General features: G+C 35.7%; 2 protein-coding genes and 1 long non-coding RNA gene across 3 annotated transcripts in view; 2 read left to right on the top strand and 1 right to left on the bottom strand.

Annotated features, from left to right (window-relative positions):
- LOC115419501 (contactin-3-like) overlaps positions 1-10,130 on the top strand; it is a 144,369-nt gene extending 134,239 nt beyond the window's left edge. The window contains exons 5-6 of the mRNA XM_030134317.1: positions 1,481-1,536; positions 10,008-10,130. Of these exons, the coding sequence (XP_029990177.1) occupies positions 1,481-1,536; positions 10,008-10,130 (179 nt within the window). The remainder of the gene's footprint in view (positions 1-1,480; positions 1,537-10,007) is intronic.
- Positions 10,131-51,568: 41,438 nt separating this feature from the next.
- LOC115419802 (contactin-3-like) lies at positions 51,569-185,126 on the top strand. The gene is made up of 19 exons (XM_030134827.1): positions 51,569-51,664; positions 65,584-65,787; positions 79,833-79,935; positions 83,177-83,361; positions 87,680-87,816; positions 92,946-93,075; positions 99,200-99,350; positions 122,460-122,587; positions 130,538-130,713; positions 141,819-141,936; positions 145,152-145,310; positions 153,611-153,760; positions 158,378-158,448; positions 161,988-162,222; positions 162,633-162,742; positions 170,283-170,469; positions 182,737-182,849; positions 182,959-183,124; positions 183,674-185,126. Exons 3-19 carry the CDS (start codon positions 79,838-79,840, stop codon positions 183,763-183,765), a joined length of 2,406 nt encoding a protein of 801 aa, XP_029990687.1. The 5' UTR covers positions 51,569-51,664; positions 65,584-65,787; positions 79,833-79,837; the 3' UTR covers positions 183,766-185,126.
- Positions 180,525-195,283, bottom strand: LOC115419803 (uncharacterized). Its single transcript, XR_003935467.1, has 4 exons — positions 195,271-195,283; positions 188,168-188,171; positions 181,922-182,112; positions 180,525-180,662 (listed from the first exon to the last, which is right to left on the bottom strand). It is a non-coding gene; the product is annotated as an uncharacterized LOC115419803 (long non-coding RNA).
- Positions 195,284-254,460: the final 59,177 nt, after the last annotated feature.

The following is a 254,460-nucleotide window of genomic DNA, read 5'->3' as shown; positions in this document are numbered from 1 at the left end:
CTACTGTTCCAAAATGTAATCACATCTATTCTGGATCACTGTTAATCCATAAACCCAATGTGGTATAATTCATCAATAGTTTTGCTGCTATAGACATTTGAATTTTGCCCATTATAAGTGATGGGAGAAAAAAATATTTTAAAAATTAATTTAAAAAATGTGAACTTTGACCTACTTTTCCCAAAATGTAATCACATCTATTCTGGATCCTGGCAATCTGTAAACCCATTTGGTATGAATTCAATCAATAGTTTTGCTGCTAGAGTGTTAACAAACAAACAAACAAACTGAACCAAAAACAATATCCCTTACCTCCCCTTTGGGGGCGGGATAAAAAGATAAAATAGGACTTTATTTAATCCCACCATGGGGAAATGTCACAGTTAACTGCAGTAAAATACAACAAGCAAGTGCAGAGAAGACTGGTTGAAAAAAAAAAAAAAAACATACAAGAGTGAAATTTAAATAGACAAAAAGAACTCTGCTGTTTATATAAATGTTGACATAAAGTTCGTCAACAAAAGAATTAACAAACACCAGTATCTGCATCATATCTCAGAATATTTGTTTTAAAGTTCCGTATTACCAGATCAGCCACAAAGTTCAGCATTGGTGCAAAAAAATCTAAAAAAAAAAAAACCAAAACCTATTTCTCCAGTTGTAAAATTGTAATGAGATTTAGATTGTATTTGTTCCATACAGTTATACTTAGTACAATGGCAAAGCAGATTTATTTATATGCATAGTTCATATACAGGGTAATTCACAGTGCTTAAAAAAATGGAAAAGAGAAAGTTAAAAACACACAATTACCATTCATGCATTCATTCATTCATTCATTTGTTTGGAGCAGAAGAAAAAAAAATGTGTACAAGGAACTAATATCTGAGCAAATACAATAATAATAAAGACCATCAAGACAAAATAGCAATTGCCATGTACACTAGTAATAACAAAATAAATTCAATATGTACTGCTCAAAAAGGAATCATTAAATACATCAATAATAATCAATTAAAATAAAGTCAAACACTATTCACAGTTAAATGTATTTTTGTATTTTGCAGCCAATAGTATGGTTGAATACTAATTACACATGCAGATAGATAATGGGATAGCTGTTGTAGATGCATTTACAGAATTGCAGTAGTAAACATGATCCTGCCATTGTATGTGTAATGGTGCACATGAGTATCTGTTAATATTTCACTAATTCCGTAGGATTTAATAAACTGATACCCACCCACACACATGCAAAACACTTCCACTGGTGCTGATGGGAGCTGGAGGGAGGATTTAAGAATATTTATGGTGCTACATTTATGGCTTAAACTCCAAATGAACATCAATTTATTACAAGCTCCACCAGCACTAAACATCACCGTGCAGGAGTAGGCACGTCAGCGCGGTGGAATTCTCCATATCAGCTAGTGTGCATGTGTGTGTGTGTGTTGTGTGTGTTGTGGTGGCGTGTTCGCAGTGTGCAGTCCACGTTGTCAATCCTTCTCTGTTGGGTATGGCCTCAAGGAAACGCAGGTGAGCCGCTGTGCAGTAAATCCCCAGTCTATTTGATTGAGAGACTTCATGCAAATATTGATGGAACTCAATGTCACGGCGAGTTCACAGAGCATGCTCAGATCAGTCGGCGCCTGCAGCAAAAGCACAGCAAATAGGGCTGTTATCGGACTGTACTGTAAGCCCCTCTACGCTTCATAGACGTTAGACCGGCCTGAACTGAAACCCACTGAATCACACACTAGGCCTTTTGCCTGGACTGAAGCACCTTTTTACACACTTTGATTCTGAGACGGAATTATCACAGAGGAATACAAATGCTGTCAGAACGCTGTAATGGCCGGTGTTCGTTATCATTGGTGGACTAGAAAATTAAAAATACACGGTTGTTGCTGAAATTAGTCAATGTAACCATTAACAGTGTTTTAACAGTGAATTTTAGAACCGTGATACCACCCATGGGGTTCTAAACTGCTGTTCTGATACCAGTAGTTTGCAATTTAGCCATCCTCATGGTGGAAGAAGTGACCATATTTAGACAAAAAGGGGTGGAGCTGCAGGAGCACAAGTGAGAAAGATAGTCAGAAGTGACCATATGTGGGCAACAAACAGGGTGGAGCTGCAGGGACAGAAATGGGTTAGAACCATTTGCAAGGGATTATGGGTGAGCTAACGCTAAATACTATCTTATTGATACAGTAAGATAGCCAAAAGTGACCATATTTGGACAAAAAGCTGTGGAGCTGCCAGAACACAAGTAAGTAAGATAGTCAGAAGTGACCATATTTGGATAAAAACGGGGTGGAGCTGCCAGAACACAACTAAGTAAGATAGTCAGAAGTGACCATATTTGGACAAAAAGCAGTGGAGCTGCCAGAACACAAGTAAGATAGTCAGAAGTGACCATATTTGGATAAAAACGGGGTGGAGCTGCAGGAACACAAGCACTCAGAGCCATTTGCAAGGGATTATGGGTGAGGTAGGGCTAAATGCTATTTTACTGACAGAGTAAGGTAGTCACAAGTGACCGTATTTGGACAAAAAGCTGTGGAGCTGCCGGAACACAAGTAAGTAAGATAGCCAGAAGTGACCATATATGAACAAAAAGGGGTGGAGCTGCAGGAATACAAGAGGTCAGAGCCATTTGCAAGGGATTATGGGTGAGCTAATGCTAAATGCTATCTTACTGACAACATGAGATAGCCAGAAGTGACCATATCTGGACAGAAAGGGGTGGAGTTGCTGGGACAGAAATAGTCAGAGCCATTGCAAGGGATTAGGGTGAACTAATAGGCTACTAAATATTCTTACTGACAGTAAGATAGCCAGAAGTGACCATATCTGGACAAACAAGGGTGGAGCTACAGGAACACAAGGGGTCAGAGCCATTTGCAAGGGATTATGGGTGAGCTAAAGCTCAATACTATCTTACTGACAAAATAAGATAGCCGGAAGTGACCATATTTGGACAAAAAGGGGTGGAGCTGTCTTACTAACACATTAAACGGTAAACTTTATCTAGCAATGTCACTGCTAGTACAATGCTTATTTTGCTTTATTTTTACTATAGCTACAAACCAATTCGTGGAAATTATTAACCATATCTACAGTAAAGTTGTTGGTCAGAAAACAAAATATTTCAGTCAATAACCAGAGGCTAAGATAAGATAAGATAAGATAATCCTTTATTAGACTCAAACCAAACTTCTTTTCACCCTAAGATCTTTATAAACAGGAAATATTTAATATGGATGTTTGACTTATTAACTGGTCCAAATAAAATAAATAAGTCCCCGACCTGAAACCATGCTCAGAAAATATACTCAGTATTTTAGAGACACTCTGTAGAATAACATGACCTCATAGTTCTATAACCCACTAGTTTAATGCTCACCATTTAGTCATGCTGTCTGCCTGGTCCTATATATAGAGAGACGAACATAAGAATTAAAATAAATTATTGATACCAATGCCATTACTGACTCTGCTTATCAATTCCTGGTCAATTTCCAGTTTTATTACGGCGTCTTACACACGTTTTCACAGCATTAACACGGCTCTGATTCGCTGTAAACATTCACTCCTGGTCCAAACATAGCTTTGATTATACAAAACAAAAGCCCACAGGCGATGGATGAAACTATACGTGTTAAAATAATTAAATAAAACTTCCGCAGCATGTATATAAACAGTTTTCCACGCATGATGTGGTTTTCCTCTCTGAACTGCACCCTGTAAACCCTGCTGCCTGTTGGCATTTTTTTAATAGAATAAATAGCTGTGTTTCACTTTCACAGCAGAGACAGACGGAGCAGAGACGCACTTAATGCACCTAATAATGAGCCTAATGTTACCGGTACCTGCTGACATCCAACTGAGAGTCCACAACACAAGTTTACCTGATTACCATTCCTGTAAGTCACTCTCATGGTGCTTTTTTTTGTCTCTGTTTCTGTTCGACTGGGCTGATATTTCCAGTCAGACCCCTCATCTCCGTCGTAAACATTGACCCGTGATTTGACGTCGTATGTAATGTGCATGAAACAGAGGCCGCAAGTCAACGTCCACTACAATTATCTTACAAACCAACATTTAAGTGGCAGCGACTAACCTCATTTACTGATGCCACATTCTAACATTTTACTTAATAGCTTTACTGACAGTTACAAAGTTACTCATTAATGGTTTATAGGTCAGTTGTAATTAAGAGACATAATATTTGGATGAATAGAGCTTTGCCATCGACTCATCCTGAACATGATTTATAGCTTTTTTTGGCTTTAGTTCATTATAATGATTCCATTAACATTTACATTAATGCTTAAAACTGCAGTGTAGGATCAATCTAACTGACCAAAAAAATAATAAATATATATAAATAATAATAAAATAAAGTAAGTGGTGCCAGGCACAATAAACCCCCACCCATCACATGTTTGTAACTTATTTTCGCATCGATCCAGCTGATGTCATCATGTCTATGTGTGTGCTGATGTCCGCGTATCTACTACCCTCTATATATGTGAAAGTCTGAAGTAAATGAAATAAATTGAGTTTTTCTAGACATTAGAAATATGGAAATGGGGAAAAAATATTTTAAAATCCATAAAAATTTTGAACTTTGATATACTTTTCCCAAAATGTAACCACATCTATTCTAGGTCACTGGCAATCTATAAACCAAATTGGCATGAATTCAACCAATACTTTTTCTGCTCCAGATGTAACATTTTTGCCCATTTTAAGTAAACGGGGAAAAAAAAAAGATATATATAAAAAAAAAAAATCATTAAAAATTTAAACTTCGATCTACTTTTCCCAAAATGTACTGGCATCTATTCTAGGTCACTGGCAATCTATAAACCCAATTTGGTATGAATTTAACCAATAGTTTTGCTGCTACAGACATTCGAAAATTCACCCATTATAAGTAAATGGGGAAAGAAAAAAAGATTGTGAAAATTCTTTAAAAAATTGAAGTTTCACCTACTGTTCCCAAATGTAATCATATCTATTCTGGGTCACTGGCAATCTATAAACCCAATTTGGTATGAATTCAACCAATAGTTTTGCTGCTAAAGTGTTAACAAAGAAAGGAACAAACAAACTGAACCAAAAACAATACCCCTTCCCTCCCCTTTGGGGGGCAGGGCAATAAAATTTCGCTTTGATTACAACACACACTTGCCATGACATCATTACTTTTTCCCATTGAAACACACTGAACCATTTTTTTACAATTTGATCCTGATGAATCCAGGTGTTGTCATCGTGGAATATGAAAGTGTCATCAGCGGAGATTTTCTTCGCTGATGACCTGGTCATTCAGTATATTCAGATATAACCTGACCTTCTATTATGGGGTGTTTATGCTATGCAGGGTTGCAATAAATGAATTTTTCTGTCCATAGTTACATTAATTTTAGGCCAAATCTTAACCCTTAATAGGTAACCATGGTGCCCCCCACAGCTACAGGTAACCTGGGGTCCAGCTAGACCCAGGTTACCTACGGTGATAAAAACATCTAAAAATGTTATTTTTTAGTCAGTTACAATACTTTATTGCTTATGGTATGAAAGGATAGCAATGAAACGAAAAAAAAATATAACAAAATTGTGCTTTATTTTCCAAATAAATTCTCCTTTGCTGCGTGAAACATAAACAATTAAAAACGTGGGGTCTGCTGGGACCCCAGGTTACCTATTAAGGGTTAAGGATCAGGATAAACTTTATTATCCATATGGGAAATTAGTTTTGGACAACAGTGCTACACGTTGCATTCGCAGTCGGACACATACGATAACAAACAGTCACAAAATGTTTAGTCAGCATAATCACAGTTGTGTATTACACCTCATGTATATATATCACCTCCCCCTCTAAGGTAAAATAAATAGAAGGAATATAATTAATTGATAATTTATTAATTGATGAATTAATTTAAAAAGATGGGAGTAATTCCATTCTTTAAAGAGTAAAAAGAGTAAAAGCAGTACAACACATAACTAGTAAGAACATGGGTAGTTTAAAAGTCAGACCTTAGGCAAGGTTGAATAAAAGTATGAAGGCTCAGGGCCCATTAATCGTAGCCAGTTTCTTATTTAACAGTTCTGCGGATGTTAGGAGAACAGAGAGCTCATAACGGTTGGTTTTGTACCTGCTTGCTCTATAGTGTCTCCTGAGGGGAAATAACTCATATTCTGGGTGGAGGATATGGGATGGATCTGTAATGATTCTGTGAGTCTGATGAACAAGTATCCGTTCATATATGATTGGAAGGACTGGTAGTCTTTGATCTTTGATTTTAGACTGATGATAGAGAATTGGACCACCATGGAAAGTCTTCTCCTTTACATTCTCTGTGATCCTCAATGTGGTTCAGGTCTGGACTCTGTGGTGTCCGATGGCATGTGTTAAATGATGCTCTTGAACCAGTCTTTTACAATCTGATCCTGAATGAATCCTGGTGTTTTCATCTTGGAATATGAACTAACTCCCACAGTCGCTCTTTGAACAGATCCTCTACCTCTGCTTCTCCATCTGGGTTCACACACAGCCTTATATAGAAGATCATATGATGATCTTTATATGGCTCTGGGTACACGTCCGCAGGCTCCTGGAAAATGGACTGAATTACGTACGGAATGTACGCAGAGGATGGACAACACGCTCCATCTGTATCTGTCTGTGTCTTTAACATAACCTGCAGTTAGTGTTACTTTTGTCAACATCATTTATTGTCAAAAGTCTCCACACTGCTGACATTAGTCCTCTGCTGCGTATCTGCTGCACTATGAGGTGAACGTCACGCTGGCGTCAAGTGGTATCAGTGTGTTTGTATGGGAGCACTTAAGTATTTGTTGCGATTTGTTGGGGGGGGGTTCCATCCCTACTTCTGCTGAATGAATTTCATCCTAGGGGAGTCAGCCCCATCAATGCTTACAAACCAATTGAAACTAGAAAAGCACTCGGAAAGCACAGACCTCCATCAAGGCACCCCCAATCACCCCCAACATTTAATCATTACCTCCGCCAAGGAGGTATGTTTATGCCAGCATTGGTTTGTCTGTTTGTCTGTCTGTGTGCAAAATAACTCAAAAGTTATGGACGGATTTGAATGAAAATTTCATTATTTTTTTAAATTTTTTTTTTTTTTTATTAGTGATAGTTAACAAGACAATGTGGACAGAAAAACAACAACCAACACATAAATAAAGGGAAACTCAAACAAATAAACAAACAAACCAAAAACAACAACACTGACAGAGTATTGACAAACAACAACAGCAACAACGTCATATTACAAAGAAAAAGATCATAAATGTAAAGAGCAACTAACCATATAGCTTGGTTAGGGGTGATAGGGAAAAGGGGAAGAGGGGGGTGGAAATGAAAGTGAGAAAGAGAGAAGGGGGAGTGAGGGGAGAAAATAAGAATTGTTGTAATAATACAAAAATATTTAATAATACCAGTAGCCTAATTTGCTGGAATTATTGTGGCAACGGTAGCGGCGGAGGCAGCCACAATACTACTAGTTAAATAATTTAATATTTGTAACAATGTATTTGTGTCAGTTACTATCTGATTTGAGTTTATATGGATCAATTTAAATTAATATGGCTGTGGGGGGGATGGGGGGGTGGAGCCCAGCACACAGAGCCCAAAGAGGGGAGGATACCATCAACCCCCCATATAACCCCCAGCACCCCCAGCAGCACAACCACAGCCCAATGAAAATGAAATTGAATGAAAATTGGATTTGGATGAACTTTTCAGGAAATGTTGGTACTGGCACAAGGAACAAATGATTACATGTTGGTGATGATTGAGGGAAGGACAGGGAGGGCGGGACGGATTTTTTTTTTTTTTTTTGTCTGTTAGCAAGATAGCTCAAAAAGTTAAGGACGGATTTGGATGAAATTTTCAGGAAATGTCAATACTGGCACAAGGAACAAATGATTACATTTTGGTGGTCATCTGGGGGAGGGGCAAATTTTGATGAAATTTTCAGGAAATGTTGATTCTGCACAAGGAACAAACGATTAAATTTTGGTGGTGATCGGGGGGGGGGGGGGGGGGGGGGCACTTATCTACCTTGGCGGAGGTCTGCGCTCTCCGAGTGCTTTTCTAGTTTGTTCCTTGTGCCAGTATCAACATTTCCTGAAAATGTCATCAAAATTCGCCCCTCCCCCAGATCACCACCAAAATGTAATCATTTGTTCCTTGTGCCAGTTTCAACATTTCCTGAAAATTTCATTCAAATCCGTCCATAACTTTTTGAGTTATCTTGCTAACAGACAAACTAGAAAGGCACTCAGAAAGCGCAGACCTCCGCCAAGGCAGATCGGTGCCCCCCCCATCTTGCACACGGACAGACAGACAGACAAACCAGAGAGGGTTAATTAGACCAATCCCACATTACAGGTGTCGCCGTCGCAGAAAATTAAATGTTTCATGTATTTTTACTTTGCATTAAAGGTGAATGTTCAACTGTTGGGCATGTAATATTTCATATTTCATATTTCTTCCACATGTGCAATAACTTCATACTCTCATATCCCAACATATTTGTATATTTATATACACCACTGCTGCTACTGTTTTTCTTAAAACTTTTTAATTATTTATTCTTTGTCAACGTGCAATAACTCCTCACTCCTCATATTCATACCCTTACATTCTTTAAATTTCTTAATACCTCTACCTCAGACACCTTATTGCACATTTGTATATAGAGCATTTTGCACTTTTATCTTATTGTACTTTTTTTCAATTGCACTATTTCTACTTTGTCTCTTTTAATATTGCTGCACTGATATGAAGAAGCTCCCCCAATTTCATTGTACAATGTATAATGACAATAAAGAGCATTCTATTCTATTCTATTCTATTCTAATAGGGCCTACTGTTAACTTAAAAAAGAATTAGGACTGTTGATTTCTTGTTTTTTCATGATTTAACCCCCCCCCCCCCCCCGTTTTTTTGATAAATTGCACCCTGAATGCATGCACTTAGTATCGGACTGATACCCGATACGTGCATCCCTGTTTACTATCAAACTGTATGTTTCTTTAATTGGCTGTTTGGTTCAGACTACAGCTGTCTACTTTTGTCATAATTGTGTAATGAGTCATATCGAGCTGTGTTTCAATGATATTCACTAAGGTAAATAGTTGAAACCTCAGGTGGCGGGTGGAAGACTCGCTGCAGCAGGTGAGATAGCGCCTGATGTATTATGTATGTACACTGCTGGTCTAAATTAAACTCATGTTACTGTATCTTATGAGTGGTGGAAAGGTATTTTTTCCCAACAGATTGAAGTGAAAAAGGGCAGGTTAAAAATATGCCTGAAATTTTTAGACAGCCCACAACACGGAAGGAGGTGTTAAATCTGTTCTGGCTTGTTTGTAAGTCTACAGTTTCATGTTTTCCACATGTACTTCAGTTTTACCATGAGATGTGTCCATGTGCAAGTTTATTATGTAGAACAGAGGTGTCAAACATAAGGCCCACCGACTCAAACCGATCCAACAAAGGTTCCAAACTGGATGAATTTGAAAAGTGAAAGAGTAGTGTAGATATTAACAGTCAATGGTGTTGAACTGGTCTTACTTCAGGTTCCACATACAGACCAATATGATCTAAAGCAAAAGAACAACCCATCACATATAAATGATGACTCCAAATTTTCTTCTTGGTTTAACATGAAACAAATATTACGGAATATTACGAATAATGACAACTCCAAATTTTTCTCTTTGTTTTAAGTGGGATACACACATCCTACTATATTGGACGTTCTGTGTCCGGTGCGTGTTTGTCCATTTGATGTTGCAGCACAGGAGGGCGTTTGTACGGGTTTTCCTCAACCTTCACAGGCCCAATCGCCGCCAAACTCGCTAAGTGAATAGGAATATTACCTGACTATCTACTATGCACACATTTATGTCCATATTCAAATGTTATGAGGTATGCTGGGTGATTTTAACAGGGTCCCAGCTCACCACAAACAGGCTCCCAGCTCACCTTGGACCGCGTTCCAGCTCACCACGGACCAACTCCGACCTCACCACAGACCTTCACACGCCTGATTGCTGCCAAACTCACCAAATGAATACCAACATTACCTGACTACCTACTATGCACAATTTCATGTCTGTATTCAAATGTTGTGAGGCTGGGCGCTTTTAACTTCTCATGCTATCGTACAATGGCACCACGGGTACAATGCTGCTAGTAAAGATTAGGGCTGGGTAAAAAAATCGCTTTAATCAATCTTAGATCGATCTCATTTTAATTTTGCGTAATTGATTAATATTGGATGAGATTGATTTTTCAGAGCTGGACCAGGAGTATGCGGAACCACGGGCGGCTCCGTCTTGCAAACCCCTGGGGAAGACTTGGTCTAGCTCGCAAAAAAGACACGGAAAAGACGCAGTGGGGAAAACCCTCCGCTGGAGGTCCTCTGGCCTCAAACTCGAACCCGCAGTGTGAAGGAACTGGCCGCCCGGCGAGTCACAAGCCGGTTGTTCTTGGAATAATAACTTGGATCCATACTATCACCTATGGATGAGTATGGAGTTAGAGGAAGAGGAAAGTGACAATGTCCGACCGCTACGCTCAGGCCTAAGAAATTTGGGACTTTTTCGTCAAAAATCGTCCCAAGAACACCATCATTCCCTCCTCTTGTATGTCCTCTTCCATGTTGCGTGTTGTGTTTTCCGGTTGTTGCTATGTTTCTTCTTCTTCATTTTTGATGGATTACATGAGATTTCTGTCTTGGAGGACTGGATTCTAGATCGGCGGTGGGACAGAATCGTTTTCTGTGTGTTATGCTATGTTGAGATTAGCGGAGCACACCACACACAGTACGATGAAAACTGTTCAGTGCCTGATTTTTTATCTTCATGTGTGGGGTCTGTAACAAATAAAACAATCTCTTCAGATTTAGAAAATCCTTATGTGTGTTCCCCGCTTTAGTGCAAAACTATCCTTTAACAATAAAATGTGAATAACCTGATTAAATAAATATGAACAACCTGAAATGTGTTAGGAAAATTAAGTGCGATTTTAACAATATTCTGCCTGTTACTAAATGTTTTGTACCTTCGTAGATCCGATCTGTAATGCACATGCATAAATGATAAGTTGAGTCATAATATTGTTCGAATTGCTCTAATTTTTCTTAAGAAATGTCAGTTTTTGTCAGGTTATTCACATCTTTTTTTGTTTAAATAGTTTGTAAATGTAAATATTTTCATCATTTAATATTATTATTTTGCAGTAAAGAAAGAGCAAAATTTGGAGTTGTCATTATGTATACATCATTATGCTTTTATTTTACTTGAGATCAAATGGAGCTGAATGTGGAACCTGAAAGAAAATGACTTTGACACCCCTGAAGTAGAACAAATGCTCAGTAAGGCTGCAGTGTCTGAGGAAAATCTGTAATGTGCAATAACGCTGTTGACGATATGGCTTGTGGTAAATAAACACCTAACTCCCTCCAGTCGCCTTCAAATTCACACCCTTTTATCTGAGGGGAGGTGACGGGGAGCCGGGTGCCAGTTCAGGGTGGAACGGTGTGAATGTGTGCTCCATGTATCCATCAGACAGGTCAGAGGTCCACATGTGAGTGTGAATGGATGGAACATGTAAATAAAATCCTGTTATTCATCATAGGACTGGGTGTTAAGAGGGTTATCCCCATATTCTTATTTTATCACTTATACTTGGCTTAGGTGAGAAAAAAAAAGTCACAGTGTTTAGTTGGACCACCTTACGCTTCAATTATGGGGTGTTTATGCTCTGCAGGGTCACAATAATTGAATGTTTCTGTCTGTAGTTGTATTCATTTTAGGTCAGATCTTGTATTGATGATGGAAGGTTGGACCACTATGGAAAGTCTTCACCACATTCTCTGTGTGGTTCAGGTCTGGACTCTGTGGTGTCCAGTCCATGTCTTAAAGGGGTCATATTTTGCTAAACCCACTTTTATTAGTCTTTGGTTCATTTATTTGTGTATTTGGATCCTAATAGTTCATAAAGTTTGAATTTGAACCAAGGTTCTAATAGTTTTGGATTTTTCATGATAGTTTAGTTTTATTTAGTTTTGACTTTTTTTTCTCTAATTCAGTTAGTTTTAATTCATTTTTAGAGCAGGTTTGTTAGTTTTTATTAGTTTTCTGGGTTTTTTTGTAAATGTTTAGTTTTAGTATGAATTTTAATTTTGTTGTATCTTTTCTCTTCTTCGCCGTCGTATTCAAATAAATCCCAGACAGGACTCTGCTTTCTCAGTCTCCGTGTTTCCAGGTAGAGTGGGGACCAGAAGACAACTGTAAACCACAAGTGATGAGAAATGACGGACCGTGAAGTGTCGTATGGTGCCGCTAGCTAAAATTGCTAGAGCAAAATAAATCGATTTCATATCAATCCGACGTTGACAAAGACGAAAATAAAGGGAATATTATCCGATATTTATAAGTTTTAGTTAGTTTTGTAAGCACACAATACAGTTTCAGTTAGTTATTGTTTTTTCTTTTGATTGTAGTTTTTATTTATTTCAGTTAACGAAAATGTTTTTACAATTCTAGTTTTTGTCATTTTAATTGTCATTTTCCCCCGAAATTACAGTTCTGATTGACTTCAAACTTGGTATACAGCTTCTTTATGATGATGTCAACACAAGGTATTGAAATTATTTGGATCCAGATCTGATTCTGGATTTGGTGCGACTTTGAAAAATTTTCCCATTATAAGAGATAGGAAGTGGATTGATCCAATAAATCAGTATCAATGATATCAAGTTGGAATTTGAATTTTTTACAGATCTGATTGGAATATGACCAAAACATGGGCTATTTCTGTAATATAATAAATACACAGAACTGGGTGATAAAAAATGGCATCTGGATACATTTCCCAAAGCTTTTCATTTGACCGGTAAGCTACAGGGCCATTGGTCCTATTTTTAGCTTACCAGCTGACAGGCCGTGAGCTATTGTCGTCATGTGGTGTCCGTCATCGTCGTTGTCCGTCGTCGTCTGTCATTCGTCGTCGTCGTCTGTTGTCGTCCGTTGTCGTCCGTTGTCGTCGTCCGTCAACGCTGTCCGTCATCTTCTGTCGTCATCGTCTGTCGTCGTCATCTGTCGTTGTCATCTGTCGTCGTCTGTCGTCATCTGTCGTCCGTCGTCATCTGTCGTCCGTCACAAAAATTTCAATTGTCTTCTTCTCCGAAACTACACTTCTGATTGACTTCAAACTTGGTATACAGCTTCTTTATGATGATGTCAACTAAAGTTAGTAAAATTATTTGGATCTGGATCTGATTCTGGATTTGGTGCGACTTTGAAAAATTTTCCCATTATAAGAGATACGAAGTGAATTGATCCAATAAATCAGTATCAATGATATCAAGTTGGAATTTGAATTTTTTGCAGATCTGATTGGAATATGACCAAAACATGGACTATTTCTGTAATATAATAAATACACAGAACTGGGTGATAATAAATGATATCTGGATACATTTCCCAAAGCTTTTAATTTGGCCGGTAAGCTACAGGGCCATTGGTCCTATTTTTAGCTTACCAGCTGACAGGCTGTGAGCTATTGTCGTCATGTGACGTCTGTCATCGTCGTTGTCCGTCGTCGTCATCTTTGTCTGTCGTCATCTTTGTCTGTCGTCATCGTCGTCTGTTGTCGTCGTCTGTTGTCGTCGTCCATCATCGTCATCTGTCGTCGTTGTCTGTCGTCATCTGTCGTCGTCTGTCATCGTCTGTCGTCCGTCACAAAAATTTCAATTGTCTTCTTCTCCGAAACTACACTTCTGATTGACTTCTAACTTGGTATACAGCTTCTTTATGATGATGTCAACTAAAGTTAGTAAAATTATTTGGATCTGGATCTGATTCTGGATTTGGTGCGACTTTGAAAAATGTTCCCATTATAACAGATAAGAAGTGGGTTGATCCAATAAATCACTAAGTATCAATGATATCAAGTTGGAATTTGAATTTTTTGCAGATCTGATTGGAATATGACCAAAACATGGACTATTTCTGTAATATAATAAATACACATAACTGGGTGATAATAAATGGCATCTGGATACATTTCCCAAAGCTTTTCATTTGACCGGTAAGCTACAGGGCCATTGGTCCTATTTTTTATTATACTTATTGATCGTCAGTGTTACACAGTGCATACATCCACATGGTACACAGTGTTCATATAGAAATCCCAAAACTTCCTTCAATGCTCCTCCCTTATTTTCTTTTTTCTTCCCATAAGTCACCCCCCCATTCCAAGAACACATGCTTTATCTTTTCTGACTGAATGCTGGCGTTGGTTCTGCTGCTGTTTCTGCTGCTGCTGCTCGTCGTCCTCTCCTCTCTGGTTTATCAGACACATTCTCGTCCTATCTGCACATCTCAGCCGGTCTCAGGTGTTTCCTGCAGCTCTCGTCTCCGTGTGCTTTGCCGCTGATTGTGTCGGCGCTGCAGAGAAGCCATCGCGCCCGGCCAGCTGTCTGCTCTGGGGGCGTGTAATCTGTCCAGGCTGCCCACCTTCCTCCCCCATTAAGTTCAATCACGCCGGTCGGCTCCGAGTATAACTAGCTTCCCATCTTCGTCCTGTTAACCTCCTCACCTCACGCACATACAGTAGAATCCTCCTCCCTGTGGCGCAAACAGAAGGAAAAGCTGAGGATGGCGACGTCAGAACCACTTATCATGTGATAGACAGATTGGTTTCTGTTTAAATACATTTATTATGCATTTGTAACACTACATATGCTTAGAAATATCAACGCGGCGATGACAAATGTAGGGCGTTTAAGAGTAATATTATTCGAACAGTGACAAAATCTGTCAGATTAAGTGACTGGCACAGACTGTTAGATGAATAATGCAGGCTACAAGATGAGCACGGCTTTGTCTTTTGTAGTTTGTCAGGCAGGAAACTAGGGAGAGCCATGACTGGCTTTACGACGGCATGAGGCATCAGTCTAACTGCCTGGAAGAATAAAATATAGATTTTTTTTTTTTTTTATCCTTTTCATGTGAATTGTCATTTCACAGTCCTGTTGCTAAGGCGACTTACGCGTTGCATTCCTCTAATATTAACATTTTTCTGTAAGGACCAGCAAAAATGAAAAATGTGTGTTTCACATATCGTTAGCCTCAGGGTATAATCGCTTAAATTATACGCTATGTGGACAAAAGTATGTGGACACGATGAATTCAGGTGTTTCTTTTCTAACAGGGGTCTGGGATACAAAACAATAATGACTAATGTAATAATATATACAGGGTGGGGAAGCAAAATTTACAATATTTTGAGGCAGGGATTGAAAGACAGTGTATGACCAATTAGTTTATTGAAAGTCATGAGAATTTATTTGCCACAAGAAAATTGACATAATAGAAAATGTTTTTATTCTATGTGTCCTCCTTCTTTCTCAATAACTGCCTTCACACGCTTCCTGAAACTTGCGCAAGTGTTCCTCAAATATTCGGGTGACAACTTCTCCCGTTCTTCTTTAATAGTATCTTCCAGACTTTCTCGTAATAGTTTTGCTCATAGTCATTCTCTTCTTTCCATTATAAACAGTCTTTATGGACACTCCAACTATTTTTGAAATCTCCTTTGGTGTGACGAGTGCATTCAGCAAATCACACACTCTTTGACGTTTGCTTTCCGGATTACTCATATGGGCAAAAGTTTGTGAAAAGGTATGGATAATAGTGTTAGGTATGATTATGACATCAATATATGTTTGGTTTCAAAACAATTGACGTAGTGCCTGCTGAGAAAAAACAACTAAATGTTCATTGTAAATTTTGCTTCCCCACCCTGTATGTAGCTGGGATAGGCTTCAGTGACCCTAGTGAGGATAAAGTGGGTTCAGATAATGAATGAATGAATGCATTAATAACACTGGGTTACAAAAAAAATGTTTTTTGCAAGTTGTCTAGGTTTTTTCAACTGAATTAGGACCATTTTGCACCACTAAATCCAAAAAGGACATCTGTTTTTCTCAATCAGGTCAGGTTTTTTGGCTAATTTGATTTTGAAAAATTTGATCTTCTCACAAAATATAATAATTAATACCAAAATAAGATTGGTAAGCACACTTTATGAAACTTGTGACTTGATTTCTGTTAGGTACAATGGTGTATTCACCGCAGATGTAGCAGAATACGTCAGGCTTATTTTTGCAAGATCTTCTAGTCGAAGCCATTTCATTCACCTGTAATATTAAAAAAACCATTAATCATAAATTGGCAAAAGTAAAATCTTCAGAACTCGTTTATTGCAAGAAATATGAAAGAATTTTGTATCATATGATGTGAAAATGCCCATAAATGTAAGCAAAAATGTTAAAAAGCTAATATGTAGCATAGTTCAGAAAGTTGACCTGATTGAGCAAAATTAATGTGATTTTTGGATTCAGCACACCAAAATGATCCTAAATCAGCTCAAAAAACTTAAACAATAAATTTGTTGTTGACCAGTGTAATATATATGTATATATTTTAATTTAGCCTTTATTTAACCAGGAAAAAAAGATCCCACTGAGATTAAGAACCTCTTTTTCAATGGAGTCCTGGCATGAATGAATGAATATAGTTTTATATCGGGATAAATAACATATTAATTATAAACACTCAAATCAGCCTTAACCGGACATCTGTAGACATGATGTGTCCCAATATTTTTGTCAAGGTCAAGTTTCTTTCTATAGCACTTTTAAAGCAACGCTAAGTGTCCAAAGTGTTGTAAAAATCTGCAAATATACCAAAACTTTTTTTTTTTTTTTTTTTCAAATCCCAGATACTCAGTAATAAGATAAATAGCATCTAAAATCACAACCGGAAGATTAAACAAATAGGTCGCAGATTTTGTCCATATACTTTCTAAACATCAATATTTCCTTAAAGTTTAATGTTAGATTTTTCTTCCTCAATGAAATGTGGAGAAAGTAGATGGTTAGTTGTGGTAGAAAATGATTATTTACAGTCAGAACTCAGAAAATATTTTAGTAATTTAATGGTGGAATATTTAAAATCATAGTCATGGATAAAAAAAAGAAAATCAGTGTTGAGAGAAATTAAGTGAAAACCATCTCTGAGGCATTTTAGAAACAAAGATGATTTAAACCAAATTAACCAATGCAATATTTGTCACAATATAAAACTATATTATGACATTTGGCATCATTAAATAGGTACTTATTATTAAGTACCTATTTATTCTCTCATTTTATATGTATTTATTCACTCACTGCGCTACCTCACCAGTATTTTATAAGTTATTTTATCTCAGGTGTTTTTTTAAATTATATGTTTTTATAGTTGACCCTGCGTTATCATTTCATTCTGCAGTGCATCGTTGATATAATTTGCTTGAAAGACAATAAAATGATCTGATTCTGATTATTCTTTTGCATCCCAAACAGCTGAATTCAACATGTCCACATACTTTTGTCCACTTCTTTTGCTTAGACAATAACACGACGAGGCAAACGGACCGACATTCTGGAGCCAATATCGTCCAATTTCCTTCTTCTATCGCACAGTTTTCCAAACATACAATCAAAAAGTAGTTTTATGTGGTTGCGTGTAAATGTTTCCTGTGGTTTTGTCTGTTTTTTTTTTTTTCGTGCTTGTGATTAATCTCTGTCACTTCCTGAACTGAGCTCACATGACAGAGTATCTCATGACCTTTCTTTAAAGGAAATGATCCATAGACAATGCAATATGAAGGTGTCAGACAGTAATAAGTCAAAAACACAACAACTCAGGCGGAAAGTAATTGGAAATGCACTCGGAGTGAGCCAAACTCTGGAAAAGGCCACACAATCTCATCTTTGCTTATTTTAATATTACAAGATGTTTAGACTTTTTTTTTTTTTTTTTTCCCTATTTGCATCTGGGTCAGAATTTGCATCCAAATGCACACAGCGATGTATGATCGCAGGCTGGTTTTTGCCCTGTTTTTGCATTTTTTTAAATCAAGAAGCTGCTGTAAATCATAAACGAATGTGCTTTTTGTTAAATGATTTTGTAAAAAAAAATGTCAATACAATTACAAGTATTATTTTTGAGATTTTCATGTAAGTTACAGACTAACAAAATACACCACAAATAAAACCCCCTTGATGAAAAAAATAAAAAAAACTCCACATTTGCAGTGGAAGAAAATCAATATTCACCAGAGCAGACTTTCTTGGTTGGAAATGTGCCTACAGTGGTGCTTGAAAGTTGGTGAACCCTTGTGAATTTTCTCGTTTTCTGCATAAATATGACCTAAAACATCTTGTGATTTTCACGCGCCGCAGAAAGGGAATCCAATCAAACAAACTTATGTATTTATTGTGGAAATTTACATATTAGTGGAGCAGAAGTATGTGAACCTGTGCTTTCAGGAAGTGGTGGGACTGTCTTTTCCAGCCACATGAAGCCTTTTTACAGGAGCTGTTTATCAGTTCTGCACATTGTTTCCGAGGGATTTGAGTCTGTTTGTCTTTACACAACAGTTTCAACTCACAGTTTCCGTGCATGAACTTCCCTCTGCTTGTTCTTCTACAGTATCCCTGCAGAGTTAAGGTCACGACTCTGACTCGGCCATCCCCAAATGTTACATTTCTTCTGGTTTTTCCACCACTCGTTCAGTTTTGTTTTACTGCAGCATCTACTTCGGTTCTCGTATGGATTTCTTCAGATCAGGCTTAAACTCATTTTAGTTCAGGTTCAACATTCAGACCAGTATGATCTCAACTGGGTCAGACCAGTAAAAAAAACAGCATAAAAACCTATAAATAACAGCTACAGAGTGCAATTTTAACAATATTCCACCTCAGTTCATCATTTACACATGTGCATTACAACTTACAGATCACAGCGGATCTGCAAATACACAAAACGTCTCGTAACAGGCAGAATAAATATATACTGAAATGAAAAAATAGTACAAAAGACAAATAACAATCAAGGATGTTAAAATCGTTTTAGTTCAGGTTCCACATTCAGACCAATATGATCTAAAGCAGGTCGGACCAGTAAAATAATAACATAATAACCATAAATAACAGCTGCAAAATTTTCTCTTTATTTTAGTGTAAAAAAAAAAAAAAAAAGAAAAAAAGGGCCATTTTAACAATATTATGTCTCAGTTTATCATTTACACATGTGCATTACAACTTACAGATCACAGTGGATCTACAAATGCACAAACATCTAGTAAGAGGCTACATTTGTTAATAAGAATATGTTCTTAATTGCTTGCCTGGGTAGATAAAGGTTAAATAAAAAATAAATAACAATAACAGACAGAATAAATATGTATTGAAATGAAAAAATAGCACTGAAGACAATTAACAATCAAGGATGTTAATATCATTTTAGTTCAGGTTCAACATTCAGACCAATATGATCTCAACTGGGTCAGACCAGTAAAATAACAGCATAAAAACCTATAAATAACAGCTACAATTTTTTTCTCTTTATTTAATGCAAGTAAGTAAAAGTGCAATTTTAACAATATTATGTCTCAGTTGATCATCTACACATGTACATTACAACTTACAGATCATAGTGGTTCTACAAAGACACAAAACATCAAGTAACTAGCAGAATAAAAATATATTGAAGTTAAAAAAAATAGCACTGAAGACAATTAACAATCAAGGATGTTAAAATCATTTTAGTTCAGGTTCGACATTCAGACTAATATGATCTCAACTGGGTCAGACCAGTAAAAAAAACAGCATAAAAACCTATAAATAACAGCTACAGAGTGCAATTTTAACAATATTCCACCTCAGTTCATCATTTATACATGTACATTACAACTTACAGATCACAGCGGATCTGCAAATACACAAAACGTCTCGTAACAGGCAGAATAAATATATACTGAAATGAAAAAATAGTACAAAAGACAAATAACAATCAAGGATGTTAAAATCGTTTTAGTTCAGGTTCCACATTCAGACCAATATGATCTAAAGCAGGTCGGACCAGTAAAATAATAACATAATAACCATAAATAACAGCTGCAAAATTTTCTCTTTATTTTAGTGTAAAAAAAAAAAAAAAAAAAGAAAAAAAGGGCCATTTTAACAATATTATGTCTCAGTTTATCATTTACACATGTGCATTACAACTTACAGATCACAGTGGATCTACAAATGCACAAACATCTAGTAACAGGCTACATTTGTTAATAAGAATATGTTCTTAATTGCTTGCCTGGGTAGATAAAGGTTAAATAAAAAAATAAATAACAATAACAGACAGAATAAATATGTATTGAAATGAAAAAATAGCACTGAAGACAATTAACAATCAAGGATGTTAATATCATTTTAGTTCAGGTTCAACATTCAGACCAATATGATCTCAACTGGGTCAGACCAGTAAAATAACAGCATAAAAACCTATAAATAACAGCTACAATTTTTTTCTCTTTATTTAATGCAAGTAAGTAAAAGTGCAATTTTAACAATATTATGTCTCAGTTGATCATCTACACATGTACATTACAACTTACAGATCATAGTGGTTCTACAAAGACACAAAACATCAAGTAACTAGCAGAATAAAAATATACTGAAGTTAAAAAAAATAGCACTGAAGACAATTAACAATCAAGGATGTTAAAATCATTTTAGTTCAGGTTCGACATTCAGACTAATATGATCTCAACTGGGTCAGACCAGTAAAAAAAACAGCATAAAAACCTATAAATAACAGCTACAGAGTGCAATTTTAACAATATTCCACCTCAGTTCATCATTTATACATGTACATTACAACTTACAGATCACAGCGGATCTGCAAATACACAAAACGTCTCGTAACAGGCAGAATAAATATATACTGAAATGAAAAAAATAGCACTGAAGACCATTAACAATCAAGGATGTTAAAATCATTTTATTTCAGGTTCCACATTCAGATCAATATGATCTAAAGCAGGTCAGACCAGTAAAATAATAACATAATAACCATAAATAACAGCTGCAAAATTTTCTCTTTATTTTAGTGTAAAAAAAAAAAAGCGCCATTTTAACAATATTCTGTCTCAGTTCATCATTTACACATGTGCATTACAACTTACAGATCACAGTGGATCTACGCATACACAAAACAACTAGTAACAGGCAGAATAAATATATATTGAAATGAAAAAAATTTAGTGAAATGAAAAAATAGCACAGACAACAAGTAACAGTCAGGGATGTCAAATTCATTTTAGTTCAGATTCCACGTTCAGACTAATTTGATCTGAAGTGGATCAGACCAGTAAAATACTTTCATAATAACCTATAAATAATTACAACTCCACATTTTCTCTTTGTTTTAGTGTAAATAAAGGAAAATTATATGAAAATGTTTACATTTACAAACTATCCTTTTTTAAAAAATGTGAATAATCTGAAAAAAAAAATTGAATAAAGATCAGTAGTATTCCTGTTACTAAATGTTTTATTATTTTATATTATATTATTATTTGTAGGTCCACTGTGATCTGTGTGTGTGTGTGTGTGTGTGTGTGTGTGTGTGTGTATATATATGTGATCTGTTATAATGCACATGTGTACATGATAAACTGAGGCAGAATATGAAGACATTTCAGGTTGTTCATAGTTGTTTAGATTATTCACATTTTTTGTGAAAGGATAGTTTGTAAATGTAAACATTTTCATTATGTAATTTTACTTTTTCACACTAAAACAAACAAGTGGTTCCAGGCACAACAAACCCCTCCCCTTGCACATATTGTACCTTATTTTGGCATGGATCCAGCTGATGTCATCATGTCTATGCATGTGCTGATGTCAACATATCTATTGCCTCTCTATATATGGCGAGTTTTAAGTAAATTGAAACAAAAATGTATTTTTATCGACATTTGGAATTTCGCCCAGTACAAGTAAATGAGGGAAAAAAAAGATTTTAAAAAATTCATAAAAAAAGGTGAAAATTCAAACTTTGACCTATTTTTCCCAAAATGTAATGACATCTATTCTGGGTCACCGGCAATCTATAAACCAAATTTGGTATGAATTCAATTAATAGTTTTGCTGCTACAGACATGTGAAATTTCGGCCATTGTAAGTAAATGGGGAAAAAAAAAAGATTTAAAAAATTCATAAAAATGTTTTACTTTGAACTACTGTTCCCAAAATGTAGTGACACCTATTGTGGGTCACTTGCAATCTATAAACCCAATGTAGTATGAATTCAACCAAAAGTTTTGCTGCTAGAGTGTTAAAAAACAAACAAACAAACTGAACCAAAAATAATACCCATAATACCCCTTGCCTCTCCTTTGGGGGGGGTTTGGAGTTGTCATTTATAAGTTACTTTTCTGAACCACTTGAAAATGAAAACTGATTGATTGAAAATGAAGGTGACACTTATGATTGTTAATATCTTCAGTGTAATTTTTACATTTCATAAATTCATCTTGTGGGCTGGATTGGACCCTTTGGTGGGTCGGTTTTGGCCCAGGGGCCGTATGTTTGAGACCCCTGCTTCAGATTGTCCTCTTGAATCCAGAATCCATAGTTTCCTCGTTGACTACATTAACATACACACAATATTCCAGTTTTTGTTCCTGTTCTGAAAAAGACAACATTTCCAACAGGCTGTTTACATGATTAATGAAAATGATGATTCCACACGCAGATGTGAATACTCCGATTAAACTTTTTTTCCCACTGGTGGCAGATGTTCAGACTGTATGAAGTCTGAACTCAACCCCCCCTCTGTCATTCCTTCAGACACACACTGTTAAAGATCAGCTTTTATCCTCCTTGTAATATTCGACAGAAGGTGTGTTGGACCTTTTGAGTAGAAATGTGGACTTTTCTTTGTTCCTTTGTCTCTGAACCAGGGCCAAGTGTTGAAACCTGCAGCGAAACAAGCAAATACAATGCATATCCCAAATGCACTGTAGAATCCTCCTAAAACTGGAATATTATCAGCATATCCCACATGTCAAAGTTGGAAAACACTCAATTTGGAACAAAGCCCAACTCAGAATATCTAAGTAGAATATACTGTTTACTTGGCATCTGTTGAATTGAGAATGATGTAATGTTTGGAATAGTAGTGGTGGGGCTGGGAAATATGTCCACTTTATTCCAGTCAGTTGAGGTTTTCATTCATTCATTCATTCATTCATTCATTTCCTTTCTGAACCATTCAGTATCCAGGTGACGATATTGGAAAAAAACTGACATTGCAATTTTTTTTAACCCTGTGATATATATTGCGATATGAAAAACAACTCAGGAGTATAAAATAGCTGTGGTGCCGACGTAAATGGTCAAACAAATTAGTTGCATTACCTCTCGTTGTGGCAACAATTGCAAGACACTGTCAACACAGAACATGTTTCAGTATCATCCTTCGTGTGCCGAAATAATTCCAGATAGCTGACGTTGCTTTTCTTTTTGGCACCAAGTCTTCGTTTACAGTGATTTTCTCTTGTTGGTTGCTCATTTTTCCATGTTGTTACCAGTGACTCACTCCAAACTGATTAAGAACGATTGTGATTGGTGGATCGCTGTGTGCAGTGTGTGTCAGGTACCCAGGTTGGAATTAGATGAGAACACATTGAGTTCATTTACCTCCTACGTTGCAGGACCTGCGATGTGACTATTGCACACACATACATTGTGATGACGATGCTCAAACGATATATTGTGCAGCTCTAATGGGTGGAGGCGGAGTTCTTAGATGTACAAATACAGACGCACCACCATTAACTCTCTACAGGGGGTTCAGATTGACCAGTGAACCTGTTAAGGCTCATTTATGTTCACTTTACGTACATAAACAGATACGTTTGTTTCTAATGTTGTCATGTGCCTTCATAGTTTCATGCGTCCTGTATGTTGGAATTAGTGTTTCTCAATCGATCCTTTATCATTTGTGGTATTGTAGTTGTTGTTTTTTTTTTTACTATTGTTGGTATGTAATTATTATAATTTAAGTTGATGGTTAACTGTTACCCGTGGTAACACCACCAGGACAGTGGTGCTTTCTCACAGACTGCAAGGGAAGCCTGGCTTCCCCTAAAATTAGGAAAATTAAATGGTTGTGTTCAGTTGTGTTGGCATTTCATTGACTACAAATGTGTTGGAACACGTTAATCTCACAGACGAGTTCGTTCAGAATCAGCTTTATCACAAATCATCAGACTCCATGTTGTTCACTTCTCCTCCATTCCCGTTGCGCTGTTTTCTCATTCGATCTCTGCTCAGTGCATTTGTCCGTAGACGCTCAGCGTCCATGCACTTCAATGGGACTGAGTGGAACAGTTTTTTTCATTGTCTCAAAACTGGATGGTAATTGGATAAATGCCACGATGTTGTCCCGCCCCCCGACACTCGGTGTCTCTGGGGGTGAATGGAGCTGTGGGCAGAGCTGGGCCGGGCTGGACGCCAGGCTTCCACGTGCTGATTGGAGGATCAGTTGAAAGGCTGAATCCCGTTTGATTGACAGCTGTTTTGAGATCTACTCCTTCACTGACACAGTTCAGTTTAATACTGTTGCACATTCTGCTGTGAAATCAAGAGAGAAACTACTACGAAATTACTTGTTCATTTCTTGCACTGTAAATAAAACATACTCATTGGACTTCCTTGTTTCAATTTTTCATAATTTCAACGTTTTCTTGTTTCAGTTCCATAATTTAATCATTTCTTGTTCGAGTTTAATATTGTTTTGTAGATAGTTAAATCAATCATACTGTTGGCTGGGTCAGAGTGAACTAGCTATAAAGTCCCTGGAAAAGACGCCTACTTGGTACGATAAGGTCACTGACCATTTACTTAAAAAGGAACGGAGGGACGAATTTATGTTTAAATAACTTGACAATTTTTTTTTTGATGTAAGCCGACAATGAGCTTCCTCTCTCTGAAAGACGAACAGCCGCCACTGCACCAGGAATATACTTTGTTTCTGTTTTTCACACACATTTTGGTTATATAATGTAAATACTGTCAAGTTAATTTATTCTAATTTGGTATCTGCCTTTTTTGTTCATTGTTCTGGCTTGAAGTCTAAGGACAGGAGCATTTAAAATGTTATTATGTTGAGTTATTTGATGATGAGAATGGGGGAGGGATTAAATGCGTTTTTCTTCTTCCCACTTTTTTCGAGTGTAGATGAATGATTTTAGAATTTTGAATTTGCATGTATTCTGTAAATGCTTGAAATGAATGAATGAATGAATGAATGAATCCACCAGAGGGCACCGGTCTTAATCAACAGACTGGCCGAATATCACGAAGAAGAGTAAAGTTTTTTGAGAAGAAGAAGAAAGTCAATATTAACAAACATGATGAGGACAGAGGAGGTTTTACTAATTTTAATATTGAGAAGGGTAGTTGTCATAAAGATGTCAGTAGTTTTTCACTGACTCACACAGTTGCTCTTTGAAGAGTTCCACTATTTATGGAAATTATTCTCTTTAAATCTCAACACTGCCGCCACGGTTCCTGGTGGTACTGCTCCGTATTCTCTCTCTGGGTACGTATCCGCAAGCGTTATGCAGAAGATATTGAGATTAACTCTTTTGTGGATAGTGGTCACTACAGTGGACAGCTATTCAAAGCTGTTATCTTATATATTCATGGATTTTATTGTTTTAGTTCCATATCAGCCAATAAAGCGAATATACCGTTGCTGTAACTTTGATGTTCTGGATAAACCTGATCTGCAGTAACATGTTTGAGTGTAAGTCAATTCCTTGTTATTGTTATTAGACTGTAATTAACTTTTTTTTTTTTTTTTTAAAGGGCTTTTTTGCCTATTATCTCCATAAAGTGAGTAATAACTAATATTAGAGTATGTTAAAATGTGACAAAGCATCAGATTAGCAGCATTAAAAAATATATATTTCATAGTTTTCATACAGAATATTAGTAAATACATGTTTTTTTGCTTCAAAAATCAAAACTCATGGTGTTCATTTGAGTGGATGTATTTGCAGTTCCTTGAAAAATAGGTTCATAAAACAAATTCAGTTGCAGTGTTTTTTTCATGCCTAAAGAGGAATAAAAACACTCAGGAAAAAATCTTGATTGAGGTTCTCATAATTTCATGCATGAAAGGGTTAAAAATGTCTTTTTCAAGTGCGTCCAGGCCAAGACAGCAGCAGCAGCAGAAGTTACAAAAAATAGAAATCACAGCTGTAAATCCGCACTAAAAATATACATAAAACACAATAAAAGTCCATTCCAAAACCATATATAAAATATGAACATACATATAAAACACCATCAATAATATAAAAGGTATTAAAAGTAGAACAATATTTCTTTAAAGCACAGGTGTCAAACATAAGGCCTGGGGGCCAAATCCAGCCCGCCAAAGGGTCCAATCTGGCCCACAGGATGAATTTGTGAAATGCAAAAGTTACACTGAAGATATTAACAATCTATGGTGCAAAATCATTTTATTTCAGGTTCCATACAGATGCATATAAACCAGTTCGATCTCAATTCGGTCAGACCAGAAAAACACTTTCATAATAACCTGTAAATAATGACAACTGCAGATTTTATTTCATTTATTTTTTTTTTAGTGTAAAAAAGTGAAATTACATGAAAATTTTTATATTAACAAACTATCCTTTTACAAAAATGTGAATAACCTGAACAAATATAAACAACATGAAATGTATTGAGAAAAGTAAATGCCATTTTGTCAATATTATACCTGTTACTAAATGTTTTGTGTATTTGTAATTGTAATATAAGTTGTAACGCACATGTGTAAATGATAAACTGAGGCAGAATATTGTTAAAATTGCACTTGTTTTTCTTAAGACATTTCAAGTTGTTCACATTTTTCAGATTTTTAACTAGACATTGTAAATATAAACATGATCATAATGTAATTTTACTTATTTTACTGGTATTATTTTACTGGTCCTGCCCACTTGAGATCATACTGGGGTGAATGTGGCCCCAGAACTAAAATGAGTTTGACACCCCTGCTTTAAAGCATCTCAAAGCAGAATCCAATTTAAACTGTTAGAAAAACATCTCCATCCAGATTTATTCTTTTCCCGTTCAACTTCAACAAACCCAGGATATTTGTGCTTTAATCTGTCCGATCAACCCAAACAACCACAATAACCCAAAGCGGTTGTCATCATCTGTGGTTGTTCTAAACCTCACAGACACCAGACGACCAATCACAAATAGGCACGGGTCTAGAGCTGCGTATTTCACACAAACAGAACCAAGTGTAATTTTAAACAAATATGAGGGATCCTGAAACACAATACAGAGCCGAAGCACAAACACAGCTCTGGTAGCCAAAACCGGGAAGGAAAGCTGACAACAAACGCTGTAAGTTAATATTCTTATCAATATCACCTCTTTCAGGCACGAGTGCATGGGACTGTAATTACAACTGTTTTCCATTAAATGAACGTCTGCGCTGTACTCGTTCAGCTCCACCCTGGTGTTAATGGTGTTTATCATTGAAATAATAGTAAAGACAGAAGCCTGGACACCTGCAGATGATGAGTGAATGTTGTCAATATCAGCATCTGATACGGATACAGACCTGATCAAAATCTTAAGACCAGTTGAAAAATAGCTAGAATTTACCTTTTGCACATTTGGATCTTAATGAGGTTTTAAGTAGAGCTACAATATACAAAAGCAAGAAGGGGGAGTGAGACAAAAAGCACTTTGAAAAAGTAATGTATTGAAAACAACAAGTAAACTGAAATAGGCTGTTTATCAGCTGATCAAAAGTTTAAGACCGCAGGCTATAAAAGCCAAAATCTGCTCAAAATTCTCATTTTCTGTCGGGCATTCACACGGTCATGCCCTCCTGATGGCTAAAGCTAAGAAGCTTTCTCTTCTTGAACGTGGTCGGATCGTCGAGCTGCATTAGCAAGGCCTCTCGCAGCGTGCCATTGCTGCTGAGGTTGGACGCAGGAAGACAGTCATTCTACATTTTTTGACAGATCCTGAGCATTATGGAACAAAAAAGTCGAGTGGTAGACCCAAAAAAATTACACCTGCGCTGAGCCGGAGGATCCGACTGACTGTCCGTCAAGACACAGGGCGGTCCTCGACCCAAATTAAGGCCCTTACTGGTGCCGACTGCAGCGCAATAACCATCAGACAGCATCTGCGGGAAAAGGGTTTCAAAAACAAAAAACGAATTCAAAGACCTCGTCTCCTACAACGCCACAAACTGCTCGTTTAGACTTTGCCAGGGAGCATCAAACATGGGACACTGAAAGGTGGAAAAAGTTTTATTCTCTGATGAGAAAAAATTGAACCTTGACGGTCCAGATGGCTTCCAACGTTACTGGCATGACAAGGAGATCCCACCTGAGATGTTTTCTACCCGGCACAGTGGAGGGGGGGTCCATCATGATCTGGGGTGCTTTTTCATTCAGTGGAACACTGGAGCTTCAGGTGGTGCAGGGTCGTCAAACGGCGGCTGGTTACGTGCAGATGTTGCAGCGGGCATCCCTCATGACTGAGGGCCCTGGTCTGTGTGGTAACAGCTGGGTTTAAAAACAGGACAACGCTGCAGTTCACAATGCTCGCTGACCAAGGACTTCTTCAGGGAGAATAACATCACTGTTTTGGACCATCCCGCATGTTCCCCTGATTTAAATCCCATAGAGAACATTTGGGGATGGATGGCAAGGGAAGTTTATAAAAATGGCCATCAGTTCCACACAGTTGATGCCCTTCGTGAAGCTATCTTCACCACTTGGAGCAATGTTCCCACCAGCCTCCTGGAAACACTCGCATCAAGCATGCCCAAACGAATTTTTGAAGTGATTAACAAGAACGGTGGAGCTACTCATTACTGAGTCCTACTGAGAAAATGTTTTGTTCTGGTTTGGAGAGTTTTTTGTAATTTTTTGAGCGATGGTCTTAAACTTTTGATCAGCTGATAAACAGCCTATTTCAGTTTACTTGTTGTTTTCAATACATTACTTTTTCAAAGTGCTTTTTGTCTCACTCCCCCTTCTTGCTTTTGTATATTGTAGCTCTACTTAAAACCTCATTAAGATCCAAATGTGCAAAAGGTAAATTCTAGCTATTTTTCAACTGGTCTTAAGATTTTGATCAGGTCTGTATTGAATGGTCCCAGCCCTGGATATCACAGTCCTAATACTTCTCAGTTGAAGCTGCAGTGATTGATTTTTTTTTTTTTTTTTTTTTAAGCATCATTAGGTAAAAACTGAATAATTACCTTTCATGATGATGTGGCCTTTAAGTGATCCGATGACAAATTAGAATCAGATAAGAATACTTCAGAATCAGAGTACTTTATTAATCCTAGGGAAATTGTTGTGTGTTACAGTTGCTTCATTCAAGTAGAATAAAAAGTAGTCAGAAAGAAATTAGCAATACTACAAAAAAAAAAAAAAAAAAAACAGTCTGCAGGAAGGAGTTTTCTTTTCACCAAAGCACTTCCAGCTTAAAATACCACCTTAACGCGAAGCATACAGTCGCGGAAAAAAATCGAGACCATCAAAAGTCATCAAAAACAATGGTTATGCAATCAAGTCCTAACTCCTGTGTGTATCATGTGACTAAAACAGACAGAAAAAGAAAACATGGAATGCCTAAAAGCACTGTTTTTGTCAGTACAATGCCATAGATACTGATGTAAGAACTGAAGGGATTTTGTGTTTGTCACAAAAACACAGAAAATGGTTAGATATCAGCCCTGAAATTAAAGTACTATGAGCTATTTTTGTTGTTATTTATTATATTTGTCCAAATAAATGTAACTTTAGTTGTACCAGGCATTAAAATGAACAAGAAATAGAAGAAAACAAGGGGTGGTCTAATAATTTTTTCTGCAACTTTACATTAGTCTGGGATTCTGCTAGCACTTCGACTAACATGTCGCTCAACTTGCGACAAACGTTAAGTGCATATATATTCCTGTTTTTCTTGAGTCTGGTCATGTAAATTGAAACACGATGGTATTTAACTCTTTCATGCAATTATGAGAACGTTGGTCACAATATTTGTGTGTTTTTATTGCTCTTTAGGCATGAAAAAAACATGCGATTTAGTTTTTTTTTTTTTTTTTTAAGGAGTTACAAAACTGTCCACTCAGCCAGACCCAATGCATTTAATTTTTCAAGCAAAGAAACATGTATTTAAACCTAATATCAGAAAGTGATATGGAAAGTATGCAATAAAAACGTTTTTAATGCTGCTAATCAGATGTTTTCCCACATTTTAACATACTCTAATACTAGTTATTATTCATTTCATGGAAATAATTTGCAAAAAAAACCCTGTTTTGTTTGTTGATTTACACTAAAACATGTCACTGCAGATCAGGTTTATCAAGAACAGCATAGTTACAGTAATGGTATGAAATGCACTGTGTGGGATGGTGCATAAGTGTCCACTGTGTTGGCTGATATGGAACTAAAACAATAAAACCCATGAATATACAAGAGAACAGCTGGAGAATAGCTGTCCACTGTAGTGACCACTATGCATGAAAGGGTTAAACATGATTAATCAAAATTAATCCACAGCAACCCTGTGATTAATCTGATTAAAAATTTGAATTGTTTGACAGCACTAATAAATACACACACACACACACACACACACACACACACACACACACACACACACACACACACACACACACACACCAAATATACATATTAAAACACTCTTACACTCTATGTCCTCTCTATACTCTGCTTGTAGCAAATAAACCCCATGATAAAGTAGATTTACCCTCCCCAGTGTTTCACACAGGTAGGGACGGGTTAAATACATGATTGACAGCTGTAATTACCAATGGCTGTTCAGAATCAGATGTATTTCAATTGCTCCAATCTGTGGATCAACATAGAAGCCTTGTTGAGCCGCATTATGTGATAAATTCCCATTATGTAATAAAAGTTCAAAATGTAATAAGAATGTCACGTCATCTTGTAATAAAGCATTATTATTATAATATTATCCTCTGTATTTTGCATTATTCACAGTAAATCATATATTTTCCTGTATTTAATTTCCTATATTTTATTTAGATATGCATGAAAACTCAGAGTAAATTCAATGTTATTATATTAAAACAGAGAAAACGGAAGAAAATGTCATTTTTCCAGCAAAGATATCAATAACTCAAAGTAAAAATACATGCTGTGTATTTTATATTTTGTTAGTATAAATCAGGCATTTTCCTATATTTCATTTACTCATTGTGTAGATGTTTGATGTTTTTCTTTAGTGATTTATTACCATTTATTATAATATTATCCTGTTGAGCCGCATTATGTAATAAATTCCCATTATGTAATAAAAGTTCAAAATGTAATAAGAATGTCACGTCATCTTGTCATAAAGCCGTATTATGTAATAAACTGACACATTTTGTAATAAACTACCTCAATGCATTATGTAGTAAATTTTTTCGCATTATGTAGTAAGTTATTACAATTTGAGGAATTTATTACAAAATGCACTTGACACATGTTTATTTTCAGGAAAATGGACTGGAGCTTTTCTCTGTGACATAAATCGATAAAACACACAATAAATGTTTGCTGTTCAATCTGTCAAGGAACATTTTTCCAAGATGATAAGATACTGTATCAGACACAACTGACACGGCAATAGAATAACAATGTGACAAATTAATCTTTAAACTGTGTGGTTAAAGTTCTGATTACATTACCTGTAGCTCCTGTGACTCATTTCTTCTAAATTGCTCTGAAATTATATTAATTGGGATTGTTATTACATAATGAGCCATGTTATTATTATTATTATTATTATTATTATTATTTTAATAAAAATGTGTCAAGTGCATTTTATAATAAAATTCTCAAATTGTAATAACTTACTACATAATGTGAAAAAATTTACTCTATAATGCGTTGATGTAGTTTATTACAAAATGTGTCAGTTTATTACATAATGCGGCTTTATTACAAGATGATGTGACATTCTTATTACATTTTGAACTTTTATTACATAATGGGAATTTATTACATAATGCGACTCAACAAGCCTGGAAAGAAAAGTGCTGTCAGGTTCATTTATATTTATATTTAGTTTCATAATTTGGTCCAAGAGGAGAGAGCTGCAGAGCGTGGGTTAGCTTAAAGTCCGCAAACTCTGCTTTGGTCTCATCGTATCTACTCAGAGAAAAATTCTACTGATATTAGTCAGCCTTATAGATATTGCATTTAGCAGACGACAGCAATGTTCTTTAAGAGAGTAGTGCTTGCAACTTTCAGTTTGTTCTTTGCTGATGGTGGACTCACCGGCACTAAGAGGTTTTTAGTTTCCCAGATGTCACCCTGAGGTTAGGACTGACTCACCTAGGTCTGGGTGGGAGGTTTACCGGTCCAACAATTATGAGTATTTTCCATTTTTACAACAGTTTTTAAATTTTTTTTATTTAACCCTTAATAGGTAACCTGGGGTCCCAGCAGACCCCACGTTTTTAATTTTTTATGTTTTCTATGTTTTTATTTGAAGCTTGTGTGTGTTACTTCATTTACCCTCCTAGTATAGGGATCTGAAAAGTAAAATGGAACCAAAAAATTAACTCGTAGAATAATATAGGCAATACAGACATTTTGGGTCGCCTGTGACCCCAGGTTACCTTTAACGTATATTGATTTATTGTTTTTCCATTTCAGGTATTTCAGAATATGATCAATAATTGATATTATAAATTTCTCATAACGCTAACCTTCAGTGCTTTAATCTTTTTTGAGTAATTTTAACATCGTGTGAGGCCATGGCTAAGAGGAAAACTCTAAGTGATGAAGATATTAGGACAGAGCTTGCAGATTTAGAGGTAGAATCTGAATCAGATGATGACCATTTATCGACTGATAGTGTTTGTGACGTCAGTTTTCCTTCTGTGAAGACTGTTTGTGAGCACCTATTCGTACTACCCAATTGCGTAGTTAGTTTAGTTTTTAGTTATAGTTTAGTTTTTAGAGAAACTTTATTGAAACTGTATTGCAAATGTGTTATAGCAATGTAGTGTGTTTATTTGTAACATGTGAAACTTTTTTGAAATTTTCTGTTAACTTTAGTGAAGGAAATACTTCACGCAGTAAAGGAGAATTTATTTGGAAAATAAAGCACAATTTTGTTAGATTTTTTTCATTTCATTGCTATCATTTCATACTATAAGCAATAAAGTATTGTAACCGACTAAAAAAAAACATTTTTAGATGTTTTTATCACCGTAGCCTGTAGCTGTGGGGGGCACCATGGTTACCTATTAAGGGTTAACCAGTTAAAATCCCATTGAGATCAAGCAGCACACGCCATACCATCCTGAAAAATAGGACTGAGGGTCCTGTTGTCCAGCAGCATATTTAAAGGTCACTCAAGGTCAAAGGTCATGGCACCAAATGAAAGCCCATATGTGACATTCTATCTACTGCCAATAGTAATTATATCAACATCTTCTTCTGTTTTCAATTTGTTGCACTTCAAAACGTGTCCATTATAAACCAATGGGGATTTTCTTAAATTTCAAAAATGCATAAAAAGATTCAAAAACCAATATTTCTCAGTTCTTTGAACAAACTTGGTAGACCCTTACCCCACGGAACCTTTGCTATGAATTTCAACTGATTCTAGCTGACGGTTTTGGAGAAGAAGTTTCTACAAATCTGGACATAAATAACCTTGGGTTTGACCTTTCAAGGTCAGTCAAGGTCAAAGGTCACAACACCAAATGAAAGCCCATATGTGACTTCCTATTTATTACCAATAGTAATTATATCAATATCTTCAACTGTTTTCCAGTTACAGCGCTTAAATTTGTCCCATTATAAATCAATGGGAATTTGTAAAAATCAGTATTTCCCAATTCTTTGAGCAAATTTGGTAGACCTTACCCCCTTTAAATCCCTTCTTAAAACCCATCTTTTCTCCTTGGCTTTTGAAACCTTGTGAGATGTTTGAGGGTATTATTTGTATTCTATTTTTTTTTTTTTAATTTGGTAGTGGTTTATTGTTCTTATTTATCTAGTTATTTTATTTATTTATTTATATTGTTGTTTTTAACCCTTTCATGCACGAATTATGAGAACCTCAGTCAATATTTTTTTCTTGAGTGTTTTTGTTCTGCTTTAGGCATGAAAAAAACAATGCAATTGTTTTGTTTGTTTTTTTTTATGAACGGTTTTTTCATGGAGTTACAAAAATGTCCACTCAGTTGGACACCATACATTTAAATTTTGAAACAAAGAAACATTTATTTAAAAATCATCATCAGAAATTGATATACTGTGTGAAAACTATGAATAAAAGCATTTTTAATTCTGCTAATTGCTAAATTGCTACTGTTTTCTCACATTTTATCATACTCTAATATTAGTTTATTACTCATTTCATGGAGATAAAATCCTCCCGAGACCCAGGAAATGGACAGTTTAGCTTTTTTACATTGAAAAACTGTCTTGATTGGAAACTGCATCGTGCAACAGTTTTTTCAGAAACATTTTTAAAACAATTTTTACTTATTGATTTTTTTTAATGGAATGTCCAAAGCAATGGACAGCATTTTTTAAAAGTAAATCTGTCAAACTTTTGTCCCCTACAGAGGACAAAATGCATTGCTGGGTCTCAGGAGGATATGCAAAAAAAAAAAAAAAAGTTAATTACAGTCTAATAAGAATTAGCAATTGATTTACACTCAAACATGTTACTGCAGATCAGGTTTATCAAGAACAGCAAAGTTACTGTAATTGTATGTATTGCAGTGTTTTGGATGATGCATAAGAGTCCTGATATGGAACTAAAACAACAAAACCCATGAATAAACAATAGAACAGCTGTAGAATAACTGTCCACTGTAGTGACCAGTATGCATGAACGGGTTAATTGTCTGACTTTTTATGTTTTTTTTTTTAATCTGTTCTTGTATTTTATTCTTTTATTTGGGTTTTATTTATTCTTCTGTACAGCACTGTTTTCTTTTTTGTACAGTTCTATGTCCTTAAATCTATTCTGTATTTTATTCTTTTATTTTGGTTTTAATTATTCTTCTGTACAGCACTTTGGTCCACTGTGGTTGTTTTAAAGTGCTTTACAAATAAAGTTGGATTGGATTACCCTAAAGATGTAATACAACAAATATCAAGTCTGACTGATGGTTTTCGGATCTTGAAAAAATGGACAGACAACGGACGGACTGATGACAACTGATACCAATAGTCTATCAGACCCTCCTGGACTAAATAGGTTTATAGTGATAACAATACATTTTTAACAAAATCAGGCAATAATTTAGTAATAACACAAAATAATTTGACAAAATGTTGAAAGTGTATTGTCGTTTAGATCACCAGTTACCCAACAGTCGACTGGTGGAGCCCAAACTCCTAGAAAAAACTCTTATATTACCCTTTCCAACTTGGCAAACAAGAACAACTCTCTTTTTTTCTGCTTGTAAAGTCCTCATAAATCTTCTTTGTCCAAGCCCAAAAAACTCAAAAACTCCTCTTTGTTGTCTAGATTAGAGACAGGGTACTGCTGTGAAGATCTGGACTCTTGTTAACATCATCAGATCTCTTCTATAAATAAAGCAGAGTGTCTAGACTCACGCCTGATCATCATTCCATTCATTCAAACACCTCTGTTATTCTCCCCACATGAATTTCTACTCCTGGAATATATGTAATGTTTCCATGTGTGAAAATCTGCTCAGGTTTTCAGTTGTATGTATTATTTAAAATTCCAACTACCGCGGTATATTCCATGTAATAGTCAATGGGATAATGGATTCAATGGGTTACAAATGGAAGACGTGGCCACTTTTAATCTCACAAATGTTCACTCGTATGTTCTCTCCTCATCGCAGGCTGTAAATGATATTCACCGCCTTTGGATTTCTGTGTTAATAATACAGAACCCTGCTCTTATTACTCACCTTTTATCTTGTGTGCACGATGTGGGCGGACCGATCAGATCGATCTCTGTGATAAATACTGTGAGTGTGCGCGGCATCTCCAGGGGGGCTCGGCTACTGATTGTGTTTGCGTTTCTCCAGATGGTCACTAACGGAACACTCATCGATCTGGGGAATGACTACCGGCGTCACATGTCTGGGGGCAAACCTGATCATTAGCAACCTGGACAGGGACCAAGACACCGGGATTTACCAGTGTACGGCCTTCAACGTGAGGGGGGGCCATCCTCAGCCGCAGAGCCAGCCTCCAATTTGCATGTAAGTGATCCCCCACAATTGTGAACATGTTTCTGGCACGATACTGACGCACTTCTGAAGGTCTGCTATCTCTGTGGCTGTTACATGTTGGCCTGACATGTGCGGAATATGGCTGCAGCATGGATGTTTTTGTTTTTTTTTTCTTTCTTTTTTTCATTTTAATTGACTATTCGATTTTCTCATTTAGATTGCCTGGGAATAGATTTTCAAGAGGGGAAATGGTAATCGAATGAAATGTCAGATGCAACAAACACAGTGGGTGAGGCTGCTTCTGACTGCCTCTGAACTCCATTGATTCTCATTAGCGGTTCCAACTCTGACAGCATCCACGCTCAGTCCAAATTGACTCATATTTTGCCAAGTGATCCGCCAGCCCCTGTGATCCAGACCTTAGAGGAGACCAACACAACAATGCTTAAGGAGTGTTTGTATCTGTGTAATCACCAGCCACTTCTTTACGTATAATATATACAGAAGGCTGTGAGTGGATCAGACAGTGACAGACTGTCTGCTGCTTTGCCATCCTACTGCTTAAAAGACAAAAGGCGGGTTGGAAAGTGATGCTGTGGGTGGGATCTTACCTTCCAGACAGGCAGTGGAGAGGCACCTCTCCTCCCTTGATCAAGCCTGCCTACTATTGATCATGTCCCAAGGATAGAGAGCCTTTTCACTTCCTCTCAGGAGATGGCCTGTCATATCCCTATAGCCCAGTAATGAATCTCACTTGTGGGGACTGGGTGAAGAGCCGGGCTGCTTGACATTTATTGTCTTGCCTAATGCACAGTGAGGGAGGAGCGGCAGATCAGCATGGCTGATGCTCTGTGTTTCCATGTAATGAGGCCAGTGCCCCCAAGATAGAAATGTCGTGCCTTTTTTCCGTCTTTGCAACTGGGCTGCAACAACCTGTAAGTAGAGTCCAAGCACTGCTTATTTTTACCATAAATACAAATGGAGTCAATGCAAACATCATCACCAATACACACAAAAATATTTAATATGTGGGTCCGATCGAGCGCTAACACGTAGATGCATTTTGTGTTCAACATTAGTGGCTTTTCCACTAAAAACTTTACCGATATTTACTAAATGTCAAATAAACAGGAGTGTGTAATGTTGGTTTTTCCATTAATCCTTTCATGCGTACTGGTCACTACAGTGGACAGCTCTTCTACAGCTGTTTTTTTGTATATTCATGGATTTTGTTGTTCTTTTCGTTGTTTTTTCTTTTCTTTTTTTTTTTTTTTTTTACACATATATTTATCAGAGTTTTAAGACACTACATATCTTTTCTGACATGAATTGGTAACATTATGTAGATCTCTCCTGAGCATAAACCCCCAGAATCACAAGCGTTACCCATAGTTTTCACACAATTTATCAGTAAATACATGTTTCTGTGCCTCAAAAATTAAACGTGTGGTGTCCAGCTGAGTGGACATTTTTACAACTTCATGAAAAATAGGTTCATAAGATTGTTTTTTTTTTTTTTTTTTTATGTATTTTTTTAATTTTTTAAAAATTATTTTTATGTTATTATTATTTTTTAAATGTATTTTTAAGAAGAAAGTTTTCAGTCACATTGTTTTTTCATGCCTAAAGAGGAAAAAAACACTCAGGAAAAAAATTTTTGATTAAGGTTCTCATAATTCGTGCATGAAAGGGTAAAATCACAAATGCGATGATTTGTTTATTTATTATCGCAAGATGACACGAGGGGTCAGTCCATAAACATGGCCACAAACACAAATATGGTGTTGATTTACAGATATATTCATTATTATTATATATCAAGGTCAAGGTTACTTTATTTATACCCGTAGGTAGATTTGTTTTGCAGTCTAGGTGATTGCCTTGGCATTACAACAACACATACATTGAACATGCAAGACAGGCACTTGATCACGCTTACAGACAGGACAAAAAGACAGAACAAAACAAAAAGGGCTCAGTGTTCCACCATTCATCGGTATAGCAGCATGGATAAGTAAAAGAATAAAATAGATAAGATCAAATAAAAAAAACCAAGATGCAATAAAACACAATAAAAACCAGGAAAGATTAAAAACAATCCGGAAAAAAAACCAGGATAAGAACATAAAATTAAAAAATTAAAAAAATTTGAAGTCACAGTAATAATAAATAGAGCAAAGAAATGGAATAAATAACTAAATAAGTTAGTAAAGTGCAATGTTGCTATTTCTTATTGAGCTCAGTGACGGCGACAGGAAATATTACCCCTCTATCCTGTACTAAATTAAGAAATGATTCAGTTTCCTGGTGTGTCCACACATACAGCACCATGTTTAATTTAAAACTCTTCTTCTTCACTTGTTGTAACGTCCGTCAACATCCGTTTTTTTTTTTTTTTTTTTATTCATGTGACTCCAGTTGCACAAAAAATCCATGGTGTTGAATAACATGCGAAAGGATAAAAATGCGTACATGTAGCACGCCAAATGCCATAAGAACTGGCGTGACATACGACGCGATTTCATGAGATCAGTCTGTGTTTTAAACATCTTCAAGTTCAAAGTTTGCTTCCAGTTAGTTGGAAAATTACATGGAAAGACATTTATTGTAACTGTATTGAATTACAGTGACTTTACTTCCTACTTTTACTTCTTGAATGGTGTATAAACAGAAGCACAAACCCTCAGATTCCTCCACTCCTCTGTCTTAGTAGTGACCATTTTCAGTGGCTTATCACAAACACCAGTATCATATTCTTCTAGTTTCTGAATGAGACACATACTTGCTTGAACACACTTTAACTGTATTATATTATATTTGCATTGTCACAGTCTACAGTTAAATAATAAATGGGCAGTGCGAACATTATTTCACAGCAGCTGCACTGACAAGACTGTCGAACTGAATTATATTATCTCGATCTGTGTAAATTTACACATAAATAGGAGCTCATTGTGTTTGTTATTTTGCTTTGCTACAGTATTCATATCTGAACATGCAGAGATGTGAGAGACAGATTTTCAACCAGGCTACAAATAATATTGAAGCAGTGATATTTTGCTTTTTTTTTTTTAATGGAATTATACATTTTCAAGCATTTCCCTGTGGTCTACATAAACTGTAAATGCTCTGCTTGGGTCTGAATTCTTTATTAATTCAACTCCACAGGTCCATCTTCAACCCTATTTCTGAGTAACGACACGAGAAAGGTGGTTTTGAGCGCTGGCCCTTTAAATGCACATGAGCCACTTCAGGCCCCGCCCCCTCTAGGTTGTTGGCTGTGCTGCTCTGTCCCATTAAACTAACAACTAAACATTTTAGGTAATCGGTTTGAAGTTTGGACATATTTTCAGTATGGACTACAACCACTGCTGCTGATAAACAATTATGTCGTACTCGGAGAAATGTTCGTCTGAAGTCTTGACCTTATATGTGCAAATGTGGTAATGTAACTAGTTATAGACGTAACAAATTAAGCAGGAATTAAAACAGATTTGAGAAATGCACTCAATTTTTTTTTGCCAAAAATGGATGTAAAGATAGCTTTGCAGCACCTGGAGGGTTCAAATTCAAACTTATGAACTATTAGGGTCCAAATACACAAATAAATGAACTAAAGACTAATAAAAGTGGGTTTAGCAAAATATGACCCCTTTAAGAATCCACTTTTGTCATTCCCAAAATTTGGCCACAGCAATATGTTTGTCAACTAACCTGACTGTTGCAGGTGTTGGATATTTTCAACTTCATACATTTCCATTACTAATTTCGGCTGAATTTGTATGTAGTGATTTGTGCCTTTTCTATAAATATTTGCATTACCAGTTTATTTATATGAAGCGGGGGATCCCAGACTTTTTCAGCTGCTGAATTTGGTATCTTCCTAGGACCAAACATCTTGGAAAAAAAAGACATCATAGACTACCGTAACATCGACCGAGAAACACAGCATCTGGATGCAAACCATCAGTGTTTACTGACTTCAATGTTAAGCACCGAAGAACAAGTATTAGATTCATTTCAAAGACTTATTAACTAAAGCATGACATTAAGAATCCTTTTTTGTCGTTTTGTAATTATTTGGCCATGACTGTATGCTTTCAACAGCCAGAGAATTTTACAAGGCCAGAAAATTTGAAGAATCAGACTGAAAATATGAAAAAAAAACAAAACATTTTAGTTAATCGGCTCGAAGTTTGGACATATTTTCAGTATGAACTACAACTGTTGCTGCTGATAAACAATTATGTCGTACTTGGAGAAATGTTCATTGGAAGTCTTGACCTTATATGTGCAAATGTTGTAACTAGTTATAGACATAACAAACTAAGCAGGAATTGAAAGAGGTTGTAGAAATCCATTGGATTTTTTCCAAAATGAATATAAAGATAGCTTTGTTGCACCTGGAAGGTTCAAATTCAAACTTTATGAACTATTAGGGTCCAAATACACAAATAAATGAACCAAAGACTAATAAAAGTGGGTTTAGCAAAATATGACCCCTTTAAAGGCATTTATTTCACACTCATGGTCTGTTGTATAAAGATACTGGCTAACATTTTTTTCATGTACATTTATGTCCTATGATGATGGAACAAAAGCAAGATTTCAGTTTTGTTTTTTTAGATCAAACCACTTGCAACCAGTCAGTCTTGTCTGAATTTGTTGTAATAGCTGTACTTGTCTGAATATATTTCCATCAAAACTGATGGAAAAAGATAAAATCTGCGAATAGTTGCCAACCGCGATGGGTGGTGGAGTTGAAGGTCATGTGCAAAGCCAAACTTTTGATCTGTCAGTTCATACGCTGGGCCCGTTAACATGTCGAATGCTTTTGATTTGAATATTTGACTGTTTTAGTTTCCAGTGTCTTGTTTCCTTTTTGCCAGTGCAGATGGAAGCTGCCCATTGTCAGAGCGGCATGTCTTCTGCTAACTGTCTTTGTGATCATTCATTTACATTTAATCGCAGCCCAAATCCCTGCACAGATGCTGCCATTAACGTGCCTGTATGTTTATTTTGTCAGACAGCATCCCAGTTACAAAGATCAGCACGGCACAGCAGATTGAAAATCAATTTAAAGAGGCTGCTGGTTATGCTCCGTGATTAAATGTCGACTTCGTACTTGTTCTGTAGCGTAACAGCGGAAACATCAAAACATGTAAATGAAAACAGATTTATAGGGAATTCAGCTGCATTAAGACACCGCTCGTACAATCACAGAACAAAACAGGACTAAAAACAGAGTTAGAACAGTGTGTCTGCAGCTGTTTGAAGGACAGTGAAGGAGCCAAACAAGACTTTACTTTGTTGCTTGTGATGTTTGGTGCAGGTGTGTCGGACAAGGACAAAAAAACAGCAAAAAAAAAAACAGCAAAAAAAAAAAACAAATTCGATATGCGAGCGATGAAAGAGGGCATATCTGGGGAAGGGAAAGCGGTGACCCGTGGAAAATGGGAAGCCTCCAATTAGTGCACTGCCTCAGGTCACCTGCTCACCACATATATAAGGACCTACACACTAACACAGAGTACATATTCCCACAGAAGAGTTTAGGAACTGTCCAAACTGCAGGGTAAACTATTTTTATTTCATAGTTATTTGGCTTGTAATGAATTTCTGTTGTATCCCTATGTGTCTTATGTGGATAATTGGAAGTGGCCCCTAGTGACCCCCACTGCACGCACAAAAAACAGACATAAAAAACATGTTATGAGGTAGAATATTCCTCCTAAATAGTCTATGTTCATTAGTTGGATAGTATTAACTCTAGCTAAGTTAAATGTGGGTTTTTTTTTAGGATGAACATCTAAACCAGTGATTCTGAACTGCACAGGCCTACAAAATAATGTTAAGAAACATTAGTTGCACTTTATTAATTGAATTCATTTTGCATGAAAACACCAAGTGTGTTAGAATGGCTGTTGTTGAAATGTTCTGATTGTTAGGATTAAGGCTTGAATAAGTGACTGAACGCATTTTTCGTTTTTAACCCTGTAAAGCCTGAACTGTTAAATCATTGACAGAAAATTCCATTTCTTTGAAACTGGAGCCTTTATTGGTCCATCTGAACAACCCAAAGAAACATTTTTCAAATATCAATGTCCATATATGAATTTCACTTTTGTGTCATATTTGATACATCAGGTCTCAATGCTCAAATAATATTATTTTTGAACAAACAAAAAAAACATAATATAACACAAACATGTCTAACAAATTGGTAATTCCTTTTCAAAATTGTCAAAGTTCTGCCTCCTTCCTCATTAATGACAGTGTTGTAGTGTCACTGGAAAGGCCTCTGGTAAACAAATTCCTCCCCCCTGGTGGATTATCTGTGTATTGCATATATCTAATTGTATACATCAGGTTTTTCAAGAAAAAAAATATCACACTGATCATGTAGAGGGCTTCAAAACTCATGTATCAAATATGATATGTTTGCCGTTATAGGGTTAACAGAGTACACGTTTTAGTTTTGATTAAAATGGACCAAATTTGTTGTTAAAGGGAATAGGTACATATTCCCACAGAAGAGTTTAGGAACTGTCCAAACTGCAGGGTAAACTATTTTTATTTCATAGTTACTTGGGTTATAATGAATTTCTGTTGTATTCCTATGTGTCTTATGTGGATAATTGGAAGTGACCCCTAGTGACCCCCACTGCACACACAAAAAAAACATGTTACAAGATAGAATATTCCTCCTAAATAGTCTATATTGGATTTTATTAACTCTAGGTAAGTTAAATGTGTTGTTTTTTTTTTTTTTTTAGGAAGAACATCTAAACCAGTGATTCCCAATTGTTGGGTCGCTGCCCAAAAATGGGTCACAAACCCATTCACAGTTGGTCACAGACCTAGAAAATAATATTAAGAAACACTAGTTGCACTTTATTTATTGAAATAATTTTGCATCAAAACACCGAGTGTGTTAAAATGGCTGTTGTTGAAATGTTCTGATTGTTTTGTCAGCTTTAGGATTAATGGATAAGTGACTGAATGCACTTTTAATTTTTAACTCTGTAAAACCTGAACCATTAAATCATTGACAGAAAATTCCAGTTCTTTGAAACTGGAGCCTTTATTGGTCCATCTGAACAACCCAAAGAAACATTTCTCAAATATCAATGTCCATATATGAATTTCACTTTTGTGTCATATTTGATACATCAGGTCTCAATGCTCAAATAATATTATTTTTGAACAAACAAAAACATAATATAACACAAACATGTCTAACAAATTGGTAATTCCTTTTCAAAATTGTCAAAGTTCTGCCTCCTTCCTCATTAATGACAGTGTTGTAGTGTCACTGGAAAGGCCTCTGGTAAACAAATTCCTCCCCCCTGGTGGATTATCTGTGTATTGCATGTATCTAATTGTATACATCAGGTTTTTCAAGAAAAAAAATATCACACTGACCATGTAGAGGGCTTCAAAACTCATGTATCAAATATGATACGTTTGCCGTTATAGGGTTAACAGAGTACACGTTTTAGTTTTGATTAAAATGGACCAAATTTATTGTTAAAGGGAATAGGTACATATTCCCACAGAAGAGTTTCGGAACTGTCCAAACTGCAGGGTAAATTATTTTTATTTCATAGTTATTTGGGTTATAATGAATTTCTGTTGTATTCCTATGTGTCTTATGTGGATAATTGGAAGTGACCCCTAGTGACCCCCACTGCACGCACAAAAAAACAGACATAAAAAACATGTTATGAGGTAGAATATTCCTCCTAAATAGTCTATGTTCATTAGTTGGATAGTATTAACTCTAGTTTAAATGTGTGTTTTTAGGAGAAACATCTAAACCAGTGATTCTCAACTGTTGGTTTGTGACCCAAAAGTGGGCCACAAACTCATTTTTAGTAGGTTGTGGAGCTTTGGGCAAAAAATAATGTTAGGAAACACTAGTTGCGCCTTATCAATCAAATAAATTTTGCATGAAAACAAGTTTGTTAAAATGGCAGTTAGAGTACACGTTATGGTTTTGGTTCAAATGGACCTAATTTCGTGTTCAACTGAATATTTCCCTCTTTATCATCGCCCCCTGGTGTTCAGTTTGGTTTATCATCATTAAACTTGTCTTCTGTGTTTTCATACCGCGATATTCTGTATTATATCAGGTTCAAAACACACCATTTTTTCATTAAATAAAATTGAGAAGTTTAACTGTTATAAATTTGGGTCGTGGCCTATCATTGAGGGGTGATGGTGGGTCCTAAAGCTAGACCAGTTGAGTCGAAACCACTGAACCCATTGTAGGAGTATTTGTATAAAGTGCAATACCATAGACAGCCACTAGACGCCACTTCCAACTATCCACCTATTACAAGCCTGTAATAAATGTGATGTTCTGTAAATGTTCCTGTTGAGACTTGAAGGCTTTAGTATCTGCCGTGTAGGCTTTGATTGGCAGCTCACTCACCTGCTGGGTCTGACCTTTACAGCTTCTGTTTATTGAATAAAACATATTTTCCTGAACAGGGAGTTCTACTGCAGTTACTGTCGAGAGGTCACACCAGCAAAACAAGCCTGTTCTGCCTCCGAAGTCATCACATACTGATGCTTGGTCATGACTCCGTGGCATTTCATCACATGGGGTTCTCATACGGCATTAATGTTTCATACAGTAGAAGTCAGTGCAATTCTTTAGATGTCATAAGATCGTTTTTATTGGTTCCACAGCAGAGAAAATTCACTGTTACAGAAAATCCACAAAAATAGAGATAAAGAGAGAAACTACTAATGCGAAAGAAATTTGAATTAAGTAATATATGATGATAAATTAAAAAAAAAAAAAAAAAAAAAAAACTCTTAAAGTGCAGGTCGTAACAAGAAACTAAACATCCAATGAGGCGTTTGACGATGGTTTTGGCAAAACATTAAAGTTTATGGACTTGGTTTGTGTTCCGTCACCTCCACTGTCTCTGTCTCAGTTGAAGTTGAAATTGGCACCACTTGTTATTTATTATTATAATTACTATTTCTGTCATTTTTAGTCACTTTAACACTTTTTTTTTAAATCTTCTATTGTATTTGCCTCTTTTCTTGTGCTGCTGTACATGTGAATTTAACCCTTGGGGGATCAATAAAGTATATCATATCTTAGCTTAGCTTATCTTTATTTAGCTTAAAATGATCTTGCATCGAAAAATGATGCTCTAAGGTAGACCCGGGTGCTTATGCATAATCTCAATTTGTCACATGATCTGCTTTTCAGTGGTTTTCTACATGATGATGGTGTTGTGGAAATGTTCAACTGATAACCCACACACAAAGAGGAGGAGAGAAAATTAGAGTTAAAATAAATAAATGCATTTATTGAGAAGTCAATCACTGATTAACCATGAAAATATTAAAGATTATATAGACCAAAAATCCAACCGCCCCAATGGTGACACCCAAATGACAACCCCATATTTAAATCATACCACTCCATACCAGTCCTTCTGGTTCCGGGGGGGAAGAGGTCATATTGACCTCTTACCCCTAACCTTGTTTAAATAATATCTAGCGTGCAGGCACCATCACCCATCCATGCACATCCAGACATTTAGGTGTTTGGGTTTTAACTCAAGGCAAGAACTGCGTTCCTGGGTCGGGGGTGTTACAGAGTGGTAAACATCACACATAACAATGACTCAGCATGTACTAACAGTATGAAATATAAAAAAGTGAATTTTCCACCACAATGGCAGTAAAACAATAAAATAACAGCACTAACATCAGTTTTTCTACTCAACTAATGTTTGTTTAAATGTCCTTTTTTCAATATAATAAAGTATTGTTTTAGAATATTGCACTAACCCATGTGTTTTTAGCATTAATGTCGCTAACATTGGATTCTACTCTACTCAGTCTGTTTATAGTGATACTATAGCTTCTGTTTATGGATTTAATCTATAATCCGACTTGCAGAGTTTGTGTAATATATTTTGCTGACTGAAGAAATAATAATGACGAGTTATTAACTAAATCCGTCCGCTGCAGGTTTAGTTTGTGAATACCAATGTGCATTCAGTCTTATTTACACAGAAGTTTTAGAGTTATGGTAGGTGTGAAAACTGGTTTTGATTTATCATAAAACTCCATCTTGACGAATGAGGTAGTCTGGGTAATTAATGGAAGCACTGCAGCTGTTTGTGCAGCCGAATGTGGACCAGTGTTTACTCCATGTAGATACTGTCAGTGTTGTAATAATGTTGGCCCAAACTGATGCAAACATTTGAATTTTGTACACTCTAAGAAATAAATGATGGAATAAATTAAAAATGTTATGGCAGCTTGTTCCACAAAATGTGGTTATTCAAATATAAAAAGATGTTGCAGTTAATTAAAAGACGAACAAACCGAAAGAATCGAGTTAGTTAAAAGAATTGGACTTCCCATCACTGCAAAATGTGTGTAAATCCAAACCAATACTGTTGATTAGAAAACACCTTACTTTAGATTTACTGACACAGTTACTCTGGATTTATTAGTAGGTCATCTTTGCAATTAACTGCAAAATCTTTTTACATTTAAATAACTGTTTCGTGGAACAAGTTGCCATAACATTTTTAATTAATTCCATCATTTATTTCTTCGAGTGTAGGCGGATACAACAACAAAAAGCATACACACACATCACATACATAAGCTTCTAGAACACAGGTGTCAAACATGCGGCCCAGGGGCCAAATCTGGCCCGCCAAAGGGTCCAGTCCGGTCCTTGGGATGAATTTGTGAAATGGAAAAATTACACTAAGATATTAACAATCCTTTTAGCTCAGGTTCCACATTCAGACTAATTCAATCTCAAGTGGGCAGGACCAGTAAAATACTATCATAATAACACATAAATAATGATAACTCCAAATTTTTCTCTTTGTAAATGTAAATATTTTCATGTATTTACATTAAAACAAAGTAGAATTTCACAAAAAAATGTGAATAACCTGAACAAATATGAACAACCTGAAATGTTTTAAGAGAAGTAAGTACAATTTTAACAAGATTCTGCCTGATATTAAATGTTTTTATGTATTTGTATACCCGCTGTGATCTGTAAGTTATAATGAACATGTGGAAATGACAAACTGAGGTAGAATATTGTTAAAATTACACTTACTGTTTCAGTTTTTTCATGTTATTCACATTGTTTGAAAATAGAGTTTGTAGATGTAAACGTCATTGTTTAATTTTACTTTTTTCACTCTTAAACATAGGAAAAAATTTGGGAGTTGACATTATTTCTATATTATTATTTCTATATTATTATGTTATTATTTTACTGGTTCGGCCCACTTCAGACCAAATTTAGCTGAATGTGGCCCCTGAACTAAAATGAGTTTGACACCCCTGTTCGAGAAGCAAGAGAAAACGAGAAGGAAACCTGTAGTTTTATTGGAAATTTATAACAATTTTATTAGAGGTGAGGAAATTGTGACTCAGATTGTGGTTTGGGATTTTTACCTCACAGGATCATCAGATAATCTTCACCCCTTTCTGCTCTGAAAAAACCCTGAGAGCTGAAAAGTAAGGCTCAACTATGTGTGTTTATGGAAGTTTATCCTTTTACCCCGTCAGTTAGTGCTAATGTTAGTTTGACTAGTTCCACCCGTCACCCCTTGAACTTCCCCCGGCCTGGCCTCTCAACCAATCATGGTCAATCAAAATATATTCAGAAGTCACCTCTGATGTAATCCTCAACATTTTTGATTAGTAACTGTAGTTTGTGGGTGTCAAACATAGGGCCCGTGGGCTAAAACTGGCCTGCCAAAGGGTCCAATCCGGCCTGTAGGATAAATTTGTGGAAAGCAAAAATTACACTGAAGATATTAACAATCATTTTAGTTCAGGTTCCACATTCAGCCCAATTCAATCTCAAGTGGGTCAGACCAGTCAAATATTATCAGAATAACCTAGAAATAGTCAACTCCAATTTTTTTCTCTGTTTTACTTTTTTAAAAAATAGTGAAATTACTTGAAAATTTTACATTTACAAACTTTCCTTTTATGAAAAATGTGAATAACCTGAACAAATTTTCAAAAACCTGAAATGTCTTAAGAGAAGTAAGTGTAATTTTAACAATATTCTGCCTGTTACTAAATATTTTGTGTCTTTGTTGATCCTCAAATTACGATTTGTTCATGTTTATCCTTTTACCCTGTCAGTTAGCACTAATGTTAGCTTGGCTAGTTCCACCCCGTCACCCCTTGAACATCCCAGCTTTACCCTTTACCCAAAAATTACACTGAGATATTAACAATCATTTTAGTTCAGGTTCCACATTCAGCCCAGTTCAATCTCAAGTAGGTCAGACCAGTCAAATACTATCAGAATAACCTAGAAATAGTCAACTCCAATTTTTTCTCTGTTTTACTTTTTTAAAAAATAGTGAAATTACTTGAAAATTTTACATTTACAAACTTTCCTTTTATGAAAAATGTGAATAACCTGAACAAATTTTCAAAAACCTGAAATGTCTTAAGAGAAGTAAGTGTAATTTTAACAATATTCTGCCTGTTACTAAATATTTTGTGTCTTTGTTGATCCTCAAATTACGATTTGTTCATGTTTATCCTTTTACCCTGTCAGTTAGCACTAATGTTAGCTTGGCTAGTTCCACCCCGTCACCCCTTGAACATCCCAGCTTTACCCTTTACCCAAAAATTACACTGAGATATTAACAATCATTTTAGTTCAGGTTCCACATTCAGCCCAGTTCAATCTCAAGTAGGTCAGACCAGTCAAATACTATCAGAATAACCTAGAAATAGTCAACTCCAATTTTTTCTCTGTTTTACTTTTTTAAAAAATAGTGAAATTACTTGAAAATTTTACATTTACAAACTTTCCTTTTATGAAAAATGTGTTTAACCCGAACAAATTCTTAAAAACCTGAAATGTCTTAAGAGAAGTAAGTATGATTTTAACAATATTTTGCCTGTTACTAAATATTTTGTCTTTGTTGATCCACAAATTTCAATTTGTTCATGTTTATCCTTTTACCCCGTCAGTTAGCACTAATGTTAGCTTGGCTAGTTCCACCCCGTCACCCCTTGAACATCCCAGCTTTACCCTTTACCCAAAAATTACACTGAGATATTAACAATCATTTTAGTTCAGGTTCCACATTCAGCCCAATTCGATCTCAAGTGAGTCAGACGAATAAAATACAAGTATATTAACCTATAAATACTGTCAACCCCAAATTTTTACCCCAATCCCTGAAGGGTAGGCAAGGGGTGTTGTTTTTGGTTCAGTTTGTTCCTTTGTTTGTTTGTTAACACTCTAGCCGCAAAACTATTTGTTGAATTCATACCAAATTTGGGTTATAGATTGCCAGTGACCCAGAATTGATCTGATTACATTTTGGGAAAAATAGGTCAAAGTTCAGATTTTTAATGAATTTTTACAATCTTTTTTTTCCCATTTACTTACAGTGGGTGAAATTTCAAATATCTGTAGCAGCAAAACTATTAGTTGAATTCATACCAGATTTGGTTTATAGATTGCCAGTGACCCAGAATACATGACATTACATTTTGGAAAAAGTAGGTCAACGTACAAATTTTTACTAAATTTTTAAATCTTCCCATTTACTTATAATGGGCCAAATATGTGCGAGGGGTGGGGTTTATTGTGCCTGGCACCACTTGTTTATTTATTTATTTTTTTTTGTGTACCAAAAAAAAGTAAACTTACATAAAAATGTGTCCATTTACAAACTTTCCTTTTACAAAAAATGTAAATAACCTGGTGAATCTCACTCTAAAAAAACATAGTGCTGGCCAAGACACAAGTCAAGCTTTCAAAAAGGAGGCTTCAAAAACCGATGTGTGACATCACTTTGGCTGCATCCTCTTCTTTTATCCAGTCTCTGACCTGCACACAGTAATGCAGCCAAACATTGAAGGTGCTATTGTCCAAACCAATCATCCTCGAGCCACGATGGTCGCTCTGTGCGATCTCTAGGCCTGCATTTCTTACGAGGCTTTCAATAGAATTTGCCGCAGCTACAGTGAGTTTGGCCTCTAGCTCTCAGAGTTCCAGTGTGTGGTCAGTTCACGCCAATGAAGCCCATTATTCTCCTGCTCAGAGGCCACAGAAGAGAAGAGTGGATCCCCTCCAGCGCTCAGCTACATCCTCCCTCCTCATCGGAGCCACTTTGCACGATGTGGGTGAAGAAGTCATCCCTTCCTCGTCCGCTAAGTAATTATTAGGAGCTCTTTGATTCACCTCCCACTGTTTTCCAAAGCGCCGCTGTTATAATTATCAACCGCTGTTATGCAGGGCTTTTTCAATCAGCTGGGTATGCTGATCTGGCTCCAGCGCCATTCCCCGGAATCGTAAACGTCCGTAGGAGATGGACTCTGTATTTACGAAGGCAGCCCGGCCAGATCAGAAGGACATCGCCTCTGTCTGTATTTGAAGTCGGCCGTCTCCTCCTGTGGCCCTTCTCCGTGTCCTGCCGTGACTTGGCTTCGTTTAATTCCACTGCGGTCATCAGAGAACTGCTCATTAATCTTACCAACACTCTGTCCCACTTCTCTCCATAATCTTCCTCCTCCTAATTTCCCTTATCGGTCACACTGACTTTCTTTTGTTTGTGTTTGGAAGGCTTACTCTAGGCTGTTAGCCAGAGGGTGCAGACGGAGTACAGAGCGGACTGCGGCAGCTTCCCTCCATCAGTCATGAAGCCGGGGGTGGTTTATCAACCCAGGTTTAGGTTTTGTCTGCCAGCAACTGCTCATTCATTTGCAGGGAATAGATTGTGCTGAGAGTATTGATGGGGAAGCTAATGCTTCTAAGTGCAAGATTACACCACATTTAATAATGATGTTACTTATTGCTGCTGGCACCGCAAACTGTCATTTGTCATTCGTTTGTAACCCCTCCCCTTGTGTTTGTTTAGTCCGTACACAGCGCTTTCCTTATTTCATCCCATTTTGGCCGACTGTCTTCCTGGTGCAATAGTGTGATGTCGCAGGGTGAACGTCACTTAGTCAGGCCCATCTATTTCATCAACACCCCAGACGCCTTTGAAAGCAAACGGAGCCTGTCAGGAGGAGTCCCAGGGCAATCAATGATGCCCTATTAAAGTCCCACTGCTCAAAAACGGAACATCAAAAACATACCTCAGCGAATCAGCGAAGGGAAAACTTGTCCCCTCGACTCAGACCATTCTCAAAGAAACCCATGAGAGTACAGTCTATATAAAACACACACTGTCGGACTGCCCGGTATACAGTGTTTTCTGTTAATAACTTTACATTTTTAGCTGCGGTCTAATTCGGTTTCTACCTTGTTTGACTTTTTCAGACCTTGATAACTTCAAAACCCAAACGGTGAGGAGTGCAGTCAATGTCCGAGAGGGACAGGGAGTGGTTCTGTTGTGTGGACCGCCGGCATATTCTGGAGGTAAGTTCACCATAGTTATGTGTTTAACCCATAAAGACCTAGTGATAACAACTGATTTTTTTCTTGTGTATTTTATTTTTTATTTCTTAAAGCAGTGATATTTTGCTTTTTTAAACGGAATTATGCATTTTCAAACATTTCCCTGTGGTCTACACAAAACGGGGGTCTCAAACACCACCCAAGGTTCCAATGCGGCCCGTGGGATGAATTTCCAAAGTGCAAAAATTCTACAGTCAAGGTTGTCGAACTCATTTTACTTCAGGTTCCACATACAGACCAATATGATCTACAGTAAAATAATAGCTTAATAACCTACAAAAAATAATGACTCGATATTTTCATCTTGGTTTGATGTGAAAAAAATAATGTGACATTATGCCTGTAAATAATGACAACTTCAAAGTGCAAAAAAATAACATAAATTATGAAAATATTTACATTTACAACCTATCCTGTAAAAATAAAATGTGAATAACCTGACCAAATATGAACAACCTGAAATGTCTAAAGAAAATTCAGCACAATTTGAACTATTTTCTGCCTTTTCCTAAGTGTTTAGTGTCTTTGTAGATCCGATCCATAATGCACATGTAGAAATGATAAGTTGAGGCAGAATATTGTTAAAATCGCACTTATTTTTCTTGAGAAATTTCAGTTTTTTCAGGTTATTCACATCTTTTTTTTTGTTTGAATAATTTATAAAAGTAAGTATTTTCATAATTTAATGGGGTTTTTTCTGCACTAAAACAACGACAAAAATTTGGAGTCATCATTATTTATAGGTTATTGGTTGTTATGCTAATATTTTACTGGCTCACTTAAGGTCAAATCGGGCTGAATGTGGCCCCTGAAAGAAAATGAGTTTGAGACCCCTGACATAAACTGTAAATGCTCTGCTTGGGTCTGAATTCTTCATTAATTCAACTCCACAGGTCCATCTTCAACCCTATTTCTGAGTAATGACACCAGAAAGGTCGTTTTGAGCGCTGGCCCTTTAAATATACATGAGCCCACCGCCTCCAGGTTACTTTCTGTCCTGTTCAGCCACTTGAGTTCATTAATACAACCAACAACTGAACATTTTAGCTAATCGGCTCGAAGTTTGGACATATTTTCAGTATGGACTACAACCGCTGCTGCTAATAAACAATTATGTCTTACTCAGAGAAATGTTCATCGGAAGTCTTGACCTTATATGTGCAAATGTTGTGACGTAACTAGTTATAGACATAACAAATTAAGAAGGAATTAAAACAGGTTGTAGAAATCCACTCGATTTTTGCCAGAATTAATATAAAGATAGCTTTGCAGCACCTGGAGGGTTCAAATTCAAACTTTATGAACTATTAGGGTTTAGCTAAATATGACCTCTGTAAAGGTATTTATTTCACACTCATGGTCCATTGTAAAAAGATACTGGCCAATGTTTTGTTCATGTTCATTCATCTTACACAATGATGAAACAAAAGCAACATTTCATAAAGCATCAGTTTTGTTTTTTTTAGATCAAACCACTTGTAACCAGTCAGTCTTGTCTGAATTTGTTGTAATAGCTGTACTTGTCTGAATATATTTCCATCATAACTGATGAAAAAAGATAAAATCCGCGAATAGTGACGGCTGTTGCCAAGTACAACTAGATTCGTTTCAAAGACTTCTTGACTAAAGCATGACATTAAGAATCCTTTTTTGTCATTTTGTAATTATTTGGCCATGACTGTATGCTTTCAACAGCCAGAGAATTTTACAAGGCCAGAAAATTCGAAGAATCAGACTGAAAATATGAAAAAAAAAATGTAGTTAATTGTCTTGAAGTTTGGACATATTTTCAGTATGGACTACAACTGCTGCTGCCGATAAACAATTATGTCGAACTTGGAGAAATGTTCGTCAGAAGTCTTGACCTTACATGTGCAAATGTTGTAACTAGTTACAGACGTAACAAATTAAGCAGGAATTGAAACGGGTTGTAGAAATCCATTAGATTTTTGCCAAAATGAATAGAAAGATAGCTTTGCAGGACCTGGAGGGTTCAAATTCCAACTTTATGAACTATTAGGGTACAAATCCACAAATAAATGAACCAAAGAGTAATAAAAGTGGGTTTAGCTAAATATGACCTCTTTAAAGGTATTTATTTCACACTCATGGTCCATTGTAAAAAGATACTGGCCAATATTTTGTTCATGTTCATTCATCTTACACAATGATGAAACAAAAGCAACATTTCATAAAGCATCAGTTTTGTTTTTTTAGATCAAACCACTTGTAACCAGTCAGTCTTGTCTGAATTTGTTGTAATAGCTGTACTTGTCTGAATATATTTCCATCATAACTGATGAAAAAAGATAAAATCCGCAAATAGTGACGGCTGTTGCCAAGTACAACTAGATTCGTTTCAAAGACTTCTGGACTAAAGCATGACATTAAGAATCCTTTTTTGTCATTTTGTAATTATTTGGCCATGACTGTATGCTTTCAACAGCCAGAGAATTTTACAAGGCTAGAAAATTCGAAGAATCAGACTGAAAATATGAAAAAAAAAATGTAGTTAATTGTCTTGAAGTTTGGACATATTTTCAGTATGGACTACAACTGCTGCTGCCGATAAACAATTATGTCGAACTTGGAGAAATGTTCGTCAGAAGTCTTGACCTTACATGTGCAAATGTTGTAACTAGTTACAGACGTAACAAATTAAGCAGGAATTGAAACGGGTTGTAGAAATCCATTAGATTTTTGCCAAAATGAATAGAAAGATAGCTTTGCAGGACCTGGAGGGTTCAAATTCCAACTTTATGAACTATTAGGGTTTAGCTAAATATGACCTCTTTAAAGGTATTTATTTCACACTCATGGTCCATTGTAAAAAGATACTGGCCAATATTTTGTTCATGTTCATTCATCTTACACAATGATGAAACAAAAGCAACATTTCATAAAGCATCAGTTTTGTTTTTTTAGATCAAACCACTTGTAACCAGTCAGTCTTGTCTGAATTTGTTGTAATAGCTGTACTTGTCTGAATATATTTCCATCATAACTGATGAAAAAAGATAAAATCCGCAAATAGTGACGGCTGTTGCCAACTACAACTAGATTCGTTTCAAAGACTTCTGGACTAAAGCATGACATTAAGAATCCTTTTTTGTCATTTTGTAATTATTTGGCCATGACTGTATGCTTTCAACAGCCAGAGAATTTTACAAGGCCAGAAAATTCGAAGAATCAGACTGAAAATATGAAATAAAAACAAAAAATTTAGTTAATCGTCTTAAAGTTTGGACATATTTTCAGTATGGACTACAACTGCTGCTGCCGATAAACAGTTATGTCGTACTTGGAGAAATGTTCGTCGGAAGTCTTGAGCTTATATGTGCAAATGTTGTAACTAGTTACAGACGTAACAAATTAAGCAGGAATTGAAACGGGTTGTAGAAATCCATTAGATTTTTGCCAAAATGAATAGAAAGATAGCTTTGCAGCACCTGGAGGGTTCAAATTCCAACTTTATGAACTATTAGGGTACAAATCCACAAATAAATGAACCAAAGACTAATAAAAGTGGGTTTAGCAAAATATGACCCCTTTAAGGGCATTTATTTCACACTCATGGTCTGTTGTATAAAGATACTGGCTAATATTTTTTTCATATACATTCATGTTACACGATGATGGAACAAAAGCAACATTTCATAAAGCATCAGTTTTGTTTTTTTTAGATCAAACCACTTGTAACCAGTCAGTCTTGTCTGAATTTGTTGTAATAGCTGTACTTGTCTGAATATATTTCCATCATAACTGATGAAAAAAGATAAAATCTGTGAATAGTGACGGCTGTTGCCAACGACGATGGGCGGTGGAGTTGAAGGTCATGTGCAAAGCCAAACTTTTGATCTGTCAGTTCATTCCGTTAACACGACGAACACTTTTGATTTGCTTTGCAGCACCTGGAGGGTTCAAATTCAAACTTTATGAACATTTAGGGTCCAAATACACAAATAAACAAACCAAAAACTGATAAAAGTGGGTTTAGCAAAATATGAGCTATATTCTGACATTTGTCATTACTGTTTTGTTAGAAAAGAAACACCTGAATTCAGCGTGTCCACATACTTTTGTCCATATAGTGTATGATGCGATGATAATACATATGCAGTCCGGTGTAAAAGTCTCAGGTCACCTTTAGTTTTGTTCTTTTCAAGGTTTTAGCGAGTTTGCAGATTTATTTCTCAGTCTGTCATTGTCGATGTGGTCATCTGGTCGCAGCCAGGCCTGGCAGACGCATGTTGTGTAGAATTATGCAAATGAGTCTGATTGGCAGATGAGAGATTCTGCCATTTTTAGACAAGAGAACGGATCAAAACCCACAGTCAAATGTAAGCTCACGGCGTCAGATGAATGGAGTCGGTCCAGTCAGGTTCGCTGAGTTGACAGTATGTTCTAGAAAATGGAAATGTGCGTCTCTGCCGTATATTTGGGCCAGGCTATGAGGCAAATGAGGACTGCAATCTGGCATGATCTCATGATCCGTGGCGTCAATCTGCTTCAGAAGGTAACGGTATTTGGGCCGCAGGACTGTTTCACATGTCCTCGTGTGACATGAGAGCGACAGCTGGTGATGCTAATGCACAAGTGTTGTCTCATGTGACTTATCAAACGTGATGAAGTGTGATGTGATTATTTTAAGAAAACGAATCTCAAGTGTAATTTACAAAGCATTTACTCCTGAATATATGCTGCGACATTAAATTATACAGGGTGGGGAAGCAAAATTTACAATGAACATTTAGTTGTTTTTTCTCAGCAGGCACTACGTCAATTGTTTAGAAACCAAACATATATTGATGTCATAATCATACCTAACACTATTATCCATACCTTTTCAGAAACTTTTGCCCATATGAGTAATCAGGAAAGCAAACGTCAAAGAGTGTGTGATTTGCTGAATGCACTCGTCACACCAAAGGAGATTTCAAAAATAGTTGGAGTGTCCATAAAGACTGTTTAGAATGGAAAGAAGAGAATGACTATGAGCAAAACTATTACGAGAAAGTCTGGAAGATACTATTAAAGAAGAATGGGAGAAGTTGTCACCCGAATATTTGAGGAACACTTGCGCAAGTTTCAGGAAGCGTGTGAAGGCAGTTATTGAGAAAGAAGGAGGACACATAGAATAAAAACATTTTCTATTATGTACATTTTCTTGTGGCAAATAAATTCTCATGACTTTCAATAAACTCATTGGTCATACACTGTCTTTCAATCCCTGCCTCAAAATATTGTAAATTTTGCTTCCCCACCCTATATATATATATATATGTACATATAAATAAATAAATAAATAAATAAATAAATAAATAAATAAATAAAATCACTTCAGTTCTTACATCAATAGCTATGACAAAAACAGTGCTTTTAGGCCAAGGGTCTCAAACATACGGCCAAATGCGGCCCGTCAAAGGTTTCAGTTTGGCCCATGAGATGAATTTGCAAAGTGTAAAAATTCCACAGTCAAGGCTGTGGAACTCATTTTAGTTCAGGTTCCACATACAGACCAATATGATTTCACGTAAAACAATAGCATAATAACCTACAAAAAATAATGACTCCGTATTTTCTTCACGGTTTGATGTGAAAAAAATATTACATTTTGCCTATAAATAATGACAACTTAATTGTTTTTCTTTGTGTTAGTGGAAAAAAATAACTTTAAATCATCAAAATATTTACATTTACACACTATCCTTTAACAATAAAATCTGAATAACCTGAACAAATATGAACAACCTGAAATGTCAAAGAAAAATTTAAGCACAATTTGAACTATTTTCTGCCTGTTACTAAGTGTTTATTGTCTTTGTAGATCCATAATGCACAAGTATAAATGATAAGTTGAGGCATAATATTGTTAAAATTGCACTTATTTTTCTTACGAAATTTCAGTGTTTTCAGGTTATTCATATCTTTTTTGTTTGGAAAATTTATTAAAGTAAGTATTTTCATATTTTAATGGCATTTTTTGCACTGAAACACAGAAACAAATTTGGAGTCGTCATTATTTATAGGTTATTATTTTACTGGTCTGGTCCGCTTGAGATCAAATTGGGCTGAGTGTTGCCCCCGAAAGAAAACGAGTTTGAGACCCCTGTTTTAGGCATTCCGTGTTTTCTTTTCTGTCCGTTTTAGTCACATGATACACACAGGAGTTAGCACTGGATTGCGTGACCATTATTTTTGATGACTTTTGACTTTTGTCCAACAATTTTTATCACGACTGTAGTGCTGTTACATGTAACTCGTTACTCAACGACACTGCATGTTATTCAAGGTAATTCAACAGAATGACATCTCCTTGTTTCTAATGGCAACCTTAGAGAAAATATTGCTTCATACTTAATCTGGTTTCACACCCATTTTTGTGCTCTTAATCATCATCCCCTGCATGTATTTAATGACAAATACATCCAAGGCTAACCTCGTTTTGAGTGTTTTTCGCTGATTCTGTTGGTGTTTCTAAGAGTTTCTTGTATAGTTGTATCTAAAAAGGTTTGATAACGTTGCGTAAACATGTACCTCCACTCATGCGCAGCAGATGCTTTGATTGTGTATTGAAATAAAAGATAAAGACGCACACTCTGATTATCTGCAGCGAACGGAGGACATGCACAATGGCTGCTGCCGAGCTTGTCTTCCTCTTGATATAGCAGCCTGCACTCTGGGACAACCAATTTCCTTCACAAGAGAACAGTTTGTAGTGTAGTGCTTTGTGCAGCTGGTCTATGGGATAATGGGTCAGAGTACTTTGTGTAAAATACAGTTTGACAGCTTCCCTCTCTGACATAGGCTTATACGCAGTGGGCTGATGTAACTGTAGACCTATTGTGTTTTCCTCACATTTTCACAAGTGAATGAAAAGTAAAACATTGCTCGCCGGTTGTTGCTTTTTCTACCAGTTTTTTCACCCTCTCACTCCCCCTCTTTTTTTTTTTCTCGTTGCTCCCTCCTACTTTCATCTTCTATTATTCCCGCGTTTGTAATTTGCATTTCATTTGGTTGGTTTGGTTTCGGTTTATTCAGTCGTCATCCGTAATACAGAAAATACAAACAATGAGGCTGAGCTCAAGTCAGCCGACTGTGAATTCTGAAGATTGAACAGACTTAGGCAGAAGTTAAATGCTTAGAAACTCCTACGTTCAAATCAAAATCAGTTTTATTCTACCAATCAAAACATCAAAAATCTTTCTTGCTTGTATCCATCGAAAATATCGTTACAAACTAATGTTTTGAAAACCATTAATGAATGACATATCTTTAAATGTATATTTATGCCATTCTATTATTTAACCCCAGTAACAGAAATATATCTTTTTTTTTATACATTTCCACTCTGTTGTAAATATATACATAATCTGCATAGTTTTCGTTATTATTATTTTCTATTTTTCATTGGGGTTTTTTGTACTATCTTTATGCATGCACACATTTTCTTGCACTTGAGTACTCGCTTTATTTTATTTTACCTATTTATTTTTCCTTGCTTAGGGTGCACTTTATTTACTTTTAGTTTAGTTTAATTGTTTACGTTAGTCGTATGAAGGGAACTCACAAAGTAAGAATTCCATTGCTCAGTATTGCTGCGTATATAACAGTAAGCTTCTTGAATGTTGAATCTTGAATTTCCTCGTTGTGGCATCAATAAAGTTTAATTTAATCTAATTTTAACAACCACAATGTTAAGATGTAAATAATATGTAATTTTAATTCTATATATAAATATTTATATAAATACCAAATTTCTTAATTTTCTTATATTTCATTTTTCACTCTTTTGTGGTTTTTCTACTTGTCTTTTTCTCTTCACTTTGTTTTGTTGCTGTTGTTAACTGTGAAATTTCTCAACTGTGGGATAGTCTTATCTTATCTTATCTTATCTTATCTTATCACACCTTACCTTACCTCGCATTATCTAATCTTATCTTATCTTACCACACCTTAGCTTACCTTGCCTTATCTTATCTTACCATACCACACCTTACCATACCTTACCCTACCTTACCTTACCTTACCATACCACACCTTACCTTACCTTACCTTACCTTACCTTACCTTACCTTACCTTACCTTACCTTACCTTACCCTACCCTACCCTACCCTACCACACCACACCACACCTTACCTTACCTTACCTTACCCTACCCTACCTTACCTTACCTTACCTTACCTTATCTTACCTTACCTTACTCTACCTTACCTTACCTTACCCTACCTTACCTTACCCTACCTTACCTTACTCTACCTTACCTTACCATACCATACCATACCATACCATACCATACCATACCATACCATACCTTACCTTACCTTACCACACCTTACCTTACCTTACCCTACCCTACCCTACCTTACCACACCTTACCTTACCCTACCCTACCCTACCCTACCTTACCTTACCTTACCACACCACACATTACCTTACCTTACCCTACCCTACCTTACCTTACCGTACTTTACCCTACCCTACCTTACCTTACCTTACCCTACCCTACCTTACCTTACCACACCTTACCTTACCTTATCTTACTCTACCTTACCTTACCCTACCTTACCTTACCATACCATACCATACCATACCATACCATACCATACCATACCATACCATACCTTACCTTACCTTACCACACCTTACCTTACCTTACCCTACCCTACCCTTACCCTACCCTACCCTACCCTACCACACCACACCTTACCTTACCCTACCCTACCTTACCTTACCTTACCTTACCTCACCTTACTCTACCTTACCTTACCTTACCCTACCTTACTCTACCATACCATACCATACCATACCTTACCTTACCTTACCTTACCACACCTTACCTTACCTTACCCTACCCTACCCTACCCTACCTTACCACACCACACCACACCTTACCTTACCCTACCCTACCCTGCCTTACCTTACCTTACCTTACCACACCACACATTACCTTACCTTACCCTACCTTACCTTACCTTACCTTACCACACCTTACCTTACCTTATCTTACCTTATCTTACTCTACCTTACCTTACCCTACCTTACCTTACCTTACTCTACCTTACCTTACCATACCATACCATACCATACCATACCATACCTTACCTTACTCTACCTTACCCTACCCTACCTTACCTTACCTTACCCTACCTTACCCTACCCTACCTTACCTTACCTTACCATATCTTAACGTATCTTACCTTACCTTACCTTTTCCTGATATTGACCTGTTCCATAACCTTGAACTCTATAAATCCAGATCCCACATCTCTCAGTCCTCTCTTCTGTTTTTCCACCATCCTTCCATGGCTTTAAATGTTGCAGAAGCCTTGTCTTTCACAGCCTCATCAGTTATCACATCACACAAACATGACAAATGAACAACATTGTCATGTTTTGATGCACACCTCCCCCCTGTTTCTCCTTCTATCTCCTATAAAACTTATTGTGTTGCATCCTCGGCTAACATTTCCTTCCCAGTCTTCTGCTGCTGCTCAGTACACCAGTACAGTTCAGATGGAGGTTGTGTTGACTGCGCTGGTCTAATCAGAACGGACTTTATATTTGCATGGCTGCACCCACTTCCATCCAAAGCCAAGGGGGTGGCTCCATCGTAGGACACCAGATATGATTGACAGGCGTAGCGTCCATCCTTTGACTCGTAGCCCCTCACCTCTAAAGTGGTAGATTATACAGAACATGTCCACGCTTCCGAACGTCCACGTCTCAAAATGACACCGTAATTCATCACGGCAGGTCCATCCTCTCCTACAGCGGAGGATGACAACATACTCCTGCGTCCGTACGTCCATCCGTTGACGTCTCCCCTGAACCCGGTCTCTCAGGGACCTGGGAATGGAGGACATGTGTCAGGGGACGAGCACCGACGCGCTGTAATCCATTTTGTTTCGCTCCCTTTCCTTCGGTCTCCCATTTCTTTTGCGCTGATAGCTATTACATGTGCCATGTCTTGGTATCTGATATCAAAGGAAACTGAGATAAGGGAGAGAATATGATATGAGAAGCTAAAATTTTAAAGCCACAGTGGAATGAGTTTCATTCAGTCCAGATCTAGACCTGTCACCCTTTAACCACCGCAGGTAAATGGAACGATTCCATTTGATTTTTAAAAGTCTTATTTTAACCCATAAAGACCCAGTACTACTTTTGTGGCAGTTTCCGAATATTTTTTTTTTCTACAGGGTGGGGAAGCAAAATTTACAATATTTTAAGGCAGGGATTGAAAGACAGTGTATGACCAATTAGTTTATTGAAAGTCATGAGAATTTATTTGCCACAAGAAAATTGACATAATAGAAAATGTTTTTATTCTATGTGTCCTCCTTCTTTCTCAATAACTGCCTTCACACGCTTCCTGAAACTTGCGCAAGTGTTCCTCAAATATTCGGGTGACAACTTCTCCCATTCTTCTTTAATAGTATCTTTAAGAAAGTGGACATTGCTGTGTGATGTTCTATTGGTAGCATGTTCTAAAACGCCCCAAATAGCAGAATCCAGAGGGTTTAGATCTGGGCTAGAAGGCGGCCATAAACATGATTCCCAAAAACTGCTAAAGTTGGATTTGCAGAAATCTTGTATTTTTCTAGCTGTGTGGGCTGGAGTACCATCCTGTGTCGCCCGTACATAATTTCCATCTGGGTAGTTTGTTTTAAGCCATGGCAATACCTGATATCTGGATGGATTTGGTTGGATCCTTTAGGATTTTAGATTTGAGAGCTTTAATAAAAGCTTTGGTACATTTTTTGTTGCTTCCTCCACTTCCAGACTTTCTCGTAATAGTTTTGCTCATAGTCATTCTCTTCTTTCCATTATAAACAGTCTTTATGGACACTCCAACTATTTTTGAAATCTCCTTTGGTGTGACGAGTGCATTCAGCAAATCACACACTCTTTGACGTTTGCTTTCCTGATTACTCATATGGGCAAAAGTTTCTGAAAAGGTATGGATAATAGTGTTAGGTATGATTATGGCATCAATATATGTTTGGTTTCAAAACAATTGACGTAGTGCCTGCTGAGAAAAAACAACTAAATGTGCATTGTAAATTTTGCTTCCCCACCCTGTATTTAACTTTTTAAGTGATTTATCATCATTTTTTATGATATTATCCTCTGTATTGTCTTGTCTTCTACTTCCCTCAGTCTAATGAATGGCCTAGGCCCAAAACGTCACTGAATAAATGGTTTGGGAGCTCACAGGTTGTGCGGACCTTCCTTTATTTTTTCATGTTTAACTTTTTGGGATCCTGCACACCTCTAATTTTGGATGTGCGTGTCGTTTACCTTTTTTCTTGTCTTCTACAGGGTGGGGAAGCAAAATTTACAATGAACATTTAGTTGTTTTTTCTCAGCAGGCACTACGTCAGTTGTTTTGAAACCAAATATATATTGATGTCATAATCATACCTAACACTATTATCCATACCTTTTCAGAAACTTTTGCCCATATGAGTAATCAGGAAAGCAAACGTCAAAGAGTGTGTGATTTGCTGAATGCACTCGTCACACCAAAGGAGATTTCAAAAATAGTTGGAGTGTCCATAAAGACTGTTTATAATGGAAAGAAGAGAATGACTATGAGCAAAACTATTACGAGAAAGTCTGGAAGATACTATTAAAGAAGAATGGGAGAAGTTGTCACCCGAATATTTGAGGAACACTTGCGCAGACTTTCTCGTAATAGTTTTGCTCATAGTCATTCTCTTCTTTCCATTATAAACAGTCTTTATGGACACTCCAACTATTTTTGAAATCTCCTTTGGTGTGACGAGTGCGTTCAGCAAATCACACACTCTTTGACGTTTGCTTTCCTGATTACTCATATGGGCAAAAGTTTCTGAAAAGGTATGGATAATAGTGTTAGGTATGATTATGACATCAATATATGTTTGGTTTCAAAACAATTGACGTAGTGCCTGCTGAGAAAAAAACAACTAAATGTGCATTGTAAATTTTGCTTCCCACCCTGTAAAACCATACAAAATAATCAACAAAATGGAAAAAAAAAAATCAAAAAATTGAACAAAAAACAAACAATATTGACAAATGAAAAAAAAGAACAAAATTATCTAAAAATTGAACAAAAACAAACAATATAAATCAACAAATTAAAACTAAAAAAAGAACAAAATTATCCAACAATTTACCAAAAAATGAACAAAATCATCAACAAAATGAAAAAATAAAAACAAAAAAAGAACTAAATTATTCAAAAATTTAACAAAAAACTAACAAAGTAATCAACAAAATAAAACAAAACAAAACAAAACAAAAAACAAAATTGTACCAAAATGTAACAAAAAACATAAAATAATCAACAATACGACGAGTGCATTCAGCAAATCACACACTCTTTGACGTTTGCTTTCCTGATTACTCATATGGGCAAAAGTTTCTGAAAAGGTATGGATAATAGTGTTAGGTATGATTATGACATCAATATATGTTTGGTTTCAAAACAATTGACGTAGTGTCTGCAGAGAAAAAACAACTAAATGTTCATTGTAAATTTTGCTTCCCCACCCTGTACAAAGGGAAAAATTTGGAGTTGTGAAGTTGTGAGTATTTGTAGGTGATCTGCTGTTGCCTCTCCACACTCTCTCCAACACTGTGCAGAAACAGTACTGAATTTGGACTTTTGTTTAGGTGTTATAAAAAAACGGAGAAGGTTTTTCCAACCAAAGTAACACCACGTGTTGGAGTTTGTTGATGAAAAATGTACTTCCCATGCCTTTGTCCACATGTCCTCTTTGATTACAATGTTCATTTCTCTCATATTTGGACTTTTATGCAATTAGTTGAGTTCTCCTCCAGTGAAAGTACCGCCCACTTCTATTGGAATATTGATCTCCTGCATCCAGACCACAGGACTCGAACATACTGTAGACCAGAACCTGACAACCTCACAAATTCAACTTGGTATTGATTCTTGATAGAACACGACGCTCAGATACAGGGACACTGGTTTTATTTTTAGTAGTTTGTCGACCACAACCTTTTTCTATCCCTGACCCAGTACTTTACAGTTTTCAGGCATCTATCCTTTACTTTCCTGTCACTTACTAACTTTTACTCCCTACATTTTCCCACAAATATCTCTACTTTCCACTTTTTTCGCCGTTTCCGAAGAGTCTCATTAGTTTAGCTTTAAAGCAATTGAGCAGAATTATTGATTATTTTTATTTTGCATCATTGCACACCTTTCCAACATCAAAACCAATTTCAACCTAAATCAGTAACAATAACACATACACCAGATGAGCCCTGGTTTATCCATCATATCACCGATAACAAAATGAAAATAGACAAGATGGAAAAGACACTAAAAGGCGACTGGATAGCGGAGAAGAGGAATCACAACAGGTTCTGTTACTGACACTGGACGATTCAGCAAAGTTACCATTTGTTATATTGAATATTTTGATTTATTGTATTTTATTTGAAGTCAAACAGGTTGAAAAGTCTTCACATTATATTAATTAGACATCAGACGGAGTTTTCATTTGCGCTGAAAGAGCTCATATAAATGTCCTTCAAAGAGCGGCTTTTTACTTTTATGGTTCCAATAAATTTCAAAGCCTGTATTTTTTCGCTTTTGCTCGAGTCAATAAGTTGAATAGGCACTTCTACATCTACAAGAGTCTGTTTTTTATTGTATCTGTGCTAGTACTTGTGTAAAGAATGTCTGTACTTTTCTGAACTATCCGTAAACCTTTACACCCACAGGAGTTCGGTGTAAAGTTTAGTCTGACAAAGTGCACCGGAAATTTAGTTATTAAACAGAAATGTGAATTCACTGGATGTACAGTATTAGAGACTCGGCAGCACTAAGTCTATTTTTATTCGTCTACCTTTCCAGAGCTGACATTTGCGTGGATCTTCAATGAATACCCGTACTTTGTCCAACAAGACAGTCGCCGATTCATCTCTCAGGAGACGGGGAGTCTGTACATCGCCAAAGTGGAGCCTTCAGACGTGGGCAACTACACCTGTGTGGTGAACAACACGGTCACAAGAGAGAAAGTGCTCAGCTCGCCTACACCGCTGGTTCTCAGAAGTGACGGTAAACGCTTTAATCTGTTGTCATAGGATGGTGTTGAGCTTCCGTGTTGTAGGAGGTACTGCCTTTCATTTTATGGATCTAAACATTCCGAGAATAAAATGTGATCAAGCTTCGTAAAATGATCATTCGAGTTGCAGACGTTGGATGTTTTTCAAGCGTCGCACGGTTTTCAGTCCTCATAGTGTTAGTAGAGCTGAGAAATACTGTGGAAAATAAGCAAAAAATGACAAATAAGGGACGGAAAATCACATTTGCTAAGTCTACTTTGAGCTTTGACCTGATTGTCCTGCATCAAACTAGGGTTTAAAATAGTAAAACACCTACTGCAGGGGTGTCAAACTCATTTTGGTTCAGGGGCCATATTCAGCCCAATTTGATCTCAAGCGGGCCAGACCGGTAAAATAATGTCTTAACCTATAAATAATGACAAATCCAAGTTTTCTTTTGGTTTTAGTACAAAAAAACCCCTATTAAATTATGAAAATATTTATATTTTACAAAAAAGATGTGAACAACCTGAAAAAAAACTGAAATTTCATTTGAAAAATTGATGCAATTTTAACAATATAATGCCGTGACTTATTATTCATACATGTGCATTTACATACAATGTTACATAAACATTTGGTAACAGGCAGAATATTGTTAAAATTTTGGAGTTTGGAACTAAAATTGGAACAATTTCTACAGTATTCCATCTCTTATTATTATTAACACAATGCTTTAATCTGTTGTCATAGGATGGTGTTGAGCTTCCGTGTTATAGGAGGTACTGCCTTTCATTTTATGGATCTAAACATTCCAAGAATAAAATGTGATCAAGCTTCGTAAAATGATCATTCGAGTTGCAGACGCTGGATGTTTTTCAAGTGTCGCACGGTTTTCAGTCCTCATAGTGTTAGTAGAGCTGAGAAATACTGCAGAAAGTAAGCAAAAAAGGACAAATAAGGGACGGAAAATCATATTTGCTAAGTACTTTGAGCTTTGACCTGATTGTCCTGCATCAAACTAGGGTTTAAAATAGTAAAACACCTACTGCAGGGGTGTCAAACTCATTTTGGTTCAGGGGCCATATTCAGCCCAATTTGATCTCAAGCGGGCCAGACCGGTAAAATAATGTCTTAACCTATAAATAATGACAAATCCAAGTTTTTCTTTTGGTTTTAGTACAAAAAAACCCCAATGAAATTAGGAAAATATTTATATTTTACAAAAAAGATGTGAATAACCTGAAAAAAAACTGAAATTTCATTTGAAAAATTGATGCAATTTTAACAATATAATGCCGCGACTTATTATTCATACATGTGCATTTACATACAATGTTACATAAACATTTGGTAACAGGCAGAATATTGTTAAAATTTTGGAGTTTGGAACTAAAATTGGAACAATTTCTACAGTATTCCATCTCTTATTATTATTAACACAACACTTTAATCTGTTGTCATAGGATGGTGTTGAGCTTCCGTGTTATAGGAGGTACTGCCTTTCATTTTATGGATCTAAACATTCCGAGAATAAAATGTGATCAAGCTTCGTAAAATGATCATTCGAGTTGCAGACGCTGGATGTTTTTCAAGTGTCGCACGGTTTTCAGTCCTCATAGTGTTAGTAGAGCTGAGAAATACTGCAGAAAGTAAGCAAAAAAGGACAAATAAGGGACGGAAAATCATATTTGCTAAGTACTTTGAGCTTTGACCTGATTGTCCTGCATCAAACTAGGGTTTAAAATAGTAAAACACCTACTGCAGGGGTGTCAAACTCATTTTGGTTCAGGGGCCATATTCAGCCCAATTTGATCTCAAGCGGGCCAGACCGGTAAAATAATGTCTTAACCTATAAATAATGACAAATCCAAGTTTTTCTTTTGGTTTTAGTACAAAAAAACCCCAATGAAATTATGAAAATATTTATATTTTACAAAAAAGATGTGAATAACCTGAAAAAAAACTGAAATTTCATTTGAAAAATTGATGCAATTTTAACAATATAATGCCGCGACTTATTATTCATACATGTGCATTTACATACAATGTTACATAAACATTTGGTAACAGGCAGAATATTGTTAAAATTTTGGAGTTTGGAACTAAAATTGGAACAATTTCTACAGTATTCCATCTCTTATTATTATTAACACAACACTTTAATCTGTTGTCATAGGATGGTGTTGAGCTTCCGTGTTATAGGAGGTACTGCCTTTCATTTTATGGATCTAAACATTCCGAGAATAAAATGTGATCAAGCTTCGTAAAATGATCATTCGAGTTGCAGACGCTGGATGTTTTTCAAGTGTCGCACGGTTTTCAGTCCTCATAGTGTTAGTAGAGCTGAGAAATACTGCAGAAAGTAAGCAAAAAAGGACAAATAAGGGACGGAAAATCATATTTGCTAAGTACTTTGAGCTTTGACCTGATTGTCCTGCATCAAACTAGGGTTTAAAATAGTAAAACACCTACTGCAGGGGTGTCAAACTCATTTTGGTTCAGGGGCCATATTCAGCCCAATTTGATCTCAAGCGGGCCAGACCGGTAAAATAATGTCTTAACCTATAAATAATGACAAATCCAAGTTTTTCTTTTGGTTTTAGTACAAAAAAACCCCAATGAAATTATGAAAATATTTATATTTTACAAAAAAGATGTGAATAACCTGAAAAAAAACTGAAATTTCATTTGAAAAATTGATGCAATTTTAACAATATAATGCCGCGACTTATTATTCATACATGTGCATTTACATACAATGTTACATAAACATTTGGTAACAGGCAGAATATTGTTAAAATTTTGGAGTTTGGAACTAAAATTGGAACAATTTCTACAGTATTCCATCTCTTATTATTATTAACACAACACTTTAATCTGTTGTCATAGGATGGTGTTGAGCTTCCGTGTTATAGGAGGTACTGCCTTTCATTTTATGGATCTAAACATTCCGAGAATAAAATGTGATCAAGCTTCGTAAAATGATCATTCGAGTTGCAGACGCTGGATGTTTTTCAAGTGTCGCACGGTTTTCAGTCCTCATAGTGTTAGTAGAGCTGAGAAATACTGCAGAAAGTAAGCAAAAAAGGACAAATAAGGGACGGAAAATCATATTTGCTAAGTACTTTGAGCTTTGACCTGATTGTCCTGCATCAAACTAGGGTTTAAAATAGTAAAACACCTACTGCAGGGGTGTCAAACTCATTTTGGTTCAGGGGCCATATTCAGCCCAATTTGATCTCAAGCGGGCCAGACCGGTAAAATAATGTCTTAACCTATAAATAATGACAAATCCAAGTTTTTCTTTTGGTTTTAGTACAAAAAAACCCCAATGAAATTATGAAAATATTTATATTTTACAAAAAAGATGTGAATAACCTGAAAAAAAACTGAAATTTCATTTGAAAAATTGATGCAATTTTAACAATATAATGCCGCGACTTATTATTCATACATGTGCATTTACATACAATGTTACATAAACATTTGGTAACAGGCAGAATATTGTTAAAATTTTGGAGTTTGGAACTAAAATTGGAACAATTTCTACAGTATTCCATCTCTTATTATTATTAACACAACACTTTAATCTGTTGTCATAGGATGGTGTTGAGCTTCCGTGTTATAGGAGGTACTGCCTTTCATTTTATGGATCTAAACATTCCGAGAATAAAATGTGATCAAGCTTCGTAAAATGATCATTCGAGTTGCAGACGTTGGATGTTTTTCAAGCGTCGCACGGTTTTCAGTCCTCATAGTGTTAGTAGAGCTGAGAAATACTGTGGAAAATAAGCAAAAAATGACAAATAAGGGACGGAAAATCACATTTGCTAAGTCTACTTTGAGCTTTGACCTGATTGTCCTGCATCAAACTAGGGTTTAAAATAGTAAAACACCTACTGCAGGGGTGTCAAACTCATTTTGGTTCAGGGGCCATATTCAGCCCAATTTGATCTCAAGCGGGCCAGACCGGTAAAATAATGTCTTAACCTATAAATAATGACAAATCCAAGTTTTTCTTTTGGTTTTAGTACAAAAAAACCCCTATTAAATTATGAAAATATTTATATTTTACAAAAAAGATGTGAACAACCTGAAAAAAAACTGAAATTTCATTTGAAAAATTGATGCAATTTTAACAATATAATGCCGTGACTTATTATTCATACATGTGCATTTACATACAATGTTACATAAACATTTGGTAACAGGCAGAATATTGTTAAAATTTTGGAGTTTGGAACTAAAATTGGAACAATTTCTACAGTATTCCATCTCTTATTATTATTAACACAATGCTTTAATCTGTTGTCATAGGATGGTGTTGAGCTTCCGTGTTATAGGAGGTACTGCCTTTCATTTTATGGATCTAAACATTCCAAGAATAAAATGTGATCAAGCTTCGTAAAATGATCATTCGAGTTGCAGACGCTGGATGTTTTTCAAGTGTCGCACGGTTTTCAGTCCTCATAGTGTTAGTAGAGCTGAGAAATACTGCAGAAAGTAAGCAAAAAAGGACAAATAAGGGACGGAAAATCATATTTGCTAAGTACTTTGAGCTTTGACCTGATTGTCCTGCATCAAACTAGGGTTTAAAATAGTAAAACACCTACTGCAGGGGTGTCAAACTCATTTTGGTTCAGGGGCCATATTCAGCCCAATTTGATCTCAAGCGGGCCAGACCGGTAAAATAATGTCTTAACCTATAAATAATGACAAATCCAAGTTTTTCTTTTGGTTTTAGTACAAAAAAACCCCAATGAAATTATGAAAATATTTATATTTTACAAAAAAGATGTGAATAACCTGAAAAAAAACTGAAATTTCATTTGAAAAATTGATGCAATTTTAACAATATAATGCCGCGACTTATTATTCATACATGTGCATTTACATACAATGTTACATAAACATTTGGTAACAGGCAGAATATTGTTAAAATTTTGGAGTTTGGAACTAAAATTGGAACAATTTCTACAGTATTCCATCTCTTATTATTATTAACACAACACTTTAATCTGTTGTCATAGGATGGTGTTGAGCTTCCGTGTTATAGGAGGTACTGCCTTTCATTTTATGGATCTAAACATTCCGAGAATAAAATGTGATCAAGCTTCGTAAAATGATCATTCGAGTTGCAGACGCTGGATGTTTTTCAAGTGTCGCACGGTTTTCAGTCCTCATAGTGTTAGTAGAGCTGAGAAATACTGCAGAAAGTAAGCAAAAAAGGACAAATAAGGGACGGAAAATCATATTTGCTAAGTACTTTGAGCTTTGACCTGATTGTCCTGCATCAAACTAGGGTTTAAAATAGTAAAACACCTACTGCAGGGGTGTCAAACTCATTTTGGTTCAGGGGCCATATTCAGCCCAATTTGATCTCAAGCGGGCCAGACCGGTAAAATAATGTCTTAACCTATAAATAATGACAAATCCAAGTTTTTCTTTTGGTTTTAGTACAAAAAACCCCCAATTAAATTAGGAAAATATTTATATTTTACAAAAAAGATGTGAATAACCTGAAAAAAACTGAAATTTCATTTGAAAAATTGATGCAATTTTAACAATATAATGCCGCGACTTATTATTCATACATGTGCATTTACATACAATGTTACATAAACATTTGGTAACAGGCAGAATATTGTTAAAATTTTGGAGTTTGGAACTAAAATTGGAACAATTTCTACAGTATTCCATCTCTTATTATTATTAACACAACTACAGATCACAAGGATCCATAAATGCAGAAAAAAACATTTAGTAAAAGGCAGAATATTGTTAAAATTGCACATTTCAGGTTGTTCATGTTTGTTTTTATTTATGTATTTATTTGCGTTTTATTGTGAAAGAATAGTTTCGTAAATGTAAATATTTTCACAGTGTAATGTTATTTTTTTCACTTACATTTTTTCCACATAATTTTTCACGAAGAAAATTTGTCATTGTCATTATTTATGGGTTATTGTGTTGTTATTTTTACTGGAGATCACATGGGTCTGTATGTGGAACCTGAACCAAAATGATTTAGACAACCTGGACTGTTCAAGTTAATTTTCGCACTTTCATTCCGCGGGCCGGAATGGAACCTTTGGCGGGCCAGATTTGGCCCCCGGGCCGCATGTTTGACACCTGTGACCTACTGGAACTTTTGGGAGTGCAGTAGAATTTGGATTTAAATACATAACATGATGGATAACTATCACTCATTCATTCATTCATTCATTTATTTGTTTTGAGCAGGAGAAAAAAAGTTAAATTTTTTGTGTACAACAAACTAATATGAGAGCAAGTACATTCATAATAAATAAAGATGATCAAGACAAAAATAATTGCCATGTACACTAGTAAGAACAAAATAAAATCAATCTGTGCTGCTCAAAAAGGAGTGGGAAGAAGAAAACTTATCCAATCTCACCCCCGTCTCACATTTATACAACAGAACACATTACTTTTGCTTCCTTAATGATATAATAAAATCTGTTTAGAGTCCTAATAACGTAAATAACAGATAGAAAACAGATCAGGGAAACTGATGCATATTACACGTAGTATCTATCTAAATCAGGGTTGTCAAACTCATTTTGGTTCAGGGGCCACATTCAGCCCAATCTGATCTCCAGTGGGCCGGACCGGTAAAATGATAACTGTGAAAAAAGTAAAATTCTATTATGATCAGGTTTACATCTACAAAGTTTCTTTAAAAATCTGAATAACATGAACAACTTGAATTGTCTTAAGAAAAACAAGTGCAATTTTAACAATATTCCGCTTCGGTTTATCGGTTTATCATTTACACATGTGCATTACAATCAAACAAAGCATTTAGTAACAGGCAGGATATTGATAAAATTAAATGTACTTTTCTGAAGACATTTCTGTTTGTTCATATTTGTTCAGGTTATTCCCATTTTTTGTAAAAGTATTTTTTGGTAATGTAAATATTTTCATGTAATTTTACTTTTTTACACCAAAAAAATTAAAGAGAAAATTTGGGGTTGTTATTATTTATAGGTTATTATAATAATATTTTACTGGTCTGACCCACTTGAAATCTAATTGGACTGTATGTGGAACCTGAATTAAAATGATTTTGATACCATTGATCGTTAATATCTTCAGTGTAATTTTTGCATTTCACAAATTCATCCCGTGGGCCAGATTCGACCCTTTGGTGGGCCGGATTTGGCCCCCGGGCCACATCTTTGACACCTGTGATCTAAATGATAGTCTGCAGAACTTACACTCACAGTCAATGAAAACTTTGAGATCATATTTTTCCACATCATTTTTATTTTGAAACGCTAAACTGGAATTTTTTCATATGAATCGTTTGTTTAGGATATTGGCATACAGAAACAAAAATCTAAAGTTTCAAGAATAATTTCAAAACAAAAAACTTCACAAAAGAAAATGGCACCTGCCAAACACAAAGTCAAGCGGATGTAGCGTTCCTGGTCAGGAGTTGCCACTCTCTCTCGCCGTGGCCCATAGACACCTGCACTATTAGGCTAGCATGGCTTGACCACAAAAATCCCCTAGTTCGTATTCTGGTTTTTCTGCTCTGTGCTCTTTACCACAACTACTTTCTACAGATGTAAAATTAGATCTTTTAAAGGTCCCATATTATGCAAATCTCACTTTGTGACAGTTTTCTTCATAGTCGTGTGTGTTGCAGTAGCCTCATTATGAGGTTGGAATTTGAAAACTGTCTGTTTCCTCCCTGCCTTGCTACACCACATTTAGTGAAAATGCCTGCTCAAACGGCCGAGTTTGAGTTGGGTCCGCTTATGACGACATAAGAGGATTTAACTCCTCCCCCTGACTCTGCCCCCACCCTGCATGAAAAGGTGAGCCCCACCCTGGCAAAGGGAGCCCCACCCTGGCAAAGTACCTCTTGGACAACAAACATGGCGAAGGCGAGACACGCAAGTTGTGGTGTTGTTGGCTGCAAACACCAACACGAAAGTTTATTTTTGCTCCCCACTTCCGAGCCTCTCCGAAAAAAGTGGCTGGATTCTATCTTTGATGGTCATGTACCAAACAACATTCCGAAATGCTTGTATGTGTGTGTCCGGCATTTCACGGACGAGTGTTTTTTTAACATGGGCCCATACAGCTCCGGCTTAGCACAAAGACTCCGAATCAAGAAGGACGCGGTACCAACGCTTCGTGACCCAAGTACAAGTGTGGGAGATGTAAGTTCTTATCATTTTTTTGTATCTTTACTGCATAACCCTACATTACGGATAAGCTGGTGGTTGTTGATGTGTACGTCTAACGTTAGCATGGCAGCTAACATAGCTCGGTTACTGCTGCTAACGTTTGCGTCCCCGTTAACATGCAAGAGCTGATAATATCCAGAGACATTCAACAGAACTACTTTGAACACGGGCCTTTTGTGGTTGGCATCAGTATAGTTAGCATCAAGCTTGTTAGTAGCTGCCTGCATTAGTGGCGGCAGGCGTCTTTCCGTGTCAGGTCCACGAACCCGACACAACACCGCCGTTTTCCGTCGGGGCTCAAACACGCCTCAAGGCAAAGAAAGCCAGTGTTTGGAAAGACGTTCTGTCTGAGACATGTGTATTGTAGACGAGAGTTCACAGTCAGACAGCTTCACAGTCAACATTAGCGCGTAGTACCGCTAGCGTAAGCCGAGTCCTCTCCCAAAGAGGGGAGTGGGCGTGGACGTGGACAGATGCGTTCATTTGCATACCCGGAAGCAGGCCCAGAAACAGCCTGTTCTGAGGAGGGCTGGTGAGAGGGACTTTTTCGACCGCTGAAACTCCCAAAAAAGGATGATTTTGGGGCGAACAAACTTAAATACTATGTTTTTGGGCTTCTGAGACCTATATGACGTGACTGAAAAATAGCATAATATGGGACCTTTAAATCTGACCTCTCCTCTAAGTTCAGCACAGGCAGATGTGAGTTCATCAAAACCACACACACACACACACACACACACACGGATCAAACCTGACTCTTCAGTACCTCTAAAATAAAAAAGAATACTACTATTATATAGGAATATTACTCAGAATATTACTTAGACTTGCAAAAATAAAACGACTCTTCAAGCAAAACAACTTTGTCATGTAAAGATTAAGCAGACAACTCATAATATTACATTTCCTCTTCTCCATTTTGGTTCATGATGTATGATGTCCATCCGACATTTTAGAACTAGTCAAAGCCACACGTTCAACTCCCATTTCATACGATCTGTATCACAGTGCCGTTCACTGGACTAACAATGGTGGCTTTTGTTAGGCCTTTGTATAGGCCTTCAAAACCAATCCTCAAATTGTGCAGATACCCACTGAGTATTGCTCAATGTGTATTTGGTCCACTTTTGCAAAGAGACCAACCCATGTGCAATGAACCGTGACAACATGACAACTCATCATTATCTCAACTACCCCAGCACTAAGTCATCAATAAATCCACAATGAATAATTACAACCCCCCTACAAGTAGAAATATGCAGACATTTTTACCTCAAAGTTTCTATTGACTGTCAGTATATGATATAATATATTTCAACAATAATCACATACCAACAAAGGTAAGAAAGAGCCAAGGATGGAATGGCCTAGCAATTAACAATAAGCCCCGCCCTCCCTGTACTGTGGCCAGACCATCACTTTTTGTTTTGCTTTCTCTGCTTGTCTTCCTTCTCACTTTGTAAAGAAATAACATTCTGGTTTCACATCCTTTACAATATGAGCTATTGTGCAAACATTCTGTACAACCTCAGTGTGCTAGTGATGTTGCACAAGCGTATATTACATAAACCAGTCTAGTAGCATCATTGTAATTTTAATTTTACCGACTGTTTTTTATGTTTGTTTACTGTTTGTAAAGTTGTCAAAACAAAACATGATTAAATAGAAGATTAAAAAAACAAACAAAAAAAAGTAAAACACACAGGTTTTGCTTAGAATTAGAATCAGAATACTTTATTAATCCAAGGGGGACATTATTGTGTGTTATAGTTGTTCCATTCAAGTCTAAGATAAGATAAGATAAGATAAGACTTTGTTGATCCCACCACGGGGAAATGTAACAGTTTACAGCAGCAATATGCAACACACCAGTGCAAAAGAAACAGGGGTAGAAATAAACGTTCTTAAAGTATAAAAATTTAATATAACATTTAAAGATATTTACATATTTACACGGTGATTGCACATATACATGATGTGATATGGGGCTGGTGGAGGGTCACTGTGTAATAAAAGGGAGCAGTAAAGAAATTATCAATACAGCAAAAAAGAAAAAAAAACAAAACGCAAACATATATATTATATCTTGTTGCTGTCTGGCAGAAACCTCCATTTCTGGAGGCCTTTTGGTCTTTTTTTGTCTATTAGTCACTCTTCATGTTGGTCTGATGGTTTTAAAAATATTTAACCAATGAAAAGTGTTGAAATTGGCCTTTGATTACATCTCTTAACTCCATTCATGTATCTAGAATATACGTCGTTTTTCCAGTTTCCTGAAAAACAACTGTTTCGGAAATAAGAGGTTTCTGCCTGACAACAATTATATATATATATATATATTTAGGGTGGGGAAGCAAAATTTACAATATTTTGAGGCAGGGATTGAAAGACAGTGTATGACCAATTAGTTTATTCAAAGTCATGAGAATTTATTTGCCACAAGAAAATTGACATAATAGAAAATGTTTTTATTCTATGTGTCCTCCTTTCTCAATAACTGCCTTCACACGCTTCCTGAAACTTGCGCAAGTGTTCCTCAAATATTCAGGTGACAACTTCTCCCATTCTTCTTTAATAGTATCTTCCAGACTTTCTCGTAATAGTTTTGCTCATAGTCATTCTCTTCTTTCCATTATAAACAGTCTTTATGGACACTCCAACTATTTTTGAAATCTCCTTTGGTGTGACGAGTGCATTCAGCAAATCACACACTTTTACGTTTGCTTTCCTGATTACTCATATGGGCAAAAGTTTCTGAAAAGGTATGGACAATAGTGTTAGGTATGATTATGACATCAATATATGTTTGGTTTCAAAACAATTGACGTAGTGCCTGCGGAGAAAAAACAACTAAATGTTCATTGTAAATTTTGCTTCCTCACCCTGTACATTCTGCAGAAACCCCCCGAAAAACACTTTATTCTGAGGCTGGGGCGCCGATAAGGGGGGGTAAATATGTCAACAGAGAGTATAACAGAGGCACAAAAGCCATTCGAAGCAGTTAAGTTTCACTTGCGGTTTTTGGTAGTTACTGAGACCCCCCCCCCTCTTTATTGGTCTCTTTCACTGTACCAAAAACATATCGAAAATGTATCCTGCCGAAGACCCCTGTACCAAAAATGGACCGAACGGAATTTTTTTTGCACCGTTTACACCCCTAGATAGATAGATAGATAGATAGATAGATAGATAGATAGATAGATAGATAGATAGATATTCATATAAAATAATAATTGCTGTATAGAGATCATAAGAAATAGAGACTGGGGGTAGGAGTATATAAGTTTTTACTTCTTCCTACTCCTTTTCGAGCATGTATAATTTAATTTAATTTATGTTCTTTATTTTATTATTTTTTTCTTTTGTTTACTTATCAACCTTTTATGTATCATTACTGATATTTTGTTGGTTGATTTTGTTTTGATTTCACTGTATACATGTTCGAAATAAAGATTTCAATAGATAGATAGATAGATAGATATTTAAACGATTCAGAGATTTACAGATTTTTTTTAATGTCAGCTCATTAGATCCACAGGACACACAGAGAACTGAGATACTGTTTCTTTCTCACTTTGTTAAATTCCAGACAGTTAAAAAAAAAAGAGGTAAAAATAGAATAAGTATAAATAAGTGGAATAAAGATTAAACTACAGCAGAATAGAACATGTACAGGTCAATCTATTTATAGTTAAAAGTAATTAAATAAATGTACATTAATAGGTGTATAAATATTGTTGTTATTTAAAAGTTGTGTGAAAAAACGATGTGAAGCCATCTTTAGAAAATCTCCCAGCATGCACAGGGGTTGATGGTACAGTCCCTGTCCTTGAATAATGATGCACATTTCATCTCCATTCATCAACACCAGGATTAGGTTTCACCCTTTCACGTCTTTCTTTTTTGTCACAGCGTCTCCTTCAGATTCTTCCAGGTGTTGGATTTTCCGACACTTTGCTAACGTTGCATCTTCTCAGACTGGCACCTGGTCATGTATCAGCCTAAACTCCTGTATCTGTGGACAGAGCTGCTGTAGTGAACACTTCACTGAGGATATGAAGCACAAGCAGTATGGAAATAGTGGACCAACCCTCCATGCGTGTTGGTTTTATGAAAATCAGAGGGTGGGGTCGAACCAGAATGAGTGATGAACCTGGAACTGAATGAAAACTCCAAACATATCCACTAACGCTGTGAGAAGAAACACCATCAAGTGTTTTCAGCTCCTTCATAAATGTCGTGTTCTGTCACAGGACTGTGTAAACATGCTAACAGCAGCTACAGGAGCTAATTAGCGTCTGGAAGACTATGGAGGTCAATGCAAATGAATGCTAACAACAGCTAATGCAGGAACGTTCTAGTTCTTCTCCTCCTCCTCCTTCTTCTTCTCTTCCTTCTTCTCCTCCTGTCTTTTTCTTCTCCTTTTCCTCCTCCTCTTTTTTCCTTATTCTTATTCTCCTCCTCCTTCTCCTTCTCCTCCTCCTCCTTCTTCTCCTCCTTCTTCTTCTCTGTCTTCTTCTCCTCCTCCTTCTTCTTCTCCTTTTCCTCCTCCTCTTTTTTCCTTATTCTTATTCTCCTCCTCCTTCTCCTCTCCTTTTCCTCCTTCTCCTCCTCCTTCTTCTTCTCCTTCTTCTCATCCTCCTCCTTTTCCTCCTTCTTCTTCTTCTCCTCCTCCTCCCTCTTCTTCTTCTTCTCCTCCTCCTCCTCCTCCTCCTCCTTTACCTCCTCCTCCTTTGTCTTCTTCTCCTCCTTCTTCTTCTTCTCCTCCTCCTTCTCTTCCTCCTCCTTCTTCTTCTTCTTGTCCTCCTCTTTTTTCTCCTCCTCTTCCTCCTCCTCCTCCTTTTTCTCCTCCTCCTTCTTCTCCTTCTCCTTCTTCTTCTCCTCCTCCGCCTCCTCCTCCTTCTTCACCTCCTTCTTCTCTTCCCTTTTCTTCTTCTTCTTCTCCTCCTCCTTCTTCCTCTTCTTCTCATCCTCCTCCTTCTCCTTCTTCTCCTCCTCCTTCTCTTCTTCCTCCTCCTTCTTCTCCTCCTTTTTCTTCTCCTCCTCCTCCTTTTTCTTCTTCTTCTTCTCATCCTCCTCCTTTTCCTTCTTCTCCTCCTTCTCCTTCTTCTCCTCTTCCTTCTCCTTCTTCTTCTTCTACCCACTTACTTCTTTGATAACATAAAGACTCCTTTGCTACACATTTTTCCTTGACACTTCTGTATTTGATTTTCTTTTACTGCGTTACTTCAATACAAGTGCTGCTTAGAAACGTCTTCAAAACAAACATGTGGAGGCTCCGATATGGACTGAATGTTCTGAGCATTGTTTCAGTTACAGACACAGACCAGAACGTTCTATAGATGAAAATGTCACAGATCAGCACCACCTGAGCATCCAATCCATGAAGCTGAAGGACATTAATACTGTACTCCACTTGTTTTCTGAGATGCTTTTGCAGCTTTTTTGGAGTTTTCAGTGACCTTTAATGGGAAACATCCACTTGACTCCATTTCAGTCCAGGTTCTAATTGGAATACTAAAGGCCATGGTACCATCTGAGCCCAAAAACCGTCTTTGACCAGTTCAGGTGATGAATATAAATAAAGTCATAAATGAAGTCACATTGGCACTGGTGATAAATCTCCACTAAGCGAGTCTCCCTGATGTGTTCTCTGAATCTTTTATAAGCCACATCTTCTTTTTTTTTTTTCCTTTAACTGATCACTTTTGCTGTGATCGCATACAGACGCCAGCATTCCACCTGTTTTCCCGCTCTGTGTTTGATCCAATGTGCGCAGTTAATCATTGATGTAAAAACCTTGTCGTGTGTTGTCTCCTGTTCATAGGCGTAATGGGCGAATACGAACCCAAAATAGAAGTCCATTTCCCCGATTCGGTTCCAGCTGCGAAGGAGTCGGTGGTGAAACTGGAATGCTTCGCCCTGGGAAAGTAAGTCACCGCATTTTCTGTTTCATATTTTTTTTATTAACCCCTTCATGCATGAATTACAAGAATCTTAATCAAGATGTTTTTTTTTTCTTGAGTGATTTTATTCCTCTTTAGGCATTAAAACCTGTTAAACCCTGACCATATTTTCAGGGGAAAAACGCCTAAAAAGACATACCCAAAGTAAATGAAGAATTACTTCACAATAATAAGGTTCATATGGATGTTCTTGGTGTCTGTGGACATTTAGAGACCTCACAGAATCTATTCCCATTGTCTAAAATATTGTATCTATTACTATGCCTGAGTAAACTGTAACAAACTAAAAGAGAAATTGGAATTTTTTATCCTCGCCTGTTTTTTTCCGGCTGGATTGACGATGATATGCATAAATTAATTGTTCGTGTCGGAGATTTTTAATAGCGTATATTTCACCCCACAACGATTAAAAATCATGTTTGAACATTTAAGTTTGCACTAAAATACACTTTTGATGTACTTTTATTAACATTAGGGTTTAAACTTGGAGCAAAAGTTGAAAAAAACATTCCTTGTCCTGATTTATTATATTTTTATAGTAGATGAATATTAATATAATTTTTTTTCGGCCCGCGGGTGGGCTGATAGGGCTAAAGGGGTTAAAAAAAAACAATGCAATTTTTTTTTTTTTTTACTAAGCTGTTTGTCATGGAGTTTCAAAAATGTCCACTCAGCTGGACACCATGCGTCTAATTTTTGAAGCAAAGAAACATGTATTTACTGATATACTGTGTGAAAATTATGAAATAAAAAACATTTTAATGGTGCTAATCTGATGTTTTCTCACATTTTAACATACTGTAATACTAGTCATTATTCACTTCATGGAGATAATATGCAAAAAAAAACAAAAAAAAACTTTTTTGTTAATTACAGTCTAATAACAATAAATAGGAACTGATTTACATTCAAACATGTTACATCAGGTTTATCAAGAACAGCAAAGTTACAGTAATGTTATCAATTGTAGTTTACGGGATGATGCATGAGTGTCCACTGTGTTGGCTGATATGAAACTAAAACAACAAAATCCATGAATATACAAGAGAACAGCTGGAGAATAACTGTCCACTGGAGTGACCACTGTGCATGAAAGGGTTAATGTGTATACAAGAGGAACAAAAGGCATGCTGATGTCAACATTAACCATGTTTGGATACACCGTTAGATTTAGGTTTGCATATTTTAAAGACTAAATAACAATGAAACCTGAAAAACAATACAATGAAAAGAAGACTAAAATATGTAAAGTGTTATTTCATGAGGGGTATTTGGTTATGTGGGACTGATAATGAATTAGCATGAAAACATGAAAATGAAATGAAACATGAACATGAAAAAAAAAGAATAAACTAAGCAACAAAATAATCAAAAACAGCCAAAGTGATCAATAAAATGAACAAGAATGAATGATAAATCAACAAAATAATAAGTAACATGAACAAAATAAGTCACAAACTGAACAGAATTGAAGAAAAAAAATAATAAAATAAAAAAACAAAATGTAGAAAAATGAACAAAATAAGCAACTAAATACAGAAAAACAAATAAAATATTTACAACATACTAAATAACATGAAAAAAATGCAAAAAAAAAAAAAAAGTCCTAAAATGGAGTAAAAAATGTAATTATGGTCCAGTAGTTTTGGTTTTGGGCTCTTTCTTTTTCTAAATCAGTCCAACTGCTTTTTGACACTTGGTTAACCTCCAAAAAGTAGTTACACAGTCAAAACTCAGTAAGAACACAGTAAAAAAAAAAAAAAAAAAAAAAAAAAAGGATAATCACCATAACACTAGAATGTTGAACATGAAGTGTGAACTGGAACACCTGTAATTGTTAATTTTAGGTGATTTTGTTGATTATTTGTTGCTACTTTTTGTTTTCACTTATTTTTTTGATTTTGATCCATATTCATTTATTTCTGAAAATTTTTGTTGATTATTTTTTGCTCTTTTTTTTTTTTTTTTTTTTTTTTTTTTTTTTTTAGATTTTCTTGATTATTTTGTTCATTTTCACTCATTTTGATTTTATGTTTATGCTAATTTTCATTCTTAGGTTGGTTATTTTTCATTTCTTACATTTATGAGTATTCTGATAACTTTTGTTGATTTTATTGTTTGGCATTTTTTTGCTCATTAAAATTTTTTAATATCTTGTTGAACTCCAAAAAGCAGTTACACTCAAAACTCAGTAAGAACACAGGGAAAAAAAAATGTACAGGAAAATCACCACAACAGTAGAATGTTGAACATGAAATGTGAACTGGAACACCTGTAATTGTTAATTTCAGGTGATTTTGTTGATTATTTGTTACTTTTTTTTTTTTTTGTTCTCACTTATTTTTTTGATTTTGATCCATATTTGTTCATTTCTGTAAATTTTGTTGATTAGTTTTTGCTATTTTTTTTTTTTTTAGATTTTCTTGATTATTTTGTTCATTTTCACTCATTTTGATTTTATGTTTGTGCTAATTTTCATTCTTAGGTTGGTTATTTTTAATTTCTTACATTTATGAATATTCTGATAACTTTTGTTGATTTTATTGACTTACATTTTTTTGCTCTTTAAAATTTTTTAATATCTGGTTGAACTCCAAAAAGCAGTTACATGCTCAAAACTCAGTAAAATACAGTTTAAAAAAAAATTTAAAATGGAAAAATCACTGCAAACAACAGTAAAAACAACAAATGAAAATGAAAATGGCGTAGAAAAAGCCCAAATCGTATATTTTCATAGTGAGTCGGTCTCACTCACTGCTCTGTGTTTTACCCCCCATTCCACATGTGGTGGGGGGGTCTACTGAGCATGCTCAGATGTCTATAGAATGCACGCTATGAAATGTTTCCTATTGAACAAACGGTTGAATTTTAATGAATGTTTAAAATCAATCATGCATTCAGAACGCTCACCACAGACACGTCAGGGGTTAAAGAGTTAAGGATGAATGAGCGTAACATTAGTCATTCTGAGGATCATTAATCTGTAGGGGAACGGTGGCACAGCGTGAAAAGACAAAGGCGCAGAAATCAAAGTTTGACTGAAATGTGAGCAATCACAGCTCGTCTTATAGGCGACAATAACTCACAAAGCTTTGACTTCAGCTGCTTTTAATCACACTTTGATCACCGCATGTGACAGTCGCCATCACAAGAACTTTTTGTAATTCTTTTTTTTTTCTTTCTTTTTTTTTTTTTTTTTTAATAGCCCTGTTCCAGAAATAAGCTGGAGGAGAACCAGTGGAGTCCCGTTCTCCAGCAAAGTCAAGATGAGGAACTCAAACGCCGTCCTTGAAATCCCAAATTTCCAACAAGAAGACGCAGGGACGTACGAGTGCATGGCGGAGAATCGGCGAGGAAAGAACGCAGCACGTGGTCGGATTTCATTCCATGGTTAGTGAAACGTGCTGAGGACGAGCAGCTTGAACCGGATTAGTTTAAAGGAAAACATGTTTATTTAAACCAGGGATGTCAAACTCATGTTCCTCCAGGTTCCACATTCAGCCCAATATGATCTCAAATGGGTCATACCAGCAAAACAACAACAACAACAATAATAATAATAATAATAATAATTATTATTATTATTATTATTATTATTATAATTATAATCATCTACAAATATTTTAAACTTTTTTTCTTTGTTTTAGTGCAACAAAAAACATTAAATTATAAGAAAAATTCCATTTATAAGGTATCATATAACCTGAAAAAATTGGAATTCCGTAACAAAAATAAGTGCAATTTTAACAATATTACCCCTCAGTTTATCATTTACACATGTGCATTATAACGTACAGATCACAGTGGATCTACAAATACACAACACATTTAATTACAGGCAGAATATTAGTACAATTACACTTATTTCTCTTAAGACATTTCAGATTGTTCATATTTGTTCAGGTTATTCACATTTTTAACAATATTATGCCTCAAGTTATCATTTGTTTATGTGCATTACACAAAAAGTGACACAAACATTTGATAATAGGTATAATGTTTTGAAAAAATTAGGAATTTGGAAATAAAATAAGAACAATTGCAGTAACAGTATGGCTTATCTTAGTATTAACACAATTGAATACATAATAAAATACACAAAACTTTGAGTAACAGGCAGAATATTGTTAAAATTGTGCTTGATTTTCTTGACATTTCATTTTATTATTAAAGGATAGTTTGTAAGTGTAATATTTTTATAGTGTAATGTTATCTTTTTACATTAAACCAAGTAAAAAACATGTAGGTGTCATTATTTTATAGTTTCTTATACTATTATTACCCCGCCCCCAAAAGAGGAGGAAAGGGGTATTGTTTTTGGTTCGGTTTCGTTCTTTGTTTGTTAACACTCTAGCAGCAAAACTATTGGTTGAATTTATACCAAATTGGGTTTATAGATCGCAAGTGACCCAGAATAGATGTGATTAGATTTTGGGAAAAGTAGGTCAAAGTTAAAAAAATTTTTTTAATGAAATATATTTATTGATTTTTCTGGTGTGAAGGAAAATATACAATATTTGTTTAATCAGAGACAACGTTTTTCAATACAAACATCAGACTCCCTACAACCAAAACAAAACAAAACAGAATAAGAAAGAAAAAAAAGGAAAGCCCCTCAAAACGAAAGAAGTTTTTTATACATTTTTAAAATCTTTTTTTTTTTTTTATCCCCATTTACGTATAATTGGCAAAAATTTCACATCTGTAACAGCAAAACTGTTGGTTGAATTTATACCAGATTGGGTTTATAGATTGCAAGTGACCCCAAATAGATGTGATTAGATTTTGGGAAAAGTAGGTCAAAGTTAAAAAAATTTTTTTAATGAAATATATTTATTGATTTTTCTGGTGTGAAGGAAAATATACAATATTTGTTTAATCGGAGACAACGTTTTTCAATACAAACATCAGACTCCCTACAACCAAAACAAAACAAAACAGAAGAAAGAAAAAAAAGGAAAGCCCCTCAAAATGAAAGAAGTTTTTTATACATTTTTAAAATCTTTTTTTTTCCCACTTACGTATAATTGGCAAAATTTCACGTCTGTAACAGCAAAACTATTGGTTGAATTCACACCAAATTGGGTTTATAGATTCCCAGTGACCCAAAATAGATGTGATTAGATTTTGAGAAAAAGTAGATAAAAGTTATAATTTTTTATGAATTAAAAAAAAAAAAAAATTCTTCCATTTACTTATAATGGGCAAAATTTTAAATGTCTATAAAAACATCAATTTTGTTTCAATTTACTTCAAACTTAGCACATATCAATGGCCAAAAAACAAAACCTCCTATCTGCAAATTTTTAGATTTTGAGTTTTCACATTAAATGGTGAGAACAAGGATGACTCCACATGTTCAGTCGATCTGCAAGATAATCCCGCCCCATCTGAAGGTCACCTGACAAAACTTTTTAGACCATACTATAATAAAACTAAAGTTTTTTTTGTTTCCTGAAAAAAGTGATTTTTTTCAGATAGGAGGTTTTGTATTCTGACCATCGATGTATAGAGGCAACTGATATGTTGACATCAGCACACGCATGGACATGATGACATCAAATAAAATAAGCTACAATACACGAGAGGGGCGGGGTTTGCTGTGACGTGTACCACTTGTTTATGTGTTTATTTGTATTTTATTGTGAAAGGATAGTTTGTAAATGGAAATATTTTCATAGTGTAGCATTATTTTTTCACTCACTTTTTCACCTAATTTTTCAAGAAGAAAAATTATAGTTATCATTATTTAAAGGTTATTATGTTATTATTAATTATTATGGGTCTGTGTATGGAACCTAAACTAAAATGATTTTCACAACCTTAAATGTTAATACGTGTGAGGGGCGGGGTTTGTTGCACTTGGCACCACTTGTTTTCCTTGAGCTCACATTGGTTTTGTATGTGGAACCTGAACTAAAACACATTAACTCTTTCTCCGCCAGAGCATTTTCCAGTGAGTTGGTAGCCAGCGCCAGCTGTTTTGGTCATTTTCACTAATATGTGGAGGCTGACTGAAATGTTGTGTTAGGAGTATGTGAATGCTGAATACATCAAAAGAAAGAACAGAACTTCAACTTTTAAAAACAAAAAACGATTTTATTCTATCTTTATTCGTTCGTGAGATATAAACATATGAATATTGGTCATTTTCAGGAAAAAAATGAATTTTGAGCAAAAAGCTGAGAAAATTGCATTTTTTTTCAAAGATATTGATTTTCAAGGTAAAACGGATTTCCTATTTACATTTTTGACTCTTTCTTATTTACCAACAGTAACACTGTCTTCAAAATCACAAAATAAAATGATAATAACAGCAATAATAGTAACAAACAGTTCTAAGATATCCCATCATTCCACAAAATGTTTGGGGAATCCACACCAAACTTTAGACCAAACATCTTCTAAAGCACCAGGTTCCTTCTAAACTTTACACATTGACATCCACCAATTATGAGTTTTTCACATATTAGTTTAGCTTTTTGATATAAACACTTCAATATTCCTCATTTTCAAGAAAAAAAAGAAACAAATTCACTCAATACTGTAGATTTCTGGCCTTTCTTTGGCTGTACCACATCCTCCTGTTGGACCACCTGCTGTGTTTGATCTGTAAATAATTATATGGACATCTAGTTACTTATCTATTTATGAATATTTGTATTTATTTATTTCCTACTAAAGCCAAATCAAACAGTGTCTTACCTGTGGCCCTGCTGACATTATACAGCTGAATCTGTTCCATGTCCTCAGTCTGAATCTGAACTCACTGTAACAGATGAACACTAGCTGTCCTTTGTCTTGTCCCACGTCTGTATGTCTGTCTTCTCCTTGAATGTCCACTAGAAATGTTTTCTTCCTCCTGTCTGTCATTTTCTCAATGTCGCTCCGTGCCCCCCCCGCACCTCCGTGTCGGACCCTGAGCCGATCCGTGTCCGTCTCCCTCACCTTCTCTTTCTCCGTCCCTGTCTCTAAATGGTTCTTCTGCAGCTCCATCATATATTGAATTGTCGGACTCTGTCTCCATAATCATCTTTAAGGCTTTTGAAACTGCGCGCGGTTCCTGCAGAGTCGGCATTTCCTCATTCAGAATGACTGCCGCTGGATGCGTTGCCATGGGATACGGAGACTCCAGTTCGAAAACGTTAAACCCGGTCCTTCATTTTTCCAAAAAAGCTGCTTAATTGTTTGTTTTTGGACTAAGGAAAGTAATTCGCACAATCCACAACAGCTTCAACTACAGTATAACAGTGGAAACACGGAGTGACGGAAAATCTCGTCATTGGCGGGGAAGCGTTGGGAAGCAATTGACGGAATATCTCGTCAATGGCGGGGAAAGAGTTAATATCTTCAGTGTGATTTATTCACCCCATCGGCCGGATCGGACCCTTTGGCGGCCAGTTGTGGCCTGCAGACCTTATGTTTGACACCCCTGATTTAAACCAACATGTTACCATGAATTGAAGACAGTATATGTAAAAAAGGTGTTAATTCTTTTAAAGGCCTTAAAGAACTCCATTCCCGTCCATATTGGAGTGAGACTTACGCTCCGTTCTGTGATAATCCGTCTTGTTCAGTTAAAACGTTGATGATTTAATGTGAGGCTGCTTTTATGGTTTTATAATTTCTGATACCACTCCTCGCTAATCCTCTGCGTCAGTAATTAAAATCGCATGTTTGAAAAGGTAATCCTTTCGTTTATTCAAAGCTAAACCTCACTGGCTCCAGACGCTGACGGACACGGCCCTGTCCATCCAGGAGAACCTGTTCTGGGAGTGTAAAGCCAGCGGGAAACCCAAACCGTCCTACAGCTGGTTGAAGAACGGCGACACCATAGCACCAGAGGTACCCACTTTTATGAACCTACTTTCACTGAACCCACAAACAGCACTCTGGGGTCAGTTTACAAATGACATTTTCTTTATATCTAACCTTTCTGAAGTGATTTATTACCATTTATTCTAATATTATCCTCTGTATTTTGCATTTTTTCAGTATAAGTCAGGTATTTTCCTATATTTAATTTACTAATCATGTAGATGTTCATTAAAGCGCAGATTAAAGTCAAAGGTTATTATATCAGAAATAGAGGAAAATGAAGAAAAAGTCACTTTTTCAGTCAAATTTATCATTAACTGAACATAAACCCAGTGTGTCCACCCGCTGTCATTGATCCAACTCCGTGGGTTTTACTGGTGAATCTATGTAGAAGATGACAACAAGTGTCTTCAACCTTATTTTGTTATTTTTTTATTCAGTTTCTTCATTTCATAAATTTTTTGTTCCGTTTTTTGCCTATTTTATCCATTTTTCTTCAATTTGTGGCTTATTTTGTTCATGTTACTTATTATGTTGTTGATTTATTATTTATTTTGTGTTCATTTTATTGGTCACTTTTGGTTGTTTTTGTTCATTTTGTTGCTTATTTTATTCTTTTTTTTTTTTTTTTTTTTTTTACCTCATTTTAGTCAATTTCTTTCATATTTGTGTCTGTTTTTGATTATTTTGTAAGTACTTTATTCATTTTGGTTCATTTTATTTATTATTTAGTGTGTCCATCCACTGTCACTGATCCAACTCCATGGGTTTTACTGGTGAAACAATCTTGTAGAAGATGACAACAAGTGTCTTCAACCTTATTTTGTTAATTTTTTTCTTCAGTTTCTTCATTTCATAAATTTTTTTGTTCCATTTTTTGCCTATTTTATCCGTTTTTCTTCAATTTGTGGCTTATTTTGTTCATGTTACTTATTATGTTGTTGATTTTTTATTTATTTTGTGTTCATTTTATTGGTCACTTTTGGTTGTTTTTGTTCATTTTGTTGCTTATTTTATTCTTTTTTTTTTTTTTTTTTACCTCATTTTAGTCAATTTCTTTCATATTTGTGTCTGTTTTTGATTATTTTGTAAGTACTTTATTCATTTTGGTTCATTTTATTTATTATTTAGTGTGTCCATCCACTGTCACTGATCCAACTCCATGGGTTTTACTGATGAATCAGTCTTGTAGAGGATGACAAGTGTCTTCAACCTTATTTTGTTATTTTTTTCTTCAGTTTCTTCATTTCATAAATTTTTTGTTTCGTTTTTTGCCTATTTTATCAATTTTTCTTCAATTTGTGGCTTATTTTGTTCATGTTACTTATTATGTTGTTGATTTATTATTTATTTTGTGTTAATTTGATTGGTCACTTTTAGTTGTTTTTGTTCATTTTGTTGCTTATTTTATTCTTTTGTACTTCATTTTAGTCAATTTCTTTCATATTTTTCCCTGTTTTTGATTATTTTGTAAATATTTTACTCATTTTGGTTCATTTTATTTATTATTTAGTGTGTCCATCCACTGTCATTGATCCAACTCCATGGGTTTTACTGGTGAATGAATCTTGTAGAAGATGACAAGTGTCTTCAACCTTATTTTGTTATTTTTTTATTCAGTTTCTTCATTTCATAAATTTTTTGTTCCATTTTTTGCCTATTTTATCCATTTTTCTTCAATTTGTGGCTTATTTTGTTGATGTTACTTATTATGTTGTTGATTTTTTATTTATTTTGTGTTCATTTTATTGGTCACTTTTGGTTGTTTTTGTTCATTTTGTTGCTTCTTTTATTCTTTTTTTTTTTTTTTTTTTTACCTCATTTTAGTCAATTTCTTTCATATTTGTGTCTGTTTTTGATTATTTTGTAAGTACTTTATTCATTGTGGTTCATTTTATTTATTATTTAGTGTGTCCATCCACTGTCATTGATCCAACTCCATGGGTTTTACTGGTGAAACAATCTTGTTGAAGATGACAAGTGTCTTCAACCTTATTTTGTTAATTTTTTTTTATTCAGATAGTTCTTTTCTACTCATTTTATTAATTTTTTGTTCAGTTTGTTGCCTATGTTATTTTGTTCAATTTGTGACTTACTTTTGTTCATGTTATTTATTATTTTGTCGATTTATTATTCATTTTTTGTTCATTTTATCAGTCACTTCAGTTGTTTTTGTTCATTTTGTTGCTTATTTTATTCTTTTTTTTTTTTTTTTTTACCTCATTGTAGTAAATTTCTTTCATATTTGTGTCTGTTATTGATTATTTTGTAAATATTTTATTCATTTTTGTTCATTTTATTTATTATTTAGTGTGTCCATCCACTGTCACTGATCCAACTCCACGGGTTTTACTGGTGAATCAGTTTTTTAGAAGATCACAGTGTTTCCATGGTAACTATGAAGCTGCTGAACGTCCAAATGGGTCATATCTGATGACCATGAAAAGATGACAAACTGTATTTTACACCAATTATTTACATGTATTGATAGGATTAGTGGATTAGCAGGCATTAACAGTTTAGATCAGTAGATGGTTTTGGTTAAAGGTGGATGTTTGGGTCTTTATGGTTTAAAACTGTAAAAAAAAAAAAAAAGAATTAATTAAAGGGAAAATTGTGTAAATTTGCTGGTGTTTTTACATCTGCCTCATTTGCTGGAGCTCAGCTTGTCAGTTTGTGAGAATAGATTGAATTTTGATGAGGGTAACACAGTCGAAGCTGCTAATGTGATAAAACCAATCAAAAATAAATGAAAACACTTTAAAAGATTAATTCGCTGTTTTTAAGATCCTGTCCATCAGAACTGCCATTTATTATTATTATTATTATTATTATTATTATTATTATTCCCGTAACAACAACCTATCAATACATGTCAATAATTGGTGTAAAATACAGTTTGTCATCTTTTCATGGTCATCAGGTATGGCCCATTTGGACGTTCAGAGGCTCCGTCGTTACCATGGAAACACCGTTATCTTCTACAACATTGATTCACCAGTAAAACCCATGGAGTTGGATCAATGACAGTGGTTTAAGAGACTTGTTTTTATGTTCAGTTATTGACATCTTCGCTGAAAAAGTAACCTTTTCTTCATGTTTCTCTTTTTCTGATATAATAGCGCTCAATGTTAATCAGAGCTTTTATGAACATCTATATGATCAGCGAAATAATTGTAGGAAAATACATGACTTTCGCAGAAAAAAACTAAAACGATGAATATAATATTACAATAAGATGGCTTCACATTGTTTTTCCGCACGTAACTTTTAATAACAACAATATTTACGCACTTTTAAATGTACATTTATTTCATTAATTTTAACTATAAATAGACTGACATGTACACGTTCTGTTCTGCTGTAGTTTAATCTTTATTCCACTTATTTATTCTTATTCTATTTTTACCTCTTTTTTTTTTAACTGTCTGGCATTTAACAAAGTGAGATCTATCTATCTATCTATCTATCTATCTATCTATCTATCTATCTGTCTGTCTGTCTGTCTGTCTGTCTGTCTATCTATCTATCTATTGTTCGTTCGTTCGTTCGTTCATTCGTTCTATCGTTCTATCTATCTATCGTTCTATCGTTCTATCTATCTGTCGTTCTATCGTTTTATCTATCTATCTATCTATCTATCATCTATCTATCTATCTATCTATCTATCTATCTATCTATCTATCTATCTATCGTTCTATCTATCGTTCTATCTATCGTTCTGTCTATCGTTCTATCTATCTATCGTTCTATCGTTCTATCGTTCTATCTATCTATCTATCTGTCTATCTATCTATCTATCTATCTATCTATCTATCTATCTATCTATCTATCTATTGTTCGTTCGTTCGTTCGTTCATTCGTTCTATCGTTCTATCTATCTGTCGTTCTATCGTTTTATCTATCTATCTATCTATCTATCTATCTATCTATCTATCTATCTATCTATCTATCTATCTATCTATCTATCTATCTATCTATCTATCTATCGTTCTATCGTTCTATCTATCGTTCTATCGTTCTATCTATCGTTCTATCATTCTATCTATCTATCTATTGTTCTATTGTTCTATCATTTTATCGTTCTATCTATCGTTCTATCTATCGTTCTATCTATCTATCTATCTATCGTTCTATCGTTCTATCTATCGTTCTATCATTCTATCTATCTATCTATTGTTTTATTGTTCTATCATTCTATCGTTCTATCTATCGTTCTGTCTATCTATCTATCTATCTATCTATCTATCTATCTATCTATCTATCTATCTATCTATCTATCTATCTATCTATCTATCTATCTATCTATCTATCTATCTATCTATCTATCTATCTATCTATCTATCTATCTATCGTTCGTTCTATCTATCTATCTATCTATCTATCTATCTATCTATCTATCTATCTATCTATCTATCTATCTATCTATCTATCTATCTATCTATCTATCTATCTATCTATCTATCTATCTATCTATCTAGTGCATTAGTCCATTTACCATAATTTAATATTTTTTATTGCACTAAAACACAGACAAAACGTTGTCATGTTCTGATGCTATTACTTCGGTGGTCCGGCCCACTTCAGATCCATTTGGGCTGAATGCGGACCCTGGAAGAAATGACTTTTGACACCCTTCCCTGCTCTAAAGGTTCCAAATGTGTGGTGCTAACTGTGTACGTTCACATTCACAAATGTATGATGAAGCTCCGCCTCTCTGCGTGTAATTAAATTGAAACCAGCACTGGGAGAAACAATTCTTCCACAGCATGGAAGATTTCTGATTAGCTTATTGGGTTCGAATCATCCAAGCTGCCATCCTGGCTTTTCCAACTGAATAACCAAAAGAAAATAAATGACTTTTTAATTCGCTGCTGGTGCTGTTTTTCATGGTGCCTTGTTTTTTTTTGTTTTTGTTTTTTCTTTTCTTTCCTATGTATCTTGATGCAGGTTAGTAATTTTCCCGCTTCCTTGTCTTCTCTTCCAGACTGAACATATGTAGAGCGCCACAAGGCTCTTTAGGATGTTTCTGTCTTCCTTCTCTCCCACTGTCCTCCCTTCATGGTGCTCCAGTAATTGCTGCTGTGCCTTTGGACATAATAGACTGGCCTTGCAATGGATATGCAGAACTGTTTTCTCTTCCTCTTTCTCTGCAGGGCCGGGTACAAATCGAAAACGGAGCCCTTTCTATAGCGGCGTTAAACCTGTCAGACTCCGGGATGTATCAGTGTGTTGCAGAAAACAAACACGGCATTATTTATTCCAGTGCCCAACTAATGGTGTTAGGTAAGATTGCCTCCTTCCCTCTGCTTTAATCCTGCTTATCTTTGTGTGCGTTTGATCATCGCCCATGATAAAAAAAAAAAAAAAAAACACACAAAAAAAAAAAAACACCAGCAGCCTGTTACCGACTGTCCTCCTCAGCAATCAGTCTGCAGGACTCATTTGATGTCACCATGAGCTCTGGCAGCAAAAATATGAATCTGATGGAGTGTCTCATTTTACTTTCAGTCGTTTCATCATATTGATTTGGATAGTCCGAATGCATTGCTTTGTGGCATTGTGCATGCTTTCTCATGTAGATGGGATATTGATTTATTTGCAAAGCTTTGATGACTCCTACCTGACTGACTCCATGAGAAATTCAATTCTGTCTTGATATATGTGGTGACACCTGGGGGTCCCAATAATGGTGGGTAAAATGGAATGATGAGCCCAGACAACGGCGCAGGTTGGAGGTTTGTGTCGGGGACTGTGGGTTAACACCAGACGCCTTTTACATATTGATGATTTCGCTGCCAAATAACAAAAGGATACACAACTGTTTCACACTGAGGCTCCGAGACAGTCACAGCACATTTTCTTTGCCTAGAATGCCATTTATTTTTAGTCGTATTTCAAATAATAGTCACTATATATATGTGTATGTATTCAGAAATTAATTAAAATGAGCTAATATGAGTGGATATTTACACCCACCACCCTCACACTCACCCAAATTATGGAACATAATAACGTAAGTCACTATTGGAACAAAGGATATTGGATTTTTTATATATATATATATATGCATATGTAGAGTCGCAGAAAAAATTATTAGACCACCCCTTGTTTTGTTCAGTTTCTTGTTCATTTTAATGCCTGGTCCAACTAAAGGTACATTTGTTTGGACAAATATAATGATAACAACAAAAATAGTTCATAGTAGTTTAATTTCAGAGCTGATATCTATCCATTTTCTGTTTTCTTGATAAAAACCAAAATCACTTCAGTTCTTCCATCAGTATCTATGGCATTGTGCTGACAAAAACAGTGCTTTTAGGCATTCCATGTTTTCTTTTCTGTCTGTTTTAGTCACATGATACACACAGGAGTTAGGACTGGATTGCATAACCATTGTTTTTGAGGACTTTTAATGGTCTAATAATATGTGTATCCAGAAATTAATTAAAATGAGCTAATATGAGTGGATATTTACACCCACCACCATCACACTCACCCAAATTATGGAGCATAATATAAAACGTAAGTCACTATAGGACGAGGTGTTGGGATATTGGATTTAAAAAAAATATATATATACAGTTGCAGAAAAAATTATTAGACCACCCCTTGTTTTGTTCAATTTCTTGTTCATTTTAATGCCTGGTACAACTAAAGGTACATTTGTTTGGACAAATATAATGATAACAACAAAAATAGTTCATAGTTTAATTTCAGAGCTGATATCTATCCATTTTCCATGTTTTCTTGATAATAACCAAAATCACTTCAGTTCTTCCATCAATATCTATGACAAAAACAGTGCTTTTAGGGATTCCATGCTTTCGTTTCTGTCTGTTTTAGTCACATGATACACACAGGAGTTAGGACTGGATTGCATAACCATTGTTTTTGATGACTTTTCCTGGTCTCATAATTTTTTCCGCAACTGTATATATCTGTGTGTATCCAGAAATTAATTAAAATGAGCTAATATGAGTGGAAATTTATATCCAGCACCATCACACTCACCCAAATTATGGAGCAAAATGTGTAACTTAAGTCACTATTGGAAAAAGGACGAGGTGTTGAATTATTGGATATATATATATATATATATATATATATATATATATATATATATATATATATATATATATATATATATATATATATATATATATATATATATATATATATATATATATATATATATATACACACAGTCGTGGAAAAAATAATTAGACCACCCCTTGTTTTCTTCAATTTCTTGTTCATTTAACCCTCCGGTATCCTGTCCAGCAAGGCCCTTACTAAGCACCAAGTATACCTTTTTGGCACACTTGTGGAATAATGTCAAAAAAAATTTCATACAGTTTGTTTTTAATTCTTTTACACTTTTTTCTATTTCATCAGCTTGAGCCGTAAATAAAAATACCAAATACTCAATAATTGTCACATTTTTAACTTAAACCTTAACCTTAAGGTACATATGTTCAGACAAATATAATGATAACAACAAAAATCGCTCATGAGAGTAGAATTTCAGAGCTGATATCTATCCATTTTCCATGTTTTCTTAATAATAACCAAAATCACTTCAGTTCTTATATCAGTATCTATGGCATTGTACTGACAAAAACAGTGCTTTTAGGCATTCCATGTTTTCTTTTCTGCCTGTTTTAGTCACATGATACACACAGGAGTTAGGACTGGATTGCATAACCATTGTTTTTGATGACTTTGGATGGTCTAATAATTTTTTCCGCAACTGAATATATAATTACATATATGTATGTATGTGTGTATATATATATATATGGTAAAAAGGACACGAAAATTATATGCTACAGTTTTTTTTAATACCTTTTTATTCTCTCACAGGTACATTTTGGGAATCAAACTAATTATGCTAGGCAGAGTATTTCACAAAAATAGCCCCCGTTGCAAAATCACTCATGATTAATATGCATTCAAAATGGGCAGGTTCCGTGTGTAACGTGAGTGGACATGATGGGTTACACACAAAATCTAGAATGAGACTGAGATTCATGAAAAACCCACATGTCTGGATTAGAAAAACCACTAGGATCACCAAATTTAACACATTGTCTTTATTTGTAGTCGATATAAGACCATTTACAGCCATGTTTTCCAGATCAAATGCACTGACACCTAGGTAGCTTTTCATGTCCCAATTTTGCTCCTATTTTTGGCCTCAATATTTGATTAAAAAAGTCATTAATTATGGGATGGCTCAGAGCAAGAGTATAATTCTTTTGCATTCATCATTAGGTACATTCTGGGGGGAAATATGTCTAAATTTGTCTTTTAATATTGGGTCTAAAAAAGCTGGAAAAGTGCCAGATACCAAAATGAACCCAGTTTCATGGAAGCACCCATTAATAAAAACTACATCCACCTACTGAACAAATGTAGAGTGGAACATTCATGTCCGTCCCCTGAGAGATTTTAGTCAATATTTCAGGTTTTACCAAGTTCAGCTGAGTTTAACTGCAGTAATACATTAAAATTTAGCGTTAAAGTCTGATGTACCAGCATTTAAAGGTGCAGTTACGTTCATGACCTTTGTCCTTCACATGTGTGGGTGATTTTCTTCCTCACATTTTCTAAAACATATTATGAGTCTATCTTGTCCCATCAGGTAGATTTATTTGTCTGTATCTGTTCAAAGACCTCAGATCTAATTAGTTTTCTGTCCAGATCATCCATCTGTAACATTTGGGTCTTGTTTTTATCTTATAAACCATCATTAGTTGAGGATTGGGTCTCAGTTTTTGTGATTAAACATGAGTTTTTACAGTTAGTGTAATTTCTGTCTGGGAAAAATGTTAATGAAATGAACACCGACTCATATTTATGAGTTTATGACCTTGTTTGATTTAAATTTACATGCACTAATAATGTACTGTTTTGATTAAGAGATTCGACTTAGTAATGATGATAATGATGATAGAAAAAAAGGTTTGGCACGAAAGAATGAATGTGTTGAGGAGTTCTCACCTTTCATCTTCATTTTCACCACGTCACGCCTTTGTCTTTTATTAATTATAAGTTTTAATATTATCATGTTTTTTTATATATTCCAGCTTCACCTTAATAATATAATGTTTGTTTGTTTGTTTTTTTTAATATTATGAATACGATTGTGAACTTGATTCATTTCACGTCACATTATTCATGTGCAGTGTTGGGAGTAACAAGTTACAAAAGTAATCCATTACAGGCACAGATTACTTTTTGCTGTAACGCAGTAGTGTCAGGCATTACTAATCCATTTTCAGTAATATTTTACTCGGTACGTGTTCAATAGCACTTGAGACAGTAATATTGTAAGGTAAGGAATTACTTTTAAATATCAGCAACAAGTAATCTGTAATGGATTACAGTTTGAAAGTAACTTGCACAACACTGTAATACAGGACTCATGTAACGCATTACAATTCTGAGACAGTAATACTGTAAGGTAAGGAATTACTTTTAAAAATCAGTAATAAGTAATCTGTAATGGATTACAGTTTGGAAGTAACTTACACAACACTGTAATACGGGACTCATGTAACACATTACAATTCTGAGACAGTAATATTGTAAGGTAAGGAATTAAATATCAGTAACGAGTAATATGTAATGGATTACAGTCTGGAAGTAACTTACACAACACTGTAAAACAGGACTCATATAACACATTATAATTCTGAGACAGTAATTTTGTAAGGTAAGGAATTACTTTTAAATATCAGTAACAAGTAATCTGTAATTGATTACAGTTTGAAAGTAATTTACACAATACTGTAAAACGGGACTCATGTAACGCATTACAATTCTGAGACAGTAATATTGTAAGGTAAGGAATTGCTTTTAAGTATCAGTAACAAGTAATCTGTAATGGATTACTGTTTGAAAGTAATTTACACAGCACTGTAAAACAGGACTCATGTAACACATTAGAATTCTGAGACAGTAATATTGTAAGGTAAGGAATTTTAAATAACAGTAACAAGTAATCTGTAATGGATTACAGTTTGGAAGTAACTTACCCAACACTGTAAAACAGGACTCATGTAACACATTACAATTCTGAGACAGTAATATTGTAAGGTAAGGAATTAAATATCAGTAACGAGTAATATGTAATGGATTACAGTCTGGAAGTAACTTACACAACACTGTAAAACAGGACTCATATAACACATTATAATTCTGAGACAGTAATTTTGTAAGGTAAGGAATTACTTTTAAATATCAGTAACAAGTAATCTGTAATTGATTACAGTTTGAAAGTAATTTACACAATACTGTAAAACGGGACTCATGTAACGCATTACAATTCTGAGACAGTAATATTGTAAGGTAAGGAATTGCTTTTAAGTATCAGTAACAAGTAATCTGTAATGGATTACAGTTTGGAAGTAACTTACACAACACTGTAAAACAGGACTCATGTAACACATTAGAATTCTGAGACAGTAATATTGTAAGGAATTATTTTTAAATAACACTAACAAGTAATATGTCACAGATTACAGTTTGGAAGTAACTAGGACTCATGTGACGCATTACAATTCGGAGACAGTAATATTGTAAGGTAAGGAATTTTAAATAACAGTAACAAGTAATCTGTAATGGATTACAGTTTGGAAGTAACTCATACAACACTGTAAAACAGGACTCATGTAACACATTAGAATTTGGAGACACTAACGTATGGTAAGTAATTACTTTTAAATATCAGTAACAAGAAATCTGTAATGGATTACAGTTTGGAAGTAATTTACCCAACACTGTAAAACAGGACTCATGTAACACATTAGAATTCGGAGGCAGTAATATTGTAAGGTAAGGAATTTTAAATAACAGTAACAAGTAATCTGTAATGGATTACAGTTTGGAAGTAACTTACCCAACACTGTAAAACAGGACTCATGTAACACATTAGAATTCAGAGACAGTAATACTGTAAGGTAAGGAATTTTAAATAACAGTAACAAGTAATCTGTAATGGATTACAGTTTGGAAGTAACTCATACAACACTAAAACAGGACTCATGTAACGCGTTACAATTTGGAGACACTAATGTAAGGTAAGTAATTACTTTTAAATATCAGTAACAAGTAATCTGTAATAGATTACAGTTTGGAAGTCACTTGGACAGCACTGTCCATATGTGGCTGTTGTTTTTGTTTGTTTATTTGTTTGTTTGTTTACCCCCCCCTCCACATGTTCATCTGATTGACCCAGTTTGCTTCCACTTGAACGTTTCTTCATTTCTTTCTTTCGTCAGCCTCTCGTGGCCGAAGGCTGAAGGGGACTTGGCCTCAGTTCCATGTTTCTCACGTGCACATCTTTCCTGTTTTTCTGGCGTTTTTAATCGGACTCCTTTCTCCTCCTCTCCCCCACATGCAGCCTCACCTCCCAGCTTCTCCAAAAGTCCGTTAAGGGCCTTGCTAAAAGCTCGCTCAGGCAGCGAAGTCACTCTCGAATGCAAGCCTCAGGCCTCGCCCCCAGCAATTAGCCTGTGGAAGAAAGGGAATGAGATCCTGCAGAGAACTGAAAGGTAGGATAAAAGTCCAAGTGCATATTCCTTGCAGCTTTTCATTCACATTCACCATGAGAGAAGTTGTTTGAATAGCGTATTTGGCATTTGTGCAGATGCATAAAAAGAACGGCTAATGAGGAGGAAGAGAAGGAGGCACCCACCAGGAAAATTGCACATGGTTAATATACAGCACTCACCCTTATGTGAAGTGAAAATAGTTGGATGTGAGGGATGAAAACGCCGGCTGGTCATATCAACTGAGCACGCATGAAATATTTACCAAGATAAAAGATTAGCAAATGGTGGAGCAGCGTAAGATAAAGTCTGCCCGCTTGTAGATAGAGGAAGGAATTTATATGTTAAAGCAAAGCTGTTGTGGTTGTTATTATGAGAAGTGAGGCTGCGTTTTATTGTAAAATACAAACAGTTTGATTCATGCACGCACCGACGCTAACACTAAAGACATGTCGTAAAGTGGAGAGCGGAGACGTCTGACTGAGCCCCAAACTGCACACGTGCGAACAATGAGCAAACGACAAGCACCGCTTCAAGTGACGTAAAGTGGTGCTTCATTTAGTTTGTGGTCCGTCGCAGTCTGATTTCTGTTCGAATCCAGTGGAAGATGAATCTGAGCGGCTGAGATCCGATCAAAGTGACGAAACCTGAAAGCAAAAGGACAATAGCTGGGTTTCTGTTACCCTCAGAAATTAGCAAAATGATAACTGAGCAATAGAAAACTGGTAATGGAAACACTGAAATGTCGCAAAAATGGTCAAAGATCGCAAAAGCAAAAGGACAATAACTGGGTTTTGCACAATAGAAAACTTGTAATGGAAGCACCGAAATGTCGCAAAAACTGTCAAAGATCGCAAAAAAAAAGGACAATAGCTGGGTTTCTGTTACCCTCAGAAATGCATAAAAATGTAAATTGCGCAATAGAAAACTGGTAATGGAAGCACCAAAACGTCGCAAACACTGTCAAAGATAGCAAAAACAGAAGGACAATAGCTGGGTTTCTGTTACCCTCAGAAATTAGCAAAATGAAAACTGAGCAATAGAAAACTGGTAATGGAAACACTGAAATGTCGCAAAAATGGTCAAAGATCGCAAAAGCAAAAGGACAATAGCTGGATTTTGCACAATAGAAAATTGGTAATGGAAACACCGAAATATCGCAAAAACTATCAAAGATAGCAAAAACAAAAGGACAATAGCTGGGTTTCTGTTACCCTCAGAAATGCATAAAAATGTAAATTGCGCGATAGAAAACTGGTAATGGAAGCACCAAAACGTCGCAAACACTGTCAAAGATAGCAAAAACAGAAGGACAATAGCTGGGTTTCTGTTACCCTCAGAAATTAGCAAAATGAAAACTGAGCAATAGAAAACTGGTGATGGAAACACTGAAATGTCGCAAAAATGGTCAAAGATCGCAAAAGCAAAAGGACAATAGCTGGGTTTTGCACAATAGAAAATTGGTAATGGAAACACCGAAATATCGCAAAAACTATCAAAGATCGCAAAAACAAAAGGACAATAGCTGGGTTTCTGTTACCATCAGAAATGCATAAAAATGTAAATTGCGCGATAGAAAACTGGTAATGGAAGCACCAAAACGTCGCAAACACTGTCAAAGATAGCAAAAACAGAAGGACAATAGCTGGGTTTCTGTTACCCTCAGAAATTAGCAAAATGAAAACTGAGCAATAGAAAACTGGTAATGGAAACACTGAAATGTCGCAAAAATGGTCAAAGATCGCAAAAGCAAAAGGACAATAACTGGGTTTTGCACAATAGAAAACTTGTAATGGAAGCACCGAAATGTCGCAAAAACTGTCAAAGATCGCAAAAAAAAAGGACAATAGCTGGGTTTCTGTTACCCTCAGAAATGCATAAAAATGTAAATTGCGCAATAGAAAACTGGTAATGGAAGCACCAAAACGTCGCAAACACTGTCAAAGATAGCAAAAACAGAAGGACAATAGCTGGGTTTCTGTTACCCTCAGAAATTAGCAAAATGAAAACTGAGCAATAGAAAACTGGTAATGGAAACACTGAAATGTCGCAAAAATGGTCAAAGATCGCAAAAGCAAAAGGACAATAGCTGGATTTTGCACAATAGAAAATTGGTAATGGAAACACCGAAATATCGCAAAAACTATCAAAGATAGCAAAAACAAAAGGACAATAGCTGGGTTTCTGTTACCCTCAGAAATGCATAAAAATGTAAATTGCGCGATAGAAAACTGGTAATGGAAGCACCAAAACGTCGCAAACACTGTCAAAGATAGCAAAAACAGAAGGACAATAGCTGGGTTTCTGTTACCCTCAGAAATTAGCAAAATGAAAACTGAGCAATAGAAAACTGGTGATGGAAACACTGAAATGTCGCAAAAATGGTCAAAGATCGCAAAAGCAAAAGGACAATAGCTGGGTTTTGCACAATAGAAAATTGGTAATGGAAACACCGAAATATCGCAAAAACTATCAAAGATCGCAAAAACAAAAGGACAATAGCTGGGTTTCTGTTACCATCAGAAATGCATAAAAATGTAAATTGCGCGATAGAAAACTGGTAATGGAAGCACCAAAACGTCGCAAACACTGTCAAAGATAGCAAAAACAGAAGGACAATAGCTGGGTTTCTGTTACCCTCAGAAATTAGCAAAATGAAAACTGAGCAATAGAAAACTGGTAATGGAAACACTGAAATGTCGCAAAAATGGTCAAAGATCGCAAAAGCAAAAGGACAATAGCTGGATTTTGCACAATAGAAAATTGGTAATGGAAACACCGAAATATCGCAAAAACTATCAAAGATCGCAAAAACAAAAGGACAATAGCTGGGTTTCTGTTACCATCAGAAATGCATAAAAATGTAAATTGCGCGATAGAAAACTGGTAATGGAAGCACCAAAAACGTCGCAAACACTGTCAAAGATAGCAAAAACAGAAGGACAATAGCTGGGTTTCTGTTACCCTCAGAAATTAGCAAAATGAAAACTGAGCAATAGAAAACTGGTGATGGAAACACTGAAATGTCGCAAAAATGGTCAAAGATCGCAAAAGCAAAAGGACAATAGCTGGGTTTTGCACAATAGAAAATTGGTAATGGAAACACCGAAATATCGCAAAAACTATCAAAGATCGCAAAAACAAAAGGACAATAGCTGGGTTTTGCACAATAGAAAACTGGTAATGGAAGTACCGAAATGTCGCAAAAACTGTCAAAGATCGCAAAAGCAAAAGGACAATAGCTGGGTTTCTGTTACCCTCAGAAATGCATAAAAATGTAAATTGCACGATAGAAAACTGGTAATGGAAGCACCAAAACGTCGCAAACACTGTCAAAGATCGCAAAAACAAAAGGACAATAGCTGGGTTTCTGTTACCCTCAGAAATGCATAAAAATGTAAATTGCGCGATAGAAAACTGGTAATGGAAGCACCAAAACGTCGCAAACACTGTCAAAGATAGCAAAAACAGAAGGACAATAGCTGGGTTTCTGTTACCCTCAGAAATTAGCAAAATGAAAACTGAGCAATCGAAAACTGGTAATGGAAACACTGAAATGTCGCAAAAATGGTCAAAGATCGCAAAAGCAAAAGGACAATAGCTGGGTTTTGCACAATAGAAAATTGGTAATGGAAACACCGAAATATCGCAAAAACTATCAAAGATCGCAAAAACAAAAGGACAATAGCTGGGTTTCTGTTACCATCAGAAATGCATAAAAATGTAAATTGCGCGATAGAAAACTGGTAATGGAAGCACCAAAACATCGCAAACACTGTCAAAGATAGCAAAAACAGAAGGACAATAGCTGGGTTTCTGTTACCCTCAGAAATTAGCAAAATGAAAACTGAGCAATAGAAAACTGGTAATGGAAACACTGAAATGTCGCAAAAATGGTCAAAGATCGCAAAAGCAAAAGGACAATAGCTGGGTTTTGCACAATAGAAAACTGGTAATGGAAGCACCGAAATGTCGCAAAAACTGTCAAAGATCGCAAAAAAAAAAAGGACAATAGCTGGGTTTCTGTTACCCTCAGAAATGCATAAAAATGTAAATTGCGCGATAGAAAACTGGTAATGGAAGCACCAAAACGTCGCAAACACTGTCAAAGATAGCAAAAACAGAAGGACAATAGCTGGGTTTCTGTTACCCTCAGAAATTAGCAAAATGAAAACTGAGCAATAGAAAACTGGTGATGGAAACACTGAAATGTCGCAAAAATGGTCAAAGATCGCAAAAAGACAATAGCTGGGTTTTGCACAATAGAAAACTGGTAATGGAAGCACCGAAATGTCGCAAAAACTGTCAAAGATCGCAAAAAAAAAAGGACAATAGCTGGGTTTCTGTTACCCTCAGAAATGCATAAAAATGTAAATTGCGCGATAGAAAACTGGTAATGGAAGCACCAAAACGTCGCAAACACTGTCAAAGATAGCAAAAACAGAAGGACAATAGCTGGGTTTCTGTTACCCTCAGAAATTAGCAAAATGAAAACTGAGCAATAGAAAACTGGTGATGGAAACACTGAAATGTCGCAAAAATGGTCAAAGATCGCAAAAGCAAAAGGACAATAGCTGGGTTTTGCACAATAGAAAACTGGTAATGGAAGCACTGAAATGTCGCAAAAACTGTCAAAGATCGCAAAAACAAAAGGACAATAGCTGGGTTTCTGTTACCCTCAGAAATGCATAAAAATGTAAATTGCGCGATAGAAAACTGGTAATGGAAGCACCAAAACGTCGCAAAGACTGTCAAAGATAGCAAAAACAGAAGGACAATAGCTGGGTTTCTGTTACCCTCAGAAATTAGCAAAATGAAAACTGAGCAATAGAAAACTGGTGATGGAAACACTGAAATGTCGCAAAAATGGTCAAAGATCGCAAAAGCAAAAGGACAATAGCTGGGTTTTGCACAATAGAAAATTGGTAATGGAAACACCGAAATATCGCAAAAACTATCAAAGATCGCAAAAACAAAAGGACAATAGCTGGGTTTCTGTTACCATCAGAAATGCATAAAAATGTAAATTGCGCGATAGAAAACTGGTAATGGAAGCACCAAAACGTCGCAAACACTGTCAAAGATAGCAAAAACAGAAGGACAATAGCTGGGTTTCTGTTACCCTCAGAAATTAGCAAAATGAAAACTGAGCAATAGAAAACTGGTGATGGAAACACTGAAATGTCGCAAAAATGGTCAAAGATCGCAAAAAGACAATAGCTGGGTTTTGCACAATAGAAAACTGGTAATGGAAGCACCGAAATGTCGCAAAAACTGTCAAAGATCGCAAAAAAAAAAGGACAATAGCTGGGTTTCTGTTACCCTCAGAAATGCATAAAAATGTAAATTGCGCGATAGAAAACTGGTAATGGAAGCACCAAAACGTCGCAAACACTGTCAAAGATAGCAAAAACAGAAGGACAATAGCTGGGTTTCTGTTACCCTCAGAAATTAGCAAAATGAAAACTGAGCAATAGAAAACTGGTGATGGAAACACTGAAATGTCGCAAAAATGGTCAAAGATCGCAAAAGCAAAAGGACAATAGCTGGGTTTTGCACAATAGAAAACTGGTAATGGAAGCACTGAAATGTCGCAAAAACTGTCAAAGATCGCAAAAACAAAAGGACAATAGCTGGGTTTCTGTTACCCTCAGAAATGCATAAAAATGTAAATTGTGCGATAGAAAACTGGTAATGGAAGCACCAAAACGTCGCAAACACTGTCAAAGATAGCAAAAACAGAAGGACAATAGCTGGGTTTCTGTTACCCTCAGAAATTAGCAAAATGAAAATTGAGCAATAGAAAACTGGTGATGGAAACACTGAAATGTCGCAAAAATGGTCAAAGATCGCAAAAGCAAAAGGACAATAGCTGGGTTTTGCACAATAGAAAACTGGTAATGGAAGCACCGAAATGTCGCAAAAACTGTCAAAGATCGCAAAAACAGAAGGACAATAGCTGGGTTTCTGTTACCCTCAGAAATGCATAAAAATGTAAATTGCGCGATAGAAAACTGGTAATGGAAGCACCAAAACGTCGCAAACACTGTCAAAGATAGCAAAAACAGAAGGACAATAGCTGGGTTTCTGTTACCCTCAGAAATTAGCAAAATGAAAACTGAGCAATAGAAAACTGGTAATGGAAACACTGAAATGTCGCAAAAATGGTCAAAGATCGCAAAAGCAAAAGGACAATAGCTGGGTTTTGCACAATAGAAAACTGGTAATGGAAGCACCGAAATGTCGCAAAAACTGTCAAAGATAGCAAAAACAAAAGGACAATAGCTGGGTTTCTGTTACCCTCAGAAATGCATAAAAATGTAAATTGCGCGATAGAAAACTGGTAATGGAAGCACCAAAACGTCGCAAAGACTGTCAAAGACAGCAAAAACAGAAGTACAATAGCTGGGTTTCTGTTACCCTCAGAAATTAGCAAAATGAAAACTGAGCAATAGAAAACTGGTGATGGAAACACTGAAATGTCGCAAAAATGGTCAAAGATCGCAAAAGCAAAAGGACAATAGCTGGGTTTTGCACAATAGAAAACTGGTAATGGAAGCACCGAAATGTCGCAAAAACTGTCAAAGATCGCAAAAACAAAAGGACAATAGCTGGGTTTCTGTTACCCTCAGAAATGCATAAAAATGTAAATTGCGCGATAGAAAACTGGTAATGGAAGCACCAAAACGTCGCAAACACTGTCAAAGATAGCAAAAACAGAAGGACAATAGCTGGGTTTCTGTTACCCTCAGAAATTAGCAAAATGAAAACTGAGCAATAGAAAACTGGTGATGGAAACACTGAAATGTCGCAAAAATGGTCAAAGATCGCAAAAGCAAAAGGACAATAGCTGGGTTTTGCACAATAGAAAATTGGTAATGGAAACACCGAAATATCGCAAAAACTATCAAAGATCGCAAAATCAAAAGGACAATAGCTGGGTTTTCATTACCCTCAGAATTTAGCAAAATGTAAATAGTGCAATAGAAAATTGGTAATGGAAGCACTGAAATGTCGCAAAAACTATCAAAGATCACAAAAGCAAAAGGACAATAGCTGGGTTTTGTTACCCTCAGAAATGCGCAAAAATGTAAATTGCATGATAGAAAACTGGTAATGGAAACATCGAATTGTCGCAAAAACGGTCAAAGATCGCAAAAGCAAAAGGACAATAGCTGGGTTTCCGTGACCCTCAGAAATGCGCAATATGTAAATAGTGCAATAGAAAACTAGTAATAGAAACTCCGAAATGTCGCAAAAACGGTCAAAGACCGCAAAAACAAAAGGATAATAGCTGGGTTTCCGTTACCTCAGAAATGCATAAAAATGCAAATAGTGCAGTAGTAGTCCTATTATTTTTCTCAATTTCAATAAGGTTAGAATTCAAAAGTTGTTCATTTTTGCATGATCTTTAAAATTCTGGCCACCAACTAAAATTTGCACATTGTAAACAAAAGAAAATTACAAGACTAGCATCTGTCTCCCAAGTGTGCCTAAAACGCACTATTTCTTCCATTAGAACCACTGTTTTTGATCCGAAAGCATTAAGGCATAAATCCTGCTTTTACTGATATCTGGGCTTCATTTGAGAGGTGAGGGTCTAAATTAATTTATTAACGTTGTTAATGTTAGAGTTAATCATTGACATATGCTAGGCTGCAAAAATCAAATAATATGTGATCCAATTTGAATGTAGTATTTTGAAAAAACAACAACAACAAACATATTTTGTGTTCTTTGCATCAAAAAATATAGTGACATCATGATGAAAAGAGATCATTTAAAGCATAGGTGTCAAACATGCGGCCCGGGGCCCAAATCCGGCCCGCCAAAGGGTCCAGTCCGGCCCTTGGGATGAATTTGTGAAATGCAAAAATTACACTAAAATATTAACAATCCTTTTAGTTCAGGTTCCACATTCAGACCAATTCAATCTCCAGTGGGCAGGATTCAGTCAAATACTATCATAATAACATATAAGTAATGACAACTCCAAAATTTCTCTTTGTAAATGTAAATATTTTCACATATTTACACTAAAACAAAGTATAATTTTGCAAAAAATGTGAATAACCTGAAATGTCTTAAGAGAAGTAAGTACAATTTTAACAATATTCTGCCTGTTACTCAATGTTTTGTGTGTTTGTAGATCCACTGTGATCTGTAAGTTATAATGTACATGTGTAAATGATAAACTGAGGCAGAATATTGTTCAAATTACACCTATTTTTTCAGTTTATTCATGTTAATGTAAATATAAATTAACTTTTTTCACTCTAAAACATAGAGAAAAGTTTGGAGTTGACATTATTTATATATTATTATGTTATTATTTTACTGGTCCGGCCCACTTCAGATCAAATTTAGCTGAATGTGGCCCTTGAACTCAAATGAGTTTGACACCCCTGATTTAAAGGGTTAAAAAAAAATTAAAATGAATGATTATTTGATATGTATGATTATGGCTGACCTTGATTTACTAAAATAATATCAAATTAGAGCAGAAAAATAAATCAATATATAATATTTAATAGTTTGATTTATAGGTGTGCATTTTACACACACTTGGTGACAGATGCTAGTATTTTTGAACATTTGACCTAGCCCCAAAAATAATAATGCAAATTAACCGATGTTGGAGTTAATCATTGACATATGACAGGCTGCAAAAATCAAATAATATGTGATCCACTTTTTATGTAGTATATTGGAAAAAATAATTTTTGTGTGTTTTTTGCATCCAAAAAAATGGTTTGTTTACATTACAAACAAGGCATTCAAAGGGTTAAAAAATGTGACAATTATTGAGTATTTGGTATTTTTATTTACGGCTCAAGTTGATGAAATAGAAAAAAGTGTAAAAGAATTAAAAACAAACTGTATGAAATTTTTTTTTGACATTATTCCACAAATGTGCCAAAATGGCACACTTGGTGCTTAGTAAGGGCCTCGCTGGGTGGGATACCGGAGGGTTAAAAGTTTATTTGCTGCTATGAAATTTTTTGCGCAAAGGTGAACTTTAAGACATGCTCTCCTTAAATCATATGTCATTTTTATTGTGATAAAGATACAAAAACAAAATGATCATATTTGGAAACTAGAGATTCTAGGATTTTTTCTGATGTATAACATGCTGTGATTGCCATGGGATAAATGGCTACAATACCTATGTCAATTTGTGGCAAAAACGAACCACAAGAGCAGTGGAAAATATCACGCTTCGGAGTACCCTAAAACAGTGGTTCTCAATCTTTTTCTGTCGGGCCCCCCTTTGGAGCATGAAAAATCTCCAAGCCCCCCTAAACCCCAACAACATTTTACCTGTGGTGCAATTATTACTTTTACTGAAAGAAACATCAGTATCGTAAGAATACTTTTTGCTTTTTCTTGAATAATTTGTTGTGCAAATTAAAAATAACTTAGATTTTTGATTGAACAATACTAATGAACTCAATAAGACTGCTCCCTGAGACATTATTTTTCCAAATAAAAATAGGAAATGAGTAATTATCTTACAAGTAATTTTTTTTTATAGAACAACAAACAAATTTTGGTAACAAAGATTGAACATTATAACAATATCAGAGGCTGCAATGAGCCCGTTTACGTTGCACATCTCAGATCATTAAAGTGCAAACTGTGCAAAAACAGAAACACTGCATATTTTTCTTTTCCCGTCCAATCCTTGTCCATTCTCCAAACCTAAACTCTTTATCTAGTCTAGTGACAGATCACCATGGCAGTAGATTTTTTTGTTGTACGTCCCTAAAATGAGTCCAGGGTGCTCCAACGCTAAAACATTAGTTCCACCTGTTACATGTTCTAACCTGAAGAAAAAATAAACACCTAGAAATGATCCCATGCCCCCCCCGGCAAGCCTTCGCGCCCCCACATTTTGAGAAATACTGCCCTAAAACATGACGTCAAAAAGTACAGGGTGGGGAAGCAAAATTTACAATATTTTGAGGCAGGGATTGAAAGACAGTGTATGACCAATTAGTGTATTGAAAGTCATGAGAATTTATTTGCCACAAGAAAATTGACATAATAGAAAATGTTTTTATTCTATGTGTCCTTCTTTCTCAATACAGGGTGGGGAAGCAAAATTTACAATGCACATTTAGTTGTTTTTTCTCAGCAGGCACTACGTCAATTGTTTTGAAACCAAACATATATTGATGTCATAATCATACCTAACACTATTATCCATACCTTTTCAGAAACTTTTGCCCATATGAGTAATCAGGAAAGCAAACGTCAAAGAGTGTGTGATTTGCTGAATGCACTTGTCGTATTGTTGATTATTTTATGTTTTTTTGTTACATTTTGGTACAATTTTGTTTTTTGTTTTGGTTTTTTTTTCATTTTGTTGATTACTTTGTTAGTTTTTTGTTAAATTTTTGGATAATTTAGTTCTTTTTTTGTTTTTATTTTTTCATTTTGTTGATGATTTTGTTCATTTTTTAGTTTTAATTTGTTGATTTATATTGTTCGTTTTTGTTCTATTTTTAGATAATTTTGTTCTTTTTTTTCATTTGTCAATATTGTTTGTTTTTTGTTCAATTTTTTTTTATCTTTTTTTCCCCATTTTGTTGATTATTTTGTATGGTTTTACAGGATGGGGAAGCAAAATTTACAATGAACATTTAGTTGTTTTTTCTCCGCAGGCACTACGTCAATTGTTTTGAAACCAAACATATATTGATGTCATAATCATACCTAACACTATTATCCATACCTTTTCAGAAACTTTTGCCCATATGAGTAATCAGGAAAGCAAACGTCAAAGAGTGTGTGATTTGCTGAATGCACTCGTCACACCAAAGGAGATTTCAAAAATAGTTGGAGTGTCCATAAAGACTGTTTATAATGGAAAGAAGAGAATGACTATGAGCAAAACTATTACGAGAAAGTCTGGAAGATACTATTAAAGAAGAATGGGAGAAGTTGTCACCCCAATATTTGAGGAACACTTGCGCAAGTTTCAGGAAGTGTGTGAAGGCAGTTATTGAGAAAGAAGGAGGACACATAGAATAAAAACATTTTCTATTATGGAAATTTTCTTGTGGCAAATAAATTCTCATGACTTTCAATAAACTAACTGGTCATACACTGTCTTTCAATCCCTGCCTCAAAATATTGTAAATTTTGCTTCCCCACCCTGTAACTGCCTTCACACACTTCCTGAAACTTGCGCAAGTGTTCCTCAAATATTCGGGTGACAACTTCTCCCATTCTTCTTTAATAGTATCTTTAAGAAAGTGGACATTGCTGTGTGATGTTCTATTGGTAGCATGTTCTAAAACGCCCCAAATAGCAGAATCCAGAGGGTTTAGATCTGGGCTAGAAGGCGGCCATAAACATGATTCCCAAAAATTGCTAAAGTTGGATTTGTTGCTGTTGTCAACAAGTGTTTTGGTGTTCTTGTGTAAGATTTTAACTTCAAATCATATTTTACTGCATTTCTAACGGTCTTGTTGTCTACCTCAAGTTCAATTGCCATTTTTCTCATGGATTTGGTTGGATCCTTTAGGATTTTGGATTTGAGAGCTTTAATAAAAGCTTTGGTACGTTTTTTGTTGCTTCCTCCACTTCCAGACTTTCTCGTAATAGTTTTGCTCATAGTCATTCTCTTCTTTCCATTATAAACAGTCTTTATGGACACTCCAACTATTTTTGAAATCTCCTTTGGTGTGACGAGTGCATTCAGCAAATCACACACTCTTTGACGTTTGCTTTCCTGATTATTCATATGGGCAAAAGTTTCTGAAAAGGTATGGATAATAGTGTTAGGTATGATTATGACATCAATATATGTTTGGTTTGAAAACAATTGACGTAGTGCCTGCGGAGAAAAAACAACTAAATGTTCATTGTAAATTTTGCTTCCCCATCCTGTAAAACCATACAAAATAATCAACAAAATGGAAAAAAAAGAGATAAAAAAATTGAACAAAAAACAAACAATATTGACAAATGAAAAAAAAGAACAAAATTATCTAAAAATTGAACAAAAACGAACAATATAAATCAACAAATTAAAACTAAAAAATGAACAAAATTATCCAACAATTGACCAAAAAATGAACAAAATAATCAACAAAATGAAAAAATAAAAACAAAAAAAGAACTAAATTATCCAAAAATTTAACGAAAAACTAACAAAGTAATCAACAAAATTAAAAAAAAAAAACCAAAACAAAAAACAAAATTGTACCAAAATATAACAAAAAAACATAAAATAATCAACAATACAACGAGTGCATTCAGCAAATCACACACTCTTTGACATTTGCTTTCCTGATTACTCATATAGGCAAAAGTTTGTGAAAAGGTATGGATAATAGTGTTAGGTATGATTATGACATCAATATATGTTTGGTTTCAAAACAATTGACATAGTGCCTGCTGAGAAAAAACAACTAAATGTTCATTGTAAATTTTGCTTCCCCACCCTGTACATTGGGAATGAGTTGCTTTAGTGTTACCACTCAATTTCTCATTTAGGACATCACAAAGGTTACAAAAAATCAGGTGATATTTTGTTGTGTGGGGGGGGTGCATGGTAGGTTATCCTGTCTCCCGGACTATTTCCAGTACTTTGACTAAACCCTGCAAGTCAGCGCATGCAGGTTGGAAATTTATAGCACACGTCGACATAACACGAGCAGGATGGACTGAATACAATAAAAAAAAACAACAACAAAAAAACAAGTTGAACACAGGCGTCCCAGTGCACTGAAGAAATGCTTAACTCTGTGCTGCTTGAATCACTCCCATGTTGCTTCTTTAAAAAGAGGTCTGAAAGAGAACAATATGAGCGGAGCATCTTGTCAAAACAGCGCCGAGGCTCCTTCGTTAGCTCCAGATGAGGAGCTGCTTCTATAAGGCTGTGGAAAATTGGTTGAATTCCCAGGCTGGCTGACATTTAGCACAGTGTGTGTGAAGCCCACATATTCTTTTAAGGCACAAAACACAGGATGCATGCACGTACCGAAGGGAAATGGCTTCATATCACGCAACCGTACGTACAGTATGTTCTGGTGTTAAATATCACAGAGAAATCCAGGCCAGTTCTCATGGAAATGATGGAGAACATGTTTCGATTCCTTTTGACTTCATCCTCTTCATCCTTAAAACAGCATCAACTATTTCCTCTGCAGAAAATAGTTCCATTTATAGCAATAAACTCCGTGGTTAACCCTTAAAGACCCAAAACTATCTACTGATCTACAATGTTTAGTAACTACTGTATTTGTCCACTAATCGTGTCAATACATGTAAATATTTGGAGTAAAATACAGTTTTTCATCTTTTCATGGTCATCAGATATAAACAAAAATAAACAAAACTGCAGAAAAAATAATATAAGAGGCAAGAAAATGTAGAAAAATAAACAAAATATATAACAAAATGAACAAAAACAAATAAAATAATAATTAAAATGAATAAAGAAGTTACAAAAAAGAGGATCCATTGTGAACGTGGAAACACACCGTCATCTTCTACAACATTGATTCACCAGTCAAACCCATAGAGTTGGATCAATGACAGTGGATGGACACTTCATATACATTAAATACAACGAATACAAAATTTACTAAATAATCAATAACGTGAAAAAAATAAGCTGAAAATGTACAAAAATGAAGGAAACAAAGAATAAAATAAGCAACAAAATGAACAAAAACAGCTAAAGGGATCAATACAATGAAGAAAAATTAATAATAAATCAACAAAATAAGTAACATTGACAAAATAAGCCGCAAAATAAACTAAATGGATGAAAAAAATCAAAAAAGAGACAAGGAAATGTAGAAAAATAAACAAAATATGTAACAAAATGAATAAAACAATTAAAATAATAATTAAAATGAATAAAAAATTTACAAAATAGAGGCGCCGTTGTGAATGTGGAAACACTGTCATCTTCTACAACATTGATTCACCAGTAAAACCCATGGAGTTGGATCAGTGACAGTGGATGGACACACTTTATAAAAAATGAACAAAAATATATAAAAAAATGTACTAAATAATCAATAACAGAAAAAATAAGCAAAAAATGTGTAAAAATATATTTAAAAAGAATAATAAAGCAACAAAATGAACAAAGAACATCAAAGTGATCAATAAAATGAACAAAAATTGACAAAATAAGCCACAAACTTAAAAAAAAAAAAAAAAAAAAAAAGAGAAAAGAAAATGTAGAAAAATAAACAAAATATGTAACAAAATGAATAAAACAAATAAAATAATAATTAAAATGAATAAAAAATTTACAAAATAGAGGCTCCGTTGTGAATATGGAAACACTGTCATCTTCTACAACACTGATTCACCAGTAAAACCCATGGAGTTGGATCAGTGACAGCGGATAGACACACTTTATAAAAAATGAACAAAAATGTATAAAAAATGTACTAAATAATCAATCACAGAAAAAATAAGCAAAAAATGTGTAAAAATATATTTAAAAAAAGAATAATAAAGCAACAAAATGAACAAAGAACATCAAAGTGATCAATAAAATGAACAAAAATTGACAAAATAAGCCACAAACTTAAAAAAAAAAAAAAAAAAAGAGAAAAGAAAATGTAGAAAAATAAACAAAATATGTAACAAAATGAATAAAACAAATAAAATAATAATTAAAATGAATAAAAAATTTACAAAATAGAGGCTCCGTTGTGAATATGGAAACACTGTCATCTTCTACAACACTGATTCACCAGTAAAACCCATGGAGTTGGATCAGTGACAGCGGATAGACACACTTTATAAAAAATGAACAAAAATGTATAAAAAATGTACTAAATAATCAATCACAGAAAAATAAGCAAAAAATGTGTAAAATGTGTAAAAATATATTAAAAAAAAAAAAGAATAATATAGCAACAAAATGAACAAAGAACGTCAAAGTGATCAATAAAATGAACAAAAATTGACAAAATAAGCCACAAAATTTAAAAAAAAAACAAAAAAAAGAGACAAGGAAATGTAGAAAAATAAACAAAATATGTAACAAAATGAATAAAACAATTAAAATAATAATTAAAATGAATAAAAAATTTACAAAATAGAGGCTCCGTTGTGAATATGGAAACACTGTCATCTTCTACAACATTGATTCACCAGTAAAACCCATGGAGTTGGATCAGTGACAGTGGATGGACACACTTTATAAAAAATGAACAAAAATATATAAAAAATGTACTAAATAATCAATAACAGAAAAAATAAGCAAAAAATGTGTAAAAATATATTTAAAAAGAATAATAAAGCAACAAAATGAACAAAGAACATCAAAGTGATCAATAAAATGAACAAAAATTGACAAAATAAGCCACAAAATTAAAAAAAAAACAAAAAAAAGAGACAAGGAAATGTAGAAAAATAAACAAAATATGTAACAAAATGAATAAAACAATTAAAATAATAATTAAAATGAATAAAAAATTTACAAAATAGAGGCTCCGTTGTGAATATGGAAACACTGTCATCTTCTACAACATTGATTCACCAGTAAAACCCATGGAGTTGGATCAGTGACAGCGGATAGACACACTTTATAAAAAATGAACAAAAATGTATAAAAAATGTACTAAATAATCAATCACAGAAAAAATAAGCAAAAAATGTGTAAAAATATATTAAAAAAAAAAAAAGAATAATATAGCAACAAAATGAACAAAGAACGTCAAAGTGATCAATAAAATGAACAAAAATTGACAAAATAAGCCACAAAATTAAAAAAAAACAAAAAAAAGAGACAAGAAAATGTAGAAAAATAAACAAAATATGTAACAAAATAAACAAAACAGATACAATAATAATTAAAATGAATAAAAACTTTACAAAATAGAGACTCTGTAGTTACCGTGGAAACACTGTCATCTTCTACAACATTGATTCACCAGTCAAACCCATGGAGTTGGATCAATGACAGTGGATGGAGAAAAAAGTAGGTTTTTTTTCAGTTTTTTTCTGTTTTGATACAATAACTTTTGAATTTACTCTGAGCTTTCATATAATATAGGAATTTAAATACAGAAAAATACACTGAAAAAGGCTAAATCCACAGGATAATAATATAATAAATGGTGATGAATCAATTAAGAAAATAAATGCAGAGGAATCTAGAATTGGGAACTGCCACAAAAGTAAACCTGGGTCTTTCTGGGTTAAATTAGACTGAAAATAGAGTTGTTTTTTGCCATGTGTTCTTAAAATGATCTTTCATTCAGTGCTTCGCATATATGTTGCAGCCTGGCCAAAAACGCTGCACAACGACACCATCTGCATAACAAGTTCCCGGCCTTAAAGCTGCACTCCAGCTCACCCCAGTCCTTTGAGTCAGGGTCTGAACTACACTGGAGCTTGTCAATTAGACATAATTCTTCCCTGAAAAGATGATTTGTGAAATTTTCAGGAGTCTCTATTGACGATATATTTTTGGCCACGGCTTATTATGTTTCTGTACATTAATCATGGTGGATTATGGGGGAAATTAGGCTGTTTTTGATGCATGACTCACAGATGAGGGTGATTCATCACTAATCCACTATAGTAAAGGAACAGACATGCACGCTGTTCCTGCCATCGCCACGGCAGCGCTTTCAACTGCATCAACTTTATTTAGAACAGCCAAATGCAACTATACTCCTTTAGGAAAGAAAGAGTTATACAGTAATACCGGTGTAACAATGGTTGTGTTACCACATAATTTTAATTACACAACCATTTTTGCATACTTACTTATGTATATTTCTTTAGTAGTAGTAGTAATTTATTCGTCCATTTAACAAAACATGATATATACATACATACAGTTTGGATTCCTGTATTAAACATGGGCAAAAAGGTGTAGGTTGAAGCAGCAGCTTATTTATGCCGACCCTATTTACAAGACGAATCTTTAATTATCATATTGATAATATATTGTATTGTGCAGATGTATTTGGAAGAAGCCCACAGGGTACTTAAAAGTTTTTGGGAAAAATACATTAAATAACTCATCATGTACCGAACACAAAAGAAATAATGAGAATGAATGCTGAAATATAAAACACAATACATTCATATAATAGTTTTACTGTCAATCATCTTCATTTTAAGAACATTTCTATTTTATATTATTCAAGATGAGTTTATCTGATAAGTTAAGTGATTATTTTTTGTTGATGAAAGGTTCATTTATTAATTAATGACCAATTTATTTATTTTTCTTATGAGTGAAAGAAGGCACTTTTCAGTTTATATTTTGCACGCAAAATTTACAGATTTTTTTTTATTTTTTATATAGATTACCGTTAAATATATGCTTTTTGTTTACAGAGTTTTAAAAATATAAACAGACACCTTTTGCGCAGGAACAAATTTTGCCAATTTTTTTCAACCACAAATGCAGAAGTGAGAGTTGGGGGTACTTGGATAAAAAAGTATATTTCAGTGGGTACTCCACTGTAAAAGGTTTGAGAAGCAAGTTTTTTTTTTATTTTTTTTTTATATTTAGTTTTGGAATCAAGATTTCTAAAAGTTGTCTGTTTCATTCGGTTATGTTGCTTGTCACAATATAGCACCTTTGGCATTTAAAGGGTTAATATGTATATTTGGTGTATATATTCAGAGCTATATATACGTTTGTATAATTGTGGCTTTATTTATATATATATATATATATATATATATATATATATATATATATATATATATATATATATATATATATATATATATATATACATAAATATGGGATGTAATGATTACCGGTATAATGATAAACCGTGGTAAAATTGCAGACGGTTAGTATTACCATTTAAATTCTAATTATCATGATAACCGTGTTTGATTACTGCAGAGAAAACGCCTACTTAAAGATCTGCTTTTATGTCAAATATTTGAGTATAGTTTTAATTTATTACAATTTTGATTTTATATATGTAATATTTGGAACCAATATTCACTTTTAAAGTCGTTGAAAAAGTTTGTTAAGCATCTTTGTGTTATGTATGCAATGAATTATATACATTTTTCAAATCGGATTTTATATATTTTTTGTGTGTTTTTTGTCCTTTTGTGTTGATATAGTAGGTTAAAGTGAAAAAAATAATAGACAGATGAGATAGATAAAGTTGTGCTGAAAAAAAGATACCAAACATGGGTATAGTAAACATTTCTGTATATAGTACATAAAGGTAAAATGAAAAGTACTGAAAAACGGACAAAATAGGCTCAGACCACTAAGGGTTAATATTTGAATATTTCTGCCAGAGAAAGTGCATTGTGCCAATTATTATTATTATGATTTTTTTTTTTGCTGTTGTTTTGTTTTTTCAAAATACAACTTGGTTATATTATTTCAGTGTGTGCATAAGTACTTTTTGAACATTTTGAGCACATTTTCAACAATACTGCGATAATAATGATAACCGTGATAATTTTGGTCACAATAACCGTGATATGAAATTTTCATATCGTTACATCCCTAATATATATCTAATATATATATATACACACACACACACACACATATATATGAGTGTGTGTGAAGTTGCATTTTTTTCTTTTTTTTAAAAATTGTATTGATAATTTCTCTCCTACTACTTTTTCTTATACTTGAATGGATCAGCTGTAACACACAATCACCTCCCCTGGGATTAGTAAAGTAATTTAATTCTGATTACATTTTTGTTGTAGTCAGTGCAGCGATGTCAGAAAAAAAAACAAAGCACCTTAGTCCCAAATTTTTGGATTTACCAAAAAAAAACCAAAACAACAAACCCTTAGGCCATTGCCACTGAAGAACATCCAGGACCAGAGGTATGTTCCTGGTCAGATGCACACACTCCACATTTACAAAGGACCTGACAAAGACATTTTCTATCAACAATTAAGTGTCTTGTTTATTTTCTGCCTTCAAAGCACTCAGATAACTGACTTTTCACCTGTTTTCTTTTTGTCCGTGTCTGTAGGATTAATGATGGTTATATGAGTGTGTATCTGTCCGGTCTGATTATGACAGAGTGTGAAAACAGTGACCCTCCCCTGAAGCCGTGGTGCAGCTCACAGACTTTTCAGCCTTTTGTTTGCTGGTTTTGTTCGCTCTGGCTGCTTGTTTACAGTCGCTCTGCTGCTCTGATAAAGCCTCCGTATGCTGCAGACCCGCTCCAAACACAACACACACCAAGTTAGTGTTGTGTTTAAAGCTTGTTTGCAGAAAAGGCCAAAAAGTCTGTGTACTGACCTTTACATACGACGCCTTTATCAGCCCACCGTCTGATAAACCATGAGCTGTCGTGGAGGTGCTGTGTTCGGCATTGGCGTATACGTCGTTTTTGTCCTTGTTAGCAATTGGGTGTTCCAGGTCTGCAGTGGTTCGTACTGACCAAAAATGGTGCAAACTTCTGTGTGTCCAGTGCATTGGAATTTAAAAATTTTTTTTTTTTTTTTTAAATTTGTTTATTTTGAGCATTTACAGCAGGGGTCTCAAATTCATTTTCTTTCGGGGGCCACATTCAGTCCAATTTGATCTCAAGTGGGCCGGACCAGTAAAATAATAACATAATAACCTATAAATAATGACAACTCCAGATTTTTGTTTGTGTTTTAGTGCAAAAAACCTCCATTAAATTATGGATGAAATTCACTGAGCAGAAGTAGGGGTGTAAAAACCAGAGGTGGGGTTGATCCCCTCCGTCCTCCCCAACAAATCGCACCGTGCACATAATGTACGCAGGGGATGGACAGAACGCTCCGTCCACATCCGTCTGCGTCTTTAACGTAGAGCATAAATGAGCCCGTCGGCTTCGTTCACACTGCAGGTCAATGTGGCCCAAATCCAATTTTTTTACCCATGTGTGACCTGTATCTCATCTGTTAAAGACAGTTTGAACAGCACAAATCTGACCCAGGCCACTTTCGCATGTGGTCCTAAATCCGATACGTATCCGATATTTGCCAATGTGACTTCAGTTTGAACAGCCAGGCGCATTTATCTGACCTTTGAGACACTGAAATGTGACAAATGTCACAATGCAGCATCCCAGGAGAGTAAACAGTGGGAAAAGCATACGTACTTCTGGTAAACACAGTGCGTACTTGCGTGGTCTTGTATTACATCAGGACCTCTTTTGCACATGCGGGTCACTTCAGGGTCGCATTCAGTTCATACTCAAAACTGATAGAAGTCACATTTAATGTGTAATATGAACGTTATACTTCTTCTCACTCCTTTTCGAATATGTATTATACAGGGTGACACAAAAAAACGGGAAATTTTTAACAATCCAATAAAACCAAGAGTGATGGAAGAAAAATATTTTATTCATAGTAATTGAAACCTTAAAACATGCCATTTAAGAAAATGATGGAATTTTCATTTTTTAAAAATTACTTCCTGTAGATGGCGTCCTCCTGTACGAATGCATTCTTGAAATCTGCTGTTGAGATTCCTCATTGACCGCTGCAACATCTCAGCTGGGATACTGTGAATTTCATCCTGAATTCTCTGTTTTAACTCATCCACAGTTCTTGGTCGAGTCGTGTACACTTTACTCTTGAGATAGCCCCACAAGGAAAAATCACAAACGGACAAATCTGGCGATCTAGGGGGCCAGGGAACGTTACCGAATCTTGAGATCACACGGTTACCGAACAATTCTCGCACAGCCGCCAATGGTTACTAAAATGGGGGTGTGTTTACTTGCTCAAGGTCACTGTCTCGCAGTGCTGCCACTTGCTCATGTCTGCCAATACGCACTTCAAAAATTCCCGTTTTTATACATAGTAACCATTGGCGGCTGTGCGAGAATTGTTCGGTAACCGTGTGATCTCAAGATTCGGTAACGTTCCCTGGCCCCCTAGATCGCCAGATTTGTCCGTTTGTGATTTTTCCTTGTGGGGCTATCTCAAGAGTAAAGTGTACACGACTCGACCAAGAACTGTGGATGAGTTAAAACAGAGAATTCAGGATGAAATTCACAGTATCCCAGCTGAGATGTTGCAGCGGTCAATGAGGAATCTCAACAGCAGATTTCAAGAATGCATTCGTACAGGAGGACGCCATCTGCAGGAAGTAATTTAAAAAAAATGAAAATTCCATCATTGTTTCTTAAATGGCATGTTTTAAGGTTTCAATTACTATGAATAAAATATTTTTCTTCCATCACTCTTGGTTTTATTGGATTGTTAAAAAGTTCCCGTTTTTTTGTGTCACCCTGTATATTCAAGTGTTTTGTTTATTTATTTTCTTCTGTTTTGATATTCATATTCAAAATAAATACATCAATCAATCAATGAGCGCATAAAAAAAATCTGAATTGTGCATTAAGACCTGCTCTGTGAACGCAGCCTTCGATGGAAAAGCAGATCCTTACCACCATGAATAATGCAAACTAAACCGCCTCTGTTAATCTTCTTCAGTCCAATTGATGGAAATGTGTCTAGTTTGCATTATTTTTATGGCATAATGTAAAAACTTTGCTTCATGTTTGCTTTAAAGTGCTATGTAAATGCATTTACTCCATTCTATAGGAGTGCAGGTGTTTGTGCAGCCTGATTCTGTGATTACAGGCAGAGTTTGGCCAGTCTGTGATCTCTACAGGATGACAGAGCTTCATCTCTGACCAGAACAACATAAAGCCAATAAAACGGGTTCTATTTATTCAGCTTGTTCCTCAGTGATGCTGTTTTTGATGAAGTATTTGTGCTTTCATCAGTAATATGTGGCACAGTTTGCCCTCAGTGAGTCAGGTGATGCCTACCAGCTGCTGAGGATCAGATGAATACACTTCTGCAGTTTGATGGTCCAGACTGTGTCAAAACACAATTATGCGCAATTGTTTTTGTCGTCGTTATACCGTCCCTGTATGACTTAAGCCAGTGGTGTCAAACATGCGGCCCGTGGACCTAATCCAGCCCACCAAAGGTTGATGAAAGTGTGATATATTTTTCTGTTATTCTGTTTTTAGCCTACCGGCTGACAGACTGTTAGCTATTCTCATCATGCGGCATCTGGCGTCGTTGTCTGTCGTTGTCTGTTGTCCGTTACAAAAATTTCAATCATCTTCTTCTCCGAAACTACAATTCTGACTTCAGACTTGGTATACAGCTTCTTTATGATGATGTCAACAAAAGTTTGTGAAATTATTTGGATCTGGATCTGATTCTGGATTTGGTGCGACTTTGAAAAATTTTCCCATTATAACAGATAGGAAGTGGATTGATCCAATAAATCAGTAAATATCAATGATATCAAGTTGGAATTTGAATTTTTTACAGATCTGATTGGAATATGACCAAAACATGGGCTATTTCTGTAATATAAGAAATGCACAGAACTGGGTGATAATAAATGGCATCTGGATACATTTCCCAAAACTTTTAATTTGGCTGGTAAGCTACAAGGCCATTGGTCCTATTTTTTATTTTCGTTTTTTGTTTTTTTTTTCCCCTATGTTTTTGTTATGTTTGTGTCTGAAATAAACTAAACTAAAAACTGAGTACGTGTGTTATTCTCATGAAATGGACAGAGTTTATTTTTGTTTTTGATATGTGTATTATTACTGCTTTCGAAAGGGACAGAGTTTATTTTTGTTTTTCATATGTGTATTATTACATTATAATAATATCGTAGACATTGTTCTTATATTAGTTCTAAACTCCAAAATTTTAACAATATTCTGCCTGTTACCAAATGTTTGTGTAACATTGTGTGTAATGCACATGTATGAATAATAAATTGAGGTATAATATTGTTAAAATTGCACTCGTTTTTCAAGTTAAATTTCAGTTTTTCAGGTTATTCTCATCTTTAAAAAAAAAAAAAAAAGTAAATATTTTCATAATTTAATGTTTTGGTTTTTTTTGTCGTAAAACAAAGAGAAAAACTTGGAGTTGTCGGTATTTATAGGTTATTATGTCATTATTTTACCGTTTGAGATCAAATTGGGCTGAATATTTCCCCTGAACCAAAATGAGTTTGACACTCCTGGGTTATACGGAGGAAAAGGTGCAAAGATTTTAAATATTAGCGCTCCATCATTTCATTCATATGCTACAGTTTGTCTTATTCTCAGTCAGTGCATTAATTTGTTGCTGTGCTTCTCGTAGGATTACTCTGCTTTCCAATGGGACGTTGAAGATCGCCAACGTAACCAAACGGGACGCAGCGACCTACACGTGTGTCGCCAAGAATCAGTTTGGGACAGCAAGCACAACTGGGAGGTTACTTATAACCGGTGAGTCCTGCTTATGTTAGCCTTTGTTTCCCTTTCAGTTCTTTCCAGTGTCGTCAACTGGCCTTAATTGGAAGTCGCTTACATTTACTTAACCCATAAAGACCCAAACAGCCACTGGTGACCACAACCATCGACTGATGTAAAGTGTTTAATATCCGTTGATCCATTAATTCTGTCTATACATGTAAATAATTGGTGTAAAATGCAGTTTGTCATCTTTTCATGGTCATCAGATATGACCTATTTGGATGTTCAGAGGCTCCGTAGTTACCGTGGAAACACTGTCATCTTCTACAACATTGATTCACCAGTAAAACCAATGGGGTTGGATCAGTGACAGTGGATGGACACACTGGGTTTATGTTCAGTTAATGATAGATTTTGCTGAAAAAGTCAGTTTTTCTTCAGTTTTCTCTGTTTCTGATATAATAACCCTCAACTTTAATCTGAAGTTTTATGAACATCTACATGAAAACACTGAAAACAAGGCAAAATACAGAGGCTGATATGATAATAAATAGTGATAAATCACTTAAGAAAGGTGAAATCTACAGAAAAACTCATTTGAGAACTGACACTAAGGTAGCTGTGGGTCTTTATGGGTTAAAAAGTCTAGACATCATGCTAATTTGTTAACACGTCAATGGTAATGTACAACTGTGAGGAAATTTGTATGTATTACTTGTATTAAATATATCACAATGTACCCTAAAAAATGTAATTCCCTCAACTGTCTTTGTCTGCAGTTGCGGAAAAATTTATTAAACCACCCTTGTTTTCTTCAATTTCTTGTTCATTTTAATGCCTAGTACAACTAAAGGTACATTTGTTTGGACAAATATAATGATAACAACAAAAATAGCTCGTAGTAGTTTAATTTCAGAGCTGATATCTAACCATTTTCCACGTTTTCTTGATAAAAACCAAAATCACTTCAGTTCTTACATCAATATCTATGGCATTGTACCGACAAGAACAGTGCTTTTCGGCATTCCATGTTTTCTTTTCTGTCTGTTCTAGTCACATGATACACACAGGAGTTAGCACTGGATTGCATAACCATTGTTTTTGATGACTTTTGATGGACTAATAATTTTTTCCGTGACTGTACATCTATGATATCAGCCTGTAAGAAACATCGCAGACTCCAACACAAACTTCACTTAAGAATCAGAGCATGTGCAAATGTTGTATATTGAACTGTTAACACTGCAGTGGGTAAACATCCCATAATGACCCTTCAGACTTCTGTGGCTCAGGTGATCTGAGATGATCCAAGACTTCTTCATCTCCTTTTCCTTTTTTAAGATGTAGAAAATCTAATCCGCGATGCAGGTTTTTGGCTAATCTGACATGTACGATCAACAGCTGCATTTACTGTTTGTTGTTCAAATTCCTTCAAATGCAATTCAACTCGTCATGTCACTTATATTTATTGTTCGGATTTGGACTGAGAGGAAACAACTGCAGAACAGAAGTGTATGTGTTTTATTCGCTGGTTTCATCTCCTTCAGCTTTCAAAGTAGGCGTCACTACTAAAACTGGTTTCATCTCTTTTCTTCTGCTCGTATTAGAACAGGTGTCACATTCATGTGTTCTATATCTGATATTAACCACATCCCCATTCAGCTACAGTCAGACTAACATTAATCCTCTTCTGTGAGTTAATGGAAAAAGCACTAATGGACGTAATCCTTCATGAATTGACAGCTGTTTGAAATATAGGTGGTACTATGGCAACGGGGGCCCCCAAAGGTCCCCATAAAGGGTTGGACCAGCCCTGCATCCTGTAACTATTAATATATATGTGTATATATACATATATATATATATTTATATATATATATATATATATATATATATATATATATATATATATATAAAATTTTAACTGATGGGGATTTAATGTCCTGCATCTTCTATTATGCTCCATGAGAGGTAACTTTGAAGAAAAAAAAAAGCAAGAAAGAAATTTATGCCACCGTTTACACACATGATCTTATTTAACTCTTAGATGTATCAGTGCGGTGAGGTTGTTTTCTTGCAATATCTTTGTAATGAAAAGCTGCTATTATATCATATTCCAGGTATTCCTAAAAAAACATGTTATTAACATCATGCCATTTAAATTTTTAAGTTACCTTTTTTAGATTTTAAGAAATTGTAGTTTTTGTGTTACTACCCCAGGGTTCCATAGGTGGGTCAAAAAGACTCGCATTAAATTTCAATGGAATTACATCTGAACATTTGATTTATTCAACAGCAAAACCAAAGAACTCACTCACTAAATGGATGCTAACATTGTTCTATTACTGTTATATGCTATATATTATTTACTATATATACTTTGCTTTTCAAATTTTCAAAATATTTAAAACAAGTGGTTCCAGGCACAACAAACTCCGCCCCTCACACATATTGGATCTTATTTCTGCATCGATCCACCTGATGTCATCATGTGTATGCGTGTGCTGATATCAGTATATCAGTTGCCTCTATATATGTGCCAAGTTTGAAGTAAATTGAAACAGAATTGATGTTTTTATAGACATTTGAAATGTTGTCCATTATAAATAAATGGGAGAAGAAAATAGATTTTAAAAAATTCATAAAAAAATGAACTTTGACCTACTTTTCCCAAAATGTAACCACATCTATTCTGGGTCACTGACAATCTATACACCCAATTTGTTATGAATTCAAACCAATAGTTTGGTTGCTTGAGTGTTAACAAACAAACAAACAAATCGAACCAAAACCAATTCCCCTTTCCTCCCCTTCAGGGGGCAGAAAAAAAACATTTTGAAATTGTGAAAAATGTTTAAAACCTTAAAAAATATTTCAAACATGAAATCATTCTTTTGTGGACCAAAATGTTACACAAATTACTATTTTTAATATGAAACAATGATAAAAGTGGCATAAAAATACATGATTTTAACATGGGTCATTTTTTACCCATTTATGGAAGAGTGGAGGATCCAAACACTCAGGCATCTAAGGGTTAAAAACAAAATTTTTTTTACATGTAAAGAAACAAATTTGTTGAACATACACTAAAGTATCATCTAGTTTAGTGACAAATAGTTCAATGGACTGCATATTTTGTTACGCATGATACATGTCACTTACACCAAAATGACTCTTACCTCGACATTTTTCACCTTTGTCTTTGAAAGAGAGGTGAAAAAGTATGAACCATGTGGTTCCAGGCACAACAAACCCCACCCCGTGCACTTATTGTAGCTTATTTTGGCATAAATCCAGCTGATGTCATCATGCCTATGCATGTGCTGATGTCAGCGTATCAATTGCCTCTATATATGTGCTGAGTTTGAAGTAAATTCAAACAAAATTGATGTTTTTATAGACATTTGAAATCTCACCCATTATAAGTCAATGGGAGATTTTTATTTTATTTTTTTAATTCATTAAAAATTTGATCTTTGCCTTACTTTTGCCAAAATGTAACCACATCTATTCTGGTTCACTGGCAATCTATAAACCCAATTTGATATGAATTCAACTAACAGTTTCACTGCTAAAGTGTTAACAAACAAACCAAACCAAAAACAATACCCCTTGCCTCCCCTTCAGGGGTGGGGTAAAAATGACAGAAGTGGCATAGAAACACATGATGATTTTAACATGGGTAATTTTTTTACCCATTTATGGAAGAGTGGAGGGTCCAAACACTCAGGCATCTAAGGGTTAAAAACAATATTTTTACCTCCGCCAAGGAGGTTATGTTTTTGCCAGGGTTTGTTTGTTTGTTTGTTTGTTTGTTTGTCTGTCCGTTAGTGTGCAACATAACTCAAAAAGTTATGGACAGATTTGGATGAAATTTTCAGGGTTTGTTGGAAATGGGATAAGGAAGAAATGATTAAATTTTGGTGGTGATCAGGGGTGGGGGGGCCCAGGGGGGGGCCACTGATCAGCCTTGGCGGAGGTCTGCGCTCTCCGAGTGCTTCTAGTTTTACATGTGAAGAAACAAATTTGTTGAACATACAGTAAAGTATCATCTAGTTTAGTGACAAATAGTTCAATGGACTGCATATTTTGTTACGCATGATACATGTCACTTGCACCAAAATGACTCTTACCTCGACATTTTTCACCTTTGTCTTTGAAAGAGAGGTGAAAAAGTATGAACCATGTGGTTCCAGGCACAACAAACCCCACTGCATGCACTTATTGTAGCTTATTTTGGCATAAATCCAGCTGATGTCATCATGTCTATGCATGTGCTGATGTCAGTATATCAGTTGCCTCTGTATATGTGCCAAGTTTGAAGTAAATTGAAACAAAATTAATGTATTTATAGACATTTGAAATGCCACCCATTATAAGTCAATGTTTTTTTTTAATTCATTAAAAATTTGATCTTTGCCTTACTTTTCCTAAAATGTAACCACATCTGTTCTGGTTCACTGGCAATCTATAAACCCAATTTGGTATGAATTTAACCAGTAGTTTTGCTGCAAACAAACAAACAAACCAAAAACAATACCCCTTGCCTCCCCTTCAGGGGTGGGGTAAAAATGACCGAAGTGGCATAGAAACACATGATGATTTTAACATGGGTCATTTTTTACCCATATATGGAAGAGTGGAGGGTCCAAACACTCAGGCATCTAAGGGTTAAAAACAATATTTTTTTTTTACATGTAAAGAAACAGTTTGTTGAACATACAGCAAAGTAACATCTAGTAAAGTGTCAAACAGTTAAATGGACTTTATTACATGTGATACTCCTCACTAATTACATCACATTTTTCACCATTTTCTCTGATAGAGAGATGAAAAAGTATGAATTCAATGAAAAATCACTTGAAGTTAAGTCATGTCGAGGCTGCAGATAGATGACGTCACCTCCATGACTTTGTAGTTGTGTAGTCTTTGGTATTTACGTGCTTTCACAGTCGAATACTTCCACACATTTACAGCAAACTGCAGCTTTGTTGACTTGTGAGATGATCTTTTATGACGGCGAACATTATGTGTGTAATTAACGGCACAAATCAAACAGCATCAGGAAGGTACTTGTCTCTTGCCATCAACTCTAATACTTGTTCATCCCATGTGACACAACCAGAAAGAATGAATTTTACACGGTGGCTTAAATTCTATTAATGTAAAACAAAAGCAAAGGAAGAGGAGTTTCCTGGCGAACGGAGGGGATGGGTGGTTGTTAACGGCCTTCACATGTCCAACTGGCTGCTGATTGGTCGACTAAATGAGCAGCTGCTTCCCCCTGCGTCTGTGACAGAAGAGTCAGCGCTCGGAGCCAACGATGCTTTAACTGAGAAGCATTTGTTACTGTTTTTAAGGGAGTTGAAATGTGCCCAGAAAGTCCCAGAGCACTTTGGAGGAAAAAAAAAAAACAAAAAAAAAACAACTTGCTAAAGGGCTTAAAAAAATATTATGGTTAAAGAAAGAGTGCAACATAGTTTTCTATGACTATCCTGATCGCCTATCTGTTTATATCTGTAAATTATATTCTCTTTCATGTATATCCTCCTAAGACCCAGGAAAGTAAATGTTTTGGCTTTTTTACATAAAATAATTGTATTGATTGGAAAAAAGCATAATGCAACAATTTTTCAGATACTATTTTTATTTTAATTTTATTTTTTTATGGAATGTTCTTTGAGGTGGACAGGATTTTTTTTCTAAGTAAAGCTGCGAAACTCTTGTCCCCTACAGAAAAGGCATTGCTGGGTATAAGTGTATTTGTTTTTATTAGTGGTTTTCATATTTTGAGATCCAGGTTTGGGTTGGTATGGGGGTCGCTATTGGTTCTGAGGGGGGGGTTATACTTTGTGTGTGTCAAAATCTTATATCATAAAATGTGAATTTCTTTCTTTTTTTTGTACAGTACTTTTGGTGATGTACAATGAAAATAAATTTAAAAAATTGATCAAAAACAAACAAAAAAAAAAGCGCTAAAAAACCACTAAGTTAGCAACACCGATCCTCTGGAAATGAACATAATAATGTGATTCTTTGTATTTGTTTTTATTAGTGGTTTTCATATTTTGAGATCCAGTTTGGGTTGGTATGGGGGTCGGCATTGGCTCTGGGAGGGTGGGGGTTGTACTTTGTGTGTCACAAAATCTTACATCATGAAATGTGAATTTCTTTTTTTTGTATGGTACTTTGATGATGCAAAATGAAAATAAATAACAAAATTGATCCAAAAAAAAAGAAAAAGTTGCAAAATGGCTTAAAAAATATATTATGGTTAAAGAAAGAGTGCAACATAATTATCTATGACTATCCTGATCACCTATCTGTTTATATCTATATTGTCTTTCATCTGTATATTTGTTTTTATTTGTGGTTTTTGTATTTTGAGATCCAGGTTTGGGTTGGTATGGGGTTCTTTGGGGGGGGGGGGGGGGGGGGGTATACTTTGTAAGACACAAAATCTTATATCATAAAATGTGAATTTCTCTCTTTTTTTTGTACTGTACTTTTGGTGATGCATAATGAAAATAAACCAAAAATTGATCCCAAACCATAAATAAATAAATAAATAAATAAAAGGCTTTAAAAAAACAAACAAAAAAAAAAAACAACAGTTAGCAACACTGATCTTCTCGAAATGAACATAATAATGTGATTCTGTGTATTTGTTTTTATTCGTGGTTTTCATATTTTGAGATCCAGGTTTGGGTTGGGGGGGGGGGGGTATACTTTGTGTGTCAAAATCTTATATCATAAAATGTGAATTTCTTTCTTTTTTTGTACTATGAAAATAAATTTAAAAAATTGATTAAAAAAAAAAAAAAAGCTAAATTGGCAACACCGATTCTCTGGAAATGAACATAATAATGCAATTCTCTGTATTTGTTTTTAATAGTGGTTTTCGTATTTTGAGATCCAGGTTGGGTTGGTATGGGGGTCGCCATTGATTCTGGGGGGGGGTTATACTTTGTGTGTGTCAAAATCTTATATTATAAAATGTGAATTTCTGTTTTTTTTGGATTGTACTTTTGGTGATGCACAATGAAAATAAATAAAAAAAATGATCAAAAAATAAATAAATAAGGGCAAAAAAACCACAAACAAAAAATGCGAAGTTGGCAACATTGATTTTCTGGAAATGAACGTAATAATGTGATTCTTTGTATTTGTTTTTATTAATGTTTTTTTTTTTTTTGGTGGGGGTATACTTTGTGTGTGTCAAAATCTTCTATCATAAAATGTGAATTTCTTTCTTTTTTTGTACTGTACTTTTAGTGATGCACAATGACAATAGATAAAAAAAATTATAAAAAAAAAAAATGCTAAATTGGCAACACCGATCCTCTTTACATGAACAATAATAATGTGATTCTTCGGCTGTAGAAAACGCTGTTACAGTTACATTACCGCTGTTATTTCCAGATTGATGTGACTATTTTACATTATGCAAAATAGCAGTTAAGCTAGCTCCAAAACATTATCCTTGATTTAGCTAAAGGTCACTTTTTATGGATGCGGCGAAACAACACGTCCGTGCGCTTCATTCATGTGGTTTGTGTGCAGCCACCTGACTTATTTTTCTCATTAGCTTCTATTCTTCTCATGCGCTGACAGCTGAACCATTTAATGTCACAGAATTTAATTACTGTGACCTTTACTCAACATACTCCACGGCCTCCGATCCGCCGCCGTTGCCACTGCCACTGCCGCCAGTGGGAATGCGGTCCTGTGTCTTACGTAATCCCGTTCCTTCCAAATTGATCCCGGAACATAAAGTGCGAACCGGAGATGTCATTAAATGTTACTAATGGACAGGCTTGAAATTTAAGTGCTTATTAAAAATCAGGGAAAGCACTACACATCCACGGCTACGTTTATGAGTTGGAGTGAGATAGCAGTTTGCGAGGGGTCAGCGGCGTGTTAAAGGTTCCCGTGGCAGCGATATTAACATGCGTACACTGTCCTCTGTTGTCTGGCCAGAACCCACCAGAATCACCATGAGGCCTACTAACATGGAGATTATTGTTGGCGAGAGCATCGTGTTACCCTGCCAGATTGCCTGTGATCCAGCTCTGGATGTCTCTTTCTCGTGGGCATTCAACGGCCAGCTCATCGACTTCCAGCGAGACGGCGATCATTTTGAGCGAGTGGGCGGGGTGAGTCATCCCAAGCATTAAATTCAGCTACTTACAGCCTATTCTGGGATTAATTGGGACGGACTGCGTGATGTGGAAGGGTACGCACCGCTGCCCTTCAGAGGGAGGGGGTGTCTCAGACCAGTGCTTCTGAACTGGTCTGGCTTCAGGACCCACTATCACCCCCTCAATAATATAATATAAGAGCCAAAGTGATAAAAGGAAAAGTTCTCAAATGGGAGGAAAAAGAAAGAAAAGGCTGTTACTATTTTTACCTCCGCTAAGGAACGACAGAGGTTATGAGTTCATCTGGGTTTGTCTGTTTGTTTGGATTTTGATGAAATTTTCAGGAAATGTTGAAATGGTGGTCATTGTGGGGGTGGGGGGAGTGGGGATTTTTTTGTTTATTTGTTTGACTGTTAGCAAGATAACTCAAAAAGTTATGGACGGATTTGGATGAAATTTTCAGGAAATGCTGATACTGGCACAAGGAACAGATTATTCAGTTTTAGTGGTGATGGGGGGGGGGGGGGGTTGAGCTGCCTTGGCAGAGGTCTGTGCTCTCCGAGTGCTTTTCTAGTTTGTTTGTTTGTTTGTCTATTAGCAAGATAACTCAAAAAGTTATGGATGGATTTGGATGAAATTTTTAGGAAATGTTGATACTGGCACAAGGAACAAATGATTAAATTTTGGTGGTGATCAGTGAGGGGGGGATGGGGGGGCAGATTATTTGTTTATTTGTCTGTTAGCAAGATAACTCAAAAAGTTATGGAAAGATTTTAATGAACAATCAGGAAATGTTGATACTGGCACAAGGAACAAATGCTTCTGCGCTCTCCGAGTGCTTCTCTAGTTACCTCTGCCAAGGAATGGTGGAGGTTCTGTTTTCATCGGGGTTTGTTTATTTGTTTGTTTGTTTGTCTGTTAGCAAGATAACTCAAAAAGTTATAAATGGGTTTTGATGAAATTTTCAGGAAATGTTGATACTGGCAAAAGGAACAGATTCTTCAATTTTAGTGGTGATGGGGGGGGGGGGGTTTGAGCTGCCTTGGCAGAGGTCTGTGCTCTCCGAGTGCTTTTCTAGTGTTTTTTTTTGTTTGTTTGTTTGTTTGCCTGTTAGCAAGATAACTCAAAAAGTTATGGATGGATTTGGATGAAACTTTTAGGAAATGTTGATACTGGCACAAGGAACAAATGATTAAATTTTGGTGGTGATCAGGGAGGGGGGGGGCAGATTATTTGTTTGTCTGTTAGCAAGATAACTCAAAAAGTTATGGAAAGATTTTAATGAAAAATCAGGAAATGTTGATACTGGCACAAGGAACAAATGCTTCAGTTTTGGTGTGTGTGGGGGGGGGGGGGCATGACTGATCTACCTTGGTGGGGTCTGCGCTCTCCGAGTGCTTCTCTAGTTACCTCTGCCAAGGAATGGTGGAGGTTCTGTTTTCATCGGGGTTTGTTTATTTGTTTGTTTGTTTGTCTGTTAGCAAGATAACTCAAAAAGTTATAAATGGGTTTTGATGAAATTTTCAGGAAATGTTGATACTGGCAAAAGGAACAGATTCTTCAATTTTAGTGGTGATGGGGGGGGGGGTTTGAGCTGCCTTGGCAGAGGTCTGTGCTCTCCGAGTGCTTTTCTAGTGTTTTTGTTTGTTTGTTTGTTTGTTTGCCTGTTAGCAAGATAACTCAAAAAGTTATGGATGGATTTGGATGAAACTTTTAGGAAATGTTGATACTGGCACAAGGAACAAATGATTAAATTTTGGTGGTGATCAGGGAGGGGGGGGATGGGGGGCAGATTATTTGTTTGTCTGTTAGCAAGATAACTCAAAAAGTTATGGAAAGATTTTAATGAAAAATCAGGAAATGTTGATACTGGCACAAGGAACAAAGGTTTAAATTTTGGTGGTGGTGGGGGGGCGGAGGTCTGCACTCTCCGAGTGCTTCTCTAGTTTCCTCTGCCAAGGAATGGCGGAGGTTATGTTTTCATCGGGGTTTGCTTGTTTGTCTGTTTGTTTGTCTGTTAGCAAGATAACTCAAAAAATTATGGATGGATTTGGATGAAAATTTCAGGAAATGTTGATACTGGCACAAGGAACAAGTGATTAAATTTTGGTGGTAATTGGGGTGGGGGGGAACAGATTTTGATGAAATTTTTAGGAAATGTTGACTCCAAGAGCTACACAGGTGAAGGTGCCAATTAATAACAAAGAAGTATTAGACTAGAACAAAGATGCAATCACATAACCCACGCATATTGCACAAACCCATATGCACAGGACTCGTAGATAGTTAAAAGAAACATGCTAGCAATAAATAACAATGACAAAGAATAAAATACAACAAGATAAGGCAAAAGATAAGAGATAAGACCATGACATTATTGCTCAATCCGGCTACTTCTTCATGAAACATTGTTCAAAATCCTGATTGTGGTGGACACGAACAAGTTTTTAAAGCGCTTCAGTTTACATTTGGGGACTCTATTACCTACCAGACAGTAGGAGTTCATACTCAGGGTAAAGGATATGAGAAGGATCAGATAAAGCTAGATAACTTCAATTTGTAGAAAGCTGTAGGAACCCTGATAAAGTGCAACTAGTGTTTCTTAAAGGGGTCATATTTTGCTAAACCTACTTTTATTAGTCTTTGGTTCATTTATTTGTGTATTTGGACCCTAATAGTTCATAAAGTTTGAATTTGAACCCTCCAGGTGCTGCAAAGCTATCTTTATATTCATTCCGGCAAAAATCGAGTGGATTTCTACAACCTGTTTCAATTCCTGCTTAATTTGTTACGTTTATATCTAGTTACGTCACAACATTTGCACATATAAGAGCAAAACTTCCGACGAACATTTCTCCGGGTACGACACATTTGTTTATCAGCAGCAGCGGTTGTAGTAAAAACTGAAAATATGTCCAAACTTCGAGCCGATTACCGAAAATGTTCAGTTGTTGGTTGAATGGGACAGAGCAGCACAGTCAACAACATGGAGGGGGCGGGGCCTGAAGTGGCTCATGTGCATTTAAAGGGCCAGCGCTCAAAACGACCTTTCTGATGTCATTTAATCAGTCAGTCAATTTATTACAAAATTATTACAAACAATCAAAATCAACAATTGTAATAGGATACACCAGAAGCAGTCCTCAGCTTAGACGTGATGAGAAACACAATTTACATTATAATCTTTAACCCTTTCATGCATGAATTGTGAGAACCTTAGTCAAGATTTTTTTTGTCAGTGTTTTTATTCCTCCTTAGGCATGAAAAAAACAATGCGATCAAGTTTTTTTTCCTATGGAGTTACAAAAATATCCACGCATTTAATTTTTGAAGTAAAGAAACATATGTTTAAAACCCAATATCAGAAAGTGATATGAAAACAATGAAATAAAAACATTTTTAATGCTGCCAATCTGATGTCTTCTCACATTTTAACATATTCTGATGGTAGTAATTACTCATTTCATGGACATAATATGCAAGAAAAACTTCTTGTCTAACAACTAACAATTGATTTACACTTAAACATGTCACTGCAGATCAGGTTTATCAAGAACAGCACAGTTACAGTAATGGTCTGAATGTCAGTGTATGGGATGGTGCGTAAGTGTTCACTGTGTTGGCTGATATGGAACTAAAACAACAAAACCCATGAATATACCAGAGAACAGCTGGAGAAGAACTGTCCACTGTAGTGACCTATGCATGAAAGGGTTAATAAATTACATTACTCAGAAATAGGGTTGAAAATGAACCTGTGGAGTTGAATTAATGAAGAATTCAGACCCAAGCAGAACATTTACAGTTTATGTAGACCACAGGGAAATGTTTGAAAATGCAGAATTCCATTTAAAAAAGCTAAATATCACTGCTTTAACATTATTTTTGCACTGTAAACAGGTTTACTTTTGCGTCATGACCCACCAGTTGAATATCACAGTCTTAAGGCGGCCTTACATTGTGCGAGTTTAGAGACGATTTCTCACTCGTGCGACTATTTCTAAGATCGGGCCAGATGTGCCTCTAATCGTGTGTCGTGCTTCGTGCAGTGTACAGGGGGTAAAGAGAAGCGATTAGCACCTCACGACCACCTCACGACCAGCAATCATGTGTTCGCAAGGAAAACGGAGCTGTTTGAAATCCTCCTCGCTCCTCGTGAGGGTATCGTACTGTCAAAGCAGTGCCACGAGCCCATGTGCCTCAAATTCTCACACTGTGCATGCGCGAATACAATAATAGCCAGCTACTGTAAGCTAATTCTAAGCTAACAGTAGCTGGCTATTGGCCTAGTGCAGTTTAGCTTTTGCAGCTTACCTCTAGTTCCCTTTGCTGTAGGATTGACAGCCCATACTGTCCACGTCTGGCCAACCAATTCCTGCACCAAACACGTCACCGTCTTTTCTTCTTTTTTGATTCCCTGCAGATAATGGCACATATTGCCAAAGCAGCTCATTGGTTTTTGTTTAGCGCTACCATTTCGTGACTCACACCAATACACAATCGTCTATGCACTTTCGGATTCTTTGGTATTTTAACGTTGTATTTCCGGATACAACACTTGAACGTGTCATACGTCCTCTGGTGTATGGTCCTACAGCGTGAACAGTCAGGTCGCGTACGAGCATCGGTCCGTACAGTGTGAGAACATGAATCGTGAGTCTGACCTTACGAATGATTCGCACAGTTTGAGATGAAGCTGCGTGCAACGATCGAAATAATCGCACAGTGTATGGCCGCCTTTAGACGCCAATAAGACCCAAGTAAAGGCAGGAATGTGCGTCAGACTCGTCCGTATAGAAGGTTTCTCTGTGGTCAGTGCCGAGCAGAATATCAAAAAGATCTATTTCAGTGAAAAGAATCCACTACATTCCTTCATTCATATGCAGGTAAAAGCTTCAATGAACGGCGCTATCAGGTCACTAATAGGGATCCTTACTTTTGAATGGGCTGTGTGAGCTGCCATGTGTTGCACTTTCAAAACTGTATTGGTAAAATGCCATTTCACTCATGCAGCCCTCATTAATAAAGTCTTTATACTTTTTATCCCTTCAACTTCTAATTTCCTTACCTCAAGGGAGAACATTTTCTTATCATCTCCCTCCGCCATAATTGAATTTGCATACCTATTTATGAATCTTGAGCCTCGAAATAATTAAGTAATGAGCTGGCTGGCATTCACCAAGGGCAGGCCTGGCACAAGTAAATGTTCATTTGAAATCCTTCTGCCTTGAAATAATGATAAGTGACGACTCTTTGTTGAGTATTTGTTCTGTTTGATGAAGGGCAAAGTCAATTGTTCGGAGCTTGTCGTTATGAAATGACTACCACGCGCACTTTTCTGTGTTTTTATAGTGCCATTCATCATTCAAGGTCGACAGTCTGATCGCTGCCATTCATGTGTTTAAAGTTGACACCCTATCTGAATGCCCTCGTACTGTTTTGGACATGTCACATTCATTTCTCCGTGAATGCAAATGGCAGTTACTAATGACATTGAAATGTGTGTGGGGATATAATGAGGTATAGTTTCCAGAGAATCTGTTTCTCCTGTCGAGGGAGATTATCAGGCCCCTGCCCAACAGCTTCTGATGAATTAATTAACATAATTAAAGCAAATCTGCTTCTTCGCTTCCTTCCTGCCAAGGTAGGACGCCTCGCTCTCCGTCGCGAGCTCTCAGGTCGGCCAGGTGGCGTCTGACATTGGAGAGAGAATCAGACACGGCGAGCGGTGTACGCAAACTGTCATACCCGAGAAGGCGAGACGAAAGCAAAGGGGAAGGAGAAAAAAAAAAAAAAAAAAAGTGAAAACGGATAGAAAGTGGTAGAGGAGGGAGGGGCTTTAGCATGTGTTTTGCACCGAAGTGGCGTTCCATGGCGTTGGGCTCTGCTTCGTCAGGCGCTTCAGAGGGGCGGAGCTATGAGCAGTCGCCGCTGGGGGTGATGAAATGTGCTAGGACGGCACCAGTCGTCCCTCTGGGGGCTCGTGAGCAGAGCAGCGAACACCTCTTCACAGGCTGACATGTTCTATGAAAGGCTGATTTAACCCTTCAACGCCCACAACTATTAGAGCAACGACTTCTAAAGGATTTATCACCATTTTCATTCATTTTATTCACATTTATATTAAAGATCCAAGTATAACAACATTCCATTTTGCATTTACATTCTGTGAAATGGGACACCCTGGGAAGCTGAAGAGGTTTAGAGAGGGGCCCAGACACAAAGAATAAATACCACATGTAACAATAACGCAACACATTTTACAGCACAGGTGTCAAACATGCGGCCCAGGGGCCAAATCCGGCCCACCAAAGGGTCCAGTCTGGCCCCTGGGATGAATTTCCAGTCACAAGTGTTTGGTCCTGGAGGATTCTGTTGGGTTTCTGTAAATTGGCTTAGAGTCTGGTTTTGACTAACTCTATATGTAAAGTGTCATGAGATCACTTTTGTTATGATTTGGTGTCATATGAATACAATTTGATTGATTGATTTGTGAAATGCAAAAATTACACTGAAGATTTTAATCATTTTAGTTCAGGGACCACAAACAGACCACTTAAATCTCCAGTAGGTAGGGATGGGAATTGTTAAGAATTTAACGATTCCGATTCCATTATCGATGTTGCTTATTGATGTGATTCCTTATCGATTTTCTTATCGATTCTCATTGGCTGAGGGAATAAAATAGTACAAACGGGTGTGTTTGCATTAACTGTCTTTTATATTTCCATCTCTGCACAGAAAATAGAACATATACAGTTTGTACAAATAATAATAACAGAAGACCCCCGGCCGGTTTGGGGGGTGGGGGTGGGCGTACAGTGAAAGTGAAACTAAAGACTCTTTACTAATTCCTCTATTGCTGTATTTCTACTACGTGGAACTGGTTCAACTCGGCTCGTCTCCCGTTGTTGTGCATCTCATTTCCTTTCCCTTCTTCCCTTCGGAAACTTGTATTTGAGGAGTTACGACGCTTGTTGCCCACACCGGAACCGGAACCAGCCCAGCGTTCACTCTGCCGCTACATTCACAAGCGCTGCTAAGTAGCTTATCAAATTCGTGACATTCCTGTAAATGAATCACATGCTGTGGACAAATGTTTGAGGATATTGGAGGGATTCCACCCTTTTGAAGACATGGAAGCTTTGACAGTGTTCCAGTGGACCTGGTGTGGTCTGTTTAAACCGTTTCTGCCTCAACACCATGTTGGCTAAGTTCTGACCAAAAAAATGCAGTGTACGTGTGACGTCATGGCGCATGCACAACGAAGGTGGAATCGATAAACAGAATCGTTAAGCAGGCAGGCAAATGATTCCAAGGAATGGAGCTACTGGGAACTGGCTCTCAAAAAGAACCGGTTCTCGATTCCCATCCCTACCAGTAGGTCAGATCAGTAAAACACTGTCATAATAACCTATAAATACTCACAACTTCACAACTCCAAAATTTTCCCTTTGTAAATGTAAACGTTTCCATGTCGTCTTACTGTATTTACACTAAAACAAACTAAATTTTCACAAAAACACAAACAACCTCAACAAATATGAACATTTTGAAATGTCTGAAGTATAATTTTAACAATATTCTGCCTGTTATTAAATGTTTTGTGTATTTGTTGATCCACTGTGATTTGTATGTTATAATTTACATGTACAAATGATAAACTGAGACATAATATTGTTAAAATTGCACTTAGTTTTCTTAAGAAATTTTCATTTGTTCATGTTATTCACAGTGTTTTAAAAGATAGTTGGTAAATGTAAACATTTTCATCGCACAATTTTTTTTTTTTTTTTTTTGCTCTGAAACATAGAGGAAAGTTTGGAGTTGACATTATTTATATGTTATTATGTTATTATTTCACTGGACCGGCCCACTTCAGATCAAATTTGGCTTAATTTGGCCCCTCAACTAATATGAGTTTGACACCCCTGTTTTACAATAAGACAAACCCAAAAAAAAACCCCACCCCCCCATTTTCAAGCAACCACAGTCTCACACAGTACAGGTTTACGTGATAAGCACAACGATCCACAGTCTCACTCACATTCACAAAATAAAATAATTTATCACAATATTATCCTCTGCATTTTGAATTTGTCAATAACAATCATGTATTTTCCTATATTTAATTCACTGATTATGTAGATGTTCATAAAAAGTCAGTGTTAATTCATAGGTCATTAGATCAAATCAGAAAAAAAGCTGGAAAAAGTGGCCTTTTCTATAGAATATGTCATTAGTTGATTTATTATTTTAGCTGTTTTTGTTCATTGTTGCCCATTTTATTATTATATGTTTAGGTTGTGACTTGTTTTGTTCAAGTTACTTATTATTTTGTTTATTTATTTTCAGTTTTTTTTTTTTTTGCTTAGTTTTTCACATTATTTATTATTTTGTACATTTTCTATTGCTATTCGTTTACTTTTATTATTTATTTTTTAATATATATAAAGTTCCAATTAAAGTTGAGGGTTATTATGTCAGAAACAGAGAAAACTGAAGAAAAAGTGGCTTTTTCAGCAAAATCTCTCATTAACTGAACATAAACCCAGTGTGTCCATCCACTGTCATTGATCCAACTCCATGGGTTTTACTGGGGAATCAATGTTGTAGAAGATGACGGTGTTTCCACGGTAACTACGGAGCCTCTGAACGTCCAAATGGGTCAAATCTGATGAGCATGAAAAGATGAATAACTGTATTTACACCAATTATTTACATGGATTGATTGGATTAATAGATCAACAGGTATTAAACATTTTAAATCGGTAGATTGTTTTATTCGATAGAGGATGTTTGGGTCTTTATGGGTTAAAAGGCGACTGGAAGGTGGATTTTCATGCATAGATAGATAGATAGATAGATAGATAGATAGATAGATAGATAGATAGATAGATAGATAGATAGATAGATAGATAGATAGATAGATAGATAGATAGATAGATAGATAGATAGAACAGAAATAAAAGAACATATAATAAATGGATCCTTTATGTATGGGACTGTTTTAGAATTCAGCTCAGGGCTACAGTTAAAAAAGCGGTTTTTCATTCAAATCAATGTTCATTTGAATGATGTGGTATCAGTTAATAAAATCACAAGGTCGACTTTTTAATATATGCCTTTTCCTGTAGATGAGTAAAGATTGAGCCTGAACTCCTTTAACTCTGCTCTAACTAATGCACTTTTTGGTCCGTGTTAATAGACAGTAGACTGTTTTCAGGTCAGTCCTTTATATAAACAGCACTAACCCAGGTTAGAGGGCTCCTGGTACAGTTTACAGCTACATGTTCTTTCATATCCAAGAAAATCTGACCCATCCACACTAATCCTGATATTTATTTATTTATTTAGTTCATTCGTTCGTTAGTTAGTTAGTTAGTTAGTTAGTTAGTTTTATTGATTTATTTTAAAAATGGAAATGGTTCAAGCTTACTGATTGCTACTAACTGACTTCTTTGCACAACATAATATATAAATGAAAATTCAAGGAAGCAAAAAATAACTAGAAAAGCACTTGGAGAGCGCAGACTTCCACCAAGGCAGATCAGGTCATGTAAAATACAGTTATTAATACATGTTGATTGACTAATCCTATCAATCCATGTAAATAATTGGTGTAAAATACAATTTTTCATCTTTTCATGGCCATCAGATATGACCCATTTGGATGTTCAGAGGCTCTGTAGTTACCATGGAAACTGTCATCTTCTACAACATTGATTCACCAGTAAAACCCATGGAGTTGGATTAATAACAGTGGATGGACACACTGGGTTTATGTTCAATTAATGATAGATTTTGCTGAAAAAGTCACTTTTTCTTCAGTTTTCTCTGTTTCTGACAATAATCCTCAACTTTGATCTGATCTTTTATGGACATCTACATGATCAGGGAATTAAATATGGGAAAATACCTGATATATACTGTAAAAACACAAAATACAGAGGGTAATATTATAATAAATGGTGATAAATCACTTGAGAAAAGTTAAATAAAGACAAAAAAAAACTTTTTCGGAACTGCCACATGGGTCTTTATGGGTTAAATTAAAATAATTCCAACTGTGATGCATGACCTTGTGGATCCCAGTCCCAGTTCTTTATGGTACATGCACAGACTCTTACAATGTTACCCTTATTTTTCAAGTTCAGGCTTCCAAGTTAATAATAATTTCTATTATTGATTTTTTTTTTTTCAATCTACCAATTAATGATCAGAAACACTGTAAAAAAAAAAAAAAAAAAGTCTCCCATTTCTTCACATTTTCCCACAGCAGTGCAACACAGTGATAATTTTTTTTCTTAGTCGACTGATTAATGATTGCCGCTTTATTTGGCTCATTTTTATGCAGTATTCAGACAGATTGGTCAATGTATTGGTGTCATAACGGTCTTAACTTCAAACTGATTTAATCTTTTACCAATGACGAACCACAGATATTAACGATCCAACTATTTCTCCAGCGAACTTTTCATTTTTGTTTAATTTATGGCTAAAAAAATGCCATGAACTGGCTTGTGTTTTATGGCTGGGGTAAAATGTAGGATCATTAGTGTAAGGATTAGACTTATCTCTTTAAAATTCCTAAGGCCAAACATAATAAAAACATCTTTAAACAGATGAGAACATTTGCAATGTTTGCTGTGATGTTTTGTCTGTTCCCTCACGGCCATCACATGCATTCAGCTTATGTAAAATAATATTTGCTCTTTTCACCCGCAGTTATACTCATATCTTGCTTGAGCTTATGTATTTACACAATAATTAGGATTGTCTTGCCAATTAACGACAGAATGTTTGCTTTGCGTGTCCTGTGTGTGGCTGGTGGCTGTTTGTAGGGGGTAGGGGGTGGGGGTTGAAGTGGGGGTGGGGGGCGTTGGATGGTGGGGTAGCGCCTGAAGGGCGGCCAACAGCATTATTTGTGCAGAGTACATCTGCCATGTCTGTTGTTGGTATTTGAAGAGATGCAAAAATCAGTGGCCTGGAGAAGCTGCAATTGAGCAGAGCATTAGAAATGGTAAAATATGCCGGAGTCAGAATCTCAAAGAGGGGAATAAAAGTACTTCTCCACAGCTTTGGTCTGTTTTGTTTTTAATGACTGACTCTCCTTTCAGACTATATCAGGGGATCTGATGATTCGTAACATCCAGCTGAATCACGGCGGGAAATACGTCTGTGTTATTGACACTGATGTGGAGAGTCTGTCCACCTCTGCAATCCTGGTTGTCAAAGGTAAGAGAAATATTTGATTTCTCCAGCTTGCACTATGTCTACAGTATAAATAAACTAGTAATCTGTCATTGAAACATCTGTAGGAGTCTTCAGGATGTTGAGGGAGATTTATAGAGAAAAATCCTTGAGGCTTCCTGCAGGAAAAGAGAAACATAGATACTGTAGAGCTCATGTTTAACCCGTAAAGACCCAGAGCTACTTCTGTGTCAGTTCCCAAATGATTTTTTTTTCTTTATTTTTTCACCTTTTTTAAGTGATTTACCACCATTTATTCTAATATTATGCTCAGTATTTTACATTCTTAAGTGTAAATCAGGAATTTTCCTACATTTAATTCAATGATCAGGTGGATGTTCATAAAAGCTCCAATTAAAGTTGAGGGTTTTTACCTCCCCCCCCAAAAAAGGGGAGGTAAGGGGTATTGGTTTTTGTCTCAGTTTGTTTGTTTAACACTTTAGCAGCAAAACTATTGAATGAATTCATATCAGATTGGGTTGATAGATTGACAGTGACCCAGAACAGATGTGGTTACATGATCAGTGAATTAAATATAGAAAAATACACAACCTGGAAATATAGAAGATAATATTATAATAAATGGTTATAAATCACTTAAGAATAGTTAAATAGATCATATTGAACCTGAGGCAACAATTGCAATATTTGGCATTATATTACATTCTTTTAACCAAAAATCTAAAAACCTGATTGCCTTCACCACTCTTCTAGCTCGTAGACTAATACGACTAAAATGGAAAGATAAACAACCTCCAACATTTAAATCTTGGTTTCTGGATCTTTTACATCATTTAACATTGGAAAAAATCAGATATTCTATAAGAGGATGTGCCAATAAGTTTTTCAGTACCTGCCAACCTGTTCTGAATCCCATAAAAAAGGTAGATCCTTCACTTATTCCAGAGGAGTCTTATTAATATGAAAATGTGACTAATATCTGTGTCCCTATTTTTATTTGTTATTATTATTACTGTCAATTATCTTTTTTTTTTTTGTTTGTTTTTTTTTTTGTTTGGTGCAACAGGGTGGGGATGTTCATGGGTTTGGGATTTTAAAAAAAAGAAATGACAGTATTATGCTTGTCTGTGACGAGATATGCAATAAAAAACACTTTGAACAAAAAAGGAATAGTTAAATAGAGAGAAAAATTATTTTAGGTACGGCCACAAAAATACCACTGGGTCTTTATGGGTTCAATACAATAATCCTAAAATAACATTATCCCTGAGGGGGGGGCAAGGGGTATTGTTTTTGCTTCGATTTGTTTCTTTGTTTGTTAACACTTTAGCAGCAAAACTATTGGTTGAATTCATACCAAACTGGGTTTATAGATTACCATTGACCCACAATTAATGTGGTTAAAGTTTGTGAAAAGTAGGTTGAAGTTCAAATTTTTTATCAAATTTTAAAATCTTTTTTTTTTTTCCCATTTACTTATAATGGGCGAAATTTCACATGTCTATATAAACACCAATTTTGTTTCAATTTACTTCAAACTTGCCACATACAGGGGTTGGACAAAATAATGGAAACACCTTAAAAAATCAACAAAATATAATTTAATATGGTGTAGGTCCGCCTTTTGCGGCAATTACAGCCTCAATTCTCCGAGGTATTGATTCATACAACTTGTGAATTGTTTCCAAAGGAATTTGAAGCCATTCTTCAGTTAGAATACCCTCCAACTCTTTTAGAGACGATGGCGGTGGAAATCGACGTCTTACTTGAATCTCTAAAACTGACCATAAATGCTCAATAATGTTGAGGTCTGGGGACTGTGCCGGCCATACGAGATGCTCAATTTCATTAGAATGTTCCTCATGCCATTCTTTAACAATTCTAGCTGTATGGATTGGGGCATTATCATCTTGAGGTGAAGGTGTTTCCATTATTTTGTCCAACCCCTGTATATAGAGGCAACTGATATGTTGACATCAGTACATGCGTAGACATGATGTCATCAGCTGGATCAATGCCAGAATAAGCTACAATATGTGCAAGGGGTGGGGTTTGTGTTGCCTGGCACCACTTGTATCAGAAACAGAGAAAATGGAGGAAAAAGTGACTTTTTCAGTCAAATATAATAATAATAAAATACATTTTATTTATAAGCGCCTTTCAAGACACCCAAGGACACTGTACAAGATAAAACAAACAATCCATAAAATACAAAGAAATAAACAGATTAAAACAAATAATTACTATTTATAGAAATGAAGTTGTAGAATGGAGAGTAGAGCTTATGGGGGGTAGGCTATTCTGAAAAGGTGAGTTTTGAGTCTGGATCAAATCTCTCATTAACTGAACATAAACCAAGTGTCTCCATCCACTGTCATTGATCCAACTCCATGGGTTTTACTGGTGAGTCAGTGTTGTAGAAGATGACAGTGTTTCCATGGTAACTACAGAGTTTCTGAACATCCAAATGGGTCATATCTGATGACCATGAAAAGATGACAAACTGTATTTTACACCAATTATTTACATGGATTGATAGGATTAGTGGATCAACAGTTGTTAAACTTTTTATATCACTGAATAGTTTTGGTCACCAGTGGATGTTTGGGTCTTTATGGGTTAAGTCTCATACTGTACTGTTAAGTAGAAGTTACACACATGCCGTACACACAGCGTGGTATGTGTTCCTTCCTTCCAGCTGGGCTGAGGATTCATTGATATGTGCTGGGTGTATGCAGCCCACTGTGCGGGCCTATCTCTGGTGATTTACATTGGTATTCATGCCCTTAACAAACTGTAATAGCTGTCCCAGGTGCTTTGAGAAGGCAATGTTTATCACAGAAAATGACTATAATTGGCTCATTTACACATCGGCAAAATATCATGAAAAACATTTGAATAATGGAGCAGCAGCGCAAACAACACCAACATGGTAAAGCCAGAGCCGTAAACACGTCTTCTCTCACCTCCTTTATTCTTCTCACTGGTCTTTTTTTTTTCCTCCCATTTTTGTAAATTATTCCATCCAGTGGCTCTTTGACAATCCGGTGATCCCATGTTCAGTAAGCACTTTGGAGAAGAAAAAGCCTCCACGTGCACACGCCAAGGACGAGGCCTTAATTAACGCCGCACTTGTGGCCTTGACGCGTAGCCGAGGCTTGATGAAGGAGGGGAGACTTCTGGAAATGGATAGGACCTCTGGAGAAGTTCACATGCTGCATATTCTCTGATTGATTCAGGTCCGCCGGGGCCTCCGGATAAGGTATCGGTGGAGGAGATCACGGACAGCACCGCCCAGCTCTCCTGGACTCCAGGAAGAGACAACGGCAGCCCCATCACCGGCTACATCGTCCAGGCTCGGACGCCCTTCACTGTGGGCTGGCAGGCTGTGGACACGGGTAACAACCACTCAAACATGTCTGTAGCATCAGTCTGCACATGTCTGTTAGGTTTTAGTTCACTGTCCAGGAGACCATGAGCTGTTGTGAAGGCCGTGTCCATCATCGTCTTCGTCGCCATCTTCGTCAGCAATTTCTTCAAACATCTTCTTCTCTGAAACTACTGGTCGGATTCATTTCAGTTTCTTTACATAGCTTCTTTGAGACAATGTCTACACAGTGTGCTCACAGTTTTTAGATTATTTGATGTTTGAATTTTTGAAGAAGAAAAACTGTTTTTCTTATACTCGTACCTCATGCTCCTACACACCTGTCCCCTGAAGACATTTTAGGTGTGCGCTAACGTATTTAAATTTTTGACAATTTCTTTGAATTATTAAAAATGTGCCTTTACTTATAATGGTCCATATTTTGATGCTTGTAACATGTAAATGATTACAGATATCAATATAGTTCCTATTCATCACTTATAGAAGTCATATATGGACTTTGATTGAATTAGTTGAATTCTCCTCCAGTGAAAGTACCACCCACTTCACTGATAGTAATAGATAATAGATAGTAAGCCATATATGGACTTTCATTTGGGTCCATGGTAAATATATGTCGAGGCCCAAAACGGAATCTGGCCCGATTCAGAATCGGGCCGGCCCAGAATGGAATTCTATTCTAGGCCGGCCTAGAATGGAATCCTGCTGCTATAATGTTATTTTTATACCATGTTTAATGCAAATGATCTAAATTATTACAAAAATGAATACATGGAATTTGCAAATATGTGAAAAAAAAAAATGCAACAAACAACATTTTAATTGTAAACTATAATACACTTTATTTACAAATAGAACCTAGTGGTACTCCCCACCAATATATGGTACAGTGAAATCGACTGAAATTGACAATAGTTACTCAGGGTATGCAAGACTGAAAATGTAAAATTATGACAAATTATGGAATTATGGATCATTTGCTTTAAACATGGTATAAAAATAACATTATAGCAGCAGGATTCCATTCTAGGCCGGCCTAGAATAGAATTCCATTCTGGGCCAGGCCGATTCAGAATCGGGCCAGATTCCGTTTTGGGCCTCAACATATATATACTGTTTTTTGCACACTTTTCTGGTGCCCACAGCGCTTTTCAAAGCCTCACATTCACCCACACACTCTTACACCAGTGGGTGACTGCTGCCATGCAGAGGCACCGCCAGGTCCTACTGGGAGCAATGTAGGGTTCAGTGTCTTGCCCAAGGACACTTCGACATGTGGACAGTTGGGGGAAGGATTCAACCCACCGACCCTTTGGTCATTGGACATCCCATTTTACCAAGTGACCCACAGCCGTCCATGACCTTTGCCCTTCAGTGACCTATAAAGGTCAAACTCAAGGTCACCAATGTTTAGATTTCAACAGTCTTCTTCTCTGAAACTTTTAGTCGGGTTTAATTTAAATTTTTTTATGTTGCTTCCTTAGGACAATGTCTACGAAGGTCGTTCACAGTTTTTAAACATTGGGATTTTGGGCAAATTTTTAAAATATTAAAAATGTACCTTTACTTCTAAGGGTCCATATTTTGATGGTTTATCACATGTAAATGGTTACAGATATCAGTATAGTTATTATTGAGTACTGATAGGAAGTCATATATGGACTTTCATTTGGGTCCATGACCTTTGACCTTTAGTGACCTTAAATGGTCAAACTCAAGGTCGCCATTGTCTAGATTTCAATATTCTTCTCTGAAATTATAGGTCGGATTCATTTCAAATTTTTATGTAGCTTCCTTAGAACAATGTCTACAAAGTATGCTCACGTTTTGTTCTTGTTTTTTTATTGATTTTTGGGTTTTTGGCGATTTTTTAAAATATAAAAAATATGCCTTTACTATCCCATGACACATTCTTATGCCTTGGGCCCACTGTTGGTATTCTTGTTCTGAGAATCCATTCCATTCCAATCCAATCCCCTGAAGTACCTCTGTTGGACTTCATTTGTTAAATGGAAATGAAAATACAAATTTGATTGAAAAAAAACAAAATATGTCTTTACTTATATTGGTCATTATTTTGATGCTTAGAACATGTAAATGGTTACAGATATCAGTATAGTTACTATTGAGCACTGATAAGAAGTCATACATGGACTTTCATTTGGGTCCATGACCTTTGACCTTTAGTGACCTTAAATGGTCAAACTCAAGGTCCTCAATGTCTAGATTTCAACAATCTTCTCTGAAATTATAGGTCGGATTCATTTAAAATTTCTATGTAGCTTCCTTAGAACAATGTCTACAAAGTATGCTCACAGTTTTTTTTTTTTTTTAATTGATTTATGGGTTTTTGGTGATTTTTTAAAATATTAAAAATATCCCTTTACTATCCCATGACACATTCTTATGCCTTGGGCCCACTGTTGGTATTCTTGTTCTGAGAATCCATTCCAATCCATTCCATTCCCTTGAAATACCTCTGTTGGACTTCATTTGTTAAATGGAAATGAAAATACAAATTTGATTGCAAAAACAAAAAAATATGCCTTTACTTATAATGGTCATCATTTTGATGGTTTATCACATGTAAATGGTTACAGTTATCAGTATAGTTACTATTGAGCACTGATAAGAAGTCATATATGGACTTTCATTTGGGTCCATGACCTTTGACCTTTAGTGACCTTAAATAGTCAAAATCAAGGTCCCCAGTGTCGAGATTTCAACAATCTTCTCCGAAATTATAGGTTGGATTCATTTAAAATTTTTATGTAGCTTCCTTAGGACGATGTCTACAAAGTATGCTCACGTTTAGTTTTTTTTTTTTGTTTTTTTTAATTGATTTTTGGGTTTTTGGCAATTTTTTTTTAAAATATTAAAAATATCCCTTTATTATCCCATGACACATTCTTATGTCTTGGGCCCACTGTTGGTATTCTTGTTCTGAGAATCCATTCTATTCCAATCCAATCCCCTGAAGTACCTCTGTTGGACTTCATTTGTTAAATGGAAATGAAAATACAAATTTGATTGAAAAAAAAACAAAATATGTCTTTACTTATATTGGTCATTATTTTGATGCTTAGAACATGTAAATGGTTACAGATATCAGTATAGTTACTATTGAGCACTGTTAAGAAGTCATACATGGACTTTCATTTGGGTCCATGACCTTTGACCTTTAGTGACCTTAAATAGTCAAAATCAAGGTCCCCAGTGTCGAGATTTCAACAATCTTCTCCGAAATTATAGGTCGGATTCATTTAAAATTTTTATGTAGCTTCCTTAGGACGATGTCTACAAAGTATGCTCACGTTTAGTTTTTTTTTTTTGTTTTTTTTAATTGATTTTTGGGTTTTTGGCAATTTTTTTTTTAAATATTAAAAATATCCCTTTATTATCCCATGACACATTCTTATGTCTTGGGCCCACTGTTGGTATTCTTGTTCTGAGAATCCATTCCATTCCAATCCAATCCCCAGAAATACCTCTGTTGGACTTCATTTGTTAAATGGAAATGAAAATTCAAATTTGATTGCAAAAAAACAAAATATGCCTTTACTTCTAATGGTCATTATTTTGATGCGTATATCATGTAAATGGTTACAGTTATGAATCTAGTTCCTTAGGGACGGCCAGGGCTCAGATAGTAGAGCGGGTTGTCCAATAACCGAAGGGTTGGCGATTCGAATCCCGCTCTGTCCATGTGCCGTTTTGTCCTTGGGCAAGATACTTCACCCTCCTTACCTCCAGTGCTGCTACTCACACTGGTGTATGAATGCGTGTGAATGTTCGATGGTGGTGGGAGGGGCCTTAGGCGCAGATTGGCAGCCACGCTTCCGTCAGTCTGCCCCAGGACAATTGTGGATACAAATGTAGTTTACCACCACCAGAGGGTGAATGTGAGAGCGAATGAATAATGGATCCTCTGTACGTGCTTTGAGTATGCGTTCATAGAAAAGCGCTGTGTAAATCTAATCCATTAAATTAAATTAAAATGATTACTGATAGAAGTCATATATGGATTGAATTAGTTGAGTTCTCCTCCAGTGAAAGTACCGCCCACTTCTATTGTCAGATTGATCTCCTACATCGAAACCACAGGACTCTACAGGGTGGGGAAGCAAAATTTACAATATTTTGAGGCAGGGATTGAAAGACAGTGTATGACCAATTAGTTTATTGAAAGTCATGAGAATTTATTTGCCACAAGAAAATTGACATAATAGAAAATGTTTTTTTCTATGTGTCCTCCTTCTTTCTCAATAACTGCCTTCACACACTTCCTGAAACTTGCGCAAGTGTTCCTCAAATATTCGGGTGACAACTTCCCCCATTCTTCTTTAATAGTATCTTCCAGACTTTCTGGTAATAGTTTTGCTCATAGTCATTCTCTTCTTTCCATTATAAACAGTCTTTATGGACACTCCAACTATTTTTGAAATCTCCTTTGGTGTGACGAGTGCATTCAGCAAATCACACACTCTTTGACATTTGCTTTCCTGATTACTCATATGGGTAAAAGTTTGTGAAAAGATATGGATAATAGGGTTAGGTATGATTATGACATCAATATATGTTTGGTTTCAGAATGACTGACGTAGTGCCTGCTGAGAAAAAACAACTAAATATTCATTGTAAATTTTGCTTCCCCACCCTGTAACATAGAGACAGAACCTGACAACCTCACAAATTCAACTGGTATTGTTTGTTGATAGAACATGCCGCTCAGATCCAGGGACACCGGTCCTATTTTTAGTCCTGGACAGGTGCTAATGCTCTAATGTCTGAACCTTCTACTGGATGCACAGCTACACTATTACACTGCTGTATTTCTTTCTCATCGCCTTCAACCTCAATAATAATTCATGTCCACGCTGAGCCTCTGTTTTCCTTCTTCTTCTTCTTCTTCTTCTTCTTTGGATTAGTCCGACTGGATGTTAGTCCTTCCTCACTGACCCCACACTGACCTCCCTTCACTGACTCCTTGTACGTTTCAGGAAGATTTTATTGTTTACCTTTAAATTATCTATCAACCCACCTCGCCAACAAGATCTAGGTTGAAGCACAGAGGAGAGGAGATTGCACTTTAACAGATGTAACCTCTGAATTCGGTTACAAACTGCCTCTGCACATTAACTCGACTCCGACGCTGCATGATTTAAATCCGGCTTAAAGCACACTGTTATTCTTTGGTTTCTAACTCTCTAGGAGAATTACCTGCTTCTTTATGTTTTCTTACTAGATTGTACAGCATTTGGGCTTTTAAGCAAGAATTCAAAGGATTTAGCCGGTCTTACACTATATGGACAAAAGTATGTGGACACGTTGAATTCAGGTGTTTCTTTTCTAACAGGGGTCTGGAATACAAAAGAATAACGACAAATATCATAATATAGTTTTATATTGGGATAAATATCATTGCATTGGTTAGTTTGGGTTAAATTATCTTTGCTTCTAAAATGCCTCAGAGATGGTTTTGACTTAATTTCTGTCAACATTGATTTTTTTTTTTTTTTTTTTTTTTTTTTTTTAATCCATGACTATGATTTTAAATGTTCTTCATCTAAATTTATAATATATTTTTCATGCTCTGACTGTAAATAATAATTTTGTTCCACAACTAACCATCTACTTTCTTCACATCTCACTGAGGAAGAAAAATCTCTCATTAAACTTTAGGAAATATTGACGTTTCATTACATTTACTTTACATTTATGCATTTGGCAGATACTATTTTCCAAAGCGTCTCTTTCTCTCTCTCTCTCTCTCTCTTTCTCTCTCTCCCTCTCTCTCTCTATCTCTCAACTTTATTTGCAAAACACTTTAAAACGACCACAGTGGACCAAAGTGCTGTACAGAAGAATAAATAAAAAGCAAAATAAATGAATAAAATACAAGAATAGATTGACATAAAACAACTGTACAATAAAAAAAACAAACAAACAACAGTGCTGTACAGAAGAATTAAAAAGCAAAATAAAAGAATAAAATACAAGAATAGATTAAAAAGACATAAAACAGCTGTACGATTAAAAACAATAAACTTTATAAACTATATGGACAAAAATATTGGGACACATCATGGCTACAACTGTAAGATGTCCTGTTTATTATGATTTGACATAAAGTTTAATTGTAGATTTTTCTTCCTCAGTGAAATGTGAAGAAAGTAGATGGTTTGTTGTTAGTTGTGGTAGAAAATTATGATTTACAGTCAGAGCATGAAAAATATTTTAGAAATTTAGAGATAGAACATTTATCCCTTTATAGGGCACTCATTGAAATACTCTGAAATTCAAAATTTCAACCTTAGTGTGTTATTGGACATCGTCATCCGCCTTCTCTTACCGTTAAACATTCCAGCAGCACTTGGTAAAAAGTAAACACATGCAATAAAACAATTGTTATAAGGTCATAAACTGACAAAAATCACACATATTCACTATTTACAGCTTCAAACTTTCTATTAAGTCTCTCTGAATCACTGTATATTGTTATAAAAACCAACATGCTTCTTGACCTCACTGACGCACGGGATTGGACCCATATTTAACCCTTTCATGCATAGTGGTCACTCCAGTGGACAGCTATTCTCCAGCTGTTCTCTTGTATAGTCATGGATTTTATTGTTTTAGTTCCATATCAGACAACACAGTGGACGCTCATGCATCATCCCATACACTGCAATTCATACCATTACTGTAACTTTGCTGTTCTTGATAAACCTGATCTGCACTAACATGTTTGAGAGTAAGTCAGTTGCTTGTTAAATTTATATCAAACTGCAATTTTATTTAGGTTTTTTTTTTTTTGCATATTATCTCCATAAAGTGAGTAATAACTAATATTAGAGTATGGCAAAATGTGACAAAACATCAGATTAGCAGCATTAAAATAATTTATTTCATAGTTTTCACACAGTATATCAGTAAATACATGTTTCTTTTTCTTCAAAAATTAAACGCATGATGTCCAGCTGAGTGGATATTTTTGCAACTCCCTGAAAAATAGGTTCATAAAAAATTTCAAAGTTTTTTTCATGCCTCAAGGGGAATAAAAACACTCAGGAAAAATATCTTTATTAGGGTCAAAACACGGTATTCCAAATCTCTCTGACGGGACATTTTAGAGACAATTTGACCCACATTTTTACTTTTAAAGTCATTTTTGCTTTAGTTAGACCATAAGGGATCATCCAAAACAAAGAGCTACTTTATATTGAAATAAATGTTGGAATGACAACACTGGGTTACAGAAAAAATGTTTTTTGCAAGTTGTCTAGGTTTTTTCAACTGAATTAGGACCCTTTTGCACCGCTAAATCCAAAAATGACATCTGTTTTTCTCAATCAGGTCAGGTTTTTTTTGCTAATTTTGATTTTGAAAAATTTGATCTTTTCATAAAATTAATTACATTTTTTTGACTTTATCAGTTGATTTTTTTATATAGTTCTCACCCAAAATAGGTTTTAAGAGAAAAAAATAATGTTCTAACAGGATTCCTGTTAGGTACAATGGTGTATTCACCGCAGATGTAGCATTTCATTCACCTGTAATATTAAAAAAAACATTAATCATAAATTGGCAAAAGTAAAATCTTCAGAACTCGTTTATTGCAAGAAATATGAAAGAATTTTGTATCATATGATGTGAAAATGCCCATAAATGTAAGCAAAAATGTTAAAAAGCTAATATGTAGCATAGTTCAGAAAGTTGACCTGATTGAGCAAAATTAATGTGATTTTTGGATTCAGCACACCAAAATTATCCTAAATCAGCTCAAAAAACTTAAACAATAAATTTGTTGTTGACCAGTGCAATCAATTAAAGTTCACTCTCTGATGGGACATTACTGTGTTTTGACCCATTAAGGTTCTCATAATTCATGCATGAAAGGGTTAATGTTCGCGGAAATTACCAAAAAATAGTCACTTTCCCGATAAAGGGTTAAAATCATTGTCAAGAAATACATTTTTAAAAAATATTGGGAGAAATTAAGTAAAAACCATCTTTTTTATTAAACAATTTATAACCAAACTAACCAATACAAGGATATTTATGCCAAAATAAAACTATATTATATTATTTGTCATTATTGTTTTTTATCCCAGACCCCTGTTAAGAAAAGAAACACCTGAATTCACTATGTCCACATACTTTTGTCCACATTGCGGATACACAGAGGCTGGTTTTAGATCCTCAAGTGTTGTAAATGTGAATGTGAAGCGGTCCTCGACCTGCCTCAGCGGGGGGGGCTGTAGATGTGACGGAGCGTGGATTTCTAATGGTTTCATCTCCGTCTCGCAGTGCCGGAGATGATCAATGGCAACATGCTGACGGCCACGGTAGTCGGTCTGAACGCGTGGGTGGAGTACGAGTTCAGGGTCGTCGCTCGCAATAATGTGGGTCTGGGGGAGCCCAGTCCAGCATCGGCCAAGACCAGGACCGAGGACGCCAGTACGTACAAGGACACCGGTTCTAGTTCTAACATTTGTTTTTACTCTATTTATTCAGATTTTCAGCTTGAATAGTTTTAATGTGTTTTTTGAGGTGCAGGTGAATTTTTTTGTTTACATGTTATTAAGTTTCAATGTTTTTCTGTTAGTTTTCTGTAAATGAAGCTTCAATTTATAGACTCAAAAATGACAGGTGAAAGAATGCGTGAAATGAAATATGGTTTATGAATTCTGCATCGGCTTAGAAGGCAGTTATTTTAGATTTGCACTAATATAAACAATAATTAACCGTAATAAAATCTGAAAAATCAAAAGTTTCTGCCTAGAGATTAGAACAATTAATGTGTTTTTACTGCATAGAAACACTTGGGCGAAGTTTTAGTAAGTTATCAGGATATAAAACATTATCATAATAACATATAGAGTACTGTGCAAAAGTCTTATTCCACATTTATCTTTGCTATTTCTTCAGGATACAGGAAATATTCACACAACCTTGAAAGACACAGAAAAAACTGAACTAAAATTGAAACCTGAAATAAAACATCAGAAAATTAATGTCATTTTCTGATGTCTGAACGAAAGGGTTAAAGACATGTTTAACGCTATATTTTTTCCACTAATACTCCAGTTTTTCCTGCTGTATATACTTCACATACTATATATCCGCAATGGATCTTAATACAGAGACTGACAAATTAACATTCAAAGATTTTTTTTATTGTCAGTTCAGTAAATGCACAGGACATACAGAGAATAGAGATACTGTTTCTCTCACCTCCCTATGAAAAACCATGCAGAAAGAAAGAAAAAAAAAGATTGCATAACAGTCGATAAAACAGTAATGACAACATTTATAACAGTAATAACAGCAGAAACAACAGTAATAACAGAAGATATAACAGTAATAACAGCAGATATAATAGTAATAAGAGCAGATATAACAGTAATAACAGCCGATACAACAGTAATAACAGCAAATATAACAGTAAGAACAGCACATATAACAGTAATAACAGCAGATACAACAGTAATAACAGCAGATACAACAGTAATAACAGCAGATATAACAGTAATAACAGCAGATATAACAGTAATAACAGCAGATACAACAGTAATAACAGCAGATATAACAGTAATAACAGCAGATACAACAGTAATAACAGCAGATATAACAGTAATAACAGCAGATATAACAGTAATAACAGCAGATATAACAGTAATAACAGCAGATATAACAGTAATAACAGCAGATACAACAGTAATAACAGCAGATATAACAGTAATAACAGCAGATATAACAGTAATAACAGCAGATATAACAGTAATAACAGCAGATACAACAGTAATAACAGCTGATATAACAGTAATAACAGCAGATATAAAAACAGCAGATATAACAGTAATAACAGCAGATATAACAGTAATAACAGTAGATACAACACTAGCAGATGCAGATATAACAGTAATAACAGCACATATAACAGTAATAACAGCAGATATAACACTAGCAGATGCAGATATAACAGTAATAACAGCACATATAACAGTAATAACAGCAGATGCAGATATTACAGTAATAACAGCACATATAACAGTAATAACAGCAGATATAACAGTAATAACAGCCGATACAACAGTAATAACAGCAGATATAAAAACAGCAGATATAACAGTAATAACAGCACATATAACAGTAATAACAGCACATATAACGGTAATAACAGCAGATATAACAGTATTAACAGCAGATACAACAGTAATAACAGCAGATATAAAAACAGCAGATATAACAGTAATAACAGCACATATAACAGTAATAACAGCACATATAACAGTCATAACAGCACATATAACAGTAATAACAGCAGATACAACAGTAATAACAGCAGATATAACAATAATAACAGCAGATACAACAGTAATAACAGCAGATATAACAGTAATAACAGCAGATATAATGGTAATAACAGCAGATATAACAGTAATAACAGCAGATATAACAGTAATAACAGCACATATAACGGTAATAACAGCAGATATAACAGTATTAACAGCAGATACAACAGTAATAACAGCAGATATAAAAACAGCAGATATAACAGTAATAACAGCACATATAACAGTAATAACAGCACATATAACAGTCATAACAGCACATATAACAGTAATAACAGCAGATACAACAGTAATAACAGCAGATATAACAATAATAACAGCAGATACAACAGTAATAACAGCAGATATAACGGTAATAACAGCAGATATAACGGTAATAACAGCAGATATAACGGTAACAACAGCAGATATAACGGTAATAACAGCAGATACAACGGTAATAACAGCACACATAACGGTAAGAACAGCAGATATAACGGTAATAACAGCAGATATAACAGTAATAACAGCAGATATAACAGTAATAACAGCAGATACAACAGTAATAACAGCAGATATAATGGTAATAACAGCAGAAATAACGGTAATAACAGCAGATATAATGGTAATAACAGCAAATATAACGGTAACAATAGCAGATATAACGGTAATAACAGCACACATAACGGTAATAATAGCAGATATAACGGTAATAACAGCAGATATAACAGTAATAACAGCAGATATAACAGTAATAACAGCAGATACAACAGTAATAACAGCAGATATAACAGTAATAACAGCAGAGATAACAGTAATAACAGCAGATATAACAGTAATAAGCAGATATAACAGTAACAATAGCACATGTAACAGTAATAACAGCAGATATAACAATAATAACAGCAGATATAACAGTAATAACAGCAGATACAACAGTAATAACAGCAGATACAACAGTAATAACAGCAGATATAACAGTAACAATAGCACATATAACAGTAATAACAGCAGATACAACAGTAATAACAGCAGATACAACAGTAATAACAGCAGATACAACAGTAATAACAGCAGATATAACGGTAATAACAGCAGATATAACAATAATAACAGCAGATACAACAGTAATAACAGCAGATACAACAGTAATAACAGCAGATATAACGGTAATAACAGCAGATATAACAGTAATAACAGCAGATATAACAATAATAACAGCAGATACAACAGTAATAACAGCAGATACAACAGTAATAACAGCAGATACAACAGTAATAACAGCTGATACAACAGTAATAACAGCAGATATAACAGTAATAACAGCAGATACAACAGTAATAACAGCTGATACAACAGTAATAACAGCAGATATAACAGTAATAACAGCAGATACAACAGTAATAACAGCAGATATAACAGTAATAACAGCAGATATAACAATAATAACAGCAGATACAACAGTAATAACAGCAGATACAACAGTAATAACAGCAGATATAACAGTAATAACAGCAGATACAACAGTAATAACAGCTGATACAACAGTAATAACAGCAGATACAACAGTAATAACAGCTGATACAACAGTAATAACAGCAGATATAACAGTAATAACAGCAGATACAACAGTAATAACAGCTGATACAACAGTAATAACAGCAGATACAACAGTAATAACAGCAGATATAACAGTAATAATAGCAGATATAACAGTAATAACAGCAGATACAACAGTAATAACAGCAGATATAACAGTAATAACAGCAGATATAACAGTAATAACAGCAGATACAACAGTAATAACAGCAGATATAACAGTAATAACAGCAGATACAACAGTAATAACAGCAGATATAACAGTAATAACAGCAGATATAACAGTAATAACAGCAGATACAACAGTAATAACAGCAGATATAACAGTAATAACAGCAGATATAACAGTAATAACAGCAGATACAACAGTAATAACAGCAGATACAACAGTAACAGATGCAGTGGACATCCTGACAGTCTGATAAACCTGAATCAGCCTGTAGCCTCCGGTACTTTTTTCACCAAATGCATACATTTGGTCATTTTTAAGTGTTTTACTATTATTTTAAGTAAATCCTCAGTTTATTCAACCCTGAAAAACATCAGCTGAAAGAACGCATGACGTGAAATATAGTTTTCAAATCCATCGTTAGGCCGTTTTTACTTCACACACCATTAACTATTAGCATGGGTGGTTGTACGTGTAGTTTTGGTTACTTGTAATAACTGTTAAACACCTGAGTGCGCAGCATCCACGGAGGCTCCACGTCAGATTTAAACGCTCCTGCAGCCATTTTCTCATGTGACACAATAAATGCGATGCTCCACTTACCCAGAGAATACTACGAGGATGTGCACGAGTGCTTCTCCACCTACACGCCCGCCTTTGCCATCAGACTGTGGTACATAAACAGCTGAGTCAAACAGGAACGGAGGGGGGTAGAGTCGCGTGTCATTTGCAGAACATTACAGATCTTGAGTCGCTGTTTATGCACGCTGACATTTGGGCAGTATCGGTAATTCACTTTTTGCGTAAAATGTTTGTTTTTTTTTGCACAGAGTCAGGGGTTTGTGGGATGTAAAATAGAAGTCAGTATCTGCAGCAGGCAGCCTTGTCATGAGTCTGTGCGTACAGTGGCGGTTTGTCGTCTGGCTTTGTAAACTGGGTTCTAATTGCTCCCCTCTGGGCTTTACCTCTCAGTTCCTGATACGGCTCCCACTGATGTCGGAGGTGGAGGCGGCACAAAGTCTGAATTAGTGATAACATGGGAGGTAAGTCATCTGTCACATTTTACTGTTCTCTCCATTGCCGAGTAATGGTTTTGCTTAATTGTGCAGAATTGAACGGAGCAGTTTTATGACCCACATTAGAGCCAGACACCTCTCCTCCTCCTCCGGCTCAGCCAACGAGTGCCATTTTTCCCTCTGGTGCCAGAGACAGAAAGCACTTCTTTTGAAAGGCTTTGCACTTCAGCCGCAATTACACAGCGCATGCAAGAGGAAAAGATAAAGGCAGGGGGGTGTCAAACATGCGGCCCGAGGGTCAAAAACCGGCCCGCAACAGGGTCCAATCCGGCAAAATGCGACAATTACACTGAAGATATGAACAGTCGATGGTGTTGAAATGGTTTTAATTCAGGTTTCACATTCAGACCAGTGTGATCTCTTTTTTTAATGACTTGATCTTTATTGAGTTTTGGTTTTATATATAAAAAAAGAATAAAAAGGGCAAAATAATAGTAAAAAAAATAAATCAATAAATACATTTTTAGGCCATACATGCTATACATTTTTCACACTTTATGCTAGTTATCAATGCCACTATACTGAAGACGTGGACAATCTCCAACCAGATGAAACATAAATAATAATAATAATAATAATAATAATAATAATAATAATAATAATAACACTGGTCAACAACAAATTTATTGTTTAAGTTTTTTGAGCTGATTTAGGATAATTTTGGTGTGCTGAATCCAAAAATCACATTAATTTTGCTCAATCAGGTCAACTTTCTGAACTATGCTAGATATTGGCTTATTAACATTTTTGCTTACATTTATGGGCATTTTGAATTCAATCAATAGTTTTGCTGCTAAAGTGTTAACAAACAAACCAAACCAAAAACAAGAACAAAAATAATTTTTATACCAGGAATTCCGTCCGTCCGTGATTTGTGTCCATCCCATTTCTCGGACACTGTTCACCTGATTTTTTTCAGACATGTTCTTTCCCACTAGTAGAGGTGCAGTGCGCAGTTTGATGTGTGCATTTCAAGTTTGGGATTTTTTTAAACAAATTTTTGAAAATCTTAACTTACTCCAGCTGATTTCTCAGACATTATTCACCCAATTCTTCTCAAATTTCACACACATATTCTTTACATTCACGTGACTTTCGCTCAGTTTTTGAGTTTTTTTACAAATTTTTGAAAGGTTTTTGTAAAGATTGAAAGTTAAGGGTCAAAATTAATCCCTGGGTAGGCGGGGTATCAGTGAGCAAGAGGGACAAAGACCGGGCAGGGGTATTTGTAAACTCCGCCAACTTCTTCACATGGTATCTTCTTAGTTTAATGTGAAAAAATTATATTACATTATGCCTATAAATAATGATGACTCCAAATTTTTCTTTGTTTTTTTATTTGTATTTATGTGTTTTGATTTATTTGGTTACAGGACAGTGTGTATTGGTATTAGTTGTAAAGAACAAGATGTGTGCACCAGATTTAGGAGAGATGCTAATTTCCGTCCATTGTCCTGGACAAAAAAAGCAGTGAAAAAAATTTGATTAATTAGTGTAATTTTAACAATGTAAACTAAATGTTTTGTAACTAAATGTTTGTCTCATTATTATTATTATTATTATTATTATTATTATTATTATTATTATTATTGTTATTATTATTATTATTATTGAGAAGAAGAAGAAGAAGAAAATTTAGTTTTTTCAAGTTATTCACATCTTTTTGGTTTGTAAATGTGAATATTTCCTTAATTTAATGTCATTTTTTTGCACTTAAACAAACAGAAACATTTGGATTTGTCATTATTTCTAGGTAGACATGTAACGTTTACCGGTATAACGATAACCCGTGGTAAAATTGCAGACGGTTAGTATTACCATTTAAATTCTAATTATCATGATAACCGTGCTTGATTACTGCACTTTTCCGGAGAAAACGCCTATGTAAGGATCTACTTTTATGTCAAATATTTGAATCCAGTTTTAATTTATTACAATTCTAATTTTCTATACCTAATATTTGGAACCAATATTCACTTTTAAAGTCTTTGGAAAGGTTCATTAAGCATCTGTGTGTTATTTATCCAATAAATTACATACATTTTTTAAATCGGATTCTATATATTTTGTGTGTTTTCTGGCCTTTTATGTTTTTATAGTAGGTTAAAGTGAAAAAAATAATAAGCAGATGATATAGATGAAGTTGTGTTGAAAAAACAGATCCCAAACATGGGTATACTAAACATTTGTTTATATACACTGAACAAAAATATAAATGCACGACTTTTGTTTTTGCTCCCATTTTTCATGAGCTGAACTCAAAGATCTAAAACTTTTTCTATGTACACAAAAGGTCTATTTCTCTCAAATATTGTTCATAAATTTGTCTAAATCTGTGTTAGTGAGCACTTCTCCTTTGTCCTTTGCTGAGATAATCCATCCACCTCACAGGTGTGGCATATCAAGATGCTGATTAGACAGCAGGATTATTGCACAGGTGTGCCTTAGGCTGGCCACAATAAAAGGCCACTCTAAAATGTGCACTTTTACTGTATTGGGTGGTCCAGGGGGGTCAGAAAACCAGTCAGTATTTGGTGTGACCACCATTTTCCTCGCACAGTCTTCTTCATGAATTCTCTGAAACAGCTTTGGAGATGGCTTATGGTAGAGAAATGAACATTCAATTCACAGGCAAAAGCTCTGGTGAAGATTCCTGAAGTCAGCATGCCGATTTCATATTCCCTCAAAACTTGTGACATCTGTGGTATTGTGCTGTGTGATAAAACTGCACATTTTGGAGTGGCCTTTTATTGTGGCCAGCCTAAAGCACACCTGTGCAAAAATCCTGCTGTCTAATCAGCATCTTGATATGCCACACCTGTGAGGTGGATGGATCATCTCAGCAAAGAAGAAGTGTTCACTAACACAAATTTAGACAGATTTGTGAACAATATTTGAGAGAAATAAACCTTGTGTGTACACAGAAAAAGTTTTAGATCTTTCAGTTCAGCTCATGAAAAATGGGAGCAAAAACAAAAGTCGTGCATTTATATTTTTGTTCAGTATAGTATATAAAGGCAAAATCAGAAGGACTGAAAAACGCACAAAATAGGCTCAGACCACTAAGGGGTAATATTTGAATGTTTCTGCTATACAAGATACATTGTGCCAGTTATTTTATTTATTCATTAAATACAACTTGGTTAAATTATTTCAGTGTGTATTAGTACTTTTTGAACAATTTGAGCACAATTTCAACAATACCGTGATAATCATGATAACCGTGATAATTTTGGTTGCAAACACCGTGATGTGAAATTTTCTTATCGTTACATCCCTGTTTATAGGTTATTTTATTATTATTTTGAGATCAAATTCCGCTGAATGTGGAACCTGAACTAAAACGACACTGACGGCCCTGCGTTAAGATAAAAGGTGAATCTGGAACGTTCTCCAAAAAGTGTCTAATCACAGACGCCGGCGGAGTGTCGGCGCAGAGACGGGCCTGTCTGTTTCTCTGTCTGTATGCATTTTAATATCACTATAGTTTTGTGTTTTGCTCTCAGCCTGTGCCAGAGGAACTGCAGAACGGCGAGGGCTTCGGATACATCATCGCCTTCAGGCCCGTGGGTACCGTCATGTGGACTCGAGCCGTCATCTCTACGCCCGGCGTGGCGCGTTACGTCTTCCGCAACGACACCATCCCCCCCTTCTCGCCGTTCGACGTGAAAGTGGGAGCGTACAACAACCGAGGGGAGGGGCCTTTTAGCTCTATCGCCACCGTGTACTCTGCAGAGGAAGGTATGGGACTGACTTTCACAGCCCGGCAGCCAAGTGATGCTTAAATAAGCTATAATCTCCCTCCTTACAACTCTGACCTTGAATAGTAATGATGAAATGAACAGTTCTTCCGGTGCTGTTATTTCCTCCCCCTCTCATGCTGGGAATGTCAACCTGATATTAGTTATCGTGCTGGTAGATTACAGGAAATCCTAGCAGACACTTACCACACGGCGCTTTCAGGGAGGTATCCTGTTAATTGAATTTGCTGGGCAGATAGTCTTCCCTTATGTCACTCACAGATCCGGTTCAAAGGGGGGGGGGGGGGATAGCTTTTCAGTGAAACTACAGGTCTATTTTGTGCCTTCTTCATATTGCTATTAGTGTGCATGATAGTGTTGGATGAGTCTGTGGATTCTCTATTTCTGCAGTCCCCGGTGTGGCTCCTAAGAGGGTTAGAGCTCGGAGTGTGTCTGCAGCGCAAATTGAAGCGATGTGGGAAGCGCTCCCCGCCGTCCCCGAAAGAGTCCTGGGGTATGAGGTGAGTTATGATTCACACTCACACACATAAAACCATCCTAGAAACTGTTGATTAATTAAAACAAAACAAAAAAAACGCTAACCAAATATTGGCTAAAAAAGAACCTTCCCCCAATCTCCGTGGTGATAAAAATGATCAATCATATTCATTTAATGGAAATGATGACCTATAACACAGGTGTCAAACATGCGGCCCGGGGGCCAAATCTGGCCCGCCAAACGTTCCATTCTGGCCCGTGGGATGAAAGTGCAAAAATGAACGTGAACAGTCCAGGTTGTCCAAATCCTTTTGGTTCAGGTTCCACATACAGACCAATGTGATCTACAGTCAAAATAACAACACAATAACCCATAAATAATGACAACTACAAATTTTCTTTGTGAAAAATTATGTGGAAAAAATTTCAGTGACAATGAAAACATTACACTGTGAAAATATTAACATTTACAAAACTATTATTTCACAATAAAATACAAATAAATACATAAATAAAAACAAAGATGAACAACCCGAAATGTGCAATTTGAACAATATTCTGCCTGTTCCTAAATGTTTTGTGCATTTATGGATCCACTGTGATCTGTAGTTGTGTTAATAATAAGAGATGGAATATTGTAGAAATTGTTCAAATTTTAGTTCCAAACTCCAAAATTTTAACAATATTCTGCCTGTTACCAAATGTTTATGTAACATTGTGTGTAATGTACATGTATAAATAAGTTGATGCATAATATTGTTAAAATTGCACTAATTTTTCAAATGAAATTTCAGTTTTTTCAGGTTTTTCACATCTTTTTCGTACAATGTAAATATTTTCAAAATTGAATTGTTTTTTTTTTGTACTAAAACAAAAAGAAAAACTTGGAATTGTCATTATTTATAGCTTATTAAGTCATTATTTTACTGGTCTGGCCCACTTGAGATCAAATTGGATTGAATATGGCCCCTGAACCAATATGAGTTTGACACCCCTGACCTATAATCTCCGCCTACAACAACAGAAGGATATAAAGCAGTGTTTTTCAACCTTGGGGTCACCTGAAATTTCTAGTAATTCTTAAAAAAAAAAAAAAGAAAAAAAAAAAAAGAAATTACTAATAAAAAATATGTGGTGACTTTAAAGAGACAATTCCAATCCATAAAAGACATGACAAACTGAAGCTGAAACTGTCAAATGTTCATTGTGGTCAGTTTCAGATGCTACAGCTCTTTCATAATTCATAGTTTGAGTTCTTGTTTGTTCAGTATTAATTGTCAGCCTTGTAAATCCAAGCTGGACTGACTGTACATACTATCTTGACCAAGGAAAATAAAATTCTCACTTTGTGCGGTAATCTACACCTGTTTTTTCTGCCTCCGTCCATAATAATATACATTATATAGACTAAATGTCGTCTAAAATTAACGTGTATTTGCAACATAGTATAGGCAAGGGAAGTTTATTTGTATAGCACATTTCAGCAACAAAGCAATTCAAGGTGCTTCACACAGGACATTGAAATACAACGACAAGGGAAAAAGAACCACATTTAAACGTTAAAGGTGATTAAAAACAGCAAGTAAGAAAACAACACATAAAACCCAAAAATATAAAAACACACATATATTAAAATAAGAGTTGCAGTGCGGAGTTTTAAAAGGGAATATAACATTTAAAAAGTCAAAAGCCTTTTAGTCAAAGGCAGCAGTGAACAGGTGAGTCTTTAACCTGGACTTAAAAGAACTCAGACTCTCAGCAGATAATAAATTTCTCAAATTGTAATAACTTACTGCATAATGTGAACAAATGTACTATATAATGCGTTGACGTAGTTTATTACAAAATGCGTCACTTTATTACATAATGCAGCTTTATTACAAGATGACGTGACATTCTTATTACATTTTGAACTTTTATTACATAATGGGAATTTATTACATTTTGAACTGTTATTACATAATGGGAATTTATTACATAATGCAGCTCAACATGGGGTCATGAGCCAAAAAAAGGCTGGGAACAACTGGTGTAAAAAGTATTGGAAAAAATTTGACTTTTTCATTCAATCTTGTCATGTTTGTTTTGTGCCTTATATTAAAACAATTTAAAAAAAAAAAAAAAGTGCAAAAAAGTTATTAAAGAAAGCTGAAGAAAATGTGACTTTTTCAGCAAAATATATAATCAAAAACTTTAAAAAAAAAAAAATAAAATAAAATCACTATTTCTGTTTTTACTTCTTGACCCTTAACCCGGTGGTTTAAGTATCAGGTACCAAAATAAACCCAGTTTCACAGAAGACCCCTATAGAGTAGGGGTTATTTAATATATAAAGTTATTTTAGCTGATTATTTTCATCACCAGTGGGTCTTTATGGGTTAAAACTAAAATATGTAATGATGAATATTTAAATGTAGAAACTGAATTAACACTAAGGAAATGTATTTAATTCCAGATACTATTATTTAGTGGTGTTTTTTTTTTGTTTTGTTTGTTTTTTTTTAACTGTGAACAGATTCTCTTGCCTATAAACTACAAATATCCAATAAAACCATCAGGGTCGTCAAACCCAGCTGCATTAGTCCCATTATCTCGGCAGTAAATCAAAAACACTCATATACATCATGTACAGTGTCACATCAGTTCTAACTAGGAGGCATGAGTCTGGCTTTTCTCGCTCTTTTTTATGAGTCTCCCCCTCGTAGACGCTTTATTTGTTGTAAATAGTCAGAGTACGAGGGTAAATAAGGTCTTTTCCACAGAGTGCTGCATTATGGGTCATTTGTACTCTTCATGTTTTGAGGCCAGCGAGTGCATTTAAGTTCATTTACATTGATTCAGTGGAGTCTGTCAGCACTAAAAGTGTTGAGTTATTCCACTTGAACCTGCAGGAGTTTGTGTACCATGTTTTACCGACACTGTCAAGTCAGTGTTTTAGCAACATCTGATGTGAAAATATAAATAATGCAATAATAAATAATAACACACTATACTTTGCTAATGCTAAAGTATATCTATTTATTCATCTAAATACCACAGTTAAACTTTTATGCTGTGTCTTCATCTGCCTTAATATTGTTAAGTGTTGTCATGTAAAATTTACGGCCGGTCAAGTCCAAGTCTGAGATCGAGCAGAATTCGAGTCACATGAAGTGTTTATTCATACCCAAAATAAACACTGAGTTGAAATCTGCAGAAACAACTGACTTTTTCAACCTGGTAGACCATTTTATTTGCCCAAAAATAGGTTGGGTTTTACTTATAGACCTTCCCTTTTTACCGTATTTAGAACATTATCCTAGTCACATGAGAACCAAGGTTCTAATCGTTTTGGATTTTTCATTATAGTTTAATTTTATTTAGTTTTGACTTTTTTTTTCTCTAAGTCAGTTAGTTTTAACTAGTTTTTAGAGCAGGTTTGCTAGTTTTTATTAGCTGTCATTATTTTCTAAATGCTTAGTTTTAGTTTAGTTTTTCTTATATCTTTTCTCTTCGCCATCGAATTCAAATAAATCCCAGACAGGACTCTGCTGCTTTCTCCCAACTTTAGTCTCCATGTTTCCAGGTAGAGTGGGAACCAGAAGACGACTGGAAACCACAAGTGACCAGAAGTGACGGACCGTTAAATATCCTATGGTGCCAGCAGCTAAAATTGCTTAAGGGAAATAAATTGCTTTCGTATCAATCCGACATTGACAAAGACAAAAACTAAGGGAATTTTATCCATCATTTTTTTAAAATGTTTTAGTTAGTTTTATAAGCACACAATACAGTTTCAGTCAGTTATCGTTTTTTTTTTTTTTAATTATAGTTTTTATTTTTTTCAGTTAACAAAAATGTTTTTACAATTCTAGTTTTTGTCATTTCTTTAGTTTTCGTTAACGATAATAACCTTGGTGAGAACCCACCTTTTTGGCGTTGTCCATGATAGGGTTAATTTTTACTGGTCTCCGTCTGGATTGGACATCATATACACATATTCAACTATTTCCCAGTATTAATTTATCATACATAAATATGTACATTTTTCCTAGAATATGTAAATTATTTCCCAGAATGTCCAAAATTTCCACTCACATCTACTTTTGTCCATCATGTTTTGAAAACTTTGAAAATGCACATCTTTTTGTAGCGGCTCTATCAGGAAAAAAAAGGTCAGCGACTCTGGTACAATCTTCACATTACACTAAGAATGACTTCTGGCATGCAAATGAATACAGGTTCAATACTTTTGAATACAAATTGAATACTTTTGTTTAAAATACTGGTTTCTGACACCACAGTGTTTTGTTTTGTTTTTTTTTATTGTCTAGCCACATTTATTTTGTCTTAGATACTTTCATTGTCTTAGCTGCCTTTACTTGTTTTTAGCTACCTTTATTTTTGATATAGTATATGTTCTCGTTTATGTTAGGCCTCTAAAAAAGTTCTTAAAAATATTGAGGAAAACAAACAAACAAACAAACAAACAAATAAATAAATAAAATAGCTTAGAAGAGATGAGGATGAAAAGACAGAAAATGTTTATATGCTCATTGGACCCATCACTTACTCCTTTAAACTTATAAGCTTTTACACAAACTTTAAAAATATTTAGCTTTATGTCTTTTAGTTGTATGTTAGTTCCATCTTAAGTTAGTAAGGTGGATCCAAATGTGTTGAAGACTGCAGCGCATATATATTGTTTGTAGATGTCATTTGACTTGTTTGTTGTTGTTTATATCATAGACACCTATAGTATATACTTTTATACTGTTGTAATTGTTGATGTTATTTCTAAATAGATATTTTTTATATACTGAGAGAAAAAAAAAACCCACATATATTTACTTATATATATATATCATATTTGGTGCAAGTTTACCTGGTGTGTATGGGTGTTGTTTTGATTCCTGTTCTTTATATATATTATTATTTACTTTGTTTGCCTTTCATCATAAAACTTGAATACCAATAAAAATATTGTGAATAAATAAATAAATAATGATATAATAGTGAGTGTAATAGTAGTATAGTAACAAAACAAAATAATTATTATATATTATTTAAGAAGAAGTATCTGGCACATTAGAGTATAGATATTTTTAAATTAGGAAGCTTATTATTGTTATTAATTACTTAAGACGGGGTGGGAATTTATAAGTTATGATTATTCTCACTCCTTTTCGAATATATATTATGTGTCTTATGTTTAAATGTTTTCTTTATTCTTCTTCTGTTTTTACATTCATATTTGAAATAAATACATCAATCAGTATGATATAATAGCACTTTTTGCATTTTCACACTCACCCTGTGGGCTGTATTGGACTCTTTGGTGGGCCCCTGCTTTAAAAGATCCTTTGTTTTTTGACCAAATTCATCAAATATTGATCCATCTTCCCGTGTATCTGTGAATCATGTGAACATGAATCATCTTTTAAGAGTGATAATAGCACGGAACGACCTCCACACTTTACTTTACCAACAGAAAACCCACAAGAGGAAAATAAAATCCCTCCTCCTTTCAAGAATGCAAAGAGGGCTTTGCTGTGTTTTTTCCCTCTGGTGCTCTTTCAATATCTGTCACCTCTGGCCCTCGGCACAAAGCTCTCCAGTTGCCATAGCGCTGCCCGCATTGTCCTTTCAGAACAGAGCTCATTTCTCCAAGACCAGGCCTCAAGTGGATTTAAGACTCTGAATCTCAATAGACCACCAACAGTATGGATCCAGAACTGGACTGCACATGCATTACAGCACTGGTGTCCTAAATGCGGGCCGTGGGCCAAAACCGCCCCACCAGAAGGGTCCAATCCAGCCTGTGGAATGAATTTATGAAATGCAAAAAATTACACTGAAGATATTAACAATCATTTGTCACTTTTCCTTTGGACATCTGCACAAAACTTGACCGATATTTACTAAATGTTGAAAAAACACAAGTGCAAAATGTCGGTTTTTCCATTAAATCACAAATACGATGGAAAAAAAAAAAGAATAATAATAATAATCACATTGTTTTTTTAATGCCCAAAGAAGAATAAAGAAAAAAACCTTGATTAACCCTTTCCCAGCTGTTCTCTTGTATATTAATGGGTTTTGTTGTTTTAGTTCCATATCAGCCAACACAGTGGACACTTATGCACCCTCCCGTACACTGTAATTCAGATCATTACTGTAACTTTGCTGTTCTTGATAAACCTGATCTGCACTAACATGTCCGAGTGTAAATCAATTGTTATTTGTTAGAAAAGAAGGTTTTTTTTTTGCATATTATCTCCATGAAGTGAGTAATTACTAGCATTGGAATATGTTAAAATGTGAGAAGACATCAGATTAGCAGCATTAAAAATGTTCTTATTTCATTGTTTTCATATCACTTTCTGATATTGGGTTTTAAACCCGTTTCTTTACTTCAAAAATTAAATGTATGGATATTTTTGTAACTCCAGAGAAAAAAAAACTCCATCGCATTGTTTTTTTCATGGCTAAACACTGAAGAAAAAAATTTTGACTAAGGTTCTCATAATTCGTGCATGAAAGGGTTAATGTTCTCATAATTCACGCATGAAAGGTTTAATGTATTTTTTTCTGATATTAGTTCCTTGTACGCACACAAAATTTAGTTTTTTTCTTCTGCTCAAAACAAATAAATGAATGAATGAATGAAGGAGTAATGGCCACATATTGGAAATTAAATTGCTCCTGAAAAAATGTGCAAAAGAATTGATTAAAAAAAAAAAAAAAAAAATTCTGACACTTTCATTTTGCAAAAACAATATAAAGACATCTCTTTCTGGCCTGTCTTTATAGAGTTAACTATTAATTAGGACATTACAGATGCACTTTGATTCCAGTTTACTGTGATCACATGTTACTGTACAGTCAACTGAACTTTGGTGCTGATCGTATACAGCTTTAATTGATAACAAATATGGAATGCATACATTTATGAGAGACGGAATAGTAGGAGTATCCCTGAGGGCAGACTTCATATTTTCATTTAATTATTTATTGGCTTCGCTTTTATGTCCCTTAATACCAAACATATGAATATTGAAGATGACCCAGAACCGCTGTAAATGGTTGTGTTGGCTTTATCAAGTATCTGTTCACCTGCACCTTTAATTCGAGGCTAATAGCCCGAAGCAAAGCAAAAAAAAAAATGAAAGTTTACAGAGTGAATCCAGCTGTTGCAGAACATCGGTAGCTTTTATTCATAACCGCTTCACTTTTTAATGTGTGGTTTTCTTCGACACAAATGAGGTTGAGGTTGTTTCTTATGTCTAAAGCCGGGCAATAATGATGATTTTTTTCCGTTTCTGGGTCAGTTTTAGTTTGACCCAATAATGCCCTGTTGATACGACTGCCGTGGTTGAGAGGATGCGCATCCGTAATTGAGACTCCACTCGTGAAAAATTTATTATTCATCATTGCCTCCTCCCTCTACTTCTGTATTACAAACAGCATTTCAGATTTCATGATGAAATAGGGATTTCAATAATGCAGTGCAAAGCGCCGTGCACGCTTTCTTTGAAATCTGTGTTCGCTCTGATTAAGATTTCATTTTTGTTTCGCCAACAGGTTGTGTACTGGGAAGACGACACCAAGCCTGACACCATCGGCAAAGTGCGTATATCTGGAAACTACACGCTGGCCAACATCACGGGGTTGACGGCGGACACGGTGTACTACCTGTCCGTCGCCGCTTTCAATACGGCCGGACCCGGGCCTCAGTCAGCGCCGATCAACACCACCACCAAGAAACCACGTGAGTCTGATCCTAAAACGAGGCTGAAATCGTACCTTCCGATGTCATTATATCCTCAACGGTATCAGATACGCTGTTGTTATTGTTATTTTTTTATATCAGTATTTTATTATTTTTATTATTTTATCAGTAACTTATACTATTTTTACTAAATGCTGCTGACAGTCGGGGACCTGAGTACAATATTTTGTTTCTGTGTATTTTTATATGTTGAAATGACAAATAAACTTGAATCTGAATCTGTTCAGGTTCCACATTCAGCCCAAAAGGATCATCAGTGGATCAGACCTGTAAAATACTGTCATAATAACCTATAAAAAGGTGGATCCGGTCAGTAAAACAATATAATAATAACCATAAATAATGAAAACTGCAATTTTTTTTACCCCGCCACCCTAAGGGTAGGCAAGTGGTGTTGTTTTTGGTTTGTTTGTTTGTTTGTTTGTTAACACTCTAGCAGCAAAACTATTGGTTGAATTCATATTAAATTGGGTTTATAGATTGCCAGTGACCCAGAATAGATCTGATTATATTTTGAGAACAGTAGATCAAAGTTCAAATTTTTAATGAATTTTTTAAATCTTTTTTTTTTTTTTTCCCCATTTACTTACGTATAATAGGCAAAATTTCAAATGTCTGTAGCAACAAAACTATTAATTGAATTCACACCAAACTGGGTTTTTAGATTGCCAGTGACACAGAATAGATGTGATTGTATTTTGGGAAAAATAAGTCAAAATTCAAATTTTTAAGAATTTTTTAAAATCTTTTTTTTCTTCCATTTATTTGTACTGAGTGAAATTTCAAATGTCTGTAGCACCAAAACTATGTGTTTGAATTCATACCTAATTGGATTTATAGATTGCCAGTGACCCAAAATAGATGTCATTATATTTTGGGAAAAGTAGGTCAAAGTTCAAATTTTTAATGAATTTTTGAAATCTTTTTTTTTCCCCATTCACTTACGTATAATAGGCAAAATTTCAAATGTCTGTAGCAGCAAAACTATTAATTGAATTCACACCAAATTGGGTTTTTAGATTGCCAGTGACACAGAATAGATGTGATTATATTTTGGGAAAAATAAGTCAAAATTCAAATTTTTAAGAATTTTTTAAATCTTTTTTTCTTTCATTTACTTATAATGAGTAAAATTTCAAATGTCTGTAGCATCAAAACTAATAGTTGAATTCATACCAAATTGGGTTTATATATTGCCAGTGACCCAGAATAGATGTCATTATATTTTGGGAAAAGTAGGTCAAAGTTCAAATTTTTAATGAATTTTTGAAATCTTTTTTTTTCCCCATTTACTTACGTATAATAGGCAAAATTTCAAATGTCTGTAGCAGCAAAACTATTAATTGAATTCACACCTAATTGGGTTTTTAGATTGCCAGTGACACAGAATAGATGTGATTATATTTTGGGAAAAATGAGTCAAAATTCAAATTTTTAAGAATTTTTTAAAATCTTTTTTTCTTTCATTTACTTATAATGAGTAAAATTTCAAATGTCTGTAGCATCAAAACTAATAGTTGAATTCATACCAAATTGGGTTTATATATTGTCAGTGACCCAAAATAGATGTCATTATATTTTGGGAAAAGTAGGTCATAGTTCCAATTTTTAATGAATTTTTTAAATCTTTTTTTTCTCCCATGTACTTATAATGGGCCAAACTTCAAACTTGCCACATATATAGAGGCAACTGATATGATGACATCATCACATTCATAGACATGATGACATCAGCTGGATCGATGCCAAAATAAGCTACAGTTTGTTCGAGGGGTGGGGTTTGTTGTGCCTGGCACCACTTGTTCTCTGTGTTTTAGTGTAAACAAGTGGTGCCAGACACAACAAACCCCACCCGTATCTAACATGTAGCCCCGCCCCATTTTCTCCAGCCTCACTGACTGCACAGAACAAAGAACGCCATAAAACAACATATAGAGCATTTAGAACAATAATTCCTATTCTATACTATATACAGGGTTATTCAAAAAGAATGAAGCGATTTCATTACATAATATTTTAATTTGGAAAAGCAAGAGAAAACTCCAACCAAGTCACAAGTATTCTACTCACAATCAACTTTTATTTCCTGTCTTACAAGTGTTCAATGTGGCCACCACGGACAGCTTCAATGCGATAAGAGAATTCCTCCCAGACGCCTATCGGCATATCACGATCCACTGAGTTGATCACTGTTGTTATTTGATGTTTAAGGTTGTTGAGGTTAGTGGGTAGCAGTGGAACATAAACGCGATCTTTTACGTATCCCCTCATGAAAAAATCACACATGGTGAGGTCTAGGGATCTCACAGGCCAAGCACAAAGAGCTAGGTCTTAGGCCACCTTCTGACTAATCCATCGCTGTGGCACTTATTCATCTAAAAAAAGCTCAAACTTAAAAAACTCATCTTTCAAATGGTCACTGACTCATTCCATGACGATGCTTAAGAACTGAAGCAATGCGTCATGAAATCGCTTCATTCTTTTTGAATAACCCTGTACTATCGCTAATTTGTCTTTTCTTCCATCAATTGCCACAGTACTGTTGTAGCAAAATGAGCAAAAGAATGCACTAAAGTATACGCCATATATCACCACAGTACTGTGGCAACAAGAGGATAATGGGTTCATGGAACAGTATCTGTGATTGGCTCTAGTACGAATGCTAACATTTGATTGGCTCTGTGGCAATAGACCAGTTGTTCCCAACCTTTTTTGGCTCGTGACCCCATTTTAACATGACAAATTTCAGGCGACCCCAGACATTCAGAACAGAGACATCTTTTTTGGCTAAAATAGATTTGTTTTTCATTGTGTAATAGTTTGCTATACTATTTTGCAAGTAAATGTTGATTTTAGAGGACATTTAGACTATATAATGTAAATTTTTATTAGTAAGTTTTCATTTTTTATCAATTACTAGAAATTTCAGCCAACCCCAGACATTCAAAACAGAGACATTTTATTTGGTAAAATTAAATTGTTTTTGATCATCTAATAGTTTGCTTTAATATGTTGCAAACAAACATTAATTTTAGATGACATTTAGACTATATAATGTAAATTTTTATTAGTAAGTTTTCATTTTTTATCAATTACTAGAAATTTCAGCTGACCTCAGACATTCAAAACAGAGACATTTTTTTGGCTAAAATAGATTTATTTTTGATTTTGTAATAGTTTGCTATACTATTTTGCAAGTAAATGTTGATTTTAGAGGACATTTAGACTATATAATGTAAATTTTTATTAGTAAGTTTTCATTTTTTATCAATTACTAGAAATTTCAGCCAACCCCAGACATTCAAAACAGAGACATTTTATTTGGTAAAATTAAATTGTTTTTGATCGTCTAATAGTTTGCTTTAATATGTTGCAAACAAACATTAATTTTAGATGACATTTAGACTATATAATGTAAATTTTTATTAGTAAGTTTTCATTTTTTATCAATACTAGAAATTTCAGGCGACCTCAGACATTCAAAATGGAGACATTTTATTTGGTAAAATTAAATTGTTTTTGATCGTCTAATAGTTTGCTTTCATATGTTGCAAACAAACGTTAATTTTAGATGACGTTTAGACTATATAATGTATATTTTTATTAGTAAGTTTTCATTTTTTATCAATTAATAGAAATTTCAGGTGTCGCCATTTGAATTCCAGGCGACCCCACATGGGGTCCCGACCCCAAGGTTGAAAATCACTGCAATAGACAAACCCGTATTTCATGCCACAGTACTATGGCAGTAGACATTGCCTATTGAAGTGTGTGTGTGTGTGTGTGTGTGTGTCTGCACGGTTCTGAGAAATTGAGGCGTTTTTAACTGGCCAATTAGGTACCTACAGTTGAGGAATAGTCCCATCTCCACATTAAATATCTTTTTTCTTTGAAATTCCCTTTTTTAAAGTCAAGAGGGACTGATTTAATTCACGTTGCTAAGCAGTTGCCAGGGGGAGGGACAGGAAGCAGCCTTACACATCAGGAGACAATGGGCGTCTAGGAAATATAATACACATACAGCAACTGTTATTACAACAGTTCAAATTATATATGAAAAATAATTTATTGAATAAAATATAAAAATCTGCTGCATTTTGTTCCAGTTAGGGAAAAGTCTTTTGGGATAAATTTGAGGGAGGAATAATAATTCAGGATATTTTTTTTTTTTTATATCTCGGTGTATTCAAGTTCCTATAAGGAAGTGATCCCACAGCTAGAGGAGTGGATTTATCCACAGGGATTTAAACTAGTTGTTAATATTGTGTTTATTTATATTTTATGTCTATTTTTAGTTTTATTTTGATCTACTTTAGTTGTATTGTTGTTTTACTTTTTACTTCTGCCATTGTGTTTTCATTGGAGTTTGTTTGTTTGTTTGTCTGTTAGCAAAATAACTCAAAAGGTTATAGATGGATTGGGATGAAATTTTCACAAAATGTTGATACCGGTACAAGTAACAATGATTAAATTTTGGTGGTGATCGGGGGGAATGATCTGATCTGTCTTGGCAGAAGTCTGCGCTCTCTGAATGTTTTTCTAGCTGTAAAATTTTATGTTCTGTTTTCTCATTTTACACTTTAGTTTTTGTAATTTTATGTTCACTCTGTTCTTATTTTCTTACTTTGTACATTTTTTTTTATTATTTATATTATTGCACTGACTGGAGTATCACTCCTATTTTAATTGCACACACAATGACATTAAAGGCGATTCTGATTCTGATATGAATTCATAATGTTAGTGCATATTTGACATTAAACAGTTAAAGCAAAGTCATTTGTGGGAATCAATAAGTCATACAAAACACCACCACCATGAAAACACAGGCGTCTGATCCCAAACGGGTGTGAAATCTCTCCTTCCTGAACCACGTCGGTTCTCTTACACACCGTAGTTATTTTCCTCAACATGATTGCCATCGCATCCCGCTCATAAAATTGTATGTGACACGCGAGCTTTTGTTTTACGCTGAAATAAACCCATAAAGACAAAAAAAAAAAATGCCAGTGTCATGTGTGGTAGAAATGCAGCTGAAGTGACAAGTTTGGTATTTAAAAAGGACAAGTGATGTTTGAGCTAATGTTACTGCTGTGTACGCTCCATTTTTGATGTTTTATGGAGTAATTTATGGCTTTCATTTCCCATACATACTGCACTGTGACTATGGGAATACACACAATCTACTTCTACTTCATAACTTTGAAGTGATAAAAAAAAAAAAAAAGAAGAAAGAAAAGTTTTTCATATCCTGTGGCTGCAGCTTTTTTGGCAGTGACCACATACCACTGGATGCTAGATATTGGAAAAAAATATGGATTCTTGCTTCATGGAAAAGAATCCACTCTGTCTTAATTAGGGAATGTGCTCGGCTGCTGCCTCGATTTCTCATTTGGATTGAGATTAAGATTTTTCATATGAATTTTTTATTATTTCTGTGTTTTCCGTATAGACCAGGAGTCTGTTTATTATTTGATATTCACACTGTGGCTTTATTTTCTAGCACATTGTTTTATACGGTACATATATCCAGCATGAACTAGTTCAGTATTACCATAAACAATTAGCATACTGTACTGTATATGTATATAAATAGCACTTTACCTCCTTATGCTATTAGCAATGTTGTAAATGGAGCTGCAGAGATGAAGGAAGTGCTCTACATATTTTATTTATTTCTTCTTCAGAGATTAAAAAGGTTAAGTTTGTGTGTTTGTTTTTTTTTTTTTTTTTACAGTACTACATAAAAGTCCTTATCAAACATTCTCTTTCTTGGTTTATTAAAGTGCTAATATTCACACATACGCATTTGTCTCTGTATTTAGATCCAGTCTGATATAATGTGAAGTATGAACAGCAGGAAAAACTATAGTTTCAGGATAAAAACAGCTTCTGTCAATCAAAGCAAAGCAAGAAGGAACAAAACTAATCAACAAAATGAACAAAACTGAATAAAATAATCAACAAAATGAACAAAAATGAATAAAATAACAAACCAAATGAATAAAAATAAACCAAATGTAGCAGTAAAAACTACAGTTACAGGATAAAAACAGCTATCAATCAAAGCAAAGCAAAAATGAACAAAACTAATCAACTAAATGAACAAAAATGAATAAAATAATCAACAAAATGTACAAAAATGAATAAAATAATCAACAAAATGAACAAAAATGACTAAAGTAACAATCCACATGAATAAAAATAAACTAAATGTAGCAGTAAAAACTACAGTTTCAGGGTAAAAACAGCTTCTATCAATCAAAGCAAAGCAAAAATGAATAAAATAATCAACAAAATGAACAAAAATGAATAAAATAACAAGCCAAATGAATAAAAATAAACCAAATGTAGCAGTAAAAACTACAGTTTCAGGATAAAAACAGCTTCTATCAATCAAAGCAAAGCAAAAATGAACAAAACTAATCAACAAAATGAACAAAAATGAATAAAATAACAAACCAAATGAATAAAACAAACCAAATGTAGCAGTAAAAACTACAGTTTCAAGATAAAAACAGCTTCTGTCAATCAAAGCAAAGCAAAAATGAACAAAACTAATCAACAAAATGAACAAAAATTAATAAAATAACAAACCAAATTAATAAAAATAAACTAAATGCAGCAGTAAAAACTACAGTTTCAGGATAAGAACAGCTTTTATCAATCAAAGCAAAGCAAAAATGAACAAAACTAATCAACAAAATGAACAAAAATGAATAAAATAACAAACCACATGAATAAAAATAAACTAAATGCAGCAGTAAAAAAGACAGTTTCAGGGTAAAAACAGCTTCTATCAATCAAAGCAAAGCAAAAATGAATAAAGTAATCAGCAAAATGAACAAAAGTGAATAAAATAACAAGCCAAATGAATAAAAATAAACCAAATGCAGCAGTAAAAACTACAGTTTCAGGATAAAAAACAGCTTCTATCAATCAAAGCAAAGCAAAAATGAACAAAACTAATCAACAAAATGAACACAAATGAATAAAATAACAAACCAAATGAATAAAAATTAACCAAAAGCAGCAGTAAAAACTACAGTTTCAGGGTAAAAACAGCTTCTATAAACCAAAGGGGTCATATTTACTGTGACTGCCCTTTGCATTTAACATGTCGTTAACCCTTTAGTTCAAACCATATCAGATTTATTGCATTAATTTACTGATGTTTTATACCAGGTTTCATTCAACACATGTCAAATGTTTCTAATAGTTTCTGCTGCTTCTTCTCATGGGGTCAGAGGTCAAACTAAATACTGACTTTAACCTTTACAACACATTTAGTTCAGTTTGTTGTGTCTTTTAAAACTGTGCACATATTTCCTGTATTTTCTTCTTGTATGTGAAAAAGAGATAAAGAGAAATAAATACATATGATCATTTCAACCTTGAAAAACAACAAAGATAAATGTGGAATGTGACTTTGCACAGTTCTGTATAATAAATGTCTAAATCTGACCCTGTAAGTGAATGTATTCTAATGTGCAAACACATTCTGTCATTAATTCATAGAATTTCACATTTTAACCCAATACTGTATCTTGAAAATCACAATCAACTAGTATTTCTGACTGAATTTTTTCTGTATCAATGAGCCAAATTTGATAAATTCTCACTACTTTTATTTTAGAAGCTTTGTAGATCAGTGGCGGCTGCTCGTCTTTCAGACAGGGGAAGCTCATTGTCGGCTTACATCAAAGAAATTGTCAAGTTATTTAAACATAAATTCGTCCCTCCGTTCCTTTTTAAGAAAATGGTCAGTGACCTTATCGTACCAAGTAGGCGTCTTTTCCAGGGACTTGATAGCCAGTTCACTCCGACCTAGCCAACAGTATGATTCATTTAACTATCTACAAAATGATATTAAACTCGAACAAGAAATGATTAAATTATGTAACGGAAACAAGAAAACATTGAAATTATGTTAAATTGAGACAAGGAAGTCCAATGAGTGTGTTTTATTTACAGTGCAAGAAACGAACGAGTAATTTCGTAGTGGTTTCTCTCTTGATTTCACAGCAGAATGTGCGACGGTATTAAACTGAACTGTGTCAGTGAAGGAGGAGATCTGAAAATAGCTGTCAATCAAACGGGATTCAGCCTTTCGACTGATCCTCCAATCAGCACGTGGAAGCCCAGCGTCCAGCCCGGCCGAGCTCCGCCCACAGCTCCATTCACCCTCAGAGACGCCGAGCGTTTGGGGGCGGGACAACATCGTGGCATTTATCCAATTACCGTCCAGTTTTGAGGCAATGAATTAAACTGTTCCACTCAGTCCCATTGAAGTGCATGGACGCTGAGCGTCTACGGACAAATGCACTGAGCAGAGATCGAATGAGAAAACAGTGCAACAGGAATGGAGGAGAAGTGAACAACATGGAGACTGATGATTTGTGATAAAGCTGATTCTGAACAAACTCGTCTGTGAGATGAACGTGTTCTAACACATTTGTAGTCAATGAAATGTCAACACAACCGAACATATTTAACCATTTAATTTTTGTAATTTTAGCGGACCCAGAGCTTCCTTTGCAGTCAATGAGAAATCGCCACTGTTGTAGATGCACTTGGCAGCAGGAGGGTTCCTCAGCTTCCACTGCACAGATTGACACAGTGAGATGGATGTTCAGTAAACACCACAGGTTCATTCTGTGGAGTTCATGTGCAGCTGTATAAATTAATGTTCTCCGTATGTATCCCCAATTACCAGTAAAAGACATTTACAAAATTTACCTGCTGAAAAAAATCCAAAAAAACGACAAAGAAACACAATACTTGGACTGTCAGATTAGGAGGACAGATCCAGAAACTGAAATACTGGAGCACAAGTCAGGGGTGGGTGCATGGTCAAAGGTGAATGATGGGAATTATGCTAACTATTGGAACATTAACTAAACTAGCTCTGGTATTTGTAGGAAATAAAGCAGACCAAATGAAATGTGTATTATGTCTTTATTTGACCGCTGTGGTAGTGGTGATGGTGACTTCATCTCTGAAGTGATTCTGTCCTATAGTGTCTGTGACTGCTCTGCCATCCTGCACACAGTTGTTTTACGGAAGTGTTCTGCATCTTTGACATTATACAAAAAACTCCCATTTGCAAAGAAACGCAGTGCAACACACAATATGAGCTGGGATGTCAGAGCATGGCTATGGTTGGTAACGCTGCAAATGTAAGGACGGGTTAGGTTGTGTTTGTAGATGATGGACTGGGATGTGAAACAGTACCATTTGAAAAGAGAACTGTCTGGAAATGCTGGAACATTTATGCGTTTTCTGATAACCATCTCCTACAAATATTTAATACTCTGCACAGTAATGCTGCACCTTCATCCCTGGGATCGCTGTCAAATGTACATGTTAGTGAAAACAGTCTCCACCTACTGTGTCTAATGGACTTATAATATAGACCTACTGACTGCTTTTTTTAACCCTTTCATGTATGAATTATGAAAACCTTAATCAAGATTTTTTTTCCCCAAGTGTTTTTATTCCTCTTTAGGCATGAAAAGAAAAAAACAAAAACACAATGCGATTGAATTTTTTTATGAACCTATTTTTTATGGAGTTACAAAAATGTCCTCTCAGCTTGACACCATACGCTTAATTTTAGAAGCTAAGAAACATGTATTTACTGATATACTGTGTGGAAACTATGAAATAAAAACATGTTAAATGCTGCTAATCTGATGTTTTCTCACATTTTAACATAATCTAATACTAGTTATTACTCACTTCATGGAGATAATATGCAAAAAACAAAACAAAACTTTTCGTTTAAAAAAATAAACATGTTAATTACACTTTAGTAACATTTAGCAATTTTTTTTTTACACTCAAACATGTTAGTGCAGATCAGGTTTATCTAGAAAAGTAAAGTTACAGTAACGGTATGAATGTCAGTGTATGGGATAAGTGTTTATTGTGTTGGCTGATATGGAACTAAAACAACAAAATCAAACCGAAAAAAGAGAAGAGCTTTGAACAGCTGTCCACTGGAGTGACCACTGTGCATGAAAGGGTTAAATAACAGACGACAGAACTATGGCTAAAACTCTCCTGCTGACTGAGTGAATGAGGAAATCAAATCCTGTGTGTGGCTGAAAGTGGGCGGAGTCAGAGAGAAACTCAGGGTTCATTGAGAAAAACCTGGTCCCAAGCAGGGGCTCGTTTCCGCACTAGTTTGTTCAATCGTTAAGCCGAGTGCAACGCAAAATACATCTATTTAACGTATTTTGCGCTATCCCGTTTCTGGGCTCGCTCTTTGTTCGTTAACAACTAACGCAACGCAAAATGTGTTCATGCGTTAGTTCGTTAACCCCAACACAACGCAAAATGCGCTATCCCGTTTCTGGGCTAGTTCATTAAAAGTGAGCGCTCGCCCAGTTCCTCGCTAAAGGGCTGATTTTAATGCGGACCTCAGAGGTCCGCGTTAGAAGGAGGTTGTATTCTTGTAGCTTCATTTCACTTCATTTCTGTCATGTATTTCCTTTGAAATATTATTTACATTTGAAAAAGAAGATGTTTAACACAAGTTTGATAATATCTTTAACGATATCAGATTTTTCCCATGGACATTTTGCACTGATAAAAACGAATTTACCGAGTGAGGACTGATCCACTCACTGAATTTTATTCTGTATCGATTTATGGATAAATATAGATTAGTTCAGGACAAAGTGTGTGTGGCTTTGAGAGATGACTAGATGAATGAATGAATGAATGAATGAATGAGAACCGTATGGGGGCAGAGTCAGTGAAATGTGGGCGTGTGTGTGTGTGTGTGTGTGTGTGCACGCACATAATGAGATATGAGCGCATGGATGAGAGGAATGGAACAGAGTTCAGTTTTTCTATACAATCTGTTTGTCCTGTTGTTGCCGTGGTTACGACCAACAGTGACCGTTTAGAGTTCTGTTAATAAAGTCACCAGTGTGGAATAACTGGGCTAATCCTTAGACGTCCAGCCAGACGCACGATATATATGTGTAAATAATTCAGTTCAGTGTGTGTGTGTGTGTGTGTGTGTGTGGGGGGGGGGGGTACAGACAGCTGAGGGGGTCCATCTATAGTCAGGTGAGGGTGAGGAGGTCCATCCAGACAGGTGAGGGTAAGGGAGGAGGTCACAGATATCCTCTAATACTTCTTCATTCTGACCATAATGCTGTCAGATCAGATGACTGGAAACAGCAGGAGTGGAGGCGTTGTTCTGGGTTAAATAGTGAACGCACCTGTTTAGCGCACCCTTCATCACAAATAGTGAGCGAACGATGGCTTAGCGAACGCAACAAGCGCAGAAACAGATTTTGCATTCGTTAAGCCTCTGCGTTCGCCGACCTATCGTTCGCTCACTATTTGCGCTGAAGGGCACACAAACGGCTGCGTTCACTATTGAACCCAGAAACGTGCCCCAGGTTAGGTTCACAGTCTGTTACTACGGTAACTGACCGAGAGCTTAAGTTCCCTCTGTCTGTGAAACAGGCTAGAGTTCCCCCTCTGTCTCTGGGTTGAGTTACCTCCTTTTGTGAAACGGAGAACTCAGTTTCCCTGATTTCAGGCTGAACAGACTCAGAGTTTTCACTAAACCTGCTTTGTGGAACGGACCCCAGGTCTCTGCTGCTGCTGCTGTTGTGTCCCTGGTGTCCTTCAACTCTTCAGGCTCTAGCCCAACCTTCTGGAGGCCATACTTGGCCTCCTGCCAGTCTGCATTTGTACATGAATTATGAAGAGAAATTCTGATATTTATTCTCTCCGTACAAATGATCATGTGTTTCTTTCCGTTCCATTCACTCGTACAGAACTGGGTCCAAGGGTTTTCATTAAGTCTGCACCTTATGCATGGAATCAGCTGCACAAAGACTCTAACGGAGTTGATTTCTTTGAGCGCTTTTAAGTCCAAACTGATAGTTGTTGAGGCCGACTCCATAACTTGCTCTTGTTTTTCTGAATCTGCTCGTACATGTTATTTTTTGTTCTATTATTTGTGTTTTAACTGTGTATTCTTGTAACTGTGTGTTTGTATTTGCTGATGCCCATCTTGGCCAGGACTGCCTTCCAAAAGAGGATCGTAATCTCAATGGGATTTTTTTCCTGGTTAAATAAAGGTCGAATAAAATAAATAAATATCAATAATCAGTCTGTCTCTACACCGTCCACCTTATCAGGTCAAATTGGGTTGAATTTAGTCGTAGAGTATTATTCTGAAGCATATTCTGCATGTGTTTTTATCTTTATCTCCAGCGCCAGATCGACCTCCACTCAACATACAATGGACCATGATTGGCTCCACACTCACGCTGCACTGGGACCCAGTCGTAGCCATGGAGACCGAGTCAAAGGTCACTGGATACTTGGTGGGTTCCACTTTACAGCCAAGCTCCGATTTCCCCTCAGATTGGAGCGCAGTGTGACGCTTTCTGACATGTTTTTTTCTTTTCGGTTCTGCATCCCGTCACGCCTCAGGTGCTGCTGAAGAGGCACCGCTACAACGACGTCAACACTATCTTGACCACGAAAACCACTGTGGAGCTCAGCCTCTCGACCAGCGACAACTATCTCATTCAGATCAAGGCCATGAGCGAAGGCGGCGAAGGCGTGGGCAGCGAACCCATCCACATCCACAAATTAAGTGAGTCGGCTGCTCTCTTCGCTTCTTGCATATCCTTTCCTTTTTCGACCGTTGATAAGGCTTAAGTGAGAATTCAATAATTCAGAAAGAACGTTTAATTCGGCTTCGCAGCATTCCCTTTTTTTCCTGAACCGCGTGTAATAGACTTACTTTGAGAAATGCAACCTTTTTAGAAATGCGTGCGCGGTGTCATCCATCTCTGCCATTGGGTTATTATTCCTTGTTGACTGGCTGCACAGCGCTGCAGCATATAAAGCAGTTCTGTGCTCCCATCCAGCTGCTGTGCGAAATTGTGAAGCGACTCAGTTTGCCGTTCTCCTCTTTGATCTGATACGAACTTTATCTTTTCCGGATACTTAAATAGCCTCTCCTGTTGAAAGCCAGTAATAATGTAGATATGGGAAAAAAAAAAAAAAAATTCACAGTTGGCTTTTGATTTATGATGACTTGTCACAAACGTAGAGGATAGCTCTGCAAAAAAAGTGCACTTTTCTGGCTTTTGATTGGACGGATATTTCTGGTTCTTCACTCTGCTGGTTTTGGTTGCAGGCATGGGAGCTCGGGGATCAGGATCGAGCCGTCTCAGTCCATTTTACCTCTCTACAGTCCTCATCAGTTCACTGCTCTGCTCCGACTGGTGATGCCTAATCAGAGCCTACAAAGACCCCCCCTCCCCGACACCACCACAACCACCACCACCCCCTCTTTCCTCCTTCCTCCTTCCTCCTTTCTCCTACCCCCATCCCTTCAGTCCAGCCTGTCCTACGTTAACCCTCCGCTGGACTGGCATCGGGCCCAGGCATCAGCGGCGACACTAGAAAAGCCTGGACCGGATCTGGACCGGACTGGACTGGACTGCACCAAACCATTAAAGGGACCACTGATTATTTCAAAGGACCATCAGATAGAGACGGGATTTTTTTTTTTTTTTTTTTCTTGCGTGCATGATATCTTTTTGTGTATTTCCTCCAACATCATCAAGTGCCACCACGCTCTAGTTTAGTTATGATGTCGACATGACTTATCTTCTTAGTATCTCTGGAGATACTAATGCCTTAATATCCATTTTTATTCACACAGTCTGTACCAAAGTAGGCGACAGCGGCTGCTTATTTATGGTTTTCCTACCCCGTGTAAAAATAGATACCGCAAAAATCTTAAGCGATCCTTTCAAAAGGGTCACCGATCTCAACAAAAATTACCCTTTAATGTTTGGCTGCATCCAAAAAAAACAAACAAACAAACAAAAAAACAACAACAACAACCTAAACTCCATTTGTAAACCTCTACCATTGTCTAATATTCAGTATTATCCGGTTGCATGCAGACATGTTACCAGGCTTTGTTGCGTATATGAAGGTGCATTGCAAATTGATCAACTGTGCCTCAAACCCACTTATCTCTGCATAGTGAAATAATAATATTCCAGAACTACAGGCTCCTAAGCTCAAGGCCCACTCTACAGTATCCTGATAGATCTTGGCATTTTGCTCTCTATCTCATGCTCCTCTAAATAATAAATGCCTATCACACTCTGCATTCTCAGTCTAGCGAAAAAGCCGGGATTTGCAGAGAAGGAGACGTGCGGTGTTATTGTGTCAAGCAGATCCCATGTGTACTGTTCCTCCTCTACATTTAGACGACCTATGTTCTAGATACGTATATCATATTACAGAACATGTACATGTACACCCCCGATGACCAGCTGGCCCAGTGCACAATGGACTACAGGATAACAGTGCCTTCACTAGAGCTCACTCCTTGATTTTTCTTTTTTTTTTTTTTTTAGTTTTTTTAGTTTTTTCCCCCCTCTTTTGCTTTCCTATATGATAGCGTTACGTTGCAGAAGAGACATTGTTTGCTTTTCTTTGCAAAGCTGCCAAGCAAATACGGAAAGACAGGAAACTCAGTTGCAGAATGTAGAGGAAGCCCATTATTGGAAAGGGTAAGTTGATTAAATTTTCATTGAGACAAGTGGACCGGAGCACCTAAGACAAAAAAAGGTTGGAAGCTTTAGGAAAACCGCATTCGATTGAGATATACGGCGGAAAGTTGGGTCCCGGTATTTATGGTCTGTGTATAATAAATGTATGACTCCGTCCGTAGCATAATTTATGGGCTATTAAAGCATCAGAATAATTGATGCCGATACCGCTGTCAAAGAGCCCTGACTGGAAATGGAGCGAAAGGCACGACTGTCATTTCAAAGTCCCACCCCATCCCATCTTCGTCTACCGGACACGTATAAAACCAAGACTGAACACAAACAAAAGAACACTGCTACTCTGCTGACGGAGCGACTTTTCACGCCCCTTTTTGTCACGCTGATGAATCTGTTAAAACCAACTCGAGTACGAACCGAGGTGCGATTATCGGGGTTCCTGACGATGTTCTGTATGATACGTGTGGATGTGGAAGGATACAGTCGACTGAACTGCTACACATTACTGTGCCTTTGCCGAACATGGGGCTGCGTACGGTCATTAGCTCGGAGGCTGTCGTCGTATGTATTTTGCACTCTTTACCCCCACCCCCCACCCCCACCCCAAAGTCGAATGAAAGCACAAGGAATTGATGCAAGGTGACTGGATGTCCTCACTCAGCCGTCGGAACAGGTGTGCAGACCCCAGAGGCCTCGTAAAAAGTCCAAACGGCCGACATAATCAGGCTGTCCTATCTGATCCTTGGCTGGTTTCATAAAGCTCTGTGCTCGTTGATTAGACTCCTGCAGACCGGTCAATGGGATATTGATTTTCCTGCCCCATTATTACAGCTGTCACAATTCCGCTGCTTGATTGACTGATGGCCACGTTCTTACTACACTGGTTGTGTTGTGTTACAGTCAATGATGTTTTAGATGTCCTCTGCTACTTCATTCACGCAACTTCAAATGCTTTTTTTTTTTTTTTCGCATTTTATTTGGATGTGGTTTTCTTTGTTTTATTTCAATCTTTAATTTAAATGTATTTCCTGGATTGATTCTTTTTTTTCCTTCCCACAGATTTCCACAGTATTTTGGTAGTGTAGTGGTGAATAGTGACTTTGAATCGGAGCAGTGACCTGACGTTGACTGGCTGGTTGGTACTTTTGGGTTTGATGATTAACACAGCCGTCGTTTTTTGGCTGTCGTGCGACGTTAGTGCTATTGTACCTTTGTTTTTGTTTTTTTTTAAGCTTAAGACCTGGTCACACCAGCAGCACAATTGTGAGATTTTACAAAATAAGGTAAATTAATGTGGGAAATTATCACAAGGATCCAGGAAGTCATTATTACTACTTTAGCAAATTAACCTACGAGCTTACTTATCTATTAGCAATCTAGCTAGCTTGAAGACAACCAAAATCCGGCTCCTTCACCATTGTGCCTCATGGGACCTTAGTGTGGAAAAAATTGCATTAAAATCAGTGGTGAGAGACAACTTATTATTTATGCATCATTTACTCATGATGTTTGTCAATTTAAAAAATGGTTTTACAAGTCAAGAAATTGTAGTTTGTGGTATCAAATTGTGAAAATATGTAAATAAAAAGACTACACACCTGGAAGTTGTAGAGGTGATGATGTCTCTGCTGCTTCAATATGACCAGACTATAGTGATTTTTCATCTCTTTTAATACTTTTGGTGTTCGGCCATTTTGCTCTTGGTAACATTTATCACACGCAGCAAGACATGCAGTCCATTGAGCCGTTTAACACAAAACTAGAGGTTTCTGTACTATCTATGTCACAAACTGCAGTTTTTTGAACGTGTAAAATGACCATGTAAGCCTCTTAAACCCAACAGGCCATGGTACACTGTTCTGTGTTGCCATGGTAACACTATTCAAAGCTTGTAGCAATAAACACATGCTATATTATACATCCACGTAACCAGAAGAACGCAAACTGAAACCTCAACAAAATCAATTGTCGGTAAACAGAACACAAATCAAACAGGCACTTAAATGGGCCGATATCTAAAACAAACAGTCTGACATCAGCGTATGTTGTGAAAAATTTCATAAAACAGACCAATGAGACAAACTTGCCATTGCTAAGCTAACACCAAGCACATGCAACAGTACTAGTATTATTTCTCTACCGCTAAAACTCACTGAACAAGACGAATAAGAGCAAAAATACAGGTCACATTATGATGTGATGATTACGAATTTTGTCGCAGGTTTGCTGTTTTCTGATCATAACTTTATATGAACGAAGCACCTGCTATCGGCTAATCCACCATTTTCTGTCATGATGAAATGATTCAGACAGGAAACGAGTGGCCTAGGGTGTAAATGATCACACAGTTTAATCAGAATCAAATAACTATGTTTGTCGCCATTCATATGTTTCCGAAGTGAAGTCACATGGTGCACATCAGAAGGGGCGGGACTTTGGGTCTTTGTTAAATTCAATGATGCTAATGACTAGCCGTTTCTCAATACGCGTTCTTGTGAAACGTCATCAGTCGCGGCCCAAGTACTGTTCCAATTGCAAATTCGCATAAACCAAGAACGCTTGGAATACCCGGATGTTGTTCTTGTCTGCTAGCTTAAACCAAGGATGCACTGGTTGGTGACTCGTGTCGACTTGGCTGGCGAAATATCCCAAAATGCACTTCGTACTACTTTCGAATGCTACAGCGGCTTCTGATAACTTACTTCAGAAATGTTTTTTAACTAGATGACCGTAACGAGATGATGCGATATAATGTTAGAACATGAGCGAGAGGCGGAATAGCGAGAAATACGTCTTTATTATCAAGATACGGGATTCAACGAAATGTATTACAGTTTTGAAAAATACACGAAATGTATAAATGACATGTAAATATTAGTATAAATGTATTGAAATCAAATTGGGTGACATTGTGGTGATTTGAGGGAAATACGTACGCAACCGCTCCAATTACAGATAGACTTGCGTTCCTAGGAAGTCTGTTCTCTGGGACCGTCTTTGCCAAGACTGTACTCACCGAATTCGCAAGACCATGCTCTGCGATGTTGATATCGAGAAACGGCTACCGACTAGTATTACCCGACATTATGGACGGAAAATACACATCTGTAGAGCTAGCACTAGCTTGTTAGCGCTAGGTAAATGCCATTCAACTGCTAGCATACCCTATTTTACGACCCCGCGCTCACAAATTTCACAATTTCCTGTTATGACCAGGCCTTAAAGCGGCTTATGTGTGAAAATACTTGATCCAAGTGGTGTAATAATATTTCCATTAATATCCAAATAAGGTAACCTCATCGCCAAAACGGATAGCTCATAAGTTCTTATTTTACAGTACTTAAACGTGTGGCTATTTCTCAGAGCTTTTCTATAATTTATGTAGTCGTAGTTCAGCCTAATGTTTCTTACCTCTGCTACTGCTCACAGAAAAATGAAAAACAACATATTTGTTTTCTGGCCTTGTGCTTTATTAAAATACTACAAAGTATTATCTACAGACGGTAAAGGGAGTGTTGGGAGCCACCCGTCCCGTCGGAGTGGTTGACATGTACCACCGATCACAGACTAACATATCTATTTATATCCACATGGTCGTTTTGGTTCGGTTTCTGTGGTTGTGGTCGGTAGAGAAGAGTGTACCCGGTGCAGTGTAAATAGCTTGCATATATTTTTTAAACATGGCCATCGAAGACAACCTTATTGCTTTTATATAGTGTGTTCTCTGACCTTAATACTGGTGTATTAATCAATGATCTCTGTGAGATACTGACCTGTAGAATGGCATTTTCATATTGAAAAGTAACTGTTTTGTCTTGTATACTAAAATTGTGCATGTTAATCATTGTTTGTGAATTTGTGTTGGATTTTTCTAAAACTATAACTTAATAAAAATGTTTATTCCAGTCCGTTTCCAGTCTGTTCGCATGATTTTGCCCAACTTTGCACTTCAACGGTTTTCTTTAATTGAGAAATCTAGACCTGCAGACCTGCAAAGAGCCAAGTTCACTAAGTGTTAATTGATTTGTGGACATCTAATTAATTGCATATTTGTTGGGAAAATAATTGATCTTCAGTATTGACCGCTGAAGCACTGTCTCGTGAAGGGGCACGAAATGGACTTGAAGGTAGAGGTTTAAAGGGGTCATATTTCGCTAAACTCACTTTTGTTAGGCTTTGGTTCATTTATTTGTGTATTTGCATTTACATTTACATTAATGCTTTTTTATGCTTTTTTCCAAAGTGACTTACAGGGGAAAAAAGAAAATAAAAGAATAAAATACAAGAATAGATTTAAGACATAAAACAGCTGTGCAATTAAAAACAGTGTCGTATAGAAGAATAAAAAAAGCAAAATGATAGACTAAAATACAAGAATAGATTAAAAAAAACATAAAAACAGCTGTGCAATTAAAAACAGTGAAATAAAAATACCAAGTAAAACAACAGAATAAACACAATAATACATTTAAAATGGTATTTGGACCCTAATAGTTCATAAAGTTTAAATTTGAACCCTCCAGGTGCTGCAAAGCTATCTTTATATTCATTTTGGCAAAAATTGAGTGAATTTCAACAACTTATTTTAATTCCTGCTTAATTTGTTTCGTCTGTAACTAGTTACGTCACAACATTTGCACAAATAAGGTCAAGACTTCCGATGAACATTTTTCTGAGTACGACATAATTGTTGTAGTCCATACTGAAAATATGTCCAAACTTCAAGCCAATTATCTAAAATGTTCAGTTGTTTGTTGAATGAGACAGAGCAGCACAGCCAACAACCTGGAGGGGGCGGGGCCTGAAATGGCTCATTTGCATTTAAAGGGCCAGTGCTCAAAATGACCTTTCTGGTGTCATTACTCAGAAATAGGGTTGAAGATGGACCTGTGGAGTTGAATTAATGAAGAATTCAGACCCAAGCAGAGCATTTACAGTTTATGTAGACCACAGGGAAATGTTTGAAAATGCAGAATTCCATTTAAAAAAGCCAGATGTCACTCCTTTAATATGTTCATCTGGAGGAAAGTGTTGTGTGGGTGAACTTGTGTTTTCCGTTGAAGCTCAGATCTGTGGGTGAATTATTACAACTCAGCTCAAGAGCTTGAAAACTGAGGCAGAACTACACTCACGTTAGGTTTAATAATGTTAATAAACCTTTCATCCTTTTGTTGAACGGTAACCAAATAAAACAGTTCTTCATTACATTGTATAAAACCACAAATTACTCAGAATTGAAACACTGTTGAAAGCATTTTTTGCATTTTAATGCAATTCAGTTCCCAAAAGTTGTGAAAAAACAGAATGCAATGATTACCAAACCTCATAAACCCATATTTTATTCACAATAGAACACAGAAAAAAGTAAGAAAGTGAGAAAAAATGTACCATTGTAAGAAAAAATAATGTAATTATCAATTTGACGGCTATCACCTCTTGTTTTAACAATAATCTGTAGATGACTGAAAACTGAGGAGACCATTTTCTGCATTTTACAATAGATCATATTGGTCTGTATGTGGAACCTGAACTGAAATGACTTTGACACCATTGACTGTTAATATCTTCTGTGTAATTTTTTCACTTTGCAAATTCATCCGGTGGGCCAGAGTGGACCCTTTGGCAGGCCAGTTTTGGCTCTTGGACCACATGTTTGAGACCTCTGATCTAATTATTCACAAACCTAATCCATTCAAGTCTGAGGTTGTGTCTCTGGTTGTACACACCTTCAACTGTCTGTGGTTCTTTGTTGACATTGCTCTTTACATTGCTAATAAAAGTGTTCCATAGCATAAAGAACTAATAGATCTATAGGCTGTTGAATAATTCACCACAGGCCACTGCCATGGCTTTACATGTATCAGGTGACAACTGATGTGTAAATGAGACGTGTTAACTTTAAAATAGGTAGTGACATCACAGCTGTGGATGATTGAGCTAAACGCGCCTTTTTCCATAAACCGAAGGCACGAACCAAAGAAAGACCAGGCTTGTGGGATTCACACATCAATAGCAAGAAAGGCCTTTTTAGTCAGTGAGATCCAAACAGGATTACGTTATGCTACAGCAGTTTGTAGAGCAAAGGAGTGTTTCAGAATATAATCACCCGATTCATCAAAGCACAGCTTTGCACTGGCTTCTCTGCTGTGCATTTTACCCATCATTAGCCCCACACATGCAGCACTGAGGAAAAATATAGGTTTCTTTCTTTCTGTCCGAAGGTTGTGTTTAAGTAGAGCTGAATCCATATGATTTGAACTGTGTTTATGTCACAAGCAGCAAGTTTTCGCATCCGTTTCCACCCCGTGTTGACCATATTGTCTGATTTTTACACTATAAGAGATGAGGTGCAATTTATTATGCATGCAAATGATCATCACACAATGTGTTGTTGTTACAGTGAAGCTTTTTTTTTTTTTTTTAGTTATTCAGAGGACTATCCTTGTGGTTTCCAAGAGATGTTTCCTTCAGTATGGGGAAATTATTTCAGCCATGGTGAGAGGCACTGCAGGAGGGCTGAAGATGAGGCTTTTACACTGTGCATTTAGAAAAAAAAATGGGAGACATTTTGAAATAAAAGTTCACTTTTTCAACTGAAAAAGTAGAATCAGTTGTAACTGTTGTGCAGAAGTAGAGGCAATATCTGAGTTTACTGCGAAAGGTCAGTTTATACTTCTGTATGTATTCCTAATATGTGTGGGTGGGAGAATTTAAAGATCCCTTCCAGACGTGTTATAAGTCAAAATAAAAATGCTCCGCGATGAATAATAATTTGCCGGATATATATGTATTTTTTTCTCTTCCAACAAGTTCAACAACCTCATTAGAAATTGTTAAATTGACATATCCTCAACTGGCCTCATTAAAAAAATATCCACAACCCCTGAACATATGAATATTCTTCTTATAAAAAACTTTGACTGTTGGACACGAGACACTTCCCTGAAAAGTCTCACTTCATTCTACGTTCAGTGATCTCTTCAGTTTTCCATTTTCCCAGTGAAACAGTTGCCAGTTACAACAGTGTATGAAATGTGACATCTACGCCTTAACCTCAGACGTTAGGTGAACAGAGAAACCTTCCCCCGTCAGCTACTGAACATGGAAACATCCCGAAGCAGTGAAAATCTACACAGTGAAACACAATGAAAGATTACAGAGACGCAACAAGGAAGGAAATGTTTGTGAGAGGAGGAGCCTTCTGGTGTTTTCACATAAACCCCTGATGTGCTATGCAAATTCATAATCCAAGTTCGATAAAAACACGCCTTCAGCAACTACAAGATTTCCATTTGCGTTTGGTTTCAGTCGTTTTGTTTTACTCACACACGTCACTTTGTGCATAAACCTCAAACTCTGAAACCACACTGCAAAAATGGAATATCTGACTTAGATAAACTGACTTGGATTCAGAATATTTATCTTGAAAGATTATTTTTGAGATTTATTTACTTATTGACAATTAATCTTGCTAAGATTATTTGACTTGTTCCTAGAATTGTCTTGAGCTACCCTACTTATGCCGCATTTCCACTACATGGAACCGGCTCGACTCGACTCGACTCTGGTACCCGGTACTATTCCTGACATTTGTGCCACCTCCCAAATAAATTTTTCTCAATATTTAAGCATCCTTAAGTGATTTATCACCATTTATTGTGATATTATCTAGGAGTGAAGTTCAGCAGCAGGACAACCCCCACAATCCCCCCTTCACTCATGAGACGCCAGGGGTCGCCAATGAGCCCTCTGGAGGTGTTGTGGGCTAGTCATGGAAACACTGGTGAAGGAGGGTGCCCACCTGATGACCCCAATGAAGCCTGTGATCCCCTGCACCCAACTGAAGGCCCCAAAACCAACATAAAGATCCCATCACCTAGGGATGGGAATCGAGAACTGGTTCTTTTTGAGAGCTCCCAGTAGCTCGATTCCTTCGAATCGTTTGCCTGCCTGCTTAACGATTCTGCTTATCTGTTCCGCCTTTGTTGCGCATGCGCGATGACATCACATGTATGCTGCATTGTTTTGGTCAGAACGTAGCCAACATGGCGTTGAGGCAGAAACTGTCTAAAAAGATGACTCCAGGTCCACTTACTTGGAACACTGTCAAAGCTTCCATGTCTTCAAAAGGGTGGAATCCCTCCAATATCCTCAAACATTTGTCCACAGCATGTGAATCATTTACAGGAATGTCACGTATTTGATAAGCTACTAAGTGGCGCTTGTGAATGTAGCGGCAGAGTGAACGCCGGGCCGGTTCCGATGTGGGCAACAAACATCGTGACTCCTGAAATATAAGTTTCGGAAGGTAGGGGAAAGAAAATGAGGTGCACAACAACGGGAGACAAGCCGAGCCGAGTCGAACCGGTTCCACGTAGTAGAAATGCGGCAGTAGAGGAATTAGTAAAGCGTCTTGTTGAGCCGCATTATGTAATAAATTCCCATTATGTAATAAAAGTTCAAAATGTAATAAGAATGTCACGTCATCTTGTAATAAAGCCGCATTATGTAATAAACTGATGCATTTTGTAATAAACTAGGTCAACGCATTACGTAGTAAATTTTTTCACATTATGTAGTAAGTTATTACAATTTGAGAAATTTATTACAAAATGCACTTGACACATTTTTATTTAAAAAAAATGTAATAACATGGTTCATTATGTAATAAAAATCCGAATTAATATAATTTCAGAGCAATTTAGAAGAAATTAGTCACAGGAGCTACAGGTAATGTAATCAGAACTTTAACCACACAGTTTAAAGATTAATTTAGCACATTGTTATTCTATTGCCGTGTCAGTTGTGTCTGATACAGTATCTTATGATCTTGGAAAAATGTTCCTTGACACCCTCAGATTGAACAGCAAACATGTATTGTGTGTTTTATTGATTTATGTCACAGAGATAAGCTGTAGTCCATTTTCCTGAAAATAAAAATGTGTCAAGTGCATTTTGTAATAAATTTCTCAAATTGTAATAACTTACTACATAATGCGAAAAAATTTACGACACAATGCATTGAGGTAGTTTATTACAAAATGCGTCAGTTTATTACATAATGCGGCTTTATTACAAGATGACGTGACATTCTTATTACATTTTGAACTTTTATTACATAATGGGAATTTATTACATAATGTGACTCAACACGTCTTTAGTTTCACTTTCACTGTACCGCCCCCCCCCCCCCCCCCCCCCCCCGAACCGGCCCGGCGTCATCTGTTATTATTATTTGTACATACTGTATATGTTCTATTTTCTGTGCAGAGATGGAAATATAAAAGACAGTTAATGCAAACACACCCGTTGGTACTCTTTTATTCCCTCACCCAATGAGAATCGATGAGAATCGATAAGGAATTGGATCGATAAGCAATATCAATAATGGTTAAATGGTTAAATTCTTAATGATTCCCGTCCCTACCATCACCTCAGGTAACAATGGTCACAAGGGATTGTTTCACCTAGTCCTTTTTTTGAACTTCTGTATGTTGTGTTTTTTTCAATGAAAATCTGGTATTTTCCAACATTTAATTCACTGATCATGTAGAAGTTCATAAAAGCCCAGAGTAAAGCTGAGGGATATTGAATCAAAAATAGAGAAAACTGAAGAAAAAGTGAAATTTTCAGCAAAATCTCTCATTAACTGAACATAAACCCAGTGTGTTCATCCACTGTCATTGATCCAACTCCATGGGTTTTACTGGTGAATCAATGTTGTAGAAGATGACGGTGTTTCCATGGTAACTACGGAGCCTCTGAGCGTCCAAATGGATCACATCTGATGATCATGAAAAGATGAATAACTGTATTTTACACCAATGATTGACATGTATTGATAGGATTAATGGATCAGCAGGTTTTAAATAGTTTAGATCAGTAGATGGTTTTGGGTGACGTAGATATTTGGGTCTTTAAAGATTTTTCGTTGAGGTTCCACATTCAGACCAATATGATCTTGAGTGGATCAGACCAGTAAATTACTATCATAATAACTTCATTTATTTATTTATTTATTTAACTTTTTTTTTTTTAATTATACGTTTAAATAAACATGCACTTAGACATAAGGAACCACACAAACACAATACAAAAAAAAAAAAAAAAAAAAAAATTATACAAGAAACCTACAAACCTATTAAACACAAAAAAGAGACCCCCCCCCAAAAAAAAAACAAACAAACAAACAAACAAAAAAAACACATAAAAAAACAACACCAACAAAATAAATATTTTATCAACTCCTCTTTACAATGCTCAGGTTAAATGCTAATAACTTTTAAATAGTGAAAATTCCATATTTTTCTCTTTGTTTTAGTGTAAAAAGAAAAAAAAACAAAAGAAAATTCCATAAAAATGTGAACATCTACAAAATATCATCACGCAAAACAGTTTAGATCAGTAAATAATTTTGGTAGATGGTGGATATTTGGGTCTTTATGGGTTAATATCTAACATTTATAAGAAATCCAGATAATTAATATACGTTCAGTACAGGAAAGAAAGAACATTATGGCAGTACTTTACCACAGTGATAGTATTGCAGGAGTTACCACAGTCTTACTGAGACAATATTTGATTAAGCTGCTATTTTTAGTATGTATATATTTATACGCAGTGCTCTTGGATGAGATGAGGATATCATTAAAAGTGCAAAAAGACTAAAAACCATTGTCTTAGTGGTTATTTCACTCCATCTCATCTTTAACCTCTCTCTCTCTGGGTTGGATCATTTTTAACACTAGGCTATTTTTGCACCTAGTGTCACATAATTAAAGTGACATTGAGCATTTCGACTAATTAAGGAGAGATTCATTTATTACCATAAACACATTTTTAATGCACCAATTCATCAGGTGCTGCTGCGATAATTAAGGTGTCGCTGATTCTGCTGTTAAGTCAAAGACCCATTAAAACCTGAAATCCTGGAGATAAAATGATGCACTGTGCAGAGTGTGTCTGAAGGCCTCCACACTCCAAAGAGGTGAAGGTGTTCACAGATTTCTTTGTAACAGCTCCTCAGCGTTGCTCTGGGGCATTATGGATGCTCCATCAGTGTTCGCTAATTAGAAGGGCGCCTTTTTTTTTTTACGCACAACAAGGGAAGGGACACAGGACGGAGCTTTGGGAATTAATCACTGAGGTTTATTAATGAGGGGGAATCTGCCCTGTGTGGCCACCGAACAATATGAGAAGGAGCGATCAGAGGCGAACGCCATCCATCACTCTGGAAACTGCAGGGGATGCAGATGGAGAGAGAACGAGCTTTAATTTTAGACACAAATGAAGAGGAGAACGTCCACGTCGCAAATAGAACCGAATTTGGGATTAATCTGGAACTCTAACGCTATTGATTTACTGCACGAGGACGCAGTGGTTCAGAAAATGGATGGATGGAAGGAGGGAAGAAAATGAGGATGGATGTTAGGATGAATGGAAGGAAGGAAAGAAGGAAGGAAAGAAGGAATTATGGAACGTGAAGAGGATGGATGGAAATAAGGAATGATGGAAGTTGGGGAGGATGGATGGATGGATGGATGGATGATGGATGGAAAGAACAGGAACAGAAGAAGGACGGATAGATGGAAGATTGAAAAAAGGAAAGATGGATGGAAGGCAGGATGGATGGATGGATGGATGGATGGAAGGAAAGAACAGTGGAATGAGAGAAGGATGGATAGATGGAAGACTGCAGGAATGAAAAGTGGATGTAAGGAGGGAAAGAAGGATGGATGAATGATGAAAAGAAATAAGGATTTACGGATGGATGGATGGATGGAAAGAACAGAGGAACGGAAGAAGGATGATAGATGGAAAACTGAAGGAAGGAAATATGGATGGAAGGAGGGAAGGAAGGAAGAATGGATGGATGGATGGATGGATGGAAGGAAAGAACAGGAATGAAAGAAGCATGGATAGATGGAAGATTGAAGGAATGAAAGATGGATGGAAGGAGGGAAAGAAGGATGGATGAATGATGAAAAGAAATAAGGATTTATGGAAGGTAGGGAGGATGGATGGATGGATGGATGGATGGATGGATGGAAAGAACAGAGGAACGGAAGAAGGATGATAGATGGAAAATTGAAGGAAGGAAAGATGGATTGAAGGAGGGAAGGAAGAATGGATGGAAGGAAATAAGGACTGATGGATGGATGGATGGATGGATGGATGGATGGATGGATGGATGGATGGAAAGAACACGAATGAAAGAAGGATGGATAGATGGAAGATTGAAGGAATAAAAGATGGATGGAAGGAGGGAAAGAAGGATGAATGAATGATGATGATGGATGGATGGATGGATGGATGCATGGATGGAAAGAACAGAGGAACAGAAGAAGGATGGATAGATGGAAAATTGAAGGAAGGAAAGATAGAGGGAAGGAAGAATGGATGGAAGGAAATAAGGACTGATGGAAGGTGGGAAGGAAGGGAGGATGGATGGATGGATGGATGGATGGATGGATGGATACTGTGACCTCCTGTTTACTCTCCTCTGGTCACAGTATTTTCCTCCATAGATCCTCTCATCCTGTGTTCCTTCTCTTCTTTCTCAGGTTCCTTTCTTCCTGCAGGTTAAACCTTTCTAATATCAGTATCTCTTGGACGTGCTCAGAAAGGCTCCACCTGCTGTAGCTGCTCCCAAGGTCAATGGAACCTAATTAAGGGCGTTTTCTCTCCTAAAAGTCCGAACTGAGGTCTGTGTTTAGTTGTACTGGAAATATGTGATCTGCTCAGAGGTGGGAGGAAGTCACACATGTGGAGGGAATAAGTAAGACCGGGGTTTTAACCTTTACATCTCAAACAAGTTGGACGTTTCTGTGCTGCAAATACAGAAAAACAAATCACTGCTCAGGTCAACTACAGATTTTTGTGGACGTTTGTTCTACATAAAAAGCAGAGACGTCTACAAACTTCCTAAATGTGGTGAATAAATGATCCTCTGAAACTAAAATATAAAACCATAGGCTGAAATGGTTTGTTTTTTTCCAACAAATATGTATTAAATCAAAAATAAAATAAACCAAAAAGTAGCTTAAGACTTAATAGCACAGGTGGAAGTTCGATTTAATTATTTTCAATGCAGGACAGTAGTTGCTTTTCCATTGGACATCTGCGCAAAACTGTACCGATATTTACTAAATGTCGAAAAAACAGAAGTGCGTAATGTCGGTTTTTCTATTAACTCACAAATGCGATGATTTGTTTATTTATTATCGCTATAAACGAAATTCATGTTTTAGTCTCTCTCACCAGAGATGCCAGCGAAGGAGTCGAGGAAACCGGTATCTAACAAAATGACAAACATCCGTTTCCTTGGCTATCTTTCTTTTTAGAGAACTGAGACATCCTTAAAGATGACACACCAAGATTGATTTTTTTGGATCACAATAGAAAATCGAGAAGGTGACAAATAAGGAAATGAGAAGAACATCATGTCTGTCTGAACAACCACAAAACGCTGTGTCTTATTACGTATTCTCAGAGAGGACAACATCATCTGCATAGAATGTCATTCTCAAATAAAAAAACAGTCAACAGTCACTTTCCCACTGGACATCTGTGCAAAACTTTACTGATATTTATTTAATGTCGAAAAAACAGGAGTGCGTAATGTCCGTTTTTCCATTAAATCACAAATGTGATGATTTGTTTATTTATTATCACGAGATTCCACGAGAAGGTATTCCATAAACATGGCAACGAACGTAAATATGATGTTGATTTACAGATATGTTCGTTATTATTATGTTACCCCTCTATCTCGTACTAAATTTAAAAATGATTTGGTTTCCAGGTGTGTCCACACATACTGCGACATGTTTCGTCTTCTTCTTCGCTTGTTGTAACATATGTCAACATCTGTTTTTTTAATTCAGCTGACTCTAGTTGCGAATAAAGGTCTTTCCATTTCAATTTTGCATGATATACCATTTGCGTTATGCCCGAAAAACCACCTCTTGCCAGCACAAAAAACTGAATCAAAAAATGAGACTTTTGGCGCAATTGTCATTTTTCCATTAGTTAAATTTTTATGCGCAAGTTATATTTACGACTAGTAATTCAGTGGTCATTTGAGAGCTCTATACTGCTTCCACTGCTGCTGTCATTACTATTATGTTAATATATGAAAACATATTCCTACTAATGAAGTGTTTTTAGAATCAGAATACTTTATTGTGTGTTACTGTTCTATTGAACTATAACAAAATGTAGCAAGAAAGTAATTATCATATAATTATTACTATACATCACTGTATATCTGTATATACCAAATATAAATATTAAAACACTATTAAGACACAATTAGAACAATTTTTATAATATGTACTAGACAAAATACTATCAACATGATAATTAAAAATTTATATAAAAATGATTGTGCAAAAATATTGCTATGTTATTAAAAATCATGTGGTTCTAATGAGGAATTAAACAGTCATTATTATGAAATACTGCTATAAATGTAGTATTAATGCTACATTAAAATGGGTAATTTCCTTTATTATCCCTGTGGGGAAATTCAGTCTGCATTTTATCCATCCTAATACTCACATAGTACCTAGCATTAGCATTAGCTGTTAGCATAAGCACATTAAAGGTTAAATTTGGTTTGTGCATTTTGCCCATCTCAATACTCACATAATACCCAGCATTAGCTGTTAGCATTAGCAGCTAGCACATTAAAGGTTAAAGGTCAAATTCGGTCTCTGTATTTTATCTATCCTAATATTCACACAGTACCTAGCATTAGCATTAGCACTTAGCACATTAGTTAAAGGTTAAGTTGCTTGTCAGCCTCATAAGGAAATTCAGTCTCTGCATTTTACCCATCCTAATTCTCACATAATACCTAGCATTAGCATTAGCTTTTAGCATTAGCAGCTAGCCCATTTAAGGTTAAAGGTTAAATTTGGTCTCTGTATTTTACCCATCCTAATACTCACACAGTACCTAGCATTAGCATTAGCTGTTAGCATTAGCACTTAGCACATTAGTTAAAGGTTAAGTTGCTTGTCATCCTCATAAGGAAATTCAGTCTCTTGCATTTTACCCATCCTAATACTCACATAATACCTAGCATTAGCATTAGCTGTTAACATTAGCAGTTAGCACATTAAAGATTAAAGGTTAAATTCGGTCTCTGTATTTTACCCATCCTAATACTCACACAGTACCTAGCATTAGCAGTTAGCATTAGCACTTAGCACATTAGTTAAAGGTTAAGTTGCTTGTCAGCCTCATAAGGAAATTCAGTCTCTGCATTTTACCCATCCTAATTCTCACATAATACCTAGCATTAGCATTAGCTTTTAGCATTAGCAGCTAGCCCATTTAAGGTTAAAGGTTAAATTTGGTCTCTGTATTTTACCCATCCTAATACTCACACAGTACCTAGCATTAGCATTAGCTGTTAGCATTAGCACTTAGCACATTAGTTAAAGGTTAAGTTGCTTGTCATCCTCATAAGGAAATTCAGTCTCTTGCATTTTACCCATCCTAATACTCACATAATACCTAGCATTAGCATTAGCTGTTAACATTAGCAGTTAGCACATTAAAGATTAAAGGTCAAATTCGGTCTCTGTATTTTACCCATCCTAATACTCACACAGTACCTAGCATTAGCAGTTAGCATTAGCACTTAGCACATTAGTTAAAGGTTAAGTTGCTTGTCATCCTCATAAGGAAATTCAGTCTCTGCATTTTACCCATCCTAATTCTCACATAATACCTAGCATTAGCATTAGCTTTTAGCATTAGCAGCTAGCCCATTTAAGGTTAAAGGTTAAATTTGGTCTCTGTATTTTACCCATCCTAATACTCACACAGTACCTAGCATTAGCATTAGCTGTTAGCATTAGCACTTAGCACATTAGTTAAAGGTTAAGTTGCTTGTCATCCTCATAAGGAAATTCAGTCTCTTGCATTTTACCCATCCTAATACTCACATAATACCTAGCATTAGCATTAGCTGTTAACATTAGCAGTTAGCACATTAAAGATTAAAGGTTAAATTCGGCCTCTGTATTTTACCCATCCTAATACTCACACAGTACCTAGCATTAGCATTAGCTGTTAGCATTAGCACTTAGCATGTTAAAGGTTAAGTCGCTGGTCATTCTCGTAAGGAAATGGGCTCTATGCACCGCCCCACTACTTCCTGAACTTCAGGTGGGTCCTTTATTTCCTGTCTTTCATTATTGGACACACTGATTAACCCAGGTGTGCCTGATTTATCAGTAGTCACAACAAGAAGCAGCAGACCCACCTGGATTAATCAGTGTGTCCAATAATGAAAGACAAGAAATAAAGGACCCACCTGAAGTTCAGGAAGTAGTGGGGCTGTGCACAGAGCCCATTCAGTCTCTGGCTTTTACCCATCCTAATACTCACAAAGTACCTAGCATTAGCATTAGCATTAGCTGTTAGCTTTAGCATTTAGTGCATTAAAGGTTAAAGGTTAAGTTGCTAGTCATCCTCAGGAAATTCAGTCTCTGCATTTTTACCCATCCTAATACTCACACGGTACCAGCATTAGCATTAGCACATTAGTAGCAGTGAGCTGCCATTGAAGGTATTCAGGACCAGCTCCAGATCTTCATCAGAACTACGGTCAGGAGCACTGGAGGTTCATTGAAGGGGGACCCGGACCTGGAGGAAACCAACATGGAGTGGAGAAAAGAGGTAAATTTAACACAGAACAAACACATTGATCCAGCTAATCGTCTAACACAGAACCTTGTAGCTGTGAGGTGGGAATGCTAACCACCGCTAACCATGCTAACCACCACACACCACCTGACATTAGTGTATTAACACTGTCATTCTGGCTCCATCTCTTACTTTAATCAGAATCTACTTTATGATATTTAACCCTCAAAGACTTCAACAACTGCTGGAGAGCAAAGCATCTACTGATCTAAAATATTTAATAACTGTTGATCCACTAATCCTAGCAATATAAATAACTGATGTAAAATGCAGGTTGTCATCTTTTCATGGTCATCACATATGACCCATTTGGACGTTCAGAGGCTCTGTAGTTACCGTGGAAACACCGTCATCTTCTACAACATTGATTCAGCAGTAAAACCCATGGAGTTGGATCAATGACAGTGGATGTATACACTTTATATACTTTAACCCTTTCATGCATGAATTATGAGAACCTTAATCCAGATTTTTTTCCTGAGTGTTTTTATTCCTCTTTAGGCATTAAAAAACCATGGGATTGATTTTTTTTTTTTTTTTTTTTTTTTTTTTATGAACCTATTTTTCATGGAGTTACGAAAATGTCCACTCAGCTGGACACCATGCGTTTAATTTTTGAAGCAAAGAAACATGTACTTACTGACATATTGTGTGAAAACTAGGAAATAAATGTTTTTGGTTTTTTTTAATGTTGCTCATCTGATGTTTTCTCACATTTTAACATACTATAATAGTAGTTATTACTCACTCAAATAATGTGCAAAAACAACAAAACACAACAACGTAAAAAAAAAAAAAAAAAAAGAAAGTTAATTACAGTCTAATAACAATTAGCAATTGATTTACACTCAAATATGTTGCTGCAGATCAGGTTTATCAAGAACAGGAATGTTACAGTAATGGTATGAATTGCAGTGTATTATGGGATGGTGCATAAGTATCCACTGTGTTGGTTGATATGCAAGTAAAACAACAAAATCCATAAATATACAAGAGACCAGCTGTAGAATAACTGTCCACTGTAGTGACCACTGTGCATGAAAGGGTTAAATAAAATGTACAAAAATGAATAAAAAAATTAACTCAATGATCAATAATGTGGAAAAAAATAAGCCAAAATATCACCAAAATGAATTAAAAAAAAAAAAAAAAGAATAAAATAAAATAAGCAACAAAATAACTGTAGTTTGACAAATGACTATAGTTGCAGACACTTGTTTTTATGATCAGCTAATGATATATTTCCCGAAAAATGTCTCTTTTTCAGTTTTCTCTGTTTTGATGTGTTGGATTTACTCTGAGCTTTTATGAACATTAACATGGTCAGTAAATTAAATGTAAAAAAAAAAAAAAAAAAAAAAAAAAATTTGCAAAGCGTATTGTTATATAAATAATGATAAATCACTTTGGAAAGGTTATATGTAAAGGAAAATTCATTTGAAAGAAACCACCCAATCATGTGTCATATACAGTTGTGGAAAAAATTATTAGACCACCCCTTGTTTTCTTCAATTTCTTGTTCATTTTAATGCCTGGTACAACTAAAGGTACATTTATTTGGAGAAATATAATGATAACAACAAAAATAGCTCATAGTAGTTTAATTTCAGAGCTGATATCTATCCATTTTCTGTTTTCTTGATAAAAACCAAAATCACTTCAGTTCTTATATCAGTATCTATGGCATTGTGCTGACAAAAACAGTGCTTTTAGGCATTCCATGTTTTCTTTTCTGTCTGTTTTAGTCACATGATACACACAGGAGTTAGGACTTGATTGCATAACCGTTGTTTTTGACGACTTTTGATAGTCTAATAATTTTTTCTGCAACTACGTTAATGTAAAGTAAGTCTCAAATCCTAACAAAATGAAGGCCCAAAGACAAAACCATCACATACCTTCAGCCTGTTATCATTGTGCATGATAGATAGATAGATAGATAGATAGATAGATAGATAGATAGATAGATAGATAGATAGATAGATAGATAGATAGATAGATAGATAGATAGAGCTTTTGTTTTGTTTGTTGTCAAGTCAGTGTTGAGACATTTTCTGTTTGATATTCAGATAAACTTCATTGCTGTCCCTCCTCTCAGCTCCATTCTTTCATCATCATCACAGAAAATACATTAAAAGTTTTGTGGGTTTTTTTAAAGCTTTTTATTACTTCAATACTTCCATTCAAAACTTTGATCTGTTTCTGTCCCGTGGCTCATTTTTTTCAGCTTCTATTCCTTCCTGAATGGCTGATGATGCCTGAATCATCTTAAAAAAGACATCAACCTAACACTGGTTTTTACGGATCTGAACAGAGACCTCCAACTTTTCATCGGACCAAGTTCCAGACCAAATAAGGTACGTGGCAAAGTGTCCTAAAAAGTTTTAAAGGAGGAAAATTTAGCTTTTTTAAATGGAATTATGCGTTTTCAAACATTTCCCTGTGGTCTACATAAACTGTAAATGCTCTGCTTGGGTCTGAATTCTTCATTAATTCAACTCCGCAGGTCCATCTTCAACCCTATTTCTGAGTACTGACACCAGAAAGGTGGTTTTGAGCGCTGGCCCTTTAAATACAAATGAGCCACTTCATGCCCCACCCCCTCCAGGTTGTTGACCGTGCTGCTCTGTCCTGTTAAACCAACAACTGAACATTTTATTTGTATTTGTATGTATTTAGTTAGTTACAGGACAGTCTGTACTGGCATTAGTAGCAAAGAACAAGATGCATGAAACAGATATGGCCGAAAAGCTAATTTCTGTCTGACATATTCTTCTATTCATATTCTTCCTAAAGTTTTTCACAATTTCCTTATTTTGTCTTCTGTTATTCACAACTTTCCGACACGATTTTCAAGCAAATTTTATCTTCCATACTGCCAAACTCAGTCTGTCAGTATTCTCTGAAATATCGTCGACCAAATCTGTGGAATAATCTAAGACCTGAAGTTGAATGAATGAATGAATGAATGTTTATTTCAGTTAAATACAAAATTACAAAACATATACATGTTAAAAAAAAACAACAAACAAAACACATACACAACAAACAACATAAAATTAACAGATTTTGTAACTGAAAAAGGAAGAAGCTGAGGCCGGAGGCTTATTTCTGCTTCTCCTATTCACATCCTTAGTCCACACCTGAAGTTGCAGCAGATAAATACTTAGACACAAATTATACTACATTCAGTGTTATAAATCATTTTGTAATCATATTACTTTCATAGCCCTTCATAATTTGACAAATTAAATTCTTTTTGAAACTCAACAGTGAGCTACACAATTTCACTTCATCCTTCAGTTTGTTCCATAGCTTGACACCAATAACTGAAACACTGGGATATTTAACGTTTGTTCTTACTTTACATTTTTCAAACACAAACATCCCTCTTAAATTATAATGTCCTTCTCTTAACTTAAAAATTTTCTGAATACAAAAAGGAAGGTTTTTACTTTTAACACGAAACATAAATTCCATTGTTTTTAAATATACAATATCAAAAAATTTTAGTAAACCAGATTCTACAAAAAGTGGATTACTTGATTGGAGATAACCAGCTTTGTTTATGACTCTAAAAGCTTTTTTTTTTTTTGGAGTTTAATTATCGGGTCTAAATTAGTTTTATACACATTGCCCCATATTTCCACACAGTATGACATATATGGCATTACAAGTGAACAGTACAACATATGCAAACATTTTTTGCTTATCAAGTCCCGAGTTTTATAGAGAATCGCAACAGCCTTGGACATTTTGCATTTGATATATTCTATTTGTGGTTTCCAACAGAGTTTATGGTCAAGTTCAATCAACATCTACTTTATCATTGTTTAAAAAGCATCTGAAAAGGACTTTAATTCATGAAAAAATGTAAGGCTGTGTATCACTCTATTTGTATTTGATGATTTGTAATGTGGATTACATTTTTATTGTTTTTACTTTAGTTTATTATTTCAGTTATATTGTATTTTTAAATTTTTTTTTGTGTGTATTGTTCATTTCGGGCCTTCTTCTTCTTCTTAAGCCTTCTTTTTGGAGTCTGACCTCTCATTTTGTTCCTTGTTTGAATGTCGTTGTTTTTTTCTATTGCTGTTTTATTTTGTGCAAATAAATGAACAAATTAACAAATTAAATTAACATAGATTACGTAGTAGTAATACACTGGAAGAAAACCGTTAGACATGACAGATATAGGAAAGTTTGCTCAGACTGAACGGTTACAGCCAAATGCATAAAAAGGGGCTTACATTCTAAAAGTACAATAACATTTCCTAGAATAAGAATAGGATATTAAAAAAAGACAGAAAAATACATAAATAAATATATAGATAAATAGGCTAATTTTACAATAGCAAACCAGACGTGGAAGAAAGTGCCAGAGTAAAAACTAATGAGCTAAAAACGTCTGTAGAATTAACCAGTACAATTTATACAATACATGTGTACAGAGATAAGTACGATATTTGCTTACTAATTAATAGTTTTCACACAGTTTATCACTTTCTGATGATGAGTTTTAAATACATGTTTCTTTGCTTCAAAAATTAAACACATGGTGTCCAGCTGAGTGGGCATTTTTGTAACTCCACGAAAAATAGGTTCGAAATAAAAAAAGGAAAAATTCAATTGCATTGTTTTTTAATGCCTAAAGAGGGAAAAAAAACACTCAAGAAAAAAATATTGACTAAGGTTCTCATAATGCATGCATGAAAGGGTTAAGGAGCTGGCTAAGCTAATTTAGCTTCTAAGCTACTTCTAAGCCTTCTGTCAAATCACATTCTGAATGGAATCGTGTTTTCATTTCTCAGTTTTACCCTACTTCAGTTACCATAAAGAGTGAACTGGAACTCGTCGTCCGTGTGGTTTTTGGAGAGGAGTTATCCAACTGTTGTCCCTGGCAATGCGTTGGGGCAGGACAGTACAAATATAAACATAGCTTTGCAGCACCTGGAGGGTTCAAAGTCAAACTCTATGAACTATTAGGGTCCAAATACACAAATAAAAAAAATAAAACCAAAGACTAATAAAAGTGGGTTTAGCAAAATATGACCCCTTTAAATGTAAATGCTTCTTGGTATGTTTCCTCAAACCAAACTGTCAGGAACTGTCATGTACCACCTGCACAAGGAGAAAAAAAATGTATTTAATAATGAGGAAATTTAGTTAGAAAGTGTCAGTTCAGTCTACTTTCCAGAATAAAATTACACCATTGTAGACTTTTTTTGCCAAGCACATATGATCTCAGTGTAATTTGTCATTGGAGAAACAGACAGGATGTGGTTCGGGTCGACATCAAAGCTTCAAAAGCCATGAAAGTTTTATTAATTGAGCAATAATTTATATTATTACCACCTATTACAGCCAAGAGGTTGGTGGAGCCAACATGTAGACGCTGCCATTGGCATTGCTTCTGAAGGTGCTTCCACATTGGATTCAGCCTCCGACCACAGTAACTGATTTTACTCTGTCGAGGTCAAAGAAACCAAACACGGGAGCTCTGACTCACGGGGGCGTCTGTCCAAACCACCGCCACTGGCTCCCAGATCGCAGTGAGTTTTGGAGGGTATGTTCTCGTCTCCGTCCAGCAGGCGTGGAAGGCCAGGAGACGGAGGCTTGTGTTGGAGGTTTCAGGGCTGACTTCATAACCACTGATGGGACCAGCAGAGGCACATAAGGCCATGTCAAAACCAGTACTTTAACCCATAAAGACCCAAACATCCACTATCGAATAAAAACACCTACTGATCTAAACTGTTTAATACCTGCTGATCCACTAAACGTATCAATACATGTAAATATTTGGTGTAAAATAGAGTTTATCATCTTTTCATGGTCATCAGATATGACCCGTTTGGACGTTCAGAGGCTTCGTAGTTACCGTGGAAACGCTGTCATCTTCTACAGCATTGATTCACCAGTAAAACCCATGGTGTTGGATCAATGACAGTGGATGGACACACTTTCTATACGTTATATAAAATGAACAAAAATTAATTTAAAAAAAATTACTAAATAATAAACAATGTGGAAAAAATAAGCAAAACATGTACAAAAATGAAGTAAAAAAAGAATAAAATAAGCAACATGAACAAAAATTCATAAGTCAACAAAATAATAACATTGACAAAATAAGTCACAAAATAAAGCAAATCGAAGAAAAAATGATATGAGAGGCAAGAAAATGTAGAAAAATAAACAAAATATGTAACAAAATGAACAAAAACAAATAAAATCATAATTAAAATGAATAGAAAATTTACAAAATAGAGTATCATCTTTTCATGGTCATCAGATTTGACCCATTTGGACGTTCAGAGGCTCCGTAGTTACCGTGGAAACACCGTCATCTTCTACAACATTGATTCACCAGTAAAACCCACGGAGTTGGATCAATGACAGTGGATGGACACACTTTATATACGTCACATAAAATGAACAAAAATGAATAAAAAATTTACTAAATAATCAATAACGTGGGAAAAAAGAGCAAAAAAATGTACAAAAGTAAACTTAAAGAATAAAGTAAGCAACAAAATGAACAAAAACAGCCAAAGTGATCGATAAAATGAACAAAAATTAATACTAAATCAGCAAAATAATAAGTAGCATCACCAAAATAAGACACAAAATTGAAGAAAAAAATAACGAGAGGCAAGACAATGCAGAAAAATAAACAAAATATGTAACAAAATGAACAAAAACAAATAAAATCATAATTAAAATGAATAAAAAATTTACAAAATAGGGTATCATCTTTTCATGGTCATCAGATTTGACCCATTTGTAGGTTCAGAGGCTCTGTAGTTACCGTGGAAACACTGTCATCTTCTGCAACATTGATTCACCAGTAAAACTCATGGTGTTGGATCAATGACAGTGGATGGACACACTTTATATACGTCACATAAAATGAACAAAAATTAATTAAAAAAAAATTACTAAATAATAAATAATGTGGAAAAAATAAGCAAAACATGTACAAAAATGAAGTAAAAAAAGAATAAAATAAGCAACATGAACAAAAATTCATAAGTCAACAAAATAAGTAACATTGACAAAATAAGTCACAAAATAAAGTAAATCGAAGAAAAAATGATATGAGAGGCAAGAAAATGTAGAAAAATAAACAAAATATGTAACAAAATGAACAAAAACAAATAAAATCATAATTAAAATGAATAGAAAATTTACAAAATAGAGTATCATCTTTTCATGGTCATCAGATTTGACCCATTTGGACGTTCAGAGGCTCTGTAGTTACCATGGAAACACCGTCATCTTCTACAACATTGATTCACCAGTAAAACCCACGGAGTTGGATCAATGACAGTGGATGGACACACTATATATACGTCACATAAAATGAACAAAAATGAATAAAAAATTTACTAAATAATCAATAACGTGGGAAAAAAGAGCAAAAAAATGTACAAAAGTAAACTTAAAGAATAAAGTAAGCAACAAAATGAACAAAAACAGCCAAAGTGATCGATAAAATGAACAAAAATTAATACTAAATCAGCAAAATAATAAGTAGCATCACCAAAATAAGACACAAAATTGAAGAAAAAAATAACGAGAGGCAAGACAATGCAGAAAAATAAATAAAATATGTAACAAAATGAACAAAAACAAATAAAATCATAATTAAAATGAATAAAAAATTTACAAAATAGGGTATCATCTTTTCATGGTCATCAGATTTGACCCATTTGTAGGTTCAGAGGCTCTGTAGTTACCGTGGAAACACTGTCATCTTCTGCAACATTGATTCACCAGTAAAACTCATGGTGTTGGATCAATGACAGTGGATGGACACACTTTATATACGTCACATAAAATGAACAAAAATTAATTTAAAAAAAATTACTAAATAATAAATAATGTGGAAAAAATAAGCAAAAAATGTACAAAAATGAAGTAAAAAAAGAATAAAATAAGCAACATGAACAAAAATTCATAAGTCAACAAAATAAGTAACATTGACAAAATAAGTCACAAAATAAAGTAAATCGAAGAAAAAAATGATATGAGAGGCAAGAAAATGTAGAAAAATAAACAAAATATGTAACAAAATGAACAAAAACAAATAAAATCATAATTAAAATGAATAGAAAATTTACAAAATAGAGTATCATCTTTTCATGGTCCTCAGATTTGACCCATTTGGACGTTCAGAGGCTCTGTAGTTACCATGGAAACACCGTCATCTTCTACAACATTGATTCACCAGTAAAACCCACGGAGTTGGATCAATGACAGTGGATGGACACACTTTATATACGTCACATAAAATGAACAAAAATGAATAAAAAATTTACTAAATAATCAATAACGTGGGAAAAAGAGCAAAAAAATGTACAAAAGTAAACTTAAAGAATAAAGTAGCAACAAAATGAACAAAAACAGCCAAAGTGATCGATAAAATGAACAAAAATTAATACTAAATCAGCAAAATAATAAGTAGCATCACCAAAATAAGACACAAAATTGAAGAAAAAAATAACGAGAGGCAAGACAATGCAGAAAAATAAATAAAATATGTAACAAAATGAACAAAAACAAATAAAATCATAATTAAAATGAATAAAAAATTTACAAAATAGGGTATCATCTTTTCATGGTCATCAGATTTGACCCATTTGTAGGTTCAGAGGCTCTGTAGTTACCGTGGAAACACTGTCATCTTCTGCAACATTGATTCACCAGTAAAACTCATGGTGTTGGATCAATGACAGTGGATGGACACACTTTATATACGTCACATAAAATGAACAAAAATTAATTAAAAAAAAATTACTAAATAATAAATAATGTGGGAAAAAATAAGCAAAACATGTACAAAAATGAAGTAAAAAAAGAATAAAATAAGCAACATGAACAAAAATTCATAATAAGTCAACAAAATAATAAGTTACATTGACAAAATAAGCCACAAAATAAAGTAAATCGAAGAAAAAATGACATGACAGGCAAGAAAATGTAGAAAAATAAACAAAATATGTTACAAAATGAACAAAAACAAATAAAATCATAATTAAAATGAATAAAAAATTTACAAAATAGGGTATCATCTTTTCATGGTCATCAGATTTGACCCATTTGGACGTTCAGAGGCTCTGTAGTTACCATGGAAACACCGTCATCTTCTACAACATTGATTCACCAGTAAAACCCATGGAGTTGCATCAATGACAGTGGATGGACACACTTGGTTTATTAAAAAATGAATAATAAAAATTTACAAATACCAATTAGAAAATTCACAAAATAATAAATAATGTGAAAAACCAAGGAAAAAAAAAACAATGAAGTTAAAAGAAAGAAAATTATAAATAAATAAGCAACAAAATGATCAAAAACATCCAAAGTGATCAACAAAAAGAACAAAAATGTGCAAAAACTGAATATAAATCAACAAAATAATAAGTAACATGAACAAAATAAGCCACAACTTAAACAAATAATAATACATTTGGCAACAATGAGCAAAAACAGATTAAATAATAAACAAAATGAATAAAAATGAACAAAATAAGGTTTTGGATGCTTGTTTTTATGTTCAGTCATTGATATATTTTGCTGAAAAAGTCACTTTTGCTTCAGTTTTCTGTGTTTTGATATAATAACCTTTGAATTTTCTCTGGGCTTTTATGAACATCTACTTGACCTTGAAACTAAATATAGAAAAATACCTGATTTTCCTTTTTCTTTTTTTTTTCTTTTTTTTCTTCAAGAAAGGAAAAACAATATATGATGCATTTTAGATACAGTGTTTTGAATTGTTGTTCTTAGTTTAACTGACCGAATCCCCTCCCTACCCTACCACCCTTCCCACATAGACACAAACTACCACTAAATATGGAACAAAACAACACAAAAAAATAAAAAATAAAAAAATGCTGGGGCAAACAATAATTTAAATCATGATATGGGTAAATTAAATAAGGGACACTGAAAAACACCTGCGTTTCACTGAAAATTCCAAAATGCAGAGGATAATATTATAGTGAAAAGGGAAAAATCACTTGGGAAAGACAAAAATGTATATGAAAATTGTGGTAAATTTATGTGTGGGTCTTTCAGGAATAAAATGAGCTACAATTAGAAGTTGTATCTATCTTTTTTTTTTTTTTTTTTTTAACCCTTTCATGCATGAATTATGAGAACCTTAGTTGAGTTTTTTTTGTTTTGTTTTGTTTTTTTGAGTGTTTTTATTCCTCTTTAGGCATGAAAAAAACAGTGGATTGAGGTTTGTTTTTTTTTTTTTTCATAGATTTACAAAAATGTCCACTCAGCTACACCGTGAATTTTATTCTTGAAGCAAAGAAACATGTATTTAAAACCCAATATCATAAAGTGATATGAAAACAGTGAAATGAAATTATGTTTAACCCTTTCATGCATGAATTATGAGAACCTTAATCATGATTTTTCCCCCCTGTTTTTATTCCTCATTAGGCATGAAAAAAAAAAAATGCAGTTGACAGCTTTTTATGAACCTATTTTTCATGGAGCTGCAAAAATGTCCACTCAAATGGATACAATGCGTTGAATTTTTGAAGCAAAGAAACGTGTATTTACTGATATACAGTGAAAAACACCTTTAATGCTGCTAATCTGATGTTTTCTCATATTTAAACATACTTTAATACTAGTTATTACTCACTTCATGGAGATAATATACAAAAAAAACATTTTGTTAAAGAAAAAAATGATAATTACAGTCTAATAGTAATTTATTTACACTCAAACATGTTACTGCAGATCAGGTTTGTCAAGAACAGCGAAGTTACATGTGCATAAGCGTCCACTGTGTTGGCTGATATGGAACTAAAACAACAAAACCCATGAATATATAAGAGAACAGCTGGAGAAGAACTGTCCACTGAAGTGACCACTGTGCATGAAAGGGTTAATGCAGCTAATCTGATGTTTTCTCACATTTTTAACATATTCTAATACTAGTTATTACTCAGTTCATGGAGATAATATGCAAAAAAAATAACCATTAACAACTGATTTCCACTCAAGAACAGCAAAGTTACAGTAATGGTTTGAATTGCAGTTTATGAGATGATGCATAAGCATCCACTGTGTTCGTTGATATGGAACTAAAACAACTAAATCCATGAATATAGAAGAGAACAGCTGGAGAATAACTGTCCACTGTAGTGACCACTATACATGAAAGGGTTAAGAACTTCTATTTCAAGGGAGTCCTGGCCAAGATAGGCAGCAATAAATACAACATACAGTTACAGGATTCCACAGTTAAAACACAAACAACTGACACATTAAAAAAAAAAAAAAACTTAGTAAAAATAACATTTAGGAGCAGATTAGGAAAAACAAGCGAAGGTTCTGGAGTCGGCCTCTAGAACTCTCAGTTTGGACTTCAAAGCGCTCAAAGAAATGATCTCAGTTTCCAGTGTTTCTGCAGCTGATTCCATGGTTCAGAATAAACAAAAGCCCTTTGACCCAGTTCTTTACGGGCAAATGGAACCGAAACCAACACATAATCATGCGTACAGAGAGGATAAATATCCCAATTTGTGTCTGTGGAGAATGCGGATCTGTGGAGAAGTCAACAATGCTATGAGAGTTTCTGTGTGTTAGACGTCAGTGTTAGTTTTGGTCGCCTGAAAACAGAGATTTTCTCTGCTGTGAGGGGCAAGGGAGAAAAGATAGGTTTGTAACTAAAAGGGTTTCATTTCAAATCCCATACCAGCAGAGAAAATCTGTGCTGGGAGTGAGAATGTGGGAATGTAGACTGTTTTCTTCCCTCCCTGGGCTGCCATCAGACTGCCCTCCATATCGCCACTTAACCCCCGTTTGTCCTTGCGGCGCTGCTCTATGGCCGACGGTGAACTGTAACTGTGGTGGGCAGCCCCCAGCTGTGACTGGAACTGGATGAGAAGGGAAGCGTGGCGTCAACAGATAATAGGATCCAATTAGAATTAGAAAAACAATGTTAGGATCTAAAAATAGAACCAATGTTCCTGTATGTCAGCGGCATGTTCTACCAAGAATCAATAACAAGTTGAATGTGTGAGGTTGTCAGGTTCTGTTCTACAGTATGTTAGTCCTGTGGTTCTGATACAGATCAGTCTAATAATAGAAGCGGGTGGTACTTTCACTGGAGGAGAACTCAGCTCATTCAATCAAAGTCCATGTATGAGTTCTATCAGTGATCAATAGGAGCTATGTAGGTATGTGTAACCATTTACAGGGTGGGGAAGCAAAATTTACAATGAACATTTAGTTGTTTTTTCTCAGCAGGCACTACGTCAATTGTTTTCAAACCAAACATATATTGATGTCATAATCATACCTAACACTATTATCCATACCTTTTCAGAAACTTTTGCCCATATGAGTAATCAGGAAAGCAAACGTCAAAGAGTGTGTGATTTGCTGAATGCACTCGTATTGTTGATTATTTTCTGTTTTTTTTTGTTACATTTTGGTACAATTTTGTTTTTTGTTTTGTTTTGTTTTTTTTAATTTTGTTGATTACTTTGTTAGTTTTTCGTTAAATTTTTGGATAATTTAGTTCTTTTTTTGTTTTTATTTTTTCATTTTGTTGATTATTTTGTTCATTTTTTGGTCAATTGTTGGATGATTTTGTTCTTTTTTTAGTTTTAATTTGTTGATTTATATTGTTCGTTTTTGTTCAATTTTTAGATAATTTTGTTCTTTTTTTTCATTTGTCAATATTGTTTGTTTTTTGTTCAGTTTTTTTATCTTTTTTTTTTTCCATTTTGTTGATTATTTTGTATGGTTTTACAGGATGGGGAAGCAAAATTTACAATGAACATTTAGTTGTTTTTTCTCAGCAGGCACTACGTCAATTGTTTTCAAACCAAACATATATTGATGTCATAATCATACCTAACACTATTATCCATACCTTTTCACAAACTTTTGCCCATATGAGTAATCAGGAAAGCAAACGTCAAAGAGTGTGTGATTTGCTGAATGCACTCGTCACACCAAAGGAGATTTCAAAAATGGTTGGAGTGTCCATAAAGACTGTTTATAATGGAAAGAAGAGAATGACTATGAGCAAAACTATTACGAGAAAGTCTGGAAGATACTATTAAAGAAGAATGGGAGAAGTTGTCACCCGAATATTTGAGGAACACTTGCGCAAGTTTCAGGAAGCGTGTGAAGGCAGTTATTGAGAAAGAAGGAGGACACATAGAATAAAAACATTTTCTATTATGGAAATTTTCTTGTGGCAAATAAATTCTCATGACTTTCAATAAACTCATTGGTCATACACTGTCTTTCAATCCCTGCCTCAAAATATTGTAAATTTTGCTTCCCCACCCTGTGTATGTTATAAACCATGAAAATATGGACCATTGTCAGCAAAGGCATATTTTTTATATTTAAATAATTTGTCAAAAATTATAAAATCAAAATTTCTCAAAAGTGTGAACAAACTTTTTAGACATCCCAAGGAAGCAATATAAAATTTCAAATTTGCCATGCGTCGACAGTTATTTTGATTTACTTTAGGGGTTTTGGTCTCTTCCTGTTTTATTTTGGTGATGATGGTCGTTTTCCTGTTTTTTGTCTGCACGCTGTCAGTCTTGTCTCTGTCTTGCCTAATCCCATCATTGCCTGCACCCAAGTGTTCCTCATGTAATTGCTCACACCTGTTTGTGATCCCTACCTTCCCTATATATTCTTCCCCTCTCCCTTTGTCTGTTGTCAGTGCGTCGTTTCTGTGATCTTGAGAAGACCAACTAATGTTAAGTATCTAGAATCTTGAACCTCATGTTATCTACCTCAGGCTTCTTAGTTTGTATAGAGTACATTGTACTTCTCTTTTACAGGGTGGGGAAGCAAAATTTACAGTATTTTGAGGAAGGGATTGAAAGACAGTGTATGACCAATTAGTTTATTGAAAGTCATGACAATTTATTTGCCACAAGAAAATTTACATAATAGAAAATGTTTTTATTCTATGTGTCCTCCTTCTTTCTCAATAACTGCCTTCACACGCTTCCTGAAATTTGCGCAAGTGTTCCTCAAATATTGGGGTGACAACTTCTCCCATTCTTCTTTAATAGTATCTTCCAGACTTTCTCGTAATAGTTTTGCTCATAGTCATTCTCTTCTTTCCATTATAAACAGTCTTTCTGGACACTCCAACTATTTTTGAAATCTCCTTTGGTGTGACGAGTGCATTCAGCAAATCACACACTCTTTGACGTTTGCTTTCCTGATTACTCATATGGGCAGAAGTTTCTGAAAAGGTATGGATAATAGTGTTAGGTATGATTATGACATCAATATATGTTTGGTTTGAAAACAATTGACGTAGTGCCAGCTGAGAAAAAACAACTAAATGTTCATTGTAAATTTTGCTTCCCCACCCTGTAGTTATTAGGGTTTTTTTAGAGCACCTTTTTTGACCACTGATATTAGTGTCTCGTTGCATTTGGGTCCACACCAAGTGTCGTGCCGTAACAAAATTAATCCAAGCAGTAGTTTTGTCAGAGAAGATGTTTGAAAAAAATTGCTAACCTGTACAAAGACGACAAAGACGATGACGACGACAGACATAGCGCCTAAAAACCAATGGAATTTTATTTTCAGTGTGATTGGAATTCGGTCCAGAATGTGACTGAAACAAGGACATGAAAGTGTCAGTTTAACCATTTTCTATGATTGTGGAAAAGTGTAGAAATATTATAAAAGCATCTGGTTCTAAGAAGAGTTCAATTATATTCAAATTTTTCATCACTTGCTAATTATAGAAAGTAAAAGGTGCTCTCTTTCAAATGAAGTCTCATACACTAATCAGCAAAACTATTGGTTGAATTCATACCAAGTTGGATTTATTGACTGCCACTGACCCAGAATAGATGTAATATATTTTGGGAAACTAGGTCAAAGTTTCAAAATTTTTATGATTATTTTAAATCTTTCTTTTCTCCCATTTACTTATAATGGGCAAAATTTCAAATGTCTATAAAAACATCAATTTTGTTTCAATTTACTTCAGTCTTGGCACATATATAGAGGCAGTTGATATGCTGACATCAGCACACGCATAGACATGATGACATCAGCTGGATCGATGCCAAAATAAGATACAATATGTGCGAGGGGTGGGGTTTGTTGTGCCTGGAACCACTTGTTTTTATCAATGACAGAACTATATCTTCATCAGTTTTGACTGGCTGTCAAAAGCAGTGTCTTCTCTACTCTTCAGTCAGACTCTTCTACTGAACCCTCTGAGACCGAAACAACCACCAGCGGCCACAAGCATCTAAAATGCTTAATATATAATTCAGGTAAAATGCAGTTTCCCAGTTTTTCATCTGTATTCACTGTGTCTTTTTTTTTTTTTTTTTTCTATGTTCATACTCTGTATGATTGATAAAAATGGAAACACCATCATCTTCTGTAACATTAGTTGCTTTTCCATTGGACATCTGTGCAAAACTTTACCAATTTTTACTAAATGTCAAAAAAACAGAAGTGCCTAATGTCAGTTTTTCCTTTAAAGCACAAATGCGATGATTTGTTTATTTATTATCGCGAGATGACACGAGAAGTCATTCCATAAATATGGCGACGAATGTAAATGTGGTGTTGATTTACAGATATATTCATTATTATTATATATTACCCCCCTCTATCTCGAACTAAATTTAAAAATTATTTGGTTTCATGGTGTGTCTTTGCCTTGTAACGTCCATCAACATCCGTTTTTTTATCACGTGACTCTAGTTGCAGAGAAAGGTCTTTCCATTGCAATTTTTTGTGATATACCATTTGTGCTACACCTGAAAAAAACACCTCTTGCCAGTGCAAAAACTTTAAATCGAAAACAAGAGTTTCGGTGAAATTGTCATTTTTCTATTAAGTAAATTTTTATGCGCAAGTTATATTTGCGCAATTTGAGGGTCAATAGAAAAGCGACTAATGATTTGCCAGCAAAATTCTTGATTTTATGTTTGGTTATGCTCTGCATTTTGTTGAAAAAGGCTGTTTTTCTCCATTTTTTTTCCAGTTTTAAGTATAACAACCTTTGAAATTACTGTGAGCTTTTATGAACATCTATATGATCAGTGAATTAATTATAGGAAAATACCTGATTTTCACTGGAAAATGCAAAATGCAAGAGATAATATTACGATAAATGGCGATAAATCTCTTCGGAAAGGGTAGATGCAGAGAGAAGACCAAAGCAGCTGTAGGTCTTTAAGGGTTAATGTAAAAAATGCATATATCATGAAAGGTGTGTGTCTTTTCAAGCCAATGCAGATGCCATACATAGCACGGAATGATAAAAAATTCAATGATCTTCTGCTGCTCAGACACCTTCAGTAGGTGAAGCTGAACCTTGAAATCACTGTGATAGATGGTTACAGCAGATCAGTTTAGGTAATAACTTTTGCAATAGCCTTTGTTTTCTCTTCTGATTGAGTTTGACTAACCTTGCTGGATTGATTAAAATCTTACTGTTTGCTTTTTGGCCTTATCCCAGTTCTTTTTACTCAGAGCATTTCCAGACCAAGTGTTTTCTAATCACTAGATCATTATCGGTGAGGGCAAATAACGTCTTTTGAAAGGATTCATACCTCAAATCCCCACTGTTACTAGGAATAAAATTAGCAAATTGTGTCCAAAAACAAAAGGGAGAAAAAATCCTGTTGGAGTTACAGGGTCAGGTCATAAACATATATAACAGAACAGGCATAAGTTTGTAATTAAAGGGAAAACTATTTCAAAGGCCAGTTTTGTAATGATGTTTCATCCTATAATGATGCATTTATCAAGAATTTGGTCTGAAGAAAATCCATTAAAGATGCAATGTTGGCGGAGGAGAGTACTTATAACAAGATTCATAACTCAAAACGAAGTGCTGAGGCCATAGCTATTAATGAGTTGGAGACTGGAAATATTGCAGGTGCAGAAAATGTGCCTAAACATGTATTATAATACCCACACCTTACAGATGCTTGTTGATGAATGTGGGAAAATGCGCGTCCTTGGACTTGAATCTCTCAGAAACAATATATACTGAACAACAAAAGAGACGCAAGTTTTGGTCGTTAATTTAGGCAAGAGTTCAGCTGTCCTGTTGAGCTGTCAACTGAGATACACATTACAATAAGTGAGTTGTAACCATTGGAGCGTGTGTTTGCAGGCAAACACGACCCCGAGTGGTGTTGAGCACGTGTACAAAGTATCGGAGGTGCGATACGTTTTGAGTGATATGGTAGTGGGAGCAACAAATGGGAGTGGCAATTCCCTTTGTTTATCCGGGGGCTATAAAAAGAAATGGTACGATTCAAAAGTTACTGCATTACCACGATGCCTCGCCTTAACGATAATCTGAGAGAACGCGCCATTGGTATGCTTGATGCTGGTTTAACGGCTCGCAACGTTGCCAGACGTCTGCAAGTGCACGAGTCCACCATCAGTAGGCTGAGGACACGATTCCATGACACAGGGACCACTCGGGACAGACCAAGATCCGGAAGACCACGTCTGACCACCCGTAATCAGGATCGCCATATTCGCTTGGCCCATTTCCGTGACCGTCAACTCAGTGCTACAAGGACAGCAAGAGAGACCCACTGTAAATTTCACAGCTGGATATAAATATCTCATATGAAACCAATATTCATAATAGAACTCCCATATAAACCAATACCGAAACATACTTGCGTTTCTTTTGTTGTTCAGTATATATTTTTCAACGATAAAGCATGAATTTATATACAATTGTATGAAATGAAGATTTAATTGACACTTGACACTTTAGACTTTTCATGTTGACATGCTAGAATTTATACGATTAGGAGGTTTTACGGGTCTTTGTTGTTCACCTGAAGCTGATGTGAGAGTAGGTGATTGGAAGAAAACAGCATCGGTATTAAAAAAAAAAAAAAAAAAAGAAGAAAAAAATTGTCTTCATCCATTACACTGTGGTGTATATGTACTGTATGTATCCATAACATTACGCGATGTAGGAAGGCGATTCTAGTATTGTTTTATTCACTGGAACTCCTCATGCTCACACTTAAGAAACACTAGCTCCTGTTAGCTTAGAAATAGCATTAGCTAACATCGACAAATCACTGACCCAAACATAAAGTCTAATTTTCATCCATTCCTCTTTGTGTTGCCAAAGTCGGAACATTATAGATTATCAAGGAAAAAGTGTTCAAATGATATGATTACATTGTTGAATTTATTAAATTGAAGCAAAAAAAAATTAACATTATGCTTATGGATCAGGACTTGATTCACCCTTTTCTAAGCTGTATTTAAGGGAAGGCCTTTATTCATGTCAAAACTGCACTTATAAGTCACTTTTCCATTGACCTTCAAATTGCGCAAATATAACTTGCACATAAAAATTTACCTAATGGAAAAACGACAATTTCACTGAAACTCTAATTTTTGGAATAAAAGTTTTTGAGCTGTCATGAGGTGATTTTTCGGGCGTAGTGCAATTGGTATATCACACAAAACTGCTTTTGAAAGACCTTTTTCCGTAACTAGTCACGTAAATAAAAAAATCAGATGATGATTGTTATAAGCGAAGAAGAAGAGTTTTAAAAGAAACATGGCGCAGTATGTGTGGACACACTAGGAAACCAAATAATTTTTTAATTTAGTACGGGATAGAGGGGTAATATATAATAATACTAAATATATCTGTAAATTAACATGATATTTATGTTCGTCGCCATGTTTATGGAATGACTTCTTGTGTCATCTCATGATAGTAAATAAACAAATAATCATATTTGTGATTTAATGGAAAAACCGGCATTGCGCACTTCGGTTTTTTCGACATTTAGTAAATATAGGTAAAGTTTTGCGCAGATGTCCAATGGAAAAGCGACTACTCACTGGTTTTTTATTTGAGAATGACATTGTATGCAGATGATGTTGTCCTCTCTGAGAATACATAATAAGACATAGTGTTTTGTGATTGTTCAGACAGACATGATGTTCTTCTCATTTCCTTATTTGTCACCTTCTCAATCATCCACTGTGACCCGAAAAATCAATCTTGGTGTGCCATCTTTAATCCTCTAAAAAGAAAGATAGCCAAGGAAACAGATGTTTATCATTTTGTTAGATACCAGTTTCCTTGACTCCTTCGCTGGCATCTCTGGTGAGAGAGATTAAAACATGAAGTGAGGGGTCCAGGTAAGGATCTGAGGAGCATTCACTTGGTCATTCATTCATTTATTCAGCCTCTGTGCTCTCCACATCACTTCTACTTACCACCCTACTGCAACCTCACATGTATAATATATCACTTTTTATTGATCTGCATTGAAATACGAAAATACGATTATGTGATGTATTAAAAAAGCAAAATCTTACACTGAGTTATGGCATAAAAGTACTAATAAGTGTATGAAATGTGGCTGAAGCACATCAACACATTCTGCATGCAGGACTTTTATTGGGAATATTTATTTCATTAGAGATATTGGTTTCTGTACAGACTCTAAATTCTTTGATGCATGTGTTTTCCGCTCCTTGACAACACCTCTGTGATTTGGGGCCATGGGAAGTATCTAAGGAGCAATCGCTGTAGGGCTGTTGGGCATTTCCTTGGAGTTAATAGGTTTACCACAGCCCTAGCAGTCACAGGGGATGGAGCAGAGATGGGAACCCTGGGAGGTTAGATTGAAGGTTAGTCCTGCCAGGATATGGAACAGGTTAATTGATTTTCTTGTTGGAAGCCAAATAGAATATAACAGTATCACACTTGTATCGTATGCGTCGTGACTTTGGTTTGGAAAATAGATAGAATTGTATCTCTGATGGACAAAATGTCTAAAGACCTCTTAACATCCACCAGATCAGCGGTTTAAGAGTTAGCCTTAGAATTTGAGCCACGTAGAAAGTGAAGCAGTTAATGTTGATTTTTGTCAAATTCTAAACATAGAAACCAGAAGGTGAACCCTTTCAAAAGATGTATAATACATGTAATTTGATTTTAAACATCTGCTGCTATAACCCTAAACAATGAAGATATTAAAAGCAGCACAGTTTTGTCTTTTTCCAACAGTTACTGTGTCTTTACGCTAGCCTAGCCAGCCATTCATCTGTCTTTCTCAATGAGGAATCTGTCTTGAATTGCAGGGCTTGAATGCAAATATAAAGGCGGGACTAACAGGTGTCGAGTAAACCAATTGCAGATAAGACGGACATGATGCTTTTATCAGAGAAACTTTAGCCTGACCAACCATCCGGTTTTCTCAGTGTATTCAATACTCAGACTGATCTCATGAAATCGCATTGTATGTGACGCCAGTTTATTGCATTTGGCGTGGTATACGTACGCATTTTCATCCTTTTGCGTGTTATTTAACACCATTTGATGGCATGTCAATGCGCTAGCCAATAATCGTGCTAATCGCTAACCATAAACCTAACCCTAACTGCTAATTGCGCTAGCCGCTAATCGCACTAATGGCGTGTTATTTTACGCAGCGTAAATATACACGCTGAAAACTTATAATGTGTACAGATAGCACACCAATTAAAAGTAGTGTGTTATCTGTACACAGTTCATGATATCATGTTGCAATACTGAGAAAACAGTCTGGAATTGGGCCAATCACTGTGAAATATGCATGAGCTATTCTATGCCAAACCAATCACAAGTCTAGAGGGGCGGGTGTTTAGACTTCTTTTTGTTGCGAGTCAAACTCAAGTCTGCAAATCTCTTTACAACTGTTGTTGGTTGTTTACTTGATTCATAAATAAGGATCGAATTACAGATTACACCCTGTATTCTCAAGTTTCTCTGACAAAAGCGTCATATCCATCTTATCTGTGATTGGTTCACTCCGCACCTGTTAGTCCCACCTTCATATTTGGATTCAAGCCCCGTGATTCCAGACGGATTTGTCATTGAGAAACACAGATGGCTGGACAGGATAGAGAAACTACACAATACAGGGTGTAATCTGTAATTCAGTCATATGGATGTATAGAAAATGTGTATATTGCTACAAGTGTTGGGTAGAATTACCCAATTCCCCCCCCCCCCCCCCCCCCCCCCCCCCCGCCCAAAAAAAAAAAAAAAAGACCTCAACAACCACCAGTGACAAAAAGCATTTACTGAGCTCAATGGTTGATACCTTTTGAACCATTAATCCTATCAATACATGTAAATAATTGGTGTAAAATACAGTTTGTCATCTTTTCATGGTCATCAGATGTGACCTATTTGGATGTACAGAGGTTCCGTAGTTACCGTGGAAACACCATCATCTTCATTCATAGGTAAAACCCATATAGTTTGACAAATGACAGCGGATGGACACACCTGTTTTCATGGTCAGTTAATGATTTTTTTTTTTACTGAAATTGTCATGTTTTCTTCAGTTTTCTCTGTTTTGATATAATAATCTCATTTACTCTGAGCTTTTATGATCTGTATTATCAGTACATTAAATATAGGTTAAATATTTGATTTCCACTGAAAAATCCAAAATGCAGAGGATAATAGATTACATTAGATTAGACTTACGCATTGACACGTGGTGATCCATAAGTTCTAGATGTAGTTGTTTTTTTCTATTGTGGATTCGTGCATGTTGTACCACATTTGTCCAGCAGTCACTGCCAAAGCATTCTGGCCATAGCAACCTGATTGTAGGCTATTGTATTCCAAAATTACTGATATCTCCCAAAATATTGGTCTTTCAACTTGCCGTTTTTGCTAATGTCTTCCTTAACCAAAAATACATAATTATACCAAACTGCAGCAGTTACCGCTTTCCGAATTTTGTGTGATTCCCGAGACACACACAAATGCTCGCACGCACACAGACGCCACTTGGCTTATATAATACAGATACTGATCCTACATCAGCAAAATTCACTGGTCAAGGCAGCAACAAAATAAAGTACAGGGGAAAAAAATGTGTGCAAACAGTGCACTAAAGACAAATTGTACAAAAATAGTACTAATAATAGTTAAAATATATGTATTAAATTGTACAAAATTTATTAATATAAAAATCGCGATTCTCATTTACTGCAATTCAGAATTGATTTAAAATGTCCCAAAATCAATTTTAAAAAATAAAGAAAAACAAATCCACCAGCAGTCTGCATGCAATTAGCAGTTAGGGTTAGTGATTAGCGCGATTAGCGGCTAGGGTTAGATTTAGTGATTAATGGCTTGCGCAATTAACGGTTAGGGTTAGCGATTAGCGGGTAGCGCATTGACACGCCATCAAATGGCATTAAATAACACGTGAAAAGATGAAAATGCGTACGTATGGCACGCCCAAATGCAATAAACTGGCATCACATACAATGCATTTTCATGAGATCAGTCTGTCAGCTGCATCACCCAGAGCTTAAGGACACGGTGACAGTCAGCCACCAGCAGCAAACCAACGCACACGGCTGTGCCTCACCAAACTCCCTGTTAAGCATGGATAAATGTTTAAAACTTAATAAATGTAAAAAAGACATTTTAATGTCTGCATTTGTCATTCTGTCTTGCAAATCAGTCTGGAGTAGATCAGGAGGATCCTTTGCACACCTATAGATTGAAGCAGAAATCATTATGAAAAAAAAAATAAAAATTTGAATCTTAAATCATTTTGAATCAAAAAGCGATTTTAAATCGAATTGTAGCACAGAAAAATCGGAATCAAATCGTGAGATAGTAAAAGATCCCCCTCATCATAATAATAATAATAATAATAATAATAATAATAATATTCGCGTGTAGTAAAACTGTAGACTATATGCACATTTATGTAAGAGTAGCATTGCATATTATAATATTGTTATAATTAATTATGATAAATCACTTAGGAAAGGTTAAATGTAGAGAAATTGCCACAGAAATAGTTCTTGGTCTTTAAGGGGTTAATGTTTCTATGTAAAGGGTTTATATTAACAATGGGAACGTGAAATGGATATATGTTTCTATACTGCCTATTGTTTCTGCTCTCAAGAAAGAAAATTGAATTAGTCCAATATGTGATTTAGGGGAAACTGAAAGTGAATGTCATTTCTATTATTACTGTCCTTTGCAGTAGTATTTGCTGCGTTCTGTTTTGTTTAACCGTTAAATGAATATGACTGAGATGCTGGACATGACTGACCTCGTAATGAATAGAACGGCTCGTTTAAATTGACAGAATAACTGGGAAATGCACGGATGCTCGGCAAGAAAATGTACCAGTAATGATGATGATTTATGCCTCTAATTATTGTGTGGTTACTGTATTTCTTGTCCTTTTGCAATATTCAGCGTGTTGTGAGACACATCAGTGACCAGTCTGCTGGAATTTGAGTCGATCTGGAAAGGAAACAGCTATATTATTATGCAGGATGTAAAAGTGGCCAAAAATATAATCATAATTTTGTATGGTAACAGTTTTGTTGGATTATGATGGAGGAACATAGTGGGTATTGATTGGACAAATCTATTGTTTACTGCAGTTTAGAAATGAGATGGAACAGCAAGTTTTGAAGTCATAGAGGCTTTTTTTTTCTCTCTCCGATCCCTATTCTTATGTTCGTGGTTGTTTTTTCTTATTTTTCTGAAGAATAGTCCCAATGCCATCATTACCAAGTCAAATTAATTCAGATAAAAGAACTACAACAATAGGACCCGAGGTGTTTGAAATCAGAATCTTCAGGTTCACGTTGATACGCGTCTGATCCACCGTTTCATTTTTGCATTTGAGAAAAACAATTGATTGAAAAGAACTCCATTTTAGCAGGAGTGGAGTTGTTGTAAGTGATAATCCTCTGAGTCTAGATTCATTATCACTGTGTAGCGGATGAACAGATGCAGCTGTCATTTACAGCAACCGTGCAAATAATTCAATCCAGCATTTTTGAATTGTTAGGTACTGTAGTCTATTTTTCTAGTCGTTTCCTTATTTTTGACTGTGTTTATTTTGTCTATTTTTGTTTAATAACTTTGTAGATATTTTTCCTAGTTAAAAGCGTCATTCTAGGTTAACTATATTTGCGTTTTTGTAGTATTTCTTCTGTTTTTATATGTTTAAGCTTAATTAGTTTGATGCCACTTGCGCTATATAGTAGTGATTAGGGATGGGAATCGAGAACTAGTTCTTTTTTGAGAACCGGTTCCCAGTAGCTCGATTCCTTGGAATCATTTGCCTGCCTGCTTAACGATTCTGTTTATCGATTCTGCCTTCGTTGTGCATGCGCGATGACGTCACATGTACGCTGCATTGTTTTGGTCATAACGTAGCCAACATGGCGTTGAGGCAGAAACGGTCGAAACAAACGACACCAGGTCCACTTACTTGGAACACTGTCAAAGCTTCCATGTCTTCAAAAGGGTGGAATCCCTCCAATATCCTCAAACATTTGTCCACAGCATGTGAATCATTTACAGGAATGTTACGTATTTGATAAGCTACTAAGCGGCGCTTGTGAATGTAGCGGCAGAGTGAACGCCGGGCTGGTTCCGGTGTGGGCAACAAACATCGTAACTCCTCAAATACAAGTTTCCGAAGGTAAGAAGGGAAAGGAAATGAGGTGCACAACAACGGGAGACAAGCTGAGCCGAGTCAAACCGGTTCCACGTAGTAGAAATGCGGCAATAGAGGAATTAGTAGAGTGTCTTTAGTTTCACTTTCACTGTACCCCCCCCCCCCCCAACCAGGCCGGCGTCATCTGTTATTATTATTTGTACATACAGTATATGTTCTATTTTCTGTGCACATGGAAATATAAAAGACAGTTAATGCAAACACACCCGTTTGTACTCTTTTATTCCCTCACCCAATGAGAATCGATAAGAGAATCGATAAGGAATCGGATCGATAAGCAATATCGATAATGGAATCGAAATCGTTCAATTCTTAACGATTCCCATCCCTAGTAGTGATGTCCTGATCTGGATTTTTTTGCCTCGGATCCGATTTTTTTAAGATTAGTTTTGCCAATACCAATCTGATACCGATCCGATACCGACTTTTTATAATAAAATTTTGACTTAAATTTGGAGTCATTATTTGTAGGTTTTTATGCTATTATTTTACTTAGGATCACAATTGGGCTGAATGTGGAACCTAAACTAAAACAAGTATGACACCTTTGACTCATGATAACGTTAGTATAATTTTTGCTTTTTCCAAATTCGAACTGTGGGACAAATTAGAACCTTTGGTGAGCTGGTTTTTGCCCGCAGGCCGTATGTTTGCCACTGCTGTAACGCATCTATGGACAGGTCTGTCCAGATATTATATGGGGGTGCATTCTGCGCTGTACGTTAGTGATGCGCACATCAGTGGGTTACTCATGGGTTGGTTCGGGTCAGGGCAGGTCAAAAGAATGTCAGTTTATTTGCGGGGCGGGTTGGGTCAGGTCAAATAATTCCACAACAGCCACATGGGTTGAAAAAAACCCAACCCAAACCTATAGACGTTTTACTAATTCGTCTAAGCCTCCTGCTGTTGTGCAGCTAATTTTTCTTTCCCCTATTGTTGGAAACTTTAATTTGAGGGGGTAGGATGTGTGTTTACCCCCGCCCCAGAATCAGGTCCAGATTGGCCTGATCTTGTGACTAAATCCGATCCAATCTTCTAAAAAAGCCGATACTGATCTGTAGATCGGATCGGGACATCCCTACTATATAGTCAAGAACCTGTGAGGCTCTCGCTCTCTCTCTCTCTCTCTCTCTCCACGGCTCCAGTTCGGGTTTTGCCTCATGCCTGTAGTTTAGCTTTTTGTTAGCCTTTTGTTAGCTTTTTCTTTTTGTTTGGCCAGGTGGGTCCGGATGTCCTGTTTTCGCTTTACTTTTCGTTAGGACTTATTTTGTGGCTTGCTTTTGGGTAGGGTAGCGGTGCACTGGAAGCTTCTACGACCTCGTATACGGTTGGCCTGTCCAGCGCACTGTCCTTAATATTAAGTATCTGGTCCAGTCTGGTCTTTTCTTTTAATACTGTGGGCACAGGGTTTTAAAGGGTTTGGTTCTGGTTAAAAACAACTCGTTCACACAAAGTAAAGAAGTTAAAAACAACGAAGAATGAAACAAAAGAAATGTAATAAAATGAAACGACGTTTTGGAATGACTAGCGGCATTGTACCCGTGGTGCCATTGTACAATAGCATGAGAGACTAAAATCGCCCAGAATACCTCACAACATAAAATTGTGCCTAGCAGATCGTCAGGTAATGTTTCTGTTTGTTTGTCGAGTTTGGCGGTGATCAGGCCTGTGAAGGCTGAGGAAAACCCGTACAAATGCCTTCCTGTGCTGCAACATCGATCAGACGGACAATGTGCGTTATATAGTAGGATACCCTTTGACTCTTGTGTCTTTCGTAAATACACTACAAACAAAAAAGTTAAGGATATTTCTTTTTTTGTTTTGTTGTCATTTTTGCCATTTGGAAATAAAACTATGTCTGATTATTAAAAAATGTATTTCAATTCATACACAAAAAGTAAAAAGTGTTGTGCAAGTATCCCAACTGAAAAAAATAGCACAAAAACTAAAAATATCCTTAACTTTTTGTCTGTAGTGTATGTTTCACCTTCGGGTCGTAACAGAATTTAAAATGTTGATAATAGTCCCTCGATACGTTGGAGTTAAAACCACACTGCATCGGTCACTAAGGATCTGATCGCCTGCCGTTGTGTTAAGAGCAGCAGATACAGTATTTATAGCATAACACCTGTGCTATTTTTAACTGAACGCGTTTAATTGGATTTGGTGAATCTTTTATGATTAATATTTTTATTGCCATTTTTATTGCGTAACATTACATGCCAGAAAATTATACAAGTACATGCACCTTGCTGACAAAGACAGTGATAGATGGTCTTTCTCATAATTTTTCCCGTATACAACAAAGGGTTTTCTGCTCAGACAACTTCAAATGATTATGCCAAGGCTCAAATAATAACCCTTAATCATAAATCTTCCCCAGAATCCAGGCAATAAGTTGCTGAAACTGAATTATACATACACTTGATACTTTCTTACTGCACTTAATAGTAAGAGTGGACTTTTTAAAAGTTTTCCATCTGCCTTGAAACAATGAAATGCGTTTGTTTATTCTGCTTTTTCTACTTTACTGGTTAAATCTTTTAAAAGTTAATGATTAAAGAAGAGGCAGAGTTTCGCAGTTGTAGAAACATGTTGTGTCTATGGAACAACGCCTGCATTTGCTGCTAATATTTAAGTATAAAATCTCAGGTGTATGACACAACAACATTCCCTTTGCATTTCAGAAGTAGGTTTTCTTATCAAGTCTTTTCTGACCAGACAAGTAAAGAGTTGTGGAACATTTTATGAGAATATTTTCGGATAAGACTGAAAACTTAAGCTAAAAATAGGTATGTCTACAACTACTTGCACTTTATTTTTAAGGTTTTGACATTTGCTTATGGATGAACGCTAAATCTTTCTGCAGAGAGGCACAGTAAGGAGACAAACCCAGTGACTAAAGAGAGATTTAAGACCGGAACTATGCGACAAATAGATCCTGACATTCTTTTTTGGTTGTCAGATTAGTTTCCACCTAAGCTACCAGCCAGAGAGACTCTGAGTAGTAATATCAGTGCTAAATTTAGTCCGTCTTCAAGAATCTATGGGTAATGGTTCAATATGGAAGTTTACATCAACTTTGTGTTGTGATCCTGTTTTGATGTCAACTAACTGCATTCCTAAACCAATGATTTGTTGTCTTTGCTTCGTAGCCACAATGTACAATAATATACTATGCAAAAGTCCTGGTCCAACATACTATTTGTTGGTTTATTACAGTTCTAATGTCCACACATAAGCATTTGTCTCAATTTGTATCTAATAAGAAAGATACAAGTGAAGTATGAAGAGAAGGAAAAACTACAGTTTCAGACTAAAAACAGTGTCTATAACAAATGATGCAAATTTTTTATAAAATCAACAAAATAATCAAGAAATTTAACAAAAGTGAATAAAATAACAGACCATATAAATAAAAATAAGCAAAATAGCCCCCCCCAAAAGTAACAAAAATGAACAAAATAATCAACAAAAATAAACAAAACAATCAAGAAATGTAACAAAAATGACAAAAATAATCAACAAAAAATTGGTCCATCTTTCTGTTTGTTGGTTTATTACAGTTCTAATGTCCACACATATGCATTTGTCTCGATTTGTATTCAATAAGAAAGATACATGTGAAATATGAAGAGCAGGAAAAACTACAGTTTCAGGCTAAAAACACTGTCTATAACAAACTGAATAAAAAAATATATGCAAATTCATCAAAAATATTCAATAAATGATCAAGAAATAGAACAAAAATGAATAAAATAACAAACCATAGAAATAAAAATTTGTAAAATAGCCAAAAAGTTAAAAAAAAAAAAAAAAAAAAAAAAAAAAAAGATTGAGAAATAAATATTAAAGGGGTCATATTTTGCTAAACCCACTTTTATTAGTCGTTGGTTCAATTATTTGTGTATTTGGACCCTAATAGTTCATAAAGTTTGATTTTGAACCCTCCAGGTGCTGCAAAGGTATCTTTATATTAATTTTGGTAAAAATCCAGTGGATTTCTGCAACCTGTTTCATTTCCTTCTTAATTTGTTACGTTTTATAACTAGTTACATCACCACATTGACACATATAAGGTCAAGACTTCCGACCAACATTTCTCTGAGTACGACATAATTGTTTATCAGCAGCAGCGGTTGTAGTCCACATTGAAAATATGTCCAAACTTCGAGCTGATTACCTAAAATGTTCAGTTGTTGGTTGTATTAAGGAAAACAAGTGGCTGAACGGGACAGAAAGCACAGTCAACAACCTGGAGGGGGCGGGGTCTGAAGTGGCTCATTTGCATTTAAAGGGCCAACGCTCAAAACCACCTTTCTGGTGTCATTACTCAGAAATAGGGTTGAAGATGGACCTGTGGAGTTAAATTAATGAAGAATTCAGACCCGAGCAGAGCATTTACAGTTTATGTAGACCACAGGGAAATGTTTGAAAATGCATAATTCCATTTAAAAAGGCTAAATATCATTCCTTTAAGACTTCAAAACTGCAGTTTATGAACCAATGGATGATGATAAATAGGGTTCGTCCACTATTAATTGTCTATGTCTGGTCAAAGGCAACAAACAACTGGCCCCCAGCAGCAATATAAACCTCACGGAAGTCCAGTAACACAGCTAAATCTTCCATATCGAACCTTTAAAAGATTGTTCAGTCTCTAAAGAACATAATAGAACAGTTAAGTTCCATCCCTTGCTAATACTCCACCAACACAACAGCTTCACTGGTCTTAAAATAGTCTGTAAACTGTATATTTTTTTAGTTAAACTAATGGAGCTACAATGGGATGGTTTAATATTCCTCATCACAACACACTGTTACATTCTTTTATTTAATAAGCTCCCAAAATGGTCGGTGGAGACTTTGCTGCGGAACTCTTTTACCAAGATCTGTGTTCTATCTAACTGAAATTATTCTTCCCCTGCTTTTACTATCTTGCCCAAAATTTGGACATTCCCCGGGGCATCAAAAACCTTCAGAGAAAACACAAGCAGCCCCCAGTGTGTTGGTGGGTCCACTTTTGAGCAGGAACACATTTCTACATGTGTAGGCACATTTGGTTTGCGGCAGTCCAGATTTAAAAGCGCATAATGAGTAATGCCTGCTATGCGCGCAGACCTGTTAGCTCAGAGTTATCTCAGCATGTACATTCATCATCTTATGCAATTTAGTAGATAAACCGGTATATAAACGACTAGTCAACACAGCATACGCATACATGAGTTCCAAGGATCAAAACGAACCATGTAAACAGTCTGGTGTTGTATGACGGGTCTGAATAGCATCAGATCTCAAAGACGTGCACGGAGAACTTGAACGGGTGTTTAATTGAGCAGCTAGCGTAAAAATCGGAGCCTGGCAGATGACATATGTTAATGCGTCAGTTCTTTTTCGGCACTGTAATTTGTTCTCTTGCACACACAGCCTCAAGCAAATTAAATATGTATTTGAATTATTTGAATTATACATTTGTATCAGCAGCATGCTAAAGCGACGGACGGGCTGGTGATTAATATTCCTAAAGTGCTGTTATCTTAAATCAACTCATGTCTGCGCAAGTGCGGTCTCTTTTATATATACTTGAATGATCATCTGTGCCATGATAAATATCACCCAGGGAAATTACCGCGTCTCAGCAAAGTATTTAACTCACTCTCACTTTCTCGTTTCAGTTTCTCACAGTCTGTAAATCTGAAGTCTTGTTTGTAACTTGTCTGGAATACAATTTTTTTTTTACAGTCTGTTTCTGGTGGTGGTTTGTGTTCATGTTGCCCGGAGGTTTCTCGAAGACTGAGGTGCCAATCATAGAGCCTGGGTGGTATAAATGAGGTCTGACATCGGGCACCAGAAATCCCTAAGCTAGATGTAGCATCGCCGCTTCTTCATTATGGCTTAATTAAGCTGCTCAAACACAGATGTGGATTCTGTATGCTGATGGTGTTGAAATTTCTATTAAATACACTCGCAGGATTTTTTTCGCACTGTAAATTGGACGTGTGGGGGGGTGGTGGTGGTGGTGGGGGTTGCAGCTTTTTAATGCGTCTTTCCAAGATGTGAATATCAGCACAAATATCAGGCGGCTGTTGAGAGGCATCAAACCCAGCTGCACTGGGTCAGACGAACCCATCCACCTCTCTCGGCTGTCGCGAAAGGACACAGCGGTATGATGTTGCGAAATCATTTCATTAATTTAATCCCCAACAAGCCCTCGGAGTTTAATTTGAATATGGCTGAAATATAATACCAACACATAGAGAAGAAGTTATTATAAATGTCATCTTTCACATTCAGATCACGCCACGAGCTGAGACGATACGTATTCATTTTCTGTTTTTTGTTTTACAACGAGATGTTCCATGCAGAGGCACACACAGTTCTGAACCTCTGGAAGATGGTTTCGGAAAAAGGTACACGCCAATTACTAGTGCCAATATCATGTGATGGGAAGGTGGTGCCGAGCGGATCACGGCTAATCCAGCCCATCGCGCCGTGGGTCTCCCTCGGTTTCGGCGCGGGGCTTCTTCCTTGTTCAGACGCCAGCGTTTCATGGCAGGACCTGGATTTAGTGAGGCCTGTCGGGGCAGGAGAATGTGAATTACGGCTCAATGTTCCCCGACAGTGCTGAGCCGGTGGCTTCATCTGTTCTGACAGGCTCTTGACTGTGTGTGATGATGAGAGACAGCTCCGGGTTGGCGCTCGGCACTGGCTCTTCAGCTGACAATGTGAATTATGGAGACCCGAAGGAGCAAGAGCATGCATCAGCAGACCCTCACTCCTATTAATCCTCCCCTCAAAGGTTCCACCGCAGAGACCCCAGACGTAGCTCGATGCAGCTCGAATGCACTTCAAATACCGGCTGAAACATGATGGAGCCCGTGGAAGCTCCGCATTGTGTTCGGTTCCAGCATCTTGTGCGTCAATAGATACATGAATGTTCAATGAATCTCCTCTAATGTGATAAAATATTACTTGTTGAGATACTTTCTCCGTCGCTGACTACCACGTAGCTTCTTGGTCTTTTCGGTAAACAAATGCAGCATGGTAGGTTAGTAGGTCAACTGATTAGCTATTATACAGGGGTTGGACAAAATAATGGAAACACCTTAAAAAATCAACAAAATATAATTTAATATGGTGTAGGTCCGCCTTTTGTGGCAATTACAGCCTCAATTCTCCGAGGTATTGATTCATACAACTTGTGAATTGTTTCCAAAGGAATTTTAAGCCATTCAGTTAGAATACCCTCCAACTCTTTTAGAGACGATGGTGGTGGAAATCGACGTCTTACTTGAATCTCTAAAACTGACCATAAATGCTCAATAATGTTGAGGTCTGGGGACTGTGCCGGCCATACGAGATGCTCAACTTCATTAGAATGTTCCTCATGCCATTCTTTAACAATTCTAGCTGTATGGATTGGGGCATTATCATCTTGAGGTGAAGGTGTTTCCATTATTTTGTCCAACCCCTGTATTTACAATATATTTAGAATTTGGGATTTTCAGCTCAGTTCACATTTATTTACAAATCATTTATATCATTTTATCATTTACAGCAAGATAGGATTTTGTAAAAAGGGTAACCCCAGAAGCTATCCATAGTTTATACACAGGGACAAAGACATTAAGCAAACGGTGCGACTGTTTTTGAAGACAATCCCTATTTCTACCTAAGCTAACGCCTAACCCTTGCTCTAAAACACAGGTGTCAAACATGCGGCCCGGGGGCCAAATCCAGCCTGCGAAAGGGTCCAGTCCGGCCCTTGGGATGAATTTGTGAAATGCCAAAATTACACTAAGATATTAACAATCCGTTTAGTTCAGGTTCCACATTCAGATCATCTCAATCTCGAGTGGGCAGGACCAGTCAGATATTATCATAATAACATATAAATAATGACAACTCCATATTTTTCTCTTTGTAAATGTAAATATTTTCATGTATTTACACTAAAACGAAGTATAGTTTCGCAAAAAATGTGATTAACCTGAACAAATATGAACAACCTGAAATGGTTTAAGAGAAGTAAGTACAATTGTACCAATATTCTGCCTGTTACCAAATGTTTTGTGTATTTGTAGATCCACTGTGATCTGTAAGTTATAACGAACATGTGTAAATGATAAACTGAGGCAGAATATTGTTAAAATTATACTTATTTTTTGAGTTTGCTCATGTTATTCACATCTTTTGAAAAGATAGTTTGTAGATGTAAACCTTTTCATAATGTAAATTTACTTTTTTCACTCTAAAACATAGAGAAAAGTTTGGAATTGACATCATTTATATATTATTGTGTTATTATTTTACTGGTTCGGCCCACTGCAGATCAAATTTAGCTGAATGTGGCCCCTGAACTAAAATGAGTTTGACACCCCTGCTCTAAAACAACCTAAGGCAATTCCATAAATACAGACGGTATAGAATTTAGACGGTATCAACACATCAGCACATCAGGTAAAAATACAATGACAGGTTTAAATTAAACATATTTCAAAAGCAGTTTTTGTTTTAATTGGTTTTTAAATATGGACAGGGATGCAGACTCTTTTATGGTGTTCTCAATTTCATTCCAAGTCTGCGGACCTTTAACTGTCACACTAAGACTTGAGCGTTTCAGTTTCCCCTGTGGGACTAATAAAGGAATATCTTATCTTATCTTATCTTATCTTATCTTATCTTATCTTATCTTATCTTATCTTATCTTATCTTATCTTATCTTATCTTATCTTATCTTATCTTATCTTATCTTATCTTATCTTATCTTATCTTATCTTATCTTATCTTATCTTATCGTTGTGCTCATAAGTTTACATACCCTGACAGAATGCGCATGGGAAGGTTTTGGGTGTTCCAACATGACAATGACCCAAAAACACAAGACCACAAGTCAACCTGTCATTGGCTATTGACCTCAATATCATTGAGCCACTTTGGGGAGGTCTCAAACATGCAGTTCATCCAAGAAAACCCAAAATCTTAAAGGAACTGAAGGTGTTATGCCAAGAAGAATGGACAGCTTTACCATCTGAGAAAATAAAGAGACTCATCCACAACTACCACTAAAGACTTCGAGCTGTTATTGATGTTAAAGGGGCCGATACAGAGGATTAAGAACTAGGGTATGTCAACTTTGGGTCAGGGTCATTTGGATAAGTTCTGTTGTCAGTATGATTTTAAAAGTACAGACATTTTTATTTGCACTATTTCATACATCGCACTGCATACCTTGGCACTGATGTGTGTGTGGTGTATTACTGTGTGATGGATGAATGAATGTTTATGCGGATTTTTTATTTGTTTGTCTGTTTGTTAGCAAGATAACTCAAAAAGTTATGGACAGATTTTGATGAAATTTTCAGGAAATGTTGATACTGACACAAGGAACATATGATTAAATTTTGGTGGTGATCGGGGGTGGGGGGCACGGAGGTCTACGCTCTACGACTACTTTTCTAGAAAAGACAGTGCAGACCTCCGCCAAGGCAGATCAGTGGACCCCTGTGCCCCCCCCCCCACCCCCGATCACCACCAAAATTTAATCATTTGTTCCTTGTGCCAGTATCAACATTTCCTGAAATTTTCATCCAAATCCGGGGCACTGATCTGCCTTGGCGGAGGTGTGCGCTGTCCGAGTGCTTCTAGTTTTATCTTATCTTAAAAAGAGTAAACACATTTGTTTGATAATAAATGCTTCATCCAACCACTACCCACGACCGACAGAAAAGTTTTTGTATTACCGCTCATATTCTCTGAAAAATGGCCAAAGAATCACAAATTCTGCTAGACTTTGTAAACTTATGAGTACAACTGTATCTTTACGTTTGGCCAGAACTACAGGGGTTGGACAAAATAATGGAAACGCCTTAAAAAATCAACAAAATATAATTTAATATGGTGTAGGTCCGCCTTTTGCGGCAATTACAGCCTCAATTCTCCGAGGTATTGATTCATACAACTTGTGAATTGTTTCCAAAGGAATTTTAAGCCATTCTTCAGTTAGAATACCCTCCAACTCTTTTAGAGACGATGGCGGTGGAAATCGACGTCTTACTTGAATCTCTAAAACTGACCATAAATGATCACTAATGTTGAGGTCTGGGGACTGTGCCGGCCATACGAGATGCTCAACTTCATTAGAATGTTCCTCATGCCATTCTTTAACAATTCTAGCTGTATGGATTGGGGCATTATCATCTTGAGGTGAAGGTGTTTCCATTATTTTGTCCAACCCCTGTAAGTCGCTGGTTAGGTGCGCCACCTGATTTGAACTGTAAATAATTCTAAATAACCAGTCTTATCTCACCCCAAAAAATGAAAACGTGAAAAGACTTTCTTCTCTTGTGTAAAGATTTAGCCAGTTTAACCCTTTCATGCATGAATTATTAGAACCTATGTCAAGATCTTTTCTTGGGTGTTTTTATTCCTCATTAGGCATGAAAAAACAATGCAATTGAGGTTTGTTTTTTTGTTTTTTTCATGGATTTACAAAAATGTCCACTTGGCTACACCGTGCATTTTATTCTTGAAGCACAGAAACATATATTTAAAACCCAATATCAGAAAGTGATATGAAAACCATGAAATAAAAACATTTTTAATGCTGCTAATCTGATGTTTTCTCACATTTTAATACACTATACTACTAGTTATGACTCACTTGACTGATTGATTTGATTGATTGATGTATTCATTTCGAATATGAATGTCAAAACAGAAGAAAATAAACAAAACACTTATATAAGACATATAATACATATTCGAAAAGCAGTGAGAAGAAGCATAACTTACAAAATCCCAGCCCTTCTCCTTAAATCAGTGGTTCTTAACCTTGTTGGCGGTACTGAACCCCACCAGTTTCATATGCGCATTCACCGAACCCTTCTTTATTAAAAAATACAATATGATTTTTTTCAAATTCAAGACACCGGCATTTGTTTTACTGGTGCACAAAATGAACCGTGCATTAACATCACTGTGCTCAAAGAACAAAACCAACACAGTGCATGAACTTACAACAAATTACATACCTTTTCACAAAGACATGACCTTTTTAATACTACCACACTGAAATGGTTTTAATTTTTAACCTTATGTATTCCAATAATGAACTTATTGTATTTATGCTATTTATCATTTTTAACATTTTAACACACACCCATCACCTAATTTCCATCAGGCTACAATAATAATGAATATTTACGGCAAAACAGTGTGACTTCTGCTGTTGTGTGTATATATGTGTAGGCCGTCAGGTCAACCCGATTTTCGTTTCATCTCGCTCCGAACTTTCCGAACCATGCAATTTTGACATTAAAAAAAAAAAGATAATTGCATGTAGTGTATCAAAAAAAATGTTCTTGTTATACTCCTTCAGTATTTTTGTGATCGTTGTTTTATTACGGCACTAGCTCGGCTTTAGCGTAATACGATTTCTCCATCCGCGACAGTGCGTCGTTCGTCACATGATTGTAACTGACCAGTGCGGTGACCGACTAATGTAAACAAACGCTACACATGACTGCCTCCGTGGTTAACAGGAAGTAGCAAAAGTCATAACAACGGTGTGGAAAATACTCAAATAATTCGTCAGATGAGTGGAAGAGATTATAAACACTTCCGGATGTGTTGTAGTGCTATAAGCAACAACAATACACCGCGTATATTGGATGTTGATCAGAGAAAGAGTCTCCGAAGCCGTTTGTTTACATACACGGACCTAGCCCAACACACACGCCCGACTAATGAGTCGAGTGTGTGTCTTGACCTCCGCTGAACCCCTGAGACTGACTCACCGAACCCCTCGGGTTTGATCGAACCCAGGTTAAGAACCACTGCCTTAAATAATTAAAAACAGTAATAATCTTCCTAGTTCACGGAGATAATATGCAAAAAAAAAAAAAAAAGTTTTTGGAAAAAAACTGTTAATTACGGTTTAACAATTAACAAGTGATTTCCACTCAAACATGTCATTGCAGATCAGGGTTATCAAGAACAGCAAAGTTACAGTAATGGTATGAATGTCAGTGTATGGGATGATGCATAAGTGTTCACTGTGTCGGCTGAATATGGAACTAAAACAACGAAATCCATGAATATACAAGAGAACAGATGGAGAACTGTCCACTGGAGTTGACCACTATGCATGAAAGGGTTAATGTTCCACCAAAATAGGTTCCATCCCAACATTGTTTGCAAAGGTACCACCGCTGCATCCTGAGCACAGCGCCGCCCAAGGCAATTATGCCTGTCGGAGAGGTTTTTCCCCCATTCCACAATGATAATAGGTTCACTGAAACCTTTTTCTAGGAGCTCAGAGCTAAAATGAAGTGTGGAGAAAGGTCTGGCAATGTGAGAGTTCCTAAATCAAACCTTAGTCGTGGCATTATTACCAGTTGGTGACACTGGAGTGGATTTTCCCTCCTGTCCCATCACAATCCCATAAATATTCTCTCCTCCCATCCCAGTCCTAGTCCCAGGATAAAACAAAAAATAAATTCTTGTACCGGACCATTCCCAGAAGAACGAACCCCTTCCCTTCCTGTCCCATCCCATTCCCGCTCTGTCCTTTTTAGAGTGGGAGTGGGAATGCAATGTTTTTTATGGCACCTTGTGTTGCATAAAAGAAGTGATTTTCACTGCATTTCTATTAATTATTCATGGTACAGCTGTATGTTTATATTTAACAACTAACCCATTGTTAGCACATTTGATGTTTTTGCCCACATTCATAGAAATTTAATCCGGTTTCGTTCCAATGTCAATAAATAGTGAAGCAAACTCCCATCATGCGGGATTCCCCCAAAATGGTGAGCTTCAAATTATCACAGAATTGAAAGGTTTTTTTTGTTTGTTTTTTTTTGGCACATTTTAAGACTTTCTGTGGTATTTTGCCGTCCTGTCTTTTTCCGCCATAGTGTACAGCTTCTCTAATCCATCCTCCAACAGAGTCCCTTCACCAACACATAAACACATATGTACACAGTATGTGGCTGTAGAGGTCATGTAGTACAAAGATGTGGAACCTAAATATTATTCCATCCATCCAACCATCCATCCATCCATCCTTCCTTTCTTTCATTCTTATATAAAAACTAACAACCATTCACACTTATTAAATTTGCCACTTTTTCCTGAGACTGACCATCCATCCATCCATCCATCCATCCATCCATCCATCCATCCATCCTTTCTTTCTTTCTTTCTTTCTTTCTTTCTTTCTTTCTTTCTTTCTTTCTTTCTTTCTTTCTTTCTTTCTTTCTTTCTTTCTTTCTTTCTTTCTTTCTTTCTTTCTCATATAAAAACCAACAACCATTCACACTTACTGAATTTGCCACTTTTTCCTGAGACTGGCCATCCATTCTTTCTTTCTTTCTTTCTTTCTTTCTTTCTTAAATAAAAACAACAACCATTCACACTTACTCAATTTACCACTTTTTCCTGAGACCGATCATCCATCCCTCCACCCACCCTTTCTTTCTTTCCTTCTTTCTTTCTTTCTTTCTTTCTTTTCTTTCTTTCTTTCTTTTCTTTCTTTCTTTCTTTCTTAAATAAAAACAACAACCATTCACACTTACTCAATTTACCACTTTTTCCTGAGACCGATCATCCATCCCTCCATCCATCCACCCACCCACCCTTTCTTTCTTTCTTTCTTTCTTTCTTTCTTTCTTTCTTTCTTTCTTTCTTTCTTTCTTTCTTTCTTTCTTTCTTTCTTTCTTTCTTTCTTATATAAAAAACAACAACCATTCACACTCAATTTTCAACTTTTTCCTGAGACGTCTGTCCATTCTTTCTTTCTTTCTTTCTTTCTTTCTTTCTTTCTTTCTTTCTTAAATAAAAATAACAACCATTCACATTTACTCAATTTTCCACTTTTTCCTGAGACATCCATCCATCCATCCATCCTTCCTTCCTTTCTTATTTAAAAACAACAATCATTCACACTTACTCAATTTTCCACTTTTTCCTGAGATGACCATCCACCCATCCATCCATCCACCCATCCATCCATCCCTCCAGCCCTCCATCCATCCATCCTCCCTCCACTGCTGGTGCGGGCCTCAGGTGCAAAAGCGCAAACAGAGATGCCCAGACTTCTTTCCAATCAGTCATCATTCCAGCTCTTCTCGGGCCAACTCAGCGAGACATAATCCCTCCAGTGTGTTCTCGCTCTACCCTTGCGTCTCTTCCAAGTTGGACATGCCAGAACACCTCACCAGGGAGGCGTCCTAACCAGATGCCTCTACCTCCTCAGCTGGGTCCTCTCGATGCGGATGAGCAGTGGCTCTGCTCTGAACTCCTCCCAAATGTCTGAACTTCTCACCATATTTGTGAAGTACAACCCAGGATCCCTGAGGAGGAAACTCAATTCTGATGCTTGTATCTGCAGTCCCATTCTCTGACTCACCACACCACATCATCCATGTTAAATTATATTCAACTTTAAAATGGCTCTAACTGAACAGATTCTTCAACCAAATGGCCCGTACCACCTCTGAATAATACTCACAGCCTCAGTCTCACCAGTTAATGTTTACAGCTAACAACAGAAATCTGCAGAGTACACAACAGCTGACACTTTAAAATAATATTTGTCACGCATTTTGTATATTTAAGAATCGACTGAAATAACAATCCTTCGATTCCGACCATCCACCGAACCCTAACTTGAGCCTCTGTTGAAGGAGATATGAAAATTGAGCCATTCTAGAGAAAGACAAATCCTGTTGCATCGTCAGCACTAATCCTCCCTTTGGACAATAAATGCATCGCGGAGCTTAGAAGCACACCACCCAGGCTAAACCGTGATGTACAATCTCTAGGAGACAATAGAATTGGTGAGTGTATTTTCTCATCTCATGTCTCTGCCAAGTTCACATGCCCACACACACACTGTGATGCCAACCGCATCCCTCCCTCCACCCCCGGCCTCACAAACCCATCCGCCACCGCAACCACAAAATATGACAGATTTATCTGCCTGAAGGTATTAGAAAGAATATATAGAAAAGAAAACCTTATGTGAAGCATCTCTTGCCAGGCAGGTGGTGGTTTCATATTCACTGGGATTGTGTTTGTGCCTGTTATTCCTGGTCAAATTAATCAATTAGACCTGCTAATGTGACTGTTAATTCAGAGATAATATTGAAGCTACTGGACACCACATCACAATACTGGGAAGCCATTGGCATCTTGCAACAGTAAATCTGACCAGCATGTTGAGTGTGCGAGTAGTGGATCGCAACAGAGACTATCCTGTTGCACATATGCTGTCAGCTAATCTCATTACTTAGAAAGAGCAGTCTCCACTATTGGCATGTTGTCTGAGGTTAACACACCCACCCACACACTTACACACACAATGTGCCTTTCCATTTCACTTTCAGTACATTTGTATGAGTCGACAGAGATCTTTGCTCGCGTAAAGGTTGCGATTGATTTTACATTCCGGGCATGCTGTGTTTTACAGACGTCCGATCGGGATGTTCCAGCATCGAAATGTATACTGTTGCACTAATGACTTCATCGGTGTGAACGTGTCCTTGCTGACTGGAACTGTGAAGCATATTGCATCGTAATTTGTATTTAATGCTGAATTAGACTGAACATGTTGGGAAAATATTATCATTGTATGTTTATACTGGTGCCCTGTGACTGTTACAAGGACTAAGGGGATGGATGGATGGATGGATGGATGGATGGATGGATGGATGGATGGATGGACAAACAGATGGTTGGACAAAAATGGTTGGACAAATGCATGGATGGACGGACTGATGGTCATCTCAGGAAAAAGTTGAAAATTGAGTTAGTGTGAATGGTTGTTTTTATATAAGAAAAGATGGATGGATGGATGGATGGACAAACAGATGGTTGGACAGATGGATGGATGGATGGATGGATGGATGGATGGATGGATGGATGGACAAACAGATGGTTGGACAGATGGATGGATGGATGGATGGACAAACAGATGGTTGGACTGACGGATGGATGGATGGATGGATGGATGGATGGATGGATGGATGGATGGACAAACAGATGGTTGGACAGACAGAATGACTGATGGATGGATGGATGATGGATGGATGGATAAACAGATGGTTGGACAAAGATGGCTGGACAAACGGATGGATGGATGGTTGGATGGATGGTTGGATGGATGGGTGGACAAACAGATGGTTGGACAAAAATGGTTGGACAATGCATGGATGGACGGACTGATGGTCATCTCAGGAAAAAGTTGAAAATTGAGTTAGTGTGAATGGTTGTTTTTATATAAGAAAAGATGGATGGATGGATGGATGGACAAACAGATGGTTGGACAGATGGATGGATGGATGGATGGATGGACAAACAGATGGTTGGACAGATGGATGGATGGATGGATGGACAAACAGATGGTTGGACTGATGGTTGGACTGATGGATGGATGGATGGATGGATGGATGGATGGACAAACAGATGGTTGGACAGACAGAATGACGGATGGATGGATGGATGATGGATGGATAAACAGATGGTTGGACAAAGATGGCTGGACAAACGGATGGATGGATGGATGGATGGATGGATGGATGGATGGTTGGATGGTCATCTCAGGAAAAGTTGAAAATTGAGTAAGTGTGAATGGTTGTTTTTATATAAGGATGGATGGATGGATGGATGGATGGATGGATGGATGGATGGACAAACAGATGGTTGGACAGACGGAATGATGGATGGATGGATGGATGGATGATGGATGGATAAACAGATGGTTGGACAAAGATGGCTGGACAAACAGATGGTTGGTTGGACAGACGGATGGATGGATGGATGGATGGATGGATGGAGTAAGCTGTAAATGCAGGGAAAATATTACCATTGTATGTTTGTTCTGGTGTCCCTGTGACTGTTACAAGGACTAGGTGGTTGAAAGAAAGAGAGAGAAAGAAAGAAAGAAAGAAAGAAAGATTTGAACCAAATCATAGTCATCGGTTGGTTTGGTTTTGTATCTACTTTACACCTAAAACACCTCCTGCCCAGTCAAGAAATGCAAGAAATGAAACTAATACATCAAAACCATAGGTATCCATGGTTTGCACTGACATCCCACGGTAACAGTTTACTCTGGTGGCTGTCTTATTATAGACTTTATTTATGCTGTTGCACTAATGACTTCATCTTTGTGAATGTGTCCTTGCCGACTGAATGATGCATATTTCATTTTAATTTGTATTTAATAACAGATTCAACTGTATATGTAGGAAAAATATTATCAGCGTGTTTTATAAACTGCATGATCTCAGGAAAAACTGACACGTAATTTCATCATTTCGAAGCCTACTGTATAAACAATGAACATATTCTCAGTGACCGTTTTTGTACCAATATCTGAACATTTCTATCTTCATATTAAATTACCAAGTTTGTGGCATATAAAGAATAACAGCATATATTTGTCTTTGGAAAATTATAAGACGGTGTAAGACGGGTACTGTATCTGAATATAAATATAACTCTCCTTCCTCTTCTGCTGGTGTTTATTATAGTTTTTGTGTTCATTTTGTCTTTCTACCTGGACCTTTAACCTTTAAAGTTTGATTAACTGACAAAAGAGCTATAGTACGGGTACAAATAGTGGGTTTTTATAACATACAATTATCTTTTGTTGTAATATTGGGTGAAACATTTCAAATAGAGTTCCTCATAACAACGACACGGAGCTACTTAATCTATTTCTGCCGACACGAAAGGAAGACAACAGTAACGTCGAATGATTAAAACACAGGCAAGTATTTTATTCAATATCATTATCTGTCTTTAGTGTTTTTTTTGTAAAACTGCAATTATGAAGTTTCCATCGACTTCGACCACCACCAACTCCATGAAAAGACCAGCCACAGTGTTAACACCATGTTCAGCTGCTCGGTAAAAATGTCAACACGTATACAGTTATATTTTCAAAACAGCAATGTCATCATCGCATAATATATAAACACACTAATTAGCCATATCCTCGCCATTTACAGGCTGACAGACATAATCCAGTACAAATTAGCTGATGTGAATTGCTTGTTCTACTAACGCACCAGATCTTGTAATCGGTCTGCTTCATGAGACATTAGCGCTGGTTTAGCATGAAAGTGTTTGATCAGAACCAACCTTGAACAGTACACACGGATGACACCCACCTGCCACTCAAACCATCCACGACTTTATTTTTATGTAACTGTAAGCCTTCATGTAATAAACCATTGAAATCCACGCTTTTTTTTTTTTGCTCATAGAAATTTAGTGTCTCTGTGGGACCCAAACCTATTAATACTAATACTACTGATTTAAAGCTAGGGTAGGAGATACTTAATTCAATATTGTTTTGCTTAATACAAGAATTTTTTTTTTTTTTTTTTGCTGAATTCAAGATATATTTATTTTTTTTTTGCTTTATACAATCTTTTTTTTTTTTTTTTTTTTTTTTGCTTAATTCAAGATTTTTTTGCTTAATACAAGATTTTTTTTTGCTGGATTCAAGATTTTTTTGCTTAATACAAGATTTTTTTTTGCTGGATTCAAGATTTTTTTTGCTTAATACAAGATTTTTTTTTGCTGAATTCAAGATTTTTTTTTTTTGCTGAATACAGGATTTTTTTTTTTCTGAATTCATGATTTTTTTTTGCTTAATACAAGATTTTTTGGCTTAATTCAAGATTTTTTTGCTTAATACGAAATTTTTTTGGCTTAATTCAATATTGTCTTGCTTAATACAAGATTTTTTTGCTTAATACAAGAATTTTTTTTGCTTAATACAAGATTATTTTGTTTAGTTCAAGATTGTTTTGCTTAATACGAAATGTTTTGGCTTAATTCAATATTGTTTTGTTTAATACAAGATTTTTTTGCTTAATACAAGATTTTTTTTTTTTTTTGGCTGAATTCTTGATTTTTTTTTTTGCTTAATACAAGATTTTTTTTTGCTTAATTCAAGATTTTTTTTTGCTTAATACGAAATTTTTTGGCTTAATTCAATATTGTCTTGCTTAATACAAGATTTTTTTGCTTAATACAAGAATTTTTTTTGCTGAATTCAAGATTTTTTTTGCTTAATACAAGATTTGTTTTGCTTAATACGAAATGTTTTGGCTTAATTCAATATTGTTTTGCTTAATACAAGATTTTTTTGCTTAATACAAGATTTTTTTTTTTCTGAATTCAAGATTTTTTGTGCTTAATACAAGATTTTTTTTTTTTTTGCTTAATTCAAGATTTGTTTTGTTTAATACGAAATTTTTCGGCTTAATTCAAGATTGTTTTGCTTAATACAAGATTTTTTTTTTTTGCTTAATTCAGTTTTTTTTTTTTTTTTTCTTAATTCAAGCAAAAAAATCTGCCAAGGGAATAAATGAAAATGATCTTGGCGAGATTTCTTGAAATAAGATTTTCCAGATCTATTGTCTAAAAATAAGTTCTTATATCTCACTGAAAAGTTACTCTTTAGGTGATTATGAGTTATTTTAAGTGTGATGAGATATTTTGACTAGAAATGAGAAAAATACATTTGGTAAGATTTAGATTTTTGCACAGGGTTCCACAGGTGACTTTAAATTTAAATTTTTGTGTTAGAGCATTTAATGGATTGGTTGCAGTCAGGGCGTGAAGGGAATTTTAAGCAATAACAGAGTTTCCTGTGGAATTGATCTCTTAGTGTGGCGCTGTGTAATGCAAGGGGGGGTTAGGTTAGTCGGTTGGTTTAAGTACTAATTATAATACTTATAATAGGAGGGGGGTGGTGCATGGTTCAGTCGGGGGGCTGGGGGGTTGTCACTTGGGTTCCATACTAATTATACTACTTATAATGGGGTGGGGGGACTACCATTCTGCTGTTATGATGCTGGACAAAACAAATTTTCAAAACAAAAAAACAAAAAAAAAAACCAGCATTACTAATTACTCTACGTCTCTCGCTGTTGTGAAGCTCACCTTTTCCCTCCCTCCTGAACCTTCACAAACTTTCATTTCAGGGGGTAGGATGTTTGTCCTGGCCTATTATATATTATACAAATATATAATAAGTCTAATGCAACAGTGATGCTGATTATTATTATTATTGGTTTTTTTTTGGTGTGGTGGCAAGGACTTACCAGCGGAAACACAAAATATAGTAAAAAAAAAAAAAAAAATGCCCCAGGAAAACATCTCCTACCCTACCTTTAACACTAATATCTAGGGGTGTGCCAAAAAATCGATTCATGTAAAAATCACAATTCTCATTTACTATGATTCAGAATCGATTTAACCCTTTCATGCACGAATTATGAGAACCTTTATCAAAATTTTTTCCTGAGTGTTTTTATTCCTCTTTCGGCATGAAAAAACATGATGTGATAGAAAATTTTCTTCTGAAAAATAAATAAATAAATAAAATAAAAATTAAAAAAATTTAAAAAAAAAATTAAAAATACATCTAAAAAAGTAATAATGACAAAAAAAAAAAAAAATTCTTATGAACCTATTTTTCATGAAGTTGCAAAAATATCCACTCAGCTGGACACACGTTTAATTTTTGATGCACAGAAACATGTATTTACTGATAAATTGTGTGAAATCTGTGGGGAAGGCTTGTGATTCTGGGGGTTTATTCTCAGGAGAGATCTACATAATGTTACCAATTCATGTCAGAAAAGACATGTAGTGTCTTAAAACTTTAATAAAGATATGTGTAAAAAAACAAAACAAAAAAACAACGAAAAGAACAACAAAATCCATGAATATACAAGAGAACAGCTGTAGAATAGCTGTCCACTGTAGTGACCAGTATGCATGAAAGGGTTAAAATGTCCCAAAATCGATTTTAAAAAGTAAAGCAAATCTGCTGGCAGTCTGCCTCCGTTTTGTACGCGGGATGTCCTGACGTCATCACGCAGCCAGTTCTGGAACATATGCATGAGTGGTGAGCACCAAAACAAAGGAAACTAATGGAGGAGGTAGGGTTAGCGATTAGTGATTATCGGCTACCGTGATTAGTGGCTAGCGTGTTTAGTGGCTGGGGTTAGCAATTAGCGTGATTAGCAATTAGCGGCTAGTGTATTGACACGCCATCAAATGGCGTTAAATAAGACACGAAAGGATGAAAATGCGTATGTATAGCACGCCAAATGCAATAAACTGGCGTCACATACAATGTGATTTCATGACATCAGTCTGTCAGCTGCATCACCCAGAGCTTAGGGACACGATGCAGAGTCAGCCACCAGCAGCAAACCAACGCACATTGCTGTGCCTCACCAAACTCCCTGCCAAGCATGGATAAATGTTTAAAACTGAATAAATGTGAAAAAGACATTTTAATGTCTGCATTTGTCATTCTGTCTTACAAATCAGACTGGAGTAGATCATGAGGATCCTTTGCACACCTACAGACTGAAGCAGAAATCATTATGAAAAAAATCGTTTTGAATCAAAAATTGATTTTGAATTGAATCGTAGCCCCAAAAATCCGAACCGAATCGTGAGACAGTAAAAGATTCCCACCCCTACTAATATCCTAAAATGAAATGTGTAATAATAACATGAATCAAAACTAAACTCAGACTTTGCTGCTGTTATTCTAATACAAATCATTTTGCTGCCTCTAAACATCCTTCAGGTACAAATGCACGTACTTGGCATTCTGCATATCCCACCCACACATACCTATCTGTCCTTATTAGACGAAGCAGCAGGCTTTTATTCCTGTCTGTGTTTTTGTTGTATGTCATTTAAAGCCTGTCTTTCCTCACTGTCAGGAGCAATAAGATTTGTTTTGGGTAGAACTGTCCAGTCATATCACTAGGTTTTAACCTCTGCTGAATTGAATAAGATTATGCACCACAAAGGACATATTATTGAATTGACAGCTCCATACTAGTTTGAGCCAAACCTCCTCCTTTATACAGTACTATATGCATTTGATATCACCAAATTAGATTACTTTGGTATCAGTCACACTTTTTCCTCTCAGTGTTTTCACATAACATCAGCATCATCTTTCATTATCCTCTGCTGCTTTGGAGGACCTCCACCGTACTCATAAATATTGTGGATTATTCAATTGCTGTCAATCTGTCTGCTACCTCATAAATTTACTGCCGCCAGAGAGGGTCATGGGATTCAGAGAGAAAGCTCCTGAATCTCTGAGCTGGTTTATTTTCTCGGAGAGGAAGGCGGGGGGGGGGGGGGGGGGGGTTGTATATGAGGCTCTCTCTGGCTGCAGACCATGATGCACCGACATGGGCTTTCTTTTCCCCGGGGCAGTACCTGATGTGTGCTGTATCCACATAGATGCCACTGGCCTTAAAGATGTAACTCAGCTAAATTATTAACACTCTAGGCAGAGGTGGGGGTGGGGGTGGGGGTGGGGGTGGGGGGGGGGTACAAAGGACATGAGTCAAAACACATCCGACTCCTGAGCTGCTGTGCTCTGACAGGGGAAAATGTGGGCGACCCAAGAGATATTTTACCTTATATTGCTATTTGTGAACACTAAAATGTACTGTTTTTCCTTTAATGTTGTTCTCTTGTTTAATTTTTTATTATAAATCGCTGTGTACATGCTTTTTAATTGTGGCCTGAGGGGCTAAAGATGAAAAAAAATGAGCTTTTGGTTACCTCAAAATACAGCAAAGTGTTGTTACTTGAAGCATAAGGTCAGTAAAGTTCTTTATTTTTAGTCGAAATAATTCCATTAAGCAGCGCGGTGGCTGGTTTACAGTAGTTGTTAGTAATGCTCACTGAAACTGGAGTTAATGGTTTATTCAGCGAACGCATTTCAGGGGCTGATTGTTTCAATTTTGGGTGCAGGGAGTGTTAACGGCTGCATTGTCAGTGGGATTGCCGCTATGTTCGTGTTGATTCATTAGCTTAATGGAAATCTATTTTAATTTATCGGTCACCTGATTTAGAATGGGTTAATTGTTGTTTTTGGGTTTTAATTAGATTTGTGGACAATAAAAACACACATGCAATGAATTGCATATTGTTTAATTTAATAGATTTAGGGATTAATTAACCACAGGGGTCATTTTAGGGAAAACAGGTCTTTAGCGTCTTCATACCAGCTATACCATTTTACAAGAATCATCAAAACTCAAGACGGAGCAAGTATTTGCTTAAAAATGATTCCTGAATTTGACAATGTTTGTCCAGCTGTGCATCCTGAATAGATACTGACCCTATGAGACCATCAACCCCCTGAACGGTTCGTAGTTCGAAGGAGCATTTTCACCTTCAAGGCAAATGTGATCAAATGGCATTATTCAGATACACAGAGATGATGCAAAACTTGCAGTGAATATCTATGCACCTAACAGCTACAAGAAAACAGTTTCATGTAATTTTTATCCCTCTGAGCGTGGGTGGCCATCAAAGAGACTTCACCTGTTTCTGCTTGAGTTTGAGTTGATTTTATTCACGGTCAATGAAGTTAAAGCTGTTGTGCCTGATAGTTTTTGTGGCATCACTGGGCAAAAATTCTATAATTGCCTTTCAGCATATTGTAATTTAAGTGGTCTGGGTGGAAACTAGAATTCAACCCACTTCTCTGGCCTCTGGTTTCTATCAAAAACACTTACAGTAGAAGAAAATTGTATTTCCAAGGTAAAGTGGACACAGTTAAACAGTGATTGCAAAAAAAAAAAAAGAAGCTGCAGTTAAAAAACAAGGATGATACTAAGAAACCGCTAATATTTACCGGAGTAGAAATAGTTAGAGATGTTATACTTAGTATTTCTACTTTAACCTTATAACGCCAAACGTATCATATTTGATACATGAGTTTTGAAGCCCTCTACATGATCAGTGTGATATTTACCTTCGCCAAGGAACAGCGGAGGTTATGTTTTCGTCGGGGTTTGTCTGTTTGTGTGACTGTTCGCAAGATAACTCAAAAAGTTATGGACGGATTTTGATGAAATGTTCAGGAAATGTTGATACTGGCACAAGGAACAAATGATTACATTTTGGTGGTGATGGGAGGGGGGGGAGACTGATCTGCCTTGGCAGAGGTCTGCGCTCTCTGAGTGCTTTTCTAGTTTTTTCTTGAAAAACCTGATGTATTCAATTAGATACATGCAATACACAGATAATCCACCAGGGGGAGGAATTCATTCACCAGAGGCCTTTCCAGTGACACTACAAGACTGTCACTAATGAGGAAGGAGGAAGAACTTTGACAATTTTGAAAAGGAATTACCAATTTTTTTTTGACACGTTTGTGTTATATTGTGTTTTTGTTTATTCAAAAATAATAATAATATGATAATAATAATAATATAATATTTTTTAACCCTTTAAATGCCGTGTTCGTAATGTAAACAAACCATTTTTTTGGATGCAAAAAACACACAAAAAATATTTTTTTCAATATACTACATAAAAAGTGGATCACATATTATTTGATTTTTGCAGCCTGGCATATGTCAATGATTAACTCCAACATTGGTTAATTTGCATTATTATTTTTGGCGCTAGGTCAAATGTTCAAAAATACTAGCATCTGTCACCAAGTGTATGAAAATGGCACACCTATAAATCAAACTATTAAATATTATATATTGATTTATTTTTCTGCTCTAATTGGATTTTATTTTTGTAAATCAAGGTCAGCCCTAATCATACATATCAAGTAATCATTCATTTTAGATTTTTTTTAACCCTTTAACCGATCTCTTTTCATCATGATGTCACTACATTTTTTGATGCAAAAAACACAAAATATGATATTTTTAAAAAAAAATACTACATAAAAATTGGATCACATATTATTTGCTTTTTGCAGCCTGGCATATGTCAATGATTAACAGCAACATTAACAACGTTAATAAATTAATTTAGACCCTCACCTCTTAAATGAAGCCCAGATATCAGTAAAAGCAGGATTTATGCCTTAATGGCTTTCGGATCAAAAACAGTGGTTCCAATGGAAGAAATAGTGCACTTTAGGCACACTTGGGAGACAGATGCTGGTCTTGTAATTTTCTTTTGTTTACAATGTGCAAATTTTAGTTGGTGGCCAGAATGTAAAAGATCATGCAAAAATGAATAACTTTTAAATTCTAACCTTATTGAAATTGTGAAAAGTAATATGAAGTTTTTTAACATGAAGTGCAAAGTGTGCCTAAGAAGTGCACCCAGATACCGGAGGGTTAAGAACGTCTTTTCCAAGGGAGTCCTGGCCAAGAGGCAGCACAACACATAGTTACAACATACAGTAATTTACAGGACCAGTCAACCTATGTAAAACACGTGCAAGTCATTGAGATAGTCTCTAACACTCTGAGTTCGTATTTAAAAGCATTCAGTTCAGTCAGTTTCCAGTCTCTTGAGTATTATTTTTGCTGAAACTATACAAAAAAAATAAATTGACATGTTAAGCCTAAATGTCCCTCTCCACACTAGTTTCTCTACACTTTCACCAAACAAAGAGGCTCAATAATGTTAGTATCAATGATAAACAGAACCAGCTGATCTCTACATGAGTCTTCAGTCAGGTTACTTTCAACTATTATGTCCATAATCATGCACACTTTGATTATATAATATAATGGAATTCCGGGTCTCCATTACACATGACAGTAATAATTATTAAGAGGTACATTGTCGTCCAAACAAGACAAACGATAAATGGACTTTCTGAAAGTGGAGGAGCTGCTTCGTCTGTGCAGAGTTCTTCCATATGATGCAGACTTTTGCTAATCACAGGTTTCCAGACAGCCACGGGCTTGAAATGGACAACTGACAGCTGTAATTACTGATCGCTATTAAGATTTCTTCAGACGTGACTCTACCGCTTTACTCTTTTTGTTTTTTTCTTTTCAGAAGGTGGCTTAAGCAACATATTTATATTTTACCTTTAGATTTGAACAAACAGGAGAGAAGGATGTTTATCTGTTTACAGGAAATTATATTTTGATTTTCTGATTTTTTACTGGAAGATTTAAAACGCAGAGGATAATCAGTGATGTATGTGTCGCTTAGGAAAGGTTAAATCAAACAAAAGTTGCAGCAAAAATAGTTTCTAGGTCTTGAAGGGTTAATCTCCCATATAGGCTTCATACAAAAGGAACTGGTTGTAAATATTTGTACTGTAAAAACGGCAAATAGGAACTGTCATCTGGCTTTTATAGAGATTTACACACATGATTTAGATATACAGGCAGGACACATTCATGAAAACACAGACAGATGAGATTACAGTACACAGGCTCCTAAGGGGTCTCAAAAAGTCTTAAGACTTGAATTTACAAATCAGTATTTGGGCATAGCCAAGCGAAAGTGAACATCAGGGTCACTTTCTTTTTTTTTCTTTTTTTCTGAAACAATACATTTGATTACTCAGCATGGAAGACATATATCTCTACCTTCTAAAACTGTGTTTATTTTTAATTTGTACCTGAATTACAACTGGATATATAAGAAAATAAATGAGAATACAGTGTTACTTAAGAACAGTAAAGGTTGTAAATGAATGTATTCGGTATAAATTCAATATGTAAATAACAATGTGTAAATAAATATGTTCAAAATATATGCCTGTCAAATCTTATATTTCATAATAATCAAATACTGTAATGATTTTGAATGTTATTTATTATAAAAAAAAATTAAAAAAACAGCAAAAAGGTGCGTAATAAATATAGGAATGAAACGTAAGTGGCCAAAGACTGATAATTTTATCATTATCTTAATCAAATCTTTGATTATTATCATGATTATGGTGCATCACACTGAACAAATACCTCACTCTGTTACATTTTTGGATTCTCATTCCGTTACCATGAATTAATGTCTTTTAAAACTAGAATAATGATATCAGTTTCATTTTTGGATATAATGTACTCTCATATCTTAACCCTATGAGGCCAAAAATATCATATTTGACACATGAGTTTTGAAGCCCTCTACATGATCAGTGTGATATTTTTTTTTTATCTTGAAAAACCTGATGTATACAATTAGATACATGTAATACACAGATAATCCACCAGGGGGGAGGAATTCATTCACCAGAGGCCTTTCCAGTGACACTACAAGACTGTCACTAATGAGGAAGGAGGAAGAACTTTGACAATTTTGAAAAGGAATTACCAATTTTTTTAGACATGTTTGTGTTATATTGTGTTTTTGTTTGTTCAAAAATAATAATAATATGTGAGCAGTGAGACCTGATGTATCAAATATGATACAAAATTGAAACTCATACATGGAAAGTGGTATTTGAAAATAATTTTTTACATTGTTCAGAAGGACCAATAAAGGCTTCAGTTTCATAGAACTGGAATTTTCTGTGAATGATTTAATGGTTCAGGCTTAAGAAAAGTGTGGTACACTAAATATTTGCATTTTCCTTGAGGATCAGCCCTTTATGGCATTTTTTCCAAACCTTGAATAACAGCTGTATATATTTCCTCACTCCGTTACTTTGTCAATGATGATAAATTAATGTTTTTATTAAATATTTGGTTAAATCAAATCAAATCAATTTTTTTTTATATAGCATCAAATCATAATAAAAGTCACCTCATGACTCAGGAACAAACACTTGTGACTGGTGACAGTCATGAGGAAAAACGATCTTTTCCTTGTTATTATTCCTTAATAGCGCTGTAAAGTACTTGCTTAGACCTACAATTTGAGCTATTATGGTTGCTGCTAAATTACTTTTTAAAAACAGATATGGAAGGATTAGTATTGCTGCACAGTGCTTTCTCACTCTGTTACTCGTTTGGTCAGGATCATTTAATACCTTAAAAAAGTCTTTAAAAGGCATTCAATTTGATTTGGTAGGTCTTAAGTTGTGTTGCCATAAACTTGTTTGCTGTGTTTTGTTTAAATGTCCAAGCTGCAGAGAAAAGACATGTTAGTCTACTCAGTTCCACCTGTCACAGCCCGACAATTTATATTGAAATTAGGAACCAGTTATTGCTAACTTTGCAACCCCAGTGAGAAATGACTCAGAACAGTTGGAATCAAGGTGTTGGAGTAAATAAGTAAATTTTCCTAAATTGTAGGGATCACATATTTTTGCTGGTGTAGCCATAAAATAGGCTGTGAAGTGGGCATTAAATTCTGTTCTAGTT

Source organism: Sphaeramia orbicularis, chromosome 5 (genome assembly GCF_902148855.1).
Source record: "Sphaeramia orbicularis chromosome 5, fSphaOr1.1, whole genome shotgun sequence".
Taxonomy (NCBI): domain Eukaryota; kingdom Metazoa; phylum Chordata; class Actinopteri; order Kurtiformes; family Apogonidae; genus Sphaeramia; species Sphaeramia orbicularis.
This window is presented reverse-complemented; position numbering and strand designations above follow the sequence as displayed.

Bases quoted from the DNA above. Each gene is read 5' to 3' on its own strand.
- LOC115419802 (XM_030134827.1), top strand. From the start codon at position 79,838: ATGGGCGAATACGAACCCAAAATAGAAGTCCATTTCCCCGATTCGGTT. The intron at 182,850-182,958 runs GTGGGTTCCACT...GTCACGCCTCAG, and splicing joins CAAAGGTCACTGGATACTTG to GTGCTGCTGAAGAGGCACCG. The intron at 183,125-183,673 runs GTGAGTCGGCTG...TTTTGGTTGCAG, and splicing joins CATCCACATCCACAAATTAA to GCATGGGAGCTCGGGGATCA.